This window comes from Limanda limanda, chromosome 19 (genome assembly GCF_963576545.1).
Source record: "Limanda limanda chromosome 19, fLimLim1.1, whole genome shotgun sequence".
In the NCBI taxonomy this organism is placed as follows: Eukaryota; Metazoa; Chordata; class Actinopteri; order Pleuronectiformes; family Pleuronectidae; genus Limanda; species Limanda limanda.
Window position 1 is genome coordinate 11385718 of NC_083654.1, and position 283677 is coordinate 11669394.

At 42.3% G+C, this 283677-nt stretch overlaps 4 protein-coding genes and 1 pseudogene across 4 annotated transcripts; 2 read left to right on the top strand and 3 right to left on the bottom strand.

Annotated features, from left to right (window-relative positions):
* The first annotated feature begins 6141 nt into the window (after positions 1-6141).
* On the top strand, positions 6142-30409 carry elp2 (elongator acetyltransferase complex subunit 2). The gene is made up of 22 exons (XM_061092726.1): positions 6142-6273; positions 6397-6475; positions 7185-7255; positions 7353-7497; positions 8415-8492; positions 8824-8888; positions 8994-9060; positions 11275-11421; positions 11609-11704; positions 12634-12734; positions 18727-18858; positions 19384-19533; positions 20860-21051; positions 21255-21324; positions 21470-21565; positions 23049-23106; positions 24044-24116; positions 24957-25149; positions 28641-28762; positions 28884-29026; positions 29225-29338; positions 29790-30409. The coding sequence occupies exons 1-22, from the start codon at positions 6142-6144 to the stop codon at positions 29983-29985; spliced, it is 2520 nt and encodes an 839-aa protein (XP_060948709.1). The 3' UTR covers positions 29986-30409.
* Positions 30410-37595: 7186 nt separating this feature from the next.
* Positions 37596-195979, bottom strand: gabbr2 (gamma-aminobutyric acid (GABA) B receptor, 2). The gene is made up of 19 exons (XM_061093267.1): positions 195665-195979; positions 150235-150372; positions 116416-116586; positions 108028-108129; positions 102352-102417; positions 101533-101721; positions 100466-100708; positions 94598-94658; positions 87814-87894; positions 86999-87149; positions 86525-86657; positions 85151-85258; positions 81900-82022; positions 49334-49444; positions 46047-46271; positions 45664-45846; positions 44860-44989; positions 39875-39992; positions 37596-37761 (listed from the first exon to the last, which is right to left on the bottom strand). The coding sequence occupies exons 1-19, from the start codon at positions 195977-195979 to the stop codon at positions 37596-37598; spliced, it is 2814 nt and encodes a 937-aa protein (XP_060949250.1).
* A 23367-nt stretch (positions 195980-219346) lies between these two features.
* galnt12 (UDP-N-acetyl-alpha-D-galactosamine:polypeptide N-acetylgalactosaminyltransferase 12) lies at positions 219347-232131 on the bottom strand. The gene is made up of 10 exons (XM_061092777.1): positions 231500-232131; positions 229217-229386; positions 228488-228677; positions 227217-227402; positions 226948-227065; positions 226520-226696; positions 225027-225158; positions 224698-224811; positions 222823-222978; positions 219347-220970 (listed from the first exon to the last, which is right to left on the bottom strand). The coding sequence occupies exons 1-10, from the start codon at positions 231892-231894 to the stop codon at positions 220833-220835; spliced, it is 1776 nt and encodes a 591-aa protein (XP_060948760.1). The 5' UTR covers positions 231895-232131; the 3' UTR covers positions 219347-220832.
* LOC133026526 (U2 spliceosomal RNA) lies at positions 231065-231178 on the top strand (annotated as a pseudogene).
* A 6621-nt stretch (positions 232132-238752) lies between the features above and the next one.
* poc1bl (POC1 centriolar protein homolog B (Chlamydomonas), like) lies at positions 238753-257186 on the bottom strand. Its single transcript, XM_061092615.1, has 11 exons — positions 257077-257186; positions 253201-253652; positions 250422-250591; positions 248583-248772; positions 247880-248065; positions 247682-247799; positions 246083-246259; positions 244224-244355; positions 242650-242760; positions 240476-240628; positions 238753-240271 (listed from the first exon to the last, which is right to left on the bottom strand). Exons 2-11 carry the CDS (start codon positions 253584-253586, stop codon positions 240140-240142), a joined length of 1755 nt encoding a protein of 584 aa, XP_060948598.1. The 5' UTR covers positions 253587-253652; positions 257077-257186; the 3' UTR covers positions 238753-240139.
* Positions 257187-283677: the final 26491 nt, after the last annotated feature.

The window sequence follows — 283677 nt, forward strand, 5'->3', positions numbered from 1 at the left end:
AATGTGCTTCTTCACTCACCTATACAGCAGTTATTACAAGTCAAAATAGTATATTTACAACCAAACACATTCAGATTAAGTATTTGAAATCATTGGTCCACATTGCATCAATCTATTGAAAGAAAAGAATATCTGATGTCATATAGGATTTAAAAAAAGAATCCTCTCATGATAATTTCAATAGCTTTCATCTAGGAGTTTTCGATTTAAAAAACCATCATCTATTTCATCCATGCAGATTTCAGAAGAGGGAGCATCCACTGCCCTCGAGAGATAGAGGAGCAATGCTTTCCTGGCTGCAGCCCAGCTCTGGTTTGATCCTCAAGATGAAGAAACCCAATTTATCCCCGGGAGTATGAGAATTCCCCATCATCCTCTCCAAATACACACCAGGTATATGCCAATCAAAGCCGGCTGCTCTGAGCCACATGGGAAAGCTGCTGCACTGACTGGAGTGAAGTGTTTATCCTAAAAAAGTTGACACTTTTACCTTTTCTTTGTTTTGAAGAAAGTTCGAACCATCTAAGGTGCTGCAAATTATCAAACCTACTTTTCAAAACAGATCATGAGAAAATGGGGAACAACCAAACAATCATTAATACAACAGATCTATGAGTCTATGTTGATATAAATGGTTGGATATATGATCAACAGGTTTATTTCTGCTGGTAGGATGACATTTCATTTCAAACAGACTGTTAGACTTGGAGGCCAAGATGACTCACATGGATGTTATTATTAGACAGAATACTTTCTGAACCCACATTCTTCCTGTACAGATGTTAACTATTATCTAGGTTTAAGTGGTTTGTCACCATCAGTGGCACAAAATAAATCTGTCTGTCCCACTCAGAAATCGGATCCATCACACGGCTCTCGAAGACTTTATTGTTGACTGGATTGGAGCCTGACCCAAACTACTGCCAACTTCTCTGTATCCTCAAGTGGCTGCAGTAGCTATTTTGAACTTAACAAGTGTGGCCACTGGATGACAAGTGGTGAGAAACACTTCATATTACAAACACAGCTGATGGCTGAGAGCAGGCATGGTTCATAATCACCGTGGCACTTTGCTGCGCTGCTTCATCATCAAGTATGGTGGCTGGCTCCCTGTGTCAGCAGTTGAGACAATAGCAGTGTGTGCATGAGGGTGAATGTGTGTTTATGTGTGTGTGTGTGTGTGTGTGTGTGTGTGTGTGTGTGTGTCTGCCTGGCGCTCTCAGGCCCGCCCAGGATTTATTTAAGAGCCCAAAGCTATGCTTTACTTTAACCCTCCCTGTTTATATAGGTTTCCCTCCAAAGTCACACACACGCACGTGCACACACACACAGTGAGAAAGACCTGTATTCACATACACAGGCACATTTACACTGCAGTCATAATGAAGGCATGTGAGCAGTTTGGCTGCCGTGAGCGGACAGGGTTGTGTTCCACTTTGATGAATGGCCGTCTACTAGCTGCATGAAATCTATGTGTTTTTTGTTAATCTACTCTGAGGCTCTTCTCTCAGCGATACGATGATAACAAGCTCCACTCGGGCTACTTACACTGTGCTGTATCCACTTATGTTGGAGGAAATGATTCTGGTCACAGCAGATAATGGGAGTAGGCAGAGTAAGATAAGAAATAAGATCCATCCAGTAACTTTTCAGGGGGAAATACTTTAGTTATCATCTAGACAAATAGCTTCCGATCCACAGGCTCAAACAAAGCACAGTAGTGTTGCACGTTCTCACTGAGTTTGTCAGTGCCATACGCCAAGCTGTGAAACAGATTTGTATATATTTTTTCCTGAACACTATAACATTTTTAGTGAAATATTCTACATTTGCTTCTCTGCCTCTAATCTTTTTCAGGCACATTGCATTTTATCAATTTGAAACTCCATACAAGCAGGAAGTCCCTTTTGTGTCTACTCATCTGCACAGTCCAAGGATATTACTCATTAAATAAAAACTTGCTTATGCATGGGGCTGATTGTGTTGCTAACAGCTGCTACTGTCTCTCTCCATGCTTTAGAAGTGCTGACTTGTCCTCCATCGCTGCTGCTGGGACAGGAACTGCTGAGCCTAAGGAGATAGCGATTTTGCATCGTAAAGGATATAGAATGAGTGCACTCAGTCAAATTTCACCCACATTGGATAAGCAGATTTGAGCGTTCGGGATTCAAAAGAAGGATTGCGGTGGAATGTTGAAGGCTTTTCTTTCCCCTTGCATTTTAAAAAGGTAGAAAATTTCCAGTTTGACTAAACAATTTATTCCTAAAGTTTCATATGGACATTTAGAGTGTTCTTACATGTTCTGGCCCTCATACATATTCTCAACAAGATTCTGTTTTGTATTCTGGTCGTTCAATATTCCATGCTTTGCAGATCTATATACAAATTAGCTTCCAGGGCAATAATAACCTTAGGCCTGCAGGTCAGATGAACTTGTTTTAAAAGAGATATTTCTCTGAATAATCTTCCATGTGCGATTACCGTGGCTTTGACAGAGACCTGCAGCTGAACTCAACCTCTTAGCGTGATACAGGGACCGGAGAGGCATCTGTGAAGGAGAGGAGGTCAAACCGAGGTGAAATACCCTGGTTGGATGTTAAGCTGACTGCACAGTGTTTTCACACATTGACCCTGTATGGTGGTCCAGTGTAAAGCCTCAGGAGATGTTTATAATGCTGGATGAGTTTAATCCTGACCGGTTTACAGATGTTTATGTCAGCGGGAATTCTCCTGAGGAAACATTACATCACTTCCGAGGCAAATGGTACGCACAACAGAATTAGAAACTGGATAGAAAAATAAAGCCACCGTGCTAATAAAGGGCAAATCATCAGACACCCTCAGGGACAAGGCTAATTTAATTCCATGTAAACAAATCCAAGCTACAACGACAAGTGGCATGCAGACACCCAGACCAGTCATCTGTTGTTACATAATCACGGACACTTCGCTTGTACGCATTATTGTTCTTTTCCATTCAGCACTACTGCGTCATTTGTAAGAGATGTTCCCTGCAGTTTAAAGTACCAGAATATGTTAACATGCAGAGATGTTAGATATAAATTAACACTTAATGCATGTTTTATTTTCTGTGTATGCATGTAAACCAAATATTTGATGATTGTGAGGATGAGTACATGTACACCAAAGATCTTAACATATGTGTAAACAACATGGTAAGTTACTGCGGGTGTATTTTCACCTTACTGGTGGAGAAATACATCAAATAAACATTATTGGTTTCCAAAGGTTGAGGTTTCCATGGTGCTATTTAAAATATGCACAATGGGTTCAACAAGAAATATGAATCTTGATGAGGAAATCAACAATTATTATCAGTTTGAAATTTATGTGAGCTCCATTCTTCAACCTCAACATTTGAAATGAGAGTTGTAGCTTTGTATCTTATTTTTTTATTATATAGTTTATTTTTTAATTGGAACTTGCATGCAACACCAAGCACTCACCAAGAAAAACGATTTTTTTCCACACAGCTTACAGAAAGTGTCCATTAAGAACAGTTTATTCAAAATGCGGTTCTTAAAAGTGTAATAGTATAATTATAGTCATTACATGCACTGTCTCAACCACAGTGTTGAAACACACTCGTTTCCAGTGAATGAGGCAGACACTGTAAACTCATGACGAATATTAAAGCATTAACAGAAAAACACAAGGTCTCTCTCCATCATCCCTCAACCCCTTAAGTATTTCCATAAGTATGTCGTTCATCATAGTGATTCACTGAATTACTATCCACTCTCCCAAGACGGCCTCAGATCTCCTCAGGCACAACAGAAGGGGCATCAAGATGAATGAATAAAACATCAACACAATATTAAACATTTTTTTTCTTTTATTCCTGCTTCATAAATACTAGAGGATGAAGCTAGTTGGTTGGATCGTGACTTGTAGGGCTGAGTTTCTCAGAACTGCACTAAATTACTGATAAATGGAAATACAATTTATATATGTTTAAATGATAAACAAGTTAAGCAAGCCCAGATTAATCTCTCTTATTTGCATGCTATACATAAAAAACCCACATAAATCCTGACTCAAAGTGTTTTCCCCTCATGACCCCATTATTATTGGGGTTAGAGAAACAGGTCTTGTTAAAGAATGTGAATCGTGAGAGCATTAATCACCCTGGAGCAAAGACATGTTCACAAAACATCTCACACAAAGGTGTATCCGCTCTTTAGTCCTGGGAGTAATCCACAGGATCCTTCTTAAATAAACCTCCTCTCTCCTGCAAGGACCTATTGCATGTGATCCAATTAATTCTCCATTATCTAAGCAGGTACGGACATTTCCCCACCAGAGCATGATGAATGCATCGTCAAAGAGGCACAGAGATAATAGTGATGTGGGTAGTTTTTTTTCACAGACGCAGCTGTTTGGCTCCATCCCAGCTATCTCCTCGCTGCCTCTCTTGAGATGAGAGCCAAAGATGTGCGGGTGCGCTCCACAGAGAGGTCGTCTCGCCCTGCCAAGTCTGCCTGAATCCTGTCTCACTGAGGCAGAGTGAGCAGGGACCACAACAGCGAGAAGAACACCATCTATTTTCCACCCCAAGTGTTGGTGACAGCGCATCTGCTTTGCCTTTGTCGTGCACATATCTACCACAAGCAAAGCACGGGCAGAGGCGACGCCAAAAACAGACCCCGGCACCCTTTCCTGTTCCTCTCCATCCCTCCACACTTCCTCTCCGGCTCTACCCCAGTTTATCTTTGCTATATTGTCATTTATCATGTTATCTCAAGGGCTCACAGATGCCCTCACATTCTCCCCCCCCCTCTGATCATGTCAAGTAGGTGCTTGGAAAGTCCTTCTGACAAACTGTTGCCTCAACCTTTAAAATACAAAAGGCCCAGAGGCTTACTTTGTAACAAGCAAGGCTGTCTGGCTGGCAGCTCGCTCAGCTGCGACCACTCACCATCACTTGCAAAGAGAATAATACATCCAGACATTAGCTGTGTGTGTGTGTGTGTGTGTGTGTGTGTGTGTGTGTGTGTGTGTGTGTGTGTGTGTGTGTGTGTGTGTGTGTGTGTCTGTGTGTGTGTGTGTGTGTGTGTGGTGTGTGTGTGTGTGTGTGTGTGTGTGTGTGTGTGTGTGTGTGTGTGGTGTGTGTGTGTGTGTGTGTGTGTGTGTGAATTTGTTTGTGTGTGTGTGTGTGTGTGTGTGTGTGTGTACTTTGGCGTCTTTAGTGTTGTTTGAGCAATTGCAAAATAATGTAAATCTGCATCATGAATTTGGTTTATTTTCTCTGCTGAATATTTTATAAGGTTTTCCTCTGGTGAGACCAAAGTAAAATAGATATAAAATGATCACATTTAAAATATTTCACAGTGCATAAAGAGATTGAATTACGTGGCCAAACCCCTTCAAAGAAGCCCATCTAGGATACATTTCTATTTTCGTACTATATACAGTTCAGTAAATGCATGGGTTTTCTTCAGCGCCATTTGCAGACATTATGACGGATGCAGCATGTAGTTTGATATATTAGGGGCCCAACCTTCGGCCAGAAAACCAATGTTTAAATCCCCCAGCGTCCATCTCCCTCTTGTATGACTCTAAATTAACAAAATGTCAGTTCTGGAGTTTGACTCTAGGTATGTCCACACAAACTAATAAATGATCACCCCATTTATACCCCTTCACTTTATTTCGCACTTGTGGATTAACAAGCATTAAATCACAGTGTTTAATAGGACAATCGACTTTGGTGAATTCCACTGTGGATAGACAGTGAGATTCATTCTGCAGTGATGTTCAGAGATGGTCTGAATACATTAAAATATTAATAAGCACCGCAATGAGTGATCAATAAAGACCACGTGACCAGTTCTTAAAGAAAGTGAGAGAAAACACTATGTGGATTTTGTTGTCACTTTCCGCCATCTAGTGGACGCTGCTCAACATTGCACTTTAGTGAGTCAAGCTTGTGCAGTATTTGCTTCAGAACACAATAAATAAAAGTAAACCATGACAAAAAAAGTATGCATGAAATCGTAAATTCTAACACCAAAGTTGGTTGAATTGTTGCGCTGAACTCTGGATGCGGAACATGTGTGCGGGCGGGGCGGTTTCACTACGGGCCCTTTTAACAGCAACACCACATCTCCAGCTTCCAAGATGGCGGCGCCTGTGATGGAGACATGCCATGTCGCTTGTTGCGCTAACAGGACTCCACATGTTGTCTCCTGGGGTCGCGGGGGCACCGTGGCGTTCGGGACGTGTAACTCCGTGGCTCTGTACGACCCGCAGGTACTGAACCGTGTGTCATGGCGTCCTGTCAGTGACGCTGCTGTCAGCGACACAACCGAGAGAACAAACCCTGATTTCTGTCCGTTCATTTAACAACAAACATGTGATTTGATAAAACCGCAGGAGAGAAGAGTCGCTGCGGTGCTGAACGGACACACAGGCCGAGTGAATGCTGTTCAGTGGGTCCACAGAGAGGACTGTGGTGAGTGAGGAACCTGATGTGGACCTGTCAAACATCTGGACCACCCCCCTCCTCCCCTCCTCTCTCTGTGTACTTGTTTCCCCTTAAGTTTAAGTTAGGGGTAAGATGTAAATTGTGATTAGGTTAAGGATAAAACTCTTTAGCACGAGTTGAACCTGGTTAAGGTTTGGAACAAAGTTTTGGTGAAGCTGTCCACAGTGAATATAAGTCAATGCAAACTAAGATGTTTCAACAAGTTCATTTAGTTAACGTTGAGTCACTAGGCAAATTAAAACTTCAACTTACTATCTTTATTTTGGTTTCTAAACTCTGTGTAATATCCCTTTGCTGGCATGTTGCTCACAGGCATAACAACAGTGTAATAAACACATGATCGGCCAACACATTGAAACCAGAGGCTCATTGTGAAGTAATACTCTAAAGTCTTCCCTGAAGTGTTGCCAAAGACAAGTCAATCCATTTCAATTTGAATAACGCATTTCATACAGAGGTAGACTCAACATACACACACACACAAATACACACTAACCAGCGAATGTGTGAGAATATGCTTTTAAAAGAAACTTCAGTTGCAGTAGAGCTCAGATCACGAGGCAGTATTGAACATATACCCTAACTGTAACCAAGGGACCCAGTGATAAGATGACAGAAGAGACTTTTAAACTTAAAATTCGTAAAACGTGTGTGTGTTTGTTTCTGTTTGTCACAGCTCCGGAGACTCATTTGGTCTCAGGAGGCTCAGACAACCAGCTCATAGTCTGGGAGGCTCGGAATGACAAGGTGACGCACCTGCTGCCCCAAAATTCAGTTTTCTCAAAAGTTTCCTGCATCTTTTTACAGTCATATGATCTAAAACTTGTTCACTTGCTGTTTCCAGTTTGGCCAGTCCGTGGAGTGTAAGGGCCACACTGGTCCAATCAGCGCTGTGGCTGCCATCTACACGGAGGGCTCAGAAATCCTGGTGGCGTCCTCATCGTCCGACTCCACCGTCAGACTCTGGCTCTGCAGTGAAAACAAAAAAGGTACAAAGGAAGATTTAAATTAATCTTTCTTTTTAGCTTGTTTGGTATTTGAAAATGTGTCCAGTGTGTAGAAGAGTCATAATATTACTTTAACAGTAAATAATCAAGTTTGTCAGTGTGACTATATCCCCCCTAGTGGTTGCTAGAGGGAATTGCAGTGTTTACTCAACACAATCGCTTGCCTCACCTCTGCAGGGTTGTGCAGCAGTTTAGTTTGAATCTATGACGTCATGTTCACATTTTTACATTTTCCAGACAAAAATAGATTGACTTAAATAAAAGATCACCCGACTTGTTTCATATACAGAAGTCAAAACAATACGACTTGCACAGTTTTTATTTCTCTAAGTAATTTAATTTGACAGATCCACACGATGGATGGTTGTCCATCATCCATCATATAGTTGAATTAAATGAATGAAAACTGTCACCCACATCTACTACATTTTATTTTTCAAGCTGTCACCTGTAACAGATTCTCTTTGTTGATGTTGACGTTGTTAAAAGTTCCTGTCCACCTGTCAGTGCAGATGGATGTGTGTGTGTGTGTGCGTGTTGGGGTGTGAATGTGTGTGTGTGTGTGTGTGGACTGGCAATAGCCTCGGGCTGTTTTTCTGGGTAGTAATAGTAGCTATAAACTGTTCTGTTGGTGCCTGTAGACAGAGTGTGGGAGCTTAAAACACAGGGTACCTATAAGTGAAGGCAGAGAAAACAATTTAACTTCCACACAGGAAGTGTAAGCAGAAGTCCTTGTGGCTCTGCAGTGAAAACAACTGTGGTCACACAAAAAACATAAGCCCACTTATTTTAGCTTATTATATATATCTAATTATAAATGTTTACGTTTATTTGAAATGTATAAAAAATACACATAGTGAATGTAAAAGTTGAATTCCTTGTGCCTGTGTGTTCCTCAGCTGAGTGCCTCCATATCATACCATTTGGCAGCGGTTTCATGATGGATGTCTCTCTGGTACTGTTGCCAGGCAGCAGAGGTAAGCCTAAGCTGTTCCTACATAGAAATCCTTTAAGTTGTGTGGCGCATACACTCGCACATTCACACACACACACACACACACGAACACACATCTTTCCTCTCTTCCATCTCAATTTGCCCCACTGCTTTGGTGCCCGTAACCGAATGTCATATTCAAACTGCACTCTGCGTTTGAAGTGTCTCGTGTCAGTTTGCATTTCTATTTGACGCGCCTTTCGTCTGTTTGATGTCGCGGTGCGTCATCCTTCCTTTCCACCTTGCTCCTGTTTATTAAACCTGGATGGACAGCAGATGTAGCTGACAGCAGATGTAAACCTTGTTTCTCACAGTTCCCATACTGGCCTGTGGGGGGGACGACTGTCGGGTGCATCTGTACGTGCAGTCCAGCGGACAGGTAAACTCAGATCAGTTCTCACTCATAGATTCTGTGTCAACGCCTTCTTTTTAAGTTTTATATTTAAAAGGGAATATTTGATCTTATTAAATTGCTGTACAACAGTTCCAGAAAGCTTTGTCCCTACAAGGGCATGAAGACTGGGTTCGTGGAGTGGCTTGGACGTCTGTAGGTGAGTCCCTGATGTTACTGTTTCACAAGCAGAACTTTGTCTGAATTCGTACTTTCTCGCATACATCAGTCAGAATCAGAATCAGATTTATTGGCCAAGTATTTGCACACATCCATGGTAATTGCCTCTGGTTAACCACTGCTCTTGGTGTACTTACGCATGAATTGAAAACAGTTTGTTAAAAGGACAAAACAACAAATAAGTTAAAGCAATAAACAGAAAGAGAATAAACACTTCTTGAGGTACCAGTGCTGAGATTTGAGACTTGATCTGTTAAGAACAGGCAGTTTCGCATATATACTGCAGCTCGGGGCTTGACTGGTGCTGCAGACTGTCCTGGATTTTGATTAATGGGCTAACTGTGCTTGTTTAGTTTTGTTTGTTGAGGCTACAGAGCGCAGAGCAGAACAGTCTTCGACCGTGTTCAAACTTCAATTCTTTAGTTAACTTATTTTGACTTTTGACTTTGTACTACAAGAAGAAAGTTTCAGTAAAGATTTTCCAACGTGTGTGTCAAACCTTTTCAGCCAGTTATTTTCAGTGCAGCTTCACCAACCAGTGTGCTGTTCACAGTGTTGGGAACGCATGTAGAAATACATGGATCCAATCCAGTCTCTTCTAATTGTGTAACCCTCTTCGAGTGCACTTCATTACCGCTCTGTACTGACTGTGTAAAAGCTATTTCATCTCCTTAACTAGCCCTCTCCACCCGCGTCTCCTTCCCACTCACAGTCTATGAACTCCTCCACACTGCCAAACTAACAGCCAGCGAAGAGACGCACAAGTTTTTTTATAGGAAGTATCTCGATTGGAACGACAATACCCTCTCACCGCTGAGATAGTAGTTAAATAATTCGTTCTCTTCTTTTATGACCCGGCAGATGGCAGATTGCTGCACCAGAGGAAGTTTATAATAGCTGTTAAATATTCAGATTCAGAGCAGGACGTCTGTTTTTTATTTTTGTGCTTCTGTCTGTATTCTGTTTTCAAAATCATGTATTTATTTCGTCAACCTGGACCTTAGATTAGATCAGCGCTGCTTTAAAATCAGGCATTCGTCTCTTAAACTCCTCGGTTTGACCAATAACTCACTCACCCAGTTACTTCTCCTCCCTAAGATGTTTATTTATCAGAATTGAAATTAAAAAGATTTCAAAGAAGCACCAACATATTGAGATGTAACCGTGTCACAAAGAGAAGTTTGTGTCGGGGCTTTCTAAGTTTCAAAAACAGGGTTGTGTAAGAAAATTGTTCTCAAGAAAAAGTCCCTAGTGCAAGTAGCTTTGGCAGAGTTTCAGGCACGAAGCCAAACTAATCAACGCTGTCATTATCATCAGTGTCATTACACCGTGATTGACAAACAGTAATAGCTTTCCTTTCCCTTTCCCTGTCATTCAGGAGGCCTCAGGTGATGGTAGCAGAAGACTTTTTTATTATGTCTGTTTGTCTCTGGCAGAGGCAAAAACTGGGCCAGTGGCCATTGGACTAAAGCTGAGAGACAGGAGAGCTCAGGGATAGTGAGGTGTACTTTGTTTACCTCCTGTCTGTATATGTTCGGTCTAGACTCCTGCTGTCTTACAGGCCACATCAGAATGAGGAGAAATCTTCTCTTGTGCCTTGATCACAGTTCTAACCGATAACAGACAAAAGCAGAAGTTCAAAGTCTAAAGACAGGCTACCTGAGGCAGAAACCCAAAAATTATTGTGTTATTCTGAAGTGTGCACCATCTCCTTTAGGGATACAACATGGGAGTATTTTAATTAATGAGAATTCTACTGCTTATTTTCTCCCCTAATCGACTTATCTTTTTCTTTGTATTTTCCGAAGCCCTCAGTGGCATTTTAAAATTTCCTTGTTTATCAGAACAGTTCAAAACCCATACCCCACGTATATGACAAGAAAAGGTTTTATGTTTAATTATTAATACTTGTATTATTTTGCCTCCAGGCACGTTTATAAATTTGGTTTTAAAGTTTTATTTATCTGAAATACATGAAGCACTAAACTTATAACCTCTCCTTTTGCATGAATGTCAGCATTTCTGATGAGATAATATCAGATATTACGTGGTGAGATAAAAGCAGGGATTAAGTGACGAGAAACACTTTCTCAAAGCTCCACATAAGAGCAAATAACACGGAGTGAGTTGTCTGGTATTTTAATGTTTGACAGAAAGTGTCTCAGGATTCAGGTTGCGTCTCGGACTCTTTCAGGTGGGGAGCTGTTATTAGCCAGCTGTTCACAGGACTGTCTCATCAGAGTGTGGAGGCTTTGTGCCAAGTCTGGGACAGACAGCGGCGCAGAGGACGATCACACCATCATCAAAATGAAAGAGGACGTGTTTGAAGTGAAGGAGAAAGGTGAGCGGGCCACACTGGCTCAGCTATAGCAGGCGTGTTAATTAACCACAATGAGGAGACACATTTTTTGTTGGTCTAAAGGCCCACGGTGATCACAGACCCTTCTTAAAGAATCAAATTCCCCTGCTACCTTTCTTGTGTCCATAGCATAAACTGATATCCTGATGCCTCTGTTTCCCTTCAGCAGACGTGTCGTCAGTGTTTGCCGTGTCTCTGGAGACGGTCCTGGCAGGTCATGAGAACTGGGTCTATGGAGTCCACTGGCAGCCTCCTTTCTACCAAGGTACTTGATGGATAAAACAAGGAAGTGACTGGTCACAAATGAAGAGCATTTTAAGGACAATGTGACCCTTCACAAGGTTGTTGAGAAATTGCCAGGAAGTCCTACCTAGAATCTATGAGCTGTGTTTGTCGAAAAGGAAATAACTTATTTTAGAATCTGACACAATCCGCAATAAACATTAAGTAGTAAAGTGAAGAAGTAAATAGATTGAGACATTGTTTTACTCCCTTTGTCCCAAAATGCTATTGCTTACAAAAGACAGTAAGAGTGGCGACAATTTGTAAGAAAGAAAAAAAAAAGGGGGTGAAACGTTATTTGCTTAATGAGTTCTCCGGGGGAAGAGCTGCTAGAAGTGCTAAATCTTCTCTTTAAACTCTATTTGCCCTAAAAGCTTTATTACATCAAGGTCACTTCACACTCATCCCAGCTCGTGTACATCGCACAGCATCATGTTTGGATGCTTCAAGTAAAGCTCTGCAGAGGCCGCTACAATATATTCTTGCTCAATTGTGTAATCATGCTTTTTCCAGTCTTTACTATTTATCTTAGCAAACTATGGTTCTATTATTATTATTAGCCATAGTTTATACAATTTTAATATGACTCAACAGCACGTAAATACAAATGAAATCTCTACACGAATCCAAGCATAACAATTAAGTTATTAGCATCACAATTAACATCACTTGATTTAATGCACCATAGTAGAAGTCATATAAACAACTCAATTTATACTGTATATTCACTATAAAATAACAAACACAATATAAGGCTGAATACAATGGTTATAGAGGTAAATCTGAGGTGTCGTGAGTTGATTGACAAGATGTTTAAAATGTTGAAAACCATCAACTGTTGCCTGTTGATCATAATTGACTGTGGATGACGTTGCTGTATAGATCCCAGTGTCTGGTTGTCTCCCCCTGCAGCTGGTGAGTTGCAGCAGCCTCTCAGTTTGCTCTCTGCTTCCATGGATAAGACCATGATCCTCTGGGCTCCTGAGGAGGGATCTGGAGTCTGGGTGGAGCAGGTCAGTGTTTACTCAGATACACAGATCCTTGACACATGCTATCAGTCACTCTCGGAAGGAAACACACATTCCTAAAGACTCGCACACCAGTTTCCCACCCTGTTTCTGCGCTAGCTTCCTCGTCAGTAGCTCTTGACGTGAACCAGAACTCGAGCTCCCTCCAGTATCTTCCTTCCTGCTGTCAGGGCCCCTGCGTCGCTTTCCTCCCTTCCTGACATTGAGGTGTCTGGAATAGAAGTGATAGACAGTGATGAAGAGGCGCTGAGCCAAGCGCACCCTGTGAGTTTAGGCAAACCCAGGTTGTCCTCCCCCATTTTCCTTTCTATCACTCACCCTCTTCTACATCCCATTCCCCAACACGGCCAACAGAGGATGGCAAGGTCTGTAGAAGTCATGCCACAGCCTCTGACGTTGCCTCCTCATTATTTTTTTCCTTCAAGATTTTCTCTTACCTCTGACTCCCCCCCCCCCCCCCCCCCATGCTGTCCAGCACTTTCTGTGCTCCTCCTTCTCCTTTTTTTCACCACACGCCTTCCTCACTCTTCTCCTGTCTCATCTCTCTCACATTATCTCTCTCCCCCATTCCGTTCTCTCCCCACCACCTCGTCTCTCTCAGCTTCCAACAGCTGCTGTTGTGCCAGATTGGGGCTAAATTTAACACAAGTGTGGATGGCAAAGGGAAAAAAAATAGTTCTCTGCCCATCTGCCCCACAGCTTCTTCTTTTTTATAATATGATTTACAAATTCTTAGGGGGTTTGGGAGTAGTACTACTTTTCCACGTACCTGACAGAATATCAGAACACACACGAGTTGAGTTGCAAAAATATCAAGGCGCTAACTGCTGACAAAGCCACGCTCACACACGCTGGCGTCCCAGAATATGTCCCACAAATGCACACATCACATAGAACAGGAATGTTTCTCACCTCGCCGTGGCAGGCACCTGGAGCGCGATCGCACTCTGAGGTGATGAGAAAAGAATTCACAGTTGATCAGTTACATTTTTGTACCTTTTGATCTCATCGTGCACATTCACAGTGACGCTCAACAAAGCCCAAAGAAAGGAGCAACCATGAAAGTCTCGACACTCCGACAAAGGGACGATGATTAGGGCCTGAAGCCAGCGCTAATGTCACATATTCTTTCTCCGCGTGATTAGACAAAGTCGAACAATAGAATAGAAAAGCAGCCGAGGTGTTTGAAATAAAGTCTGGTGTGGCTGCTCTCCCTTCACAGCTCAGACTTTTTCTCTCAGTACCAAAAATTTAAGAAAAAGTGGAATAGCCTTTTTGTTGAATGTGAAAGTGCATTATATATGAGTCTTCTCCCCTTTTCCTTTCCTCTGTATTTCTCCTCCTCTTCACCTGTTTTTTGCTTCTTTTCAAATGCGAGCTAGACCCTTTGAACTTTCAGGTCCGCTGCCTACAAAGGAAGCCTAGCCTGTGAACCTCCGACACGGACACATGCAATGATAAAATGTCAGTGAATAAACGTTATTTACATTTAGTCTGTATCGTTAGACAGAATTAACGGCCTTTGGCCCTTTTTTGCAGTGTTTTTTTAGTTTTACCCCAATCAGCTTCACAAAGGCTTTTCTGTGGGACCTTGAAGTTTTTGGCAGAGCAGATTCCGCAGCATTAAATGATCGGCCATGTGTGTCTTAATTAGCTTATTTTTTACAAAGAAGTGCTCCACTTCTTCACACTGATTATAGTAATTGGTGAGATTTAATGGCGAGCGGGGTTAGCAGTGGGGTGGCTGGGGTCCACTGCTGCGTAAAGTACATCCTACTAACAAGACACACTGGTAATTAACATCTCAGACTGACCACAGCGGGCCACCACAGGGCCTGGAGGGATTGTCAGTTTGTGTGTGTGTGTGTGTTTGTTTGTTTGTTTTAGAGATAACCTATTTCCAGACCTCGGCCTGTTTACTCTCTTCAAGTTACACTCGTCCGCAGAGCGGTTTTAAGAAAATGCGATGAGACCAAAGTGAGCTTCTGAATAATTAATTTTTGAGTAATCTTTGTGGATATGTAGATGACTGTCTATAAATATTAAATGGTATGGATGGGTTTAATATTTCACTTCATGTTATCCCAGGTAAAGTAACTTCAGTAGTTGTTGTAGCAGTGGAGAGCAGTTCAGAGGGTTGAGGCCAGAATTTGCTTGGATGTTCTTTTGATTTTCTTCTTTAGGAAGCAGAGAGCTTTGTTTCAGATTATTGACAATTTAAAATATTTGGGTTTAGTTATTTAACAAAGCAAGAAACTTGAAGGAATCCCACTGGGCTGACATTTTTCACATTCCAAAGATATTTATATTATTTATTTATATAATTTAAAATTTAAATATTATGTACTGTACATATTTTATTAATGATGACAGCAATACATATATTATATGCTTTCATTGAGCATGGCCCTGACAATTAAAATATATTGTTATATCAACAAAATAAGGGCATTTAAATAGAAATGACATAGAAACTCAGACAATACATCAATAATGTAAATCTTTTCGGAATTGAAAATAAACAATTCAATATTATTTAGGTGACTACGGCCTCACAAAGTTAATAAATTAAATATTTTATTAAATCTGTTAACTCAATACAAGTTTAACTACTTGTTTTGCTGGTCTTTTTCCAGTCTTGCAGCTTTAAGAAATGTTTTCATGTTTTAGTCATTACACGATTGACATCCATATAGTTGCTTACTTTCGAGAAACTGAAGGCGAGAGTCATTCTCTCATTGTACAAGTCAGTGTTTCAGCCAGGAATGGTTGAGCGTCCCCCGTTTTCTCTCCCTCCAACAATGATGTATGCCTTCCTTACCTTGCTGTCCCTGTTCTCTTCCTCCCCCAAACCCCCTCTGGCCAGCGATAACGCACGCTTTGCATCCATATTGTTCCTCCTCTCGTAAACAAGACAGATGACGGCTCTTTGCCTCTGTGAGTTTTTGCATGATTTACGGCCGGCTCTTGTGTGCAGAATTTAAAAATCAATCTGCTTAATGTTGCATCTCGTTTTTCTCTCAATCTCACCAACAATGTTTCTACCTGGCTGTCGGTTCCTTCCTCTCTCGTTCTGTCTCGCCCTCTGTTTCTGTGGATGGCTGGAGGATGCTGCCATTCAAAGTGAAGACATGCCTTTACCACCGTCATTAGTTCCACTGTGTTCCAGCCTGCAGACAGGGATTATTTTGAAGGTCATTGATGACCAACTCTCCAAAACTGCGGACACAACTTTACTGGCCACATACAGTAGACAGACGTAGAGAATGTATATGTGTGTGTCCCCTGCTGATGTATTTATATGAGATTTTTTGTGAAACATGTAATGGACGCCCACATGTTTTTATGCATTTCTCACTCAGTGTGACTCAGGTCACCGCTGCAGCTACACCACGCGCTTCCTGCTCGTAGAAAAGATAACGGGCTTAGCTCTACATCTTTTGCGATTCTAATCTTTCGAGTATGAATCCAGCACTTCTCATATTTCGTCACAGCCCCGACCATATCATTTAAGACACAAGCTAATTAAAGATGGAGGAGATATAATATAGGCATATCTGGATAAAGACTGCAGTGTTGCTGAGGGAGCAGTGTAGCGCTCTCCAGGGCTGTTCGGCTGCTATCGATTCTAATAGATCTCTCCTCTTGCCCAGTTACCTCCAAGGCCTCGGGACCCGATGAAGCTTTTAATTGTTTGATTTCCTCACGGCCAAGAAAAGCTCGACAGGTCCACACAATACTCTGACAGTCCTGGAGTAAATAGTGCTTCTTTGTTCTCTTAAGAGCAATTAATTAAAAACGAGAGTTAAACTCACAGTGACTATAAATGTCTAATGCAGGGGGATAGAATTAGTTTCTCAACTTTTTTGTATAACGGACTTGCAACTTAAACTATTCTGCTTCATAAACAAGAATTCCTGTTTATTCAGATTTTTTATATTTTGGTTAATTCACACATTGTGTCGAGTTATTTCCATTCAATCCCATATGCCTACATTGCATCCTTCTTTTAATGCAAGCAATAGGATGTGATATTTATAGTCTTGTTTCCTGTATTTAAATATGTGTTTTCTGTGGATATTAATTTCAATGAAAGGATGTGAGAATACATCCATCCCTTATCTGTAGGGATGGGTATCGTTTGGTTTTTATCCGATACCGGTTCCTAACCGATACTTTTAAAACGATACCGGTTCCTAAACGGTGCCGGAACCGATACTTTTTTCAAAAAAGTGCACAAAACGATGCTTGACTAAGAAAGGCACGTTCAGGTGGGGGGGGGCAGCGCCGGGGAGAGGTCTCCCCCCCCCCACCTGAACGTGAGCCCTGACGCACGCGGGGCGCGGGCAGCGCGGGGACAAGAGTCTGTCCACCGGGAGCCCGTGGGGGCCCGGCGGGAGCCGCCGCTTCCCGTGAAGGAAGGAGCGGAAGTGTGAGGAGGCGGGACGAGCGGAGACCTCAGTCTGCAATTGGCTCAGGAACCGAAATGAGGCACCGAAATCTCCGTTGCATTTCGGTCCCGGTAGGTACCGGTTCCATATTGGAACCGGTTCTCGGTACCCAACCCTACTTATCTGTACTGCTTATAAGGTCACAGGGGGCTGGGGCTAATCAAAGCGGACATTGCGGGAGAGGAGGGGTTTACCCAGGACAGTTGTCCAGGCTGACAGAGACAAACGACCCTTCACGATAACGTATAGAGACAATTAACGTTCACACCTATGGGCATGTTAGTGTCTCCAATTAACCTTAACCATGTCTCACACAAACACGCAGAGAACATGCAATCCTTCCTGCTGTGAGGCAACACTGCCAACCACTGCAATACAATACAATAAAATGTTTGTAAACATTTGTAGAACTAATCAGACGGTGTAATTTATCTTTACGGTAAAATATTGACTTTAAAATGCAATCCTCCTACAAACATGTTTCTTTTTCTTTTTGTGAAGTCTATGGTGCTAAACTGACCTGAGACTCGGTGAATAGAATGAGTTTTCATTAATCATTGCAACTGGGAAATTAACTTAAATGAAAATGGGATTTCTGCCCCAGGTGGTGATTTCAATCCACAAATATAATGTAATATTTCTGTTTACATGCTAAAGCAGAGTGTCCAAAACTGGACAGGGGTTTAAAATCCCAACAGAGCAATTGTTTTAAAAGGAAAACTAATGGTGAATTCAGTTTATGGGCTTTTTTCATATTGGATTGTTGTTTTTAAGTGGGAGGATGGTTTTACACCGTCTTTATGATCGTGCCCTGGGATGGCGACCGCAGACTGACGCAGGGGTCACACGCTCTCACCCGAATCCAATTTATGTAAATCCCTCTGTGTTCTCAAGCTTTGCCATTTTTCATGATTATTTGTTTAATGTGATATGCTGCTCTGCAATTGCTTTCATTTTGTATCAGACAAATGTATTTAGTTTGAAAAAAAACAATTTATTCAACTCTAATAAGTCCCATTTTGCATAATTTCTCATCTGACTTGTCAGCTTAAATTGCAGGGTTTTTTTTTCTGTTTCCATCCACCATTACAGAGGCTGATTCTAGCTGGTGGGAGGCTGAAAACAGATTTGACACCCAAAGCTTTTAGTTTTTTGCCCCTCTCTCTTCTGAGCCTGTAGCTTTTAAATAAATCGCAGGTGTTTGACAGAGCAGATTGGCTGTTATCTGTGTCTGGATGTCACGGATGACAGCAGCTGCTAAATTCATAGCTCTCAGAAATAATTGCATTAAAACAATAACCTACTTTACAGATTTTTCTCCATATGCGGCAGTAGATGCATGTTTACGTTATTTCATGTTACTTTCATCTTTCTCTGCTGCAAGTCAGCGACTCTGCCCCAGAAAACAAATGTTATGCTTCCACCTGAGGTCCCATACCGACGTGTTGAGGAGGCAGATGAGTTGAGCGTCATGATCGGTAAAGGTTATCTTACTTAATGTGTTTTTTATTTTTATTTTACACCAGGTGCGTGTAGGGGAGGTTGGTGGCAACACTCTGGGTTTCTACGGCTGCCAGATGAGTCCGGATGGCTCCATGATTGTGGCTCATGCTTTTCACGGGGCGCTGCATCTCTGGTGCAGAGACCAAGATAAAGAGGTGAGAGTCACGACCTTAGTTTGATCCGATAAACGTGATGTTTTCCAGAAGCAGTAGAATGACAAGAGTGTTTGAAATAAGAGCCAGAGTTTGTGTAACTGCTCCACAGCTCCACAGTGTGTGAGGGACAGTGATTAGTGTAATTAGTCACACTGAGTTTCCTGTCTGCCACTCAATGTGACGGGCTCAGCATGTTTCCTTTTGGGAGAGAGTGGAGGTCTGAAGTCACAACGGAAGTTCAGAGATAACTGCACTGCAATTACATCCGTGTGGCAGGTGAATTTAAAGTTGAGCCCAAACCTGAAAGTGTTGATAAAAAATTCGGACCAACCTTGCTGACAGCTGTTCCAAATTCAATCATCTAGGTAAATAATTTAATAGATTAATTTATTACAATCAACTACTCTCGTGAATGGGGCTTAGCATCAAGTGGCCGGGGGTTGTGGTCTTCGAGGGGGGTTTAGAGCGTGATCGATCCCGTGGTGGAAGGTTGTAAACTAACCACTATAATGCGTCTCTGTCCAGGGGGGGTGGAGACCTGGAGTTGTCATATCAGGTCATTTCAATGAAGTGCGGGACCTCAGCTGGGATCCGGAGGGCGAGTTCATCGTCAGCGTGGGCTCAGACCAGACCACCAGACTCTTCACTCCATGGAGGAAACAAGATGTCAAACTGGTAAAGTGCCCGCAGAATCTCACCTATGACATGTTTCTATTGACGAGCATTTGCAAAGCTCATAGTAGCTCAAACTACTAAATGATTTTAATTAGTGGTTTTAAATGCTTTTGTGCATAGTTTGACATTTCAGGATGTAAATGTCTAACCCTGATACATAAAAAGAATCAAAGTAATTCCTCACACGGAGGAAAAGGAAAGCAGCCTCACTGATGTGCAACTGACAGAAGCCAAACGCAGCTAGGGCCTTGACCTGGTTTTAACATCCATCCTGAGAGAACCCATCACAGAGTGACAGCGTTTGGTTTTCTGTTCACATCGGGCATTGAAATCCATCCTGAATGCGACCACTCCTGTGACCACTTGTGATCGGATCTCACTTCCCTGCTCTACAGGCAAATATTCTCCACCATCATTTGTTTCACAAAGATCAAATGATTTTGTTTTACCCAGTCTTACTTAGATGTGTCTGATGTCACTGTGTGTTACATTTGTAGTGTAAATGAGCTCTATCACAACACATCTCTATTCACAAGTCATTAAAGAAAACAAGTGTTTCACAAACACATGTTACCATTCACATTATTTCCCTTTCTGTTCTTATCATCTTCTGAAAGCAGTGCTTACTTAGTATGCTTCTCTCTCTTCAACACCTGCTGGTTTTATTAACCTTTGTGGGATGTAGTCAGTACATAAAAAAACACGTTTTCTACTTGCAGCCGTTTGCTGAAATATGTTTAGACACCTGACGGAATTTTAATAGGTTTTAACTTAATAATGAAGAGGTTTTGCTAGAAGTAATCGTGTATTTTTAAGGGAAAGACTTCAGACTCGACTAACCGGGACTGATTGGTCACCTGCGGCACTACAACAGGAAACTGTTGGATTTATTACCAACGTCAGAGTGAAGCTTCTGACTTCACCTAACATTATCCAGGTGAAATTGTTTTAGGTGGAGTAAAACTTTCAGTTAGGTAAAAACTTAATCAAGGTTCCAGAGTTCATTTCATTATTCAAGATGCAACTTTGGATTTTTGCCACCTCATGCTGGGCCAGAAGAACTCCACTCATTGTAGTGGAGTCACCCCCCCCCCCCCCCCCTTTTGAGAACACTTTGCATCTTAATCTGAAAATCTTTCATTTGAACAGGAGAATCAATTTCGTATTTGGCTTGTTTTCAAACGGACGGATTTAAGGCCGAGAAGTCCCACAACATCCGAGGATCTATAGGAAGCGAATCTTTTTAAGTGATGGCACTTCCTCTGGCAACCACAGCTGCTTAAGCATCTTAATAAAAATCTGTGTGTGTCTTTATCGCCCCTGCAGCCGACCTGGCATGAAATCTCCCGGCCTCAGATCCATGGATACGACATGCAGTGTCTGGCCATGGTCGGGAGGTTCCAGTTTGTGTCTGGAGCCGATGAGAAGGTCCTGAGAGTCTTTCAAGCGCCTCGCAACTTTGTGGAGAACTTTGCAAACATCTCTGGGGCATCGAGAGAAAAGCTGCTGACGTCCAGCGTGAGTCCCACATTGAATTACGATTCCTTGACCTCTAAAGTTTTTGCCTCTGTCCTTTTATCAAACTCGACCAAACTTTCCTGGGACTGTATTTTTCACTTTGTTTTCTAAATGTGGAATGTGCTGAGTGGACGGCTCCCTAAAAACCCTGCTGGCTATTGATGTGTGTGCTGCTGCTCCTTCATTTATCTTCTCCCTGCCAGGACTCTGCCAACCTTCCAGAGGGAGCCAGCACACCTGCTCTGGGTCTGTCTAACAAGGCCGTATTTCAAGGTAAATTACTCGGTTGGGGCCAAGTTTTTGTCTGATAATCAATTTTCTCCGCAACAACTGTTTCATATTAAATTGATGGTTTGTTCAATATTTTGTACTCTTCTCATATATTGTACATTTACAGAAACAATATTTTGATTTACAGGTGACCTTGTCCAAAAAAACAATAATGAAGCGGAGAAGCTCAGCAGTGTGTCTGATCAATACCAGGAGTCTTACTTCCACCCACTCAACATGACCGGTACTGTAAAATGAAATATTCTCTAATATAACGGAGTCGCTTACTCATCTGAGTAAAGCCACATTAAACTGAACCCTTCCTGATGAATAAATGTATGTAATGTATGATGGGCGGATTCATATTCCTCATCGCCCAGATTTAAGAATTCCTGTCTGCCTGCAGCCAAACGTTCCTATGAGATGTAATGATATGATTCTGGACGGACTGTTAGTTATTACCGTCGACTCTCGCCTAGCTCAGCTCCCACAGTCCCCTGGAGGTCGGTGGTCTCACAGCAGGACAGGGGTGAGAGGAAAAGGGTGGTAGGTGATATCAGAGGAAGTGGTGATGTGAAGAAATAGCAGTGAGAGGACAGGCAAATTGCAGGTTCATTTTACAGAAAGACTCCAAAACAACAGAAAACCTAAAAAAACAAGAAAAGGTTCTGAAATATGAAGCAGGTCAGAGAAGGGAAATTGCCTTGTGCTGTTGTGCAGAGAGGATACAGGAGAAGAGGAGTAGAGGAAACAAAAGAAAACTGGAGACAATAATTGCAGGAAACAGGCAGATGGGATAATGGATGAGAGTCAAATGAGGAGAACAGAGCGCTGCGCTTTTAAAACCCCTGGGCGAGAGGGTGTGAAGGGCTGTCATCAGCAGGATTGAAGCCGCTCCATAATCTGCAATGCTAATTGGAAAGCAGGCTTGTGTGCATGCAAAGTTTAAGTATCGATGACCCCGGGCTGTGTCGAGAGCAACCCAGTGCTGAGATTGTTGTGACCAATGCTTTTTCACCCGTTTGATTGGTTTCTGCGGGCAGGGAGACAAATTCATAATTATGCAAAAAAAAAACTTGCCGATGATCAATAAAAAAAGCACGAGGAGTGTAGCTTTCAATTACATGCAACGCGACGGCAGCGCGGCCTTGTGCGGAGCAGCCTGCGGTGTGAGGGAGAGGATTGGCACTCGGCTAAATTTGATCCCCCTCAAAGCCAGCAGCCGTTAAGAAATGGAGATAAAGCCGTGGTTGTTTCAGAAAAGCTTTCTTTTTCTTTTTTTTTGGTGGGGGCAAGTTGCAGAGCCGAGGATTTCATGCAAGCCAAATGTTGAAAGACGCTGTACGACAATGCGAGAGAACATTGTCTCCAGGCGAACAATCGTGTTCTCAGTGTAGCGTGTGGCTTTTAGCTCGCTCACTCTCTCTCTTTATGGTACCTGTTCTCCCTCCCCCCCTTTAAACTTGCACGTTTGTGTGTCACATGCACAAAGTCACTCAGGGGGTTAAAAGTACAGGGATTTAAAAGAGCAAAGTTATAACGGCCACCCGGATGTAATCCTCGTTTTATAAATTGAAAATTGGTTGTATTTTAAATTTTAAAGCATACGAGTTTTCAGGGTTTTGCAAATGACAATTATGTAAGCATATTGAAGTCTGTGGTTAACAGTGTGTGTGTGTGTGTGTGTGTGTGTGTGTGTGTGTGTCTTTTGTGTTGTGTGTTCGCAGAGCCCCCACCAGAGGATCATCTTCTTCAGAACACGCTCTGGCCTGAGGTCCAGAAACTGTGAGTAGTGAAATGTTTCTCTGCTCAGAGCAAATCCAAACCCTCTCCGCTTCTCTTTAGTTTCACTCACCTGCCAGCGGGAACAACATCCAGACTCCTGAGACAATTTCAAATCGCACTCCACAATTTCTTTCCATTTTACATTCCTACTCTGCCTACAGACGCCACATCGCTCTTAATGAAGCAACATTTCACATTTGGAATTGTATTTGTTTGGTTTTGCTCTCAGGGATTGAAATTCCCAAAGCTCTTGGTTGTCTTCATCCTCCTGTATTCATCAGCCAATCAGAATCCAGCTTCCCGCCTTCCCATGAGCCTCCTCTTCAGGCTGAATATATTACCTGAATTTACGGCCTGTGTTGAATCTATTTACTGGTTAGTCCACCATATACATGACGTATGGCGCTGTTAATTTGAGGTGTGGGCATTTGGCTTCACCCCTTGAATCATTTAGAGCATAATAGAAACAATAAAATGAGAAATTGGACGAATTATTCTCGTGGCATAAATAATATTCTCACAGTTGAGGCCAAATTGATGCAGCTTCTGAAAGCTTCCTTGCTGGGGAAGAATTGAGTTGCAAGCAGCAGTTGCCAAAGTTATCAGGTGACACTAAAAGAAGCTAGATGTAATTTAGGCTGTGAGTGATTAGCGGGAGCGTCATCATTGTTCATCTCTGTCAGCAGGAGAAGGACCAGTCACCACAGATCAACATTTTAATTTCACACTCTGCTTATTTACCTGTCAGCCGACGCTGATGGCTCGAGTCTGAAAGCTCGTCGACGTGTGTTTTGGAATAAGTAAAATATTTCACCGTCACATTGGGGAGCGTTTTCTCTCTTTGTGGTCGTACACCCTTCACCCGCCTGTCTTTCACATCGTGTGCCTCCTTCCCGGTGTTCAGCACACCGGCTCATGGTTAATCTCTCGTCTCCAGGTACGGCCACGGCTTTGAGATGTTCTGTCTCGCGTCTGACAGCGCCAGGACGGTGGTGGCGTCTGCATGCAAGGTCAGTGTGATAAGACCGAGTCCAGAGACCAGGTCGTACGGGAAACCCCGTGATCACAGGCAAGAGATCAGAGGGGATAAAGCAACACACACACACACACACACACACACACACACACACACACACACACACACACACACACACACACACACACACACACACACACACACACACACACACACACACACACACACACACACACACACACACACACACACACACACACACACACACACACACACACCAAGCAAGGTTGCAGTGTTGTCAGTCAGGTATTGATAGAACATATGTTGTCCTTACTTGGGTTTTCCCCCCCCGGATCGGTCAAGTTCCACATCACTAGCCCATCGATAGCTGAGAAGCTCTCTCACCTCTAGCGCATTCACTCTGGGGTCTTTTTTCCATCAGTAGTGACTCATTCCCACTGCAGACAAAACCCAGATGTTTACAGGCACATGCTGCAATATGTCTCTTTCCCCTTTCTACCTCACCCACTCTCTCCCCCTGCGTTTCTCCTCTTTTCTTGCGTCTTTTCATCATCTGTTCTTCTTTCCTCCGCTGCTCTCTGCTTTGCTCTTATCTCTCCTCACAGTCATGTTGTTCCCTTCTCCAGTTGTCCTCATCCTTCAACCTCTCTCTACATCGTGAACTTTTTCCCCAACACATCATATCTACCAAGCAAACGTTATATCGGATTTTTCACACAAGTTACAAAGAACTTTACAGGCAGAAGAAATGGCAGAAGGTAGAGAGAGGCAGAGATAAAACAAGAGATTTAAATATTCCGTGCAGTGTATTTGTAATCTGAAGTTTCAGCTGAACCAAACTGTCTCTGTCCAGGCATCTAAAGCCGAGCATGCAGCCGTGCTGCTGTGGAGCACAGACACGTGGCGTCAGCTGCAGACGCTGCCATGCCACAACCTCACCATCACCCAGATGGCCTTCTCACCTGATGCACAGCTCCTGCTGGCCGTCTCCCGTGATCGCACCTGGTCTTTATGGAGACGCACCCCGCCCACACCTGAAAGTCCAGGTGAGGAAAGGGGGAGGACCGTCCGCTAATGAGGGTTCCACTCAGGTTATCTCAGTTTCAACTCAGGTTCCGCTGAGGTTCCGCTGAGGTTCCACTCAGTTTCAACTCAGGTTCCGCTGAGGTTCCACTCAGTTTCCACTCAGGTTCCGCTGAGGTTCCACTCAGTTTCAACTCAGGTTCCGCTGAGGTTCCGCTGAAGTTCCACTCAGTTTCCACTCAGGTTCCGCTGAGGTTCCACTCAGTTTCCACTCAGGTTCCGCTGAGGTTCCACTCAGTTTCCACTCAGGTTCCGCTGAGGTTCCACTCAGTTTCAACTCAGGTTCCGCTGAGGTTCCATTCAGTTTCAACTCAGGTTCCGCTGAGGTTCCGCTGAAGTTCCACTCAGTTTCAACTCAGGTTCCGCTGAGGTTTCAACTCAGGTTCCGCTTAAGTTCCACTCAGTTTCAACTCAGGTTCCGCTGATGTTCCGCTGAAGTTCCACTCAGGTTCCACTCAGGTTCCACTCAAGTTCCACTCAGGTTACGCTCAGGTTCCATTCAGGTTCCATTCAGGTTCTTCTCAGGTTCCGCTCAGGTTCCGCTGAGGTTCCACTCAGGTTCCACTCAGTTTCAACTCAGGTTCCACTCAGTTTCAACTCAGGTTCCGCTCAGTTTCCACTACGACAAATAGTTTCATTCAATTGTCAGGATTTGTTTTGACATGTTTGCTCTGGATGAGAAAACAGTTCTTCATGCTGCTTTGAAAACACATCCTCTTTAATTAAAAACGTGTTTGAGCGACTGTCAAGACAAAGGGACAATCTTTGAGCCTTACTGGCAGATAACAGCAGCTATCCTACTTCAAATTAATTAAAATAAGGTAGAGCCACTGAGCAGATTGGTTCCAAAACAAATTCCAAGTTAAGCTGGCCTGATTGGAAGGACCCTCCTAATTAATACTGTGAAGAGCCAAACAAGTGATGCATTGACTGAAAAGAGGAGCTAATAAGGGAAGCTTCTTTATTCATTCTCTGCTTTTTTATGTAAACTGACCACAATTTGAGTTTCTATAACTGCCCCCCCCCCCCCCCCCTTTTCAAAAGCCTATCATTATCTTTATTGCAGATAATCCTTTAGGGCAGTTGATGCAACCCTGCATTGAAATAGGGAACAGAGCTCTCTGGTGGACAATAACTATGCAGATTACAACAGATGCCTTCCTGTATATTTCATTGAATGTCATCCGTTGCCGGAGGGCTTGTCAGTATAGCAGGGTTGCAGTGGATTGCGGGAGCTCATCAAATCTGTGCTTGTGCGCATATCGTGTCAGGTTAAAGGAGAAAACTGACAGGGCTGTACATACAGTTCTTGAGTTGTGCAACATTAGTTTGAAGAAACACAGACACAATCTCCTGTGTAATGACCCTGACCACCTGACCACCCCACCCGGGGTCTTTGGTTTGATTCCAGACCCCTACGTATTGATCTTAAAACCTCCCCTTGCGTCCTCTGCATCCCACATTCCATCTGTTCGCTTGATATATGTCCTTTTGACATTTAACTCTGTGATGGTAAAAAGGTTAAATTTGTATCTGGAAGGTCAAAACTGTCAGTATCTGCATGGTGCGAGAAATTAAAGTAAATGAAAATGGATCTGTCGGCCCAAACCCTAAATTCTCCTGTCAACCTCTAAAGTAAAGTCATTTTGTAAAGAGCAGCTCAGCCTAGTTTCCTCCTCTTTTATTTAATTTTATTGAAACACTTTGTTAATGAAAGTGTTACACAAATAAAGCTTATTATTATAATATTGTTTCTAATTATTTTTCCATGCATCGTAAATGTCCTTTTCCAGTTTCCTATAATTTACTCGAATATATAATATATTTGAATTCTCCTGTGGGGGGGTTAGCTCGGGTTGGCTCCTACCTAACCTAGATGTGTATTAATTTACAGGAGCCTCACATTAACCATAACCAGCAACTACTTTCCTAACCTTAAACCAAACCCTAACTTTTCCTTACTCTACCCGAAACTCAATCATGACCTCTGACCCAGGAATATAATTTCTCTGTCTCTAGTCTCACGTTTGTCCCCAAAGACAGACAGACAGACACAGACAGACACACCCACACACAGTCTCAGAGTAGGGAAGGTTAAACGAAGTCAGAGTGATTTCCTCTCGTCCTCACCTCCTCTCTGTCTCCTAACTGTTTGCCTCAGCACATCCTCCTCCTCTCTCTCTGAGGTCAAGCACCCAGACATCTGCATGAAGGAGACTCTGTCACGTCTCACTCCTCCCTCACACATGTCCTACCTGAGGTGTACAGCCTTACTCGAGTGGCACTCTGTCCTCCGTATGTATTTTATATATTTTTTGTGGTGGGACTGAGATCCTGAAACAAGCTTGCCAATGGAAGGAGATGTTACTTACTACTGAGGACCTCTATCTAGCATAAACACTCTTTACTACTTATGTTTGCACAAGTAAGGGTTTTAGGTGAAAGGGATCTATTGGAAGAAAATGAAATATAAAATAATCCTAGTTATCTTTCCACAAGTGTGTTTAATCTAAATTGTAAACATTTTTGTTTTCTTTACTTTAGGATTTGCCCTTTATATTTAAAAAATGTATATTTACATTGGGAGTGGGTCCTCTCTATGGAGGCTGCCATTTTTTTTACAGTAGCTCAAACTGGACAAACTAAACACTTTTTTTGAGTATTAATGACACTGAAGGTTACCACTGGTTCTCTTTCATGTTTGGAAGGGGAGGCTGGGGTGAGTGGTATTCAGCTGCAGTATGCAACTTCACCACTAGTTGAATTTTACACAGTGTACCTTTAAATATTACCGACTCATAGATCGCAGTCAAGAAATGAGGAAAGACTAGTTGCATTTAATCCATTTTAAGGTCATAAGGGGAGTTTTTTCATGACAAACCTTTTGAATATGTCATTTTGAGGAACACAAGAGTTTTAGTGAATGGAGTTAAACATTAAATCTCAAGAAAATGCATGAAAGTCCATATATTGTCCTCGGAAGTCATGAAGGATGAGCGGTTATAGTGTAGGCTGTGTTTCTGTGTGTGTGTGTGCGTGCGTGTGTGTTTGAGTGGAGAGCAGCTGCAGTAAAGCAGCACCACTGCAGACAGGCGACTGCCAGCAGCATACAAACAACCTTCGGGGAAAAAACAATCTGGGGTCTGAAATGACTGAGGCTGGGAAATAAACAGCAGCCGGTCATAAAGCAAAAGTGACTGGAATGGAGGCTGGAACGAGCTTCTCTGTCTTGTTGTCTTGTTTATTTGTTGCTCTGGAGAGTCGGACGACTGAGGCAGACCTGCTGATGTCATGCCTCAGTCATCACGCACGCGGGCGTGTTGACCGTCGGCTCGTCTCTTGTCAGCAGGTTCGGGCGGGTCGTTGTGTGAATGAAATGTGACTATGTGTCGAGTTGTAGCTGGTGCACAATGTAATCTGTTACTGTTTGTGTGTGTGTGTTGTTTCCACGCAGAGCCGCACTTCTCGCTGCACGCGCACACATCGAAGGACACGGCCGTGCACAGCCGCATCATCTGGTCATGTGACTGGAGCCCCGACAGCAACTACTTTGTGACGTCCAGTCGAGACAAGAAGGTCATTTTCAGACGCCGGCGTCACTCGTAAAAGACAAGTCGTAAACTGTGAAGGTGAAAGTGAACGAATGGGATGTGATTCCTCCTTTAGTTTCTGTTTGTGTGTGTTTGTGTTTGTGCAGGTGATCGTGTGGGGCCCCTGCAGATCAGAGGACACCGGAGACTCTGAGCTTCCTCCTGAGATTAAACACTGTTCCTCCATCTTGGATGTGGGGGATTCTGCTACCGCTGTAGCTTTCTGCCCGGTACTCTTCCCTGATAACAGGTACACACACACAAACACACACACACACACAAGCCATTTTTTTGTGCGTTATTGTCGCATGTATGAATAAATATCCCCTTACAGACAGATACATTAATCCCATATGTTGTTCCACTGGAAGAATAAGAAGGTTTGTTCTACTAAATAACACAAGTCTGGGCATGTGTATTTGTGTGTGTGTTCCGGAAACGTCCACAGCTTCCTGTTGGCAGTTGGCTTGGAGAGTGGCAGGATCCTGTTGTACAGGTGGAGCCCCGGCCAGGAGGCTGTTGGAGGACACGACTGGAGCAGCTGTGCAGAGACGGACATGTTGTATCCTTATGACACTTGGAAACACACACACACACACACACACACACACACACACACACACACACACACACACACACACACACACACACACACACACACACACACACACACAGACACAGACACACACACGGACACACACACACAAGTTCATGTGCAGTTTATCAGAACACAGAAAGGCCTTCAGTGGCCACTGGCAGCTCTGTAAATGACAGCAGTGTGGCTCCAGTATGAAGCTGCCAAGAGGTTTTCTCATGTGTTATAAAGGAACATAAGCAGCTCTCCTGTCCTTTAGGCTGAGCAGCAGTTAGGGGGGGAGACGGTGACAATGGGCGTCATGTATGTGCACCATCAATAATCCTTTAATTCTATGAGAGAATCTTGTGATTATCCTTGTGCTCGTTGCCATCCAGTGCAGTGTCCTGCTGTTTCCCTTCACCGCCTCCTCCCTCAGACAAAGCCACACTCTGGCTGTGAAGCGGCTCCGCTGGAGGCCCCGGGCCGGCCGAGCAGGACGAGGCCACAGCAAGGAGGACGGACAGACGGGTGGAGAGAGTGAGGCTGAAGAAGAGAGCTCCTGGGTCCAGCTCGCCAGCGCCGGCGCCAACCACTCTGTCAAAATCTTCAACATCAACAGACTGGCTCTTTAGCACCACCAACCATGACACTATTATGTCCCTCACACACACACACACACCAAGAGAGAGAGAGACACGCGCTGCTCACTGGCAGAGCCGCTCAGTCCCTGTGACAGCCGGGTCAGTCACGGGTCAGTCTCAGGACAAACCCACGACACACATGCCCCACGGTCTGTCTGCACGCCGCTGAGCCGATTTGATGGGCGGATCCAAGATGGTGAAAACGCCATGAGCTCAGGAGGGGGGGGGGGGGTGTTTACTCAGACACTTCAAAGTGTTTTAGATTCAAAGAAGAAGATGCTGCAGATATTTAGACTGGTTCAGTAAACATCTGTCTATATGGTGAATGTCTGATATTCATGGGTTTCTCTGCACTTGATAAAGACACGTGTGTGTGGTTCATTGGTTTTATGAGCAATTAATTAAAAGTTTTCTATATCTACAAATATGAAAGTGTTTGGTCTCTAAATGAACTTCCAGTGATTTGTAAAATCCCCAGAAATGATGTGTGAGGTGTAAAATCAAAACATGATTAGTGTTGAGGAGCCGTGACCTTCACTTTAATACCTGTGGAGTTTGGTCCAATTACCACAGGGCTGATGTGCCTTCAAGTTTATTATTGGAGAGGTCATGTTGCCGTGTTTCAGATTTGCTTTGATGTTTTCCACTGGTATTTGATTACTGTAAACTCTTCTGAACCGATCTCTATCAAAGTGTAGAGAGGTGAAGCTGATGACCTGAGGAAGAATCCATTCAATTGTGGAGCAATTTGAGATAAACGGGTGGATCCAGGATCTTTTTCCCTTTAACATGGCGGGAGAGGGCATCAGCCCGAGTGGAGGTCTCTCCAACTCTTTGTTTCTGTATGAATATTCATCCACTGACTGCTGAAGCTTGTATTACTTGTATCAATTACACTTAAATACACAAAAAAACAAAAATAGAAGAAATGTCCGCCCACTAGTTGAAGCTCTCACAAACTTTTTAACCACCTCCCATTTAATGTTTTTGGCACAGGCCCTTTAAACTTCTTCCTGTTCCCTGAAACGTTAACTGGGAGGTGGTTCAAAAGTTTGGGTGGGAGATATTTATCTGGTTTTAGTCACTCCTGTCCAGTACCTAGTGTTCATCAAGTTTGGATGTGTTTGCTTTCATATAACTTCCCTTTAAAGTGAAGTCACGTCTCATATCTCATCAACCAAAGAGGGATTTTTCCTTTTTTAAACTTTTAATTGAATAGCTTTTGAACAAGTAGTTCACAAAAAAGATTAAACAAAAACAAAACCTTTCGAAAAAGAGATATTTTGATGCCAATCTGATGTTTGGATTAAAAATAAACTAGTTGACCTTGTTTCTCGTTTAAAATATCTAATGCTTTCTAAGGAAGATTCTTTGACTTAACTCAAGTTAATGTCACTTAAGAAGTAGCTTTGTCTTTAGTTGTGTTATTTTAGATAGAAGAGACATGTCTGTAGTGTTGAATGCACTAATTGGAAGTTGCTTTGGATAAAAGCTTCAGCTTAATGACATGTAATGTAAATCCTCTTCCAGGCTGTAGAAGCCTTATTTTAAACACTAGTACGTTATAACAAAAACATTTAGTATCAAGCGATTTGAGGTTTGTTTGATTTGTTATGTCTTTAGATCTCATGTCTCCTCAGAGTTCTACGACCTCCTGTGGGAATCTAACCCCCCCCCCCCTTTGGAACCACGTGCATTTGAAAATCATTCGCAGCAAGAATAGATGAGTTGTAGATAAGGAAAATAAAGCTCAGGTATATATGTGGTCCTTATATAGGCAGCGTAAACATTACAGTAGATTAAGATAAATCACTGCAGGTGATTGATCCAGTTATCGAACACCGCAGCTCCAGATTAAGGTGCACCTGCTCTTAGAGCCGAACAGAATTCTCAAGGACAGAAGAAGGAAGAAGAAGAAGTGCCGCTGTGGATTTACTGAGGAATCAGCCGAGTGTGCTGTCATTAGGTGTCATCCATTCATTTATCTGCAGGAGATTGTAACTACCGACCATAAGTCTCGCTCTAATCACGTGTCCTGGAATGTAGGGAGGCACCAGTCGACCGGGGGCCACACACACACACACACACACACGAGCACACACACACGCACACACATAAAACAAGGGATTATCAACATCTTATATAACATAATGTAATTATTAAATCGTTATCAGTGATGTTTCCATTTAAACATGGATGATGGAGCTGCGGGGGGGGCCCTAATGCTAATAACACATAGGCTTTGTTCTCAGAAGTCCGCTCCAATACGCCCTTGACCGCTCGTCTTGATGAGGGGGGGGCTGCCATTATGTGGCGCTGAGGAGGGACGAGAAGTCACGTGTGAAAGTCCTTGGTGCAGATTAATGAGGAACATGGGGAACGGTGGCACAGGTAATAAACCAGTAACAAAGGTTCCCGAGGCTCTTTTTGAAAGAGGGAATACTGGAGATGAAAGCATCATTATGCTGCTGTGTCGGCGTCGGCTCCTCAAGATGAGGAGTTGACGATTTGAATGGAAATGAAGAGCTCCGTTTTTTGTACAGCATCATCATTTAGACATTTCAGCCTTTGTAAGAAACACAAAGTGTGAGAGGAATGTGTTTGGAATGTGTGTGTTTGTGTGTGTGTACAGTATATGCAGCACACTCTACCTCACCGGTTTTCTTTATATATTATCCTGTGTTTAATTATTCATGATTTTGAGTGTGTAAATTGCTTTTTCCTTTGCTAATGTCCCCATTGTAGAGGAAATAAAGGATTATTTTATCTCATGCTATCGATCACTATACAAACAGAAAAGTCAAAGTTTAACCCAGGAGATGTTCCATGGATATTGGACAACTAAGAAAATCTGTCAAAGCCTTACACTGGATGTGAAATTATTTTCCCCTCCAAAGAACTTAATAACTTTGTGAAGAAAAGTTCTATATAATTTAAGATTATTTATAATATTATTATTACAGCATGTTGCAAAAATATATAATGAGATTCTGAGACGTATAGGTTTTGGGGATGCATATTTGACCTTGACCATTCATACACCTTCATAAGATAAATCCTTCTCCTGCTCAGTGCTCGGATCAATGCAGCTCAGTGGACTCGCTGTGCATGAGTGAACCGGGTGGAGGAATCGGATCTGGTGGAACAGGCTCATGAAGACGCCTCCGTTTTGTCCAATGGAAACATCTCATGTGAGGGAGGCTACAGAGACGCCGCTCCCCTTCTCCACTGACACACGGGTCAACTTAATCAACCCGCCTTCCATTTGCACAGCGAGATCCCACTGAGACGACAGAGAAGGTCACGCAGCGCACACACACACACACAGATACACACAGACACACACACAGACACACACACACACACACACATTGTTTCTGGAAGCAGCTCTGCAAAATCAGTGGCTATCTTTGAATCAGTGGCAGCAGCAGCAGAGGCAGCGTGCTGGATTCTCAAAGTTCTCGTAATGTCCTGCTCATTTATATGAACAGCATTTGACTTGCATTGACCGAGCAGCACGTGCCTGATTAAAAAAAATAAAAAATTAAGATCCATGAATTTTCCCTGGGTACGTGAATTATGAAAATGTCAAAAAATGTCCCACCTCACAGTGTTAAGGAAAGTGGAAAAAAGGATTTAGTTGAATCGCATCAAAATGTAATTTCTTCTATGACCCACAGCGCTATCAGACAAACACACACAGATGAAAACAGAATTTTGTAAAAACATTCTAGGGTGGCTGCGTCATTTTTCAAGATTTGATTTTGAAGTTATCCTGGAGTATTTGAAAAGTAATCTGATTAGGTTGCAAATGAAAGAAATTGCTACCTACTTAATATTCAGTCTGCTCCGACCCAGATTTTAAACCTCAACCCACTTTGTCGAACCACAGGAGTAAATTCAATTACACCAAAGATTCACGTGCAGATGAAACAGACGTTATTTTCAGTCTCACTTTATTTAACGATGATGTGAAAAGTAAAGGCTGTCCATAACATTCAGACAATAAAAGAAGAATGTTATCCAAACACCCCCCCCCCCTCCCTCCCCATAACAACTAATGGCTCCAAAGAATGTTCAGGTGTTCCATGTGTGATACTTATTTTACACAACTTTTTCATATCTATACCTCATCTGTACATAACATAGTTACAGATACTGTAAATCAAAAAAGATGACTTCCAAGTTTTCTTGTGGCGTCTGTGAGAAATTTTTCCTATGTAAAAATGAGAATGTACGTAAAGATCTTTACATATACATTATATATATATATTTCTCTATTCTTTCTGTATAAGAAAACAAGTTATTGCCCCTCTTGAACACGTTGCATTTAACATAGGTTTTATTTACTGTTTGAAACTCCTAATTGAACTGAACGCCATGTGATACCACATATGGAACTGACAAAACAGCAACAGCATGGACCTGTGCGTTTCTCCACTTAGTATATACGTCATATTGTTACATTTTTTTGGACATGTATGTTCCGTGTTCTCCAGAAAACCCTGACGTTGACGCATACAAACATATAATTCTACACGTATATGTCACTGTGGTCTTCAGACTGAGAAGGTTAGAAGATCCGGTGGGAAACACAAACCGTCAGCACGATGTCATTACAGGAAACTAGGAGCCCTTCACCCACCACAGTTGCATTGGAACAATTTTTCCTCCTTGTTGAAAAACAATATTGACACAAATATAATAGAAGAAAGAAAAAAAAGTATCAGGATGCAGTTTAAAAACTCGAACAATACCTGATGATCTGCATTTAGAAATTTGGATGGACAACATAAATAATTGGGTGATTTTGTAAATTCCAGAAGTGGCTAATTAAGATTGATCGTTTGCTACTACCTTCACTTTATTGCCCTCAGTGAACAGCTGCTGAACAAGTAGATATTACAAGTAGCTGATCTGATGATGTGGAGTTCGTCACTGAGACACTTGGCTTCGACGTGTGTGAGCTGATCGAAAAAAAAGAACAGAAATCCACGAGGAAAGAAACATGAGGCCGGTCGCAGGCGACGGGATGAAAACAACCGGGTGGATTTGTCGTGACAGTTGCAAAAACAGAGGTTACTCTGTGAATTATACATTTTATTTCATGCCGTCTTGAGAAAGCCAAATACCAACTATTCCATACATGGACACCATCATCAGGGTATCAGCAAATTGTACACAATCACATATAATGTAATATATAAAATGTGCGGTTGGTTTCTCTTCTCCGGAGGGAAGAACCAACCCGTCGACAATGTCTCTCACTCACTCGTCAAGTGACCGTGATTCTCTAGTTGGCAAAGGTGCGGGACGAGTCGAGTCACCTCGGAGGCGTGTGCTCGGGGTTTCCCAGCTCCTGTGCCCAGCAGGGGCTGGAAGGGGAGGAGCCGTCACAGCGAGTCACCCCCGATGTGTTGGATAGCAGCTGGATCTCTGCTAGCGTGTCCCCGAGCCTGTGTCCTCCACTGGCTGAGGACGGACTCAGTGTTCCTGATCAGACACCAGCACGGAGAGGAGATCCACCCCAGCTCCAGGGGAGCGCTCACCAAGTTCTGTCCCATGCGTTGAGGCATTGAATTCAGATAAATCTATGACACAAACAATTTACAGATGTGTGGCCAATGCTGTCGTTTGCTGGGTCAGCGCCATTATCACCCTATTATGTATTGTGGGTCCTGCAGGCTACGATATAAGACAACAGGCACAGCACTCGACAAACGCCTTCAAAACTAAAAACCAAGACACCAATGGTGAAACGTATGCTGAGAACAAACCTTCTCCGCTCGATAAAAAGTCTTTTTTTGTTGTCCGGAGTTCCTGTTTGTGTGTTTCTCCTGCATGAGGACAGCTTTACAAAAAAAAAAAGAAAAGACAACACTGTGTTGATGACTGTTTCGCTCAGAGCAGCCTTCTTGGACCGAGTTCAGCGGCACTGAATTACATTTCCATAGCAACTGAGGTATGTTCACTGTTGCTAAGTGTGCAGTGATTTTTTCGTGACACTCAATATTACGTGTGTGAGTAAAGCCCTGTGTCTGTGCTTTATGCTCTATCACTGTGACCAGCAGTGGTGCCATCACCAGGCTCCCGTGTCTTCACTTTCACTTGTGGAAAATTCAGGTCGACCGTTTCCTCCAAATTAACTTTGGAACTGTTGGACCTACATCCTTTCCACCATAACCGCTTACGTTTTGTTTCTTCAGATCCTTGTGCCCTTTTTCTCACCGACATGAATCTCATCACCTTCACTGTGCTGGTAAGCTGCGAGGGATCCGATAGACGTGTTAACAGTCTGTAGAGACCTCTCTGTTGGGATCAATATGACCGGGCCCGTCGCTAATGCCTCGTCTGAACAGAGGCTGACTTCATAAGGTGCTCTCTTGCGTTTTAAGTGTACATCTGAATGTGTGTATTTCTTGACATGTAACACACACACGACTGTGTAACACGCTTGTGATGCCTCGGCTCTATTTTCTTACAAATGCAGCCTCGGAGGCCTGTTGAAAGGCGTAGCATCAATATTCTGTTTAACATGCTTTCTGAGGACATATTACGTGAGTATGGACAGCCTATGCAAAGTCTGATGTGAAGTCTTTGACGCAAAAAGCCAGTGGTGCAAATTTAGCAAAGTGAAAAAGAAAAAAAGGAGCCATGTGGGTTTTACTCCGAGTTGGAGGAACGGCCCCCCCTGGAGTCTCTGATGTTCTGTGACTCACAGCCTTTGATGCATCTTACTTTGCTGCCCAGAATCTATCAACAGTTACATAAACAAATTCATATCTCTTCCATACGCGTCTAATTCTTTGTAGGATGTCATGGTTTATCAGCTTTCGTTTGAAATCGTCATGACGGCCTGCCTCTGTTACAAACTCCACACTTAGAACCCATTTAATTGTCCATTCACAGCATATACAAAGCTTACGGTACATCAAAGTCAGAAATGAAGATATTTACATGTCTCCACAAGGTCGGGAAGTGGACGGGGAAGTCAATTGGATGATTTTCTTTGTTGGGTTTTTGTAAATTCCACTTCTCAACACACCGGTATCCAGCCATTGATGCTGTGAAATACTCAAGTTGGATGACGAGCTCACACGGATCCGCGAGCACAAACACACAACAGATAAGGAACAGAAACGGACAATCCCCTCTGAAGCAGATAAGGCTACACGTCAGGTCAGGGCTGGTCCACCGCTGCTCTTGCTATTGGGGCGCCAGTGTGTTCGTGCATGTGTGTGTTTTTTTGTGGATGTTTGTGTCTGTTTTTGATTGTGCATGTGTGTATATGCCAAGGCGAGGGGAGCAGATGAACAAGGGGGCACTGCTGTGAGTCGTGGGAGTTTGATTGGGTCGTCCAGTGCCCACCCTGTCTCCTCCCACCCCTTCCTGACCGAGGGTTTCAGTTCTCAAAAGAGGCCGGGGTGAAGAGGTACAAAGAGTGGAACTCGGCCCACCTGCCCTCCCTCTCCTCTCCCCCTGTCCTCCTTGTTCCAAGACAAAATACGCACATACGCTGATGATATCAGTCTATTCGTTGTAGAAAAAAAGAACCATATATGTCTCCTCTGCAAAGAGCCAAGTGGAGGAGCTTGTGAAGCTCACAGGCCAGAGACCATCACCCGGTAGGAGGGGGGCATGTGTCTGTGCCGTGGGCTGGAACCAGGGCTGCCGCTGGGGCTTGTGCAGCTGGCATCGACCCCTCCTATGGAAGGCAAGTAAGCATGGTGCAGGATGGGAAGTTGCAAGGACAGTCGACGTTGTATGCTGCAAGTGGAGAGAGCAAAGTACAATGTCAGAGGCAGAACTGCAAAGAAAGTCCGTGTGATGTTTTACTTTCACTGCACATTTTTCCTGAAAGTTGAAGAATGACTCATCTTTTGTTTTTGGGTTTGTATTACCCACGTTAATCAGATGTTATTATTGTGCACTCAGCTCATCAATTTGAGGTTTGTTTACCAAAAGATCGCACAAGAAACGTAAAACCACCCTGATGGGTCATAATTTGGTCTGTGCACGGCATAAATATACTTGTGCCGTGCACTTTATACCATCTACTTCATTAAAAAATAGTCTAAACTGTGGTTGGCTGGAAGACACATCTCCAGTCACCTCCCTCACTTCCACTTTCTTACTTGGTGCACACTTACATTAAGGGCACATTACTTTCTGCATAGGCACTTCATGTCTTAATGGGCTACATGTTGCAGATAGAGTGATATAAATATAAAAGAGGATCTACAGCTATAAATGAAAATAGTACAGGATATAAAATAGTCAGTTATGAAGACACATGTTAAAGACACAGGGGAAATGGTCCGTCAGGTTTCTACCGCAACCCAAATGTGTTACATGTAGTGGACATGTCCAGTTCTCACATTTATTGTTTGACGGTTTTTTATTTAATCACACCACCAACATAGAAACTAGATAGACGCAAAAAAAACCCGATGTTTAAGAACAAACAAGGAAAGTGATGTTAACGTGAACTCTCAGCTTCTTTGTCTTCTTTTCTTGTATTCTTCAGCACCCTCCTTCCCTTCTTCTCACTAAGTCCTTAATCCACCGGGCCTCCAAGCTTCTGGGATCATCTGACAAAAAGAACATTTCATGCCTCCGCCTGGTGTGACAGTTCGCACCCTACCTCGCCAGAGCCACCGCCAGCCGCTTGCAAGGAAATTATGTAACCAAATGCCATTTATGCAAAAAATTAAGAAGGGTTATGAAATTCAAGCTCAGTCAGCGATAGGCCCAGAAAAAATGTCTTAATTAGGTGAACTTTGAAATATTAATATTCATCTGACTAAGCCTGTGGAATATTCCTTCCGCCTCGCCAGTTCCCCTGACCGGTTCCATTTCTGATGGAAACACAGTCGTGCTTGAGAAGCGTTTGAAGCAACACTTGACAATTACATTCACCTGGTGTGTGACTTTGTATTCGGTCATGTCACAAAGTGTTACCGTTTGTCCTCCTCTCCCTCTCCTCCCTTCATACCTCTTCCTAACTTCTTTATATTTGTCTCCTTCTCTCTCGCTGCCTCTTCATCCTTCTTCCCTCCATGTGATCAAACATTCATGCGGCATGGGAATAGCTCTGAGTGTTCCTTTACTTCTGTTCTCCTCCCTGTCTATTTTCAGAGCTGTTTCCAATGCGAGCTGTAAATCACTGGTTACATAAGCCTCCGTGAGTCCCTCCTTCTTTCTTTCTTTTTCTCCTTCTTCTTCTTATCGGCCTCTCTTTCCTATCTAAACATCCCGCTCTCTTACTCCATCTTCTCCCTGGAACTGCCCTCTCCTCGATATTTTACCCCTCATGTCTCTCTATCCATCTGTCCTACATCGCTAACTTTAGCATTCTTCCCCCTGGTGCTGGTTAAATGAGTGTGGGAGGATGAGCTCTCAATGATACACGAGGTGTCCCCCCCCAATTGATGAAGTCGACAGCCCTCAGCTTTGCTGCTTTATGAATAATAAGTGAATGTGGATCTGCAGTTGTCGCATGAGTGTTTGGAGAGTCCAAGACCAGCTCTTTCTTACGAGTCGGCACAACAAATAAATGAGCTGCACGGAAACGCGTGCACGTATATTTTTTTGTTATGGCACGTGAGTGTTTGACTGTGATCATACGTGCCACATTAAGTCCAGCCTGTTGGGAGAATACATGTACACGCTGTGGTTATATGTATGTTGATGTGCGTGGGAGAGAAAAGTACAGGGCCGGTCCATGCTTTCGCAAGCCTCTGTTGCCAGAGCAACCGCCTGAGAGCTGCTGGTGGTTGGGATATGGATGACGTGTAGTCTGATGAGAAAGCTGACAAGACGGAGGGGGAGGAGGGAGGGTAACGGGGGAAGAGGTGCTGAAGAAAGAGGGAGAGCTCACTGTTCAGGTGAGTTGATGTCTTCCAAGGGACCTCTGTTTATTCTGGAAGGATCCATGGAGCCCCACTGCGCCTGAGGCTTCTGCTCCAGGTGGTTCTTCAGTATCGACTTCTCTCCATCTGCATCGAAAACACACGTAGGCAACATGAGATACATGCTGGGGCTTTGTCACGTGGACTTCCATACTTTACCTGAAGTAAGCTACACATGCACAGCAGCTGAGAAATCACCTAAGTTTTCAAAAACCTTTGGTCCTGTTACCTCGGTCTGGACCCTAATTTGTTTCTTCTTTTGTTTTGAGTAAGGGCTTCAGTAACATAGATAATTCTTTGTTGTTATGTCATTAAAAATAAATAGATGCCAAAATAATGAAAATGTGACAGTACTTCTTACTACATTACTTTTAAGTACCACGAATGTCATAAATACAGCAGATGAAACGTTATGAAGTTTTTGATCAAAGTGTTTTTTTAATTCTAATGTTTTTACATGATTAATAGATAAAGTAAGACATTTCATTATGATGGAAATCTTAGTCATCTGTCTGTCATCAGACTGTAAACTGTCAGTTTCCTTTGTCCAAACAGGACACAGATTTCATGGGATATTTAAAGCACAGGTAAAAAATAAAACAACTGTATGGGACTTATCAAGAGTGGAAGGTGAAGAGGACAAATGTAATCAAACCCAACATGATTTCTACATTCTGTTGCAGGGGGATGCTGCAGATGATCAGGTCAAATACCGATGCAGAGTACAAACATCACTTTTTGATGTTTGCATCTGGAGAGTATAGTGGAATGACCCCTTTCTTCCCACAGACGTTCCCCCCCAGTTGTCCCAGATTTCCCAGCACATTCTGACCTGATTTCCTGATCACCGTGCTCCGTGGCCCAATTGGACCTCTGAGCTTGCTGGACTGTTTTAGAGGCGACTAGTCCTCGTTTCATTCCGAAAGAAGCTCAACCTTGTAACTCTGAGAGCTGTGTTAAAAGCACAGACAGATATTTTTACGCCTCATTATGGATTCAGACACAGAATGTGTGTTCGCACCACAAAGAAAGTATCAGGTGAGGAGTTTTTCTACCCACTGGCCAGGCAGCAGTGACAGGAGTGAAGTTCCATTCTTTGTTGGAGTTTTTCCTGCTAAGCTAAAAATACATCTGCAGAAAATGTTGTTATTCCCAATGGCCTCTTCTCTTCCTTCTGTCTTTTTAGCTTTGCCTCTCCTGCATTATGCTGCATGCCTAGCAGCTTAATACATTTTTTAGCCTCTGAAGCTGCTTTCAGACCTGCACTTGCCTGCTGACATTCTCCTTAAAGTCAAGACAAATGTCCAAGTCAGCTGCTGATGACATTTGTGAGGCGTTTTTCCTCTCATCCCCTCAGTTAAATGTCTTGTAAATATCAGAATGTGCCATATAGTTGTCTTTTAAAACAAGCAATTTCAGCGTGTCACCGGCTCTGGGGAAATCATTATGACCAGTTTTTACAACTTCATGAACTTTTATGGATAAATAAAATGTGTAGGTTTATTCGCGCAATTAATAATAAAAAATAAAAAAGATCAATGATGGAAATAAAGCCAGTATTTATTTTGGATGTTGTCCACTTACTGGTTTGAACAGTAAATCTCCACAGTCAAAAGGCCAATATTTACTGCAGTACAATCAATAACGTAATCACCTCTCTCTCCTCAGTGTACAACCAAGACTCAGAGAAGCACCTTAACCATCCTGGTGCTGTCCAGTTTCGTGTTTATTCAAGAAAGCAGAAAGAGGGAGAGCAAGGGAGAGAGAGAGAGAGAGAGAGAGAGAGAGAGAGAGAGAGAGAGAGAGAGAGAGGGAGAGAGATGTAGTATTGTTTCTCACCCTTTGAGAGTGAGCGTAATCGCTGTTGACACGGCCCTCCACTCTTTTAACAGCCACTCATTCACGGCCCCCAATATATTAAGACCAGCTCTTATGAATACTGATGACTAGAGAGAGGAGCAGGCAATGAGGATGATGATGAACTCTTCATCCTTCTCTCTTCAAGAGATGGTTATTAATAAGTGCATTTTAACAGCCCACAGACTGTTGTGTTTCTCAGTGTATCCATTTAAATATTTGTCATAGTCAGTCAGTCTGTGGCTCAATATAAAACAGCCTCATATGTGTAGACTGGGTTTATCATATACATTAAGCACATGCAAACACACAGGTGACGTGTGGCAAATACAAACTGAAGCGGCACAATTTATTTCATTCTGTCTATTATACAGCTCCAGGCTTTTTGTATTTCTATGCAAATCTCACTACAGATTTGACAATATTCAATATAAAATAAATAATTTATCAGCTTTTTACCCATTATGGGACATATGAGTAAACATTTGTATATGATAACTTAATTTAATTAGTTTTAGATTGTCTCTAAATTAAATGCTTTCCACAATAAACGTGTTGTTTCCACAGTTTACCTGGAGACAGTTCAGGTATCATGTTCTCATACCTGGACTGTTTAACACAGGTTTGTAAATATGATATAGAATGTGTTTAGTCATCTGACACTAATTTGTGGAAGACAGATTTCGGGTTTCTATAAAGATCTCTCCATAACTTCACATTTATATTTAGAGTCATATTTGTCTTTGTTCTCTTGTGACAGCCCAACACAAACAAGGAAATCTTTGAAACCAATCCAAAACTGTCATGACTAATAAAGATGTATTTTTAGGCAGGATAAATATAGAAAGGTCATAAATCTCCCAGATGGCAACTCATTATTTACTAATTAAAATATTCCTGGCACCCGACGCTTTAACACTGAGCTGTTTCCAACCAACAGGCACAACAAGACATATTTTCATTTCAAATTTCTCCTTGTAAGGACGCCATCACATAATAACCCCCTCCTTTCCTCCCCTATCATTATGAAGCCAGACGGTATTTGGACTGAAACAAGAGGGTGTGTGTGTGTGTGTGTGTGTGTGTGTGTGTGTGTGTGTGTGTGTGTGTGTGTGTGTGTGTGTGTGTGTGTGTAAGTGTGTGTTTCTGTGTGCACCTTTACAAAAGATGAGAGGCAAAGAAGAAGGAGAAACAGAAGGAAGCTGAGAACACACTGAAACACAAAGACGCATTAGACATGTCGCTGTGTGAATGTACTCATTAACTTCCATCAGCTCGTTGCGTAACTGTGAACTTTCACAGATGAGAGGCTCCTCAAACAATTCCAACGCACGCGGCTCCCAATCCGCAGAACGAAAGCAGCTGTTTCCCTCCTTTACCTTCTCCCTAACTCAGACGGATCCATTAGACACCCCCGAGAGCAGCTTCCTGCTGGCGTGTGCATCAGACGAGCTGGATCTGGCTGCTGTACCTCGACGCCGCCCTGTGTCTGTTAAAATGGTGCCTGATGCAACGCGATGCCGCTGCTGGGCTGTAACGATTCACTGATTCAATTTGAGGAAACCCGGCTTCATAATACAAGTCACAGCTGTGTCAATTCCAACGGCACGGCTCGGACAGGAGTTGGGAGAACTGACACAGGAGGAAGGCAGACATCTTTATAATCCAGCAGCTGATAGTGAACTCCTCATGTTGCCATAGTCCTGTCGCCACCAATCACGGTTCACCTCAGCTGCTCCCTTCCTTTAAAATGAACCTATTCTCTCAAACCCATTGTTCAGCAGCAGCAAACAGCATCCCACACAAAATAATTAGGTGCAAATTCAAGCGTGGACACACTCCTGGCTCGATAATGAAAGGTAAGTGAGTTGAAGACGGTATGTTTAGGACTCGCTGAGCGGCACTGGAGTATTCAGGTGCTGTAGCTCTAATCTAATGACTCATTCTAAGAGACACTTGACTTTAGCTGCCGTGTCCCTTCCTCACCAGCAGCTGACAGGAGCTGCAGCGACTGAATCCACGTCAGGATTTCCCTTCAAGCTGCTGCTCTGAACAAAGCATTGAAATTCTTTATAAAGCCACTGATTATGCAACCATAGTTCATACTTAGTGAATCACATTACTTTATAATCATACTGTTGTGGAATTATACTGAATTACATCCTGAAGAACTGATCGTGGTCTTTCTAGACTCCTGCAGTTTAGTTTACAGCCACCAGCAGCAGCACTGAGCAGCACAAACCAAGGAAGGGATGATTCACGGCCTTGGATTTTACATGGATTGTATTGACTGCAATCTCCGAGCCCATCGGCTGTCTTCTGATGACAAATTAACCTCTGACGGCAAGGGACAATTATTTGGGGCTTCCAGTGTAGACACTGAATATCCAGGCCAAGACTCCATCTTCCATTCGATGTTCACAGTCCGACTAGTTTCATTTATCATACCAGTTCTATTCGTTCTCCACACAAAACACAAACAGCGATACTTTTTGTAGGTGTTTCGGGTCCCAACAACATTTTGGCTAATCTCTGAATCCGATACATTTAAAAAACAGATAGCCGTCTCATTTGGGTCGATGATATCCGACTCTTTTGCTCTATATTCACATGCAGAGTCTGTTTATTATATTGACTGTAATGGAAAGCACTGACAATTCATCATTATGTGTTTGTAACTTCAAACCCATCTAACATCAGCATTGTTCCTCCTGATCATCCACTGTGAGTCAGGCTGTTTTCAGCATTTTCCAAGAAGGCTAAACAAATGTAAAATGGTTTGTGTTTTCTATTCCAGGTGCACATAGAGAGAAATCACCAAACCTGTATCTCTGCCCACACACTGAGATGAGAAGAGGAAAAGGCCTCATCTGTGCAGACAATGTGACCAAAATGTTCCCTTATTTACATAAATGGATTCCTTTTGCATCTGAAGTTGCTCCTTTACTGTCAGAGAGCTGGTTCTTTTTAAGGTTACCTGGAGGTCATGTCTGAAAACGGCTATAGGGTCACTAACATGTAGCCTATCAGGACTGTGAGGGATAGTATCTAAGTTTATGGATCGAGGACACTGCACCTGGACACGTCAGTTCCTTACCTTTACCATCTGTGAAGTTGCGTATGCTGAGGATGTTGTTTGCGTCGGGGTAATTGTTCTGTTTGATGTAAGGAGTTTTCTCTGGGGTGTCCTGCAGCTGCATGGTCACTTCCTCCAGCTCCTTGTCCAACTTTTTAAAAAGAAAAAACAGAAAAATTATTATTTTTAATTTGATGTGATTGATGGTTCAGTGATAACCTAACTTAAAACAACTACAGTGTTATCAGAGAAATGAAACCCAGTGCTGTCTCAGTCTTGTGTACTATATGTTCAAACTGCTGCAGCCACTTCCCAACATGTCTTAATGCAGTGAACAGGCTGCTCTGTGCCAAATATATGATAACTTTACTTGGCTGAAAAAAGCTCCTCATTTGTCACCGTTATGAAAAAAGCCAGGACGACAGCAGTAATTCATCACAGAGATCTGATAGAAAGCCGATCTGACTACCAGGGGATTGTTTTCAAATGTCACTCAATGTCGAAGAAATTAATTAGAGAGAACATATATTTCTATAGAAAAGATTCCAATCATCTACAGTCACAAAGTGATGCTTTTAACAACTAAGATTTTAAACATATAATTTGGAAACTATATGGAGAATATCTGCTATCTGGAAATGAACTGGCTACAGATGACTCAGGAGGGTTTATAACTTTCTTAAATTCAGTGAAGTGAAATGATTTGCTCTCTCTTTTTTCTCTTGTTGAAACTGTGCTCAAATACGGAAATATAACTAAATGTAACTGTTATCCTGTCTTTTACAATCTAAAAGGTTCAACATGTGTGTGCTCTCAGGCTCTGACCTCTGTTATCTTCATGCGCAGGCGGTGGTTATCAGTTTGAAGCCCGTCCAGTCGAGAAGTATTCGCCTGGTTGACGCTGGTGACCGAGGTGGAGGTCTTGGAATCCTCCTTCTTCTGGTTCTGGGTGAAATTTAACCTCCGGTTCTTGGTGGCTGCATCTGGGTTGGTTCTCATGCTGATGAACTGGAAAGGGATTTATGAGCATTAGTCACAGCTAAAAAACTACTAAAAAAAGCTACACATAAGTGTTTACGCTGCAATTTTTAGGATCCAGGGCTTAGTGAAGTGAGGTGTGTGAATGTGGCAATAATTAAAAACTGTTTTACTCTCACATGCACACGCACAAACACAAACACACTGTCCTCTATCACACAGACACTGACCTTGGGAACAAACACCAGACAGAGCGTGATCGTGCTGCAGAAGATGATCACCAGAGCTACGATGCAGAACTGGACGTTGGGCTGGTCTCGGGTCAGAAAGGACACAGCGGCGCCGATGATGCACATGATGCCCACGTTGTACACGCTCATCCCGATGTATTTGCTGTCATTGAGGGCGGGGATGCTCACGTTCCTGGTCTCCCATGCCAGGAAACAGCCAAACAACTGTCAGGGGAAAAGGAGAGGAAGGAGTTTTTGGAGAAAAAGATCAAAACTTTGACTCTGAATCAGTTTTCTCTGGGTTAACAATCAGCAGGACTAGTTAATTTCACTACTCAACAAATTATGCAGTCTTTCATTCTGCTGGCGGTAGATGAAATGGTGGCAGAACAAATAAATAAGTAAAGTAGCAGAAAGCATCTGAGATTCTGAGAATGAAAAAGAAAGTCATAAATTAACAAGAATGAAGTTGTATATTTATGAGAATAAAATCATAATATCACAAGACAAGAATGTTTATATGAGAATAAAGTTGTATATTTATGAGAATAAAGTTATAATATCATGAATAAGGTCACAATAAAATGAGAATAAAGTCGTAATAAAACTAGAATTTTCGATTAGGAATATCAGAGGATCAGTTTGTTGTCTACATTAAAATTTAGGAATGTGGTGAATTTTGTTAAATTATACTTCAGCTTTCACAAACAACAAAATACTTCATATTTTGGTTCATCAGCATCATGTTCAGCACCAGGAGGAAATGGTTAGTGAAACTTCCAAGAGCACAGGTTCTCCTTGCTGTTATTTTTTCTTTATTCTGGTAATATCATTACTTTGTTTCTCATTGAATAGCAACATTCTTCTCGAAATCTCACAATGTTTCATTCTTCATACACCCCTAATACTTTGCTTTATTATTAAGCACTCTTCGTTGTTCCTCATGAATACTGAAGGCGTTGTAGGGGTTCACTACGTTTTAAGAAAGACATTAAATCAAACAAAAATCCCCTTTGTGATATGATGAAGCCTAAAAGGTAAAACAATCGAAAGAGAGCAGTTTAAAGCGGCCTCCGGTTCCGTGCTTGTGGGATGTTTATTTAGCGAGAGTGAATTAATTGTTCAGCGGATCATTAGAGTTGCAGCAGCCGCCTGCTCAGCCTGCTGAATAATTCACGCTGTGCAGTGTAAGGTGGCACGCCTGCTTGTTCTAAAGTCTAAATGAGAGTTAGTGGAATGACGAGCAGCAGAATTAAAGGAGCAGTCATCAAGGATTAGTGCAGGTGTGTGTGTGTGTGTGTGTGTGTGTGTGTGTGTGTGCATGTATTCATACGTGAGAGTGTCTGTGTGAGTTTGAAGCTTTAAAGCCTCTTTTCCCTGTGCTGTCCCTCTCTCTCTGTGCCTCACACAGATTTGGGCTCCTGTCAATTACTTCACACAAACTTTTTCTACCTGCTGCTCTTCTTTGTTCCTGTTTTTACTTTTGTACTTTAAAGCTCTTGGACTTGTTATCCAACAATTTACTTCTTCTTTCTTGCCGTCTACAACATTTTGTTTAACTCACCATCCTCTGTATTCTCTCAATCTGCTTAAGATGATTTAATGCTTTGTCTCGCTCCTTCGCCTCAAAATAAATGTCGTGAGGTTTGCATAATTTACAGTCGCTCCTTTTACAACATGCCTCAATTGGCAAGGGGGGGGGGGATTTCTAAGGTTTGTTACAGTTTGATTACAACCCTGTGTCTCACACACTGTGACAGGGACACGCTCGCAGGGCTTGCACCCCCTCCCCCCATTTATCCTCACAGTCCCTAAATGCCCTTGTGAACTGGATTCTTGGAATATGAATATTAATGGTAACAATAAACACATAAGTAAACATTCAGCTTCTGCCTGCAGGACCAACTGTACTCGACTGATGAGCTGGGAAAATAATGAGCAAAATATTTAAATTAAATCAGTGAACACAACCGTAAATCAGCACCCCTGAATTATCGAGACTAATAATTCAATAAAAGTCCATAATGATGGATTGAAGCCTTTTTATGTCTATATACATAAAATTTGCAGAAGAAAGATTAAACAATTTCTTCACCACTTCTCTCTTCATCTCTCCTCTTTCCAGATCTTCATGGTAAAGAGAGCCTCTTGACTTAATATTGTCATTCTGAATCTCCGCACTGTACTTTAATGTATCTGTTGTTTCTCTCTACTTCCTGTCCATAACGGCGGAGGGATCCCTCCTTGTGCAGTATTTTCCTCAGCCGAGTGAAGGTGAAACTAAAGAGATGGTGCACATTGATTTGTGGGCTTTGGGCTGTCAAAGTTAACTTGACCTGAATTGACACAAGAGTTTAATCCATACTCTCATCTCACTCTCTGTAAAAACACATTTTCCAAAATGTCAGACTTACTTTAAGTCGATTCATCAGTGGTCTTGTTATGGCCCCATATAAAAAAAAAAGGGCAACCCATTGTGATGTCACGCATTAGTTTTGGAACTGCCGTTTAGAAGCGCCATCTTGTTTATATATATATACATACACATCCAATATTGGAAGAGGGGGTTGAGCCTGACTGAGAACTCGAGGACACAGTACGCCCACCCACAAACATTGGATGGTACTAGCTGTCAATCAAACAGTAGCCGTGACCCGATGCATGCCATGCTTTGTTGTCTATTTTGCTCTAAATGAGACCATTATTTACAAAATGAACATCCTGCTGTGTTGAAGAAGACTTGAAACAAGCGACTTAGACCATTTACTCGGTATGACAATGTTTACTGATGTTATAAATCCAGTTGGAAGTAGGATCTAGTAGTGGTAGTAGTAATATTTTCTCATTGACTTCATGAGAAACTGACTTATTTTTGCAACCGTTGAATTCGCCCTCTTGTGGTCATTTGAGAGAGTACAGGTTTCAGGCACTTCAGCATTGGCTACACTTTGCAAAAAAGGAGTCCATTTTGAGAAACAGTCTCTCACATTTCTCACATTTCTGACATTAACGACTTCTGGGGGGTGTATCCAGAAAGACTGTGGAGAGGGCAAAGATGGCCACCTGAAATGTCTGCACGGACACGCTATGGTAAAGACTGTTGGTACGTGTCATTATTAGATACCCATATATTCACACCCATCTGTTGGGAGGTGTTACTACTAGGAAGCTTATCTGAATGAGCGATAAATATCACACACATTTATGATACTGTGCATTTGTACAGTGCATTAATACAACAGTGTAGATGTGAGTGCACCAAGTGATTTTGTGTTCTCTCCTCTCACCATTAGCAGTCCCTTGTAGGCATAGACGATGCCCAGCCAAATGGTCATGTGAGTGTTCTCACAGTGCTCCAAGAAGGGACGGATGGAGATGTCTCGACCTTCGGGATCCGGCTGGAGGAAAAACAAACACACAGACAGGAAGAGAAGTGAGTGAGGAACCTTTACAAGTTTAGACAGATGCACAAATACTCTGAAGAAGGCACAAAATGTACAGTTGCAACATAATAATCACATTTCCCAGGGGAATGAAACCAACAGAGGAAACTAGTAAATGAGTTCTAAAAGGAGGAAATGATAAGAAGGCTTATGAACTCTTCCCACATGAGTTTTCTCTGTGCAGGTTTTACTAATTTCACATTCAGGAACAAAAGCAGCACATGGCCGTGCACCTGCCAGTCAGAATGAAGGGTGTCACTGATCAAACATCCAGGTGTGCAATCACTCTGCATCCCATCATGGCCACTGGGCTCATCGACTGAAGTTAAATTAATCCGTGATTAGGACGCTAATGGGCCCAACTAATGAAGCTTATGTATTACTGTGATTTACACCCACCCCCCCTCCTGCCCTTTTCTTTTTTCCGTCTCACTCGGTCTCCGTCATTTCTCCTCGTCCCCCCCGATGCCGCTCCGTTTCTTTTGCTTTCTCTTTTTATTTCCACTCGTCTTTCATCGCCGCTGGAGGTTGGACGCTTAGCCACCGGGCTCCCTAGGTGTGTGTGTGTGTGTGTGTGTGTGTCTTTTCAGACTAATGAGTAGCAGATGGTGTGCAACTGCGTCCACAGTGAGGCGTTTGTTTTGATGATATATATAAATACTGTACAAACCAAGTTACATACAGTGCTGCGGTAAAATGTCTCTTCCACGTGTCATGCTCTCCATTCAACTCGCGTTAATGGAGATTGCAACTGTTCATGCTTTTCACTACGACCTTGATAGCTTCACATTAGTGGCTCTCTATAGGATGATCATTTAAAATGGGAAATTGGTGCTTTGAGAGCTGCAGCGATTCACCTAACAGAGCGGAGCACAAATGGACCTGCACTCTATGAGTTCTGGATATGCTTGAGTTGCAGTGTGTGTATGAATTCATATAGGACCGTTTTTCTAGCTCCAATTCCCATGATTCTGCCTTTGAAACACAACATTCACAAAGAGTTTCTCATCCTGCTCGCACTCGTCGTCCTTCAACATTCAATTCTGCAAAGGATTACATATGTAGTTATAGATCATACAGGGTTGGGAAAAAGACCCATCACCATCATAGCAGACGGAAACAACCCCCCTCCCCTCTCGAACAAGTCAGATCTAGAGTCCGAAAATCTCCAGAACTCCGATGATCTCTCGAACCAGTCCCACGTTGAGCAGCTAGAATTGCTCCAGTGACAGTGAGTTTACACACTGACGTAAAGGCGCTCTTGTAAGCTCCTGTAAGAGCTCCCTTGGCAACCACGTGGCTCGTGTCACTCAGATCTGTGAGTATTTCGGGACAAGAGTATAAGAGCCTGGTTAAGTTTCAGTGACGAGCTGGTAGAAGTGAGTTTCTGCCTTAAAAGCCGTGACGTTGGTGGAAAGACGGGAAAGTGGGGCAGGAGATGACGCACAGATGGGCCATTTTTTATTTATTCTTTTTTTATTTTTTGAACAGAGAACCATAATTAGCCAGCACAGTAGAGGAAAAGAAAAAACTCAAGCGGGACATTTTCTCATATACCTACAGATAATTTCCTCATGAGAAATATCTTTAAAAAAACTGTTTGTCTGTTGTAGACTGAGGAGGAGACGATCAGGAGTTATATAAGAGATGCCCTTGTTTCACAAATTCTCTGAGCAGGGACAGGAAATCCTCTCTGCTCAAGTGATACAGTTTTATTTTATTTTTGACAATCATTTTGCAAACTACTGGTCACGTTGGACTCCAGTAGCTCGTTTAAAACAGACCTAGTCATATTTCTGTAGTACTTTCAAGAAGTCTGATTTGAACACCATCACACAAGAATAAATATATGTTCAGAGAGAAATTAAACAAACACTGTTTCTTTGCGTTTTGTTTTATTATCTTTTGTAGAGAAAAATGTGTGCGGAATGTGAATAACTAGGTTGTTGAGGAGATTCTCCTCGTGTCAGATCAGTCAAAGTTCTCTGTCTCTCTACAGTATGAATTGAAATGTAATTGATGAGGACATTTCATGGGGGATTCAATTGTGAGAGAAGGGGATGAGTGTCAGCTTCAATCCATCACTCATGAAGCCTGTCAGAAAACTCAACTTTCTTCTCATGGTATCATTAACATTCTAGCTCTATATATTCCACAAAGCAGATATCTATTTTTACCTACACCCAGGAGTCAATGTTTTCAGCCCTGTCTGTTTGTTGGATGGTTGGTTTGTTAGATTGCATCCAACAAATCCATAATGGGCCCAGCTCATCAGCTCTTCTCTCCTGTATAAACTCCCTGAGTCATCTGCATCGTCATCATTTCGGTACATTGACAATTTCTGCTTGATCAACGTCTTATTGAAACAACCACGCCGTAAGAAGTTCCACTTCTTGCAAATCATTTGGTTCATTCAGTACGAGAGACACATTCTACTTGAGCGCTCTTTGCATTCAAGCTCCAAGCAAACTTGTGTCACTAACAACAAAATGATAAGACAAAATGAGATATAATGCTTATTAGGCGCTGAGCTCTATCACAACATAGCAGACATGAGTTCTCGCATTATGAAAAGGGGAGCTGTCTGGGGAGTTGCCAGGCAACAGGGCTGTAGGCGGCAGGCAGCCCCAAAGCGGCGGTGATGGCAGTAAAAGTGCCGGTTCACTGTCATTTTTCACAGCATTAGCCCTCTAACGGGATCACTCTGGGAGAGCTGGAGCGGGCACAGCACACTGGCAGATTGTCTATGGAGGGATGGAGCTAGATGAGGCGATAAAGGGAGTGATGGAGGGAAGAGGGAGAAAGAAATGGAGGGTGGGAGGGAGAGAAGATAGAAGCAAGAAGTGTGGATTTGAACACGGAGCTGAAATGAATGAAGCAATGAAGGGATAGTGGGATAGATGGAAGGGAGGTAGTAGTGGTGACACGCTGACGTAAGATAAATAGATGCTGTCGATACAGTTTCCTCAAAGAGATATGAGAAGAATAACTTGAAGGAATACATTCTAAAAAGGGGAAATAAGGAGAGAGCAGTAGTGACAGTGAAATCATATTTAAAATATAATGCATCACAAAGAGCAATGGAGAGGTGAAGGTAAAGATGAGCAACGAGCGGACAGTAAACTCCAGATATATGACTATCAGATGTGTGTGATCAATATGGACGTTCAGATAAACACACTCTTTGGTTCACAAAGGTAGTAACAGAATAAAGATTATTGTTGTCCTCTTCACTGAGCTAATTTTAGTCCCTTCACGACACAGGACTTATAAAAAGTGCCCTGACTGAAGAGCTGGCTCCTGAAAAACTGAATAACAATCTGTATTTTCCTGTCAACAACGTCCATGTTTGATTATTTGGTGGACTGGGGTTGATTATTTAAGGTAGAAACAAAGATCACGAACAGGGTGCAGTTACATAGTCTTAACCATTCAACAATGTACAAACCTGTACACAAACCTTAATCTACAGCCATGGAGGTATCTGTTGTGATGGATAACATGGCTACCAGCCTCTACAAGTTGATATTTTATACTGTTCTAATCAGAAACCATCGGGTGCCTGGAGGGAACCACTTTCAAAAAACTTAAGATGTATGGTGTTTTTCTTTTGGAAAATTATTGCAGTAGGATTTTCGGTAGAGATGTCCGTTATCCCTCGACTCCACGACAGCAGCTACCGGGGCTTGTTTCTGGATATGGATCTTTCTCTGACTACACCATGGCCTCTGGACTGTTCGAGATAAACCAACAGGTGAGGGAGGAAATGGAGAGCTCACTCATTGTCACCTGCAGCTTCTTCACACAGAGGTGTGTGTGTGTGTGTACTTTTTCTTATATCTTTGTGAGGACCATTTTGAGGATAGACCTTACAGAGTGAGGACATTTTAGTTGGTTCTCACTTTTTCACAGGGCTGTGAAAGGGGTAAGATTTGGTTTAAGTGCTAGGGTTAGAATGAGATTTAGGTTTAGGGTAAGGATTAAGGGACGGAACATTCAAACATCCTAGATATTGAGTAGGTGCAGCCACACATTTCTATATGAACCTCTGTTACATTGAGAACTTGGAAATTAAGTTTAGGGTAAGTGGACGAGGCTGGGGTTAGGATGTAAAATCAAAAAAGAGAATATGCTTATATGTTAGTTCATATATGACAGTTATGCATTTAACTCCGATGATTGAGGTCAGGGTAAGAGGCTCGGGAATGTGTTTGGTTAATGAGAGTCCTCACTAAGATAGAAAAAATGTACGTGTGTGTGTGAGAGAATATGTCCCTGTGGGTGACAACGCATTCTTTGAGCACACATATGAAAGTTGGCTGACCTTTGGCTGTGTGTGTTGTGTGTGTGTGTGCGTGTGTCTGTGTGTGTGTGTGTGTGTGTACGTGTACAGAAGCGCTAGGCAGAGTCTGACAGAAACACTTCATCACACACTTGTAATTACAACACAGGATATTCGACGATGGTGAAACAGAGAAATTGTGGGTGGAGCTTTGGGCTTTAGGGCAGAAATGTATTTTTAAAAAAGTGTCAAAAACGACAGAGGAAAAGTCGTAGAGGAAATTCCAGGGGGCGAGAAAATGGGAACGACAGAAAAAAAAAGTCTAGAATAGATTTTTGTCCTCTGGGAAGATTGTACAAGTTTTATCATAAAAACACTGCATACAATTACTGTGTTGTGACTCCAGGGATTTAATGATTTACATTTATGTATACTGAGGCCTTCTCGAAATCTCTCTCAGAACAGAAAGCAACATCATGTGTTGTGTATTTCCTAGGAACATAACAAATTTGGATTTTCTGATTAGCGATTGGTAATCTGCTAAATGTCAGCGGGTGGCGTCATGTTTGGTTGATGCACAGGGCACCCCCGCCAACTGTTCGCCTGGGCACCGAGACAGGGAGATGCACACTGATACAGTGTTGTCTAATGGAGATGTCGCAAACACAAACACATTTTCCTCTATAGCACCAACTGTTTTCATATGTGCAAATGAAGACATTTTTTGTTTTTTTTCGTGTGCCGCCTTTCTCTGCCAGTTTCAAGGCAATTACTGTCATTCAAACAAACTAAATTAAAGTTCTGACAAAAAATAACACTATGTAAAATCCTCCTTGTAGAAACTGTTTTGAGAAAAGACCCACAAGTTTGAGAATGCAAAAAAATTTGGGACACCAGGAGATGCGACTGTAGCTTGCAGAGTTATAAATATGGAGGTATTTAAGGAATGAATCCGGTGTTGAAAAGCCAAGAGAGGAGATGAGGGGAGTGGCAGGATAATAGGGCGAAGAGATGGGATGAAAGACATCCTGGTGCCACCGCGACTTGTAGGAAACCATCTGAAAAGCAGCGAGCACCGTTTCCACAGGCCTTCTATCTAATTCCAAACAGCAGTAATGGCCTTTAGACAAGCACATATAGGAGAAATGCATGGAGGGTGATTCGTTCAGCCAGTTTGGACAGGGGAAGGCGATGAGTTCATGACCCAGACGTCAACCTCAAATCTAATTCTAAAGATAAAGATTGAATGCCTCATCCTGACATAAACAAACCCTTGATCACAATCTAACTCTAACTCTTTTAGTTCTTGCTTTGGTTGTCTGGAATAATTGCTGTACTTTTTCGAGTGCTTCCTACAAACTCTTTGTGTTTGTCCTATTTTCCCGCCCGTGCCAAGCAGATTATTTGCTATTCTTATTCTTAATGATTGGATGTGCTGTAGAGAAAGAAAATGAGAGGAAGAAAATAATCCAGTAGTTGGAGGAAGTGAGGGAGGGGTGTGAGAGGGGGAGATGAGGGAGGGTGTGTGTTTGTGGGGGGGGGGGTGGTTGTATGGTGTGCCCCGGGCCGAGGCTGACCTACATGCAGAAGGGCCATGGTGGCAGGGCAACAAGACGCCGCTGGCACACACAAGCCATGTGGGTCTCCCTCCCGCCATCCCACTCCGCTGTGTGTATGTGAACATAGAACAGTACGTGTGTGTATGTGTGTTTGTGTGTACGCGGGCGCCTGTGTGTGTTTTACTGTAGTGTCCTGGTCACACCGGATGACCAGGATATTCCACTCCAGTGCATCTTCTCAGATATTATTCTGGTTCACTTAAGAGTGAGAGGACGAGGTAGAGCCGGAAAGGAAAGAGAAAACACTGAGACAAGATCATGAAAATAAAACCTAATGAAAAACATTTTTTCTGTTCTTTCTTCCGCCACATAGAAGCTCTTCTAAATCATTCCATTTTTAATCCTTAATAAACAACAGAATTCACTCATCACCATAGTTTCTAACCCTCTTTAGACAGCTTCCTCCCCCTCCTCTCCCCTTCTTCACTAATGATGATAAAAGGATGTCTTTACTTGAATGTGTCTGTCTGCGTTTAAATACTTCTGCTCCGTTGCCTGTTTGAGCATCCCCCCCTCTCTCCTTTATTCCTTTATTCATACAAGCCTGTAATCCCATTTGAGAACTAATCCTTATGATAGATCCATGGTCCAAAGACCTTCTAAACACCAGTGGATCAAATTGTCCGTGGCCTGATAAAATCACTCTCTTCTCTGCAAGAAGAAACGGAAACATTAATGTTTCTACAAAGGACAGATTCCATGTTGTTCACATGTCTGGGAGAACTACCAGTACACAAGGACTGGAAACAAACTGAGCATGTTTGGCATAAGGATGAGAAGACAAATCACGAGTAGTTTGTGTGTGTTTTTGATCACCTTCGTCGTAATTTCCAGTGCTGTTACATGTAGATTTAGTAATAGATGGAATACAAGTGCAATCAGTAAAAATATGAATAAATGTGAAAAAACTGTACAAAACACAGGAAATGTTGCCTTCAAAAGAAACTTCAAAGTAGTGGACACACACACACACGCACACACACGTTTGAGCAAGCATTAAGAAACAGACAATTGCTCACAAACAGACTTATTCACTCATTTACACATTCTCACAAAATTACAGCTAAACTGCACACACACACAACTACACAAAGCTGCATTCTAATGTGATATGAAGTTAGTGATACACACACACACACACACACACTGACACACACACGCTTCCCCGGCTCCAGCAGGGAGCTGCCTTAACTGATTTATTAAGAACTAAACGCGTCATTAGTGTAAGCAGCTAACCCTGAACACTGGGCTCATTAGAATATGCAAATACTGTGGTAAAGCCCGGCAACTGCTTCCGTGGCTCCTATTCTTTAACATAACTCCCTGTTATAAGACTCGCTTTATCATCACAGTACCCATCTGCACACTGCCTATGGCTTAGGGCCGTATGTTAGGTGTAACTGTAACAGCCTCATGTGACTGCTACAGAAGCAGGGGAAGAGGTTTGTTTGTAAGGAGGAGGAATGACGGCACAGAGATACAGCATGCACACTGCAGGGAGGACTGTTCTTTGGAGGGGAGGGTGGCACATTGCAGTAGAAGTGGAGAGCAACTTTTTTCTTATGATTTTAAATATGAAAGTGACAGACTGTCAATTAGTCCAAATGTGCCCATGTTTCCTCCTTTTAATTTTGGGTAGAATAGGTTTCATACTGTGATGGTTTGTCTCTTACTGTACAATCCTGCAGATCCTCTCCCTCTGTTGGAAACGCTCCATTAGAGCTTTGTAATGGAACAAGACCATACTTGTGTCAGCCACCATCTGTTGGAAACTCCTAACATGCAGACTTCACTAAATTGGTTTTTGCTCAGTTGTCACACTCTCAGTTAAGATACTTTCTTTGGCCCAACTAGGGTTTTATCTGACTGAAGAAATACAGCAGAGCTCAGGTTTTTATCAGGCCGCTGGAATCATAATGACCAAACTCCTCTTCAATGATTTGACTGCTAGTGATGCTTTATTTATTTTACTAGCACTACACTTGTACAGCTGTGTATTGCAGTGTATGTATTCTATGCATATCCATGAAGATAAACATTTCTGTGGTAAATAGTTTAAGAATCACTTCAGTCTTGATTTATTCAAAACTATTCATACCACCGCCAAGGTCAAAGTCCGCCGAAGTCCACTTAACCCCCCCCCCCCCAAAAACAACACAGTCATGGATATCAGTCTCCTGAATATGTATATTTCTTTCATCCAGATCCATATTTTATATGAAATAAGTGAGAATATCAAAAAAGGCAGAAGAGCAAAAATAAATCCTGGCTCCATGTCAAAAATTCAATCGGTTCAAAGTCAGTCTACATTTTCCACACACATACCCATCCCCACTAAACAGAGATATTCAGACCATCTCTCAATGCAGACTTTAACACCCGAGTGTCATTCTTTATCTGAAGGGCCATAATAAGGATTTGTAGCTCTGAAGAAGCTCATAAATCCTGGATGATTCGGTGACAAATGGAAAGCACCGAGAACTGAGGATAAGCCATCAGATATGACAAGTTACTCTCACATGTCACCTCACCCTCAGGTATCGCAGCTCTTCTTTCTCTATCTCTCTGACTCTCATTTCCCTTCTAGCTATCTCTCTTTCAGCGGCTTCTGGTGCTTAAATCTGGCCTCATTCTGGTCAGACAGGCCCGTTGTTCACAACCACATCTGCAGCGGGGGAAACAGTCCAATTGGACGTGTAGTGTAGCAAGGTGTAACACACAAGCAGCTCTTATTTTATTCTAAAACTCACACCTCTCTGTGCCCTCTGCCAATAGAGCTGATAAACAGCATATACCTCATTTTAATCACAAACTTTCTGCTCCAGCTCCCGATTGAAGGGCTGCGGATGACATTCATTGATGACCTTTTCCCTCCTCTCGTTTAACGGCTCCTCTTGCTACAGTCCTCTTCAACCCATTCTTATTTCATCCCCCCTCTTTTCTCATCCAGGTGATTATTTTTGATTCGGTTCAATACCAGAACAGCTTTTCGGTATCACTGCCCTTTATGTGAACCGGGCGGCCGCAATTATGAGCCACAATACACAGAGATAAAAGCCCAGGCTCATTATGTCAGCAATGACCATTTCTCATTTTTTCCTGCTTCACTACATTTCCCATCATCCTTTGTCAAACAAACGTGTGCCAGAGAGTGGCCAGGAAATAATTGCCATTGTTCTGCGTTGATCCCCCCCCCCCCCCCCTGCCTGTTTACACAGTGTGATACAAGACCATCCTATAATATCATATAATATCTTCCTCAGGAAATTACCGGAAATGATCTGCCGTGTTAAACATTGATTGAACAAGGGGACCTACTGTACTCCAAGCTGCCATGAGTGAGTGTAATATGTTGGCAGAATGAATTAATTTGCTTGCAGATACTTCCCGCTCCAGTACCTCCTAACATCAAATGCAAGAGTGATTTAACACAATAAGGGGGAAGACTATAAATTACCTATTCCAACCTTCGCCAACGCTCCTTTATCTTATTCTATATTTGGAAGGAGACAATTGGTCAGGGGGGAATCCCCAACAGGCATTTCCCAGTTAGAAAAAGCAAACAACCTAACACCATTATGCTCCGGCGACCCACTGTCATCATGATATTTGATTATCCATTTGCATATGGACAGTAATTGGAATCCTTGTACTTCCAGAAGAGGGAAACCACACTATCCTCTTTTGAGGAATACGTCTCTCTGTGTCTTTTTTCGCTCTACCTTTCCGTCTGTCCCTGCAAACCGGGATCAGTAATTAAGTCCTTTGAGGCCCCCGAGTTGCCATGAGCCCTGTGTTGTGGCTGCTTAATTGGCTGTGTTATTCACAAGCGACCACTGTGTACTGTTCTGTGTTAGTGCGACAGACCTCTGAGTGCTGTTCGTCTATTTTTCCAAGGGGACTAGACGGCAATATTTATCTTGGCCGCAATTTCGCATCCTACTCCAAGCAGATGAAGTTCTTTCTTTAATGGAAGCGGTGCCTTCTACAGCCCGAACATCTCTTTTGTGTTATTGCATATCTCCCTCAGTCTCCAGTCTTCCAGTGTTTCAAAAATCATTTCAGCTCCATCCATTTCTTTAGCCCGTCCTGCAAAATTGTCAATCTAAACCAGTAATTTCCTTTTTACATCATACACACTCAAACACTACTTTGAAAATCTGCCAGATAGCATAGTCTTGATTCTAATGCACCTTCACCCACTTTCAGGATGTTGACACGACTGTGACATGAAGTAGATGAAAGGCTTTTGTATCAACAGTGTTTTATCTACGTATGTCTAATAGATTTCTTTTTTTCATGATATCTTGTGAGTACTTCACATTAAACGAGATGTTAAAAGGAAGCAGTCATTTAAATTGTGTTGAAATAAATCTTAACTATGACGCACGTGTGATCCTTGTCATCTTCCAGCTAAGTTATGTCACGACCCCTCTTGTTAAAACGAATATTTTCTGCAGTGCTTCCCAAGCTTTAATAGTGTAAGGGAATAGGGGCAGAAAGCATACTTCTACTTTCTCCTCTGCAGCCCCCCCATTAGCTGAACTCTGCTACAGGGCCAAAGTGTTGGTAAAGATATATACTGAAAAGTCAAATTGCTGCACATATTTTTTCTGTAATTAAGTTATATTATCTTGATACAAGTTAAGTGGGAAAACCTTTCGTCAACCTTAACCGCTCACTTGTTTTGATAACGGTGGACAGACATTAAAACTAATAAAAATGTTCCACCTCACCGGGAGTTGTTTTAAGATAAGGAGCAAAATTTAGGTAAACTATATTATAACATTAAAGTGCACAGAGCTTACATTTATCTTTCTCACACTTTCCATCTTTTTCTCTGTCTATCTGCAAATGAACAGTTCCTCCATGTTACTCATATTCATTTCCTGTACCCTATATATTTGTTCTACTGGTTTTCCTCTCAGTTAGCCCCACATTTCACTCGGTCCCTTTGCTTCACAGCTCTTGCTCCTTAATCCACTGTTTTGTTGCCTAGTCCATTCCTATCTTCTCTCTGTTGTTCCTATTCTCTGGTCCAAATCCATCGCCTGCAGCCCTGGGCCTCTTGCTCAACCTTCGGGAGACACGTAATGATGCAGAAATGCAGCAGTGCTCTCTAAGAGCTCCATGATGCACTGTGAGAGCAGACATGAAGCACACACACACACACACACTTGTGGTAAAACACAAACGGAGGCAGGCAAACAAACATGCACTCAGGCACACAGCTGCAAAGGTACAATTGCAAAAGTGCTCCCACAAGCCCACACGCGTGTGTCGGGGGCAAGTAGTGACAAGAATGTGGCCAGTGTGCCACACTGAGGGCAAGGAGGAGAGAGTTATATGATAGGAGCATCAATAGCAGCCTGCAGGAGCTGACACAATGAGTTCAACGCCATTGGCTTAATATGACAGCCCTGCCAACACCTCACACCCTCTGCATGGAAAATACACGCACACATGCACATACCCACAGAAGCATGGGTGAGTCAGACACTCCCAGGGGCATCTCTCCACCTAGCTAAAGCTTGGCTCTGACAAACACAACACCTTATGGTTGGCCACTGGTACCCGAGGAGAAACGGCAACACAGACACCATCCTAGTTCCATCCCTGTGACAGTAAACACAGCTCCACAGTATCTTAAGGTACTTTATATACAGTACAATATAACCACAGTTGGGCGGGCTTTACCGTAAGCCAGACAGATTTGCACCTTCCAATGCTTGTGTTGATCACTTGATTAATTCAGTTGGGACCACTTTACTCAAAGAAAACTGCATCTGCATAAGTTACGTTTGGCTGGATATGGCTATACAAGACAGAAAGAATACACCTTTCAGTTCTTCCATTTGCCTTCATGGAAAAATGAAGACAGGTAGAGCGTCAGCAAGACCCCCAAAGGGAACAGAACAGAGCGGGCGTCGATGACAACAGAAATGACACTAAATCAAACACAGCATGAAAAGGGGTGGAGCCCGGTTGCAGGCTGAAGCGGCTTAAATAATGCGCCTTGTCTGAGCTTTGCCAATGAATGTGTGGAATAGAGTCAGCTGAAACATCAGCTAATTTGTGGGCTGGCTTTGAGATCAGATGCTGTAGCTGCCAGGTGAGCTGAGCTTGACTTTGTGTCCTGAACTAACGCAAATGCTCAAAAAGCAGCATGTGTGTGTGTGTGTGTGTGTGTGCTCAATATGTGTGAGAGAATAATGCATATAAAAAGCAGTTTGTGTGTGGTACAGGGTGATCAGCCCTCTGCTACACCACCAGCAGGCAGTAAATCCATAAGAGCTTAACAGTCAATTACTTCAACTGTCATTGCCCGCCTCCCCAAGGACGGCAACCAGCTGCAACCAGGGCTGATGCAGCGCCTCCATTCATTGTGGAGGAGGATCCCACCTGCATGGAAACGGTCAATTAACACAGACAACCTGACTACAAGATCTAAAAATATCAATAACAAACCCTAACCCGGCTTACCAGAGCCGGAGCAGTCTGAGGACACACACTTGGGAGGAAAAATGCTGATAGATTGCATAAAAACATCGAAGGTCACATACATATATCCTGCTGAAGTGCACCTGAAAATGAAACTGTTAGAAAAACTTCCAGCGTTTCATTTTCAAATAGGCCGTCCTCGAGATAGAGATTGGTGAAGTCAGCAGCGATGGGAGCTCCCTCTTCCCTTTGTCAAGGAGGATACATCATGCACGCACTCACACACGCACGCACTCACACACACCTCAGTGGTGGCCTCTGAAGTATGGATTCACACATTCCTTCCCCAATCCAATAGAACTGTTCTACAGCTCAGAAAACAAGCCCATTGGCTCTTTTGCCGCTGATGGCCACATTCCCTCAGGTCCAGTTAAAAGGAAAGAAGGATGCCAGGAAAGTGACTATTAAGAAAGGAGCTCAAAGCGCAAAGCATGGCTAAACAGTGGCTCATTGTGTTCCCACTTTAACAGGAAGACATGCTTTTCACACAGATGGGCCGGATAAGGTGACGAGTAACAGACAAAAACTGTGGATGCATCAGTTACTATCAAAGATGTTTTCAATGCTCTCCATCAAGATATCACTTTTATCTGATGCACAAAAAAATAACTGTGCATCGCATCTTCTAGAGTCAATTTTCTCAGGCCTGTTTTGAAGGGAACGTTTACCAGTGCTTACATTCCATTATCTTTCTAGTTTGTGCCATCTAGATAAATCACAGTGGGAGCTTCATGCAAAATTCAGGGATTCAGGTATTCATGCATGATAAATAGAGGTGGCGGTGAGGACAGCCGAGTGACATCGCCAACTCTTGTTTATAAGAAGCTTCATCTTTGTATCTTGTTGTTTTTTCCTGCATAAATCAGTTATTCTAGCATTTTACTCCCCAATTTTAGTAGGAGTGATTTGAGATGGACTGAAATGTGGGAGCCACGGCTACACAAGAACAATAAGAAAGGAAGTAACAGGAGGGGCAGACGAATAAACCACTTTAAAACAACAATAGGACTCTCAGCTTGATGGTGATTGAAGTGGCATTGCAGAAAGCTGGTACTACAATCCTTGAAGATGAGGCACTCACAAGAAACATATTTCTTAAAGAATTATTTAATCTGAGGCAAGGGAGGATGAGATATTCAAACTTCTCTGCTCATGACAATTTAACTGAATTTCAAGTGTAAAATCGATGGAGTCTTTTAAAAACCAATTGCTGGGATCTTGCTTCGTCTTATGTCCATTCTGTATTTCCCATCAAGAAATAAAAAGAGCGAGAGAGACAAACACAGGCGGAGTGGACTCCATGTATTCAGAGACAGAGTGTTCTCTATCCACAGTATATCGCATCAACCAATAAAGGGGGGATAGATGGTTATACGGCGCGTAAACCCCAACAAAGCAGAGTAATATCTTCTCTCCGATGTCCCGGCCACATGGAGCTGGAAGTGTGACAGAGGGATTACTATTATTTTCAGATGGTGGTTGTTGTTTTCGGGGCTCAGCTGGTTGAGTTTGGCCATTGCATCATCACCAGGTGCTCCCCCTGTCCTCCCTGGGCACAGACCCACCATTGGAGGGCACTGCAGAGTTGCCACATTCACATCCCACAATAATGTTAGGAACACGGGACACCATTTATTGGACATGCCGGATTTAGATCATCCGAATTTATCCGAATGAAAAAAAGGAAGTAAATAAAGAAGGAAAAAGGAATTAAGAACAAACAACACTTGGGCAAGCAAACCAAGAAATGAGAGAAAGAAGAGAAAGCACACAGCATGGATTGTTTGAGCGCATGTCCTTGAATTAATTGAGTCCAAAATGCAAGAATAGAAATTCAACGGTGATTGAGGCAAATTAATTAAAAACTAAGGCCTTGTTAATTATACTCAGCTATCTCAGACAGATGAGCCCTCTGATGCATTCTGTCCCTCACTGGGACGCGTCTCCGGCATCGTCCCACTTTCAGTCCTGCTCCTCTGTATCAGGTACATTTATACAGGAGCCAGGATATAAGTTCACATTGCAGATCAAATCACTCGCCCTTCTTTGCTTTCTGTCCTCCCGTCCTTCTCATTGCTTATTTGTACCTTATGTCAGGAATGAGGTTCAACACATCTGTCAGTGTTTTACAGTATTACACAAGTTGGGGAGAAAATAATGCACAGTACTTCAGGGTTTAATGCTACTACTCCGTGGCTGCCACTTCTCATTTTGTCCCTTTTATAGGTGTAATGAAGAACCGCAAACACATCTCTCTCTCTCTCCTTCTTGCTCCCTCTCATCTCTCGTCTCTCCATCTCTCTGCCACCGTATCGATCCCCCGGTCCAATCAGGCTCTTGCGGCTACGTGAATCTCATTCTGAGGACATGGCAGCACATTTAATCTGAGCACAAATCAATAGCAGTATGTCTTTCGAAGGAATTCAAATTGTGTGTGTTTTTGGGGCATGCGTTTGAACAAAAATGTCATAAATTCGGAGAGAGTAAAAACAGAGACTGTGTGTGCGTAGCTAACCACAAACACTGCCCTAGGAACCATCAGCTATAAAAACAGCTAAAAACATACCTGCAAGTTTATGTAGAACTGTCATGGGCTATTAAGTCATTAGAGACTGCTGTATAAAAAGAAGACACATACTAGATTGAATGATACAGAAAGATACAGTGACAGAGTTAATGTAGCTTTTCCATGACACCTTACTGCAGACACAATACTCTATATGAGGAATGGGGCAATGCTCTTATGACTTTTGTGGAACTGCAGGGCAAGTCTAACATCAGGTTCATGTATGCACGCACGTACACACTGTCTTAACCCGTTCATCTGTTTACTGCCAAGACATTCTAAAATAGATTAACTTAGAATTAGTTTTGTACATATATATTACTTCAACAATAATCATTTTCACTTAAATAAAAGATAAAAAATGTTTTGCTCTCAAGTTAGATGTAACCACACACACACACATGTGGGAGGCAGGATACGTCTGCATTTTCACCTACATTCAATATGGAATATCAAAGTGGTGCTGTCAGGTAGAATTCAGCATTCTTGTTTCACACCTTCTTTGCTCTTGATCAAACGTCACAATCTTCCTTCCTGTAACTATCCTGGATCTGACCCTCCCTCCTCTCTCCACCTCCCTCCTCTCTCCCCAGTTGCAGGGCTGGCTAACACCAAACTGCAAATTCATTTTCATCACTCCATTACAGTCTAAGGTAATGAACCTGAACACAGAGCCCTGCATGGAGAACAGACCCATTCATAATGATCTGAGCCTAAGACACAGGTGAGGGAAACGAAAGACAGGTGGACAAAGACACAAACACACACACACACACACACACACACACACACACACAGGCTAACACATGCAGGGATTCGGTCAAGGGCAGTCAGGCAGCTGATGCTGCACAGTGAGTCAGTCAGGTTAATTACCGGACAGATGGCTATCAGGGAGCTTGGGTGGGAGTGGATGTAGGGGGGAGGGGTTTCATGCCTGAAAGATAATGACATCGCTTCTGTGAACATACACAAGTAACGCGTTGACATACACGTCATAGAGAATCAGCCGATTCCCCTTACAGCAACCAAGCACCTCCTTGCTGCCATCCAATCATCTCCCAGCTATTTTTCTCTCTCTCTTTCTGTCCCTCTCTCTCTCGCCACCGTCACCTCTTCTCATTACCTCTTCCTGCTCTCTCTCCCTTTTCTACGGCGCCCTCAACACCTCCTCTGCGTCGCCACCCTCTCACTAATCCTCGGTGACACATCTCACCATTCAGATCTCACGCAGAGAGCGCCTGCCTCGCTGCAGCTGATAATGTGCAATGCGCCACAGAGAAGCAATCAGACGATTTAACACAGAAATAAACAAGCCGTTCGCACTTGACAGGTAATTCATCATTAATGACTGTAATTTTCAGCAGCCATTACTAGTTCTGGGGCTCTTGGTAGTTTGCGTGTCAATATGTTACTGCTCCTCTTTTCCACAGTGACGATCATCTGGTAAAACAAAAGCCCAAATCCTTCGTGCTCAAATTAAAGCGTCATTCACTTTCATATGAGGGAACAGTGGAATTCTTTTCTTAATATGCTAAAAGAGATCGCTTCCTGTGAAGTAACACTGCTTTCATGCGAATGTCAAACGTTACATGCTTGCAGTCAAGACACCAACTCTTTGATGCCACTGCTAAATTAATCCAATAAGACGGGTCCATAGTTTCTGTGCGTCTCCCTTTAGAGCCAGATTAAACAAATGTGTCTCATCCAGAATATTATCGTTTTTAAGACATGTGACGGATGAAAAACATTATGATTGGCCGAAATACTCGCATGATTAATGCAAAATGTAATTTGTCATAATTTGAAGTAGCGTTTCAGACAATGGCTGATGACCTGTGAGATGGGACTGATATTGAAATAGATCACAGCAGTGTTTGAGTAGATAAAACAATGATGAAATAACACTGAAAAAGATTGTGACTCAGGCGATGTGCCTGTTGACCTGCTGACCAAGGCTCAGTCGATAAGAGATATGTTTGAGGAGGAGCAGGGTGGGCCGCAGGGAGTTGGCCAGCTCTGTTGGTTTTTCTAAAGATTTTCACGAAGCTAAGGGAAAATGCAATGATCGACAATGAAAGCCAAATGTTAAAGCTATCAAAAGTTTTCATTTTTTATTTCATGCCTCTATCTGCTTCAGAGGCTTTTTTTTTTTTGCAAACATTGGCAATTCTGTCAGCTGCTCAGAAAACCCTCAGGTTTTAGGGGGTCATTTATTAAAATCAATGCTTAGGTTTTAAAGAGTATTTTTTTATTCTGCAATTTATATGAGTTACATTTGAGAGGTGTAAGATTTACTTTAAAAAGAAGGGACAAAATGGGATGCCTGGGGTTATAGTCAATCTTAGTGGATGGGGTATAGCTTTACATTTCCCCCCTCCTTTGATGCAATTTTGAGCATATTGATCCAGGAAATTCATAACCTCACCCTGCTCTTTGTGTTTCTGGAGGTGTGTGGATGGCACGGGGGACGGGGGGGAAATGAGAGAACTGAAACCAGGCCCAAGGACAGCTTTTTATTAATACGTCAGAAAATGATGACTATCAATTTCAATGCACGACACTGTGTATGTGCAGAGTTCTTGGCGGCAATGACATATTAAAGAAGGCGAAAGGCAATTAACAGCCATGAAACATCCCTCAAGCTTAATACTATAAATTTGACTTAATTCCCTTAGAATGAGGATACTGACGGCTCAACACAGTAACCTGTGTGGCTGTTATCCACATAGAATACTTCACATCAGATAAGCACTTAATTGGAACCATTTCCCCCCTTGAATGTTTTGTTCCCATCACCTACACCATCCCTTCCTTTTTATCTAAAGAGCATTATTAATAATGCCTGAAGCAAAATGTAATGCTTTAACTGCCAAGCTGACAGCAGGCTTGGGTCTATTAAAAGGATGCATGCTCACATCAAAGTAAGCAGAGAATTCACTGGGGTCAAATCCCATCTCACCATGCTCCCCTCACAATGCCCCAAAAGCCCCCCCGTGAGCTCTTTGAAGAGTCGACTTTGCTGATGACAGGAGCAAAGATCACAGGTTGGAAGAGGAACCTGCAGCGTTTAAGACAGAGGTGAAATTCGGATGCACACACAAACAACCAAAACATCAGTTAGATGGGCCGGAACACATCAGTCACAACATCACATCCCAGACGGAGAGCAGAGAGCGGCAGATTATTTATTACAAATATCTTGTGACATCTAAGTGGGGGAAACTGTAAACGTGCAAAGGAAGGGTATCTCTTTGGAGGACAAAGTTACATTAGCCAGACATTTCCCAGTGGTCAGACTGAACCGAAATGTGAGAGCATCGTCACCGCCAGTGACGGCTCAAATTAAAACGAACAGCTTCACACAGCATGCTGCTTGTGTTGCCATCAATCATGCTATTTAATATTAGCAATGCCTGCAACATCAGCAAGATAAAAGTTTTCATTACTCTGCAGTGACTGTCCTCTTTGTAACTATTTCTGTATGATTTTCATGCACACACACACTGCATACAGTACACCACAATACCACAAACACACAACAACAGTTTTTCTCATCAGGCTCCAGTGAGTGAGGGGCGGGATCGGGGCGGGCACAGAGCCAGCTTGTTGCAGTGGCATTGGGTTTAATTATCTGACCTTCCTTGCGACTGGTTCACGGCCTCCCTGCCGATGGCAAGTGCTAATCAATGTCACTCTCGGCAGTGTGACGATAAGAAGCTGCGACTTGCCTTATTCTCCCCTTCTCTCTTTTCACTCTGCCTCTCATCACTTCTCTTCAACTTAATCTCCTCTAATGTCTGCAGCTCGAAGTTATAGATGGCACACTACTTCAGCTCCTTCCTCCGATGCTGGCGCCCTATAGCGTCTTTGCCACCCTTCTCTCTATTAATCATTCCAGGCTCTTCTTCACCCTCACATGCTTCTTTCCCCCTGCGTTTTCGTCTTTCATTTCCTCCGATCTCGGATCGCCTTGAGTTACCCTGAGTCTGCTATCCCTCTGTCCCTGTCCTTCTATCATCAGTGCTCCACACTGTTAGTGTGAAGTCGGCAGTTTGAAGAAGGCTCAAGGTCTTGTGTAAAATAACTCTTTCACTTAGCTCAATGTATTTGTATTCCTGGGCTCGGAGTGCTGAGGCAGCACTTGTACTTTGTTCAAGCTTTGGCAAAGTGCTCTCATCTCCCCATCACTGGCTGACCTTGGTGGTCTCCTATACCTGACTCCTAGGAGCGCTCGTGTACATGCGGTTGATGTCGTTATATCTGCTGGCGTGAATGTGTGAAACTGGGTGGTATCGACAATTAACCCCTCTCTGAGCGACCCCTCTCCCCAGACGCAGTGCAGCTGACACACTGACGCCTCCCCTGTCTGCAGTGTCAGTGCAGAGTGGGTGCGTGCAACAGCTTGTGGTTTCACATAAAAAGTCATTAGGAATGTGAGTGGGAAAATAATTGCCGGCAGTTCTTGTAATAATAGTTTTCATCTCACACAGCTGCTAATTTATTTATGGTTCCATCACTAGTGAGCAGTTTACGGTGTCAGAAATTACTTTCGAAAATAATGATAATCTACATGAAGGGACACCAGTTACTGTAGGGGTGATATCCCTGTGCCACTTATGCTGCTTTGGGTACAATGTTCTAATAGGGGGGCCGCAAGAATATTCTCAAAATATACTTTGGACAAGGACATTGTTTTAAAAAAAATACTACAACACACAATGGACATCAGATGCTTGACTTTTACCTATTGTACATTCAGGCACAAACTGAGGCCAAACTCAGTCAACTCCAGTAAGTCAAGACATCACAATGACTAAGGTTCCAGGATGGTGCAATAGAAAAAAAAAGAAATTCCACCCTGGGTCAGTCTCCGGCAGCAGTATTTCTTACTTTGGCCTAGTGCGGGAATAGCCAGCAAAAATTCAAACACAGTTAAACACACTTAAAATAATGTTTTTATGGGTAGCCCATTATATTAAATATGCAGTTTTAGTCAAGTAATAGCTATAGGAATTCTCCTGGTGTTCCAGTTGCATGCAGGATTATGTGTAACAGTAAAATCCAGTGATTGTTAAAGCACAAAGTATATATCGTTTATGAGGAGTAATGAGAAGCCACAAAGGTGCCACTCAAGCTGCCTCATATGAGTCATTACTATAGAATATCTCTCGTAAAAGAGCACCAACTCAAGCACATATTGTGTTGAACAGATATTACACTTGACCCTATAACAGCCCATTCCTCATCTACTCTGACTCAGAAGGGAGCAGTCCAGTGCACCTTTGTGTTATCCCGCTTTTATTGTGAAGACTACTACCACTACCACTAATTGGCCAGTATCTAACTAAATAAACAAATCACTAACAAGCTACAGGTTTGCTCAGGGAAAATCTCCTGGTGGGAATAAACTGACTGGGTCGCTGGTTGAGCAGGACACAGGATGTAGACTCAAGTCTTATCCACAAAAAGCAGCTTTCTGAATGATGGAGAGGCCGAGCAACGGTGAAGAAACATTTGTGCAAAAGTGCACCTCGTCATCACCTCACTGCCTCTGGGACCACCATCATCATCATCATCACGATCTGAGTCACCGCCGTCATCAAGAGCTGCGTCACTATCTAACTAATCATATCTCGGCCTGTGGCAAGACAAGATAGAGCTGCCTATCCCTAAAATCTGTGTGTGTGTATGTGTGTGTGTGTGTGTGTGTGTGTGTGTGTGTGTGTGTGTGTGTGTGTGTGTGTGTGTGTGTGTGTGCGTGTGCGTGCGTGCGTGTGTGTGTGTGTGTGTGTGTGTGTGTATGTGTGCGTGTGTCACCAGCTGAGCCATAATGGAATCCTCAGGGCTGTAGATGAACAGAGGAGGAGGAACATTGATGGATGTGTGACTGGTAGAGGGTGTCTCGTGTATATGAGAGGGAGAGAGAGAAAGAGAGATAGATAAAGAAGAGATAAATGTGAGAAGGGATGGGACAGTGGGAAAGATAGACAGCACATTAAGGAAAGCACAGCTGAGTGTATGTGAGAGAAATCACGCACACACACACTAATTATCTTTCACACGTACTGATGGTGAACGTGTACAAAACACACAAACAAGTTTTTTTAAAGCTTCCCATAAAGTTAATTTGTTTAATCTCAATCGAAGTTCCGCTTCTAAAATATTTGTCATTTTCACTCGGCATAAGGTAAAAAAGAAAAATTCACTTTTGGGGAGCTGTCCTGTCGTCCATCTTTACACACAGTCTATGATAGGATCTTTGTAAAGCTGCACACCCCTCTCCCGCCATAAAATACAAATACATGCATACAGTACATTATCCAGTGCCCACTTACACACTGAATAAAGCATTAGCTGTAAGATTTCTAATTGGTCAATTGCATACCCCTCATACTCAATCAGCTGTTGCCTAGCAACTGCAGTCCAGGGGAGCAGGAGGAAAGGTGCAGGGAAAAAAGGGCCGGGCAAAAAAAGACAGGAGAGCAAAAGAGGTGCAGGTGATTGTGGAGGTTGGGGTTAAATTTGTGTGTTTGTGTTTATTTTGTTGAACAGAAGGAGAGAAGGAGAGAGGTGAAGGGGGGAAACAGAGAGAAATCACATAATCACATAGACATGGGGAGAAATTAAAAAAAGAGGTAAGTATTGCTACCCAATTCCATTTTCGGCAGATTCACTTGCAGAGACTCAGCCATGCACAACCTCATGTCCAATTTACCAGTTAGAGTGTCAACAAACACGGGAGCTCTGAGGCAGTCCTTAGAGGGCTCCCGTGCATGATTCACTGATATTGCTGTCAGCTTACACGTCCCGTACACTGTTGTCCCAAAAAGACAAATACCAGCGCATTGCCAAAGAATTACAAAACATACTGGGTAAATATTCTCCCCAAAAAATAATGAAATTCTGTGAACACTGAAACCTCTGTTTGACTAGGCAAGATATCCAAGTCCTTCTCACGGTTCCTTCAGAAAACAGATCTGAGGCAGTGATCAATACAAAGGAATGATTTCAAACCTTCCAACAACTTTGTTGCTTAACTGTTGAATTACTGTAGTTGTAAAGTCACAGCAAAATAAGTGCAAGTAAACACTGATCACTGACACTGACGCTGGTCATGGTTCTGACTTTGCTTGTGTAGTTGTTTGATCTAGCATAAAAAATGTATCAGTAAATTCTCCCAAACCAGCACATTAAATGCACTTTTTTCTCTTGGACTTATTTCAGACGACCCATGTTGCATTTAATGAGAGGTGAATAACACATTTTTAAGGTCTCCAGCATTCTTTGAAATAAAATGGGAACATTTGCCAGTTTTTGGAACCAGGAAGCTCTTTCTCCGTTTTCTTCTCTGAAGTTGACTTCTGTTTCCATCAGTTCATAATTCAGCACTCTGTATGTAGGTTGAGGTGAGTTTTTTTCCTATCCAGGTGGAGTTATGTCGTGACTCTGGCTCTGGCAGTGCAGGACTATAAACAGAAGCAAGTATCCCCAAGGTACAACCGGTGACACACTTACTTTGGATACCTTGGAGGACTTTAAATAACAGGCCAATGTCAGAGGCAATGCTAGTGGTGTTTGAGCCTCTGAACCCATCACTCTAACTGCAAAAATAAGGAATAGAAAATGTGATAGCCAAGAAGTGTAATATGTATGGATATTATTATGTTACGAATGCATCTACCTACAGCAGAGCCACATGTTGTACATTCACCCCAATACTAGAACTCGATACTATCTAATAGTGCAAATCGTGCAGTGACTGTTACTTTAACCATAATAATGCACAACCATCCTTATGGGATAGGCTCTCTCTGAGACGCCTCGGCAGTCATACAAATCATCATGAATGTGTGAGGTCTGTGTACCCTTCCCTTTTGTTCCCTCCCTCCCTTCCTTTTCCCCTCCAGAGGTGGTCGATGAGAAAAGGCCTAGGTGGTTGGTGGTTATCCCTTAATGACCCAGTTTACTTTGAAAAGACATTGATCTCAGCGAGAGCTTTACCCGAGGCTAACAAAGGAGCCTCAAAGCCAATCTTAGATAATGCTGCTGTCGATGACATTGTTCTTTATTCGACAGAATAAATACTTTATGGTTCACAATCTTTGTCTCCGTCACTGGGAATGTGATTACTCCTGGATAAATCTCTGCGTAATTCAATTCAGACCTTACTTAAACTGTCCGAATCTGAGATAAAAATGTAAGTGACTGGGGCGCATTTGATTTCCGGGTAGTTTTTCCCCAAAGGAAAGCACACACAGTATGTTTAATATTCAAAAGAATACCATTTTGAAAATGAAGGGCCAACAGGATTAAATGAAATGGAAATAGGTCTATCATTTCTGCCTGTTTCCACAGAGCAGGCTGATAATGAAACAAGAGCACTGTGTCCTTCAGGTGGCATTCACCAAATCATCAGTTGACTGGAACTGCAGCGGACGTCCTGAGTGCAGGGGGGGGGGGGTGAAAGTGAGTATGCATCTAAACTTGTATATATAAGTGCATCATCTTCGTTTTTGTAAATCAAAATCAAAAAATTGGAAATTAAATCATGAGCTGTTGTGTATTATTATTGCGTCGAATGATTACAAAATGTGAAGCTTGCTTGGTTCAGAGAATTTAGTCACTGCTTGGTAGCACATGAACACAGCCACTAAGGGGAGTTTTTATAAACAATCATTTTGACTGAAATGGTGCAATCATTTTCACTATGATGGAATATATCCCGTTAAAATACCAACCGAGCAAAGTTTTAAGTAGTTTTCTGAATGGCCGAATAAGAAGGCGAATCGAAAAACTGCGACAGGCAGAGCAAAATGGCTATCAATAAAGAAAGCTATAGAAAAGTTGTGGTAAAACTGCAAAAACATTCAGAATACCTGAATGGTACTCATACATAATACCTCATACAAAAAAACTCACATAGAATCCTACATTGGTCACATTTGCTAATATTGAATATATAGATCCAACAGAGAAAAAATATAAGGAAGAACTGATAGCAGGTGCCTGCTGTCAACTTGGTGTCATTATTAGTAGAAATTAAAACAGATGCAAAAATAGGCCTTTTCATTTGACTTTTCCTTCTTTTCAGAAATTGTATTGATAACAAAGCATTTTAAACACAGCACTCCAACAAACGTCATTTAACAGCTTCTCAGCAAGAGAAATAGGAATGCAATGTAAGCAAGGCCACTTAAGATGTCGTTTAATGGCAAAAGTAAAAACGCAGACCCAATATCTGAGTTTCTGTAATAGAGACTTTAACAGGGCACTTTAGCCTCTGGTCAGATCAGTGCTGCATCTCTTTTCTGCGGATAATGAAAGGTTCACTTTCAAGCTAATCAACATAATCTCACCATTGACCCATGAAGATGAGTAGCTCAGTCAGGAGAAGCTTTAGAGATGCTTTTTATGAGTTATTTTACCACCAAACTGGATAATTAACCAGGGAAGGAGAGGTCAATCCAATCCATGAAGGAACTGAGGTTTAAAATATTCAAATTAAATCACAAACTGGATTTTATCAAAACAGGTATGACGATGGCACCCAACTTTATTTTATAAGATACATTAAGGTTCATATGCAGGCCCCCAGACATAGATGGCTGCATTGACAGGATGAAGTTAATATAGTGCAGACAATGCCATGAAAACCATTGCACTTGAAAAGAAACCTCATAACCCGTGGATGAGGTGGAATCTGTGAAACGTTGCCATGATTCAGAATGTGTCAACCCATCATAAAACGAGTGACACCCTTCATCTAGAGAGAAGAGACAGATATGGCACAGGAGTTACCATGCCAAATCCCCCAGAATGCCCCTGGGGGATGAGGCGCATGATGAAGTTAAAATGGCCAAGGATCAAGAGCAACTGTTGCTTAGGGATGTTTCTCGCAGCATATTTTCAACTAAAAGGGACAATTTCATTATGTTTCAGTTCAATACGTTGCCAAGAAACTCCAGACATGTGTCTGGGCCTATTGTTTTTTCATCTGACAGGGGGAGGCCTAGAGCCCGAAAACAATATTTCAGTTTGGACAGAGATGAGCCGGAGTTGTCCTGAGGGAGAACTATCAGGAGGAAATCATCCAGTACACGAGCGTTCGGATTTTTTAAAGCTGGATCCAACAAAGCGCTTCATTCAGGCACACCAAATAGTAATATTTGAAACCCACCTGTTGAAAATGTTTTTCCACTCGCACAGGTGCATGGGGACAGTTTTGAAATCATTGGTAATGCATGGTTTGGAAACCCCATGCTCCTGCTGGTTTTTATTAATATACTGTAGCAGCATTATTGACATTGGCTGTAGGGGATTCATTCTAGAAATAGGGTCTGAAGCTTGGTGCAGACAGGATCAAAGACTCGTCTCCTCTTCCCTGAATCTTTACTTGCTGCTACTTCTATGTGGCTTGTGAGGACTGATAATGTGCCCACTGTTTACATCCTTTAACTGAGAAGCTGTTTCTGGTACTTTAACTGCAGGCTCAAGATTCTTTACCACATATGAAGCTGTCAGGGAAGTGAGGACACGGACTTTAATTTCCTGAGGAAAGGTTTTGTTTTAAGACCACGACAAAAATACTTATAGGGGACGATTTTTCTGCTAAACATTATAGTATGAAGGGATATTTGTTGAGAATGTCAATAAACCATGTCATGCCTCTTTCCATGGAGGGATCCTTGATGGATTGATGCACCGAGACAAACTGACCAAGGGTGTGTATCTTTGCAACTGCTGACAGCCCTTTCTGTCAGTGAAGGACTGTGAGGGAGAGGGGCCTCGAAGGTTGTGTTTGATGGCACTGTGGGACCGGGGGGGGGGGGGGGGGCCTTGTGACCTGTACAGCAACAGTAGTTACAGCAGTTAATCTGGGAAATGTAAAGCGTGACTTTGCTGGTGAATTCTTTATGATACTGATGAAATATATTTTTTCCAAATTTTAGATTAAGGGTTAATCAAGCTTGGATATGAGCCAAGGTCCAGCTGTCTTTCAGGGTGGACGGAGAAACTTACACCATGGTCGACAACACAGGATGAGAAACTGACCTATAGATAAATCTCGGTTTAACTGGGGATCTGCAGTATTGAAGGTGGTGAGAAGTTTATTGCACTTGGCCGATGGCAGGACAAGGCTCACTAAATTATTGTGTTTGCCTTGAAGAAATTTAGATCTTCTGAAGGAAAGTTGCTGAAAAGAGCTAGGCGAGTTCTCCTGCAGGCCATCAAAGGAATTGAATAGTTCTCCAGCAGCATATGGGGATCCAAAACCTCTGGGAGAGGAACATTGTCAGAGGAAAACATCAGCTTTAAACAAAAGCAACATGATGCAACAAAAGGGGGAGTGGAACATGTGCCATTTGCAGCGGATGAGAGGCGAACACATCTAAAGGTTGACAGCAACAACATGATTAGCAGATTGAGATCATGGCAAAATCAAATTGATTTACTGAAAACACAGAGTCAAATGATTAGAAGAAGAAGGAGAGATAGAGAGAGAGGGGTGAGAGAGAGAGAGAGAGAGAGAGAGAGGGAGAGAGAGGGAGAGAGAGGGAGAGAGAGAGAGAGAGAGTTGTGAATGAATAAGTCTCCTGATTGAATTTACACTGAGCTTAATTTTCACCTAATAAGCGTTGTATGTTGACTTGCTACTGCAGTGACATGACGCTGGGAACAGAGATAAGAACACCTTCCATTCTCTTTCTCTCCTTGCCTTACTGCACACAGACGGGGGCAGCAGAGGCAGGGAAGCAGAGAAAAACCTCTGTGAGCATTCCTAAACTTCTGCCTGGAAATATGCATGCATGAGTGTGCATGTGTATAGACTGTGCACCTTTCTGCTCCAATCTGTCACGGCTGTTCAACAGCCCAGTGCTACATGGACATTAACATCTCCTCAGCATGCCAAACTGAAGTGGGTGCCCTAAAATTGCTATTTTTGTCTCATGGATCAACGGTGGCGCTCTCTGCGCTATGGATGTCAGAAACCATGGCTGTTACCATGGTGATGCCACACTGCAATATTCTTTTGCAGCTCGCCCGCCTGCCGATTCTTGCAGCACTTCCATGCTGGGAAAATTGACAGGGGAGGGAGGGGAGGGAAAAGGAGACAGGAGGAGAGACACAAGTAGAGGGGTCTGCAGGAGGATCCACCAGAATGCTAATCATCCTCTCTCGACAGTTTGTCCTTCATTATGCAGGAGACAATGCCCAGGACCACAAGAGAGGACGATAATGTGAACGTAAACACTCAGGCATAAGTAAAAAATCATATCTATGCATGAGTGAGCACATAGATTCCACATGAAGTTAAAACAGGCTGATACATATATTCATACATACAAGGTCACTGCATAAACACACACGTACACACATACAAACACACACACAGACACGAAGGTGTAAATACAAAAATGAACAATCTACTACCACATGCTGCAACACGCGTGTGCATTGACACTGCAACATGTGTCAGTACTGCATGGCTTGATCTGAAGGCAAGCGGCAGTCTGCCCTTCTGGTGAAACATCTACGCCATTAACAAATGCTCAATTATTAACGAGCCACAAAATGGATCTAATTGCTCGCTGCAGCCCAACGTCTCTATCAGGATTCTTAGGATGTTCCTGGAGCAGCCTCGGTTATTCCTGCTCTCACTGTGCTCCCTGGGAAAAAAGACACTGATATGCACAGTATTCCCCCATGCTGATATGACTCAGGGGTCAGACTACTCTAAAGAACTGGGGTAGAGGGGGTGCAGCAATTATCACCTTGGCAACGTTGCTTTTAATCTTCACATTTTTATTGAATTCCGCTAAGACAGCTGTGTTTAATGTCCAGCAGAGATCATAGCCTTGGTTGAAAAAGGTTGAGGAAAATGTCAAGGTCACAAGTAATTTCTGGTGGCACATCATCTGCATTATATAATTAAAACTGCAGGGTTGGTGCAGCCATAAAATGAGACCCAGGGGTCAGTCGCTTTTCGAGACTTAACTCTGTACATGATCCCTGGCCCTTCTTTACTTTTATTTTGAAGGGTATTAAATCAGTCAAGTTTTATGAAGCAGTCCAGAAGGATCTCTTGTCAGCGTCTTCACCGTCTCATCTTCTTGCTAATGCTAATAAAGGATGCAAAGGGGAATGCCCTAGTTTTGCTAATGGTAGCTCATTAAGCTTAGCTTGCTAGATTCAGAGCAGAGGGTTCACCCCCGGTGATGCAGGGGATTGACTTTGTCTATGTTTCTGCTGGGTAAATCTTAGTTATAAAGCAAAGGCAAGATAATTTAATCCAGTCTCAATGACAGCCTGTTATCCACTTATAATATGGAGATGTAGATGAAGGCAGTTTAATAATGTTTTTCTCCCAAATATGCACTTTTGGTCATACCTGAATGTCTCCACACTGTATTTTCACAAAAACCCAAACATTTCTGTCAACAGCATCTACACTTCTTCGCCGGCTAAGTCCGGAAGGACACCTTCCTGTGTAATGAATCCAGCAACAAAAGTGGTGGACTAGCAAGCACCGGGACGGTTCAATAACACCATGTTGTTATGGCGCACACCCTTGGGTACAGCAGGTAGATACAGCTCTGTGAACCCAAGGTCAATGTTACTCCCAATCCTCCACAGTGAGGGAAAGTGCAAGGGGTGGAGGAGGGGGGATTTTGAAAAGACAGAGAGCTGAGAGGTAAAGAGAGGTCAGCCTCCCCAGCTCTCCGCATAATCCAGGCAGCACCACTGACTGGATGACCCCTCAGCCATCAACAGGAAACACCGCCCCTCCAGCCCTCCTGCCTTAGCACAAAGCATAGATAGAACCAATCACAGAGGTATAGGGACCACTCCATTACTAGCACCCTAGAACTGCAATCCTCACTGACTCCACTGGGGAATTCTTGGTGTTCTTATACTGACCAATTCCTCCATCTCCTCTTTCATGACCACCTGAGTGACTCCTAACAAACATAATCATCCGCAGTCTAACAAATGTCCTGCAGCACAAGGAGGAGTGGCCATCAGAGGCTGCTGTAAAAAGTGTCTCAGGCAGCACACTGAGTTTCCTAAGCGTTTCTCCATTTGCACACTGCTGCCACAGACTGACTTCCCCTGGGACCTCATCCACAATGTAAAGGTTTGAGGAGGCAGAATTCTGTAGCTGCATGATAAATGTCCCGCGAGAAACAACCCCTGATGCCAGCAGGACAGAATTAAGCCATTAATCATTGGTTATCAACATTTATAAAGTTCCATTCAATTTTACACCCCAACTTGGGCAACTACATCAAACTGTCTGTATCATTGAATTGTATTATCTTTGACACTTTTGTAATACTGTTCATCTGACATTTAACCCAATAAATCAATTTAAATCAGTTTAACAAGAATTATATATAGTTTCAAATAGAACCTAGATAAAAGAAAGCGAGAGAGCGAGAGAGAGAGAGAAAGAGAGAGAGAGAGAGAGAGAGAGAGAGAGAGAGAGAGAGAGAGAGAGAGAGAGAGAGAGAATGGAAAAGACAATGCACAGAGGGAAGTTGCAGCAGAGGGGAGGGGCTTGTGTAGCATGATGTGACGGCTCACAGAAAACTGAACACCTAATGGTCCTTCTCCTTGTGCCAATTACTGTTAGTCAGTCAGAGCAGGTCTCACGGCTCCTGCGCCCTATGACCAGCCATCCACCATGCTCCCATTCACCATTCCTCCCCACACAGCCCCCCCATCTTTAACCTAAGTGGTTGTTTGGACAGAAATAGCACTGGGTTTAAAACACAAGGGGCTCTGTTAGTCGGGGCATGTTGTGACAGGTAGCAGGGAGAAAATGAAATATCATCCAGCCCCGCTCCACTGATCTATTGCACTGCCTTGAAGCAAAAGGTTCCACATATTTGTTGAATGTCTCTATGTGTACTTTATGTTTGGATGCGTCGTGGCCACTACTGCGCTGCAGCCTCATTAGAAACATTGAGGAGCAGGAGTTATTTTTTGTGAAGGACACAGTAAAACTTTCCTCTGTCCCTGGTAGTACAAAATGTTTATGTTTTTCTTTAAAATGTATTGTTATGTTTATAATGTTTATTACACTAAATACAGTGTTAGCCTATACTCTGTCTTTCCCAAGCCTTTCTCATGTTTTTACCCCTGTCTGGATATGTGGGTTACCTTCTGGTTTCTGGTCCCACCTGTCCCACCTGGAGGCCCCGGGCACAGAGAAGCTCCAGGCTGCCTCTACCCATGCTGAGCCCCAAGGGTCCACTGCTGCTGGAAATCTGGCAGACTGGGCAGGCATGAGAGGCCTCAGCCCAGGCATGCAGATCCATAACCCCAGGGGGGATGCAGACTCCTACACTGAGTAGTTAATATATTCAAAACACCCCCCTGGCCAGGGGCTTAGAGTCTGAGAATACTCCACGAGGTCCCGACTGCACACACTGACAACATTCACAAATGAATATGTTAGGCAAGGCTTTGCTACACCCTTGAGGCAGACTTAAATATGTAAGTGGCTATCATCATAAAGGAAATACAGCTTGTTCTAGAGTTGTACAAATGTGTGAGTATACCTACAGAATATGACACAAAGAGCACAAGAATGTAAATGGGTCTAGCAAAGTATCTCGCAGAGATTTCTTCAAAGATCTCAAACAGCAATATTTTCATCACGAACTGCAACAGAAACAAACTTACAGAGGCTGACCTGCACCCCCTCCTCTTAGATAAGCCCTTTTTATGTCCTCACAAGTTTTAATTTAATCGAAGACACGAAAAAGTCAAAACTGGGAGCAAGGCAGGGTTCCCTCCCCCGCAGGACCCTGGCAGCAAACAAGCAAACAACATCCATCAGTACAACCAAAGGAAGTCTCCATAAATACCCACGATAACACCCAGCTTTCACTGCAGTGACCTTCTGATAACCTCCGTTTATTGGAAGGGTCAATGAGGATCCAACCAATGCCCTCGATGTCTAAGGACTTCAGGCTCTTGGGAGGCAGTTAACAGTCTCGTGGCCTACATACAGAAGTCTAGGGGACTTGAAAGAACTCATTAGGGGAAATCTCCACTTAGCAGTATCCATGGTCTCTGATCTTCAAAGACAGATGATCTCAGCTGCAGTGGAATAATTGCTCCTGCTTGTCAGTTGTTAGCAGCAACAGTAAAGTAAAAATAGTCTTTCCTGTTCCATTGACTTCTTTGTGAGCACATAAAGGGAGGAAGACTGTACATTTAATGTAAAAAGCATTGTCTGGTAGTTTTGTCCATCAAATCCAGTGAATTGGAAATACCCAGTGAACAGGTAAGACAACAAACCTGCCAAAGACCTTAATGTGACAGCAGATGGAAGTCTTGAATAAAATGATGGTCATACATTCACATTTAACAAACCACAGCTGCAGAGACATCATAACTAACAATACAGTGTCACACAAAAATATAGTACCCATCTCATTTGTACAGTATCCCTATCCACTGCACCTGCTCCGTAACACATGAGTCACCCTTGGATTAATGCAAGCCCATATTTTTTTAACAACTCAATAACTGGAGGAATGAGTTCTGCTGCCCTTTTATCTTTGACCAGTGGAACACTCAACCATCTATTTAACAGCATGAGTTGATATTCTCAAAAAATAAAACAAAAAAAAAAAGATTAGACTCAAAGCTATTCAAATAAATGCAGCTCAAAATCCCCCTGAGTCCAGCATTTAACATACCGTCTTTAAGCGGTCTGCTAAACACACTAGTGGCAAGAAGAACAGAAAGACAGCTGAACCAAACGGTGAGGCACTTCTGCAAACATATTTTATACTACAGAAATATGGGGGAAAAACAACTCAACTTGCCATTCTAGCAAAAATGATTAATTATTTGAGAAAAACTTGCAGTTGTGCCTCAATGATTCGCAGTCTGCATTCCCTTAATACGACCGACAGTTGCTAATATGTCATGCCTTACTGAGAACACTCGTCACACTCCATCAGCCACAGAAGCCAGAGCTCCGTATGTTAATTTTAGCCAACTAGGCTTACTGTTAGGTTAATCCTGTAGCAATCTTCGAAGATCTGAATCTTCTCAATCCAATCGCAGCGAGGCAGAGTTCATTTCTACTCTACACCACGCCGCCTCTCCAGCAAGGCGAAAGTGGTGCCAAGAGCCTCTCTTCCAACAGCCCTTGCCAGAGTCTCACATCCAAGCTGGCAAATGTCCGGACACGGGATGAGCACAGGAGGCAGCAATGGCTCACATCCTGACCCAAAAATAATGAGCACAACAAAGATGCTCGAGCTACAGCCCAAGGCGGACATTTTGTTTGCCTAAACTCCACATACAGGCGTTGGTTGTTTTTTTGCAAGAATCTGTGTCACTGGGATTCTTCCAGCTGACGAAAAATCATGATATACCAAGATAAAAAAAATAATCAAGCTGAAAATGCACACTGACCTCCAAGCTGTATTCTTCCACAGTCCTCTTGAGCGGGTCCACAATCTGCCAGCAAATGAGGATGCATAGGTCGATCAGCAACATCCCGCCAACGATAATCAACAACTTCTGGTCCTTTATGATCTGGAGGGGAAAAACAAGTATTGTGTTTGCCAACATTTGCTAATGGTATCTAACAGTGTTTGTGTTGGTTGAGCCATTCCAAATAACATTTCTCTTTGATCATTGTTATCGCGTGAACCAAATGATTCTTGTCCCCATCACAGTGCCAAGACCCCTGCTGCCTCCATTCTAACATCTAATCAGGGACTAATTGCAATGGATTTAGTTGCAATTAGCCACCAACTAGAAAAGGAAACCAGCCAAACTGTGAGTCCAAGACCTGGTTCAGGATTCAATACTGACACTCTTTTGCATTGTCCCAGGATAATGAGTTCTGTCAATACTGTGCCACCAACAAGCTATTTGCTACCTTGAGGCCAGAGAATGTGGAAAAGATCTACCCAACAAGAGCCAACGCTCCACCACTGAAGCTCCTCTTTTGTACCATGAACTTTAGAGGGATGAAAGCTGTGACCTGTTTGTGATCTGTATTTATAAAAGCGTTTGACAGTCTGGAACCGCAGATCAAAGCAAAGGTCAGGGAACACAGGCAGGGCTGTGTATGGAAAGTATCACATCACCCAAATGAAGCGCGGGGGTCTCGTGTGAGGGGATTGTTGTTTTTTGATGTGCTGTCGTTTGATGGCGTTCGCGTTGGACAAATATCGGCAAGAGGAGTGACATTTCTTAACGCCAACATGGACAACGATTTAAATACCTCCATGTTAAAGAAAAAGATCTAGTTGATGAAACAAGTAATGACTTCAACAAGTGAACAGTTGTAATAAAGATATTTAGGATGTGTGATATTTTAGTTAAAGAGAGAAAGCTCTACGCCACCATCTGCTCAACTGTGATGTTACTCTGCCAACAGAGTCTGTGAGAGACAAACAATGAGTCTCAATTACCTGAAGTGTTATCTACTATTTTCTTTCCTGCACTATTATTGGCTCTCTGACACATCAGTTTGTTCTAATGTCCTTGTTTGGTGAATTTGACTGAGAAAGAAGGACAAAATGATCATAAAAGTATTGAATGTACACATGGATGTGAACAAAATTGTGTGTGTGCTTGTGTGTCCAGCAACATGTGCGTGTTTGTGGCACCAGCAACATGTCACCAGTGGCTGGGATGAGGGGTTGATCCTTTGTGAGTGTGTATGTTTATCTGTGTGTGTGTGAGTTTGTGTGTGTGTATTTGGAGAGGGACGAGATTGATTGACAGCCCTCCCCCCGGAGCTGTCTCTGGCAGTGAGCTCTTTAAGGAGTGAAGGAGTGCCGGCCGCAGCCCACCAAGTGGAACCCTTATCGAACACACCCAGGATTTACAATCTGTGCGCCCACAGTGTGCGGGGGGGAAAAAGATGGAGGGAAGGTTGGTGGAAGAGTGAGGGATGCACTTCCACCCCGGCCGTTTGTAGAAAATATGGCTAACACTCCAGCTTGTCTCTCCGCTGACAGCGGCTGGCAGAGATTTCAAGGAACCAACAGCAGCTATCACTCTACTGAAGCCAAAGCACCTGCACTCAGTCCGTGTGGAGGAAGTGTGATGTGTCTGCTGTGTGTGTGTTTGTCCTATACACAGACACACGCCTTAAACCGACAGTGAATGCATCTTGAGGTTTCAAGGCTGAAGCATGCGGTCGGGGTGAATACTTCTTCTGAAGAAACAGCTGTTGTGTCTCTGTTCACAAGGGAAAGAGGTTGGGAGAGGGTGAGCGCAGCAGAGATAATTGGCTGTGAAGGGTCGGAGCGAAGTTAATGTGCTTTGAGAGGAAAAAGTGTTTTGTTTTCCTCAAATGATTAGAAGAAAAACTCTGTGAAAGGCCGAGATCCAGAGTGTTTTATTTTGCCACAGCCGAAGAAACATAACGGTAAGAGATCTTGTGTTGACCTTACCATTAAATTACAGTGGAAACAGCTCAATTAGAACTAGGTCATGGCTCCTTATCATTTAACCTGTAATGAGGATTTTCGTCACCTCCATCTATGTTTTGTCCTCCTTTTCCCAGCTTTCCCTTTTTTTTCTTTTCAGCATCCAACCTACTTTCGTTGCCATTTGTGCCACATTGTTTGTCATGTCCCTTCAAATGCCCTGCTTTTCCTTCCTCCCATCTGCCACTACACTTCCCTTCATCCCTCCAACCTCTCTATCTCTTTGATCCATCCCTCTTTCCTCTCTCTCTTCCGGTTCTCTCTCGATCTCTCTCTCTCTCTCTCTGGTAGACCACCCACACTTCTTCAAATATAATATGCAAGAGGGTGAGAGAGAGAGACAAAGTGAGGGGGAGAGCTAAATCTATAAATACAAAAAGGCCGAGCACAGTTACAACACTCTGTGAACTTGGCATCACTTTATATAACTAGGCTAGTGAAAAAGATTTTGTCAGATGTTTTAAAAAGCCATTTGTATGCCAGTCTTTCAGTGTGTTTGTTGGAACGTGTGAGTCTGAATACAAGTGCCTTCACATCAGTGATGAGCTTTGAAAAGACATGTGAAGAATCCTGGTGAGGAATATCAAGTCTAAATTTTACAGTGCAGATGTTTGTTGTTATATAAACTGGTTATTTCCCCCATCTAATACCTAAATGGGTAAACTTGTTAAAACTGTAATTAAATCCTTTCGTATTGCCACAAGCAGAGTTTTCCTTCCTGCTTATTTCCCCTGGTGAGTCATGTTTGTCGTCACGTAAGCGTTGGAAACCTTGCTGTCTTGCCAGTGCCGTTTCTTTCACGATACAGTGAAAAACCAATAAGTATAAAAAACCCTCATGGCTATTTATGCACCTACATCCGGAAGTTCAAAGCGCATCCTAATGTTGCGCTGGTAAAGGTGAAGAACCAGCGTTTAGACTGCCAAGATAAAGAAGAGAGTTTGCCTGGGTGTCAGGTACTCATCACATTCAAACCCAGATGTTAGTGGGTGGAAGGCTCAACAGATACACACAGTATGATGGGATAAAAAATAAAAGGTTCCGAATCCGGATTTGACCAGGAAGATTCACATGTACATAACGGCCAGTTACAAGAAAAGTTACCTCTGATGTGTTCAAAATAAATTGATAAGAAAATATATTTGACTTAGTCTCTGCTGTAAAATCTAATAAATTACCCTATAATCACTTGAATATTTAAAATTAGTTCCAAACCTTCTTCTTCATCTTCACATTTTTGAAGATGGCGTGCACCCTCCAGGTCTTGGCAAACATGGCTCCAAAAGCTGTGGTGTATCCGACAATGAGGATCCATGTCCGCACCTATCAGAACAACAGGAACACACAATATCGTCTCATTTCTTTAAGTGGTGATTAAGGCTAAAAAACAATATCTAATCTGATGGGTATTTGCATTTTTCTTATGAAGTTCATTGAAAATAGCATCGTGAAGCAATCTAAAAATATGAGGCTGTCGGATTGAGTTTTTTTTTTATCTCCAAGTGTTGAGCTCTGGGAGAAGAACGTTGTGGACCGTGGAAGCTGTCACACTCCTAAGAGCGTTTCATCTTGATGAGAAACAAAGTGTGGACCTCTCACTGCTTTGGAACTCAGGACACTACTGAAGTGTTTTAAAAGCTCAGGATATGAATATAGCTGACAACATCCCAATATAACTACAGAGCCTGAAAGTGTGTAAGCCTGTGTGTGATACACACATATGTTTGTGTGTGTTTATCTAAGTGTGTGTGTGTGTGTGTGTGTGTGAACCCCTCCTGAGCCACACCTCCACACACATTTACACCTAGCCCTCTCCTCGTGACACTATCATATTTAGAAAGCAATAAAGTCAGGTAGGAGTACAATGCTGGGTAAGAAAGACAGCAGGAAAAAAAAACAATTACAGCGTCTATTCTCAAGGAGACTAGCACATATTGATTGATGGCGAATGGATCAACCTCTGTGTGCCTGTGCTGTAGAACCTTGTCTGAAGTGACAAGCTCTGTTTTGACTCTGCGGCAGAGCGTCAGCCGGGTGGTGGCAGCTCGAGACGTGCCCGGCCTAACATTACCTTGCTGTGTGTGTGTGTGTTTGTGGGAAAGGAGGTATCTCAGTGGAAAGCGGCTATCACTGTAATCAAAACTGTTTAATTAATCCAGCACGTGCATAGTCACACAGTAATACTACCTGGGGGGAAGACACTTAATGTGCTCCGTGCTAGCTAGAGACCCAGAGTTAGATTCAATCAGTTTTCACAAAAGAGTGTTTTCACATACTTCACGTATTGAGGGTTTCTGCAGTGTTCGCCATATTTGAGCTAATTTTACATACATAAATTAAGAAAAATGCTAAAACGACCTGAAGTGAATGCCATGTGCTGTATGTTCTGTACTGAGTAGTGCAACTGTTAATATCAATAGAAAATATACCTCTTAGTAAAAATAGGAAAGAAATATGATCTACAAAAAAACTAAATATGAAGTGTTGAGCTAATGAGCAAACCTAATTTGTTTCTATTGGACCTGAACATAATGTGTGTCCAAGCCCTGCTTTTTTAAAGATATGGTGAAAGGTGCTGAGGGAACTCACAGTGCAGAGCGTCTCAAACTCTTTGTCAGAGACAAAACCTCCATCCAGACCAAACAGGAAGATGGATGCATAGGAAAGCATTCCCCCGAGGATGATCAGGTTGTTCATGTAAGGACTGGACATCTTGATAAGTCTGAAGAAGAACAGAAGGTTACAGAACAATAAACTAGACGAAATAAAAAGAGTAGTTCAGCCCAAAAAAGATGATATTCTAGTTCAGAGAGTGAAATGTGAAATAATAAAGTACCTACAGATGGAAGAAAGTTAATCCTCATTGTCATGCTTCATCATTCTTTCATTTCGACACTGCTCATGATTCCTCCCGTCCTTTATTCATCCCTCTTTAAACACGAACCCCTCATTTGCCTTCCCACTGCACTGCACATATAATCCATTTCCACTTCAATTGCTTCATTTGCCTTCACCCATCCCCCTCCCTCTCAATGAAATGCTTCAACAAGGCCAGATGCCGACCTGTGGTTGCGGTTTTTGATGTTGAAGAACAAGAATGCCCCGGCCATGAGCATGCCCAGTATGGTGATGGTGGACAGGATGCTGTACAGTGGCACGTTGATGTGGCGACGCTGCAGACGCACAAATGTCTGATCCTTGGGAGGCTCCACACCTAAGAAGGAGAGGAAGTGTGTTAATAGAGTTTAGAAAATCAATCTCTCTGCACTGTGACTACACAACAGTGACACTGCTGTAGACACGCAGTTATTTGTGTATCTTAAAGCACCACAGTCAAGTTATTGTGGTCAGACCCTGCACTTTCTTATCTCTCACTCTATTTTTCTCCCTGTCTGTGTGCCAATCGATCGCAATGGCATCAAGTATCTTCTTACTGTGGTCAGGGATGTGGAAACAAGCGCTTTAGATGGTACCGGCCTGGAGTTTCTGTATGTGGGGCAAGGGTGGTGAAGGGGAGAATAGCCAGGGGGATTGAACAAATTACAAAGTATGTCAACACAAGCAAACACAGGAGGGTTGAAAGATTGACTGGTTAATAATTTAGCAGAGAGGCGACAGTCTAGAGTGGTAAAGAAGAGTGGTGAGTCTCTACACTGAGTGATGGTGGTGGTGGGGTCTGTATGTGTGTGCGAGAGTGAGGGTTCGGGTTCAAGTCAGTAAGTGAAGAGAGTGCTGAGGTGGAGAGTTGTGATGTGGCTGTAACATATATAAAGACACACCCTGAATGCTTCTGGGCACTAGCTTCGAGTAAAACGTCTCTTAGTCTGTGCTCAAACAGTCAATGCAGAGACATACTCTCATATCTATTATCGTCATACCTTGGAACCTTATTGAGTTGTTGATGAGGTCCAGCACGTCAGCGATTGCATTGTACTCTCCAACCTTCACTTCCTGTCCCTCTGTTGAATGAAACACACACATATGTAGACATCAACACAAATACATGTAAATGATTTAACATTTTCATTTGCTGCTGCAAAAATACACTGGTTTCCTCCATGTTTTTGTTTAGTTTGTCTGTCTGTTAGTTAGCAGGATAACACAACAACTAGGGATAACACAGGATAACACAAAAACGACAGGAACTTAGATCTAAATATAGGCGGATCCAGGAGTTTTGTCTCATTCTCTCTTCAGCGTTTCCCACAGAATTGCATTAATATGGGGTTAGCGGGGGTGCACATGCACGATCATTGCTCGCATACTCTGATTGGGGGCGGTGTGGCCTAGGGGGTAGAGTGGGCATTTTCCAACAAGAAGATTGCCGGTTCAATCCCCACTCTTCCCCATCTGCATGCCCAAGTGTCCTTGGCAAGATACTGAACCCCTAAATGGCCCCTCATAAATGTTGGGTGTACTTAAAATGTAGGTCGCTTTGGACAAAAATGGAGACGTGTAATGTAATGATTCTGAGTTACAGGTGAACAGACTAAAAAGCAAAAAAGAGACATGTATGAGAGCGAGAACATCATTGCATGCGGTTTGTGGATAAATGCACAACTGCAGCTGAACTGTCTGCATGGACGGTAACAACGATGTAGCAAATAACCCAGCACAGAGCTACACAATGCAGCAATGGAGCAAAATACCAATACAGGTATCTCTCATATAATTAAGAGAAGTTTGAAAAATATTTTTGGTTCATTATGAAACAGTGGCAGGACGAGTCCAAATATGCCACAGTCTACATAATAAATGGGGAACACTGTATGAAGATTTGCCTTGGCAGAGGTATGCACTACAAACACACAACACCCCAATATGTGCATAGTGAAACATTATGGAATATTTACTTCTTGAAACAATAAATATTGTTTAGCGGTCCAACCACAGCCACCACAGATCCCATCCCCATTCAACCCCCCCCCCCCTCTAGCACAAACAACATATTATAAACTAGTTTATAAATTATAAACTAAAACAAATGAAAGCATTCCTAAAGTTATTATAACCTCAAACAAAAGTTAGGTGAATCCATAAGTCATTTTGGTAACGTTGCCCAAGAATCTCGAATCTTGTGGTCAAGATGCTGAGATATTTCAGTCTAGATGAACATAGTGGACTGACCAACATAGCCATCACTCACAAGGCTAAACATGACATCTCTGACCAATAGCCCAATGTCTCTCTGACTTTCAGGTTTCATTACATATTTCAGGGATAGCCGACTTAATCCAGCAATGGAACGCTCAAACGATAGATCACAGATACAAAGCAGCTTGCTGGGTTTATAAAATGTAGCTCCAGTGATCCTTATCTGGAGAAAATGTAGCAGATGCTTCTTTGAGTGAACAAGTAAATCTAATTCAAACAGTAATTGGACACAGTGAAGAATGTCCCAGCTTTAAGTTGTACCGTCTGGCACAGAGCTAGGAACTCTTAGTGAGCTTTAAATCACAGGGAGGTCTTCCAAAACCCATTAGTGATATATCAAAATACCCATAACGATGAATCCTAAGGCACTCAGTAAGTGCACAGTAAGATTGTGTTACTGAATTTTAATGTCTCCCACATGTCATATTTTTTAATGCATTTCCGTGCCTTTGTGAAGCTCTTTGAATTGCTTTGTGTCTCAATGGTTCTTTATAAATAAACCTGTCCTTCCTCTACTACAGGTGAGTTTACTTCAAGGAAACCATAAAGAGCACATATATCACAGGCAAAGACTCAGAAGTAGTTCACTTTTCAAATTCACACTACGATTAGAATCTTCAAATGATTCAAAAGAATGCAAACCTACTTTGTATTGCATTCTAGTGTACCCTGAATTGAGCATAGTCCAAATTCAGTGGAGGGGTTGTAAGCTGCTCCACACCCCAGCCTGTAAACACCGGTCTCTCTGGATTTCTGCTCAAACACAACTGTTTCAGTGTTTTCTCTTTTAGAAACAATGATGAGTCCTACAGGTATAATATTGGAGGAAGCACGACCTTGTCAAACAAACCTGGGCCTTCACTCTTCTTCCCTCATAAAGATTACTCACTTTAAGTGGACACCGGGGACGAGAAGAGCAGGGGATGGGTGGGGAGGACAGATTATTCTTGACTTTTTATTCTTTCATTTTATTCTTCTTTTTAGTAAACACTACAAACAACCTGCAATTTCCTCTGGTGTGCACACACATCCCGCTCTGCTTCTCCCTGTTATTATTCTTATATGCCCATTGAACAGTGTCCTTGACGAAAGGGAAATGACAGATAACGTCAGGTTTTGCAAAATCACAGGGCACCATACTCCTCCCCTCTTCTTTCCTCTCCCCACTCCCATCTCCTTTCCTTTCCCCTCCTCTCACTTGATCTCCAACTCCGGCATCAATCATCGCCAAGTGTTGAAAATGTTAAACTAAATGTGACCATTTCAGCACAGGGCATTTCATGTGCATACCCAGTCAGGATTTGTATTCTTCAAACTTCTCAGTGCTGAACGATCAATGACTGTGTTTCCCTTGACCACATCCTTTGTCGGGATCTAAACAGCAGAAGGGCTTGTGTATCAGCACTCCTTTTGAGATGCTAAAATCCTATCTCAGCACTCTAGCCCCAATGGGAATATTGATGGCTGCAGCAGGCTGCTAAAAACTCAAACTGTCGTTGAGCCAGTGCAGTCACATTTTAGGTCTTTTGTTCAAACAACTGTAATTAATGGTAGTGTGTTCTTGGTTGTAGATACAAAGGAAATGTGTGCATCTTTTCTCATTCTCAAAAATTTGCAGAGCTCTGTTAGCAATGTAAAGCAGTTGATGGATCAACAAGGATATAGCAACATCTGAATTAGAAGTTGAGGACAGTTGGTGTTGTTTTCTAAACTGTAACACCGATGGTTGCTTGTTCTGTTGTACATTTTCAATATTATTCAGGAATACTCAGGATTCAGAGTTTTCAAAGGTGATTTCAGTGTCAAATTTGTTATTAAAAAAAAGTTATATGATACTGACCAAAACACAAGTTTAATGGACTTCCTTGCTCCATACTGAATATTTTAAAACCAGATAGTTTACATCAGTGTTTTCCAGCTAGAGACGTCTTCCTCAGGGCTACAGTAAATCTCCTCACATCTGCTACTAGCTGTGGAATTGTGCGAAACCACACACAGAAATGTTTCACCCGTTGCATCACCGAGGTGCTATAAACAAAACCCTCATGTAGAGACATTGCTCAACAACACAACTAGCGCTGAACAACACAGGGGACTATATCTATACTGTGTCTGATATATTTCTGTAGTAAATACTGTTCCTCTTTCTCAATGCAGCTGGTGTGTGTGTAACTCTCAACACCGCTCCACTTGACATGAATCTTTTTTCTTCCCATGATGCACCTGCAGCTCAAGCACAGATGATTCTGTTTCATTGGAGCAGAGCCTCACACACTGCTTAAAAAACTCCAATAAATATTTTTTTTTAAATTGAATAAGTAACAATTCTTCGAAATGTATATATATTTTGTTGACTTGTGCACTTACGTTATCCAAAATGTTTCCAGAAATGTTAAAAACAAGAGAAATACACAATTATATTCAACAACGTTTCATTTTAGTTATCTTTTAATTCTGCATTTATACTTGCTTCACTCTATTTTTTTGCCCGTCTCTGCTAAAACTTCAGGGATAACTAACTTATGACACAGTTTAAACACAAATTTAACCAGTAAGGGAATCATGATTAATCATTGCTGTAAGCTGCACACATACTGTCGCCAAAGCTCTCTAAGTAAAGCGCAAACACACATAGCGACTTTGAAAGATTATAGGATAAGAAATGGAGGTAGGGACAACTCCCATGATGCCAAGTTGCTTCACAATCTCAGGTCTTTTGTTACTGTTTTGATCAAGAGAACCCTTGAGTCCACAGTAACATATTGTACATTTAAGTGGTAATTGCAGAACTTCATTTACAGCAAACCTCTGACACCTTACCATTGCTGCTTCTTTGAACAACAACAGCGAATGTCAATTATATTCTTGTGAGCCACAAGACTTTTGCTATTTCCAATTCCCGCATCAGATGGCAGGAAAGCAGAATATTAATTCTCACTCCAGGGGTTTTGCAGTGACTAAATCCTATCATATGTCTCAACAATCTACCTTTGACCCACATACATCTAGTGACCTTGCTGATAGACAGTATACATGTATTCCTTATCTTCCATGCCTGGTAGTGCATTGATTTAAAATCTGTACTCAGAGAGACTGCAACTGCAATCAAGACCTCTTGCAGCGAGCTATCTCTTATCCCTGTGAGAGACAGTTGGAATTAGAGCCGTTGAGGTCCCTGAACGTCTGACAGGGTGAAATGATGGATCAGAGGCGGAGGACAGATGATCGGGTCATGCTGAGTATCACTGCCTTCTGAAATATTCAAGCTGGGGCTGTCCCTCCATCCCTCTGCACCCAGCTGAGATTCTCGGTGTGTCAAAAGGGTGAACAGTGCACAAAGGCAAAGGCGAAAGGCCGAGAGACTGGCAACATGAAAGAAGGAGGCACTAGTGTGTTCAAATGAATTAATAGGGATGTGTGGCTATGATTCTCTATTTCTATAATAGTTTTAATGACAGCTCTACATGTTAGTGATCTTCCTGCTGTTTCCATTGCTACCTCCTCCAAGGAGGTTATGTTTTCATGCCTGTGTGTTTGTTTGTTTGTTGGTTGGATCACTTGTAAGCAAGATTACAAACTTGGTGGAAGGAAGTGGATCCAGGATTTTTTTTTCATCCTTTAACTTTTAAAGGATAATTCATGGATCTGGTTTAAATTAATTGATGGAACTGATATCTATGAGTGTGTACAATTTGGCGCAGCTTGATTGAAGTTAAAGGGACTGTTGTGCCTTGGCGGAGGTATGCGCTCTACTGAGTGTCAGAGTAGATCTCACAGTGCAGGACACCTGAGGACTGGATGTGATACTTCTCCTGTGTTGGCTGGACACCAAATATATTTAAGAAGAACCTGATTGTGTCTCGCTGCAGCTGTGTCCCACTTCTACACCACGTGTTGTTAAAACTGAGGAACCAGAAAATCAGGGGTGAGGGTTGTGGGTTGTTGTTAGGTCTTTGGAAAATCATTTGGCTTTTTCTTGAGATGAAAATGGTTGTGTCATTTCATTCAGATGAATTCATGGCTGGGCATCAACATGTGCACATACTTCGTGAGACACAATTGGGACACAAGCCCCTGCACTGATTATTAGTTTTTGATACAAGTAATGGTACATTTTTCCTCAGACATCATGAATAACACTGTACTTTCATACTACACACTTATTTGTAACATTACATTTCCTTGGAATTAATCATAAAACAGCAGTTACATTGATATAAATCATGTAAGGTCCCATTCTGTCAAACCAACTGACCCAGAGATGTAACATTATAAGTAGAGTATAGTCACCAGCAGAGGTAGACAGACGCATCAGCATGTGAATGAGACTACGCACACATGCACGCACACACGCACACACGCAGGGAGAGTGATGTAAGCAGCCAGAGGGGATCAAGCCCCTCTGCAGTGGGGGAAGATAAGAAGGTTAGGCAGACGGGACTGAGCTGCACCATGCAGTGTGCTACATATAGTCTGGGGAGTATAGGAGCTGGGAATCCCCTGCATCGAGATGCAATCTCTGGGCTATTCGGACACTCAGCAGGCCCTGCTGGCTCAAAAATAACCTTAAGATGACACTATGAGGACAGCGAGTACTAAGGGTTTTACATATAACAATTTACCATCTATGAAAAGCCTGTGGGGTTTTGTCACCAAGGTAAAGATAGTCTGAAAGACTCATGTTTATTTTTCTGACAAACAACCCTTTGTACAAATCTATAGAATGTGCATACAAAGCATTTGACTCTGAAATCTTTCAACATCTCCTTCCTGTGAATATGACTAAAAGCTTTTCTTAAAGCCTCCTGGACAGGATACATTATAGGTACCAGATATCATATCAACCATAGCAGCCTTCTCACGGGACAAACTTTTAGGAATTATCATCCCAAAAGGTCTGCGCGAATCCTGCACAATTTCTGAAACATCTGTAGGTTTCGTTGAACACAGACGTGAGTGGTTGGAGTCCGACAGCTTTTGGCAACAATCCTAACTCAGCTTGTAGTCAGAAGGAGAACAAGTGGGAATGGCAGGAGTGCGTAAGAAAGGAGGGGTGAAGTGAGCACAAAAGATAAATCGATACAGCAAAACAAAGTTTGTGGTTTGAAACAAGGTTTTTCATTCAAAATAGCTGCAAAGGTTGAGGTTTATAAACAATGTTACCAGGAGCCCTCACACACAGACCCAACCATCCATCCATTATCTTTACAGCTTATCCTTTGAGGGTCACTGTGGGTTGGAGCCATTCCAGCTGACATTGGGCCAGGGGCCGTGTGCACCCTGGACAGGTCTCCAGTGTATCACAGAGCCAACACGTGTACATTCACACCTACAGGCAATTTAGAGTCTCCAGATAATGTTCCCCCCAATCCTCATGTCGTTGGACTGTGGGAGGAAGCCAGACTGATCAGACAAAACTCAATCAGTCACTGGGAGAACATGCAAACTCTCATAGAGACTCTGCAAAGAAAATTTTACTGGTTACTTTAAGCAGAGTATCATACATACCTTGAAACTGGTTGAACTTTATTGTGCCCATCCTCTCACCATTCCGAAACATGACTTGACCCTGAAAAGAAGGAAACACAATCAATATAATATGGATTCCAAACTGCCATTTTTAAATTATACATATTTAAAGTTATAAAAAAAATGTAATGCTTCTAAAGATGATGCAGCATAGAATGTAAGGTGGATATGATTCAATTAAAACAGGAGCTTGGTCCAATTAAATGTATGCAGAGTGCTTTCCTGATACCGGAGGATTGGCAGGCAAAGAGCAGAGTCTCGGCTCCTGCACACTGCATCTCATTTAAGTAGAAGTGGCCGAAATTGATCTATTTATAGAGGTAAACAAATTTATCTTTCAGCCAATTCATTTGCTAATATCTTTGGAACAACTTTGGGTCAGCAAAGCTGTCTGATTTAACTGTGTTTGCTTCCTAAGCATCGCACAATCTGGACTCAGGCAGCGTTTAAGAAGCAATTCGTTGAGTGCAACTCACATTTGGCTAAGAACAGCATGTAGCGGTCAGTGATTTTAGATCTTAGTCCTGGATATTGATTACTCTCCACAGGGTGTGTTCAGAGGTCAAACAGCCCCCATAAATTATGGTGAAGAAGAAAAAAAAAAAACTGAGCAAAGTCTGATGTACACTCCATAGCAACATGATAAGAAATGTCAAGCCGGCAAACGCAGACTAGGGAATGAAAAAAGCAATTCAACTTTTTGGCAATATCGCATCGCCATAGTCAAATCAAATTCGGCTTCTGTCGCCTTATCTTCCACCACGTAGACCCATTGTTTCTCTCTGTCTAGTTCCATTTTCCTTCTCCATGTACCTCTGACTGCCCTCTCTCCCTTTTCTTCTTCGCAGAGTGTTCAATTCATTCAGCCAATCATCTGCATACAGCACTTCTTAATTACACATTTAACTGAGCTCATTTTTATTACTGGCGGGATAACAAAACAGCTGAGAGCAGATGGATCATTTAAGCGCTGAATTGACGGACAGTCGGGAAGACAAATGGATAGATATGTAGATAGATACACCGGAAAACTGTACCAAGATAAAAATAACACAAATTAAGTTCCTTACAAACTAAAGTTCAAAAGTTAAAAAAAACATTATCTTGAAAAGACTAATTGTGAACAATTGAAGTAATGTTTTTTATATTCGTAAACAATTTAGTTTGTTCTGCATAGATGCATAGATACATATATACACACAAAATGCTCACAAAGACTCAAAATACAAATGCATTTACACATATGAACACATGCAGATAGACAGACTGACGGACCGACAGATAGATAGAGAGATAGATGGATAGATGAATAGATGGATAGATGGATAGATGAAGAGCAGTTCATTTGCATTGCATTTTTAAAGGAGAGCTTATGGGGAAATACAGGGAAGGAAGCTGGTGAGCCAGATTTGCCTCAAAAAGATGTCAAGCTTTGAAGTAGCAGAGCAGTATCCCACCCCTCTGTTTGAATCCCAGTCTTTGTGTGGCATCTTTGATGTGCGTATGCATGTGTGTCTATGTGTATGCACTTAATATGTTGTCGTATTATTCCTATGTGCGTGCATGGGTCCCAGAGGATGTTCATACGCAAAGAGCTTCCTCGTTGTGAGACACACTTCTGCTACCACAGTGTCAGTCTGAACGCTAGTAAGTTCCTCTCCTCACACACTGCTTCTGCAATACACAATGCAATTATGCCTTCAGTGTAAGTAGGCCACAATGCAGTGCACCCCGGGTCAGCTCTTCATGTACTACGTTCAGTTAACGCTAGTGTGTGAACAGGGTCAAAAGCTGTGGGTTGAAAGTAAGAGAAACTTGACTTGAACCCTTGACTGACTGTGAGTGTCTGTATCCAGGTTTCCAGAGTAGCTGCACCATCGCACTCTCACTGTGCATTAGCATCGCCACCATCATTACCCTTTACATCAGCAGGAGTGGAGCAAACGCAAACCTTATTTAAAATGGTGTGTAGTTATTTTGACAGCCCCAATTTGTTCTCTCGAGCTTAAACACAGTTCGGAGAACATGCCAAGCAGATCAAACATATGCAGAGGCAGCGACGCTGACATTCTTAATTGGAGATAAATGTCGGTGGTACAAAGATTAAATTAACCTCTGTTGACCAAATGGGAAGTAAATTACCTCAAAGGCTGCGTTACGCTCGCCTGCTGCCTCGCCGAAGTGTGCTGACACAGAGTGGTGTCCCTTTTCTATTTAAAGGGTGTTCAGACCTGTGTTTTCAGTGCTGGCTGGTGGAGCAATCACTGAGTCTACACGTGTGCATGTGTGTGTCTGTGTGTGTATGTGAGAGACTGTATCTTTCTGAGGTGAGACGGGGAGGGCGGCCAGGTATCACTTTGTCTGTGGAGGTGAGAATACTGTCAGTGACAAGGGTGCTGGGGTCAAATGAGACGTCGCTCTCTGTGGACTGCAGGTGTTATATTCCTCTGGGCTTTCAGGGTTTGAGATAGGAAAGCAGTGGATGTGAGTGTGCACACGCACAGTGCATACACATTAACAGAGAATTAAAATAAATAAAAACAGATGCACACAACTCTACCCCTGCGTCTCGCCTCAGTGACTCGGTTTGAGGTGACTGTAAAGCCCAAGGCTGTGCTACTCACCATTACCCAGAATGATACTGATCCAAACACAGTGACCGCTGACCACAGACAAAACAGCAAAATAAACCGAAACTCACACGCGTATCATGCCCCAATCACAACCCTGTTGTGTCTGTTCCCATTCGGCCCTCCCTGGTGAATTCCAGTGTACACGGTCCTGTGGTTGTAGCAGCTATCTGCACTCTAACCCTCCCTCCTAAGCTAATGTCAGCCTTCTCCGCAGCCCCTGACAGCAGTCGGATCAATACTGTGGAGCCCTCGATGATCACTCTCCTGCTGCTCCAGCTGCCTCCACCGCTGATTCAGCAGCAGGACTCAGATCAGCACAGAACAGAACTGGTGTGATCCCACGAAAACATTTGTGTTTGTGTACACAGCAAACACACAGCATTAAATCGTGACATCAGGAAAGACACGAGGCTCAAGTCATGGTATTTTCCCGTATGAGGCATGTGTATCAGGCACACATGCACATAAAACATTTAAACCATGGATAAACATCAAGAATTTGTGGTTTCCCTGGTGCTTGAACAGGGATTCATTTTATTGGAAGCCGAGCAGAAGTTATTGCAGTTCTTAAGGAAACCAAGCGAACTGTGTAATAGCTGCTTTAGAAATCTGACTTCGAAAATAGCATGAAAGACGTGTGCAGCGTGGAAGGGAAATTGCCTTCCTATGTCTTTGTTCGTCATGTGTGGGCGGAAGTTTCTATGTGCTTAGTGTGTGTGTTGCATAAGGGAACGGCTTTCATCTCATTTCATGTAATCCCTTAAAAGAACAGCTATAAGAGAAGACAGATGTCAAATCACTTGGTACAAAGATTTATTTAATGATATTGCTATGCTGTTGTCTTCAGACAACATGTTTGTTTACAACATACACAATATTTATTGTTCAGATTTTTCTAATTCTTCTGAGGATTGTGGTTCTGAAAAGAAAAGATTGATTTAGCTGGTTGAACAATCTTCTGTATTTTCTTTCCCTGTGTGCAGATTGAGTATTCTGAAGATTTCCACATGACCTGTAACCAGGTCCATTTCATGTTTAAACATGTTTTGGCAGATTACGTCTTAGAGGGAAATTTTGTTATGAACCAAATTGAGTTGGTATCTACTTTTAAATACCTTGGGTTCTTATTGATGACCAGGCAAATATTCACTGACAAAAAGCTGAAACTGTTGTTAGGACAAGAGAAAAAAGTCCTCTTTTCTTTCCGTGTGGAATTGTTGGAATCTACATTTTTACTTGTTTCTAAATGGGACTTAAGTGTTTAAATAAAGGTTAATAAACAAATAAAACTAAATCATATTTATTTTCAATTCATTATCAAGAGGCTGGTATTTTCTTACTCATAAATTGGGACTTCGATGTTGACTCCTTGATATAAAAAGTAACCAAGTAAAGTGCGGTCCTGAAGTGGAATGTAACACCATCTCACTTGAGCCCTTTATTTCTACAAAAACATTCTAATTTTCTCGCTACATTCACATTAAAATGGGTATTTTAACGTGGTGTCACTAAGTATTCTTGTGTAAAGGATTTGAGTCCTTGCTGCAGCACTGATGGCTGCACATGTCGAACCAATAAGAGTCAATCCATATATAAACCGGAGGGGGTTAAGAATGCTTTTCTATTCAAGATGCTTCATAGCCCAGGATGACTTCAACATCTTTTTTGTGCCTGGAGAAAAAAAATGAATGTATAGTAACACGGTCATCAATATTCATGAACTGCTTTTCTTCCCCTGCATTTCTCAGGAAAGTCTCAATGTCAGCCTGGTGCTGATCAGCATCCCTTAGTGGGTCTGTGCTGAGGCAGGTGAGAGGAAAGGGGCTGAGGAATGAGGACCCCCGAGGACCCCGAGGATTTGGTAAAGAACTGCATTCCACATACAATATTCTACTTCCAGGGGCATCAGCCTCCCAAAGGGTCTCACAATCAGTCCAGTCAGTAGCCTGGGCTGATTTTCAGCAAGGCTATTTGCTCTTTCTCTCTCATTCTGCTGACACCTATACAGTAAATAATTCGGTCTGTTGTGGAGCGCCACCACTTTATTTTCTCAGAATTGGTGAATAAGCGAAATATGAGTCAAAATCATTTGACAGCTTCACTGTAATTTTGAGTATAGCCGTATCTTTTTTTATCCTCAGTTGCATTGTTTAGTCAATTTAATAGCAAACACAGATATGTTGATGGGATAATATGGGTAATGTTCCTCTGTATAATAGGGCCCTGCATGCTTAATGGCAGTCGAGGCTGGGAGCTTTAAAAATGGAGTGGCCTTTACAGGGGAACAAGAGATATCCTCGAATAGCTCATTGGGAAGAGAGAGTGAGAACGTACACGTGCACACACGAGCGCACACACACACACACACACACACACACACACACACACACACACACACACACACACACACACACACACACACACACAGAGAGAGAGAGAGAGAGCTCGTAGCTAGCATAACCACCAGGTACAATCTTGAATGCAATGGAGTGAGTATCAACACCTACTCATTACAAATCACTTTAGGTGTCATACAAAGACCAGGACGTATACGAGACCCCCCCCCCCCTGCTCTGAAAACATGCTTCTACCCTTTAGGAATAATAATTAATACCTCGACCTGACATTTACCCAGTCCATATAAACAGAGCACACATTTTACCAAAGATTTATAAGCATAAACACAAGAGTGGCAGATTTGTGTAACAGTGGCCGCCCCCTTTTAGAATAAATCTGGTTCTGAAAGTAAATTTGCCATTCATTTTACTCGTTGATATTTTAGAAAATAAACAATATTGGAAAAAAAGGAAAAAAGGCAAAGGTACAAGACGTATATTAAGATTTCAAGAGTGAAGGAACTACTCAACCCACAAGCAGGACATCACTAACAACAACACTCTAATACTTTTCAGTGCTCCCCATACAAAAAAACTGCAGTAGTCTATGCTAGAGAGAGAAAACATTGTTGCTATGTTGTAAACCTAATGCAACACTGAACGACACAAACACAGCCGACATGATTGCTGCAGTTGTGGTACACATTTCCATGATAACGGCGAGTAATCACTATTTAGAGACACATCTGAGGATTGTGGGTAATGTGGTACTTTTTAAGAAAAACACAGTTGATATCACATTGTCACCGTCTCGGAGCTTGTGGTGGGTCTACTTTGGATGGCTTAAATATGGTTGCTATTTGTTTTTTGTATCTTACCGTAACACCGAAGAAGTTGGTCTCGTTCATGACGTCCAGCACCAACTTTCCCACTTCGCGGTCATCAACGGTGAAGTTGTGGAAGGTGTTCTGCCGCTGCTTTATCCGCAGCAGCTCCATCACTCGAGTGAAGGTTCTCGCAATGACCCAGATCCCGTCGTAGGCGAAGCCGTGGAACTTACTGGCCTCCACACCTTTCTGCTGCAGCTCTCGGCTGTACTCCCTCTCGTACTCCTTAGGGGTCTGCAAGAAAGATTAAAGAGAGGGAATCAAGATGAGAAAATGTGCACCTCCAAAATACATGTTCTTTTTCTGGAGGGATGCATTAATGTTGAGTTGTTTCAAATACATCACTATGGGCTCGACTTGGCTGAAGGGAAGGAACTATTTTCCACACAATTTGAGATTCCATTCCAGTTACTGGAAATAAGTCTGGTTATGGGATCAATGCCTTTTGTCCAGGAATATGTTGTAGTGTTTCAAAGGTGTGTTACAGTTATTGAAAAATGGCAAAGCACAAACACTTTCTGTTGCAACCATCTCTGGTCTAAAATAGAAAAAACTGGGGAAACCAACATCTTCAGAAACAGAGTGTATGTTTCACGCACTCAGTTTAGATAGATAGATAGATAGATAGATAGATAGATAGATAGATAGATAGATAGATAGATAGATAGATAGATAGATAGATAGATAGATAGATAGATAGATAGATAGATAGATAGATAGATAGATAGATAGATAGATAGATAGATAGATAGATAGATAGATAGATAGATAGATAGATAGATAGATAGATAGATAGATAGATAGATAGATAGATAGATAGATAGATAGATAGATAGATAGATAGATAGATAGATAGATAGATAGATAGATAGATAGATAGATAGATAGATAGATAGATAGATAGATAGATAGATAGATAGATAGATAGATAGATAGATAGATAGATAGATAGATAGATAGATAGATAGATAGATAGATAGATAGATAGATAGATAGATAGATAGATCAGTATTTGAATTAAATGTTCAGGTTAAACTACAGTGGGTGATATTCCTCACCCTGTCCGAGATGCCCTTGATTTGCCGAGCGCTGAGCGGCTCAAAGTCCACGCTGATGTATCCCTCCATGGCTGTGAGCAGCTTCTTGGTGGTGCAGTTGGTGCTGTTGGCCTGCTCCCACCAGTTGCCCTGGTACCAGCCGGGGATAATCCACTGGTATTTACTGCCGAACATGTTCAAGTTATAGGCCTGTGGAGGGGATGTAGAGGAAAAATAGGTTGAAGCAATGTTACAGATATAGTGCTGATCTAATGCAAACAAATTTGGAGCTCCAAAGGTAAAATATATAATCCTGACCAAACCCTCTGAGGTAATGTGAAGCCAAACATTTAGCTGTGAAATGTACCTGGGCCTAATTCTACCGGTAAGATTAGTTTCAGCCTGAAGCTTGAAGAGATCCATCTGTCAAACTCCTTAACCTACATTTTCGTCGGTTTGCATTCTCTGTATATGGGGTCTGATATCACCTCTTTATTTCTATTTGTTTACTTTTGAGATACTTCTGATAAAACTATTTTCTAATTATAATATATTTGTTTTATTTATTTATTTATTTTTTCTCATTTGCAACATTAGCATTTTTATATATGAGCTCTGTGTGATATTGAAAGGTGCTTTTGTTTCCTATTGTTTGCCTTCAATTATTTTATTTGAACGGTGTAAGAGTGTTTTGAAAGATGCTTAGAAATCAGGTTTATTGTAATTCCAGACAGGCTCCAGACAAAGCCGTATAAAGACACATGACACTAATATAGACTATTGGAAAAGTTAGTTCAATATAACGCCTTTAATCATAATGAGTGCAGACTCAGGACTTACACAGCAGAAGACTTTAGCGGCCAAGTTCTCGTCAAACTGGCCAATGATGATTCTCACATCACTGTCCTGAAAATACAAAGAATAAGGTGTCAATGCACAGTTTATATAATAACATACTTTTGTGACCCCATGGCTTTACAGTAATGATGCAATAAACGCTATACATTAATATCGATGAAAGTATTCTGTTCTTTACCAGGGAACTGCATTTCAGTCAATACAGTAATTTGAAGTATCTGCCCCGGGATCAGTTTCCGTGTTTGTGATGCTGACTCTTATATTCTGCGACATTACAGTTTAATGACAAACGGAAATATATTCTGACATGTGTGTGCTGTATTTTCATCAGCAGCTACACAGGCCGGGAGACAAAGGTTTGCATCAAGTCGAGTTGATGCATTACAAAAGAGGCATGGTGTCAGCGGGCAGACCTGCGTTCCTGGCCAACCCGGCTGGAGAGCAGACATTAACATGGGGATTCAGAGCACACAGGCTTGTGATTGACTCTGTAAATAATTCAGATTGCCCGCGTAGAAGAGCAGCATGTTGCATTGCAGTGGAGATAAAAGATCCGGCTCTGGGGCCAACAGTCTGTCATTCGGTGCGGAAATGCGCATTTATAGTAGAAACACAAAGCACAGGCCTACACACAAAATGGATGGATAGATTGATAGATAGATAGATAGATAGATAGATAGATAGATAGATGGATGGATGGATGGATGGATGGATAGATTGATAGATAGATGGATGGGTAGTCTTCAGCAGTTCTAAGGTTGACTTTCATCACAAACCATCTCCAGTCTATACACTCCTGCTTAGGGCGACTCACATAGACACTGACACAATGATGAATGCTCAGTTTAAGCCAAGCAGCTCCGTCAAACTAGCCAATACCATGTTTTCCCACTGCTGTGGCAGCATCACAATGTGTATGTGTGTAGATAAGCAGGAGGGGCAGGTAACTCTGATCTTCACTCGTGTTTTGTTTTTGTGTGTGTGTGCATGTGTGCATGAGCGCATGCACGGGTGCCAGTGGCAACTCAATAACCCTGCTCTTCCCTTGAGGAGAGGCACTTAACCCAAATGACTCCAGTTATAGCCGGGGACCATAGCCTCTGTATAAATTCTGGCCTGCCGAGTAAAAACATGAAAACACTGCGTAGTTGTGGGCAAGGGCATGGGTGTTGTGTTTGTACACTGCAGACTGACTGGGACATTACAGTGTTGCTCAAACTTATATATAATTATAATAATTGTTCTTACAGACTTTTTTTCATCTATGATACGATTATGTGATAATTGTTTTGATAATATTGAGCCTCATAAGTCCAATCTATCGTCTTATTAGAACACACAATCACACACAAACACAGTGCTAATGATTGTCTTTTATTAGCTTGTGGGAGATGTGATTTGTAGACTGGCCGGTATATTACTCCCCCTCGCATCTGTTTGTGATGATTACTGTGTATCGAGTGAGCTCGCAGGATATGTGTTTGTGTGCAGTTGATCGCTAATTGATCCTGGGCTAGCAATAAATGTCACACACACTATTATGACTACAAATCTGGCATTGATATCTGAAACAGAATTAACAGGCTGCTGCTTTCAAAGCAAAAGTCAATAAAAGGAGGTCATTGTGCAACAAAACAATTGAAGCATTCCTGAACTTGAGACCCGACTCACGTTAAAGAAGAAGTAACTCAAAAACAGACTGAAAAGTGTTTGGCATCTCAGACCTAGAATTTGGTCTGGATTAGTGCTTAGCTGGATCTGAGGGGTCTGAGTGTTCAGCTCACACATCGGAGTCACAATTTGAAGCTATTTGGGGATTTAGATGGTCAGAGGTGTTTTATCAGTTTGAAAAGAAAGTCCGAAAACCTCTGTGGTCCACCCTGTTCTGATATCATCAATAACAGAGCATATGTAATGGCAAACTTATAAAGATAATGTCGATGCACACCATTTGTCTGATGTTGCTTCACAGGGCAGTGTAGCATATACAATTATTCTGTATTAACAAAAACATTGCTTAGCCTTCACCATTCTCTCCTCTTCCAGCAACTTCTCTCTCAGTGTGAAATGTATAACACAGACCTACGGCTAACTGTAGCACTGAGACACGGATTACATTTACACGGACACCTACATTCCAATATAATCCCGCTTCAGTCCGAATAAAGTATTTGGAATAAGTAATAATCATTTCAAGACGTGGACTATTCCAACCTTACGTCACATCAGGTAGACATGTACAAAACGAAATATAACGTCCTACTAGATTTGAACAGCATTGAACTTACAGAAGCTAGTTAGATAAAACCCAAAATGGTACAAGATAGCATCGTACACTAAACTATCAGGTAGAGGTTTTATATCTGGTGGAATAATGTGGGACATAACGGTTTGGGGATTTAGACAATCAGAGATTTTTTATCAGTTTGAAAAGAAAGTCGGAAAACCTCTGTGGTCCACACTGTTCTGGTGATATCATCAATAACAGAGCATATGAAATGGACAAACTTATAGAGATAATGTCAATGCACACCATTTGTCTGAAGCTGCTTCACAGGGCAGTGTAGCATATATAATTATTCTGTATTAACAAAAACATTGCTTACAGACAGAGTTGTGTTATTACATCTGTCAAGGAGGATAGGTTTTCCTTTTGTTTGTCTCTCTATAAGTTTGTCGGAAAGTACTGGACATATCGCCACGAAACCTGGGGGAAGGAAGCGGTACGGGTCAGGAAAGAACCCATGAAATTAAGGGGGCAGATATAAATAAATGTCCAGATCCAGAAATTCTGTTTCACTCTTCAGCAGCCTTTTGCACAGACTTCATTTAATCAATGGTGGTGGCAGGAGTGCTCAAAGAGAAAACTGCATTGATGTAACTTGAGGGTACGAGCACTACTACAGCTTAAACTATAAGGCCTGACTGTCGACGCTGATGGATACAACTTTATGAGCAATAGGGCGACCACAACAAGGAGCATGCGGTGAATAACACTGCAACTGAGCAAATCCCTTATGTTACTATGAGAAGTGTAAAATTGTCGTTTGGTTCTTTAAGAGACTGTGGTGGGACACATTAGAAGATAGTGGGCCACCACAGTCTGGTTAATTAATAGGAAACACTGCTCTGATGTGACAAGATAGGGGGCGTTACCCTTGTTAGAGGTGCACTCTCTGACTGCCCTACTTGTATTGTCCTGTTCAAACTAAAGGACCTATTGTAGCGTTTAAAAGAGGTTGTGAATAGAACTGTATATGCTCTGTTTAATAGTTTGCATCAATACGCAAAGGTAATGGAAAAATATGTTTTTGAATCAAAGGTTAAATTATTAATCCAATGGCTTCTGTGTAAATGTATATCTCTAAAATTATACGACCACAAATACATTCACAACCCAGGAGACAAGATGGAATCATAAATACAAAGCTGTTTTGTATTTGGGGAAAAAAATGAGTTTTTTGATTGTGCCATATGTTTTAGTGTAGACTTGACAGGACTACATGCATGATGGGGCCTGTGCTGTATTAGTAAGGAACAGCATGTCTGAAGAGAAATGGACCATCTCCTGCGACATCATATCTGGGAGGAGTCCTGAATGTTTAATCAATAATTAAGCTGTGATAAATAATAAAGTGTTCTGGTCTTGATTTAGAGTTTTAATTAATTTATTTTTTCTCATGTGGTTCCCAAACCTTCCGTCAGTTTCAAAAATGCATCTGCTGGCATTGTTGTTTTATGTAGAAACTGAAAAAGACAGAATTTGTACTGACTACTAAAAATAGAAGGCAAGTGTGGGTGTATGTGTGTGAACGGAAAGGAATACAGGCCTATTTTCTTCTGATCTCGGATATTTTGTCATCTTGTCCAGTGACACACAGAGAACAAGAGATGATGATGATGATGATGATGATGATGAGGAAAGAGAAGAAAGAGAAATGTAGAGGGCTGCTTCGACGCCCTGCAGGAGCGCTGTGTGTCTGTGGAAGCAGGAAATATCACAGAAGCGAGTGAGGGCTCTATTTGTGGATCACACGGTGACGCAATAGCACCCCCCCCCTCATCCCACCACACACGCTCACACATACAGAATCGAACACACAATGGTGTACAAAAAAAGCCTGAATCTGTGTCAGCCTCTACCTCATCATATGTTGTAACATTTTTGGGAGACGTCAATCCGCTGTTGTTGGATGAGCGAGTAACGGACCGTACGGGTGTCACAGCGTGCCCCCCCCCCCCACCCCCAGCCAATCCAAACGCTCTGAAAAGCTTCAGAGCTTCTGTGATTTGCATATTTGGAGTTGATCAAGGAGGGATGGTGTCAGCTTAACATGTCAGCCCTCAACGTGCAGGGTTCTACATATATTTTAGGAGTAACAGATTATCTTCCTGTTCCTTCGCTGCTCTCCGGATCTCGCTGTTGCATAAGTCACATCTTGCAATCACAAAACCAGACCTCTTATTGAGCCTTCACCATTCTCTCCTCTTCCAGCAACTTCTCTCTCAGTGTGAGATGCATAACACAGACAATCAGTCCTATGGCTAACTGTAGCACTGAGACACGGACTACGTTTACACGGACATACATTCCAATATAATCCTGCTTCAGACATGAGTCTTAGTCCGAATAAAGTACTTGGAATAAGTAATAATCATTTCAAGACGCGGACTATTCCAACCTTATGTCACATCATGTAGACATGTACAAATGGAAATATAACATCCTACTAGATTTGAATAGCATTGAACTTACAGAAGCTAGTAAGATAAAATCAAAAATGGTTCAAGATAGCATCGTACACTAAACTATCAGGTAGAGGTTTTATATCTGGTGGAATAATGTGGGACATAACGGTGTGAGTAATAATCGGGCTTTGTAACATGTTAACAGGAATATGAATGGTGTCTTCTATTAGCAACTCATGTAAACATCACAATCAAAATAATCTGAATAAGGTTTATAGTTGGAATATTGGTTTCCATGTAAACATTCACTTTATATAAAAACTGCATCTCTGAATACATTGTTTGGATAATTCAGCCATCAAACTTGACCTGACGGCATTTACATAAAAAAATCATAAAATTTTTTACATTTTATCTCAGTCTCTAAGTCTAAGTCTAAGTCTCTCTACATATAAAGGATGCAGGAAGATGAATGAGTCTGATGTTTCCGTCTCGGCCTGATAACGGTCTTATTCCATTCTGTCCCATGTGAGAAAAGAGGAAAGGCAAGGGGGAAACAAGAAACCTAGTTTGCATTGCGTGTATTTGAATTCATATGCTTAAATGGCCATCAAACATCCATTAGTCAGAGCAGGTCATTAGAGGTCACTGTGCGCCCCCCCCACCCCCCCAGCCATTACAGTGTCCTCATTAGGGCTCCACTGGTCTTATTGAGACTTTCCCTGCTCTGCTTAGTCAAAGTAAGTGACAATTCTTGGATAAATGATTCATCCTGCGGCATTTGCTTTGAATGGCATCGACTCGCACACAAATACACAATCAAAATAAATTATGACTAAAATCAAAATCAATGGGGCCCCGCGTAATTTAATGAGTATTATCTGAATGAGACTGACCTTGGCTGATTCTTTTTTTTTTTTTATCATTTTGACCGATAGAATTGCAAAGTGCCGGATCCGGATCACTTACCTTGAGCTTCTTGACATTGACACAGGGGTCGTTGGAGAAACTCTCTGTATCTGCAATCTGAATGTTTCCCTTCTCCAGCTCATTAGTCAGGTCGTTCCTCACCTGAGAGAACGGGAGGAGAGAGAGAGAGAGAGAGAGGAAACAGATGAGCACGGGCGATGATTAACAATGTGAGGGGTTCAGTGCTCTGCTCCTGCTATTTATTATCCAAACCCATTCATATTTCTTAGCAGAAGCGTGACGCTACACTCCTCTGTCTTGTCGAACTAATACACACTCTTGATGATTTAGCTTCATTCTTCTTGAATTCTTTGCTAACCGAGCTGTTTTCAGAGTTGGTGATTTAAGGAGGTCCTCAAGGTTAAAGGTTAAAAAAGTTGGTTGGATACAGGGTGGGATCGGTGGAGTATTAACCTCCATAAGAGACATCTACCTCTGGAACGTCTTTGTGGCTTGCTTAAAATAGAGAAACCAGGTGTTAATTGGAGGCTACATATGTCTGTTCTTCCACATATCCTCAGCATGGCGACCTTGGAGCAGTAAGAAATGTCAAACAAATGACCACCAGCGCAATAATCCACATTACATCCCTTAAGTCTGTAACATCAGCAGGCGGCTCCATGTGGCAGTAAAAGAAAAAAGGTGAAAAAAGAGTCTATATATATTTGGACTGGCTAAGAAGCATAATTTTGTTAAAAAACAAACACTTAACTGGATTCAACAAACAAGCACATCATGAGTACTTCTCTAAATACAAGTGCAGCGCTCGTTCTAAATCTCTCTTTGGAATGTCCCTGCCCAGAACACGTGAACACATTGTCATGACCGACAACATTGCTTACTTTGCTGCCACAGAGCGCTGTTTTTTTAAGATTTTATCACTATTGAATATATATTCTAGGGTTAAATTCACACCTAATTCGACACTGCACTTCTTTGAGCCCTGGACCGACCCATGCCAAGTGTGAATCTTATAAGATGAATGGTTAAAGAGATATGGCTTCCGGAATTATTAGATAATTGAATAAATATCAGTAACCCACACTATTACATACTATACATACTAGACTGTGTTCCTTTTTAGAATGGATTGCCAAACATATTGACACTTTCAGTTTTCAGATTGTTTATTTGTACACACTGCACAAACATGGCAGCATTAGTAAGAACGCAGTGGAGAAGGAGGCGCTGCACCTTGAAGACAAGCAGCGAGTTGCTTTCACATGACAAAACATTCAAAAACAGATCTGACTGATTCAAACGCACGTTTCTCATTCTGTGTGCGACTCAAACCCTCGTGTGGATTTCCTTTCTTTTCTCAGAATGATACAAGACAGCGGAAATGTTCGCTTCACATGATGTCAACCATCTTAGGCTTGACAAACGCAGACATCCAGTAAATGTGTGTGCAGCAGCTGTGCGTCTACCTTGATGTATTGATTCAGACGAATGGTGGGTAATGGGATCAAAGAACAGCGAGAACATAGCAGGTCTCCCGCTGTGCTGGCGAGCTTGAGGTGGTTTGTGATACGCAGCCCCCCCCCCCCTCACAAATACAAACACATTATGATTCATCCCTCTGGCTTCCCTCCTCTAAACTACTATTTTAAAAGAAGCTTTCTATTTCTCGCAGCAGACATTTTGAATTGTCAAAAGAGCGAGAGTGCAGGTGGAGCTGAGAACAGTAATGATGGCTTTGCTCCGTTTAGTGGTTCCAGTAAGGACGTGCCAGTGTTTCAGCATGCACAACACAGGGGCCCTGGCAGAGGACCACCCAAATGGAATGCAGCCATTATTAACCTCATCAGTTAAGCTTGACTCGAAGTAATCAAAATGTGGTTTTTCATGCCGACGATCAAATCTCTTCTCCTCACTCTCTGGCCAAATTTTTCCTCATGTCCTCCGGCCATGCCCTGCGGCCATCAACCCCTCCAACCCCGCCTGAGGGTTTGGCATACGGAGGCATGTGAAGGCATCAGAGCGTGTGTGCGCTCAGCTGGCAGAGACCACATATAGAACCCAAGCCTTTATGTTTGCCCTATATTTGTCTGTGAGAGAGAGTTTGTGCCGTAATATATACCCTATATTGCTTTAGGTTACTGCCTTAGAAATTAATTAAATACATACACAGAAGTGACTGCGCCTCTGCCACCTAAAAGTTTCACCCTGAAATGTCTCTCTGACAGTTTCCTCATGACAGAGAGTGTTGAGTCAGCTTGAAGTCATATTATTTATTACGACAGGTTGACATTATAGAGAAAAGGCATCAAAACACCCCTTAGAAAAGTTTCCTTATTTTGGAGGAGTTTCATAAACCAGTGGAAGGCAACCTGAAGCTGCCAAATATTGGCAAATTATCCTAATTTGACAATAATACAGCTGAAATATATTCAAATGGACAGTAAATAGTAGATTATAAAAAGTTTGAGAAGTTTTATGAACATTTAATTAAGTTTTTGTGCTCTTAAAAATGTTTAATTATTAGAAACTTTAGATTCAAGATGAGTAAACCCAAGCTGTTTCTTGAGTTTATGGTACTAAAAGGATTTTGGGTAAAGTATCACTTCACAAATAGAAGCACGTTAAAGTATAGTGAGAGTACAACCACCTTTAGTTCTGTTGCTACTGCATTACAATGGTTATAACAACAATTTCAAGTATTTTGTTGCCACTGAAAAAAAATCCGAAAAACTTCAACTTTGTTTCCCTCATGTCTCCAAATGTCTGCTGTCATTATCGTCTCCTCCTCTGGTACCCCGGAGGGAGCTCTAAATCACTGTGTACATCACTCACTCCTGTACAAACAGTCCTTCCAATGTACTGCTCGCTGAGCTGAAAACACAGGGAGGCCCGAGTGGATCAATACAACCAGGTTTTGCTCTTGAGAAAGCATCGGTTTGGTGGTCTGGACAAGCTTCAGTGTCCTGTTGAGTTGAGCGTTGATCTAAAAGGCCTGGAGGCTAAACGGAAACTAGCCGGTACAAGAGAACAATCACATACACACAAAACGTACAGTATGGAGATGACAAATTTGTGCTGTACAACAATGCAAACTGAATGCTATGCAATACATGTACAACCACACACAAAAGACGCACACAGACATTCAGTTCACAAAAAAGCATCTGTCACAGGAGGATTTTCATTGGTTTGATTTGGTGTTTCCTCCACTGAGATAGAAAAACAACAAATACATCTGTGTTCTGCTGGACTGAGTGTGTGAGATAACGTGAGCGAGAGGGAGGGGGACAGATGGATTGAGGGATCGTAGGAGGGGAAGAGTTAGCAGCTTTGCTGCGTAACAAAAACATCCTCCATTGTGTGAGGCAGCCTGGGAATCCCCAGCAGCAAACACAGAAGAGAAATAATCCAACTCCACATCTGAGCATGTGCACGCGCTCACGCACACAAATACAAACATGTAAGCACACGCCCACACACACACTGGATGAAATTAGTTATTTGTGTATAAAGATCCAGGGTTCAATCAGGAAATTAAGACAAGAGGATTTTATTAATGTGAAGAATGTTTCTGTCACGCAAAACAAATGAACCGAAAAATATTACACCAATCATGAACTACAAACTGAATAAAGATGAACTGACCAGCAGAGGATTTGGGGAAACGACTCTTTAGGGTGAATATGACAGGATGAGGTATCATCCCACACTTACTCCACTACTTGTATCCTGGAGCCTGGCACAGTGATAACTCTACAAAACACCAACCTGTCCGTGGTTTATATATTATATGTGCATTAGAGTTGTCTGCAGAGGGCACAGGGTCATATACAATATTTTATCTTCACTGAGGCCTACTTGCTCTGGTGTTGTAAATGTATAAATCAAAGCTAAAAGACCAAGACATTAAATCCACTGATCCATTATCTAAGATACGTATCCTATGATAGTCATGGAGGGTCTGGAGCCAAATAATTTCAGTAAATTAAGTCATCGGAGCTATTACTTTAAATTTGCAGTTGTTTAGCTTTTGTCAATTATTTTTGAATCTAGGCATTGCATTTTTCCCCCGATTAAATCTTTTTTATTTCAAAAAAAGGTTTTTACATTTTAAAAAGTCTGTGACAGGCACAGAGAGTGCCAATCACTTATACTCCCTTTATTAACAATGTTTTGGTCCTTTAACCTTCATTAATTCTTCCACCAGTCAAATTTGTCAACTTTGATGAACTGTGGATGGCATTTTTGTCATTTGTTACCATTTCTATTAGGGCTGTAACTAATGATTCTTTTCATTATAAATCAAACCACTCGATTTATCATTGAATTTTGGAAAATGGTGAAAACTGTCTGTTACATTTCAACAAAAAAGACAGAACAAGGCGACATCTTGAAGCTACTTCTCCAGGGCAGAGTGGACGCTGCAGTAACTCGCTAGAGACGAGACTCTCCAAACTGAATAATAAACTGGTATGAAGCTTTAAAAAAAAATGAAACAAAAAAAAAATCTAACTTCAGGCAAATGCAGGCGGACTAAAGTACGAGCCCTGATGCAGAGTAAGTGAGTAGCGTTGATGATTCACACGACACCGTTATGACACTGTGGGACTTACAGACACAGCATCTCCAGGCACGTTCACAGTGTGCAGCCCCTTTCTGACGAGTGAGACTGTGTGTGTGTTTAATAGTGTAGCACAAACCAGAGTGTTAGCATGTGCTTTCTATCATTCCATCTGTCTCTCAGAGCTTTGTGCACTGGTATCCACACCTCCATAAAACATTTACGTGTCCACTGACATGTTTTAAAAGTAGACAGACTAAGAAGAATGTGACAGCTACATTTTTTTGCAGTTTGGCTTTCACAGACGTGGCAATGCGATGAGTCCCGGCACACATCTGTCTCCGTACTGTTCGCTAAACAAATCGCCACGCAAATCCCAAGAGTACAGACTATACTGCCAGTCATGTGCTCTGGCAAACTAGCGTGACAAATGGTCGTGCAACAGCCTGATGACAAGATCTCAACCGGCTTCCTCTCGCGGCCTTACATGCCCCCGTACACAGAGAGGAAGAGTCAGTGAGAGGAACTCCTGCAGCTTAATCAGTGGTCATAGTGTAATTAAACACCTGAGCTCAGAGGGTTCCAGGCAGAGGACAGAGTCCTAATCCTGTCCTCAGTCAGGTCTGTCATCTGGCTGACTGATGGTGGCTGCCTTTCCTGGGCTAGACCTGTTTGTCTGGCAATCTCAATAAAGGTGATTGCTGTGAGTGTGTGTGTGTGTGTGTGTGTGTGTGTGTGTGTGTGTGTGTGTGTGTGTGTGTGTGTGTGTGTGTGTGTGTGTGTGTGTGTGTGTGTATGTGTGTGTATGTGTGAGTCAGTTTGGAAACCTTCATGCTAAAAAATACCTGGCCTTAATTTATTCTCATCTCTCACTACAGTAAACCACAACCCCCTGTGTGCGTACATTCATGTGCTTCAATAGTGCCTATAAATAGAAGTGACAACCTGGCTTTCACTTACAGGTTACAGTCCCAGGGGACACCTACACTGTATGTGTGTGTGTGTATGTGTGTGTGTGTGTGTGTGTGTGTGTGTGTGTGTGTGTGTGTGTGTGTGTGTGTGTGTGTGTGTGTGTGTGTGTGTGTGTGTGTGTGCCAGTGACTGAATCCTTAACAAGCCTTACATAACATTAACCTCGCAAGCAGTCTCCCTGGGAAACAGCACTGTGGACCAGTCAGAGACAGAGAAAGAAGGGAGAGACAAAAGAGAGATGTAGGAGGTAGTGAGGATGACAACACTGTCAATAGTGTACTCATTATGCAGATGCAAGTGTGAGTGTGTGTACACACATGCATAATGTGCTCTACTTTCAGTAAAGCTATAGTATATTTGTGTATGCTAGTGATGTCCCTAAATCCGAATCTATAAATAACAGATCACAGATTAATTATTTAGATCATATACTAGATGTTTTTCCCATCTGTTCAGTATTATTCATTTTCAAAAGCCTCTTATTGAAATGTAATCCACTAAAAAAAATAACAGTTGGCTTAAAACAAGAAATAAAAACAGAAATAAATTACATTTATTATTTAAATTTATTACTGACAAATGTTCTTAGAACCATTAAATAAGGGGAGAAGATTTCCGGTTTCAGTTTCTAGTTTGAACAATCCTGTCTGAGCAGGCGTAGGTTGCCCGCAGGTAAACAGTCTGTGTGGAGAGCGAAGGAGGTGGAACACATTGACCGTAATGCATCGGCTATCAGCCTTTAAATCTCTCTCAATCATAGATAGCAGTTAATTGAGATAAGCCAAATGTCGTTAGGGCCATGAACGCCTGTATAAAGCATGGCTGTTTGTGGTTTGTGTGGAGGAATGTTCGACACGGGTGAAACTAGTGGGACTTTAAAGGTGGTGCAGCAAACGAAACACAGACTTTTGGTCCAGAGATCCACCTTCTACACTGTAAGCCCCAAAACATTGGTCACCAGTGGAACATTTCTTGTTAGAAGATGGCCGATGGGCTCAGAGATTGCTTCTCTTACAGCCGGCTGCTGAATTTGTACAGTGAACATGCCTGTTTTCTTGAACTTTAGTTTTCAGTGTCACTTTAGGATCCCTTCGAAGGATATGTCCATACGGGTTTGACCACTCCTTGCTCTTTGGTGGCATTAAAACACCATTTACTACTTCTGGTCTCATCACTTGTTGCACGTTGCTGCGACTTCCCGATGCAGCCGAAAGCCCCAGCGTGCTCTGAACCTGACAGGGGATTGTACGAATCCTGAAGTGCGGCAGCAATGCTTGCATATTTGTAAATCAGGATTAGAGGCCAATCTTGTGGCAGGTTGATGGAATCGGGCCGTCCGTCTTCCTCCCGTCCTAAACCCCTTGGTGCTTTCAGGAGGGAAGAGATAAAGGGATTTAGGCTCACTGAGATTTGCAGTGAGACTTCTTATATACCCCTCCACCTCCCAGCCCGAGCTGCTGAGCAGATTGTTTTCAACCAGGGCCCCGAGGCGAGAGCTCAGGATATGATTCTCAAATGTTTGCTTTCAATACATCTGACGTGACACGACGTTTGTGCCATGAGTTTCATTTGTTGCTCAAGGCATGATGAATCTGTATGTTTTGTACATGAGATGCTCATATGAATAGAACAGACTTTTTCATTAGGTATGCAAATGCACCTGCACGGTTCTCAGCTAAAGTCCAACTTACTAAAACTTTCAAAGTCCTCAAGCTTTGAGATCAATTTTAGAGCGGACAGTGTCATGAGTTTGTTACAAGTGCTGACAAAGATAATGTTCTTCATAGATGCAAAAAGGGCTTCACCCAACAATGTACAGTAAGCTGAGTGGTGTTATCTAATGAGGGGGACATACATTACTATAACTACACACCGGCTTGAATTCAAGAAATAACGTAAAAAAAAAAATGACAAAAACTTAACTCAATTAACTTAACTTAGCAGCAAATTATCTTTTCATTATTAAAGACATTCAACTGCGTAAATAGTTGAATTGAGCTCCAGTTGTATCATTCCTTCAGAATCCAACATGGATTACATGGTTGGAAAATGATTGACCACTGGAGAATAGCTTGAATTAAATTGATTGCCACGCACTCAAATCTTTTTGAGTGCGTGCATCTCCACTTGACTGAGAAAATAGAGAATATTCAGTGTTCAGAGACTTTAACCTTCACTTTCAGAACCAAAAGTTGTTTTCTCATAAAGCTGGGAGGTATAAGGGAGACGACACTGGATTGAATAAATGTAAATGTAAAAAAAAAAAAAAAATCTCCTGAACAAAAATACTTAGTAGTACACTCAGGTATAAATATACGCAGGACATGGGTCAATGTCAGGTCTGTGTGTTAAATCTGATAAACCTAAGACGTGTTATTAAATATTTACCTGTGAACTGGCCAGTGTGGGATTTTAACTGCGCTGCTGCAGCTTTATTTTTATGTGTCTGGTTTACTGTCTTGGCTCGTGAAAGTTGTATACATGCATTTTTGTGCAATAAAGAAGATGTCAGATAAAAGGAGACGATGCACTTTTCCCTCCTGTGATTTAGGATGCTGTTGCCGCGAGGCAGAGGTGTAACGAAACGCACAATTCATTTATTCAATTTCAAGGTTAAGTTCAGTTCAATTATAAATGTGCAATTATCACAGTTGCCTTTGCGATAAGAGATCAATCTGTTCGACCATATTAGTACAAATGATGCATTTAGTTGAGGTGTATTGTTGGTTAATCAGCAGTAATAGCATCGTTTACATACAACAGAAAAAGTGATTTAATGAAACAATTATCAGTACGACCACCATTCACAGCGACTTTGAGAATTTGTTCGATTGATGTATGTGAAAGTTTTAAAATGATGTATCTTCAAAGAGGGGTCAAAAAACAAAACTGACCTCTGAGAATCTCTGAACGTCCTGTGTTAGCGTCCCCACGCGGGTCCAGTTGTAGAAGTTGAGGAACTTCACCACGGCAGGGTTCACGGCGTTGTCTGAGGGGACAGTGCGGAAGAAGTTTGGGAATTTTTTCCTGTCGGCCAGAACTGGTGTCGTGGCTGCAAACGACAGCTGCAATGAGAAAAGAGGAAGAAATACAGTGAGTACTGAGGTGAACAGTTAGGGTTAAACACGACGGTCACAAATAAACCTGGCAACACACTGTCGGACTGTGTCTTTTGAACTGTTGGTGGAGTTGCACTGTTAAGTATTGTGTTACTGAACCTAATGCACTTGATGACAGATCTCAGGTCTGCCCTTGCTTTGGTCAGTGGCCTCTGTCATTTCATGGTTTAAACCACAGCACTGCATCCGTGACGAACACACACACACTAAAACACAAACTCGTTTATAGTCTAATGGTTCGAGCAATCAACTTTTTCAAATTACTTCAAAAGTCAATGAAACAGCACCTTCAAAATGTAATGATGAATAGATCAGTAAATATTGGGTGGAACTGATGAACCCTGTCTGCATAACCTTTTAAACTAGTGTGCGTGTGTGTGTGTGTGTGTGTGCAGGCTTTGGTATGTATAAGGATGTATTAGAGCCCTGTGTGTGTACGTGTATACATTTTGGTGAGAAGCGAAAAGCAACTTGGCAATATGATTAATCTTTGAATTGGTAAGTTAAAAGCTTTTCGTTCCTTACATAGACACACACACACGCACACACACACACACACACACACACACACACACACCCACACACACACACACACACCTAGGAATAAAGTGTGCTGAACCTCAGACACTAATTGCTTTTTTACACAAACCTATTATTCCGTTCAACCACTGCAACCTAAGCAAATCTGAAGCACATCTCCTGTAAATCAATTCATGTTCACTGAAAAGGGAGCGCGAAGCAAACTCTGAAAAATATTAGTATTTTTCCGGAGCATTAAGATGCTAATGAGGTAAATATGATGCACAAACCGTCACTGAATGCAATAGAGTTTGAAAAAGTATGAGTATGTTCTGATGTACTGGTTCACAGTGTACCAGCTGGAATATAAGGTTTTGGATTTAAATCATTTACTGCCACTGCAGAGCTGTGAGTATATAATATTGATATATTAAAGCTTTTAATTTAAAGGCCATCTCTCTGCCTAGAACACATACAACCACTATCATCACCCGGATGTGACGATTTCCAAACCATTACATTGAATAAAAACCTTGTTATCTACATGTATTTTCAGGGTGACTGGTGAGTTTGAGCTCAACAGGCTGCACCACCTGCAGCTGTGACAGCAGGTTTGTGTTGGAGCCAGGGCTCATGTATGCTGACCATTAGATACGTATCTGGAAACAGACGGATCCCTCTATCAATATTCTGCACATCTTATTAAAGCTAATGGATACGGAAGAAACAGATGAAATCAGTGCAGTACCACCAGAAATCGTAGGGGAGCAGTGAAGCCAATAATTCAAGCTCGATTAACCTATAGGACTCGAGGAAGAGATTTCAACAATGGTGGAACTTTATGGGGAGAGATGAGTTGGTAAGAAACAGGCATCTTCACCTGAGGACAGACAGTTATTGCAGAACTTGAAGATTGGATGGGAATTAAATGCAAGTTGGACTGTGGAAACGAAAAAGTAGAGGACCAGTTTGTTCGAGCCCACTACACCTCAGAGACCAGCGCCGTTAACAATGAGGCCGCTTTTACGTCTTTCTTTAAAAGTCTGTTATAACAACCTCCTCACCTCTGTGCTACCCTCTAGTGGATGTGTACCATACTATAGTAAAGTACGTGGGCATGTAAATTGTATTAAACGGTTTTATCTGTTTTCATATGTTAGAGCAGCGTAAATGAGCCTGTAGGGTCTCGCATTTCTGTCGCCCTGTATTGTTTTGTTCAGTTATACCAATAATCATTAGCAGCAATCCCAGTTGTCCTCATTCGAACCCATCCCGCCTTTCATTTGTCATTTCTATGCTAATCACGTTTGGCTCTCTCTTCCACTTTGCTGCACATTTTCAACAGTGGGTCACTAAACGTCTTCCAGAGGCAAAAAAATTGCTGCAATTAATTTTTGCATTAAGATTAAAATGTGCAAGTCTGTACAATGTAACAACTGCACAATGTAACAACCAGCAAGTACCAGAAATGACAAAGATTTGATACTTTACTGTTCAATGGGAAATTTGAAGATTTAATCTGAATGGCTTCATTAATAACCGTTACTGGCAGCATCATAGTATTACACTGGTTGAACTATAATTAATCTTAATGCCTCAAAAATGAGACATGTTTGTAAAGATGCATCATTTGAGGAGCAGAGGTCTGCAAGGTTGTGAACATTTTGGTACCAAAGCGACTGAGATAATAAGGCACTGTGCTTTATTTTCACTGTCCTATCTGTGTTAATTTAATGAGCGATATGAATCAGTGCAGGGTTAATTACATACTTTGTAGAGATTAAGCAGAATTTGTGATTCATGATAGCAATCAACAGAAGGATATTATAATTCTGCCTGAGACCAAGAGGTACACCAGCGGATCTCGCTAAAAGTGCACCAGAGCCTCAAGGAGTTCAAGCACTTCCTAACTTTAGAGATTACTGTGATCTTCTCATTAAGCCTCTATCCACTTGGAGACATCTCAACCACTTATTAATCACGGGGCTGCTGGTAACTCTGTACACTTGTTGAAAAGTGATCACTACTGGAACGACACTGTAGCATTATTGAAAAGAGTAACTGACTTTGAATGACAGAAAGATGACAACTTTAGGGACTGAAAGTACAAAGATGTAGTATTTGGTGTAAGATGGTATAAAAGCTATAAAAGAGCAGTTTAGCTTGATTTGACCACTTAGACTGGCAACATTAAAGATGATCAAATGTTCTTCATGTGAAGCAAGTTTTTACATCTTGAGGAGACATCATAGAACAATTTCATTTTTCATCTAAACTATGAATCCAAGACAAATCACAGAAAAATATATCCACCAATGAACAGCACAAGCTGAATTTAAATCAAAATGGACTGAAAGTGTTTCAGTGCTCACATTGCTTTGCTTCTGGAGGCAAACAGTCAATGGTAGATTTCACAGGGTCATGAGCAAATGCAAGAAATGACCCCTCTGATATTACGGGATTGGGAGGTCAGTTAAAGGGCCGTGGTAAAGCTTTAAAAACATAAAACCAAAACCATGAATAAAAGATTATACAAATGTGATGTTTCTGTGAAATTCACTATTTAAGCTTAGGCTATTCACAGTTTCACACTTTATATTTCTATGCAAAAAGATTAAGACATCGTAAGTAAGCAATTTTTAATTTTACATATTAGATATTAAGCAAGTACAACAGTTTCTAAATCTGGTTCATATGGTGACAAAATCATGGACAGTGACACAAAAAACAACAACATCTTGTTCGGCCACTGACTCCAGGCCAGGCTGATACAAGGCGATGAAGTTGATATAAGATGCATGATTTAAAGCTGACTTCACAAAGTCTGCAAATTCATATTGCCTCTCATATTAGGCAAGATGAGAGGAAGCCCCAATGTATTATTTAAAGAATAGGCTGGTCTTTAACTCTGAACAGTCCTTTTTTCAGAGGAAAAGACAAAAATAGTTCCACCATATCACACATCTGAGAGTAGCGGCTTATGCAAGAGGGTTTTAGAAAGGGCCGGCCTAAATAGGATGGTCTTTGGTGGGGCGCTCTACACCAGTGTCAAAGTTACACATGTGGTGTGCACGTACACACACACCGGTTAAAGCAAATGCATTCACACACTCAGACCGCACTTACACGCAAACTACAGAAGCCTCCTTTTTCCAGTAGTAATTAAATCTGTGGGAATGGACTCTGGGCAGCTCCCCCCCTCTCATATCACTACAAGGTCACCGAGGCTCTTGGTAAAATGACTGAGGATCCGTCTGGCCCCGCTGAGACAGAATGTCTTTCGTGAGCACTTGAGGTGAATCACTGATACCATCACAGTGGTGATCTGTGTAGACATTTTGTGCTCACAGTCCCGGCTTATCACATTCTATTTGAAGTGAGTATGAAAGCTTTGCTGCTTCCCCATTTGGGCTTATTCATGCCACAACCAATTTTTTAAGTTTATGCATTGGCAAAAAATGAGAGAGGGGCCCAGAATAGAAAATAAGAAATACAGGGTGACCGAGTGGGGAGACAAGGTGACTTGTTCACTACTGATTTAATACATAAAAGGATCAGTTTCAAGTTTTCCATGTTCACCATTTCAGTTCAGCATGTTAGCATTGGCCATTATGCTTTGACATTCAGGAAACATGAATGTCTTTAAAAAAAAAAAGTGTACGGCAATCAATCATGAGGTTTTTGAGATATTTTAGTTTGGACCAAAGTTGTGAACCAACCAAATGAAAAGTAGACCAAGATTGCAATCCAGTGACGCCATGTTGTGATCTGAGATGCCATTGAATATAAGCCAACTGGTACTTCTTAAGTTAGTTATGAATGCTTTTTGTATGTAGGGGTTGGTGTTGTGATTTACCGGGTAAGATAAAGATGGTTTTGTCTCTCTGATCACGTTCTAAAACAGCCGCAGGGGATTGCTGCAGCTAAAGACCAAGATACAGTTGTTACAGCCTTTATTACCTGCATCCACAGCGGAATGTCCCTTTGTTTATATCTCCTGCAATATACCTGCCTGATTTGGCATGGAATTGGGAATCAATGGGGCATGTATTAAAGGTAACAAGCATTACAACCGTCCGAGCACAGGCGGTTTAAAGAGAGAAATAAGGAAGAGGCAAGAGTGGGTCTAATCACATTGATGGATGTAATGGCATTGATTGGTCCTAGCAGGACTGCTTGGCAATAGGATCTGCTGGTGCTAATTGTGTGGTTGGCCTTTGAATAATGGAGTGGCTATTACAGACAATCTAGATAAAAAAAAGTGAATGGGAGGTATCAGATTACTCACAGGGTTTTGCTCATGTCTTTTGTGTTTATTGTAGCAAACGTGTCGCATCACTGATTAATCTGCAACCAGACTTGAGACCGGACTGCATCACCGGATGTATTCACATTAGTGAACAGAGTAACAGACAAACATCATTTTAACAAAAATGTTCTTCCAAATATATCTGGTCACAAAAAATGTATGCTGCTCCACATCTTTTTTGTTTTCCTCATTTACCATTTATCAAATACCTAGTACAAGCTGTCACACTTGATGAAGAGCCCAGGCACAAATATTGATAAGACCACACAATTTGTGAAAAGGTGTGATCAATATTTCAACCACACACAAAATAAACACAGCTGTCTTCCTGGCACTTCCCAATTCTGAAGTCTGTACCTTACAAACCCTCCAATAATATTTCAAATGTTTGGATGTTGTTTTCTGATCACTTCCGGTATTCTGGCGAAAGAAGCAATACAAGTGCGGTGCAGCAATCACTTAAGGGATATCGATTTAACAGGATTAGCAGGTCGGAAAATGGTCACTCGTGAGGTGATTAATTACCTTCACCAACATCGAGGAGGTTCGGTCCGATGGGAGACTTAACAGAGGGCAACTCAACAGCAAGAATGTTCAATATATAATATACAAGTGAAACTGAAGAAAACTGTCGACATGTTTTACAACATGAGACAGAAGTCATTTCTCTGAATTCCCTGTAATGCCAATCAGAATGGGGCTCATATTTTCAAGGGGTAATCAGAGGTTACAATAAATTTTGCAAAAATGCAACTTGATTGGTTGCATCCCAGAAAACACGCTTTCGAAAGGTGCTCTGAGTCAACGCCAGCAAGTTATAAAACTGAAAAGAAAGCTTCCATAATCACAAGGGATAGTATCAAACAACTTCAAACGCTCAGCCCACCCATGCCTATTATCTCCACCTTCGCCCACAACACAACAGATTCAAAGCCCATCCATCCTGCCAGACCCCCCGGGACCCCGGGCAGAGTAATAGCTCGGTAATAGTAGCGCTACTGATCAGGAAGCACGGAGGTGGTCCTGGGGTTGATTCAATATGCAGGAGAGGCATTTGGTGCACCGTAGGAGAACCCAGCTGGAGAGGCAGCGGTAAGGGAGATGCTTTGGACCCCACACCGACCACATCCAGAACTCATTAGCACCAGGATGAGGAGAGCTGGATGTTGGAGGTGGACGGTAGAGGGACTGAGTGAGATGATAAAGGAGACGGGCCCAGAGGTGGAGAGACAATGGAGGGAGTGATGCAGACAAACAGTAGACGTGAATTATGTGTTAGCCATTATTGACTTCATAGTGTTTAGCGAAGTTGGTGTGTGTGGGTTGCATGAGCTTCTGCAGACAATGCACATTTACAGCATTTGTGCATATCTGCTGTTCCAGATCGCTATACTGTTCAGTCAAGCTTGTGTTGGTGGAAAACAGCAAAGCAGAGAAATTTAAAGTTTGGGGTGAAATGGAGGGCAGTGACGTCGACTCCACTCTACTTCACTGCAGTTTATTTGCGATGTGAGAGTGATGAGCACATATTGCTACATTGATTGTCTACAGACAGGAGGTAACACAGTGCCTTCATGTCCACACTCACAAACTCTTTTCTCTGATACATGCAAAGATTTACTCACACGTAAGGCACAGCGTGATGTGACATTTTTTAGATCATAAGATATTGACTCAATACGAAACACATGAAAAAGTGTGTAAATCATTGACTAAAATCAAATCATTATGTTTAAAACCGTGTTCCCCCACTCTGTGATGTATCAAACACAAATGCAATCTGCCAAAGCAAGAATCCAATTTACTAATTTGTTGTTTTTTATTAATATTTTGCTAAAATACTTAGAATCACAGTACGGTTCCATCACACTTCAATAATCAAAAATTTTAGCTAATTGTGGGACCCTGCTTTCACACATGGAAAACACACAAAAACACACTTGAAGATGGGCATCACAAATCAATTTTAAGATATTGGTTTTTCATTTTCCCAAATAGCTGGGAGCGGTTTGAGATGAGGCACATTAGCCATGCGTGTGTGTGTGTGTGTGTGTGTGTGTGTGTGTGTGTGTGTGTGTGTGTGTGTGTGTGTGTGTGTGTGTGTGTGTGTGTATTTGTGCTGTTGGGTCCACACAAAAGCCGGAGGACAGGAAGTGGAGGCTGAGTGTGTGGTTGTGGTAAACAGATGATATGAGTGTATGTGGACGAGATGATTCCAGAGAAATACTTGAAACAATTTAACATCCATTACCATAATAGTTGCTGGTATACATTCCTCAGTGACCTAAGCAAGTAAGTGCTACAAGTGGACTCTACTCTCTGAGGTCATGGGTGACCTTCGGGCTTAACTTGGCTTGCCTGACATGATCGAATGAATCTGAACATCGAAAAAAGCTAAATTAAATAAAAAAATTCAAAATGGTTAAATAAATGTTCATTTTAATGTGGTGAGCAGAATATAAATGCTTTTATCATCCTGAACTTCACACATCATCAATAATTAAAGGACTTGCTTATGGAAATGCCGTGAGCACACAAGTATTTTTTCCTACTATTTAGTTCAATAATATTCAACAAGAAAGACCTTTGGTTTCATGTAAACTATCAAGCAGTATAGAATTAAGCTGCCAGATTTTTTAACAGGTTTCAGCACACTGATCAAAATGACAGTAAAATTTACATATTATAGTACAGAAGGTAAGTTATCCCTCTGAGCTTACTACAGTGAAGTGGATCAAATTTACGCAACAAACTTTTTTTAGCCGTAACCAGATGTCGAACAAAAGCCGACTGACAAAGCTCTGCAAAAAGAATCACTGATGATTCAAATCTCTGACTCTATGAAGCAGGCTTTATAAGTTATAAATAGTATTTCATTCTTTTACCTTTGTTCTAAAAATACCGAACCCGAGGTCCAACAGCTCTGATGCCATATGGGTACAAAGGATTTTAGAAAACATCACACAGATTAAATTAAATATACTAATGGAAAACAATAAACCTAACCAACAAACAGATATATTTCAACAAAACGACAGCTTTGCAAATCAATCTCATCTGTGTAAATGACGAGCACTTTACTATATTGTGTTACAGGATGCTGCACATCCTCACATACCATGCATGTTGAGTGGCCTCTGACCAGGTGAGTGATGTGTCCGCCGCCTCCTCTTATAGCTTTTAGTCTACTGCAGCGCCTGCTCTAACATGTCAATCATGTTACGGGTAATGCCAACATGTACACACCCACCTACACACACAGACTGAGTGATGTTCTGTTGATGCTTTGCTGACCTTGCACAACACCCGACCACATCGCTCTTATCTCAGGTCAATTGTTTGGGCCTGCTTCTCATCCTCTCCGCTTACACTGTCATTTATTTCAGCAGTTATGGCCGTCCCTCCTCATGTCTACAGCCAGCCTCGCTGACTGGGACGTTATCGGGCATGAAGCTCCGCTCCTGCAATGTGATCAACGTTTGGATTGACCCAAGCAAACATTCAATCAAACGTGCGCTGTCACTGAATCGCCGCAGTAGGAGACAGAGGCGTTTCAATCCATCGTTGGGAGACAGCAAAAGAGAATGCAGTCCTTTTCTATTAAAATACTTTCTAGTCATCTAACAAAATCGTTGTTGGGCGTCACAAAAATCCTAAATCCTAAATACAAGGACCTCCCTTAAAGCAAAGGGCTCCATTTAATCATCCCTTGGCTGAATCTGATGGTGTCATCTCACATGTTAATGCTGTTTAAAGGAGTTTGAGCTCAGATTAAGATGTTAAGCTCTTCCCTCAACCTGACCACTTAGAGCGACTGTACATCACTGACACTGGCAGAGTGCTGGGGTAAGCTTGTGGACTCTACTCTCTAAGGTCAGGGGTGACCTTCGTGCTTGGCTTGCCTGTGAAGATCAAATGTGTAAAAGAGCTGAGACGTGCCGAGCCTGATACATCCATTAGATGTTCACACGTCACTGGTAAAGATGAACTCATCACTCAGTCCGTATGTAAACTATTGTGAAGTTTTAATATCTATCGGATAATAATGTTCAAAACCAGAATTGGTAATTTGTTTATCAAAATGTTACTAATAGTGAATGTATCACATGTCCAAATCACATCAGACTTGACACTGCACCTTCTTGGGCCCTTAATCACATGACAAGTGGAAGGTGATAGGATGAACAGTTTTCAAGAGATGCAAGCCACAGACAAACGGAGATTCCTGGATTTATTAGATAGATGCAAACACACTCTGGAAAAGAAAATATTACTTTGGTAATGTAAAATACTACTTATCTTTAATAATGCCAACTGAAAGAAGGAAAATGCATCTCTACAATCAGTAATGAGACAGTTGATACTTTCGACAAACTACTGGCTGATTGTACTATGTATGCTACGCATGTTTCCTGATGCAAGGTCAATAACATTACTTAGAGTAGAGGTAATAATATTACCTCTACTCTGTCTGCAGCAGGTCTCTGCAGTCTACACTTTTCTAACAGTATTTTTCTCCTCAAGAAGATGTGCTTTGGTGTAGAGTTTCTTCTCCTACTCGAGCCATTAATCATCCTGGTCAAATTGGTCAAGTTGGTCTGCAAGGTGCACTGTATAGACATGAGTGCTTTCAGGTGCTGGGAAACGTAATCACCCTCTATTGCCCCATCTTACACTACCAAATCCACACGAGCCTATTTGCTGTACAGTGTGCTGTGTGCTGGGCATGATGGATCTGGAGCATTAATCAACAGAAGGCGTCGCCCGTCACCACCTTCGCCATGAGACAAGCTCACAGGAGTCTGCCATTCATATGACTTTGTGTCGACAGTGGAGATGAGTGGCACTGACACGTTTCTATCAGGAGCAGGATCCCTGGGAGAGAATTTCCTGGTGATATTGACAGGATCGGATATTAAATGAGGAGTTTATGAGTCAGCATGAGGATGCACGACATACTGTATATTCATAAAACTATAGGGATGAACACACACACACAAGATATATGAGAATTTCTTCTCTTATCTCATAATTTAATCACATGTGAGGTCTCTGTATTTCCAAAAGCACTTTTAAGGACCCTACACGTCAAATACTATGTGTAGATGGTATCAGTGCATGCTGGACAAACCTTAGATAAGGAGAAATCGGTGAATGCTCAAGGGGAATTGGGAGCAGGGGCCTTTGACTGATGGTATTCTGCCACCTAGCTCCAAAACTATTCTATTTATAAATTGAGATTTGATACCGTAACCTGAAATCTCACAGTGCACCCTGCTGCTGCCACTTGGCTGACTATGAATGATTTATGAGCAGATGCTGAACTGTAGAGACCATTATTGTTCTTTTTCTCCCTCCCTCTCTCCCTCCTCTCTCCATCCATCTCTCTATACACCTATTCCTTCGGGGAAGAAGGGGATTACATTGCATGAAGTAGTATTTTTCTCTGCTTACTTGGCCAGGCTGTGGTGAACACACTGCAAGAAATGTTGATGTCACCGTACAAAGAAATCTTTTGAGCATCAAACTCCCCCAGTGGACTTTGAAAGTAGCTGGAAAAAGTTTATAATTTTCCACTGTGGTCACCTTTAAAGACTCTGAAAACTTCGTTTCAGCTTCTCACTATGACTTCTCATGGAATGAACAGATTTTTCTCCACAAAAGCAAAAAGACAATTTTAGTTATTTCATCCATGAGATTCCTTGTCTGCTCTTTTCAATGCTATAGAGTAGGCAGGCTTCATTTAGAAAAAGATGTTGCATGTCTCTGTGCACCAATTAGGATTAAGTAACATTTTAATTCGATTGTGATGACAGTTGCTGGGTAGTTTGGTTGCTTTCAATCTAATTCATCCAAATCATCACAATCACAAAAAGTTTAAAAACAATAAGGAACAGTAAATACACTTTCTAAGAAATATAATCTCCAAATTGATCTATCAACATATTCAACAACAGAGGTTCAAACCGTTACTATTTTTTACAGAAGCGCCCCTCAAAAAAACATTTGTTCCGTTGTTAAACAAGGTGACCACAGCTTCTGCTTTCTAAATACAACCTTTTTCAAACCACCATTCATGTTTCCCATGAGGTTGGTGTTTCATGAGGATGGGATAAGATTAACACCTCAGTAACCTCTGGTATGAATTTAAACCTCATGACATTTTGACCAGAAAATATCTTCCTCCTCCCTCCTACTTTTTTTTGAATCCAGTAAAAATTAACACCTGTATTCTATACCAGGCACCTCTTCAATCAATTGCAAAATGCGTACACACGTGCACACGCACACATTATTCCACATCCAAACACATACTGTACCTCCCTGCCTTAGCACATTGTTTCATCCTCTAGCCGGAGAAAATAACACCGGTGAAGTTGCTGGAAAATTGCTTAGTGGGAACAAGATCTGTGGCCCATCTCTCCCCTGAGGAGGAACGCGCATGTTTACTGATGCTCAGTAAAGTATTAAAATGTACAGTGTAATATTCATCCTATAATAGGTTATGTATGGGAAGGGCAGGGGAAGCCCACACACAAGCGTTTCCTGTGGTGAGTGGGCAAACATTTCACTGGAGAAAGCATTTGCAAATTACTATCTTTTAAGTTGGCAGACATCTCATTTCTGTCTCTCTCTCTCTCTTCCTCCCTCCCTCTCCCCCTCTCCCATTTGCAGGAGAAAGCATTAACAGTCCATACTTATGAAACTCTATCAGTCCCATTTGCTCCAATAATATTCCGATGTGACTCTTTCCCTTGCTTTTCAATTAAATTGTTAATGAAGGCAGCGATAAATAAAGCATGGGTACAGGAGAACAGACATAGCATGTCAGAGAGAGAGAGAGAGAGAGAGAGAGAGAGAGAGAGAGAGAGAGAGAGAGAGAGAGAGAGAGAGAGAGAGAGAGAGAGAGAGAGAGAGAGCGGGGGCCGTTAGAAAAAAAACAGCCGACGTTGCTGGGAACACCCAGATGGTTTCATGAGCAACATTGTCTCCCTCTGTCATTTTCTGTTTTCCTGTACATCCTGTTCTTTATCCCGCCACCAAGGACGGTAGCATTTTCTTTTCATACGAAGCAGGAGGACAACATGAGAGAGAAAAAGGAGAGGATGAATTCCGTTTGCTCATAAGCAGTTAAACCTCAGAAGAATAAAATCAAATGTTTTGACTTAGGGAAGCAGGGGCCTTATTAAACAATCTAATTTAGTATCTCTCCATTTCTGTGTGTGGGTGTGATAATTATGTTTGTAAGTAGCAAAACTTGCCACAAGTTCACATCTGTGTTTTTTATTTCCCTTCAAACCCCTCACCAACTCCTGAGCTGTTATCAGCCAATAGTATCTCATCACTTTGTTTAGTGTTGTAACTGTTAATGTTGGCCACTCATTGCACATTATTCTATTTTATAAAAAAAAGATTTTAGATGAACATATTAATAAACACAAACATTAAACCAATCATTAAATCTATTGTTTCTCTATACCCTTGTTGTTTTTATTATACTCTAACCAATAATATATAGAATCTATATTAGCCCCAATATGTCAAGTATCTGCCTGGTTCCAATGTCTGTGCCTATGTGTGTATTTGCTGTATGTCTGCTTATGTTTGTGCGTCAAAACCAGGATTCCTTGTTCGCTCAAGCAGAGGATTCCATTACGGAGGTTAGACAACATGGAATCCAATACAGCACTGCAGCACTGCTGGAGGTCCAGTGACTTGTCCCGAATCTGAAAAGAAGTTTGTGGTGGGAGGGCCCCTATAATTGGTTATACATCCTTGAAAAAGCTCCCCTGAAGTCAATATTACTCAGACCACCAAGCCCATTTCCCTCATTCACTCCCTCTCCTCCTCCATTCACAAAAAAAGACAATAATGTAATCCTGCAGATTTATCGTGACCGCTCTCTCTCTCTCTATCACCCTCTCCTCCCTCCTCCTCTCATCTTTCCTTCTTTCTTCATCCTTCTCCATTAGACAGCTAATTTGATTTGCAGACTATCTCTCCTCTGCTTACAGCGAGGGATGAGATAGCCAGGAGAAATAAGTCAAGAGATGGAGACATAAAACGCTTTAACATACCAGTGTTCCCTTATGACAAGCATTATTTATACATGATTATACGTGATTATAACACTCAATAAATCTTGTTGCTGTATGTTGAGTGGTGGCACTTAAAGTTTTTATTTGACTGTACCACTGCAAATCAAGACAAGTGATGCCTGTGCATACGAACAAATAAACGGAGTCACTTTCATGTAACCACAGCGTCAGGACACAGTGTGTGACAGTGACTGGGTTATCGTTGGTAAGTAATTTCCATCCATTCTGCCAAAGGTGTCATAAACTGTCACCAACACTGTTTGGCTTTTATATTAAAGGTTGTGGTGTCTTGTTTGGAGCACCCAACTCTTGTGGGTTCAAATAGGGTGTAGGATATAGATGATAAAGTGTTTTGTATCACACTTTTAGCTACATCTCCTGAATTGCTACATAGAGACACACACATCAAAAATGGACACAGGCTTCGGGGGTCCGGCCATTGCTGGCTTCTATTTCCATTTATATTACATGTGTATATGCTGCGTTCAGTAGGTATATAATTATGACTATCTATAATTATGTAATGTTACACATTTTCTCCAACTAGCAGTCGCTCCACTGGACAGTCCGTCCATGAACACACCAAACATACTTCTTCCATCATATTCTATTCACGGGAAAATATGGATAGAGTAGACCTCTCTTCTTTTTGTAGTAGGGGGCTGAAGTGCAGCATTATCACTCCCTTGATCTGAGATGAGTGAGCACCACCGGGACTGCATAATCACCCGGCTTAGTCCACACACCACGTTAGGATGCACTGGGAAATGGCAGTGTTTTGAGACAACAGGCTTGTTAGTGACTCCTTCGTCTTATTCGTCCAACTTTATGTCTAGTGCTGAATATGAGACACACATTGAAAAACGGATGTAATTTAGGCAGATTCTTGCTCATATACACACCCACAGGTACCATATGCTGTATGCAGTCGGTATAATCGGGTAAAAGTATCTGATTTCACAGAGGGGAAAATGGGAGTTTGAGTGTTTTTTTAAAAAGATTTGAGTTTAGAGTGAAATATGCAGAGGAAACAGGAAGTGTAAAAAATATACGTTTGCAGTACAAAAATAAACTGTATGTGACGGCACACTCAGGAATTATTCATAACACCTGGAAAACTATTCTTGTCAGCGCTCACTCTTTAATGACTCACTGCTGTCAAAAGGGATGAGATGCACGCATCCACACTACATTACACACACACTAACACACAAATAACCAGAGATACACACACATACGTAATAATGCACGTTTGTGTCTCTGATTCGTGAAAATAGCCCCTAAATCAATACTACCAGGACGACTCAACATGCAATTTAATGTGCTTACATCTCAGCCTTACTTTCATAAGCAGCCCAATGTGTGAGCTGAACACAAGTCCTCAGAGAAATACTGTGCTTGGATAAACCGTGAGGAAACAGAATTGAATAATCAAATGTGGTTTTTCACTCGACCCTCATTTTTCCAACATGTGACCCGCCATGGGCTTGTTGGATTATCGGTAACAGATTATTCCTTTAGAACTGGTGTGGGGAGCCTTGCCCTGCGGCATCGCTCAGCCAGGGGGCCGCACCCCCCCCCCTGAGAAGAAAATGAGAGAGAGCCTGGATACCTGCCTGTTTTTCAATCAGTGGCCATCTTCACTGTAACGGGTAAGCTGCACATAACATGGACAAACATGTACATGTGCTGGGGCTGTAAATTATACCCTTTTATTTTATTCTACTCTGTGACCCCCTCCAGAAACACTGAGGAAGTAGTAACTCCTGACTCTCTTGGACTCTCTAAGCCCCTTTTATTAAGTCAATATACAACAAAAATTAAGCGTGTAGCACTAAAGAAATCACTTGGCAGGAAATGTGTCAAGGATGAGCTCATAAATCAATGGACAAACAGAAATGAAAGCTATAATAAACAGAAAAATATAAAGCCAGTGTGCAGTGAAACCAAAAAGTGAGCGAGAGCAAAGATTTGAGTGTAAATCCTGCACATACACCTTTTACATGCAATATAAACATTTGCCTGGATTTCACAACTGGTGCAGCATTACGTTTATTAGATCCAGAAATTACATAACATGCTTTGCCGTGTGTCAAGTGGAACAGCATTTTTTAGGAAAGGAAGCACACTTTGTGCACATGTAGACAATCGGAACAACCATCTCCTTTTGTTACTCCACAGTAGCTTCAGTACACGGACCTCTGCAAATGCTTTTTTGATGTAAAGTAAAAAAACACGTTTTCTGTTCACACGCCATGTTTAACTTCTATCGTTATCCCTAAAATTATATAACATGTCCTCTGAAAGCAAAAATTATGCATCCGTTTCCTACCATGTCTACACAACATCCAAGCCATCGGGACCCGCTGGGGCCGAGCCAGTTTCTGACAAATATTTTGAAGTGATATTTGGGTTCTGGTTGGTCAGGTTGGCTGGGCTCAAGTTTTTAGACATGTCTGTAATCGAGGAAAACAAGCAATAACCTTGTGTGTGAGAGAGAGGCTAACAGAAACTTTGGTTGAGTCTTGGGAATCCTCTTGTTACCTTAAAAATTATACAGAGAACAGCAGATGTGAAAAATCTGACTGATACTGAATATATGTAAGTTAGTTCAACACTAAATTTGTCCATATTGGCCTTGCATATATGCATGTGTGTATTTAGGATGAGCAGGCAATATATCCCTATTATAGGTGGTTAGGTTATATACACATGCAGGTGTGCTGTGGTTGACTGAATGAAGGTGTAGTGGAAGAACGGAAATGAACACGGAGAGAACGAGCACAAGCTCAACTTAAAACATCTCTTCTGGGGCCACTAGGCTAGAGGCTGGTCCTGCTGTCCCATTGATCGCAGCCATCCGCTTGAGCCAACACATCGTGATTGCACTTTGCAGTAGTATTGACTTTGTGTTAAATCCTGGCCCATCACGGACACTCACAGCAAGCAGCTCCTGCATTCCTCTCCACCTACTCCACCTCGCTTTCCATCTCATTCACCACATCCTCCTCAGCCCATGTCTTCAGATAGCGATGCTGTATACAGTGGCTCTTAAAAAGCCGGGTTTTCCCATCATATAAAGGCCTAAAAAAAACATCTCAGGGACATTGTTAATGATCACCTGGAGAGACTGTGCAGAGAACTGCCGATGGCATCAACTTCAAGTTCTTTATGAAACAACCTGAAAGAGTTTCCAGCAGATCGTCTGCAGATTAGTCAGTCTGTACTGGGTGAAAAGCTCCATGTGGTATCCCTGACTCAAACTCAACACCTTAACTAGTCCATAAGTGTGTGCAGTATGTTCCTAATGATTAAATAGGCTCATTCTATTTAAAACGTCACCCTCTAGAGATCACAAGAAAAAGTGTGCGTCGGTGAAAGCATCCACCCCCTGCTCCTCTCCTTCGATCCTCCACCACTCGTAGGTATCTGACGGTCATACGATCTCTACACAAAATATAAAGCGCCACCTACACAACCATTCACAACTCACCAAGCATCTTTTATTAAAATCCATCCTCACAGATCCTTCATACTGTGGATTCTCATTTTTCTCACTGAAACATCAAACTGTGCATCTGTGACGTTTAGAGGAGGCAGACAAATTAAGTTAACTTCCACTTTTGTTCCGTCAATGACAACGTTGTTTCTGAATGGAACTGAGGATATAGCGCAGATCAAATTCCTCGCTCACACATTCAGATGCTTTTGGACACAGGTGCATTTTTACATTTGGCAAAGGAAAGTTATATTCACTTTGGCTTGGTATCACCTCCTTCTTCCTTTGTCTCGGTTTCTTTCTTCATTTCAGCCTTTTCTCTGCTGTCTGACTGAGTCGTACCTTTATTTGATATTCACAAAATGCATTACGGTGCTGTGCAACCTTCCTCACCCTCAGGGGAGGCTCCACTTGCCAGTTCCACCAGAGAGCAGAGAGAATAGCAGATTTCCCTCCATTGCTCAACAGCCGTCCAGTCCTCCGGGCAACAACTCCGCCGCCTCCTTCCTTGTCAGAACACCTCTTTGCCATGCAAATTGCTTTGTTTTTTGCAAAGCTCTCACTCTTCCTGAGCCTCCCCTCTGAGCCAAAGGCAGTTTGGAAGAAGAAAAAAGGTATTTTCTTGCCGTTTAGAAATGCATTCTTTGCAACACTTTGAGCCCATGCTGATAGTTGAAATGCTAAGTCCTATGGTGGATTTATGACCACAAGGTCAAAGGGTTGGGTTCTCCAACTGGGAACTCGTGGTGGAGTGCGGAATGGGCTCTTTTAGCTGATATGATTGAGTGTCTGATTATAGCTGGGAATAAAAACTGGCAGTGGTGGTTGGTTTCAATCAGGAGTGATTTACAAGGTTATTGATTGCTGTATGTTTCTGAAAATAGGTGTATGTGTGAGTGCGAGTTTCCTTGTTCTGTCAGCAGAACAGTGTTGCTCCTCTGGGGGAATATTACCACTTCCACAGCTGCTGCAGTGCTCTGAGTACATGATGAAACCTTCTCTCAGCCACTGACATGATATCAAAGGCTGAAATTGTCACTGGGCACTAAAGTAAAAATTGAAGGTCTACGTTTCTCGTTGAATTTGGTATTTCCTGTGATTTCTGTCAACAGTTTATATTAAAGCTCCGTCAAGGAACTTTTCATTTTCGTAGATTTTGACACCTCTGTGGACTCAAAGTGTAGGGGGCTTAAAGTTGGCTGGAATATCAAACCACACCATAACATACATTACATTCTAGATTCCTCTTTACGTACTCAAATGCATGTCAAGTGCAAAGGGAGACTTCCTGGCCTTCCCCAACACTCAGAGAGCGATGAACAAACACTCACAGAGGGGTCTGTAAATGACAGAAAATACTCCCACACCATAAAATGATTGTTAAGTTTACATATCAAAATCTACACAATCAAATGTCAACCATGACACAAAGCTAATCTGGAAAATGCCTTTGTATCCTCACAGAAAGGTTGATTGGAGGAGGACCTTCAGTAAAGCCGCCATGCACACACCTCTGCCTTTCTCTCCCTCTCTGTTCTATAGTGGGAACATGATTACAGTGCCATACGACGCTCCGCCACAAACGTGACTTGGATGTCGATGTGGCCTGTTCCCACACTTGGCGTGCTGGGTATATATCAGCGGCTCATCTCCAAGACACAGTCTCCAAGGTCCCTCAATGTGAGGCACGCCATTACGGCTCGCTCGCTCTTTCTTTTCTTGAACGCTCAGATGTCACTGCTATAAGTCCTCTTTGGTTTCAGGTGCAAATGCCTTTTCCTTTCATGATGTTTAGTGGAGGGTAAAGAGGTGAATGCTGTGGCCTACATGCTGCATCAATGTCATATTAGACAATGTAACTGTAGCGGGCCTTCTCTCACGTTAAAAGAAATTTGAATACTCAGCTGCTAGGACCTAAGCCATGCATATAAACTGGAATTCAAAACCCTATCGTGATTTTGTATTTATCAGAGAGGCTATATACTTCCAATCTCACACTGATATAATCACTTGTCCTTCAGCCTTGATAGGAGCCAAGGTTGAAACCCTTATTTTGTTCGGAAATGAAACTATCCACCCACAAGCACCTAATTGGGAGACATGAACGTCTGTGCAAAACAGTGACTGTTGGCACGTTTCACACAAAAAAACAAATTTTCAACCTCATAGAAGTCAAAAAAGTCAGTGGAGCACCAACGTTTTAATATAAATGTATATATGAATACAATCCAAAAGATAGTTGTTGAGCTATTTCTTGTTGGATCAAAGAGGTGGAGGAGCAACTCTCACAGAGCACAGATGTGGTTGTTGGTCTAACAGTCCTTCGACTAAAGGAAAATTAATTACCAAGGGTCTGAGTCAATCAGCCATGGATTTTCAATTACTCTGCGAATGGTGGCCATGAAACAGCCTCAGCTGTGAAACATGCTGCACAGAGGTCTGACAACACAGGGACAGGTCCTTTCAATGAACTGCTCTCAACGCAAGTACAATATTTTTCAATGATTGCATCTGTGTGCAGGGATATCTTTACACACACACAAGGAGTATATGAGAGAGAGAGAGAGAGAGAGAGAGAGCGAGAGATAGAGAGAGAGAGAGAGAGAGAGAGAGAGAGAGAGAGAGAGAGAGAGAGAGAGAGAGAGGTATAGGAGTAATACAAAGTCTGTCCAGCTACAGAGAAATCTCGCCGACTGTTTTTCACGGCCTTGCTCCCTCCATCTTACCTTGGCTCTCTTCCTTACTCTCTCTGACTTTTCAATTTCCAGAGACCTGCAGGGGCCAAGAGGCGAGCTCAAAGAGGACTGTAAATTTTTAAAATTCTATCTCCTGGGTTGCGAGGGAGACACGGCCAGGGTCTGAGGTGGGCTGGCAGTCAGACATCAAGAAACATGAAGGACCTGAGCGCGATAACACCAAACACCGAACACCTTTCCAACCTTTGGTTTCTGCAGGGCAGTGTCGCACTCCTGCAGAATGAGTTTGTGCCAAAGATGTGGACGAGCATCGGACGGGGGGAGATGACTTTTACATATTGTATATTCTCAGCTTGTATTTCAGATCACATGGAGACTCATCCATTTATATGAACTGATTAAAAGCTATAAATTGTGATAGACAAACAAACCTCTCATATATTTGTATGGTAAAAATGTACTACAGCTCATCTGGGGTTTTTTTAAACATACCAGCACCTGATTACGTTTTCTACCCAAAAAATGTAAATTATCTGTCACTTTATAAAATGTAAAAAATCAGAAAGCTATTCACTCACAACCTATTCCATAAAACTGACTTGAGCCCTGAGATAGGGAGCAAGTTATCAAGGATGCAGAGTTGATTGAGCATTATATTATATTTTTATATTTATGAATGAAAACAAGCTTTGACTGTTTACAACTGTGTGATTACTGTAGAACCTTACAATAGACACACACCCTTAAAGAAACACGTCAATACTTAGTAACTACTGATTGTGGGTGTGACTTTATTGGAGATTACTTAGACAAAAAGACTGTCATTGGATTGGATAACCTGCGTTCTCTGTTATGAATATGTTCCGCAGATTACCGTGCCCCTATTCATAGACAAAGGAGACTTAGCTAAAAGCTGCTGAGAAAAAAAACTTTAACCCCATAATCTGTAAATATCCGTTTAGAAAAGCAGAGGCGAGCATACAAGGGTTCACTGCTTACCCCATAATTACACCAATTAAGCTGATTACACCCACTGTTCTCTGCCAGTGGGGGAAAAGGAAGTAATGCCACAACAGAGGCTGATATAAAAGTTTACCTCTGCAGGATAAACACCCGGTCCAAGTTAAATATAAACGCCTCAATGTTTGCTCCTTCTCTCTCTCTCTCTCTCTCTCTCTCTCTCTCTCTCTCTCTCTCTCTCTCTCTCTCTCTCTCTCTCTCTCTCTCTCTCTCTCTCTCTCTCTCTCTCTCTCTCTCTCTCTCTCTCTCTCTCTCTCTCTCTCTCTCTCTCTCTCTCTCTCGCTCTCTCTCTCTCTCTCTGTCTGTCTCAGCCTGATGGATCCATGGTGGCAGGTTGGAGAGATCACGGAGGAGGGGGCGGTGTGGATGATGGGAGAGTTCTTCAGAAACCGATCGATTGGACAAAATAAATATTTCACACTCAGCAGTGAAACATTGTTGTCTTTTGATAGCCTCTATGAATTAAACTCTCTCAAGTTGTCTGTGATAAGTCTCACACACTTTATCATCCTTTAAAAAAAAAAATTTCGACTCCGAAATGGATGAGGGGAAGCAGGGCGGGGGAGTCATAAATCAACACTGTTTAGGTTGCTGATAAACATGTGTTCTTACATTTTAAGTCAACGCTAAGGCTTGAGTCTGTGTGCGTTTTTGTGCAGTGTGTCCTAATAACATCACAGAAAATGTCAAGATTATTTTTGGTAGAGTAGTTAGCCATATAATGTGCAGTTGCCTCTGCATTTTCTAAAGTTTAAGTTGGCGTGTTTGTGTGTTTGTGTGTGTGTGTGTGTGTGTGTGTGTGTGGGTGTAGGAGGGAAGAAAAAACAGCCAGTGGTTACTTTCAATTATGTCCTTATTCATATTTAATGGTGTTTATTGAAACTAAAGGTTAGTGGTGGTGTGTTTATGTGCGTTTCCTAACACTAAGGGTGGCAGCTGGCATCCCACTGCTAAGTCTGTGCTCTCTCTTTAAAAATGCACGGCCCTCCGCCACAGGAAGCGGTGACCCCCCTCGGCGTTAACCTATTGAGCGGTAAATATCAGGTAACATGGTGATTGAAGATTCCACATCTCACGATCGCTCGTCTTCCTTTGCAACCTTCAACAGTGATCCTTGAGCGCAAGCACAACAGAAGCCGCTCTATTTAATGAAAGAAATCCATTACAGTTCACGAGAAATGTAAAGCGCTGTATTGATTTCCTCTGCATATGTGAATGAGTTGCATCATACTGCATATCCAGATGAGCTGGCCGGGATAGATCCTGTTTGAACAAGGAGATTGATTAACCAAGCCGAAGTGGTTTGAAAAGTGTTGTGGGTGTGTGAGAGGAATATTCGCCCTGCATCCACGTTAAGGCAGATGAATAAATCCTGGATTTTCACTGTGATCAAATTCCACGGTACCTGTATTTCATGCCTGATTTCATACAGAGTGGACTTGAAAGCACTGTCATCAGTTTATGCAAAAAATACGAGAGCTGCTGCTCCAGTAAAGCACCACAGGACAGCTTTGAACTGGAAATTAAGTATCATCCTCTCAAGTGCAGGTGATGGTTTTAAATATTGGACTGAAATTAAATATATAAAGCTTTCAGTGAAAAAAAAGTATGTTCAAATTTCAGCAAAAGGAATCTGAAAGCACAATGTAAGGAAATATACGAATAGGATAATATTCAACACTTAATCTTTAAAGGTTAATGCTCATTTGAAATGACATGAAACATTAAATAATCAGTTAATGTTATTTTGAACCCTAACCCACAAACACACACACACACAGGGGTGTAATCTATAACCTGCTGTAGGTCACCCTGCTGCTGAATAACGAGCAGGTGCAGGTATTTAGTGGACCTAAACAAACTTGTAGCCTCACCACATTCCTGAACATCGATATCAACCATTAAATCTACAACCTGTTTTGTTTGATTGACAGTTATTGGTAGTTAGTTTCTATTTTCAGTGTTTCGTTTTCATGGTTTTGAAAGTTCTAAAGCAACCACTTCTAATGATCGACCTAGCAACTGGCTGGTCTGAGCAGTCAGGTGTAGGATGCTGCTGGTAGATGTTTTGCGAGGAGGAGCAAGCCGTCAATCATTTTTATTGGACATTCGACTTTACAATATGTTTCCTCCATTCAAAAAAAACCTGTTAAATGTTTCATGTCACAGATCAAATCTGGGCCGCCGGGTCCTACACTTGCTCAGTACGCAAAAAAGGAAATCTCCTTTGGTTCCTGATAGTATACATCCACTAAAGGTTATGTTTATGTGGATTAAAGTTAGCTCTGAATCACATTATCAAAATAGACAGAACAGCACTGGCTAAAATGCAGCAGTTAAAAGAAAACAGCATGATGAGAAATAGTCCTGATGCATTTGGACACGGAAATACCCAGAAGTCCGCGAGTCAAACACAAACTCGCTTTTAATACCACGGGGATATTTATAAATTTAACAGTTGGTACAAGCTGAGAATGCATTTACCTTGTCTGTGTGTGTGAGTGTGTGTGTGTGTGTGTGTGTGGTTGTGAGACAGTATGCACATTCTCTCCTCAGGGCTGAAGAATATTCTACCTCAGTTTACCTTTTTTGTGGACCTATGGAGCTCAGTGTCTAGACACATTTGTGCATGTATGTGTGTGTGTGTGTGTGCGTTTGTATTCGTGCACCTAAGATTGAGACATTCTGTATGGAATGATGCAAGTTGATCAAAGTTTATATACTATTGCAGGTTATTATGTCGGTTAGTGCAGTTGGGGAAAAAGCAGATTGTTGGCACAGTGGTTAAGGTTAGTGTGTCTCCAGGAAATAAATGCAAGGGAAGGTAACTCTCTCCAAAAACGTTGTGTGTGTGTGTGTGCTTGTGCCTGTGTGTGTGTGTGGTTCAAGGACAGACAAGCAAAATCCACTCTGTACTAATGAGCTTGCTGTGCTGCTCTATCTGTTTTGTCTCCCAGGCCCCGCTGCTTGCAGACCACTAAAAGGTTTGAATTAAATTTTTAAAAAGAGCTATGCTGTGCTGCCTGCATCTCAGGACGTCTATATATAAAACACACTTCACATAACCCGAAGCGATGTGAGTCATATAGTTTCTGTGCTGCCTGTCGAGGTGAAAAACTCTGTGTTCTGTCCTTACAGCTGTCTATACAGTTCAATGGTAAGCAGTCAATCAATTTTGGAATTTATCTGAAGTACATCTGTATTGCTACGTCTATTTCACAGTCCCTGCAGAGCCGTGTTCACTTTAATAGGATGCAGAGCCTGTCACCATCTATAAAGTCTGCATCTGCCAAACACAAAACTATAAAATGTTATTCCGCATCGTCAGTGCATTGAGGATAGAGGGAGGTAACGTCCTGTAGGTAGAATGTATTTCACCGTATCCCAACGTGTTTGTAGAAGTCTTTAGATGTTCAGATTAAGCTGCCAGAAACATCACTGCACATGCCTTTTTAACATTACACGCAATTCTGCTGGCAACACTCTCTCTACATAACTCAGGTAGCATGTAGCATTACATGCTACCTGACGGGGGGGAAACAATTGATGATGACGAGTTTGGAGTATTTCGCTGCATTGAGCACGGAACCTGTGATTTAGTGTTAAATTGTTGTAGTCAGGTTAGATTTAGATTATTATGGGATTTGTGTGAATTTTCTCTCATTTATATTTGTAAATTTAAGTTGGGAATACTTTAAACAGTTAATAGGTACAATTTGAGATTTTTAATGATAAAAAGCCAATTTTATCATCAACTGTCATTTTCTGCTTTTTTCAGTTTTGGCACCAGTACCATTTTTCTGACGACATATTTAATGTAAGCTGAACATGTGCTGTACATGTGATGTGATAGATGGCGTCATAAAGACAGTTCCTGGTCTATTAGGCTGTAATAGCACCACTAAGGAAACATATATAAACCCTGAAGGGTGCCATTTCAAAGCATCCATACAAGAAGAAACTGCTCAGTCATTTTGAAATGCACATCATGTTTCCAATTTACATGTAGATGTGATGCTGCAGCTACAAAACAAAGATAAATCTTGTGACAAACGTCGCGGTAACAGCACAATGCAACAGAATTGTATGACTATTCATGAAAGTAGGTTGCTTGTCGTTTCTTTCTGTGCTCTGAAACACTACAAACCTCCCTCTCTGTCAGCATAATTAGAATATGGGACTTCCTCTTGCCAAACGCTTTGCCATGTCTTCGCCAATTACACCAGCTCCTGCTCTAGGAGCCCAAGGGTTTCTACAGCCCTTTGAAAAAAAAACCCTCCTTCGTTACAGGAGAGATGAAAAAAGAAAAAAGAGGGAGAGAAGGATAGACCTGATTGAAACATGTGCAAATGCAAAGATTGTCTGCATGCAAACTGAACATGCACATCTCTTCCTCTGCATCTGTGCATGTATGAACGATTGTCTGTCAGTATGAGGCAAAGCCTGAGCAGCACAGCGGTTCAAAGAGAACACCACCTGGCAGCGGGATTCGTGAATTGAGAAGAGAGAAGTTGTTCGCCTACTGTTCACACTCTCTGAAAAAAGTATTTGACAAGTAACTCAAAATTACTCACTGGCAACAGTTCAGAAAAAGGCAAAGTAGAGTGGGATTAACACACAGCCCTAATATCTCTTAATGACATCATCTGGGCAGCAGGAAATTAATAATTTCCCCAGTACTCACTTATTCATGAATATTTCCATGAATGTGTATATTCTATGTTTATATTTTGTATTATTTACTAACAACCTGTTTCCTCTCAATTACTGTAATTAAACCCTCACATGTCATGTGCAAATTTATGTTTTCACATACACTTTTGATGAAAAAATAGGAATGCAAACAGATTGTAATTTAGCCTGATGTTGCTTTTACATACTGTGCCACTCATACCCATCCTTTATCATGACTGATCACACTGTATAGCCATTTGCAGCCGCAGACTAAAAAGGAGAGAGGTATTCAATGACTGCACCAACGGGGAATGAAAATAGCATCGAGCTCAGTATCAACCTGAAGGAGGCTTAACGCTTCTGCACCCTGATGCCCCGATAAAGGGAAAGAGGATCGTGTGGGAGGAAAGAGAGACAGAGGAGAGTGACACAGAGGAAAAGGAATATAATCAAGTGAGGAGGTGGAGTCATCAGCAAGCTTTTCCTTGGCCTGGATGTGTTGTTTGTAACACAAAACACTTTGGAGTCAACTGAACAAGAGAGACGAGTTCGTAGTTAGTATAGTTAAGGTTAATAATGCTGACATGAGTACAATTTTATAGTACTTTACTGTAATGTTTTACCCGTTGTAAATTTGGAATTTTTGTATGGAATTTTATTTCTGTAGAGCTGCGGTGTGTTGTGATGCAGTTTGTTGGTCTGTAATTGTATTAACATGTGTTTACATTGGCTTTGAATGAACCTACTATGGACTAATCTACTAGGTAAATGTTAGGTCATTAGAGCAAACGCATGCTATACAGCAGGGAGAGTTAAGCGAAAGGAAGACCAGCAGGAGGAATGGAAAGCACTCTGCAGTCTGCAATTACCTCAACGGTCTCTTTCCATTTCCTCTCTCTCCCCCACAAACTTCATCCTCCTTTCCCTCCCTCTCTCTCTCTCTCTCTAAAGGGGGGTTGATGTTTCAGATATTAGTGAGCTGTGTAAGACAGTTAAACTGCCCTTCATCGATCCACTCTTCTTCACTCTTTCCAAGCAGCCGTTATGGTTTTAATGGTTTGTAATGGAGCTGGGTCCTCTGTGACTGCCAACTGCTCGGTGATTCCGCCCCTTGTTTTTGATATTGATACGAGGGATCCTCCTTACGCTGGCCTCATAGAAGCCAAGTTCCTACACAGAGTTGTTGGGGTCGATGAGGTTCCTAGCCCTGTGATAATAAAACATCCATATACTGGGGGAATAAATCAGAGGAGACGGAGGTGAAGAGTGGAAAAGAGGAGAAAACGTCTTTCAGCGTTTTATAAAAGCTCACTGGGAACTTGGTGCTGTGGTATAGATTAAGTGAAGCTCATTCAGTCAAAACTCAAAGAAGAAGTGATGTGACAAGACATTAACATCTAAATAATCGAGAGAGAATTAACTTGCTTGAATCTCACTTCACAGCCTATTAGTTAACAGCGCCTCAGAACTTTGTCTCACAGCCAATCCGTCAATGTCAGAGTCAATCTGCATCAAGAAAACCTCAAAAAAAGAAGAAACTATCAAAGCTAGAATAGCACAAGGAGGCCATATACCTCTGCCATGGACCAACAGTCCCTTTAAAGTCAGTCAAGATGCACTACATTGCACACACTCATATAAATCAGTCCCCTTAATATGCCTGAGTTTTTCCTTTCATCAAGATGCATGAATGATTCCCTGGGAAATTGGTACACATGTCAAAAACACTTGCAATGTTAAAGACAGAGAAATATCATTCTGGGTCAGCCCTTTTGTCCGGAACCATGCCAAAATTGCATGGCCTCTTCTTTGGCCAATGTCCATTCCTTCCAAATTGAATGGAAATTTAAATGATCTAGAATAACCGAACTGCGTTTGTTTGCCTCATCCAACCCGTGCAGTCAAAATGAAAAATCTGTACCGAGCTTTGTTTATTTTCTCAAAACCTTCTGTAGCTCCTGTCATTTTTCATTTGAATTCCTGAAGACATCTTTTCGTCAAACTGGTCATAGCCAGTAGTCATATGATGACAATAACACGTCAACATAACTTTGACTCGCTTTGAAGTTGGAGGCCAAAAAAAGGCTGGGTAACACTGGTCTATTTCATACTCACCCGGTGTAGCTGTGATCCTTTATTTGCTTGCATTGTCAAATGAATCTTATCTCTGACACCCTGGAGCTGACAGGTGCAGTCTGACTTTCTCAGTCATTAGATGCAGCCTCCTGCTATTCCTTAAATTATATTTGTCTGTTTTCCCTCATTCTCTCCAGTTTGCCTCCAACTAATTTCTCATTCTTCCTGCCTTACATCTGTTTTCTTATAATCTCTTTTTAGTTCTTCTTCAGTGCAACAAAATGTCTGCCTAGTAGCATGAGTCAAATTAAGAGGATAAATGTCAGTCTCCAAAAGTAAAGACAAATCAACCTCAACATGCATCATTCTTGTTATACAAGCTAGCTCTTCAGAGTGACCTAAATCTCCACCCAACGACCTAAATAAGGAAGGTCAAAGCTTTGAAACCCCAAAAGAGCAAAGATTAAAACTGGAAGAGAACCAAGTTTGAGGGGCACAAAAAAAAAAAAAATAAAGGCATTTTACCGTCTGCACAAGGTAGGTGTGCAAGATAAAAAAAACCCTGTGTGAAACATCAAAAACAAGCTTAAACCATTCATGTCACTAACGTGTTTATTGCTGCTGGTGGCTTGCAGGTCCCGCACCATCATTAGTGCTGTGAGTATGACACACTTATTTCCTTTTTACTTGTCCTTCCCCAAAAAACTACTGGGGGAATGATAACACTCAAATGCAGGGGTGGAATTCAGCATGTACTCATCTTGTATTCCTTTTGAATGTGCCTCATAGACCTTGGTGTCAGACATGTTTCCATTTGTTGTTCCTACTTCCTTGGGAAGAAAAGAAACAGAGAAATGTTTTGTCAAAGCTCTTTCTTATCGAGCATCTATAAACTACCATGTTTAGTCAATACGTGACACCGACAGTCGCAACCAGTTCGCGAGCTGTATTCAACAAATGTTGCTAATTAGCTAATTACTGTGTTTCCTGTCACAGGGTGTGCGCTGTGCACTTCAAATAGGTACAACGTGTGAGCTCAGCTTTTACACTGCATGCTGATGCATCCTGCAAGTGCAGGCAACATTCAGGACCAAAAGAATTCAGATTAATGCACAATGCAGCATATAATTAATATTTTACTACGGCTCTTTCAGCCTTTTTTTTTTTTGCATTCTGCGATAGAAGAGAGAGAAATTGTGACTGAATGAGAAAACACTGGAATTAAGAGGAAGTCTTTGCATTTTTTTCATGTCTGTGCAGAAGGCTCATTCATCTTGTAGTTCGTTTTTCTTTCAACGTGGACACTCGCCTTGTTCTTCAACTTCATCAGCAGTCTGTCCGAGAAATCTGGAGTGTAATTTACAACCCATATGAAGAATGTTGAGCTGTCCTCCCACTCACTTTCCAAATGGTACCTCTTGGATTGATCGACAGAAGCAAGACTCTGCCCATCAAGAAGCAATAGTGACATTTAGTGTTTCACCAGACTTGGACTGGTTGGGACAGAGTGGGGGACACCCCTTCTTCCTCTTTTCCTCTGGGTGTGTCATAGAGGCTTTGAAACAATATGAAAATCAGACCTGAATGAAGCTATGAAGTTCTGTTTTCTCCCTACAGTCGCACTCATGGGAAAAGAGTCATAGATGGATATGGAGACAGAGAAGGAGGTCACAAATTAATCCACAAGACTGGACCTTGTACCAGGTAAACACACACAAACACACAACAACCAAATATAGAACTGGATGTTTTGGGTTTGTCATTAAACCTTTATAGGACAGTTTATATAACCTTTAGTTGACGAGCAGGCAAAAGCAGCACACACTCGCAGCACAAAGACGTGAACCTGAACTCTCCTCATAGTGTTGATTTATGATGATCTATTGTGATGCTCACACCATCCCTGCCCTTGCACTCTGAGATTTTAGCCTAAACTTTGAGAGTCATGAAATATTGATACGGAACACAGGAGGATTTGACGTAAGTGAGGCAGAATACTGCAGAGCTTGGCATCGCATGTTTTATTGAAGCGCCCAGCGTAGCACTCAGGGAGAGTGAGAGCAAGAAAATGGGGGGAAATAAAGAAGACGAGCCCAAGGAATTGGTGGAGGCTTCAAAATAATGAAGAGAATGCAGGTCTGGAAAGGAGGCAACTTTCCTGCCCCTAAATTGCCTGGTTTAATGAAGCATTGGCGATCAATATAGCAAGTGAAGAAGAAAAATGGGCTTCATATACAGGTAGATATTAGCTCTGTGTCCAGGTCTTGACTATAATAGCTCGAAAAGGGGGTATCCACTTATTCCTCCTCCAAAATATTGACTTGGTTATTCAGTGTCCCTAGAAAATGAATAAATCCCAGGATTGGTAATTGATTTGAGAGCTGGAGACTAAAAGCCCAGGACACATGTCTAGGCTGTCTAACACAACAACTATCACTGCAGTTAAAGAAAAAATGTAACTATAGCTGTTTCTCAATCCAGCGGTCGCAACCTGCGGAGGACCCGGTCTAATCAGCCGATGCCAGCTGCATCCTCAAACAACCGCATACACAACATTGGCTGAATCTAAATGAGACGGTCTGGTCTTCCTATTATGTCACCAGCTTGTCCTGCCACCTTTTGCCGCCATTACCTCCTTGGAAACAGTTAGTCATTGAAGCACAATGAATCATGGGATATGTAGGGGAAGGATCCGATCTGGTGGAGCCTCCAATGCTCGGTGGGGGAAGGACACAGGAGCCTTTGAATTGGAACAGTCTAGTAGCTCCGCTGTCCTATTCACCAACCCAAAAAATTTAAAACTAAATATTTGTGAAAAATGCAATGACAATAAGCAAAAAAATGGTGTCCTTCAGTGTCAACATTTACAAATGGTTGTTTCATAGAAATAAAGCTCTCTTGTCTTCTTCTTCTCTTGCAACTTACAAGAGGCAAATGATGGGGAGGCATAATTTTTCATTACACACTCGACGTGGCTGAAAATGAACAGTGCCACCACTGATACGCCTAATTGGTGAGTGAGAAGTGGCCAGCAACTGATGGGAGCCGGGGTTAGGGCTATTTCCTGGCACTCAATGAGCCATTTGCAGAAAATAGACACCACTGCTGTGTAGAGCAAATGGACTTCGGGAACGTTAAGAAAACAGGGTAAAGAAAAGCGCTTGTGCATTTAAAGAGCTCAAAAAATGCTTTCTGGTATGACGTAATACTTGGTGTGTGATTAACACAAGATTAATCACACAGCAAGATGGCTGCTAAGACAAGGGCTTCGACACCCATTGTCCTGTGGAACTGAAAACGCAGCAATCAGTGGCATTTGTGACTGATGGCAGCTCACAAACACAGCTGCGTCTTGCCCCGTTTCTTTGAATTTCAATTTCATGCCATTAGAGTGTGTGTGTGTCTGCTCCTTTCTGCCATTCCTCCATCGTTCCCTCAATCCGCTCCTCGCCATCTGTCCAATGGCCCTGGCAGCATTCTTATCCACCATTTTAATTTGCTTGGGCAGTCATTTTAGCACATGTACAGTACACTGCATTACAAAATGTGACTGCGAGTACGGAGCCAAGTGGAGCTGCTCAGGGAAGTTATGGTCAACAAATCACTTTCATGGCAAAGTGTGACAACAGTGTGACAACAGATCAATTCAGAGGTACAGTGCATTAAAAGATTGAAGCGCTGCTGGCAAACTGATCACTATGACATAGCAGCTTAAACAGCTGGGAAATGTATTGAATATATAGTTCATACTTTATATAAATATAATTAGAATTTCAATTAACATATTTCAGTCAGAGGTCAAATATCGAGTGATTTATACAAATTCTAAAATATGGGCATTAAACTCTGACCGACTAAAAGTTATAATTGCAGTGCATTGTCCAGTGTTTCATCTTTGCACTATTTGAAAATAAAAATAAAAATGCTGTTGTATACTGTTCCCAGGATATTAAAAAAAACATAAGTACACAAATGTTAATGATTATTTTTACGCAACTGTTCGAAAGACCGATCTGCCTCATTGTAGCAGAAAAGGTGCAGTGTCAGCTTTGGGACTGCCAAAATAAAAGAGGAGAATAGGAAATTGACGAACTCATCTAAGTGACATGTTTCCATCACTGCTGATTGAAGGTGGAAACAATGAAACCCTGTATCTACTGCAGAGTCATTTGACCTGAGACTGAATCCAGATTGTATCTCTTCTCATTGCGAATAAAAACCAGATGTTATGGGGTTCTTTAATCTGTGGTAAAGGGGCTAAAGAAAGTTCTAGGCTATTGGAAATTAGCCTACTTAACCCATTGACCACCTTCAACTGACATATTTTCCTCAAATTTTTTTTTTGTATCTGCCTGAATTTCTTTTTAGACATGACTCCACTTGTTGGGAATATACAAATATTGACTCTTGATTTTTAGAAGAAATATATCCACACTGCATGTGCATATAAGTGTGTGCATGGAGTGTAATGAGCGAGTATGCAGTGGAAGTTTATTTTTGTTGAGCCTTGCAAAGCTGACTTCATTAGGGATCAACACTGATTGAATGCTATTTTTATGGCTGCCTGATTAAGCTTTTTCCAGGAGTGGTTGTTCTCTCCTCTATCTCAACTGTAGATAGTATCTGCCAGCTCCATGTTTTGATGTGGAAAGGATGAGCTCGTTCAGCCTGGCCCATAAAATCAGCGTGGAAAATTCTCCATTTCCTTCCCCACCGACTCAACTCTTGCAAATGGGATGCCAGGGCTGGGGTTATAAATATGCAGGGTGACAGTATTTGCAGTTTTAAAAACGGATTCCCGCTGATATGGCCCGCTAAACATTGCGGGATGCAAAATTCAACACTTTCATCATCTCTCCCCTTCCCCCTATACCTTCACTTTTTCTTACATCTGTCTTTTTTTAGCTCCTGTCTTCTTCTTTTTTTAATCTCCTTCTCCTTCAGACAAAAGCATAATCCTAGCCTGAAGCAATGGCTGACTGGCTTCCATCACAGCTGTTGTCAAAGCAGAAAGTTGTCTGTCTTTCATCTTACACTTCAAAACACACATATATATATATGTATAGTTGTATGTACAGTACATGTTCCCACATATTTCCACACATTAAACAAACACACACATTTGATGCTCGATAAGTACATGCTACATACTAACTAACCCCAGGCTCTGATACTGTGCCTCACCTTTAAACCAAGAAGATAACACAGAGAAGTGCAAGAACATTTGCTATAATAAGTAAGTGCAAATAATTATGTCTTGAATGATACAACTAAACTTTGCTCTTCAGTGGAATCCTGATTCGAAATGTTAAGAGTCTCCACATTGTGCTAGCCAGCTGCTGAGTGCTTTTACTTGGACGGATTTGCAGTTACACATCTTCTGGTCTAAAGAAAGTAATTTAGTTGCTTGGGGAAACTGCACTCACAGTTTCCCTTGGCACCGAATTCAAGGTTGTATTCTTTAGGCATATAATGAAACAGAAGTTCATTTAAAGTTTTTTCGTTGCTATTTACATTTATTTGTCAGTCACTTGCCGTCTGGTACTCGGGCAGCAACACGATACATATTTGGGATCAGACCAGGTTGCATTTGTTGGTGTTTGTCTGTGTATTGATAGAAAAAGAGCCTGGTTGGTAAAGTGCTGTGGGGAACACACTGTACTAGGCAGAGTGTTCTGCAGAGGAGAAGATTGCAACTGTACTCCTCACAGGTAATCACTACCAAACAAGCCAATAAATAGAGGGGAACACACACACACACTACAACTCTAAGAGCCAAAATTCAACTATGACTCGCGCCTTTCTTTCTCAACTGAGATCATTACCACGGAAAGGGAGTGAACACTGAAACAAAAGATTACTTTCAAATCCGTTCATTCCCTCATCCTGCTGATCTTTTCACTCTCTTGAGTGACCCTGACAAGACAGCGAGCAAAAGGAGACATGGAAAAAATCAAAACATGACAAGCAGCAGATTCACAGTAATTGCAGGCGGAAGAAATACGATACGTAATGTGACATTCAGTTCAAAATGAAGCCACTTGAATTATGCGAAATCTCTTCTAAGCACAAGCTTCGCTCCTTCCTTATCTGTGCCTGATAACCTTTATAGGGTCTGCAGCAGATGAAATGTATTCCCTGGAAGGAGGTATTTCCTCTCTTTGGTAGTGCTGTACAGTGAAGAGTCAAAGAAACTGCAAGCAATAAATCAGGAGGGTCAAAGCGTTACCAGGCGCAAAGATGACTGGCATTCAATGTCTAAAATAATCAACCAAAGCTCTGTTAAGTCATTTGCCAGAAAATGCCATTTACCAAGCAACGTTATGGTAGAATACAAATAATTACTAATTAACATCACTTGCTTAGGAACACTATTATTAGCTTGTATCAATTAATAATTTCCAGCAATATGTGGTACATGAAACAGCAAAATCCCAAGGTGTATTTGCGCAACACAAGGGAAAACTAAGGGAGTTTTGAAGACTTAACAAAGTAGCAAATTCAGGCATCCTAATTGTAACAAAGAAATCAGAAGAAACCTTAGTCAATGTATAAGTATGTACACAGGAGTTAATGTCTATTTAACCTCTCTTCAACCACTTGGAATCTATGCAAAGCATTCCAGGTTCACCAACACAATGCATATAGGCAATACACCACTTGCATACATGCACACATAATGACATGTGACACGTGTCCTACCTGCACCAGATTCCAACCCTCCAAAGACTCCGCAATGATGGAGGTCACAGAGGGGCAGACACCGCCAAAGATCATGAGGTGCTTGGGGCCGTAGCATATGGCGTCGAAGAAGGCCCTCACCCCCTTTGCGTTGTCACACTGCAGACACAGAGAGAGAGGTGGTGAAGGTGAAGAGCAGAGGTGAAGAGACAGAAAGGAGGGAGAAGTGTTGGATTAGTTGTTGTAAAACAGGGAGAGAAGAAAGGAGGAAAGGGTAGAGATATATAGCAAATCATGAAAAGCAAGGAGGTGAAGGATACAGGAGCATACGTTGCATGATATACAGAAAAGTATTGCAATACCCAGCCATTAAATACAGTGCATACAGTCCGTAATTTAAGAATGGCAGTGTTTTAGTAAAAGCCGAATTTCCTATGAGTTGCATCAAAGAGCGCAGCGGGGCAGTGTGTTTGCAGCACTTGCTGCAGGCATATAGTGGGAGTGGGCGTCCAAACCATTCTTTGCTTTCATGGAGACAACAGAAAGTGCTTTTGCTGACCATTCACGGCTTGTTGACAAGGAAGACGCAAGAATACGGGAATTTTTCATTGATAAAGATGACGGTCATGCCAAACCCACAGACGCCACAAAGCCTGTGAGACCTACAGCCTGTTTTAAACCTACACAGACCAAGGAACACAAAACTTCCAACTTGCAATGCAACCTGTCGACAGAAATGAGGTAGCAGATTTGATGGATAGCATGATTACATCATGCTAGTGCCATGAAGTATAAGTCAAACAAGTTTGGTCCGTTATTAATTAACTGCCAAAAAAACACCTCAATGTAAGAAACCCAACGGAACACATAACATCATATATACATATTTCAATTTCAATGTGCATTTAAATAAATATAAATGACATTAACTCAGAATATATCTCCTTGGGGGGGTCTGTGCTCAACGGAACATACTCTCTCACTTTCTATTTCGTGAAATTGGATTTAAAAAAGGCAATTAATTAGGCTCTCTCTCTTCCATGCTCTACCGTCTATTATTCAATTACTCTTCCTCGTATTGACGGAGCTTTAACCATCTTTTCAGTATCAGTTTCGATATATTTAGGCAAGGAACTGAAATTATTATTTTGGTATTGTGAAAACCCCAACAGATACAAAGAACAGATAGAGGGGAAGATAAAGACCCTTAAAAGGCAGCATTACATATTCCAGCCTGTTTTGGGTGACTGCGTTGCAGGCAGGCACGCAAGACAAGAACATGAAGAACCTTGTGCTCCTCTGAAAAAACTCTGGGTTAAAGAGATACCTTAGATTATTTTTCTTTGTTCAGGAGAATAACTTCTGTGACATTTCTAAACTAATAGGACAATTCTTATCCATTATTTGTGAGTCTCAGGGTCAATAATTAACCAACTGTACAAGAAAAAGTGCTGCACTTACAAGGTCATTAGTCTTCGACTTATTGTGATCGATGCAAAACAAAAGCAGCATATTCACTAGTGTCGGTTTAAAGTAATGCATACTCCTTATGAAAAACGACATGACATTTAAATAACATTTAACTTGGTAGACTCCAAGCGCTGTGGTACATGCTAATATAATATTGCAGCAGTGTCTGTGTGTCTGTGTGTCTGTGTGTCTGTGTGTCTGTGTGTTTAAATGGTTTAAAACCATCATGTAAAACTATATAACTCAGGAGCTGCAGGAGCGGGCCCCCGCTATTATCCACTGCTGCAGAATGCAGCCATTTCACATCACTATAGCAACCAGAGGAAAAAAGTGTGTGAAAAGGAGAAAGACTGACAAATGAGAGAAGAGGTTTAAAAAGAACTGTAGGTTTCTTTTGATCGCTACATAAGCTGGCTAACCGGTTTTGCTGTGATTTCCACAGGTTGTAATATTTTGATCGAATCATAAACACTCTCCCCCTCAGTCGTCTGTTATTGCCAATAAATTCAGGATGTATTCCCGTGTGCAGCTGATAGATAGATCGAAGGATGGACTGACCGACTGAGTGGCAGGTGGTGTGTGTTACTGCCTTCAGACACAGTCCATTTCATCTGGAGAGTCATTTGACCTTGTAAGCCATCAGCTGGCAACGGAATGAGATTTCCCACTGAACAGCAGAGCCCACACAGCGCAGACTGCACATATATCAAAATCTAATATGGAGGAATGAGACTAAACTAAAGACTATGGTAGGTGTAATGGCGTCAAGTTGACATCTTCTGTATTTTTGTTGACGAGAGAAACCCTGAATGTATAAACTGCACAACTTGAAAATTAGATCACAAACTGCAACAGCCGTCTTCAGACCACACACACACACACACACACTTTAGATTTAATCACGTGCTAAGATTGAAATCATTGGCCTCCTAAAAACACACTTCTCCCCTGAGCATGTCCATTCACTCCGGAGAGGATCAATGTATGTTGTAATGCCAGTCAAAAAATAGACTTGATTGCGGATATGCCTCAGGTGAAAAGAGTGGGAGAAGATGTGATTAGACACATTGGGGATTCCTTATCCTGGCCACACAGCTGAATAAAACAGCAGGCTATTAAAGAAGATATCTCATTTGCATACTTTTGTCATTCATGTCTCTCCAGCTGGCCATAACAAGGTGGGATGATGCCGTTCTCAAATGGTTACCATGCAACAGAAAGGAAATGTGGGCAACTTAACTTGTCAACATGAGGACAAAAGAGCTTGTTGATGTGGCATGCTTAAGTAGATTTATTACTAAGAGTGACAATGTAGTGTGGGTTGTCAAGATTTGTTATGTTCCTCATTGTGTCAGCACAAAATATAACTATTTTACAACATATAAAACCCTACAACGGATAGTCTATATGTTAATTTTAAGGCATGTATACCTGTAACCTATTTTGGGGATTCTTTAAAACTTAACCAAGTGTCATGAGTCTTTTTTTAAGCTTTAGAAATTAATGGGTTCAGTAAGTCGATAAAACCGTAAGAAATAAAAGCTCAGGGTAGAATCTTCAAATTATTCAAGTTTTGTCTAATCGTCAGTTTAAAAGCCAAAGATATTCAGTCTACTCACGTTAGACAAAGAAAATCAACAAATGTTCAAATAGTAAAAGTTCAAACCAAAGATCACTTGCTTGATTAATCACTTTTACATTTTCAATTATTTTCAAAAGAGTTGAATATTCTACTGTTATTCTACTAATTAGTTCAGCGACAAATGGTTTTGTGTCTTCAGAGTAAGTATCTAAAAATCACCAAACCTACGAGAGTTTTTCTTGGAGGAAGGGAAACCGCAAGAGGTAACGAGAGAAAGCAAAGCATGTTCTCGTAAAGCTACAAGAAACAAAGCTACGTCTTTCTTTTTCCTCCGTTCCTTTGTTTGTCCTCCCGGCTACATTTATCCTCTCTTATACCTTTCCCGGGCAAACACGCACACAATCTGTAGAGACTTCTCTTAGGCCTTGACTTGGTGTGTTGTCATGCCAACGGTGTGACTATCCACACTTTGCGTGCAAGATGAGGGAGGAAGCCACGTGCCGGGCCAGTGTAGCGACGGCTATATTTAGCCTCTCATTAGGTAGCACAACCAGTCAGACATTAATCAATACTTATTCAGCTATGGAGAAACTGCGAAGCTTAACGCCGGATAGACAAAGCGGGATGGAGGGTGAGAGAGGCGGTGGGATACAATGGGACACAAAGAGTGAAGGGACATGGGGATGGCGATGATGGGAGAAAAGCGAGAGAGGGAAACGAGCAGTTGAATAGAGGGAGAGAAAGAGAGGAGCGACGAGGTATTAGCCTGACATTAACTGGCACTACTAAAGCCAAGTCAACCAGTCTTATAAAACCACCCTCTATTATAACCCCACAATGAAGTAATACATGACTGTGAGATCGACTCTCTGTGATGCTCAGCAGCTACACAGTGCTGTACAGATTTATCTACAGTCCAATCATGGTAAAAGTATAGTTTAATATCAAAACTTATTCTGTTTTTTACATCTCCTCATGTTATTTTCTTCCTGTAGGTGAGCCGCTACATTTTTTCATTTTGTGCCGTCTTCCTTTCGCTCCTTTCCGCATTCATATCCTTATTCAACAACACTGAGACAAATATGTGTTTTTCAAGGTTTACCAAGCAGTCGCTGAGAGCTTTGGGTCCACATCCCAATTTTCCCAGAGAAATGATATAACAAGGTATAAGCAGAGAAATGTCGCCGTCATGAATAAACACAAATAAGTTCTGAGGAAACGACTGTGCAACGAGGAAGGCACAGCAGTACTTGACTAGCAAGCAGAGCGGCGAGACATACTACAACACCTTATTTCCCTCTTCTGCAGTCTGAAATCTAATACCTGGCATTTGGAGGCCATTTGGAGCAGATCGATGGAGTCAACGCCCGTGGTAATCTGTTTGACCGCCTTGGGAGACGGCCAAGGAAAATGTGTGCATGAGGGGTGGTGCAGGTGGGGTTGGTGGGCTAACGGTGGAGGAACTTGGAGAGATGGAAACTCATGAAAAGCAAATCATCTACTGCTGAATATCTGTGGACATCTTACCAAAGAGTTATACCTTGTCTCTTCATGCACACTGGAATGAGATGTACTTCACTCTCTGGATTTAGAGATACTGGTTTCAATATTCCGGCTACAGCACCGTTTCCATCTTTGCTAAATGTCCCTTCCTCGGCTTGACATTTCCCCATACTGAGTTTGCACCACTAGCCGAACCATTTAGAGGATATTACTGATGGGACAGCCAGCCGAGGATGAGTTTATTCCAAATGCTTCTCAATCCATTGCCTCCGTTACATTTCCTTCTCTGACCTTTCCACAAAGCTACTGAGATTCATCCTCATTGATTTATCATTACATGATGACATTAGCCCGCTGCTGTTGTGCTCCACATGAATCACACTCAATTAGGCTAACTGGGATCTAACAGTTGTCCTGGAGTAACTTGTTTTACCCATTTCATGTGATCCTTTTCATCTACTTTACTAAACATTCTGTAATTTCTTTGAAAGCAGCAAATCTTTAAAGGTCAGCACGTGGCACATTTCAGCAGCGATCGCGAAAGTCACTTAATGAAAGCTTGTGGCTGTTTCCTGCAAGTTTGACAGCCGGAGTTAATTGAAGGTTTTGAATCTGTAATTAACATAATAACAGCAACGTTTAAAAATTAGCAGAAGAGTAAACAACCTGAACAACACCTAGAACTACAGGTTTGGAAACCCTAACACAACCCCCAAAACCTCAAGACTATTAACCCAATTAACTTGTGTTTTAATCAGAAGATGAACCTGCATTCCCAACCCAGTGTGAGCTGAACCCAAATCCTCCATTTGACCACGACTGCAAGCTGAATGACCCTGTGGGGCATGTGTCTACTGTGTGTGTGTGTGTGTGTGTGTGTGTGTGTTATTGTGACAAGAACAAGAGCTGATAAGAGTAGCAGGCTGGAGCTAACCATGATGAAATGCCTTGTTAGCGCTGCACACAGAGGCAGCTGCACCTGTCCCTTGTCTAATGGCAAATTACTGCACCCAAATCAGCAACCTGAGGCCCACTACATCACATGCACATACACACAGGTACATGTGTGTGGGAGAGAGAGAGATGAGAGATAACAACAGAGAGCATCGGGGAGGTGAGAGCCTGATCTGATGTCAGAAGCAATCTGCGTTCATTCACGAGGAGGCCGGTAGCCCAGGTGTTTATCAACAACAAAATGTGCGAGAATCCACAGAATCTGTGTCTTTATGGGTTAAGATGTGTACACACATCGCAGAGAGGAGATAATGTGATGTCATTTACCAAAAAACTGCGAATAGATTTTGCTTTGGGCTATGTGTGAATTTGAATTGTGCAACAGCATTCCTTCTTCCCCTCCAATAAACAGAATTAATCAAAAAAAACTTCCTTTTAGTTAAATTTTTCGACAGATTTTCACTTGCTGAGATACGCAGGCATAACAAGAACATTTTGAAATGGAATTGAGAAAAAGATCTTGTTCTTGTCTACCGAACATCCCTCTCTGTAATTTCCCTCTGCAAGTATGACAAATAAGAAATGAGAACATGAAATTATAGTTCTAAGAGCCACAAACATTTATCAGTCTAAACTTTTTAAAGCGTGCAGGCTGCAAAGTTATTAATTTGCATTTTTGCACCGTCACTGCTGGAGTCAGGCTTTCAAAGCACCTGTACACATCTATCCTGCACGTTGACAACTTTCCTGATGTGTCGACTGGTGCAGCAGCTGCAAAAAAGAGAAAGCTGGTCTTTTCTAACAGCTACATCTGCCCCCAGCAGACGCTCCTCTGTGAATTACTTCTACATCCCCAAACCCGGAGGGGGGGGGGAGTGCGAGCCCAACTGAATCCAGCATTTTAGAAAACATATGCTTGGCATTATAAAGCCCTATAGAGATGGCAGGGTGCAGCCAATAGGTCAGATCTACAGGAGATTATCTATTTCCCCGTGTACTAACCCAACTAATCCTCCAGAACTCTGCCATGGCTGTCAATACCAACTACTCTCAGAAGAGGAGTTAAGACTGGAGGTTTAAGTGCCTGGGATTCAGCCTCCAGCCATTTACAAAGTTTGACTATTTAGTGCAAAGGCGATCTAACTGTATTATCTTTGATTTTCCTTATAGTACATCAATAACAATTAAATACAGAGCGCTCCCCTGAGTTCATTGGGGTCATTTGTCTGCCAATTAAGGTCAACGCTCAACACTGGTAAACTTCTCACACATCCCTGGCAGGCTCATCTCACCTGCTCCCCTCCTTATACACAGAAGCACAAGATCTCCCAAGAAGCTGGAGCTATTTGTTCCCCATCAGTGAGCCCTTTGTGAGGCCAACTGAGGTGCAACGCAGCACCTGCCAAACCTTTTCTTTCTCCTTCTAAATGACCACAAAGACAAGGCTGAGAGGTAATTTACAGACTTAAGGAGCCAATGTAAAAAAAGCAATAGCTAACAATTTAAGTGAAACACTCCGAAAAGGAAGAAGGGAGGAAGAGGAGGGGAGGATGAAGCTGCAGTTGCGTATGCATCAAGCACCGTGGCGCTTTGTCGTAACATTTAGACAGCCGGCCCCAGAGTATCCGAAGAGAGTACACATTGATTGAGTGCGAGTGGATGGAGTAAAATTGAGAGAAGGAAGGAGTGATGGAGTTGTTTTTCTCAACCTGTTCCCCTTGCAATGCGACGAACAGGAAAAAAAAAACTATGGAACCCACCACTTGTCTTGGGAGAGACTGGCCTATATAATGCACTGCGACAGACTGACTGGGCGGCTGAAGCTGATAGCTGTTTGCCCTCCCTCTCCCCCTGTCTCCCTCTCTCCCTCCAGTCTGGCTCTTGTGATTGCACTCATTCTATCTCTCTCGCTTTCTGGAGAGCTCAGATGGCCACCAGGATAACCACGACGGCCCGTTGGAAGCCTCTTCGGTGGTGTCAAGTGTCTTTCGCCCTTTTCAACTCTCGGGTCTTTCCCACACACACACAGACACACAGACAGACAAAATCCTGCCCGTGCTCATGCTTACCCTCGAACACACAGACACCAAATAAATTATCATCCTTCTAAGCAACCGCGTGCCAAAACACAATCACTGACAGAAAAACACGCATCGGCTCACTCACTATCCAAGATAAGCTCAAATTGTCCGGTCGTACAAAATAAATAAATAAATAAATCACAGCAGACACATTGCACCTTTATTAGCAATCTGTGCTGAGCAGGAAGCAGATGCTGTGTTAATCCTATTACAGGTTGTTGTGCTTTTGACGAGGCCTGACAACAGCTGGGACACGTTGAGCTAACCAGTGAGAGGGACCAAACCGAAACGTAATCCCATTGAAACGAGCCAATGGGTTCCCATATAGGAGCTTCTGGACGGAGAGGAGAATCAAGGTATACTGCATTTATTTTCACTTTATTATTCGCTGATATAGTTTTAGCCTTGTTTTTTATATATTTTCACGATTAATCAAGAGGGGAATTTGTCCATTGATCCGATCAGAGCCGCCAGGTAAGTACATACAGTTACTCAAGGAAAAAAGTTATTGGGATGCTTTTACGTGAGTTTATTTATTGTACTATTACTTCATCAGAATTTTGTGTTGCCTTCCACTGTTGCAAGAAAGTGAATTGTGCATCCTGTCAAAGTAATTTTTAATTTATACAGAAAATCATGTTGAACACGGTGCCAGTTTAATCTCTCACACCTCAACCCCACCATTTCTGACAAAATATGAGAAGTGATCAATCTTTAGGGCTGAAGTGACTGGGTAATTGGCAATTCCATTCACATTAAAAACAACTAAAGGAAGTATGCATTTTTTTTCTTCATTCAAGTCACACTGGTGAGCAAAGAAGTCAATGTACATCATGGCACAACGCCAAGAACTTGAATGATAACTCTTGCATGAGACGAGGAAGGTTGTTTTAATACCTGTACAACTTTCCTTTAATTTGATCATTAAATATTCTTCTTCTTCTTCTTAATAAAAGGGTTTAGCAACCACAGAGGTGCCCTCGCTGGTGTATCTGCTAACTAGTGACTGATAAAGACCGACAGAGAGGGGCTTTGGACAGAGAGTGGGAAATAGAAGAAGAGAACCCATTATCAAGCTAATTGTTTCTTGGCCCCGGAGGTCCTGCACGTTCTCCCGTGGACCAATCCAGTAAAGAAAGAAAGAGGTAGAGAAAAGGAGGATAATGCTTGTTAATGGTAGGTAGTAAATGAGGCCAGCACGGGGATGAGAGTCAGTTTTGGTTGTATGCAGGGAGAGAACAAGTCTGTTAGTATTTCTCCCACAGTCATAATATCTGCGGCTAAGCAATGCATCAGTGGATATTGACTCCTGCAGGCACCCTTCATTTAATTTTGTTCTTCTGTTTCATCACTGGCGGAATGACCCCAAATGAACCCGAAATGAAACAATGCTTTCCTTCATGATGTTTGTTAGACTATGTTTTGAGTTTTTCTCAACTGAGGCAGCATAAAAACTGAATAATGAGGGAGCAAATAAAACCCCTCATATATTCTCTTTCAATTGGGCTTATTAAAGGTTTATGGAGAACAACTGTGTGAAAGTTTCTACCCGATACCATCCCTTCTCTCCATCTCCCTCCGTCTCAGGCTTTATGAAAACTCTTCAAGAATACTAACCATATACAAGTTCTGCTGGATATCACTGACCTCTGCTTTCTAAGAATTCATTTTAGGGTCCCAGTCTTTGCTTTTAGCCACTTTTTGCAGTGTTGAATGGTTGTTTATTTCAGCCAAGATCACCCTGACATCATGACGGTTATTTCCTCACACTTGACAAATCTCCTCCACAGTGACATCTGATATTATATAGTGGTTTCTACAGAGTAATACCCTCCATGAATGATAAACTATACTTTGACGTGAACAGTAAAATCAATTCCATGAAGGTTAAAGAAAGACGACGGTCATGGTTGAATAACAGGAAGCAAAGCAGGAGGCACGACACTCGATCACACATTTTGTTTTTACTGGAACTTTATCTGCCAATCACTTCGGATTGTTGTTTTTTCATTCATTTCAAACGTGCATCACGTAACGGGAGTTTTCATTTTGGACCCGTTTTGACATTTGGAAGGTCACTTTTCCTACCGCAATCACCACACAAGTCACGTTGGAGCGGGTGCGCATGTGACATTGCCGTCTCCTGTCTGTGCGATGTGCTGCGCAGTCCTTCCTATGATTGGTTATCTAATAATGGCCATTTAAAGAGTGGGGAAAGGCAGATATTGCTATTGACATTTAGTTGGGTCTGAGAGGACAAACACTGGCAGATTACTGATCCTTCTCCGAATGAAGAGACCATCTATCAACAACCTTATGACAGTGCGGAGAGGAGTCTGGTGCCTGTTTCTATTCCACAAGAGAAGGACAGGACTCATGGAAGGGTGTGTGACGGTGGAGCTGTGTGTGTGTGTGTGTGTGTGTGTGTGTGCGTGTGTGTGTGTGTGTGTGTGTGTGTGTGTGTGTGTGTGTGTGTGTGTGTGTGTGTGTGTGTGTGTGTGTGTGTGTACGTGTGTGTGTTTGTGTGCTTGCGTGTTCAGGCAGTCCCTCTCTGCAGCCCAGGGATTCTTCTGTCCACCCACATCAATCTTTTTACAGCGGACTGCCGCCTCCCAGGATTCCTGGCCTAGTCTCTGTTTGGATTGAGAACCCCTCTTACATTCTCATTTCACCTCTCCTCCTTCTCCCCATCCACTACTTCCATCTCCATTTCATCAGCATCATCATTCTTCCCCTCTCATTCTCCAACACACACTCTTTTCTGTGTATCGCGGTTATTTGCACCTTTCCTCTTCTCTCTTGGACATCCACTGATCTCTTTTCACCACCCTGTCTATCACTTCCTGCCTCTCGTTCATCTCTACTCTCTCTCACTTTTCTCTCACCCCTCTGATCTCTAATTTCCAGGAGGTTGACAGTTATAAATGGGCATAGCTGTAAGCATTGCATCATTAACTCATCTTCACTGGATGTTAACGTTGCACATTTCTGCTCAATCCAATTAATTTCTTAGTTAATCAATTCACCATCATTTTATTCAGAAGGGGCTCTGAAAGAGTGAACTGACACAACGTGGCAAGAAAACCTGATTATCATTTATTAACAATAGCTGAAAATTGAATAAATAATCAGTGATACAATAATACAGCGGATTGCAGATTAGCTGTTTAAGGTAAATGGATGATGATGTCCAAGTGAAATGAAATAATTAGGGCTGGGCAAGTTAACTCGTTTCAATCGAGTTAACTCAAGTGATGAGTTAACTCGATTAATTATTTTATCTCGCATTAACTCAGGTTTGATTATTTATTGTTTTATGTGAAAGTCAGGATTTTATTTTGTGAAAGTCTGTTGCTGACTGCTGCAGAACAGGAAAAAAGAAAATAATTGGCGGATAAACAATCGAGTTAACTCATCACTTGAGTTAACTCGATTAAAACGAGTTAACTTGCCCAGCCCTAGAAATAATTTAAGAACAGTGAGTGTAAGTGCGAAAATGGTTCAAGTAAAATATGTTTTCCACAATAAACCCCACCACTGACAAATTTGATCTGCCTTGACCCTACTCCTCTGACACATTTTTGGGACTTTATTCATTGGTCCTGTCATTATGCTCCAGATTGACTGGGAGGTCCCTGGCCACCAGCACACACACACTCACACACACAAACACGCACACATACACACATGCTTGCAGACACCAACACTAAACACCCTGGGATTCATCAATCAGTGAATATTTAACCAGGCTGGGGGCCATGCCAACATTGTCCACAAATAATCATCAATCACCAGGAGTTATAATCACACACACACATTCACATACACATGCACACACAGGCACACACAAGCACACACACAGCATTTCCGGGCCAAATAAACCAGTTGAAGGCATTGACTGCGGGTGCTTGTCGTTCCAAATGAATCGCCTATTGACTGGTCTGCATTGAGGTGACTGGAAGGACCTGGGAGAAATAACAAAGCACCTCTCTGGCCCCTCTCAGTCTCTTTTTCTCCAGCACCAAACAGGGTGACAGTAGAGCAGGAATGAGGAATGTGACAGCCCGAGCAATCGGACAATACCATCTCGTTTGAGAAGCTGACGTACAACACTGTGTTACCATAGCTACAGAGAAAGAGAGAGAAAGTGTAGGGGGGTGATGGAGAGAGGAGGGAGAGAAGGGGCTAGACTGCAAAGGAAAATTAATTTGTGTACAAGGCCATGTCGCAAAGAAAATTGCATTTTTCCCTTAGATGGGTCTGAGGGAAAAACTGTTCTTAGCCCACTGCTTGTGTGGATAAAAGTGAATATGTACTGTATTGTGTGTGTGTGTGTGTGTGTGTGTGTGTGTGTGTGTGTGTGTGTGTGTGTGTGTGTGTGTGTGTGTGTGTGTGTGTGTGTGTGTGTGTGTGTGTGTGTGTGTGTGTGTGTGTGTGTGTGTGTGTGTGTGTGTGTGTGTGTGTGCGCAGGCATGTCTCCAGCCTTCCACATGCCATCTCCGTGGATTGTGGCCAACAATGTTGCAGGGTTTCACGGGCTTTTATATAAAGGAGAGTGGAAGGGTAAGAATAAGAAGCAGCCTGTGGAGTGGGACGCACAATGAACTAATGCAAAGTAAACAGAGAAACGAAGGAGAGGAAACACTTGAATGTGTGTATGTGTGTGTGTGTGTGTGTGTGTGTGTGTGTGTGTGTGTGTGTGTGTGTGTGTGTGTGTTTGTGTGTGTGTGTGTTTGTCACATCCCATCGCACACAAACACTAGCAGGCAAAAGAGAACATGCGCGACAGCACACTTTGTATACATCCCCCTGACACACACACATACAGAGTGTGAGAGAAAGATTTGTGGCATGACGAGTCGTCTGAATTCCACGGCTCTCTAAGTAGGTCATGCAGCCTTTTCAGAGTTCCACTCCTCCCCACGCTGCATCAAAAATGCATAAATCCCTGCACATTCTCCTTGCTAGCAGCTTCCCAGGCCAGCAAAAGCACATCTTTAGTGATTCTAATCCCATCAAAGGTGGTTCTGCTGGTATGTAAACACAACATGGGATGAAAATGCCTTCTCTTGCACATTTTTCGCATTCACGAGTGCTCCTCATTTTTGGGCATGTTCGTGAAGTCTCCAGCCTCCACGAATTGAAGCTGCTGGTCTGAATGGAGGGGTTCCGACTTATGTCTGGCTCAAGGTTGGTTACAGTAAGATGAGGTGGTTCCCACTAGCCAGGCTTTACTGGTCGCTGATGCTATCTGTAAGATTAACTCCCCTGTCAGATGAGGGGAAAGGGGGGAGGAATACAAAGTGAACACAGGTGAGATAAGCTCTGGCATTGCTCCTGACAATGGAGGAGCAATCAAGACGCTGAGTGGAAATGTTCGAAGTGATTTTGAAAGAGCAGTGCAGCGGTTGAAATGTAATGTAAATGTTATACGTCTTCATTATCCTGTATCAAATAAATGATATCAAAATTTCATCACAAATTGCCTCGTTGCCTTTGTATTAAAGCTCTGAAGCCTCATGTTTAATTGGTGAGAGCGTCATGTCAAAATACGGATGGACATGTTTTGTTTGCTTGGGCGTATGACAGCTGTAATTCACGTCAACCCAACTCTCTTCCACTCTGGGTATTCAGTTCATTCACAGATGAATAATTGAGCAGATCACAATAATAGGCTTCCTCTGTTACATCCCAATCTCTGACCACTGAGCCACCCAAGGGAGCGCGAGTGACAGTCATCACCAGTGACTCTGTGTGACTGCATCACCTATCACAGAGCTCCGGTGTGTGTGTGTGTGTGTGTGTGTGTGTGTGTGTGTGTGTGTGTGTGTGTGTGTGTCTGTGTGTGTGTCTGTGTGTGTGTGTGTGTGGAGGGGGGTGCTGTTGTGTGGCTGAATAATTCAAAAGGGAGCAAAGTGGCCATTCTAAATTACATGTAAACCACATAAAGGAGAAGCTCGGAATGAGCAATACATAATGATAATCAATAAATCCAGTCTATTTATAATTGACTTTTCTGAAATGTTAGACCCTTGCCCCAAAGTCGTTCTAATTTCCAACCATGTAATTTATCACACAACGATCCCTATTGATTTTGTTGTGTGTGTGGTGCTGGTTAAGATCCAGTTGTAGATGACACTTATTTATTTTGTCACCTGAGTGAGATGTTTTTTCACAAGGCCTGACCTCTTTGATGAAAACTGAGTACATCAAAGCTAGCTCGACATTAACACTCACCAAACCATTTTGTCTTTGTATACGATTCATTCTCTCGAATTGCATTATTTGACATTGAATCAAAAAAGAAATCTCAACCCTGCCACTATTTCAGCTGGAGAACAGTTACTGCCTCCCTATCAAAGTTAGAATAAAACTACTAAGAATGTTTTGGTGAAGAAGACGAAGAAAAAATGATTTTGCTGCTGTCCTATGGGAATGCATATCTGTCAGGATGTTGCAATGTAATATTAATGAAGACCACAAATGCTGTCAATGAGCATAGACTGTAAGAGGCTTAAAGATGGGCCTAAAGCCAGTATTGAGCTCAAACTCATAAATAAATCAACTAGTGTTAGCCACCTCCAGTTTTCTCCGAAAATCTGTATATGTTCGAGGGTGAAAGCTTGTGTGTGTGTGTGTGTGTGTGTGTGTGTGTGTGTGTGTGTGTGTGTGTGTGTGTGTGTGTGTGTGTGTGTGTGTGTGTGTGGACACAGGGTAGAGGGAAGCCTGCACTCTTTCCTGATGTGTCACTGATCGACAGTGAGCACAACCATTCACTGTCCCTTAAGGCAAAGGATGGTGGCCTCTGTGGAGAAGATCACAACACACTAACATCACATTCCACCTCACACAGTCTAATTCTCTGTAAATGCTACTATACTAAGCTGATTCCTTGTATATAGCTATCAAATATTGATATTTAGTCTGTGTGTGTCAGGTCAGATGTCGCTACACATCATGAACAAGGGTCAAGAAGAAGGGTCATTCACCCCTACTCGATGTGTGTGTGTGGGGGGGGGTTCTTTGCTTTAAGAAACTAAAATCAATGCTCCACATACAAAAGCTTTTGCAGAGACTGAATGGCTGGAGCAGAACGTGACCCCTGACCTCTCTGAGAATCGGAATTTCCAAAAAATAACCAATAAAGCATCAGTTCTGCATCACTCATCCCTCACTCTGTCTTAGGATCCACCAGGACAACCTGAGTATTGATTTCAACATCCAACAATGCGTTGTTAAAATGCACATTCACCAACTTTTGTGTTTTACACTAAAGCTTAATCTCACTGAGATGACACTGTCCTGAACTGAATTACCATCACCTCCCTCATTCAGTCTGAAACTGTGTTCATGTTATCAGATCATTTTTCAGCCAGAGAACAAGTTGTATGTGTTTGCAAGGATATCTTTAGTGACTAACAGTTGAAGAAATAAACAGATAGATAAGATTTAACCAATAACTGAAAACCCACTTCTTCAGTATTTATTTAATGTGTAATGTAATATTTTTTAGTGTGTTGTTATATTTGTACTTATTATATTATATATTTTAGTTATTGTCTTTTTTGGATTTCTAAACAATATGAAGTGCATTTGAGCATTGTTAAAAGGGCTACATACATCAAAGTAATTGTATTATTATTATCATACTACATCAACGTGAACAGGTACCTCATTCTCATTCATACTAATTCTAACTGTTAGAAGACATCGCCATTCTTTATTGAGAAATGTTTTTACCACGTTACGATATTACTTGACAGTGAGCTCTCAGTATCAGCACTGGATCAGGAAATATGAAGTCAAACTGGAGAAAAGGGGAACTGGTGCAATATGACAGATGCTTTATGACAAAAGACATTTGCAGATATTGTTTTCAGCAAACAATAACAGTGTGTTATTTCCTATAGGCCCCAGCTTTATCTAGCTAATACAAACAGAATGAAAAAAAATCATTCAAATGTCAACTTTGGCTGTGGATTCGATTAAGTTTGTGTTTGATTTCTGAAATATTTTCCTTAAATAAATAACCTTTTCTTAGGGAATTATTCAGACCGAACAAATTCCTAATGTATTCTCATATTAACTCATCCAACATTTTGCGGACATTTTACTAGGCGGCTGGTAGGTAAAATCCCGCAGCAACTTGACTCTGACATTTGTGTTCTTGCATATAGTCCCTTTGAAAAATCTCAAGAATATCTCCAATGTTCAGTTTGTGTCTGGAAGCAAATCATCCATCACACAAAGAAGACAAATCAAGTCGGGTTCCTTTTCAATGTTGGTGCCATTCGGGTCTACACTCCACTCGGCCAAGATAACAAAGAAGTCACAGCTATTTCTGAGTTTTTCAAAACCAGAGGATGGATAATTGTTTCAATTGGAGCGTATTTCTTCCGTTTTACTTCATTGACATCGACATTGCAGAGCATCACCGTAAAAAACAGCCACTGACTAGTTTTATGCCTTACCAAGCCAGACCATAGGGAAGGCAAATCAAAACTTATTTCCATCTCAGGAAGAATCCAGGGAGATCTAGTATAGTTCCGAGGTTGTTTTGGCCTGCAGGGGGAGGGAGAGGAGTCTTCTTCAGTCTGAATCTCCCAAACTTTTACTGCACAGGCAGCTGAGCTTAATGAGGGTTGCTGAGCTCGGATAAGCATAGGCTACCAGGCAGTTACAGAACACCACGCTCTTTCTCCTCCTTGCCTTCTCTCTTGACACTTCCATGCCCAATGGCTTCTTTTCTTTCCCAGCGAACCAACAACCCCTCACACACAACGTGTCAGACAACGGCAAAGAAGCAACATTGAAATGACTGCACCTCTAGGCCTGAACACAGAGCTCCGCTGCCCCTTTTGTTCTTGCTACCTTGTACTCTGTGTGTTTGAAATCTAGTCCTGTTTACTCAAGTGAGAAAATCTGGAAAACCTCAACAGCGATTGCCCAGGGGTTCTCTCCTAATTGCGTCCACCACAAGTAGGCCAAAGCAGTTCATCACAAATAGACGAAACAAAAGACAAACACAGAGCAGAGGACTGTGAACGCACAAAGCTCTTATATTTGCATTGAATCCTCTGAAGGCTTCAGAGAGGCTATTTAAAGACGTGTTTAAAAGCCTAAGGCAACTGCAATGAGCCTAAGTGACATGTCGTATAAACATTGGCTATATAGAGTAGATAAACAAGAGTAACTATTATAAAGACAAAACTAATGGATATAAATTTAAGAAGTAAAAAGAATGGGGACATAAGATAATAGGGACAAACATCACTACATTAAGATGTCTTCTTCTGCCTATCTGCCCACCTGATTGCTTGTGTGTGTGTTCTCCTCTCCGATGGGCAGTAATGAATAAAATAACAGGGGAGGAAGATGAACTACTTCCTCTGTGAACTCATCAGGCAGACATTGGCATGCACCACTGCCTCCAAGATGGCTGCATCTCTGCCCCCTCCTAGCGAATACTGTTGTCTGCTACGGCCGACGGCGGGAAAGCACACCTCAGGTGAGAATATGGAAGAATATGTAACGGAGTGTAGAAGATGTCCATATGAATTTGCTGTGTAGCTGAAATGAAGAGGTGTGTTATCCCCCCCACAAAATTCTATAGCGTGGAAAATGAATCTGCATTGCTCAGAAAAACTGCGTCAGTGCTTTAAAATATAGCCAAAGAATAATATTCTTTTTGATGTCTTCCTGTGTGTGTGGCTCCTCTGATTGGTACATTTTCTGAGGAATATATTCAAGCTCTGCTTATTGATGTGATCAAATTTAAAACTGAAGTTATAGCTACATTTAAATGCCTACAAGCAGCTTGAAAAGTGGATCAAATAAATGAAAACGGCAATTCTTGTAAGCTTTTGTGTAAAGCACCATCGAAATTAACTGCTGGTCAGGTAAATGTGGATTGTTGCTTTGGAGGCAAAGGAGTGTGACTCTGGATGTTCTTCTTTCATGTGTTTGATGTGTCTCCTGGAGGCTGGCAGTGCCCCAGGGGAGCAGGCCAGGCCAGAAGGACTTTGATGAGGCACCTCCACTGGCTGTGATGGGATAAAACTGCTCCCCTCTCATTCACCTGCCCCAGGACATGATGCTATAACAATGACGGTGGAATAGAACCTCTGAATAATGCTGGAATTGAGCTCTACTTTATCGAAAGCTGAGCTTTGATACTGCGTTTTCATATATTTATAAAGTAGTAGGGACTCAGAAAGCCCGAAAAGAAAGGTTTTCTACCTGGATGATTAGCTGTATCATTCATTTTCTATCAATACAAAATCTGTATCTAATTTCACACCTCTCATTCAAAAATAAAATTTGATTTCCTGACAGGTGCCTCACTGACCGACGACAATAAAATGACAGTAGAAACTGTTCCGACCTCAAACCCGGTCTCCTGAGTTTTGCTGTAGAGCAGGTACCTGTGTGCATGCAGGAGCGGAGGAATTCTTAGAATGTTCTCTCAATCAGAAAAGACAGTACGAGGGCGGAATGGACGGACATAAATATAGAACTAATGGCGAAGAGGAGAAGTTAGGGTTCAGATGAATGACAAATGAAAAGAGCGACGAGAAAGGGAGACACAAACGGTGGAAGGAAGCGTGACAGAGACCGGGAGAGAACATGTGAATAGGAGGGAGAAATGGAGCAGAGAGTGAGAAAACAAGCAAGGGAGGAGGTACAAAAAGTTCCATCACTTCTGCGATGATGTGGGTGGAAGGCAGCGCGTGGGCAGATTCAAGGGAGAGAAGAATGCAGAGGGAGCTGGCTCATGACTCTCTCTCTCGCTCTGAATCTCCTCCTATCAGCTTATCCACAGAGATGCAGAATGAGTATGAGACTGTTCTCTTTTCATGTCTCCACATTCCCACACACAGCCACAAACCGCTGGTAGATAATGATGGCTGCAGTCATTAGGGGGAACAAGGAGAACTGTACGCCTGTGTTTGTGTGAACACCGAGCAGAGAGCCACGTCAATCACCGGTGAACATCCCTCCCCTTACTCGCAGTCCATTTCATCATTGGTGGGAATGAGGAGATACAAAGTAGCGTGGCGAGTACACTGAGCTTGACACGTCCTCACATAAACACACAGCAGCTCATTCACTCTCTGCACACACACACACACACACACACGTGCGCACACATGCAAGCCATTTGATGTCTCTGAATGTCTCCACTGGTCGCCAAGGAAATGGGTTTTTTCACTCATCCCGCTCGGTCAGCCTGCAGCACGTTGCCATGGCAACAGAGAACCTGTTGAAGGGGGCAAGCTGCAATGCCGGTGTACGGTGGATAGGTTCTCATGTGAGGGAATTTGCAGATTTGAATTGGACCACTTCCAAAAACACGCGTGTTTGTGCATGTGTTAAGCGCAGTCTATTTATGTTTGTCTGACGCAGGAGGCACTGACTGCTTCTTCTGCTTCTTCTCTTGTCTGCATATTTGTTTGTGTGTGTGTGTGTGAGAGAGAGAGAGAGAGAGAGAGAGAGAGAGAGAGAGAGAGAGAGAGAGAGAGAGAGAAAGAGAGACCATGAGTGTGAATGAATGAGCACAAAATCCCTGATTGCTATTGTCTCCATGGTTGCAGTATTTCAATATATTATAAAATGAACCAATTCATCATAAATCAGTGTTGAGTCTGTGCCATTCACTCTCCCACTGAGTGTGTTGCAAAAAAACAGAAAAGAATTCAAACTCTCAGCGGAACTGCAATCAGATGTATGACCATCATCATGCAGAGAGGGACTGCCTGAACACACACACACACACACACACACACACACACACACACACACACACACACACACACACACACACACACACACGACTTTGGTTAGTGATAGAATTTTCTTGATGTAAAGATCACAATGGTCCAATAGTTTTGAAACCTTGACCGACAGAGTGGCTCTTTCCTTAAATTCCTTATGTTCAAATGTTCATTTTTAAAGTAAGTTGGGTTTGAACAGATGTGGAGCGTCATGATTGACACCTGTAACTGACACACAATTGGTCACCACTGTGCAGACACAAGCAACACATGCACAAGATGGCGGCCTTCATGTCTGGGATATTTTGGCTTCATCTCTCGATAGCGGGAGGACAAGGAGATACGTCATCCATCTTGATATACAGTCTGTGGGCTAAAGCTTAAGAGATAGAGAAAAGTTACATATAGTGAATATAATGCAGTTCAGACCTAGGTTTTAGCCAATCCATTAACGTGACAGCTAGTTAACAATGTATAACACCTCAGCATTGTACCTCCAAAATTAAATAGTCATAAATTATGAGTCCTTGCTTCCAACTGTCTGAGAATATGTGTGTCTGGGCTTCTGCCTCCTGTTTGCTATGTTAATGTGATTCATTTAATTAGCATTAGACATTCAGACGACGTAGACTGCTAACACAGCGCACAAGCTCCACTTCTGGTTCACTGGCTTTTCATGTTTTCTAGCCTCCTTCAGTGTTCTGTGGTGTCACCAGGGCTGGTCTCAGTGAAGAGCCAAGTCACCCTCAAGCACCTCTGTACAGTATATCAGACCTGACCATGCACCATGAGTGTGGGGATGCTGGAAGAGGCTGGTTACTACTCTACGTAGCTTATAGAGATGAGGACAGGAGTGATGATAGTGTGTTTGGACTCAAGGGCGAATTGCTTCCGTCCCACTGACCACGGTGGCACAAGAAGCAGACAGCATCTCTGATGTAAAATCATTACATCTTGGTTGAGCACTGTATGAGATGGTTTACAAAATGGCAGGAAATAACTCTGCCTGTGTATGTGTCAAAATGACAACTGTACACAACACTTTTGTCAGGGGAAGTACAATTAGATGCATGACTCACTATGGAAGACCATACAAACAGATGAAACGAGGATCAATAACAAGCCTTTCTTTCACAAATCATCACAAATACAAATGGCATAATGTTGTATGGTCTTTGTCTATTAGCACACTAGCATAAAAGGCCTCTGGGCCTCCTATTACTTAACATCAAAGGCCTTGTCTTAACGACAGCGGATTTTTCCCGAAACTGTTTGCCTCTGTTATTTAAAAATATCTCAATCTACAAAACCTTGTTTTACTTTATATCTCAGTCGAGGTAAGAAAACGTGCATTCCAGGCCAGTAGGTGGTGATAAAGTCAACACCAGCAATCTGTCACTTACCCGAAAGTTACCCGAAACACTGTGGTCCAAATAGTATTGGGCAAATTTAGATGCCAACTTATTACTCATTAGATTTAGCAGTGCTAACCAAAAGCAGACAGAATTTCCCGAGGCAACATTGGGCATAAGCTGTGATGTCATCACTTCAAAAATACTTTGCATATTATAATAGAAACACAGAATTTTTTTATTCTGAACTTTGGGTGACATTTAAAAAACACTCTCTGTTTTAGAGATTTAAAAGGCCGTTTGTGTGTGGACGTGAGGTCTAAACGCTGAGGCTGATGCCACCTGACCTTTTAATGAAAACCAAATCTCAACATTAGGAGAGTTATACCACTAAATATACACGGATGACACTGCATTACAGCACAGACAAATGACTCACAGTCTTTAATCTAGATGTAACTATTAATTATGGCAGAATGGCCTTTGGATTTTGACAGCGGGAAATGTACACAGAACGTTCAATAAGACCACGGAAGCACAGAACTTCAGGGTTGAAGATGGACTCCTCCCTTTACTTACAGTCGAAACATTACATTCTACACGTGAACCCTTTGCACAGGAACAAAATGAACGAGCTACAGTGAATGACACTGAGCATCTACACTCGTCCTCTGTTTTTCAGAGAAGGACAGAGACCGATCTCTGACAGTGATGTGTCCTGACATCCCCAAAACGTAACCTGTCTGTCTATATTGGCACATCTGTACGTGTGTGTGAGTGCACATTATGGATGTGTGTGTATGTGGTTTACTCATTTGCTGGTGAATCACTCAGCTCTGGGGTCCTGGCTGACTTCTGTTTACCCTGCTCCCACTGATTTTTGCCTCCACTCTCAACCCCCTGCTCCCTGCCCTTCATCTCTCTGCTGTCAAGAGTAAACACCCTGAGTTCTACAAAAACATCAACATTTCAGCAAAGAGAAAGAGCAGATGCCTGATATGTGTTAACACATTTTAAACACTTCATGTGGGGTTAAAATGTATAATGACAAGTAGGGTTGCAAAGGGGGTGGAAAGTTTCCGGTTAATTTCCTGAAACTTTCCTGAAACTTTCCACGGGAATATTAAGCTCAGGAATTTTGGGAATTTTGAAAAAAAAAAAAAAACTATGCAAATTTAACGCTCAGCAATAAAAACATCATTCAAAACTCTATTTTAAAGATGTATGGAATGCAGCACACGCTGCACGTTGAATTTCAACCCTCCACTGTGCATTCTTCCATCACATGCACAGATAATTCCCAGCATCCTGCACACTACAGCAGGCCTATTTAGACCTGCTGTAGTGTGCAGGACTAGTCAGGTAAGTTTCGATGATATTACTGGGGAAAATATATAAGCATGCTGATTGAGGATTGTTCATCTGTTTATCTAGCCTATTTCCATACATTTATCCATCAATTATAAAATATTTTTACAGACGATTCCAATTGTTTGGCTAACTATTTATATCTCTGGCATTGCATTAGTGTTTTTTTACAAACTTTTTTCTCATCTTATTCTACAGAACAATGCCACGTGCACTATCTCATGTGTGGAGACATTTCACCCCATCCAATGTAGAAGGAAAGGCTGTGTACATTTGCAAATACTGTGCAAAGACCTATGATAAGAATGACACAACGATGCAGAAGCGTATAGTCAGGTGCCCAAAGTTTCCTCAGGGCTCAAATCAGCCTATGACACAACAAAATGTTTATATTTATGTCTGTATATGACAAGGTAAATACAGTTAGTATAAATAACCCACAACATTTCCAGTTCATTCCTGTTAATTCCCGTTAATTCCCGTTAATTCCCGTTAATTCCTGTATATTCCTGTTAATTCCCGTTAATTCCCGTTAATTCCCATAGAAAATTTCCAACTTTGAATATTCCCGGAATTTTGCAACCCTAATCACAAGTGATGGAAATGTAAACTCAATGTATCTTGCAGCAAACACATGTAAAAGAGAAGCATTTGGTTTTTGGATAATGGAATAACAGCGGTAATGAGCGCCATGTCTTGTTTAGGTCGGGTGCTCTGTCGGCCATTCGGTAAACTTAACAACCTGCACTGAAAACCCTTCACCAGTTCTCTGTAACCCCTCTGGAGCAGCCTTTCCGTGGCCTCGTCACAACCAACTGACTGCTCCGATCCGACACCGCTGGTGAAACAGGATGTTTGATCAGCCAGAGCCAGTGGGGACTTGTACTGTCTGCCCTCTGATCTGTGTTCCCATCAGTTGGGCCAAGCTGCTGGACTAATGGGCATCTGGGCAGATATTAGAATGTTGTGCTCCACCGTTCCCTTCCAACTTAATGAGAAAACACTGGTTCCCCGTACTCCCCCTGACAGAGGCGGCGGGGAGAAAACAACGAGGGGAGAAAGGAGAGAAACTTGGGAGCGTTAATTAGTGAGCAGAGATGAGAAACTGCGAAAAGGAGGGAGAGAGACAGAGAAGGTGATGGAGAAGATGAAGATAAGGTTATTCAGGTGAGAGAGGCTAAAAGATTTGTGCATGTGACAGCCATAACTACACCTACAAATACCTCCCATACCCGATATATCTCTCTCTCTCTCTCTCTCTCTCTCTCTCTCTCTCTCTCTCTCTCTCTCTGGCCTCAAATCTCCTGTTCCTGCTAAGTTGCTCAGGTCTGATGAATAAACCAGTGCTGTGACTCTCAGCCCAGGAGAGGGCCATGCATTACTGCTATGAAATGTTAAATGACTTTGGAGCCTGGGCCATAAAAGCAGCAGCAGCACTTGCAAGAAAGAGGAGAGAGGAGGGGGAGCTGGCTGCGTTTACTCTTCCTCTCTTCGGCAGAAGTGTCAGCTGCGCTCCCGTCTTTTTAGCTACTGGTGTGGAACGGGACCCGGCTTGTTCTGGGTTGGAGCTGCATTGGCATGTGTGTGTGTGTGTGTGTGTGTGTGTGTGTGTGTGTGTGTGTGTGTGTGTGTGTGTGTGTGTCTGTTTGTAGGTCGGGAGAGTTTAAGGGGATTTATGGCCAAATCTGATTCTGTTTGTGGGTATGTGTGCACCGTCAGCTGCCAGAAAAAGGGCCCTCCAGCTGGGTTCAGGTGTGTGTACTCTTAAACTCTCTCTCTGTCTTTATACTTTTACTCTTTTAAATCTCTGGAGGAAACCACCTTATTTCCTCTTTATATCTTTTCTCTCATCCCCCCTTAAAGAAACGTGGGACTGACGCTGGGCATAAACACGCTGGGCTCCCTCCTATTAACTGTCGTGTTTAAGCACTGCAGGGGAAAGATTTTGGACTGTCTTCCAAACACAAACACACTAGGACAAAACACACTCACACACACACATAAAGATACACAACTTCACACACACTGAGCATTTTTATGATTGCAAGGCACATGCAAAAACACACACTTTAGTAGCAACACAAGCTCATTAGAGCATTTCCCTCTATCAGGCCTGCAGGTTAAAACACTTCATATTAACCAGGCTTCAAACAGTCATGCTGGAGAGAGATAGGGGAGAAAAACTTACAGGTTTGCATTATTCATGTTCTCACGCGTGACAATTTGCACATCCAGCATATTGCATGGAGGGAGAACCTACATTGTGTGTTCTTTAAACCCACACATGGGTTTAGATGAAAGAAGTCAAGTGAAGGCACGAGGAGCTGCTGACATTGTGTGTATATAAGGTATTATTTGACAGGAAATATAAAAGGAAAGCCCAATTAGACACCGGCGCTGCTACAGGGTATGGAGGGGGAAGTGAGTGTGCATTGTGTACAGATGTGCATGTTTTTTAAGGGTTTATACACACACACACGTGCAAGTGTCCGTATTAGAGAGAGACTGTGGGTTAAAGCAAAGAAAGAGGATAAAGAGATTTTTTTTAAATGATGTAAAGAGGCGAGGGCGAAACAGAGGAGATGCTATATTTACTCTGTAGAGCACGCGAGCACTGCCAGCCAGGCAGAAGACTGAGCTTTGAATCGAAGCTATAAATAAACTGTACCACTACTGTACTTATGGCAGATGTGAGCCCAAAGAATAGGCCTGACCGGGCAAGACAAATAGGGCTGTCGATGAAGAGGGGGGTGAGGGACCCTTGATCTGCAGGTTCTTACAGCCTCAGATCCCCAAGGGGGAGAAAACCCAGAGAATATCCTTTTCATGTCTTGTTTGTGTAAAGAAAGTCCCCCTGATCCCCATGAAAAATAGAGTTGTTCATCACTCTGTGTGGATTTAAAAGCTTTAAAAAAAAGGTGCCTGGACTGAAACTGCTTGGCCTCCGTGGGATAAATAATGAAGCAGGAAGACTTATAGTTTTAATCGACGACCCCTCGACTCAGGTCAGACATCAAAACTGGATTCCATCAACTGGGTAGCAGGTCACGATAACAACTGGCCCAAGGAGGAACGTGTCGCTGAGGAGGATGCAAACAAACATGCAACAAATTTTGAACTGTTGTGTATTCACTATAGTTAATGATTTTAGCATGTGTTTAAATATAATGACAGGTTTATATTTATGATGCTTATTTTCGTGACTCCTAGACATTCCCTAGTAGTAGGTCTGTCCCTCTTTGGAAAGACCTTTGACCTAGGGAATAACCTCTGACCAGCTAATGGATGGCTGTAGAAGGAATGTCCTTGACCAATGTGTCTTCATGTTCGGACACAAAACACGTCCTTAGAAGGCCCTAGGTGGGATGACATGTTACCCGAAGTCAGGGGCGGAACTAACCTCTCTATATAATGTGTGTGAGACCACGGCCTGTCAGACTTCACTATTTGGCCTGGGTGATTTCTCCGAGTTCTAGAGCTCGTCCTGACCTGTGAAACTTCTGTGTAATAAACATTATTATACTTGTAAGTACTGGGTCCGCGTTCCTTTCCTTCACCATCAACTTCTACAACAAACATCAACATCTCGGCTGACCAGAATATACTTCAGAACTTTCACGTATCCTAATTCCACATCCACCACGCTGCTACAAACAACCAGTGATTGGCAGTAGATGGCAAAAAGAGCGTATTTTGAATTACACCACCTCCTATTGTCAACCTGCACCACAAACCGCTGCACCACAGCACCTCTGTAATGTGCAAAGCTGCTGCTTACGACAAGATAAGCTGCAGTTGTAGCCTGTAGAATGAAGTCATATCTCAGCTGTGTGAAAGGGAGCTGTGTGTTTTCAACATTTTCATTAAAAGAGGGCAGGACATTGTGACCTCCACTAACCCACGAGGCCCGTCCATCATTTCCGAAAAATCCTGCGCAAACAAATTCACACAACTTCCGGAATCTTTACTCGACAATAAAGACAGACTGAGCTTGTGTTTGGTAGATTTGTTTCTGCACAATTCTCTCTCTTCTTGCATCTCTAATCAACTCTGCCTTGCTCCCACTTCCCTCTCTCTCTCTCTCTCTCTGCCATCTTGTCTCTATCCCCTCTTTTCCCATCGTCTCATCTCTTCTCTCTCTCACTCTCTCTTTCATTCTAAACCATAACCCTTAATCTCGCCAAGAGCCAAATCAGCAGATTAGATAGAGGGTGACTCTCGCTCAGACTTTGCCGAGCAGTTTAATGCTCCGTTCAGAGAAAGTCAGAAGCAGATTAAATCCAAGAAATCTTTTTTTTCTCCTCGTCCTCCCTTTTTCAATCCTGGCACACAAGTACAAACAACAACAAATCTTCCTCGGAGCATGATTAGAATATCACATTCTGATACCTGTTTGAATGTGTTGGATGATTTTTCATTGAATAAACAAATACTTTACCGTTAATCCTTAATTATTACATTTAATTTAATACTTTTGACGGATAAAATTGAGACTTAAATCTATGTAAACATCACAGATTTGGTCAATTTCAGTAATTTATTCATCCAAATTTCCTTCGCGTTGTGCGCATGTGTTGTGACTAAGCTGTAAAAAGAAATGTGGAAAAAGGTTTAAAATATTCATCGATCTTGTATTAATTCCTCAGCTTAAATAAACAATGTTTTCCATACACATTGTAACATTTACTGCTCAATAAATAATGCACGGTTTACAGAATTTCTTCACAGTCCACTTGTCACCATGTAAAAACCTATGCTGGAAAACCTATCAATGCTGTTACCCCCTCTAGCTGTGACACATGTGAATAAAAGACACATTAACTTTAACAGACATTGATTTGGGACGTGCGTTAGTCTACAGTGCAACAGGTTTAAATGCACAGTGGAATGAGGGAGAAGAGACAAATATTTGTAAAATGACCCCCCCCCCCCCCCCCCTCAGACAGGTTGCAAGAGAGGTGGCTTCCACTCGAGGGTTAATCAATCTGTTGCACAATAATCTGGGGACATGACAGCACCAGGGTCTCTGGCTTAAACAACCGGCGTCCTCGGGCGCATTATGATGATGTGTGACAGAATATTTCCCCCAGGCTGCTGCGGCGCCAAGCACAGCAGACATCCATCACGACCAAGCAGAGGGTGAGGTGGTGGGGACAAGGAGAAGTGAAGAAAGAATTAAAGAGGGGAACGAGGGATGTCGTACCACAGGCGCAAGGGGGGCGGGGGTGTGGAATGCTGGTTGCCTGGAGGATCAAACAGAAGGCATGAAGGCTGATGGGGAAACGGTGCATGGTGTTCAAAGAAACGCCGGGTGTGTGTGGCAAGTCTGCGTGTTTATAGGGGGGGGAGGCTTGTCTGTGTATTAGTGCGTGCACTGAACACACTGACATATGTTGTACACTGCATTCAAGAGAGCGTGAACACACACACACACGCACAAACAGACACACACCAGGTTTCTCCTTTCTAAATGTTTCTTTTGCTAACCCTTCTGCTTCACCTGCCGCTCCCTCCTGCTCTTTATTTATAGAATATTTTTTGAATGTGTCTCAGCTAAATCTGAAATGCAGAAACAAAGCATTTACATACTGAATGTATTCCCCCTCTTTTCTGTGACACAACAGGCTTTGATGTGTCTGCTTTCTTTTGATCGTACTTGAGACGTCTCTTGATCTAAATGAGACTGGACGTTCTTTAGAAAGGCGCACACACGCACACATACACACACGCACACACACACACACACACACACGCACACACACACACACGCACACACACACACACGCACACACACACGTTAAATCGGACCCACCATTTACAGTGGGTTTCAAAGCAGGACACATTTGTTTCAAGTATTCATACATACTGCGAATGTCTGCAAATTCATATATAACCTGATTAAACCGACAAAACTGTTCAATGCAATGAGCTGCGCTTCACTTTGAAGAATTACAAAAACAGCTTCACGTTTAATTAATCATAAATGCTTAATTTTTCAGATACATTTCCCTTGAAAACACCAATTGAGCAGAATAACACAATATGAACTGTTACAATAGGGTCATTAAATCATCACAAGGCACCAGGACAGAATTTATCTAAGTAAGGGGTAAAAATTAATAGGTATATTGACTTATATATATTTTTTAATGTCAATCGAACCTAAAGGATAAAAGATGAATCGGTATCTTGATCTTGATTGATGGAATGACGGATGATGAAAATGGGATTACTGCACATATTGTACATATTTTAAACTTTTTTAAAAAACATTTAGAAAGTAAATTTTGCATATATATGCCCTTTAAGTTCCTGTCTATGTTTCTCCTTGTTATTACGGTTCTTTTTATTTGCTTTATCTTATGTTTGTTGTGCACCAAACACTAAAGCCAATTGCTTTTATGTTGAAAGCCTACTTGACAACATGGTTCGGATTTTAATGGACAAAGTAAAACACAAAAGAGGTTCTTGACAAAAACCTGTTCCAACGAGCACACATGACCTCAGACTGACAACTTTTCATTTTCAGGATTACAACGACCTGCTGTCCACAACCAAAACCTGCAGATACATCAGTCTCCCTAAATGCCTCTTATTCAATCTGAGCTGGAGAGGGTTTGCAGTGAAGGACCGGAAAACCACAAACTCAGATCCAGCTGTAAACCCAGTGCTGCATCCAGGGCAAAGAAATACAGAAAAATCTCCCCATCATTGTCTATGTGGGTAATTACGTGCTTACACACAGTATCCTTCCTTCTCAGTGTGTCACACACAAACAGAGTGTGCTACTACTCTGATTGTCCGTGGCAGATCTATCTCTCTGCGTTTTATTTTATCCCTCTGATAAAGCCTGAGGAAGAAGGTCTAGCTCCGCAGCCATCCTGCTCCTCCAACCCCCACACCCACAGTTCCCGGTGGGTGGTGTTTTCCTTGCCCGCCTGCCGCTCGCTCGCTACGTTGCCAAGCGCGACATGTGACAGTAGCAGCACATGGCCTCCCAGATCCCCCCCCCCCCCCCCCACATCCTCTGCAGGCCTGTTTCCCCCGACTGTCTGAGAACAGCCCGCAACAAACTTGGCACAATTGTCATGTTCCTTCTCGCTCCCGAGCCAGAAACCCCAAATGACTATCTGGGAGGCATGGGCGTACACAAAGCCACACATAGGACACACATAAACACATATCAGTGCACATTATGACACACATAGATACATATCAGTGCACATTATGACACACATAAACACATATCAGTGCACATTATGACACACGGACACATCAGTGCACATAATGACACACATACGAATGCAGGTGTAGGTGCATGGACATAAAGACACAAATCAAACTGTTCGTGGATGCAGAGATATTTAAACCTTTTTACAGCACCACTCTCAAGTCAATGGAATGAGGTAAAGATTGCTGGTTGTGCTGGTACCACTCACTTCCAGCCACCATCACTCACAAGCCATCTTCCTGAGCCACTGTCCTCTTTTCCTCTCTTCCTGCCATGTCCCTCTTGAGCTTTCTCTCTTCTTTTCACCACAATCTCGCCATTGTTTATCCTCTAAATTATTTAGGTGTATCCTGATAAAGAACAGACCAGCTCCCTTTGACTATTTCATTTGCACACAGGACAATCGTGTACATCGTCGACAAATTTTTTCATATCTGACAAAGTGAAAACGTGTCCAGGGACCTTTATGATACACACTTCAGCTGGACGTGGAGGGATTATGACGAGAGAAATGGAATCTTTGTGTAAATAAAACATAATTTCCTTGGTGACTGCAGCGAGATCTGAACATTGAAGACGTTCGGTCTCCAGTGTCTAACCAGCTGCGTTAATATTTCAATTACCCTCATGAATAATTGAGTTAAATATGCCCCACCATTATTCTAGGTCTGTCCCTGTTGTGGTGGGAGGAACCTGTGACAAGACTCAAATACTTTCAGACTGGTGAGCTGCAGTCCCACAGAGATTTGAGAGACATGGCTGGGAATATTCAAGAAGAAAAATAAAAGTAAAGTTCTAGATGCCGGTAGAAGCCAAGAAACCAAAGACGCAAATGATTGTTTTTTTACAAGACATTATCCCAGAAAATGTTTTGCTTCAATGCACAATAGGTTACTTCTGAACTCAGATATTAAGTCAGAGCGTGACTGAACAATAGAGTCAACAGAAGATCTAGATAGAAATCCATAGCTTTTAGAAAATAGGGTCAGGGTCTTTCTGCAGCATTTTCACTTAAAATATAATATTTCTCAAAATCTCATGAAATCTTTTAGGCCAGCTCTCAAATTTGTAAAAACCTACTTGAATATAACATCGACTGTTTTCCTGGTAATAGTTCAGCTAGATCATCAGCAGTATTTTCATATATACTCTATATGTTGAATCCTGTTGGCCTTTCCCTACAACTCCTTGTTCCCCTGCTCTTTTCTCTCCCTCTCAGCTTTGCCTCCATAAATTCTAGCTCGCAACGCTTTCTCCATCTGTCAGAGCTTATTCTGCGCAGCATCAGACGAGGAGACCTTTCTGTTTCAGACGTTGCTGACATTTACATTTGCCCTCTATCAAAGAAAGAAGAATGGTCATGACCCCGCGGTGGCCTTGCCATCGTTGTCACACATTCTGCCTTGAGGAAAAACCGAGCTAACACTGATTCCCCCATCGATGCAACACCACTGACAGTGTGAGTGGGTGAGAGGAACATGCAGACACCACCGTTTAATACAGCAATGGTTTTAAACAGCGTTACAGCCACAGTGATTTTAGATTCCTATTTCCAATTTAAGTACTTAAACAGATAAATAACAAGAAAAAAACACCCAAAAGAGTGAATACTTTGAGAAACACGCCGACCAGACAAAGATGGGATGTTGTACACAATGAGGGATAGGAGACCCCTTTCCTGAAAATGGGATTGCAGTGAGCTGAAGAAACCGACATGAAGGCCTTAGAAATCAATAGAAGCTCCCCAGTGTGTAAGAGCAAGTCAACAGAGCAGAGAGCAGCGGCATACGGATAATATTTATGTAGCGGGAGGCTACCAACAACCGCCAGGGACCATGTATAATTCTTATTCATACATCTTGAAAGCAGTGATCTAGTAAAAATGAGGCATGCTCATTTATTCAATAAGTCTGCATGCAGCAACAGGTCAGCGCCGGAGAATTGTTTAGTATGCCACCTTTAAATATTTATGCACACAACCCCAGGACTGTGTGTCTTATTCTTTTTTAAGTTCAGAGGAAGTCTCTGCTCTGAACACACACACACACACACACACACACACACACACACACACACACACACACACACACACACACACACACACACACACATCCACACGTCCGCATTACCTTTGTGTGTGGGTGTGAGGTTCTGTGATCACGGCTACAAGATGACGTGTGGGACAGATCACAAGGTTGTTGGTTGTGAGTTTGTTAAAACAGTCGGAAGCATCCGTGATGAATTTCTCCGGTACAAACAATTAACAGTTTTACCAACCTCATGAATAATTGCACAACGTGTGCACACTGCCGACTCTAATTGATGTCCCCTTTCCACACAAATGACATACATTAGACAGTGCTGCATTGCCAAAGCACCCTTTAGCACATTTGTCTGCCAAGGATAAAAAGGTGGAAATTGCACACACAACACAGCCATATAAAAAGGTAGCATACATTTTAGCCTCGTTTATGTTTTTCTGTCCTGTTAATACCTGACAGGAGATCCTTGTGGTTTTAATCGCTATGCTAATTGCTAATATCCCACTGGAATACTAATAAGGGTAGTAATTAGTGTAACATGGGCTGTAACTCGGTGTGGACATGAATTTTTTGCCATTTAAAGAGCCTCTTAAATCCTTGGCAGGGAGTGCACGTTTTAAATTAGCATTTGTTTTTTTGATTGGCAGATGCTTAATGCTAGCAAAGTTCCACACTAACATCAACAGCACCACTAAGGCTGCCACAGTTGGCGGACCATTTGTCATGCCCTGTCCATTAAATCAAATACAGCTAGCCTATAACACCATGCTGGCCAACAGACAGCTTGTTTACAATTACATCAGCACAGGGTTGTGATGGCTCTGTCTGTGTGAATACAAATGTTGATATGAATACGCCTTCGGAGTAATGTCCTCCGTTTGTCCAGATGGCCCTTAGAATTATCTGCCTTACGTGGGATAATGAAACCTCACCCACTATCCAACTGCTCTTTATTGAATTACCGTGATCGGCATCCTTCCTTCTCACAGCTTGGGGTGTCATCAACCCGACCAGCGCTCCCCATTCATTGGCCACATCAATCACAGGCCACCATGGCAATAAAATGCCCAATAACCATCAGAGTGCAAAAAAGCAGAGATGATACACGGCAGGGATGTCCTTGCCGTACTGTAAAATAAACATGGCTGCCATTTGAAAGATTAACTGTATGTCAGTCTCACGTCGCTGAAGAACTCAGTGTAGTGTATGCGTTACCTTGGTGATTTAATTGCTTTATCCATCTTGTACAGTGTGTTGAAGTGGCTGAACGCTGGTGACGTTCAGTCCCCAGACGGTCTTTTACCTTGGAATTTCAAACATAATGGAAGGGCTTAATAAAAGATGGCTGACAGAGGAAGTGGCGGCCAGTATCTCTTGGCAGAAGTGGTGAAAACCCCCAGAGTGTATTCGTCAAGTGTCCCAGTGTGGCCATGAAACATCACATTATGTTTAAGTTGTGAGGTTAAAGGAAATGTGGTAATCAAAGTCTAATGAAAAGATTAATTGAAATATGTTTTAACTGACAGCGTGTAATTCAAAGGCAGCTGGGTCCGTACAGTCCACAAGCTGTCCATTTTTAAGAAGCAGCAAAGGGTAAGCATCAGTTGTTCTTGGATATTTCCCAAAATTAATAATAAAACAGGCATTCTGCCATAGCCCTGCTTTTAGCCGTGAAATCAATTCACAGAGGAGTCGACATGAACAGAGGAGCTGCTTTCTGTATTTAGACAGAGGCAAAGAAATCAGACTGGAAGTGAAAGCATCTAATCATGCAAATAGTGCTATCACCAGATAAGACAGATGACTCTGAGATGAGAATTATTAGATTTTACTAAATATATCCCCTCAGTCATCATTCAACATGTCGATTACAACCAAAGATTTTCAGATTTTAGCAATAAAATTTAACAGCGATAGACATTTATGGGCTTTGGGTTCATGTGCAAACGTCGGATAAAAACTTTTTAGACTTTCATGTTTTTAGTGCTGACGTCTTGATGTGACTTGATGTGTCTCTCGAGGTGAAAAAGCCCAGACATTGTCAAAACAAATATATGTCCCAAAACCGCCGAAAAATAAACTGTCAACTGTGATTCTACAATTAGTTCTTCAACTCGGCAAATAGACTGTGGATGCAGACAAATTTCAATTTGCTATCTTTTTACTGAAGTGAATATATACACTTTCTTGTTTTGTTTTTTGACTCTTAAGAGGAAGAAAAGAGCTTGTAGTCTTGGTCAAAGAGAATATTTCATTAAATAAACTCATCCTCTGAAAAGATAAGGAATGCATTTGTAAATACAGATTGCTTCCTTCAATGTGTGCACTGTTTTGTCCTTGTGCCTCTTGAGATTGTAATTTATTTCTGACACGTGTCAAAGTGATTGCATATTGCAAATATCAGTTTGCATGTTGCAAATTTGATAAAATGGGCCCAGGAGCCCGGGCTGACAGGGTTTTAATAACATGGCTCCAGACTGTTGATTGATGTGAAGTCTAGGTGGAAATAATAGAGCAGAGTATCACCAGTTTGTGACATAGAGCTCACAGGAATGCTGGAGAAGATAGAGAAAGTGGAGTCTCTATCCCTGAATTAGTCTTTAAATTGTATTTTCCTGGATCAAATCTATTCAAACACCAGGAAATGAGAGCTTTACCATTTATACATATTAAAGTTTATTTAAGCAGCATTCTGAACATTCTTGTAGATTACTGGGCATGCTACTATACCATTGAAAAAAAAACAACCACAAACACTGACCCTGGATCTCAAGGGAGCCTTAGTTTTTAACACACCATTTAGCATCAAGTCCGATTCAGCGGTTTGTTGCCTGGTCATCCGATCAGCTGGGAAACACCATGAGAGACGACCGTTCTTTAGGGAGAACCAGACTGTGTGTATGACTGTGTTTTATCTACATATGTGCTTCCATGAGCATGCGCCTGTGTGTAAATACACCTAGCAAGAAATTGACTAATAAAAAGGTGGCCAAGTCATCAGTTCACCTTCTTTTCCCATAAAGAAGGCAATAAAGGACTTCAGGCTTACAGTAACAGTTCAAGAGTCAGACAGGCGGCCGCAGGTCTGTCCAATCAGGACCCCGCCCCATCCATCAGCCGCAGTCTGACACATTCCCTGTAAGACTAACTACTCTTCGAAGCCACAATTCCCGCTCTACAGCCTTTAACATGGTTTGTTTAGTGGTGCATTAACCAAAGAGAAATGACTTCATCACAGGATGTAGAGCAGCTACGAGTGACATTTAAACAACATGGGTGTTAGAGAGGGTGTGTGGATAGGTGTGTGCGTGCGTGTGGATTGGGGTCTGTTTACCAAATGAAGTGGGGACATCTGAAAACTCAAAAACAAAATGCAATACACTCATGCATTATGTTACCAGTGATCTAAAGTAAGAAAGCACAATATAATCTGTTTTGCTATCCAATTATCCAACTATTCAGCTATAAAAACACACACATGCAGGCACACACACACACACAAACGCATACATACGTGCAGAAAGATTAGGACTGAGCCACAGCAGATAGAGCTTGGTTGCAAATGATCTCTTATCATCATTGCACAGGCGTTTGTGATTGCATGTGCCATGATTTCCTGCTCTGGATGGGCATGACAGATGTTTATACCACTACCGTGCATGGGCACTTAGGGAGTGTAGCAGGGAGAGTGTGTGTGTGTGTGTGTGTGTGTGTAGGTTACATCTGCGGTTCTACTGTCTCTTGTTATCGCTCTTGGCACACAATGGGTTCACCAACTGCCTTCTGCGCACAGGCCCCAGTAATCACGGATGGGGAAGCGGTGGCCGCTATTGGACAAAGGTCTGATGTGTATCCAGAGACTGTCGGAGAAACGAGCTGCAGCACACGGACCCACTACCAGCTGCAAATGACAACAGTTGCACCTTAACGACAATCGCTGTTGTCAGGAGGTAGTCAGTTAAAGCAGGAAAAATACTGGAAAACACACAGAGGATTACAATGTTTGACAACCGCAAAATCTAAATGGCATACACCATGAGAGCAAAAGCAAAACTCGGAATGACAGTTTGTTTCCTTACAGCTGGATGAGCACAAAAGCGTGAGATATTGCTCAAGGAAGCTTTAATGTATTAAATCCGCAGCAGTCTGTTTCTGTAAAATAATAAGTGTGAAGGCTGTGCTTCCGACAGGTGCTCAAGAAAGGTCCTTATCGGTGTGACTGAGACTCTATAAGCGGCTCCTTCAGCTGAGCATCTGAGGACGGAGGAACAGCACTGACAATGACCTGATACGAAACCCGGAGAGGCAAATCATCAAAGCTGGGAAGACAAAAAGTGAAGCCGAGGAGACTGAAAGTGTTTGATGGTTGGAACTGCTTCCATTGTCTACACTGTACAGATCATGCCGGATCATTCAGAGAATATAATTAAATTCATCTAATTTGTACACGTATATATTTTTATTTATTTATATTTTAACATCACACTTTAGATGAAGACATTTTAAGAAGTTCTCATCTTTAAACCCAGCAATAATATTATAAACTGTTGATATTCTATCTAAATATGTTATTGTTTGATAGTATTTATTATGTTTAAAAAGGATGAACAACTTTACGGCTCCATAAAAGTTAAACCAAATCATCTTGATCGACCTCTTGTGATTGGCTGCAGTACAGGTCATATACCTCCCCCTCTCCTTGATAGTAGATGGGACATGGATCGAACTGAATTGATTATATTGACAGCTGAGATGGACTCCAGTTTGCTGAACACATGTATCATTGGGACTTTGATAAAACAACTTCACACCAGGAACACTACTGCACAGACTCTGGATCAAAATGACATAACCAGCGTTAGATGCGAGAGAAAAAGATTGCGAAAAAATCAAATAAAGAGAGACTGTAGGTGCATGTCATGGTGACAAAGCCAGAGACAAAATAAGAAGGGCCATTAATCTTCTGTTTCACCTGCCGGAGCCACTGCACATCTCAGCTGTGGCCATGACAGCCAACACGTCCTCTGGGAATAGGTGTTAACTGCCACTCACCCCTGGGAACTGGACGCACACACACCATAATCAAACACATTGTGTGAAGCCAGAATCAAGATAATACCCACACCCACACCCACCCACCCAAACACACACACACACAAGTCAATGACCCTCAGAGTCAAACACATATTGTACATGTGGAACCATGCGAGTCACCATCTCTTTATAATTGAGCATCCTCGTACACACGCACGCTTATCTTCAAAAGAAGCAGACAACGGTCGGCTCCTCTTTTTTTTTTTTTTGGTCAAGAATTACATGAGCTTTAATGTAATTACAGGACTGACAAGGACAAACTCTCTCTGCTTATTGCTCTGAGCTGGGCCCCCTTGAGAGCGACACACAGGAACATGCACACAGAGTATTTGTCCAATCTCTAATGACAATGCCCCACCCACTCCACGGTAATCCTTTCATTTCTGTCCACTCACAGAAAAGGGACAGAGAGCCACAGAGGTGAACCTAGAGCCTGTGAGCGTGTGTGTGCAATGTGTGTGCGTGTGCGTGTGCGTGTGTGTGTGCGTGTGTGTGTGTGTGTGTGTGTGTGTGTGTGTGTGTGTGTGTGTGTGTGTGTGTGTGTGTGTGTGTGTGTGTGTGTGCGTGTGTGTGTGTGTGTGTGCGTGTGTGTTAGGTGGCGGAGGTGTGAAGGAAATAGACAGTGATGGAGTGAAAGGGGGGGGGTACATTTAAGGATTAAGGCATAATAATGGCTGACAAAGGAGCGATATTGATTGGAAAACAGGTCCTCTTTTCAAAAAGGTCATCCGGAGGAGTAGCACCTTGGTCGGAATCGGCTTTGTTTAAGTGTTAAAGGTCAAACAACATTAGAGGAGAGGTCATTTCACCATCTCACACATCCACCCTCTGTCTCTCCTTGGCCTCTGTGTCTCTCCCGTTCATACACATATTGTATGTGCAGCCTTTTAGTGATGGAAATTCCCCGGACACGCAGCAGCAGCAGGGCCCGTATTCTCCTGCATCTTCTCTGCAGAAAAGTGAGGTCAGTAAACAGACAGCAACAACACATATATCCTCACGAAACCATTTACCTACCATTTTCCTTTTTCAGCTGTTTGCAGAAAACAAGCTATAGCAGCAGATAAACATTCTCTGTTAATTGTCCGTGCAAATGGCTTGGCTGGGGATCGATGGCAGCTTTATAGATACACCAGCAGTAGCAGCCAGACAGACCGACTTAAGTGTTGCACTCAACATGGCAGCAGCCATCTTAACAGTATTTTCAGCAGCAGTGAATTTAGATGGGAGATATTCATCCACATCCTAGCACAGTCTATCGCTCTTCTGAAGCTGTTTTTACCTCCAGTTTAGCTTCCTCAACTTCTACGTCTCCACTTCCCACCTCCTCAAGTCCCCATTTTTCTGGCTCCCCCACCTCTTCATCCTACCAACACCACCCTTGTCTCTATCTCCTGGGTGATTTCCCTGTGGGTGTGCCTCCCTCAGCACAGCGATACAGCCGTGTGAATCAGAGAGTAACTGTTTGTTTAATGTTAATGGCAGCCAGATGCCTGGTTCGCCACCTTTTTGGGAATCATTGTGCGTCTCGACAGCAGCAGAGAAAAGAAAAGGAAAAGATGACGAGCAGCCAACAGATGTCTCATCGCGGCATCTGCTGGGAAAACACAATAGGACGGCACAAAGAAACGAAGATTAAAATTTGACAATGACAAATTCATTTGAAACCTAATTGATTATCACAAACTGAATTCGTTAAAGCTTTTACTACAGGACCGTGTCGCCTGGTTGTAATTAAGATTAAATGAATTCAGGGCAACATATGCAGAGTTTTAGATACTGTAATAATCTTTTCAGGTGAGGTACAATGCTGGAATGTATTAAACTATGGTGGCATGTTAATTATTGACATTATTATTATACCATGTTTTTGTGGATGAGGTTGCTCTTCCTGACATTGGAGTATATAGCACTGTTTCTACTAGTTAGTCATTCATTTAACACCTACTAAACGATAGTGCTGACAGTCAGTCGTCAATGAGTGAAGATCGTAGACATATATAAAGATGGACGACCCATCTCCACTTCAAAGTCAAACAACACATTCAAATTAAACTAAACATGTTTAACGGGAAAATTAAAAATTAGACAAACATCATTGTGATAAGAAATACCTTAAATGACAAAACCTAATTTGAGAAATCCTGCTCCCATGCACTAACATGGAGGAGGCAAGATTTAGCAGGTGGCTTCCCTTTTTGGGAACAGTTAACAAATATACAATCAATGGTCTAGTTGTCAATGGAGCACTTGACTGTTTACTATTTTGTTCAAAGAGCTGAATTAGACAACAGTCAGTCACACTAAGGCAGATTTACCAGCACAGAGAAATGACAGCAATGACCATGACATCCTTAGGATCCATCATTCTGCTATCTTGAATTCCACATGAGACTCAAGTGTTATTTTCTGATTTCTAACAACATCAGTGTGTGATAGGGTCCGGAATCCCATTCAGCAGCCACTGATGAAACGACATCAGTTCCTCCACCCACACAATCCTCTCATCTCCAATCCTTTCCCACCCTTGAAGCAGCACTCATGGACAAACACACATTCCAGTTGTTTTACAAAGCGACCAATGGGACTTGCTAAAGATGCTTTTGAAACTGAATTCAGCCATCGCCTCTCTCACGTGATCAGCCTTTGACTGGGCGACTACATCGGGCCCTGCATGGTGACTCCACGGACAAGAGATAATGCCAAACACTCTCTTGCTCGAACCAATTAGCAAAATACGAGCACAAACAGTGAGATTCAGTCCAACACGCTGTAATCGACTCAAGGTGTTCTGTGGAGAAAGCCAGAAGGCTAATTTGTTTTTGTCACACTTGAAGTCTCCTATTGAATTTCATGCTCGGAATAACAATAACACTTCAAATAAAGTTTTGTGTGGTTAACACATTAGTAAGAAGACGCTCTGTGATTAATGTAGTGTAAGAAGAAGCTGATCAGAAAAAATTGGTTTTTGACTGCTCCCCCGAGTAAGGTTGAGAGGGGGGAGCACTGGTCAAGTGACTGTGTGTGCAGGGGTGTATTTGCAGGTTAATGTCAAGTACAGCACATGTAGTTTGTTAATTTATGGGCCATGTAATGTGTGTGCTTGTGTTTCAGAGGATCAGTTATAAAGATGGCTTCAGGGCAGATACGAGCGTCTTTCATCAGGAAAGTTCATGTATCTGGTTACATCAGCCCTCCAGGCCACTGGAAGCCTGACTCAGAAAAAAGGAGCGCAATTAATGCTCTAATGTGTTAACAATGAGACATATTTCTCCAATTTTGAATGAATCGGACATATGATGTTAAAACAATACTCTCTTGAACCTGCAATAGTATAACAACACAACATCTCGGGAGCCTCGAACCGATCTAATGCTCATACCTCATTGCATGCAGTAATTGCTTCTTTTTTCACATGGCCATTAAACTATGTAGCCTCAGAGAAATAACGCAAATGGCATTACATTATGATCCGATAAGAATTAAGAGACTGGCCATTTCCTCCTCCTGCACGGAGAATGATATAATCCTATTTCGGGATCTCCATCTCACAACCCTACACATCTCTGTCTCTCTCTCTCGCCTCTCTCTGATTCTCCCCTGAGATCCTGTTCATTCTTTGAGAAGGGCTGCTGAACATTGATCCCCACTATCTGTGTCAGGTCAGTGAGTACAGCCCCACTCAGCACTTTCTGTACGACCGGAAAGCACCCGGGCTGTTACGGGCTGCCTTCCTCTACTACCCCTGAATGTTCAGCCTCTTCTTTTAACAGTGACAGGTTTTATGTGTTGACCTGCTCCCCCTGGGTCACTGCAGTGTTGAAAAGATGTCAGATGTTTGGATAATATGTTGTAAACAATATGAGACCCTGCCCTAAAAAAGGTCCAAAGGTGCTGCTTCATTTGGCCCATGTCAGAGGATTTTACACGGAAGATGAGAGGTTGATTACAGTGTAATTGTTTATGTGTGTGTTGTGTGTGTGTGTGTGTGTGTGTGTGTGTGTGTGTGTGTGTGTGTGTGTGTCTGTGTTTGTGTGCGTCTTTGTGAGCGTGTGTTATAAATGTCATCCATATAGAAAAATGCTTTTGAAACAACATCTCCAAAACCCTTAAAACCCAACAGCCTTGAACCAGCTTGCCTTGACTTAGGACCTATGCTTAATGGGACCCTGACCTCCATTACGGAAATCCCGTTTCACAGTAAAACTAACTTCTTCTGACAAAATGACAGAATGCCTCACATATGCTTAGAGGCGTGCTCTTCCTCCTGTGAACGAGTGCACTGTATGGTGGTTTCAGGCTCGCCAACATGCGCACAAATGTGACATGTTGCATCTTGTCCTCTGAGGGGAGAAAGGGGAAAAAACAGTTTATACTGTACATATTTCTGTGCGCTATATGGACATAGGTCAATGCTAACGTATGCTCAGGAGACCCATAGCAGTACAAAATCATATACTATAAATACCCATCTCCATACTGTATCTGATGTACTGCACATGACCGAGATCCACATCTCCAATTCTAGACTCTGTGTCTTTGTGGTTTTATTGATTTTCCTTTAAAATACATGTGTTCATTCTTCTGGCTGCGAGAATACAGGAAACATGTTAGCAAAGGAGCACATTCTCTTAAAGTACAGTGTGTTTATTGAAGATTTCTTCCAACAGAATATCTCTGCATTTGTTAGAAAGATGACAGAAGTGAAGTTTCCATTGGTTGCTATCAAATTACTTCCTGCTTTAGATAACACTATCCGCCTCAAATGTGATGACCCAAAGGTCGGGGGAGGATGGAGTCATAAAATCCTGAATCCAACTCACAATCAACATGCACAAAAGAGGAATGTTACGCAAATTAAATACAAAACATAAAGAGAAATTGAGATTTAAAATGATCAATTGACATTTAACAGCTAAATTATGCCTTTTTCCGCCCTTAGAAACCTACACAGGTGCTATGGACTGACTCGATAGCTCACAACACACAAACACTCTGGGTGTAAGCACAAACCAAAAATGGCCAAAGGGCCTCGACAAACAGCTGGTCAGCCTGTATATACCCCCAGACCCCCAGATGGATGTGCCTGTAGGTCCCTATTCACCAATCAACCAATAGCATAAGGGAGGAGGGGGAAGTAGAGTCATGCTGAAACGTGTTATCGGTTACACCATTACCTATGGGGGTGTGTATGAAAAAGACACACACTGTGTTTATCATTCTTTACTTTGAAATGAGAATAAAAAGCTTGACAAAGAGCATCAGCCACAACATTATCCTGTCCATTTTTATGCTTTATGTTATCACATGCTATCAAAAATAAATGTTCCATTCAACAACTGACAAACAAAAGGTGTTGGATCACTGCAAATGCACGGGTGGTTGGGCTTTCACTTTTTATTCACAGTTCGAACGACTGTTCAAACGTGGGCAAAGCAATGAATTATTCAGTCTGCCATGTTCTTACCGAATTTTAAAATTCACAGCCTATAAGTGCAAAAGGCTGTGTTTTCTTCTCCGAGGGGTGTCTGTAAACTGCACTGTCACTGTGGGACAGAGCTGTTGTTCTGTGTGTTAATGCCAAACGGAGGTGGTGAGCCATGCTGAGGGGATCATGGCACTGAACCACCCGAGATGTAATGTATGGGAGCATATTCTTTGGTTTTTGACACCATAGGTAGAACATTTGTGGAGAGGCCTCAAGGTGAGAACGTTTGCTGACTTCTCAAAACTGGGCTGCAGTAACACTTCCCCAACAATAAGATCTGATGTGAGCTTGTCTCTAGAGTGAGGCAGCCGACTCACTACAAATTAAAGCAACCATGTCAATTCCTCGATGCGGGCTGTGTGGGTTGGCTTTAAATTTGGTCTAAAAGAATTGGGTGCTAGTTCTCATTTGTTCAAACTTAAGTGACTGCCTTCGTCTGTGAAACTGCAGGTCCCATTATTCTCGGAGGACAATAATGGAAGTATTGTGACTTTCATTGTCCTCTTCTTTCCCAATTCCCCTCAGTGTGTGACACAGCAAGCCTGTTTCACAAATGTTTCTCAATATCCTAAAACAGTCCTTGTGCCTTCATCCCAGCATTTGCAGTAACCTTTGCCTTTTTGATTTGCGAGGTTTACATTTATATGCATTGTATGATATGACAGGCCATTGCTCAACACAAGATAGCAATGAACTCCAAAAACTTAGCCTACCACGTTTCACTATTCTGAGTGGCCCCTCTTAAGGGCTCGTCACACATCCATAAACCCGTGAACTAGCGTAGCTTAGCCTAGAATGCGCTCACTGCCCAAAGTCTCCCTTCCATCCTCTTCCAGTGCTTCCCGTCCTCTCCAAAGCTTTGATCCTCTAAGCCTGCAGAGTTACAGTATCAGTCCTCAGTTACACTAAAACCCACACTCACACATCTAGAGCGGCACTGGAGGACCAGCTCTGGCTCCGGCACTAAGCCTCACGGTTGATATAATCCATCTTGCTTCTTTTCTACCTGCAACGGTCGGGTTTCAAAGCAAAAAATGTATTCTGAAGTTGCCTCAACCTGATAAAAATGCGTACATAGCTGCAACATCTTCCTCAGCCTGTTCCGACCAAACCATCTCCGGTTAGGAGCATCATGCAATCCACATCCGGACATCTGCTCTACTTCCAGCAACTGCTTCCTCAGTCCTCAATCTAGCAACACAGTCTCAGCTCTGAGGCTTTTTACTGTGGGACACCCCCCCAGTGCCGCACCATCCACAACATCAGCACCACCGCCCAGCGCCACACCACCAGGGAATGGACCGGGCCGGCTCAGTCTACCCATGGCTCCACCAACAGGGGATAAAGGGATAAAGAGCCTCTGCTCTGGGACTGATTACTTACATCTGCCAGGCTAAATCCCACTGCCCACACAAACACACACACACGTGTACGACTACCACACAGACACACACTTGGCCCTGCTGCTAGCTGCAAACGAACGCACTGATGCGTGTATTGTTTTCTGACAGGAGCATGTGGTATGTGGGGAAGCTGTGTGCATGTGTATGTGTGTGTTAGACTCTTTTTTTTTTCATGTGCGAGTAAGAGATTATATGGCAAATGTATAATGAGCGCATGCATGGTAAATTGTTAATGACACAACCATCACTATCTTTATATTATTGATCCTATAAACATGTCAGAGGCTCCAAAACCAATTTAGTCGACACTACAATAACCCTGCCCCGGGGCAAAGTTCGTCAATCTCTACATGCCCAAGAGTGTTGAGACACTCTCTACACTTCAGCCCACTCCAGCTGATATAAACAAGCAAATACAGCTTTTCACATATTATTGAAATCATTTTTCATGTTTAAATGTCTCTTGCCTTTTCCTTTAGTATTTTCTGTAAATCTATAAAGGGGGGGAAATTATGATGCAGTAACATAGGTATTTCCAATTCCACTTCAGTGCTCTCTGTGGTCAATTGATGATGTTAACCGTGTCAGTCTGTGCCAGATGGTTTGCAGTTTGTAAATATACTCTAAGGTAAATGGCAGGGTGCTTTCCTTTATTTACTCAAATCTGGTCAAAGTTCTTCATTGATGACATAAATCAAGCGCTAAAAATGTTTTATATGGTCCGCCACTAGAAGAATAAGGAAAAGTAAGTGCTGAGCATACATCACTTACCGACTGACATGGAGTATTTCGATTTTTTTACATGTTCGAACCATGGATTTTTAGCTACAATGTAACAAAATTTACAAAACAAATGTCAAATACCAGAGGATTGGCAGTGCCCTGATGTAATTAAGTGCAGCCTTTGCCCACAAAGACATCAAATAACACTGTTCCCATTGATTGCCGGTATTAGAAAGCTGGCTTCCCTATCCGACGTTTCCCAGCGAGCGGATGTCAGGCTGGCCTACTGACCTCCTGTTTCCAGCTCATCTTTCCCTCCCAGGGAATAGAAGGGGGAAAATCATAACTCTCACTAGAGCATATTAATCTCATGGTCTGAGCGCATGCTGCCTGTGAGGGCTTACCTCTGTCAACAGAGATCTGAATGCTCTTTCACACAGACGCACCTGTGCACATACAGGACTCTGAACGAGTGCTGGATAGTGAAAACCAAATGAATTCTAACGATTTAATGCACGAGGGGCAGGAGTTGCCATGAGAAGATTTAATAAGACAAACCTAGATCAACCGATGATTCCAAAACAGATTAAAATGTAACCATTGTTACATTATTCCTCATCACTGCTGCAGCCAGTAAGGCCACTATGAAAAACTGCTGAATGAGTCACATAATTCAAGTGCAAACATTGATGGTGAACACGCCTATATTGTAAAGGATTGCAGATATGTTATCATGACTCAACTTCAAGAGGACTTCAGCTGGAGAGGTAGCCTTGATTATCATTGTTATGATTACGGAATGAACGGATCTTCATTTGGAACTCGAACACTTCCTTCCAGAGAAGCGACGAGACGGAACAACTCTACATCCAATTACCGCCATCTTCAGGCACGCAGGGAACCAGCCTTTTAAATCGTTAGAAGATGCACCGGATTCGTGACTGAAAAATCTTTGCTGCTCAGAGTCAGCTTCAAGAGAACACACATCTTGTCTGGTGATGACACACAAACAGTTCTAATTCAACCAGGTAGAGGTGATTGATGACACGTGTATTATCAGACATCATGGTCAACAAGCTTCATCATGGGACTGCGGTAAACCATTAAACAAGGGAACCAGGAGTGTGATGTGAGGCTCCGCGGTGCCCAGGAGTTGCAGTGCGTTGTTCTGATGCATGTGAATGCGCTGTCATTCAGGAGAACAGATGACAGCAGTTGACTTTAGCGCAGTGAGAACCAGCTCATCTACAACGAGCCTGTGCAGACACCAAACACAAAACAGGCTCCACCGTCCCCCGTCCCTCCCTCGGACGCACGGTGTGGTGAGCACACATACACATGCACAGTATGGGCTATAGCTGTTTGGTTCAGTCTTGCGGTCTTTACCTCGGTGTCGTAGATTTTGGTGATGAGAGAGAACGAGTACTTCCTGGACTCCCGTATGTGCTGGATGGCCAGCTGCACCGCCGGCTCGATGCCCTGGCTGATGCCGCTCATCAGGGCCGACTCGTTCATGGGCATGAGGACCATGATGGGCAAGTTCTCCCCGTCCCTGGCGAACCAGCTGTTGTCCTGTCCGTGTTTGGTGCGGTCGTTGCACACCTTAGCCAGGCCAGGGTGGAACAGCAAGACCGAGAGGAGCAGGCATCCCGTCGGGAGGAGCATCTCCCAGCCGCTGCAGTCCCTCCGGGCTGGGGCCATGCTACCGTGCAGGGTGACCAGATGAGATCCCGCCGTGCTCTCTCTCTCTCTCTCTCTCTCTCTCTGTCTCTCTCTCTCTCTCTCACTGCTTGGGCATCGCGAACCCGGGCTCGTCCGGGATGCTCAGACGCCCGCCCGTCAAGGAAACCGTATTTCGAAGTCCTGCAGTGGGCGAGCTGGTCCTGTGTGGAGTGTGACTGCAAACTGGAAATATTTCGACTCAGTAACGGTGCCTCCTGTGTGAGAATATTCCAAGGACGCAGAGACTGGCGTTGCAGAGGGAGAGCTCTCGCCTCTCGGTGTCCGTCATCCAAACGATCTCCTGTCAAACAGCCCTGATTCAGCGCCTCTGCTCACCTTTGATTTCAAGCACTTATCTCATACAAGCACAAGAATGTCCTGAGGAATGTCCCCAAAAATCATGGAGATTACCTCCCCAGGTGTGGACAGAGATCGAATCACACGCTGACAGTTGTTGCGGATACAAAATCACCTCCGAAGTAAATTCCCAGCCAAGAGATGTCAACTGCGGGCATCCCTGCCGAACGCAGCGCGGAAATCTGACAAATCACGACGACGGGATGGGAGAAAAAGAGAGGAGAAAACCCACAGAGCTAGATGACGGAGGGAGCTTGGCTGCAGAGGTCCTACGGGAAGCTGTCGACTGAGTCTTCCTTGACAGCCGATGGGACTCAGATGCGCATCTCCGATGGTGCGTCAGACAAGCGCTGAAGCCACTGCTGCTGCTGCTGCTGCTGCTGCTGCTGCTCACCGTGCGCGCAAGAGGGAGCACTGGATGTGGAGGAGGAGAGGAAGCGAGGGAGGGATGGGGGAGGGAAGGGGAAGGGGTATACAACAGCCTGGTGGAAAAGCTGCATAGGCTTTGTGCAGGGCAAACTCATCAGCGGCTTGACAGCAGAGGGTGATTTACTGGGCTTTTATGTTGGAGGCAGACGACGTTTCAGACATGCACATAGAGCTAGTTACAATGTACAGGGCTGCGTAGAGCCGTGTTATGTTGAACGTCACATAACAATCGAACATGAAATTACCTAATCGAGCTATATTTTCCTTTTGACTCATTATAAATGGGGATTGTTCCCACATGTCGGCAGCTGGGCTCTGTGGCTGAAACCTCAAGTATCCTTAAGGGCCATAAGACATAATGGTTGGTTATTTGTCCGTCTCAACCTGAGGATGAAAAGAGAATTCCCACTAGGACCAATGATGGATATAGAATCAATAGTAAATACGAGCATAGCACGATTGAGACTTTTAATATATGCTTTGATTAAGTGGCGTGTCTCACAAACAGTGTGATGTTGCAAGCAGTCAGGTAAAATGCATGGGCTAAAACACTGAAGTTAAAGGGGTATACAAGGAAAAGTTCATTTGCACAGTAAAGGGGACTTTATCCAGTCAGTGGAACTAGTTGAGGATGCATACAAGTGACCTTTAGCATTACCGGTATAACTCTGTTTACATTAATAATAGGGATTCTTGAGGAAACAAGCAGAATAAGCTCAGCAGAATTTCAGCACCATGGACAGTGAGGTGTCCCAGCTGGCAAGCCCCTGCCCTGTCCATGGTGCTGAACTCTCTAATAGAACTGCAGAATCAGTCCCCTCTTCATGTATACAGTACACAGCATTAATCAACCACAACCCCCCCCCACACACACACACACACACACACACACACTTACACACACACACACACACACACACACACACACACACACACACACACACACACACACACACTCATGAAAAGGTGGCCCAAGCAAAAGTTATTAAACTGAAAGATATCTGAGGTGCTGGAGGAAGAATCAGGACACCCAGATCTCTTAAGCAGAAGCAGTTTATTGATGCTGCATCGTGGAAGAGAGAGATGTGTTAACACTAGGCCAGGTTGTAATATCCTTACATGGCAATGGATAACAATTGTATACCTCAATACCGTTGTCCTTCTCTGCCATGTGGGGCCCTTTTAAACAACATTGAGTGTGAGAGTGATCTAATAGGTTAACGATCAGTGTTAATTGTCAATTACACCTTTATAGTGGGATGGGTTTTTTTTCAGACACTTGCTGATTAATATGCCCTTAACCAGCCTAAACCAGTAATCATTTAATGTTTTACTTGTACTTGTTGGGGCCTGTAGTCATTTTTGCAACAATTGCCTTCTAAGATACAAAAATAATACTTTCCTCTTAATTATTGACATGTGTTCCTGGTAACTAATTCACTAGCATTGCTGGAACATTACATCATAGGGAACCCCATATATGTCTTACTCGTAGGGATCGACAGCTGAAATTGTTAGGTTTCAGGGGGGTTGTCTGTGATTCATTCATGCTGTATAGTGTACCATTAGCCTATTACCTGTTCTTCCCTAGGGGCAGGCTATACACAGCTTTATTCATGTTTCTGTGTACAAGGATTAGTGTCTCCTGTGGCACAGTGGGCCAAAAAAACAGCCAATTATTGCAATAGTTTGCAGCACAATTCATGGTATTGTTAAAGAGGCGTGGGAAGAGAACAGAATATGCTGCCAGGGGGTAACAGTTCTCCACATGTGGGAAAAATATGAAAGCATTTCAAGCCATCAGCTGCAACTGCATTTTAAAATAGAGGCACATATAGTTTGACCTACGCAATTACGTCAATGGGGTTTGTTCGAAAACGTGCTATGATAGTAAGGGTCTTAAGGATTATCCATATCCTTAATTGTTTTAAGCCGCGATTCGGTTCATACCTATTTTCTTTTAAAATGATTTCATACAGCTGACTTCAAGGTTTCCAGGGTGACTGCAATCTCAGGGTAATTGTCCACCTTGAGCTAGGGTCAGCTTGTTCATCAGGATTGAACAAAAATAGTTCTGTGAAATATGCAGCTGGAAAACAGACAACAAAAAAGAGTTATACGTAATATTTATAAAATACAAGGGTTACCCTAACTTTACACAGAATAATACATGTTTTACATAAGTTATAGTGTGTTACAGGGATGAGGCCATTTTTATTCTGGTTTTATCTCAGGTTCAGAATCATTACACCCCTTGAAAATAAACGCATAAGAAAGTGAGTTTTTTCCAATTAAGGATACGGTTGAATATTATACAAATGTATGTGAACTGTAGCTGCATCTCTCCATATTTCCCATACCATGAAGTTACGAAATTGATGCCCAAAGTACAAAGACATACAAAGTATAATACCGGCATAAGCACTATGAAATACACCATCTGCAAACATTTCATTTATTTCTATATTAACATTGCTCTCAGGAAAAGGACATTATAAGGAAACTTTTGCAAAGTAACTCCTATTAATCTCTATACAATACTAACCAATTTCCTTCTCCTCATTAGGGCTTTACATAAGGCTGCTGGGGTTGGTATGGCAGAGCTGACCTTCCCGACTTCTTAAAACACAGGTAATTTATCACAATACCCAACAGCTCCATGCTCACAACACACAAAGGAACTAGCAAGCCCTCGAGGATTGCTGGAATACATAGGTCTCTCTCTTCCTCTCACAGACAAGCACACCTTAATTACTCCATAAGCAACTCAATAGGGTTAGAGTTTTTTTTTCCCTAGTTGATTGGTTTTGACCTGTGTATATCTGGTTCCTAATTTATATAAAACATGAATAAGTGGCGGAGGAAGACAGGGAAAAAAAGTTTGAAAGTGCAAATTCACAACACACGGAAACGTAGTCAACAAAATGCTGTGATATGAATCAAAAAGAAAAAAATGTGTTTTATGCACTCTATTCATCCGCACAATAACCTCATCACATCGTGCGGTTTTCACTTTCCTCTCTCCGTAGTCATTCTTCTTTTCTATTCAGAGTGGTCCAGATGAAGAAGTAGGTCAAGTCGTCGTCCCATCTGTTTGTTTCGCAACCAACAATATCCATCCCTGCTCAAAACCTCCAATACCCAGACAGCAGATAACTAGAAATTTTAGGTAGAATACAACTGTGCATCAAACAACAAGATAAACGCTTTGATGACAAGGTGGAGAAACTCCCATTTAACTGGCAATGAAGGGCTGTGCAAATTAGTTCCTCAATTCGCACACGGCTTAGATAAAAACAGTAACAACCCACATTTCCAGGTACAATCAAACAACAACTCCACACTTTAGTTTTTGTTACTTGTGCAGAACGGCTACCAGTCCTCCTAATGATCGCTGCACACACCCAAATGAAAATGTCCATTTCATTCCAGATTATGAATCATTCAATAAGCTTTCAATCATGGCTCTGCAATCTGCCCGTCCACACTAAACAAGATGTCAAGCCAATATATCACCACTAATTGGAACATACTTGTATGGTATGAAGGGCGCACAGTTAAAAATAATTATGCAGATGTTGCTACTTGAGCAATCAGTGATGAAATGTTCTAATATGGCAGCAGATTCGATGACCCGGCTCACTCAGAAATGTGTTTATTTGACCAAATCAAATCCTTTTCTCTTGTGGTGCTGAAGCCTCTGGAAAACAATAAGAAACAAACTAAAGAACCGAGTTTGAAGCATTTGCCACTGTACTGTCAAACACCTGACATTCAAAAGCAAATGCATCCAATCCACAGAGAGAGCAAGAGAGAGCGAGAGAGAGAGAGAGCGAGAGAGAGATGGCTCTTTAATAAAGATTAATGGGGTTGCCTGAGGACATCCCTCACCCAATCTCCGACAATACGCTACAACATGCTCTATGAATTTTAAATGCCAGGTATTCAGCACCAGATGAATGAAAGATGATATTTATGATGCTCTCATATTTCATGGCTCAGATGGTTGTGCTCACGGACGTAATATCCAAGTGCAGATTTTGTGAGTTGTTTACAGAATGAGCAGATAACTGAATCGCCTGATGGAACCTTAATCGACTTCATTTCACTTTCATGCCAACTCATTCGGTAATTGTTTTTTTCCCAAAAGCTAAATTCGATCACACCCTCAGTTGCAGGTTAAGGAAAGGAGTAGATTTTAGTTAATTTATATACCTGGCAACTAATTCACCAATAAGACACAACTGGACATTATGATGAGTTATGTTTATATCTATCAAGGCTGAGTATTATGTGAGATCACATTCCACATCCTTGAACATTAAAACTGCTTCCCTGTGATCCTCTAAGCGCACAGACATATGAAGTAGAAGTAAAAGCTAGATTTTCATTTACCCCAGATCAACATACTTCAGAGTCATCTCACACATGACTGATCCCACAACCCCAAGCCAAGGACAACGTTATCTCCAAATGGTGCAGACAAGTAATTCCTCTATATAGCAGAAAACATTGTATTATGAATCTCTGAGACGCTCCTCTCCCTTGTTCTCGACATGCTTGCCCAGCCAGTTACAGTGGCAGCTATTTGAATAATTGGTTTGAAAATCTGGAGTCACAGTCCTGTGAATTCCATGCATACAAACAAGTCGAGGAGCTATTCTTCAACAGGGCGTGTTCCAGGCATGGCAGTGGCGAATGCATGTTTTATGAGCTTAGAAAACATGAAAACACTGCAGTCTGTCAACTAGAATTTTCCCCTTGGGATAAAGAAGAGGGATGAGTCACATTTGGCTTTGTTGGAGTGCTTGGAACCGAATGAGATTTTCTTTTCAAAGTTGTGATCTGAAGAACTTTGTGGAACTCGTTTGCTGAGAAATATGCCATGTGACAGTCTCTGGAGAAGAGTGGTGAGAATTGTACTGCTCATCAATGTGGCAGAAAGATAATAAATACTGTAGATATAAAGACTTGTATAAGCAGAACACAACTGATTTATGTCATTTTATGGACAAACAGGTTTTGAAATTTTTAATTAGATTTCAAATGCCAACAGACCATACTTAAATAGAATAAAATCTATGCCCCCCTTGAAGCAGCAGATACAGTCATTGCTGTAAATTCAGACTAATGCAACAATTTTAGAAATCCAAATATTGCACCACATAATGAGAAATTATAGACTATGGCTATGAGTATATATTTTCCTCCATTAGCCTCATGAGTCATTTTTGTGTTAAGTTGAAAGCTGGCACAGCTAGAATCAGTGGGATAGTAACATGCACTCCTGCATAGTACAAAGCAGAAGTCATGGGGATGCTATGGAATGTGTTATTTTGCATCTTCCATAAGAGCACAAGGCAGATTACAGAAGACAGCAGTGAAGTTCCTCTCATCTCTGTCAGTTCGCCATCCACAGGTTGTCTGTAAATACAAGACTGAGTGAATTTAAACAGTACAAAAGATAAGTGGACAAGCCGCAGACCACAGCCTCCCTACACTTACAACGAAGGGTTAATGGCCCTTCACATCTGCACGTGTGTTTTCACTTATTCTGGCAGATTAGACTTGGATCAGGTCGGGAACAGGTGGACAGAGCAACGAAAAAAGATTTATTGATGTCACCAGACCCCAGCAGATATTTTGACTGAGTAAGAAAAGCACAGGTGCTACTGTAAGATGAAGAGAGGCTGTGTTCTTTTCAGTAGAATATGAGCTGGCATGTTACCTTGAAGCTGAATCAGCTAAAAGAGGTGAGTTGTTTTATGTGTTGCTTATTGTAAGATGTCAAAATGTCCTCCAGCCCAGGATTGTTCAACTTGTTGCACCCTAATTGGTGGTGAGGGGGATGTCAATCTAGCCCAGTCTATACAAGCACACTCAGTCCTGAGAGGAGGTGTAATCAGCCAAAGTAATTTAAATCACTTGTGTGGTTTTGACATGGATTTACGGGCCAGAGCCTGTAAGATAAAGGCACTGAAAAATCATTCATTTCAGCTGTGCCAGTGAGCTAACACGCACAATAGCAGAATTTATACACTGCATCCATCATTAATGTTACTGAATACACCTGATCTTTTTCTGCTATGACATGTCAAAATGTCTGCTGTGAAAACAGCCTATAGCTGTGTCTCAATTGGGAAGACGTGGTCTAAACAACCTACGGAGACGGACTCCTTCTTGGGCAGCGTAGACCACAATGGCCAACCTGAAATTAAACTGGTCAAATTGTGATCAGCGTCACCAGCTCGTCCCACACTTCCTGCTGTTGCCTAGCAACAGAGCTTAACTTGGACACGCCAAAATGTCTTCAATCGTTCTTCAGAAGTAGCCTCTGAAGGATGAGGCGCCTGAATTGAGGCACAGCTTACAGTTTGGTGAAGGTTGAGGTGAGGAATCTCTGATAATGCTAACGCAGTGGTGATGATCATACTTTGCTTTACACCAACTGTAAGAACCAGTTCTGCTCCAAGTAAAAATACACGCACCCATTATGGACATTAACTCTGGTTCAGCTCACTGAACTGTGCAATAATTATTCTGTCTGTGCAATACAATGATTCATGTGCATCCATTCACTGTACATTCTCACGCTGACTGTACATATTTTCTGTATATACTAGTTTTTATTCCATTCATATTTTCTATATGTCGGTATTATTATCCTTACACTAAGGCATTGCATTTTACTTATATTTACCAACTGATTCCTATATTTTTTTTATCTTGCTGCTGTATCACTGCAAATTTCCCCATTGTGGGTCTGATAAAGGATTATCTTATCTTATCTCACAATCCACAAGGCCATCATCTGTTGTCAATAACACGATCAAACACTGACGATGACCTTTATTTTCACACCAATTAGAATTTTAAATCAGGCATCAACAAACATCAAACTACACCAACGTTCACAAAGAAAAAGAGGTCGCACTTCTGCATAATTAATGGACTTTTCCTACACCGTTTGGGTTAGAAGTGGGTGGAAGCTAATGGTCGGGGGGTGCTGCTGATACCCCTGATCCACTGGCAGGGATCTTATCTCTGTGATAAATAATATTAAAGTGACAAAAGCAACACAGATAATATATTAATCACTTTAGTTTGCTGATATGACTCAGATACCCACGCGTCATCGTCAGGTTGCTATGGCAACAAGCAGCCAGCTGATTGATACACCTGTGGCAGGTTTGCCTAGCTTGCTAGTTACCTTTGCTATTTAGCATAGCAAGCTAATTAACAAACTATTTAATTAATGCTAATGCAACTGTGACCTGTCATCTATCTATCATCAATCTATCTATCTATCTATCTATCTATCTATCTATCTATCTATCTATCTATCTATCTATCTATCTATCTATCTATCTATCTATCTATCTATCTATCTATCTATCTATCTATCTATCTATCTATCTATCTATCTATCTATCTATCTATCTATCTATCTATCTATCTATCTATCTATCTATCTATCTATCTATCTATCTATCTATATATCTATCTATCTATCTATCTATCTATCTATCTATCTATCTATCTATCTATCTATCTATCTATCTATCAACTACATGAAAATATAGAATATATAATCCAAAAACACAAAAAGGAAAAAACATTGAACACGTAAGTTGTCAATCTGGAATTCAGCTGCTTGGATACTCGTAAAGACATTTTTCAGTTTGCAGCATTTGAGGTGTTTTATGAAAAGAGAAAACTCTTATTTGAATGTGCAGGAAAAAATTGAGGAGCTGCTTTTATGAAATGACATTTATGGGAGGAAAGTATTTGGGGAATCTGAAAATGTCTTTGAAAGAGCAGGACCTACAGGAGCTTTCAAAATATGACTGGATTTCATCGCTTAGATGGTAAATGGACTTTATATATATATAGCCCTTTTCCCAGTCTTATTTACCACTCAAAGCACAACGAGTTGCATTAATCCACACTGCATCATTATGCAGATATTTGTTCTATCTAACATCAGTCATACACTGTTGGAACAGCTGTCATTGACTATTTGGGACTCAGCATCAGAATGCAGACTGCAGCAGCAGGGGATTGAACCAGCAACCTTTTGGGCCGATCTCCTGAGCCACAGCCACACTGAGAAAGATGTTGAGCCGTGTGACTTGTGTGTAATCATCACTGCATAAGTGTAAAATGCAACAACATGAGAAGCACAAACTGTGGTTAGTGTGCCGACAGACAGAAAATATAACCAGCTCCTCCACTGACAGCACCACAGCAGGATGTGCTCAGTGTTTCCCGGCTCAATGTTGTGTCAGAACGGACAGACTATGCACAAGATTTAAAGGATGTCCTCCGCTGTGCACCCGAGAAAAATAATCTTGAATGGCCATGTTACATTTGTTGCATTTGTCCTGCCATGAAGAGGTTATCACAACCTCTCTTATTCCATTCTGAAATTAAATCAAGAATATAGGCAGAGACGGTGTAAAGTAGGCCACTGCCTTCAAAAGAGCTTCAGTTGCGGCTGTGCTGTGGGAGGACACTATTTTGATTACTGTCAAGTCCTAGTAATAGCAAGAACTGCGTCTTACATAATCACACTCACAATGAATGTTTCCAACGTCATCCGGAGCATCACTGCTTTATAGCAGGGCTGATCCTTCCCACAGCAGCCCCACGTGCCTGTAGGTTGAATACAATAAGATTAGGAAAAATAACTGTTGGAAATGTGTGTGAAGAACAAAACAGATTGATGTAATAGATGTTTTCTTCAAAATATAGTGTACTGGGTAACGCTACACAACTGAATTGAAAGAAAACATAACATTTATCATACAGGCTGGTTTGATCCATGCAAGGATTTGTGTCTTTAGACAAAAATATCCCGACTCTGAAAAGGAACATGGATGAAAAATAGACCCTAAAACTGGACTTTGTTTTGCATGCATGTCAAAAGTCTCCATACCCCATAAAGGAAATAAACAATATAACAACATGTGTTAAATTTTCAAAATAGCAAAGCTTTAGAGGAATAAATTCAAGACAACTCACGTCTGCTTTCGTGTAATTATTTTCCGAGATTGATTAATTTCTCTTGACTTGTATAATTCTGAGCATAATCTGAGGCTGGGGGATCTGGAATCTGTTGTTATATAATCTCGACTGCACGCAGTTTTCAGACATGCTTAAAGGTAGACGGACAAGATGGAACAAGTCTGTGGACATACAGCATAACCCCAGGTTTAAAGACTCGCAGGCTAAAGTCGGAAGTGACAATATGTCAATGTGTCGTCTCCGTTTCATTGGTCTGACGTCAGATCATCAGCTCGATAATTAGGGCCCGGGGAGGCAAGAGTGCAGGGTAAACAAGCGAGTGGGGGAGCAAGAGACACGCTATCAGACATCAGCCCCAAACTATTAATAAAAATTGTCATTCTAATTAGTGGGTGCGAGGTGATACATACAGACTCAAGCAAGCACAAGTACACAGACGAGCACATGCGCACGCAGCCAGTCGCCAGCTTTGGCGCTCGAAACATGCACGGCCATTCTCCTGCACTCAAAGCCTCAGTAAGATTTGTCAGTCAAACGTGACACGATAAAACAGAGACACCTTCGGGTGAGTGAAAGGGGGATGGAGGGAAAAGGACAAGAGAGTTCAGTTAGTTCAAAGGAGGAATTGAGGGGAAATTAGATAGAGAGATGAGGAGTACGCTGAACAAAAGAGCGACGCAGGAAAACTAATCCCCGGGAATACCTCTGGATCTAGTTAATGTCAGACCTTGATGCATGTGCATGTGCTCGCCCGGAGTGCATGTGCTCGGAGATGGATCGAGTGGACGGAGGGTTTCCAAAACCTCCCACCTCAGCTAACCCCAGCAGCATTAATTATACACAACCCCTCTCCATCCAGCAGCACAAAGAGATGCACGCCCTTAAGAGGTCTTAAGAGCCGCTGGATGATTTATATATATATATATTTATATATATATCTATGTGTGAGTTGATTGGTGCAGCTCCTCCGTGATAAAGATGGCTCCAGCGAATGAAGAGCACTTGGGGATATACTGCAGTTTGTACATCCTTTCACCGGTGATTGTGCTAATGGACACAGGAGATGTTCGCCTCGCTGAGCTCCATGTGTATTGATCAGTGATTGCCTGTGCAATGCTGCCGGCTTTATCCTAATGGCTCAGAAAAGAAAACTGCAATGTGCGGTGTCAAGTTCAAGTGCATATTTGCAGAAAACCTGCCTTCACGAGAGTGGCTTGTGGTTTCTTAAATCCAGAACGGTCACGGTGATATGAAGAAGGAGTTTCTCCCAGGCCTCAGAGAATCACAACAAAATTCTTAAACGGTGAATATGAATCTGTTTCTTGGACCAACACAGCATTTTCAGTTTTTATACCCACCTGAGTTTTGTTCTTTATCCATGTTAGCTGTTCAGAAAAACCAAAACAATTCTTACCTTTGTGAAAGCCGCACGTTTAAACGCTCATATAATCACCTTGAACATTTTCCTCAGTTCACATTTTAAGCAGAGGCTCAAGGTTGGCATCGCAAGTTTGACACACATACTATAATTGTTTTAATAAAGGTGTTCTGGCAGGCATATATTGACATGTCAGGCCACTTACATACTGTAGCACATAGGCAGTGATATTCTCTTATAAAATGTTACCAAAGATTTTAAATGTTCACTGTATATGTTCATATTGCAGCTCTGTACCGTGAGGGTTATATAATAAGTTTCCAAATCCACGGTTCGGCTTATACCTTGTTTTTTTGTTTTGTTTTGTTTTTGGGGAAGGGGGGACTCAGAATGTTCCCACTTGAATGTGCCCTGGGTGGGTCTGCAGTCTCAGGGTAGTTATCCATCTGGAGCTAATTAAGTTAGCCCGGCTTTTACTGCAGGCGTGATCACTCGGTCGTGATTGTACCAAAATAGTTGCGCGATACGTTCCTGTGAGAACAATAAAATAGGTGTGATGTGTAAGGTTACAAAATATACAGCTTGTACTCACTCTAAACTCGCTATTAAGTTTGTGGGGACAGTTTAAAATGGGAAACGAGAGCTTGACGCAAGAGAAAACCGACAAACACACACAACCAGGTACTGACCGTAATTAAAAAGGACAAGCACACACACATAGATAAACGCAACACAGCTATGTTTTGCACATTACACCGGCTCAATCACGTTGTCACAAAAACCATGAAATGAAATGTTTTAATATCGTTTATGATTACAAAAGGCCCCATTCACACACATATATTTAACCGACGCCGCCCCCTCAAACAATAACGTTCGCTCAAAACAGAACGCCATGTTCAGTTTTATAATAGACCTGCTGCTGCTGCTGCTGCTGCTTGAGCACAGTATTCACAACAGTGAGGGAACATCCAAAAATATTTTTGCAGGCAAATAGCTTAACAAATGAAAGCCATGAAAGATAGATGAGGAAGCCAGCGCTTCATTCATATTTGATAGCTGGGCTTAAGATGCATTACCCAGCCAACACAACAAGCCATAAGCCGACAGTCCCAGAAATAATGAGCTTGAAGGAGCATCTGTGATGGCAGAGGTGTGTGTGTGTGTGTGTGTGTGTGTGTGTGTGTGTGTGTGTGTGTGTGTGTGTGTGTGTGTGTGTGTGTGTGTGTGTGTGTGTGTGTGTGTGTGTGTGTGTGTGTGTGTGTGTGTGTGTGTGTGTGTGTGTGTGTGTGTGTGTATGAATAGATTATGCTGGACAGTGGCGCTGAAATGCTGCATTACAGTTTGACAGGCGGGCAGCTGTCGTCTCTCCTGCCTCGTCTTTCTTCTGCTGCAGTACAACAGTTCAACAAAAGACAGGAAAGAGGTTCAACGTCAAAGACATCCGCTTCATATTGATATATAAGTATATATATATGGTAAATGGACTGTATATGGTGCTTTTCCAGCCTTATCTGCCACTCAAAGCAAGCCACTGTCATGCTGCACCTCAATAAGCAGCTCTTTCCATATCACACAACATAATAAATGTCAGCGCAGCCGTCTATTTGGGGTTCGGAATCTTGCCCAAGGACACCTCAGAATCCAGACCAGGGATCAAACCACCGACCCTCTGTGTAGTGGAAGCCCTCCTACCTCCCATGCTTCTATTCCCATGACAGCATACACACACCTGTTGAGCAGGTTTCCATTTCCTGTGTGTGTGTGTGTGCCTCAGGTGTCCATTAAGCTCCCCCTGCCTACCACCCTCTGGTCTTCCAGTCAGCCAAGCATCAGATCAGCTGATGTGGGGGGGATCGATAAGCAGGCAGGCACACTCTCTTCATTAGAAGTCCCCGGGGCCGGACCACCTGCCACTCACTCACCGGCTCCTCCCTGGCAGGAGCCCTGTACCGTTCCTCCGGCGGCTTCCGCTCAATACGCTGTGTTTCCATGTCTTTTGCTTTGTGTTTTGCTTTGTGACAGCGGGCCGGTAGAGAAGGAAAGCTACATACTGTACCTGACACTCATCTGGACTAATATAACACTCTGGCTTCCAGTGGAAGAAGTGCAGACACCAGCGATGGATGTGATGAGCGGCTCTGAGGCGCTGCAAGACCATGCATGTTGAATTCAGAAATCAGGAGACACAAAGTGATGATAAAAGTAAAGAAAAGGGATGAAACAGTTACAAAAAAAGAGTAAGTCAGTCCAATGAAAGGAAATGGAGAGGAAGTAAAAAAGTGTCTTATCCTTGAGTGAATTCCACTTTATGAACAATACATCCATTAAAAAAGGTGGAAAAACCTTTGGAACTACAGTTAAGGTTGCACACGAGTGGGGGGGTGAAAGGAAAAGCATTTTCCTGTGAAGTCTCCTCATGTTGTTTGATTCAGAGCCACTGAAGTAAATCAATTCGGTGTCTGTAAATTGGATTGTTTCTAATCCTGCGCATTCGATAGATGTATGAGGCAAAGTAGCACAAAACTCCAAATTTATTCATGCGGGACGATTCAAAATCAAAATGCTTTAGGCTAATCATAACTTGGAGGAGTTAATCAAAGAGCTGCTGTGGCAAGCAGTTTGGAAGTAACCTAGCCAACCGTGCTGGCACATTCAGCTCCCCCCCCCCCCCCTTCAACATCGCACAGAGGTCTAATAGCTGTGGCACTTGAGCTTGATGAAAGCAAGGCGATGAAAGCAGAGTTAGGTGGTGAGAGGAGTCGGCCCTGCTCGCTGCCACTCCTCCACATCCACACGTCTGCACGCTCATTATCAGCAAGCAACGACCTGCTGAGCTCACCTGTCACTGTGGTGCACTGTTTCTCAAAGAACCGGGCCTTTCTACCGAGCGGTGCATGGGAGCACTTGTAGTTTTGTGCTCCGGCGAGAAAAGAAACCTGTCATATGCATTTTTTTTTTGCATGTGGCAGATGTTCTTATTCAGGCAGTGCTATATTTTCACTTTTTTTTCTGTATCCGTATAGGAGTTCCAGGCCATCTGGGACAATGATAGATGCAATTGCTTTTATAACATACCATTATGGGACACATTTCATTTTGATGGTAGATAAAGAACATGTGTCTCTAATCCTAAGTTAGGCTCTTGTGACCTGGTATTATTTATATGTTTCAAAATTCCAAATAAAGATGGAGATGGCGCCGAGGAAGGCTGCCGTGTCTCGAGCTCTCCCACAGCTCTGCTCTTTTTTCTCTTGAGCGTTGCTAGAAGAGAGCCTGTGACTCAAGCATTTCATTGCCAGCGACTGCTTAATGTTATTGTTGTGCATTTGATAATAAAAATCTTGAATCTTGAATCTATGTTTCTTGACAAGATCCAAAATCAGGTTGCTTAGAAAACTTAGCCTGACGTTGTCATACTCAATTCTAGTTAGAATATGAGTCTGAGACCGCTCCATTGGGCTGTGATTATGGGGCGTATTTCAACCGCACCAGGAAAAAAAATGCCTCTTTGCTCAATTGGATAGACCTACAACCAATCAGAGCAACGTAGTATGTGACGTATGAATCCAGTAGGAAGGACGGCAAAAACATCTTTTCGATCTACAAATGCCTTGATTGTATTTCTCTGTTCCTCTTTCAAAATGAATGCGCTGTCGATGACTCCTAAAACAGACTCAATGGCAGCATCTACACATCTCAGCTCTCCAGTGACAGGCATGTTTGTGGAAAACAAAGTCAACCCAAGCGCTCTTTGATGACGTAGTTGATTACGTAACTGTTGATGACATATCTATGGTTGATCATCTGTCCATCATCGTATAAAGCCCGCCCTGACAATGTGATTGGTCCGAAAAGCTCCAACTCCAGACCGAACTTCCCGACTAAAAATGTTGTGGGCGGGGCTAAGTTCGTCTGGCACCCAGGCTATAGAAAACTGGGAATCCACGGGCAAGTCCTGCGCCAAATCATAAAAGAAACCTCACGGATTTCTGCAGCTGATGATCCCAACTGGGCCTGAAAATGATAGGGACACACACCTTGGTCTGATCTACCTGTGGTGGGCTAAAAGGCTAAAACAATTAATAATAAACAATATTCAAATATATACCTGTACTTATACACATAGACGCATATATATGCAACTTTATGTACAGCAACTAGCCCCATGGCCCCCTCCGCAGAAGGGCCCAGGGGCAGGAAGGCTGAGTCTCCCCCCTGAGAATTACCCATCAGGGGTATGTGAGGTTAGAAAACACAAGCAATTAGCGCATCATCTGACAGTGTGACTCCTCTGCTCCTTGTCTCTCCGCTGAGAGATTTCCGGAGCCCTGCGATGTTGAGCCTTATCGATCGGCACGCTAGAAAGGTCAGTGACTTGGCTCGCTGCCGGAACAACCCCCACCCCGCCCCACCACCCGTGCGCTGGCATTCAGTGGAGCTCTGCACCCGCGCTGATCCGCCGCCCGACTCGGCTGGCACCTCGCACCAGAGGAGGCAGCCGAGGAGCAGAGGAAGACCCTGCTGCTTGTGTAGGGGGAAACGCAAAGTTAACCTTTTGTATCATGGCTCGGTGCGTTACGGTTCTGAAAAACTGCTTAACTCTTGTTGGCCGTAATACCACTATTATCTCTTCCATACAAACTCCTTTATCCAATGGTGAACTACACTAAAATGTGAGTTTAAGGATTAATTCTTAAAGGTATAGTGTGTCATTTTCAGACATTAAAAGTCTTAATCTGCGCTCTATTCAACAGCTAGCTGGGACCGGTCATGCCCTATTTTCTTGAATGAGCCTTGGAGGTGCTGATGTTTGTTGGTCAATATTTAAGCTCAGCTAATTTGCTGTAGCTTCATATATATACCATACGGACATGATGAATTTAGGAAGTAAAACGAGTGGTGGTAATAAAAAAAAAGTGGGAGGTTCACCACACTGACAGACCTCCTCTAATGAAAAGACTTTATCAACTCTAAATAAGCCATCAGCTCAATGACTTAGATGATTAACAGCATGTGTGTGCTGCATCAATCAGTTGGTTGTCTGTCTGACCAAGCACATCATCATCATCATCATCATCATCATCATCATCGTCATCATCATCAGCCCTAATAAATTATGCAGAAGCAGGATTTTTTTGCTAGACTTGCCGACTGCTAACTCTTAAGTAGGCGACTGCCTCTCTTTTAAAATATTATTAGCCAGTTCTTCGATGCTTGAGCTCGGAGCTCGACTGCTTCCTGCTACCTCCGCCCCCCCCTTGCCGGGTTTCTTATCCACTGCCTCTGCACCAACAGATAAGATTAATACACTAATTAATTCCCTGGCAAGGAAAATCATGTTTAAAAACTGGATTTTAATTCAGAATATGTGCAGTGCCAGTGACACACTGGAGAGTAAAATGAAACCTAGACACCAGCCTTCTGTGGTTAGGTGAGCAGACAGCACAGTCATGCATCCTCATGTGTGCATATTGCACATGTGGAGGACCATCACCATTAACTTTCACAGCTGATGCTGCCGCTGCCAAGTGATGAGGCGTCTAATTCACACTCGACTACACCCAGACAGCGAGGGACGTGTTCATTTGACCTGCATCGCTACCCCCCCTTCAGTGAAAAAGCCCCTCAAGAGAAGGCCGACTTTAATTTAATCATACCCTATGAAAAGCTCTGTTGATGTCTTTAGCGCTCCGGATCGGGAGCACATCAAGGTGTAGGATTTATTTCTCCTCCTGGGAGTGATGAGAAAACAGCCTCAGACAGCAAGATCTCACTCAGCCGTTTATGAGCGGCTCAAATTAAATCTCTGATGTGTCTATAAACAACACCCCCACTGACTCGTCTCATAAAGTGTAGGAAAATAATTCCTCCACTGTACCTCAGGAAGTCTACAGTGACATTAAAAGGCTTTTAGCCAGAAGGTTCAGCTCAGGTGAGCCGCTGCAGCGATGGACAAATCGGGTTTGTGCTGAAAAGCCTGGAATTCAAGAGAAAATCTGCGAGAGTGTTACAGAAAAGTGTTTCCCTGTTTAATACTATTTGTAAACTATCATTTCTATTGTGGCCCTGAGTCCTTAATGAACAACAATTTAAGAAAACACATGCAAATAGAGATCTTGTGATCTTCATCAATTTCACACACATGCAAATAGAAAATGCAGTGACTACACTCACAACACAATTAATGAATACAGCTGGGACACTTTAGCCTGCTAATTCAAATAATCTGACAAAATAGATTTAATTTGTAACTCACGATACATTTTCTGTTGTATCGTGAGTATTTGCAGCTTATTTCCTATTTGCCTCGGATGTGTCCACTTGCTTGGGTCATATCTATTTGCATGTTTTATCTTTAGTTAAAGTGCACTGAGCTCTCAGGGCCACTGTACATGTCCGCGAATACATTATGTCTCCTCTACAACTGGGTGAACCTTGAAATAAAATTTGATTAAATAAATTGTGCTGGAAAGGCTTAACAATATCTGTGAGAAACACTTGACTGATCCGAGCTAAGGTTGATCGAATGACGACAACATTCATGGAAAAATGAAAGGATTTCGTCCAAAGGAAACGTACACTGCCTACTCCTGTGCTTCCTCTCCCGAGGGATAGGCCGTCCATTTGGCAAGCAATCAAGTAATCTGATGAAGTGAAATGAATGGGAGAGGGCTGGAATGGTTAATCGCCTGTGGAAGCATTTTATCTAGTAGGAACATATCAAAGAGGTATTCTGTCAATGTTCTGTAGGCTATGTCGGGGGAGCCTGTGAAAAATCACAGTCTGCCCGGGTGTGAATAGCTGTGACTCTGGTGTTCTCTTTAGCCGGATGTATAATCTTTGCCAAATATGATTTCCTCCGCAGCAGGTTCCAACATCACATCTGACAGGGAGAGAAAACTCAGTGGAGAGCGGATCAATCTGCCCGAAGGGTCAAACTTAATCTAACATTACCTAGCATTTACCTCTAGCATTTATCTAACAAATGCTCGTAAATCAAGTCACAATCGCACAAACTGTTACCTTGATTCCTATTTATAGCCCGATCCCTGTCATCTACATTATAGATGACACATACTCGTATTTCCGGGCTCTGCCATGTCCATTTGCTGTGGGAGAGGAAAGAGTGACAGACTCCAGTTCTCAGCAGACAAGTGTGATATGCGCTGTGACTCCTGCTCCTCTCCCTCACCATGGAAATGCTCCTCATAATTAACTCTGTCGGCAGCATCGCCAGAAGTATTACACACGATTTGCATTCTGCGACTCTGATGTATTAACATTAACAGGTGGGAACGACAAGTCTGAAAACGCTGCTCAAAAACAGGGTCAAATGACTGTTACATTTAAAATTATAACATTTGAAATCGAATCCAATCAAAGCAGCAAATGTTAGCGCAAGTTGATTGAATTACTAAACAGACCAACAGAAACTGCTCTAATTACAAAAACTTACATCACTAAAACCTAACTCACATTGTTGATGTGGCCTTGGGCTCCAGAGCTACTGGGGGCTCATGTCTGTTGCATTGTTTACTGGTCTCCATGATCATTTTGAATCACTACGGGAACCTCTTTTAAATAAAAATATTTGTTTTGGTGAGTTGATGAAAACTAGAATTACCACTCTGTGTTTGTGTGCCTTCACCAACCCAATCCAGTTTTATCCAACATACAGTGCTTTTCCAGACTCATTAAAGATCACCAGGACCTTTGACCACTAAAATCGAATTGGTTAATACTTGATAAATTCCATAAAGGCAGACTTGAGGCATCATGTTCAAGATGCTAAAATTAGTGGGGCCACCTTGACCTCGGACCTCCAAATTCCAATCAGTTCATCTTTGAGTCTGAGTGAACAGTTTTTACCAAATGTGAAAGGATTCCCTGGTGACGTTCCTGAGATAAAACGTTCACAAGGCAAAACATGTGAACTTGACCTTTCACCACCAAAATCTAAACAGTTCATCTTTGAGTCCAACTGAATATTTGTGCCAGATTTGAAGAAATTTCTCAAAGTGTTCGATTGGGACAGAAAGATTTTGTAACCTGAACAAGTTTAATCGATGTCATTTGGATATTTTAAATAGGAAATATTTTCAGGACACAGTTTGTATTTATGGATAATGAAAATCTGTGGTATTCACCGCCCTGCGACACAGCACCGACGGTCAGAATCGTCTGAGCAGCAAGTCTGAGCAAGTGACGAGCGACTCATTATCAAGGACCAATCCACTGATGTCATTTACAAAGCTACGGGCCACTAATTTGCAGCGACACTTCTGACTGTGCCAGTGATTGAAAAGGGTGAGATATTATCCACAGTCGCTTTAATAATAAAGAATCTCATCTCCTTGTTCTAATGATTCACACTTGTGTTTAAACTGCTCAGAATGAGGATAGGGGTCATAAGAGTTTGGAATTAAATCAGCAGTTCATTCACAGGATTGGAATTCCCTGAACGCAGGAGGGGACGAGCGCAGATCCTTGAGGTTCTCGCCTGCGTCATGTTTCAGAACCCGTTGTTCCTGATGTGAGATCCTGGTGAGGTCCAACTCTGCAGAGAAAACAAACTAAAAAGCACAGTGGGTAGCTCAAGGCAAGCGGGCAACAATCAATCTGCCTTTGGTGCTGCATTGGCTGGTTTCACAGACATGGATTAGAAGAGCTTGGTCCGACACTGAAGGAGGCTTTCAGCAGAAAAGGGATTTAAGTCGAGGCACGTCTGGGAAACTGGTCCCTGAAGTATTTGGAGAAACTCTGGGTGCATCATTTGAAACAAATGGTTCCTCCCATGCTTGACGTGCTCGAGCGTTATTGGGGTGTTTGTTTCACATCAGTGTTCTACAAACACATATTTTTTAGGCCGATAAACACCTTAAGTCTTCCCTGCTAAATCCATTCGATGTTGCCTGTGTTTAGAATCCTGAGCGTCTGTTGAGTTGAAAACAGCCAAGGTTAATAACTGTTTAAATTTGTCTTTAGATTTCCACAATATTGATGAGCCAAAATGGAAATGGTACACACGATCCAGCAAATAGCGCCGTAATGTTTCTCAGACATAACCGATGAACAGTAGAAGAGTCTGTTATGGTTCTTTAAACAAATTTGCCGAGTGAGAGAGTCCATCGAAGTCTTGCCGCTCTCTCCGCGGTATGATCCCCCTCATCGGATGCAGGGTGGTGCTGGTGGTGGTGCATATGAAATGCGTTGCTATCTCTGTATCTAGGCCTCACATGTTTGCTGCACCGTCTGGAGTCCCCCCTGAAAGTGAAAGTGTGTCATCTAATGTATGCAGCCACCAGCCACTGCTCCTGAGCTGTTCTGGGTGTTGGGGATTACATAAACCGAAGCAACATGGAGTATGGAAATCTCGTCTTATCGTCGAGTGTGTGCGTGTGTGTGTGTGCGTGTGTGAGGTTTCCTCTCGCTCCCTGACAACTGAAGCCGGAGCATCTCCAAAGACTTGCACCATGGGGAGTCTTGTTTTGCATTATCATTAAAGACACATATGGGCTGTGGGACAGACTTTGGAGCAGCATGTACTGTATGCCACACCGGAGGAAAAACTGGGTCTATACGTCACACGCGGACCAGAATCAAAGACGCCGTTTCTGTGGGATGCAGCCAAAAGATAAGGGTGAGGCCGCGCTAGAGACAGCAGCCTCACCGCCTTCTGTATCACTGCTCCACACTTTCCTAGGAAGCCGCTGTGTGTCTAGCGTCTGTCAGAATGTGGAGATTTTCCAGCTAGTTTTCCATCGGAGCATGTCATCCCGAGCAAGACGGAAACTCGCTCGTCTCATGTGGTGACTTCAGAGCGGCACAGATATTGCTTTTATTTTTGGCAGTTTGGAACACGCTGGAGTTTTTCCTTTTCTAGTTCCTCCACATGTTACATAAAGATTGGCAAAACCCAAAACCTAAATTTCCATGGCTTTGATTTAAAGACACAGTCCACACCCTGTATGTCCAATGAAACAAACAGCAGAGCATCATCAGTGGGTGAGTGTTCAGAGCATAGCGTCAACACCACAGGAAACTGAGCGACTTCCCACAGGGAGGAGATTTGACTCAGCAGCCGAGAATCGTACCAATCAGATGTGGTGGGAAAATCTCTTTCTTTACATTTTTCCCTTCAAGTGTTTTGAATCATGTCTCCTACACAGTTAAATAAGGTTGATACTATCTAAACATTTTTGCAAACTCTGCTGTGTTTCTATTATTAATGCACATTTTAAAAGAAATAAAACTGAACATTAAAAAAAAACAAAGAACACAATGAGGAAGCCCAGGTATTACAACATAACTTATCTGTTTACTTTTTTTGACCCACAATCAGATTCGGTCCTTTTACTTGATCCAAAAAAATACAAAAATAATGTTAATCAAATCCTTCACTTTCCATTTAACAATATAAGGCACTGGAGTTATTAACAGCATCGATACACCGGACATTGTGTTGAATTCCAGCATCAGTATTTGTGCATTATTACACTTACATCATTTAAAAACTGCCACCATTGGGAATTTTGAACAGAGGATGTACATGCAGTTTTAAACAAGCACTGCTTGGTCTATTCGTGTGGTGACAGAACATTCAGCCACTTTACTAGTTCAAGTGCTCCGTCAGATCCCTGGAATATCACCACCCTTTTTACGACTAAGTATTGGTTGACATAAAAATCCCAATATGACCTGCCAGAGATACGATCCCCGACTGGCAACTACCAATTTGACTGCAGCTGTGTGTACAATATCAAATTAGCATACAATAAAATTGCCCCCTCCCGTATGTAGGACATGTCTGGAATAACAGATGGCCACGCGGAGCAATAAATAACTCCTTTTTAAATAATGGGATGGAATATTTATGCGGCGCTCGCAGGGTAAAGACACAGGCTGAAGAAGATGGAAAAGCTGTCACTTCCTAAGTGTTCAATACATAAAGCATGAGCGCTGTATTAAAAGAGCTATTTCACTTGGTCCTGGTGAAACTGATCTCTCCGCATGACATTGACTGAAGCAGCTTTCCTCACGTCTTTAAACAAGGAAAGCTAAGCCACAGACAGAGAGAGAGAGAGATAGAGAGAGAGTGTAGGATTGCCAGGGTCCACGCACAGCTTGGAAATCGTTTCAAACAACCGGTTATTAAGACTTTCCCCCGAGCATATGGTGCTCTCCTATTAAGACCGAGATCAAGCGTTCCCACCGTGCACAGCCGGGCTCTTTTTAGTCTCACCCACAGTTGTGAGACAGATGCCTCTTCCCCTCCCTTTGTGGAGCGGACCATAATCTTCCTATTGGTCTTTTGGTCCATTCCATACATCACCAAGCATCGCCTCCAAAATCATAAACCACTTATGATGCCAGCAAACGCCCGAACCATGGACCACTTTATCCTCACTGCATACTGGTAATTAACGGACATGTTGTACTTCCCCTTTAGACTTGTGAATGTTAACGTGTTCCTGCAAAAACTCAGCATATACTTCATAATAATATTTGACACTACATTTATTGTACTTAGCAAAAGGGAAGGATTCTGATTCTACTCAACTCCCAGTTGCACTGCTGGGAAAATCGTCTTTTCTCCATCTCCCATCTATCTTATTGTGAGCATGCATTCCGAATCAATAGCAAAAAAAATTGATTTCAGTCCGATCATCCCGTAACATCAATTCCTAACAGAGTTCCTGTGAGACTGATGAGCCGACATCCACTGAAGGTTAATGTAAGGAAGAGGTCACAAATTGCTTTATTTTGCCTCCTCCATTATCTGCGTTTGCTGTCAAAAACTGTAAACTTGATGACTTCCGTTCATAAATCAAATCTCAAGCTCGTGAGTATACAAGTTCTCTCTCTCTCTCTCTCTCTCTCTCTCTCTCTCTCTCTCTCTCTCTCTCTCTCTCTCTCTCTCTCTCTCTCTCTCTCTCTCTCTCTCTCTCTCTCTCTCTCTCTCTCTCTCTCTCTCTCTCTCTCTCTCTCTCTCTCTCTCTCTCTCTCTCTCTCTCTCTCTCTCTCTCTCTCTCTCTCTCTCTCTCTCTCTCTCTCTCTCTCGCTCTCGCTCTCTCGCTCTCTCTCTCGCTCTCTGGAGTCGGAGGAGGAGTCGGAGGAGGAGTCGGAGGAGGATTCGGCTGGCAGGAGTCCAAAAGATAAGTCCTGCGCCGCACACCTCCGACAGCGAGAGGGAGAGGTGGTGATAAAGAATTGGGAGAGGACCAGAAAATCAATCAGAAAGCCATCTGCCGTCCCAGCACTCTGGAGACGCCGCCGACGACCGTCTACCCCTCCGCTGCGTTTCCCTTATTCCCTCTGCACGGCCTGTGGGACAGTCGCTGGAGTGACCGCAGCTCCCAACCGAGGGATCTATAGTTGTCTAATTCTGATGAATGGAAACGCAGTCTGCAAGCGCGAATCAGCACCAGAGTCATTTGGATTTGCTCGAGGGAATGCGTTGAAAGTCACAACTTTTGTCTCATCGCGTGACAAAATAATACATTCAGCTCAGGAGCTATTCAACTGGAGGAATGTCTTAAAATCGAATTATAAGCTTTTAACATCAATTTCAATGGGCTCCAAGTGGACAAGAAGGATGAGGATGAACAGCATCTGCACTCAGCAGTATTAAATTAAAATCTTCCCACGTATTCATCACTAAAGTCGAGAATTGTCTGCAGCGAAGCTACAAAATACATTATTTAAAACATAATTGACACCACATGTATTAAATCCCTAAAATATGGCTGTGAATTTTGAAGCTGCAGAAGCAAGTACCCTCTCTTTAAAACGAGTGACTACAAAAGTCTGACCGACGACCCATGTCCTTTTCCCCTCAGTAGAGATTTGCATTTCAAGAACACCTCAGCAGAAGCAGAAAAGAGGAAGAATTGAGTTTCTCCTGTTATCAGTAGTTCGGTGTTAAGTGTAAGAGTTTAAGCACTTGCATAATGCTTCTGTACGCCACCTGTATGGAAGAGGAGCAAGCACTCAATATGTCCTGAAAAGGTTCCTCAAATACCTGAAGATTTGTCCCACTTTTCTCTTGACAAATAGAAAAGGACAGCAGGGCGAGAGGAAAGTGCAGCAAAGTGCATTGGCCCCCTCTACAGGAGAAGATGCCTCAGGATGCCGACTCAGAAAAATCCCTGTAATGCCAGCCACCGGGTGTGAGGACAGAGGTATTAAGCGATTTTGTTTCTTTCTGATGGAAGCACAGTGTTTGTCCATGTCTGCTAAATTAAAGTCATTCTGTGGTGTCACAGCTTATCACCGACTCTCAAGCATCCCATTGACAAAAAAATGTAAAACTCATATTCCAGTAGACTCCTGTCTCCCAGCAACAGCATCCAAGAAAACAAATATTCCCATATATACATTTACAAAGTGCTACGGAAAGGAAAGTACTTAAAAGTATCAAAATAATTTCCCAAGCACCAGTTCAATCCAGCCGGCAGAAAAATATGCAGAGGTTGATGTTTGAAGGAAGCTCCGATGCTTCCTCCTTTAGGCTCCTTACAGGGCAAGGCACACATACGAGGAAAACATTCAGTAATTCACTCCACTGATATCCCTCCGCAGGATATTGGCTCTGAATGGCAATGTTTGTACTTTCGATTCAGGGTACATGCCGTCACATTAGATTTTCTCCTCAAAGAACCACTGCTGGTGTGGGCTGCCCGAGCAGGGCTGCAGCGACGGCGCCGGTTTCCCGTTGTCCGTCTTGTCGAGCGCCTGCACGCACTTCTTGCTCGCCTCGTGGTACAGACTCCCGTCCTGGAGACAGCAAACAGCCAGAGTAGGAATAAAGAAGTGTGTTATTATAGCACTGAAAACAAAAGAGTTATACCACATTCTGGAGTGGACAATTACTATTTCTTTACCTCTGGTTTTATTTTCATTTTACTTGTGTTTTCTTTTTTCTTTCCTCTTTTAATTTAATAAATTATGTATGTAATCAACTATTATTCTTATCCCCCCCTTTTTTTCTCTTGGAGTGAGCACTGTTTGATGTTTGTTGTTCTTTATATGCATTGTACACTATACTTGAATACCATGTATAACAATATTGTATACAGTTGAAAAATGGACAAAGAAAATAACTGTCTGAAAATGCATATTGTTTTGTTGAAAACTAAATAAAAAATAAGTTTAAAAAAAAAAAAAAAAAAAGAGTTACTTCCGGTTTGATCACTCCAATGGTAAAGTAGATAAGAAATATTATAACTAACGACAATAACGAATGCTACTATAAATACATAGAGAACACATATAGCTGCTGCTCAGTTATGTCTGTCACCTCTTCCAAGGAGGTAATGTTTTCTAGTACTACTTGACGGATTACCATGAAACTAGGTAGAACAATGTATTGGGTGAGAGAAGAGCCCGTTACAAAAAATTAGCGAATAGGAGCATGTGGAAAGTCCCACTGCACAGTTATGAACTACGTCTCTAGAAATTTGATCTGGATTTTCACTTTCACACATGAACAACGCAGCCGGAGATTCGCCGCTCCGACGCTTTCACAGCAACAGAGAAATCTCCGGAGCATTCAGGCAGGACGTAGCGTATCAATTCCGCTGCGGAGATCACGTGTTTTTGTTGACACCAGATCAACACCGGTGTCAGCCAAAAAATCTCGTGACATCTTCAGTGTCTTCTCCATGTGTGGCTGTGCTTTATCATCCTGACATATTTGTTTGCTTTCTGTTTTGTTTATTGTTTTGCCCCGATCGATCTTCCCATGTATTCATCCATTTGTTTTCTTAACTCTGTCCCCTCCCTCCCTTTATTGTTCCCTTCTCTCCTCACTCTTCTGCCTCACTGTTACATCCGTTCAGTCTTTCCTGACTCCATTTACATTTAGATAGTGTTTTAGCTACTGACGATGGTTTCGAACACATGCTAAACAACTTCCCCCGGCGCTGTGTGGACGCCCAGCTTGGCTTTGCTCTGTGATTTACAGTTTAGTATCACCCAGGCTGACAAGCAACATCTGTGGAGCCGTGCAGGGATGTCCCTGACGTGACTAAGGAATGAATTTGATTTTGGGCCTTCCAGGGGCCTCATGAGTCAATTCTCTCAGTTTAACCATTGGAATAAAACGCAAAATATTTCTGTTATTAAAGGATAAATTGTACATGAAATAAATCCGCTGATTGTATAGTGTTTACTCATCAATTAAACATACAGTGTATAATACATGTTGACAAAAAAATCAATTCAACTGTGAAATTCAGAAATTATTTATGAACTAAACTAAATTTTCAAAAGCAAGAGAAATTGGGACGGGGATGGGTTTGGAATTTCGAGGGAGGCAGTGGTTGTAAGTTTTAATTCTCTCTGGGAGTCGAAATTCATGAAGGAAAATAGTAAATAGCGTGGGACGATTGACAAAGAGTTGGACAATTAAAAACAAAACCAAAAAGCACCTTATTTCTACACAGTTTTGTTTTCATAATTCTGATTCGTAAACAGGATTTTGCCCCTTGTGTTCAACACACAGTACTGCATTTATTTTCTCACAGATGGGTCGAGACGCCAGCCAACCTCATTCCATCCTCCACCGTCCTACGTAAAATGTGGATTTCTAAACACAGACATAATGAACAGATAACACACTCATTACCTCTCGGAGGACGAATTTCTGATCTACAGGAAGCGGTTGGCCTCGTTTTCTGCACAGCTTGAGATTCAGGTAGGTGCTGATGTTGTCCCCTTCGACGCATCCAGCGGGCTCCCTGGTGTTGTAGCGGATCTCGCCAGCTTCGGACATTTCAAAGAACTGCGGGAAGAGATGAGACAGCTGGGTTTCAGACTACAAATCGGATGGTGTCGTGTCCAATAAAAGATAAATGGAAACATTGCGTTTGTTTTAAATCTCACTTGGATTTAAAGAAATCTAAGTCGGAGCCTGCTCTTCCCTCCTCACAGGAAAGTTGGTTCAAGGAGGAGGTAAAGATTAGATTTGCACTCGAAGCCCTTTCTTGAGAATTTGAATATGTTAACCAACTTGACAATGATGCCCCACCTCCCTCTCTTCCTTTTCGTCTAACTAGTGTCTGAAGAGTGTGTTTATCGTGCTGTCAATGAATATCCTCCCCCTCCCAGAGCCAGTGGGAGGTGGAGGTTGGTTCAGAGTGGAGGGAAGTGAGGGTTGGCTCATGTCGTTCTTATCGTTAATACGTCTTATCTGTCAAATTAGAAACTCCATATAATCCTGACATCTTACAGGTATCATTGTTTATAACCTATGGAACTTAATCAATGAAAAGGTCTAAAAAACAGAGATTTCATGTTTTATGCATGTGACTAATGAGTGAGTTTTTTTTCTTCACCCCAGCTGATGAAAACAAGCTGCATTATGTTTTTAAGTCAGTAATAAGATAATCTGTACAAACATACATATGCATGTGTTGTATATAGTCTCCCCATGAGCCACATATATATACATATACAGCAAGAAAGCACATTGACACGCACACACACAACCTGCAGTTATGTGTATATATACTGTACATACATATGCATATAGCCACACAGACTCTGAATGAAAGTGTGGACTAAGTGTGATTCCAACATGCAGAGCTCGCCCTCATGAGGCAGACAGCACCAGCCCTGCAGAGCCTGCCTGCTACAGACAACATCAGTGTGTGTCCACAGAGGGCTGCTGGCATAACAATGGAAAATTCCACAGTGTATCCTAGACTACTGACAACCACAGAGGATAAAGGTGTTGGGAGCTACATTTTTCTTTGTATCAACAAGGCCAACACATCATTTTTCAGCTCAGGACAGGAGGAGCTACTCCACTATTTCCCACATTTGTAGAAACACAGCTACAAACCCTTGATGTGCTGTGAAAAAAGAGGGTTGTATCTCTGCTTTGAGGGAGTCTGAGCAGACATTTAAGACCGTGGTGACTGCTTTCTTGGGCAGATAGAAAATAGGGAGGAAGAGAATGACAAATTAAATTACAAGAGAGCAGAAACTAAAGACTGCAAGTTTGGAAGGGAGCTAGGGAGAAGGAAGTGGAGGGGATGAATCTGGATGAGGCTCACGACTGGGCCTGGTGACTCTTGAAGATCAATATCCTTCTTGGTGAATTAATTAATCAACTGCAAATCATTGAAGGTAGAAATACAGGAAAGATTTAAGTTGAATTAAAATCAAACTGAATTAAAGTCTATATAAATCTAAACCTAGAAAGTATGGAAAATGTTGTTTTGATAAATGATCCATATCAATGCCATTAAACAAAAGTTGAATGGCACTCTTAAACCATTGAAGGTGTTGGCAGTCATTATATTGGGTGTTTAGCCGTATATATGCATTGTTTTCTAGGTCACATAAAAACACCAGCCACCGAATATAAAAGACTGTAGTTCTCACGCAAATTCGAGATAAAACATTTCAAAAGTTAATATGAAAACACTTCATGCTGATTACAATAGACTGAAGAGACATTGTGTGGCCTGCAGCCTGAGAGACTAACGTGCAGTACCTGGTTCTGACCCATGCCGTGACACTGGTAGATGATGACTCTCTGGCCCACCACGGCGTTTTCATCTATTGGATTGTAGTCAAAGCAGTAGTTCGTCTTGCCTCGGTTTTTAAGCTGCAAAGATCACAAGCAGTTATATCGTTACGTATTTCTCCTGTACAGCCTACAACGGCTCACACAGGGCTGAGGTGGAGAGGGAATATCACATTTTCAATGCATTTGTCGTACATCTCTGTTCCCGACCGCTCAGCTGGATTGAAGGCGATCTAAGAGGTGGTAATTGGTAAATTCATTCTTTAATTTAAGCCTGGCGGTCGCTGTGTTCTCACCATTCCAAACATGCCTGGTCGATCCTCTGGGAGGTTAATATCGGGGTAAACGTTTTCCAGATACCACCTGAAGTTCTTACAGCCAAGCCTCTCTCTGAGCATCCGCCGCTCGGTCACGTCGCCATAGGCCTCCTGGAGACAAAGAACACAAACGATAGTTCTGCATCATTATTGTCATTCAACCTTTATGCCTCAATACGCTGAGACTCAAAACAATATCAAGAAGAGCTGTGATGAGGATATTACATCATGTTATGTATCAGTCAGTATAAAACACGCTCAGACAGCTGCGGTGTCATCAGATGTGTTCACAGCATCTCTGTAGCACAATAGCACCACCTATTGCTGTTCCATACCTCTGCATATTTGTAGTACATCAGAAATAACACACCCTCTAACTTAGCTCCTAACAGCAAAACTCTCCTACATTCTAGTCAAACAAGTGCAGGTGGATGAACCTGTATATATAATGATTATATAATAAACTAAACTAAGGCGCTAGGGGCTAAACTGGCTTACACGAGGTGCCATGGAGGAGTCAGTGGGAAAACCACAGAGACACTTTATTTAGAGATATTTCTAGATTCACTCTTCTGCCTAAATCGTCCCTGAAAATGACAGTTCTGCATTTTTAATTTAGTTTATTTTTCTCATTACTTATTCACCAGAAGTTGTTTAGCTCAGTCGTCAACATTCATCAAACCCGAATACACTGTTTTATTTTTATCTCTAGGGAGGGATGACACAGGAATTGCCTGTATAAGACTGCAAGGACATATTACCATTAAACTGACTCAGTTATCTACACTGCAGGTTGGGAATGAATTCAGCACGAACGGGGATTATTTATCTCTGAATACGCTTCAACCGAAATCGCAGAAAATGAAAACTGTTAAAACATCACAGTGTTTATGTGCACATACGTATACTGTTGTAGCGAAGCACTGGTTTTTATCACACCAAAGGTTGGAGAGGCAGCCTCCTCTCAGAGAGATGAGCGCCACCTGATCTGTGTTTAACTGCACTGTCCCACACTCACACAAACAAAGGCAGGGCCCCCCCGGAGGTTAGCACCGCTGTCGCCCCTTATCGAGGACAGGTGGGTGACACCCGCCGGCACTGAGTGACACAGAAAGGTGGTAATCACACACCGGAACGCCCTGACACCCGTGTCACCCATGGTGTCAGCTGCTCATGTATCCCAAGTGTCACTTAATCAGGGGAGCTCTTACACCACAGCTGTAGTGCAGTGTGTGTGTATGTGTGTGGGTGTAGTTTGAGAGAGAAAGGAGTTCATGTAATTCCATACATGTGTGTGTGGAGGACTGAGAATGTGTCACTGGTGAAATCGAGTCATTAATCAAACAGATGGATACAGTTACAAAACAAAAAAAATACAAAGCTTTCACCATGTTTCATAAAGAAAACACATCACTCGTTATTAGAGATGCCAGAATGGTTGTTTTTGACATCGATGGCAGCGTGTGACTCACCAGGCGGGCGTGGGGGCTGCGGTGGTAGTAGATTTCTTTGAAATTGTCCAGCCAGACCTCGGCAGCTCTCACACTGTTTGCCAGAGCTTTGCTCCGTGAGTACGGGGCCCTTTTAGGGAACACGTGGCCCACGTGGGAGCACGGGTGGACCTCCAGGGTTCCACCGCACTGCCAAATCTAAAAAGACATCAACAACATCGCCCTGAGGATTGAGTTAGCGTCACAGCCATGAATCAGTCATTTCAAACAGGCCACACAAAGCATGCCATTGTTCGATGAGTTGGAAACATATAAAACTGTTTGAGATTTTTGCACCAACCCAACCTGACCACAAACTGGTTTGTGATTAAGCCAAACACTAGACAATACCAATGTGCAGAGTTCTACCCCTAGGTGTCGCTCCATCCAAAGGACAAAGGATTTCTTACCCTGAAGGAAAACTCCAGGTTCTCTCCTCCCCACACCTCCATCCCTGTGTCATACGTTCCCAGGTATTGGAAGTACTTCCTGCTCACAGCAAACAGACCGCCTGCCATTGTTGGAGACCTGAGGAGAAAAGTAAACATTCTGACGATGGTTCTCCTTCTGTATATAAATAATAACTCATCTGATGATCTCAGTGTGAGGTGTAATCCTGCTAGAGTTCTATTGTGCAAAGTGATGCATTATAATGCAGGCTATCATTCATGTGCCGCACCTGATGACATCAGTGGGTGAGCTCCGGCGTTTCTGCTCATACTCTGGGACAGTGTGCCAGGTGAAGACCAACCGCCAATCAAACCCCCCAATCTGAGGTTCGCCGGCGTTGCCAAGATACTGGAAGTTGTTAAAGTCGATCACGTCAATGACAGGACACACCACAGCCGACGGCTCGTCTTTGATCCTGGTGGAGAAAGGAGAGAAGGGCTGTTGACGGTGGGAGAAGTGGTCATCTCAAATGTGTGAGCGGCGACTGTAGTCAGCTACAGCTCTCCTGAAGCTGGCTGGTAGATATTTAATGCTTCACTCGTGACTAGGGTTGCAAAGGGGCGGAAACTTTCCGGTAAATTTCCGGAAACTTTCCATTGGAAGTTAAGCTCGGGAATTTTGAAAAAAAAAAAAGAATATGCAAATTAAACGCTGAGCAATAAAAACATCATTCAAAACTCTATTTTAAAGATGTATGGAATGCAGCACACGTTGCACGTTGAATTTCAACACTCCACTGTGCATTCTTCCATCACATGCAAAGATAACTCCCAGCATCCTGCACACTACAGCAGGGATATTGAGGCCTGCTGTAGTGTGCAGGACTAGTCAGGTAAGTTTCGATGATATTACTGGGGAAAATATATTAGCATGCTGATTGAGGATTGTTCATCTGTTCATCTAGCCTATTTCCATTACTTTATCCATCAATTGTAAAATATTTTCACAGACGATTCCAATTGTTTGGCTAACTATTTATATCTCTGGCTCTTAGTGTTTTTTTACAAACCTTTTTCTCATCTTATTCTACAGAACAATGCCACGTGCACTATCTCATGTGACGAGACATTTCACCCCATCCAAAGAAGAAGGAAAGGCTGTATACATTTGCAAATACTGTGCAGAGACCTATGTTAAGAATGACACAACGATGCAGAAGCATATAGTCAAGTGCCCAAAGTTTCCTCAGGGCTCAAATCAGCCTATGACAAAACAAAATGTTTATATTTATGTCTGTATATGACAAGGTAAATACATTTAGTATAAATTACCCACAACATTTCCAGTTTATTCCCGTTAATTCCCGTATATTCCCGTATATTCCCGTTCATTCCCATGGAAAGTTTCCAGCTTTGAATATTCCCGGAATTTTGCAACCCTACTGGTGACACACTCCAGCTGGGCAAGAACCACAGTCGGTCGAAACCACAAGGCGACAATTTGCTGATATGTGAGAGACAAGAGTCGCTGCTTTTCTCCTCCGCTGGGGGTTCTCCTCACCTTTGGAGCAGAGGCTCTAACCAGCCCACGTGACACTCGCAGTGGCAGTCCAGGTAGGTGAGCACATCACCCGTGGTAATGGATGCCCCTAGCAACCGGGCTCGCACCAGCCCCTCCCTCTTGGTGGCGCGGATCAGACGCACCTTCTTCAAACCTGAGATGTACTTTTCCAACGGCGCCTTCAGGTGAGCTTCAGGGAAATAAAAGCAAAGAAAAAAAAAACTCAAATAAGACGTCTGAAACATGTGGCGTTTTCTATGTGTGTGTGTGTGTGTGTGTGTGTGTTAGTACTGAGGCGTTTCTCAAAATCACTAACCTTAAATGAATGAGACAAACAAGGACAGCCAACACACCCTGCGGGAAGCAATGCCTGTGCCAGTATTTGAGCATTAGGAGGGGCAGGCATTGCTTCATTTACAAATCCCATGAGTCACTCCTCCATGAGTAGAAATTTAAACACACAAATGTCAACATAGTTCTGTTTGTATAGATGATAAAAACAAAGGGCCCTGCTATGTGAAGCTGATGTCTGCCAGACTATCTCAGTGTGCACAGTATTAGATTACCCATTATCCAGATAAGTTTCACTACCTGTCACTTCTTTCCTATGTCACATTTTGGATTCCCTAATTTCCCACATGTCTGACGGACAAGTCAGGCCGTCACCTGTGTGTGCGCCTCCGTGTGTGTCCCCCCCCCCCTCTGTCACAGTCTGTCCCGCCCACGTACCTTTCTCGCTGTAGTCGTCCACCAGCACCAGCTCTTTCAGCAGGATGTCGGGGGAGGTCTCCAGCACGCTGTGGACTGTCCTCAGCAGCGTGGACCAGGCCTCGTTGTAGAAGGCGATCACCACCGAGGTCGTGGGCAGGGTGCGGTAATCATACTTCAGGTCACCGCACCTGGGAAAGGGAGAACTCGGGTGTTAGGAGCATTATTACCATACCTTCACAGGGAGGTTGTGTTTTCACCACTGTACGCTTCTTTGTTTGTTACTTAGCAACATCACCTAAGTTCGCACGAACAATGCGCACGATAGGAAGTTTGTCAGCATTTTCATCCTTTTACATTACATTACATTACATTTCATTTAGCTGACGCTTTTTATCCAAAGCGACTTACAATAAGTGCATTCAACCCCGAGGGTACAAACCAAGAACAACAAGAATCAAGAAAGTACAAATTCTTCAAAAATAAAGCAAAACTACAAAATGCTATAAGTAAGTGCCATTTAAGTGCTACTAAATTGTTTTACTTCCGACTTAAATTTTTTTTTTTTATTCATGGTATAGTCTGAAGAGGTGTGTTTTTTAGTTTGCGGGGGATGATGTGTAAACTTTCTGATGTCCGGATGTCGATGGGGAGCTCATTCCACCATTTAGGAGCCAGAACAGCAAACAGTCGGGATTTTGATGAGTGTTTAGCTGGCAGTGAAGGAGCAACCAGCTGATTGGCCGAAGCAGAGCGGAGTGAACGGGCTGGGGTGTAACGTTTGACCATGTCCTGGATGTAGACTGGACCGGATCCTTTCACAGCACGGTAAGCAAATACCAATGTTTTGAAGCGGATGCGGGCAGCCACTGGTAACCAGTGAAGGGAGCGGAGGAGCAGAGTAGTGTGAGAGAATTTCGGTTGGTTAAAAAACCAGTCGAGCTGCTGCATTCTGGATGAGCTGCAAAGGTCGGATTCTTTGCCCAAAGAATGATTTATGTATCTAGTAAATATCAAATCTGGCTATTTTAAGGAAAGTATATCTATGAGTGTATGAAAATTAGTGCAGCTTGATGAATTTGAGGAGACTGACCTCGGCGGATGCATGCGCTCTACTAGTCTGACAGAGGAGAGGAGAGTTAAAAATGACAAATACAAATCTGTCCCTGGACCCTTGCTAGCAGGGGCGTGGCTGGGTGGGCCCCAACTGAAATCTAATTGGCCCCTGAAATATCCCTCTCCTGTCAGAAGTCACTAACAGTAGAGAATTTGTTAAGAAGTTTTATTTTCCAAGTTCTTTTGTGCTTGAACACGGAAAAAAATGATTGCTATATTCAGTGATATGTTTCTCTGCTCAAAGTTAAAGAGCTAACAGTAAATCCCACCGACCCCAACAGGAAATGGTTTGCACTCGTTCAGCAGGTGCAGCGTCTCTGAGGCGGTTAAACTCGTTAAGTTTTAACTTTCCTCTCAACATCATTTCTCTGTGATGATGACAGCCTTTGTGTGGTTAGAAGGTTGGCACAGCTCCACCATTATTTACACTGGGTTCCACCTAGTATTTGTGTTATGATAGGGGAAGGACAGTTCATTGTCTACATCCTGTAATAGAACAGCTGTTAAAACATTGAAACTATGCACCAAGTTTAATTTATTAATATAATTCAATGCAAACCCTTGTTTTTGACCCCTGGCCTTTTATATCTGCTTATTTCTGTCAGTTGTATTAGTTTGTGTGTGCTTTATGTTATTTTAATGATTTGTTCATAAATAAAGTTAATTAAAAGATTAACTTACAGTGGGTTCCACCTTCTTTGTGTGTTTTTGAAAGGAAAACAGTGCTCTATATCAATTCATTGTCTACTATGTGTTGCTTCTCTGCCTTTCAGCAAAGATCAAATGTAGTATCTGTTCTGATCAGTTCAATATCTGATATTTCAATAAATTATCTATCTATCTATCTAATTTTGTTTACGACCCCTTGCTTTGTTTATCTGTTTGTTCATTATGTTAGTTTATGCTGTTTAGCTCATTTTTTGAGGAATAGAGTCTATTTAGAATAGAGCACTTTGTGGGTTCCACCTTGTGTGTGTGCTTTTTTAAAAGAAAGCAGAACAGCAATAGAAAAGCTGTTAACACATTGAATGTTTGCACCAAATTCAATATACTGGTTTGATTTGAATGTATCCATTATGTTTCCTGTCGTTTTGTATCATGTCAAAACTTATTTGCATCTCCTGCTGTCAGACATGTTGTCGTATTGTGTGGCTGCTGAATAAAGTGTATTGAAACAAGAGGACTTACAGTGGGTTCCATATCTCCGGCACCCTGCGGTGCAGTGACACTCTATCACTGACATAAATGTTGATCTGGTGATTCTTCAGACTCTCCTCCTCTTGTCTCTTCTCCTCTTTGTCCAGGTTCAGTTTGACAGCTCTGCCCATCTCCCCCGGGGCGTCCATGTCCAGCGGAGGCTTCTCGTACACGGGCTTCTTCAGCTCCTCATCCCCCAGCCGCAACTCCTCCACCACCACCTCCTTCTTCTCCTCCTTCCCCTCCACCACGGGGGCCCCTCGTCGCATGGGGTCGCCCACCTCCCCGGAGTCGGGTCTGGATAACATGAGGTAGCCCATTAAAGTGGCACCGAGGAGGAGGAGGGCGAGGAGCTTGGGTCGGGTCCTTCTTCCGCAGGGTGCCATGGTGTCGGTCGCTGCCTCGGGGTAGAGCCGGGTAGAGGTCGCATGCCCCGGGGAGAGAGAGAGCTGCTGTGGTGGTGACCCCCCTAACGTCCACGTCCCTGCTCCTTCAGCGACTTTGCAAAAGTTTCTTCTGCATAACTTCAGCCTCCATTAACGATGTGTTCGCGTTCCGTAGGAGAAGTGAGCACCCGCAGAGGCTGTGTAGCGGAAACGTCTCTTTCTTTTCAGTCAACTCGACGAATTTCGCAGCAGCACACTCCTCCTCCTCCTCCTCCTCCTCCTCCTCCTCCTCCTCGTCTCCCCCTCTTCCTCTTTTTCCTCCTCTTCCTCTTCTCCTCCCCTTCTTCACGTCGGCACCGCGTTGAAGAGAAGTGTGAACGGATTAACTAACTCGGATTAGTTATCTCCCGGGATTAGCCCGTTACTTTAACCCGCATTTTCCCACAGGAGACGAAACTAATCCAGGTCAAATCGAAAGCACCGTTCACGTTTAGTTTCCAGCTAAACTAAAACACAATACGACCATACCAAGCTAACGTGGACATTAAGAAGTGACAACCTGCGTGCTGCCATTTCTTTAAAGTATTTAGTGTGACCCACAAACCTATAAATGACCAAAATGTCAAGATAACACAGAATGCAGCTTCATTTCCGGTGGACCACTCTCAAGAGGTAAACATCTGTATGAACAACACTGAAACTGAAGAAAAGTCATTATATTACTTTTCCTACAGCGACATTTTAAAATTATATAATCCTATTAAATGAATTACAATCATATTGGCTGAAAAAAAAAGTTATTTGCGGTAAATCTGGTCTGATATGGGCTCGGTGGCTGAACTTTGCCCCCTGGTTATCATGTATGAAACCATAATATACATATGTGACTTAATCCTAACCATAAAGTCAACTTTGTTTCATTACATATTTATGTTTTTTTCTTTATACATTCTAATATTGTTTATAGTGACATGAGCTGTAACCTTGGACTTTGTTATCCCCAACCTCTGTTTTATTATAGATCCTGTTCCTCGGATTTCACTATTTACACATAAGCTTTAAAAATCCTGTGTGTCTATAAAGCTATAAAACCACCTTTTTACAGTCTAGTGTAAAAACTTCACCTCAGCAATTTCAATTTTTATTTTATTTTGAAGGCCAAATAGCTATACCGGAAGTGTAATGGATTAACTTTCTTGTAAAGGATTTGAAGTTCAACGTCAGAGCAGCAGCAGGTAAATCTTATAATTTATCTGATAGTTTATCAAGAATGGAAATAAGAACGACTTTCAGTGAGATTTTGATTTGTCCTCATGTAAAACTAGACACAGTTTGTGTGTGTTAATTGTTAACGTATTTTTACCAAACTGTATGAAGGACATTCAAATATGAGGCTGGGCAACATGGCCAAAAAAGTCCCAAAGATATAAACTTTTCAATCAATCAGTATCGATAATTAACACAATAAATGTCTCATCATTATTTATTTCAAATTAAAGGGCGTTTCTTGATTGAGGGCCATGGTTTTAAACTCTTCATTATGAGCAGAGAATGACAAATATTTCAATAACCACAAAACATTTTATAAATCTGAGGCAGAACATTCAAACTAATCATGTATTATACCTCCTTACCATGCTTGCACAATGCATAAGCAATATATCGATGCATATTGAAGTTTTCTCCTTGGGATAATTATTGTTTTATCTCACAGCTCCGTTCAAAAGTATTTATTCATATATCTTTGCAGGAACGTTAATATATTTCTGAAACATAATATAAAAAAATAATCACTGATAATCATCATATTTCTGGTAATAGGATGGACACTTAAAATGAACCAGGACCCAAGTTCAGATCATGTACCTCGGTGGTCTCACTTCATATGAACCCAGGTGTCACTCAAATGAAACCGATATGAACACTCTCCACACCAAAGATGCAATCTGACACAAAAAGCATGTTTAAGCAAATTAAAATGCTAAATAATTAAGGCGACCGCTTCAAGGCGAGAAGGTAATTTGAGTGGCCCGCTGTTTGATGGAGTGCCCATATTGTGAAAACTACAAAGAGACACAGCAAGGCCACAAGTGAGCCGGAGTGTTGTAATATGCCACGGTCCACCGGGCTCGTCGTGTCCGTCACCTTACAATGAGACACGATTTTAATGCCGATTCATCAGGGCGTTCTCATTGAGGAGCGGCTGATGGATGACATTTTCCATGCCACAGATAGATATTATGCCATTGTATTAAACACAATGCACCTTGGGCTGAGTTATTTTACCGTCTGTTGTTACCGCACTACAATTTGGCACCAACGAAAAAGAAGGCATCACTGACAGGCTATTTGATTTCTATTGTGTCTTTGATAAAAGTAGTTTAAATGGCAACGTAAAGCAACAGCAAACGAGAGGAACAGGCTTCTCAAAGACTGCAGTGACGTCTCCCATGATGCGATAAGGACGATCCTTAAACTTCTCTGACAGAATGAGGAAGTGGTGGAACGTCTGTCCCGTTTCATGTCATATCACCTAAATCTTTGGTCGATGACCCAGTTTGATTGTGTATTTCCTTTAATACAAGTCAAAGTGAGATTCCCTTTGGAGGAGTGGAAGGAACAGTGCACGTGCAGGAGCCTCTCTGCATCAAGAACAGCTCAACCCTGAAGGGTGACAGTGGAAGTTGCCAAATTTCTAATCTGGTGCGTCTTAAAAGGGTGGGCGAAAGAGAAAGACGCAGACAAGGAACTGTGAACAACAGAAGTTACACAACAGGATGACGCAACGTACAGTATTCAGTTGTGTAAGAGATCATAGTCTATTAGGATCAAGAGACTCAGGTTTGAAAGGTCTGAAGCAACAAGCATAACATCCACAGATTTCATGTGCGAGAGGGGTTAAATTTAATTTGGTGCAGTGGGAGGGAGGATTAAAGTACCAGTGTGTAAGATTTTGTGGTGTCTTGCTGCGTGGTTGCAGATTTAACAGAAAACTCCTCCATTCAACACTCCCCTCCCAAGCAAGTAGGAGAACTTACCATGGCCTTCAGGTTAGTTAGTAGGATACAAATGCCCTGTAGAGCCGCTGTTTCTTGATTATTCTAGGCTACTGTAGAAACAAGGCGGCGAAATGTGGTGACTTACTTACGTACAAGAGGGTGCGAAGTAGAAGCAAATGGCCCATTCTAAGCTTGAGAAAACGCAACAATTTGTCTCTCTCTCTTTCTCTCTCTCAGAATTGGGACATTTCCTCAAACCGTGTAAACATTGAGGTACGGCGAAGGTTCATCCTTCGACAAAGGAGACGATGTTGTCATAACTACACTGTGCATTGTCCTATCACCACCAAACTTCTGTCTCATGATCAGAGTCCAAGCCTGAACAGCTCTTTGTGTCAACATTTCCTCAGGGTTATAGCGCCACCTACTGATCAGTATGAAAATGAAGTTGTTGTAATTTTTTTTTTTTTTTCAGGCAAAAGGGCAAAACGCATGCAACGCTTCAAAATGCATGTGCTCGGGCCCGCTCAGTGCTGCTTTGCAGTCCTAGTCATTTTAGAAATTGCGTTTTAAAGTTAGTACTTTCCAGGGTTGAGCAATCCTGGTTTTAGTATATATTTGATTTCATACAGGTAATATCTAAGAGCTACAACAGTAGTCAATAATTTGGTTGACAGAACATTTCTGATTGAACAACTGATCGATCAACTCTGGAAAAAGTGCCAAAAAACGTAAAGGTATCAGTTTAAAAAATGTTAAACTATGATTAACTGAAAATCTCTGAGTTGTGGATGGTTGATCCAATAAAACAAGACATGTGAAGGAGAAATGATTTGCTCATCACTGACAACAAAGTAGTTCACATGTGGGGAGACAGATGCACCAATTATTACACTAGTGATTCTATAATGTGATCATGGACCATATGACGGTGAATTGCGAATCAGAGATCGTGGATCAATTTTTCTAGTTTTATTATTGTAATGTGTGGTCATGCTTCAATTTCTGTCATCTTTCAGATCATTGTCCCCTCAGCAGTCGGACTTTTAAACCAGCTGTAGCCCTGGTGTATGGCACACACACATTTTAATATATTTTAGTTAGGGCTGGGCAAGTTAACTCGTTTCAATCGAGTTAACTCAAGTGATGAGTTAACTCGATTAATTATTTTATCTCGCATTAACTCAGGTTTGATTATTTATTGTTTTATTGTGAAAGTCAGGCTTTTATTTTGTGAAAGTCTGTTGCTGACTGCTGCAGAACAGGAAAAAAGAAAATAATTGGCGGATAAACAATCGAGTTAACTCATCACTTGATTGCCCAGCCCTAATTTTAGTATTTTAACAAAGGACTAATGGATGTTTAACGCTCTTTTTATGTATTGTTATGATCTGTATGGGTTGTGTGTGACTACTGTTTGCAAACCAAATGGCTTCATTTCATTTCATTTTTTTATTATTATTTACATAGTGTAAGATATTGTGCAATTAATAGGTGGTCGAAGTTCTGCCAAATTTAGGGGTTTAGTATCTTGCCAAGGACACTTCGGCATGCAGATGGAGAAAAGTGGGGATTGATCCGGTAACCTTTTGATTAGATAGCGAACACTCTACCCCCTAGGCCAATCCTATATTAACGGTTCTGAGTGGATTACCTGCGAATGGACATAAGAAACTAAGCACAGGACAAATTATTGTGTGTGTGTGTCTGTGTCATTCTATGCTGCTTTTGATACACATTTCAGAGAAAACCATTGTATTTTCTACTTTACTACATATATTTGACAGCCTTCCTTAAAAGTTACTTTTATATTTTTGGATTTTAGATACTGGATGATTTAATTATTATTATTATTATTATTATTCAGGCAAATTAATCGGCTTTTTGAATAAAATAGAACAAGTGTGTCTGACCTGAATGAATAGTGTTTGATTAGTAAAATTTATTCGATTGATTGCCTCGGATAAAAGTTAAATTCCTGTGTGATTTCATGACCTTCCAGTGCAACACCAACACTGGTTCTTGTACTGCTCCACTGCATTCGTCCACAAGCACAAGTCTATTCAAGCAGTTTATTCAAGTGAACGTAGTTTTGTTCCTTATTTCAGACCAAACAGTAGATAGTCCTTCTCCGTCTCCATCATCCATAGACATCAGATAATGAGTCTACGACATTTGTACCCTGAAAATGATTCATACTGTTATTCAGTCATTTTATATAAACTATTATCACACAAACAATTTTCAAGAAATAAAGCATTAATTTTTAAATGTCTCAACTTTCTCAGGTTTACAGTGTCCAGCTGTGTTGAATAAATGTATCATTTTATGAACTTGTGATCTTTCTCAGAACCAAATGTGGAAAAAATACAGGAAAACTGGAACGTGTAAAATAATCCCAGTCACTCTGACTGGGCATTATCAGTGTTATCGTCCTTTCTGCCAGTAGATGGCGCCAAATAACTGTGAATGCTGTAAACCAGTGGTCACCAGCCTTTTTGAGACCAAGATCACTTTTTCATTCCAAACCTAAGTCGACTTTTACCATTACATTACATTTCATTTAGGTGACGCTTTTATCCAAAGAGACTCACAATAAGTACATCGACCATGAGGGAACAAACCCAGAACAACAAGAATCAAGAAGGTACAAGTTCTTCAAAAAAGCCAAACTACAAAGTGCTTTAATTAAGTGACATTTAAGTGGTACTAAATTGTTAATTTAGACTTTTATTCAAGGTATATTCGGAAGAGGTGTGTTTTTAGTTTGCGGCTGAAGATGTTTAGACTTTCTGTCCTGATGTCATTGGGGAGCTCATTCCACCGTTTAGGAGCCAGGACGGCAAGCTGTCGCTATTTGTTGATATCTTCCAAAAAAAAACACTTAGGAGGGTCATACTTATTATTTTTTGCAATTTCCGTTAAAGGCTGAATGTACAAGAAATAAATATACACAAACAATAGCAGTTGTTCAATCTTTTCTATTCAATGCACAATATTCAAATTAATATGAATTCATATTTACAATGCAAAATATGTAGCTTCTCAGTTCCACATCATGCAGAGGAGCTGCTGCTGCAGCACAATGTTTCTACATATGTTTGAATATGATTACTGCCTTGTATGAAAGAAGTCCCTTGTACTCAAATAGATAGCAGTACAATACAGTATGAAGATGTTCATCTTCCTCGCCAGCAAATATTTCACATGAAAAAAACCTTTTTAATCAAGGGAATGGAATCCATCAACAGAAACGCTCAATGCTTTTATTTTGAGAAGGCATACTGAAAGTGTTGCAACCATTTGTTTGTGAAATAAATTCATAAACATTAATACTCAGGTGAAAGATCATCTTGTGTTTATTCTGCTGTGAACCACAATGTTTATCTGTCTATGACACAAACATATTTGCATCACTTTCCGAACCCGTTGCAGAGTAAAAGCACTCCAGCGCTTCACCTTCTGAATCCACTCATTTGTCCCAACAGACCGAAAGATGCCCATCTTCATACCGTAGAGTCCTGACATTTACTTTAGTACATGAACCAACTTGTTCTTGAAGGAAATGCAGGAGGTAAACCAGCACCAGCAGCGGACACACAGCGCCTGTTCTCCCATTTCTTCCGGAGTAACGATAATATTCCGTGTGCATAGAGACAACAGTAACAAAACAGACAACTGGACCATTTAGTTAGTTTTTTTTAATACTTTAAACCATCCTTACAGCTTCAATCTCATTTGAATCATCCACCCATGTCAGTCCCCCTCCTCCTTGTGTCAAGTAATCATCATTGTGTTTTTGCATCATCAGTAGTTTTAGAAGTGCTTTACCACAGCACCCCTCCCCCCCATCCCCCCCCTTTGGTCCCTTATTTCAAACCTTATTTACAAAAGCAACACATCACCCATCTTACATGTTTACCCACTGTTTCCATTGACCGGTCTGAATAACTTCGTATTCATGAATTCGACAAGAGACCAAATGTTGCCCGGTGATAAGCAGTCGTCGGCAAATAGAGCTGCTACTCAACCAGAATACGCCTCATCTCTATGTCCGTACATCCCAGTGGAAACACTGACGAGATCTTCATTAGAAAAAAAGAATAGATGAAAAACACCAAGCAGGAGTGTGTTTCTGGTGACGTTTCAAGTACAGTTTACACACAGGAGTCCAAACAAACTCGCCAAATTAAGAGATTAAATTAAAGAGTGCTTCCTTTAAGGCATCAAGTGCAGCAAGCCAGTGAGGTTTCAGATTTTAAGCCTTTCAAATGCTCGGAGTACATTTGACGCCCACTGGCACGTTTCATTTCGGCACGGACAGGTTCTCTTAATGGGATCAGGACCTCTCTAAGGCACATTGACAGACGAGTTCAGAGGGTCGTCTTCATTTTACACAACAGGGAGGAATAGACTCACAACATTCCCGTCAACTAGCTCAGCCCTCGGGGGCAAATTGCGCTTTGTGCAAATTGCTTAATGATGATTCGAGTCTTGCTCAGGCAGAATTCTTGTATGAAACTGGCTCCACGGGAGAGAGATAGAATTGAGGAGCAGTGTAGTATGACCACAACGCTCCCTCGCTGTTTTCCTCTCACGTGATGCGGCATGCAACGCTGCCGCTGACCTGACATTCCTGGCAAGACTTCTGCTTTTTTTTTTTCTTTCTTTTGGAGCAGCTCATATTTTAATTGGCTATTTCTTTACAACTGAAGAAACAAGCGTGACGATTTAACAATAATTCATTGCACATTTTAAGGTTTTATAGTGCAGCACCATTCTGTATCTAGTTTTCAAGGGGAACACTTTTATCTTGAATATCTCTGGAAGGCACTTCCTCTGTGCTGGACAGTCGAACCAGTTTCACTGCTTTCAAGTTGTTGCAAACAAGATGATGGCGGCACTTTTAAATGTGCGCTGGATTCCATTTTGGTTGCAGAGGCACTTGAATGAAAGCTACTCAAAAGTTTAAAGTCATGTTCTGCTGGCCTCCTTAATAAGACCCCCATTTTTCTTCGCTCCACCAAAATCTGCACCTGTTCAGTCACTCACACGGGTATAAAAGCTCAGAATTGGGTGAAATCATTGGCTTAAAGTGACTTTTCACCGTTCTGCATTCGCTCGTTATCCCCGTTCAAATGGCGTGCAGCCCTGGAGAGCTGGGAGCAGCGGAGAAGACGTCCACTGTAGTAATTGCACTATGGTCAAAGAAGGTCACTTGAGGTTTCCTGCTGCCCTGTCTCCGTCTACCACTCAAACTTCCACTGCTGGTTCTTGTCTGCTGGGTTGCAGCTCTTCATCTGGGTGTCTCCGCGGCCCTCCGACGTGCGGTAGGTTGACGCACACATGTCGGAGTGAGGGTGGTAGATGGTCCCGTCCTGTCAGGGCGAGAGGTGGAAATGAGTGTCCAATGAGTTCCATCGGTTGAGTGAGAGACTCAAGGCGTCTATTTGTGTGTAAAGCTGCTTTCAGACATGCACTGAACTACAAGAACGTGTCTGAGCGGAATCTCCTGCTCCCAATTCTGTGGACATTCTTCAGTGTTCATGTCTGAAAACGGCTTAAATGTGGGCACAGCTTACCTTTCTGAACTCCCAGGTGATGCTGGGAGGCTTCAGCTCCCCATCACGAGGACAGTGCCTCATCCCGATGGAGGTCTGTCCGTCGGGCACTTCGGCGCACAGCTCTGTCACCGAGTTGAAGCGGATCTCCTTCTGGGATGTGTACTCAAAGTACTGGAGAAGAAGAGAGACCCGGTTATGCGGCCATCTGCTCTGGATTTCATTGTATTTGGACATTTCTTAGGAAAAACACCCAACAGGAAAAGCAGTGGTGACAAAGAGATGAAAAAAAAACACTGCCTCCATTCCAGTTTTTTCACTACCTCTCTTTCCCTCTACCTTAATCTCTCTTTACTCAGAAAACATTCCAACGAGAACAATTGTGCAGGTTGGCGTGTTCTGTTTTTTATCTGCTGGGATTACAGGATGTTTTTTCTCTTCCTCTGCTGTGGGATCAAGTCCTGGCTCTGGCATCGTTGCGTGCCGTGTCTGCGTCTGTGCCGAGGGATCTCATCAGTAAAGACGGGGTCTTGGCAAACTCAATTGACTAAAACCCAACCCCTCCCCTCCCCTCCACTGGTGTCATTACAACAGCTGGTCCACTGGGACAAAAGATGCAACAATCCCTTGGCTAGGCATTAAACGGAGGGTCAGGTAATCAATCTTCATTCTTCCCCATCCTTCTCGTCTCACACATCTCTCAGGTGCATCGGGGCCCTTAATGGTTGTTTCTAATAAAAGACTCACTCGTGGCCCCCGTGCCTGGCTTGAAACTTATTCTTTTCTTATCTTTTCAAATGGGACGTGGGTTGTTATGTGGGCCAGGGAAGAGGGAGCAGGAGGGAGGCAGTGAAGGGCCCTCAGGTTTGTGTTTCCGTGTGGGAGTCCTTCAAACATTGATTTTCAGTCACACATGGTGCTTTTCCTGTGGCTGGGGACACATGATGCGTCAGTGGGGTAATCAGAGATATCAAGCAGGTCGGGGATCCTCAGAAAGAAGCTCTGCCTATCGCCTGACGCCAACATTAAATATACATCATCGCAGACAAATAATCTGCTGCCTGCTAAACCATCCATCACTGCAGCTGGCAGGCGTTCAGTTAAAGAGTATCAGTGATTCCAGTGTTGGGTTCTGCGGGTTTCACAAAGTTAAATTTAAGGCTTTTTAAGACAACAATTAATTAAATTTAATGTCAGATATGTACGGGAACCTTTAAGCCCCATACGATGATGTATCTTTTAAAATCCTTTGCACACAAGATGCAACTTGTGTGAATGAGATATTTACAAGATAATTTACCTAAATGTAATTTGTGTCTTTTACAACTTCAGATGCAAACAGACACCATGGAGAATCCTCACCTAATCAACTTTTATTTTCACCTTAGAATGTAAGAATATGAAATTCTCTAACTTTTTCAAATAAGGTCATTATCTTATCTCATCTTAAGGGGCTCTTTAAATATGAAAGAACAACCATGTTTAAAAGTCACTTCCCTTTAACTAAAGATCAGGTGAAGTAGTCAAGTAGAGGATAATCCCGAAACACAATGTTATCTTATGAATTATAGACAGTATGTATTCATAGTCTTTTCCAGAGCCAAGCTGAGTGCACTGAGATAACTTCTTACGCGCATTTGTAGGCTCAGTTATCAGTTCCACGTTGTTGTTTTAAAAGTTTTATTCCGACGTGCTAATATCTAATATCACTGAGAGAGAACTACAACACACAGAGACCTTACAAACTATGCATGCTGCCAAAACATTTCTCTTAAAAAAAAATTAAAGAGTGACAGAGGTAGCGTTAACTAAATGATAACATAATTAAGACCTACCTAAATGTATTAAAGTACGTATTATTTTAACATATTTATTTAACATACTTTTTAAAGCCTAAAATTCAGAGGATCAAATTTGAGACTTTCTTAAACCCTGTGGAAACCCTTTATATGTAGATGCAATACCAATCTTTGTATTTCCTCTTCATTACATTCAAGCCAGGCTGCTCGTGGCAGCAGGGAGGATTTTTCTGGTGTGAATCAACTGTGGCAGCTTGTTTTAGGGGTTATCAGAAATCGCTGACATTTTAAATTACATCTCCCACCGAGGCCGGGGGAGGTTGTGACGAGGGAGAATATGTGCGTGAGAGAGATGGACGAAGACAGAACAAACGAGGTGTGAAATGCTCAACGTACCTGGTTGCCTCCCTGGCCGTGGCAGCCGAACAGAGAGAGGTGGGCCCCGGTGGGATTGTGTTCTGGAGAGTTGTAGTCCAGACACTCAGAGTTTATCCCTAAACTACGCACCTGGTAAGAGCAGAGCAAAGAAATGTCAATAAAAAACTGAAAGGCTGTACTTTATTGATCGCTTGATGATGCTGCTCTGGGTTTGGTTTTATTCTCGACAGGCAGGTCACACACAGAGCAGCGCCCCTGATGCAGATGGATTAAGTCGTCTGATTAAATGACAAGAAACACCTCAACCTTACGCTGTTGTTTGCTTATTTTCCACATCAAAACACATCTATTAAGAAATCAATATGATATTGATAAGCAATTTGGTCTTTTTTCCTGCTTTCATATCAAAACCCCAAATGCCTACCTTTACAGAAAGCTATATTTTCAACTTATGTCACACAATTGAACTATTGTTGCTCTATTTTTGTTGAGCTTGAGCTGTATATATATATTTTTTAGATATATACATTTTATTTTCTATTTTAAATTTTTGATATTCTATTTTATACTATTTCTATTTTATTTAAATTTTTTACTTGAGCATTGCTAGAAGAGAGCCTGTGACTCAAGCGACTGCTTAATGTTATTGTTGTGCATTTGATAATAAAAATCTTGAATCTTGAATCTTGAATCTTGTGTTCATGCTGTAAATATTTACACAGGTGTCAATGTGGCAACATGATAAGATGGAGGATTTTCTTTGCCCAATCTCGCCTGAGAATTCTTTCGGGGATTTTCTTTTTTTCTTGTTCCTACATTGTGGTGGGTGAAATATTCCCCCAGGTGTTTGGATTTGAATGCTCTTGAGCGCCGTCCAAAATGGGATTTAAAGCCTTTTGTTTGTCTTTAGTCAAGCCTTCTCGCTATCAACAGGGTTTTCCCACATCACGTCCCCACCTCACACCTGGCTTTAGTCTCAAAATAGACAGGAATGAGGAAGTAAAACACAGCTATCTCCTGTGCTACTTTCAGACAAGCGCTTAAGTCCAGAAATTTGAAGGGAAATTTAGGGAAATGTCCAGAAAATTCACAGTGAGGGAGTGAGTAAATTGTTGACGTTTCTAATGTGGTACGGACACGAAAACTAATATCTCAGGATGAAAAAGAGGTGTCATACACGCAGAAGAGACTGACGAAGATGTCCACTCGGAAAGACAACAAAATTCGAGAGCTTTGGTCAATATGGACAGACAGGGGGGTCGATATGCTGTAAACACAAACGTGTGATTTATGCAGCAGAATGCATACATCATGTCCTTCCTCCTGCACACTGTACTGACACGCCACCCCTTGTCTGAATGTTCCAGATATTTTCCTGTAGTTGTGAGCGCGTCTGACCGGGACACTGTCCTACTGTTTTCCTCATATGTGAAAAAGGGAAACTAAATTAGACTAAAAAAGACTAAATTTTCTGGACTTTCTCCCTTCATGTCTAAAAACAGCTTTTGTGACTTCAGAATCTTATATCAGAAAAGATGAATCCCTAATGCTGAGGTTTGTTCATATAACAGACGTGGACAGCAGACACTCACAGCCCCGTGCCAGCCCTCCCTGTCCTCAGGCACATGTAGCTCAGGGTAGATGTTCTTCAGGTACCAGTCGAAGCTGTTGCACTTCAGCCTCCCCCTCAGCAGCAGCCGGCCTGAGATGTCCCCGTAGTTTTCCTGTGAAATGAGCACATTCTATAAGTCTTCTTTCCAGAGAAGTGAGTGGAAACGGACACACCTGCCCCGACAACATCACTTCATCGCCATCAATCTTTCCACTTGGTTCATTACACACACACTATTTGGTTTAAGATTATAATGAGTAAATATCACTTGTACTGTAACTCAAGAGACACACCATGAAAGCAAATATTTGCATCCTGGATATGCCGTGCCAAATCCTATACATTTGCATGGCATAACAAGGACCTGCAACTGGCTCAAGTAGTTACACCTGTTGTGCATACTTGAATATTTTTGAAAGCGGTGTTTGCTCAGGTTGAGAATTCCGCCTCGAGTAAATCAAAGTCCGGAACCTTCACACACCTTACACCTTTGCACCGCCTGAGGGTGGGACATACACACAGGGCCTCAAGGATCACGCTCTGCAGGTACAACAGGTTGATGGTTCAATCACAGGCTCCACATGTTTAAGTGTCCTTGGGCAAGACACTAAGGTCCTAATTGCGAAGGCATTATTGAGTGAATAGGATGAGTCACAGTTTTGTGAATGAGTGCATTTACTATTTATGGTTTCAGGCCCACACTCAGCTCCAGCCAGTCTTTCTAGATCAGATTAAAGGTCCTCGCGAACCCGCATACATAATAAAGTCATATGTATTTTTTAACATGCATCAATTTTGGACGTAAAATACAGACTTGGTGAGCTAAGACCTTAATGCAGAAATTCTCTTATAAACAAAAAAAAATTATTATTATAATCTTTAATGAAAACTCTTAATTAAAACTATTTGATAACAAATCTCCAAATCCAGGATATACAACATAATAAATGAATGCGGGGTGTTCAGCTTTGGTAACTTAGATCCTGATTAGAACAATTCATCTGGGTGGCACAGTGAAGAGGCCGCTGGTACGTTTGAACACTGTCAAAACATAAATGGTGTGATAACCATAACTGCACTTAATGAAAAATAATTATGTACAAAACCAAATTAATAATCCTTTCTGCAGCTCTGCAGTCACATATGATCACAGCAGACTGGTACATGAGGAGCTGGTGATGTTGTCTGGCAGTGCTGTGTTCAATCTCCCCCTGACCAAGTCATTTATTGTTTGATCAAAGCTCCCTGACATTAATAATGTAGTTTTTTTTCAGATAGGGGAAACTGAGATACGTGAATATTTGATGATGCTCCAACACTGAGAACCTGATAGGAACGACACACACACACTCACACATACACCTGATCCAGGCATAGAGGCAGCGTTTAATCATATGCTGACAGGTGAATCGTGTCCTGTGAAACATCTAACAGCAAAAGGCAAGTCGCTCTTTGCAGCATATTAACATGCTGCTGCTTGGAGGAGAATTTCATCACTGAAAGGCTTTGGTTAGACACCAGCTGGATGAAAAGCAAGCATGTAAGAGGCGGAGGAGAGCTATTTTCAGACATGAACTCCGAATATCCAGAAAATTGGGTACGCACATTTTCTGGAATTTGCATTTCAAAAATGAAGAATGCAGCCACGGGCTTTTGTTTACAGCACATCAACCGGTGACTGCCCTTGTGGTCAAAAGCTCAGTGCATGTCTGAAAGGTTTTAGTTTACAACTAAGACAGAGCTCAGAGCTGATAAATGTAATCCTCTAAGATCAGCATCCCAACCATCAACACATCAGCAAAATGTTTAGAAACATAGTCCAGCTGATTTGTGTCCTACCTTTTTAGCTGGTGGATTCCTGTTGTAGAAGTGTTGTTTATAAGAGTCCATCCAAACCTCTGCGGCTCGCACAGTATTCTGGAGGAAGTTGGGCCGAGCGTAAGGGGCCTTTTTGGGGAAAACATGGCCGACATGAGAGCACGGGTGAATCTCCAGGCTGCCCCCACACTGCCACACCTGAGGGAAAAAAAACACATGAAATTAGAACAAATTAAATGCTTTTATTAAAAATCCTGGCCATTTTATACATAAATATATCAATACATATGCATATATATACAAACTCTATGATCCGAGGACCAGTAGCTGCTTCAATATGTTTACCATTAACCTGCTAACTAGTCAATTATTCACCACATGTCAAAGTGCTGAACTTAGGCACTTACTCACTTTACTGCAGGTGTTTATGACTTTGTACGTCATTCAACTACAATCATTGACTTACCTGCAAATAAACTGGTAGATCACTTTTAAGCTGCCAATAGTAACTTTTTCCAATAGACAAACGTTAAAGGCAAATTTATTAGATTTAAGTCGGTCTGGGGATCTGTCCTCGTGCAAATTATACTTTTATCATATTTTGTATGTACCTATAGAAGCATAAATCCTCCCTTTGAGGAGATTACAAACCTTAATCTGAATATAATTATAATTTGTGTTGACTGATGCTGTGTTAGAAATCCTCTTTAAATAACGGACAAAGCTGCCTGCGCTTCAATCTGAAATCCCTCCCTTTTAGACGCGAGTCACACAACTTCAAGTGAATGTGGCTGATTCATGGCATCAATGTGGATGATTCATGGCATCAATTTTCCTCGTAATTGCTTGTTCTTACACCTTGGAATAACTCAAAATATAATATAATAGCTTGTTAAAAAGGTATTTCTTATTACTTGGCTGAGCCTCGTGCGAGTTACACAGGGCAAAAATCATTGTCATATATCCACATCCATCACCATGACAGTCACTTACATCTTAATCCAGGCATTTCACTCGCCAACAAAACAGACTCTAAATCTAATCCACTAAACATTCATTATTCATGTGAAAACTCCCAGTGGGAGGCATTTTTATGTCCACAAACCCCTCAGGGGAACAGCCCATCCGCCCTCACACTGCAGCCACACACGCACACAGACACACAGCACACACACACACAAATGCATGCTCTTGCTGCAAACTCACATATAGACTATAATCTGTGTCAATTGGATTGACGCAAACAAGTGAAAAGCAACACCAACGTCTCAACAAGGGATCAGCCAATAGGATGGTGCAGTTTCAGATGTCATGGCCGACTGAGATCTGACACTGAACAGTGTCTCTCTCTCATCATGTACCCACTGACTGTGAGCTTGTTAGCTGGACGCAACAAATGATCAGGTGCAAACACTATGACTAAAGATTCCCTTTGGTAATGAGATGCAAAAAAAACTAATTTATCGATCTTTCTGTTTCCTTTTCATACTTAAGTAAAGAAGTAGTTTTGGTAGATTTTTTGTTGGACTAGTCACTCTTTCCCAACATCTTTAAAAACCACACTCTGGTTGTAAATTACTACAAGTCCTGCAGTCCTCACTGACGGAAAACTGAACTCACTCTGAAGGAGAGCTCCAGGTTTTCGCCTCCCCACACATCCATGCCCATGTCATATGTGCCCAGGTACTCAAAGTAAGCCTTGCTCACGGCGAATAATCCACCTGCCATTGTTGGGGATCTGGAAGAAATTTAAGGAAATTAAAAGGCCAAAATCTTCAAAAAGTGTGTAAGAACCTGTCTGAAGTATCCAACCATCACCTGATGGGGTCAATGCGAGAGCTGCGCCTCTTGCGTTCCACCTCAGGGACCGAGTGCCACTGAAAGGTGAGTCTCCAGTCGAATCCTCCAATCATTGGCTCGTCTGTTTGCATGTAGAACTCAAACGTGTTCCAGTCGATGGTGTCGATCACAGGGCACACAATGGTGCTGGCATTCTCGCCAATCCTTAAAACGGCACAGAGAGAACAGACTCAAACACAAAACTCTGATAAAGTCTTTTTAGTCTTGCTTTCCTGGTGTTTGTTGTGTCCTTAGATTAGATGTCTTTATTTATCCACACAACGGGGAAATTCACTTGTTACAGCAAAAAAGAGAAAAACAGAATTTAAATAACAGTGCCGAAGCAACAATAAAAAAGAAAGATCAAAATATATACACTACTAAACTACACATAATGAGAGTAAAAATATACAGAAAACAAAAACAAAAAACAACCTGCAAAACAGACACTGTGCAAAAGCAGGTACTGGGGAGAAAGTGGAGTGATGTAAGTGTTATTGTAATGAAAACAAAAGTATTATAAGTAATATTGCAACAGTAGTGACCATGATACAGAAAAAATAATTAAAAGTAAGTGACCATAATATAAATAATACTACAAGATAGTATAAAGGAAAATATAAATATTGCAATGTAAGATAGTATAAAGGAAAATATAACCTGACTGATCTGGTCAACCCACCTTTCCAGGAGAGGCTCAATCCAGCCAGGGACGCACTCACAATGGCAATCGAGAAATGTCAGTACATCACCCGTGGCGTAGGTGGCGCCGATGAGACGTGCCCGGACCAGCCCTTCTCTTTTGTTGGTCCGGATGAGCCGCACGCGGTTCAGATCACTGATGTAATCAGCTAGTTGGGATTTCAGGTATCCTATTTTTCATGATAATAAAAAACACACATACACACAATGTCATAATTTGTAACATTAAGCTTTGTTATTTCCTCTTCCTACGTTTAACTTTAAAGCTGCTTTAAATAATGTTTGGCCACTAGAGAGAAGATAAACAAGTTGATTTGAAACCCAGCAGTCACAAATATTTAAATCTCTCAACACAGCATGTTACGTGAGCTCTAACACGCTCTGTGACAAAGACTCGCACGTCAAATTAAAACGAAGCATCCAGACAGGCATGGAATGCACAATGGAGGAAAGCTGCATCACTGAAACCTATTTTCCTGAGTAGTAGTTATGTTGTATGTGTTTTAACAGTCAGGTAGGTTGTTGAATGTAGGCAGTGAAAACCAAAAAAACTGAAATCTGAGATTATTTAGTTAGACAAGCGAAAAGAGGCTCAGAGGCTAAAGAGTCAAGTTAAAGTGTCTGTGATTTCAGGAAATGGGAGTTGAGAGATTTGATTCAGTGCCAGTAAAATGATTATTATTGCCCAGTTAATCAGTTGCTCACACTAAAACCTTTCCTGGTGAATGGATTCATTTCATTGTTACCTGAACCCACTGTCAGATGAGTCATGGTAACACACCTTTCATGGTCTAAAGGACGACACAACTTGGTATGTCAGACCCTGTTCTACCAGCTTGGAAACATGGGAGAGCTGTCTGTCCGTCTGCTGTAACCCTTCTGGTTCTGAAGTGGCATTTCTAACATTCCATTTGGTCGGGGTGGTTAGAGGAGAGGAAATGATGTCATGGCAGCTCAGCCCTCACTGAAGTCATCGTTATGGTGTAATGTCTCCGATACACACAGACGAGACCAGCTGGGACCGAACACTAGTTCCATTAAGATTGACGGACAGTTTCTGAGACAAAGTCGTATCACTCTGGGTGTTAACAGAAATAACATGACGTCCCGTTTGCCGACAGGATGGTAAGATGCAAAAAGTTCACAAAGAGCTAGTGAGTGGACCTATGAGTCGAGACTTTACTATTCCAAAGGTCAAACTTTTGTAATAAAAGGTGCCGACACTGAGCAGCAACATTTCAGACTCAAGACTGACATTTCAAATTCTCTCTCACACTCACACACACAATGATGGTATTGAACCAAAGTCGAGCCTCATAACTATAGATAGACACGCACATACTCACACACAAGTCATTTTTTGCTTGGCCTAAACTAACTTATTTCTAATACTGAATGTTGCCTTTTTTTTACTAAAATCCATGTATTCTTTTTTTTTTACTAAATCCATGTATTCTGATGACCTTATAATAAAAAAATTTAAAAGCCAACCGTCTCCAGTACGTGCTGTTACTCATCAGTTTATCTAATCCTTAAAGGAATGTGTCCCAACTAGTTTTTTTGGAATGTTTTCCAAAGGACATCAAGAGGCGCTACAAATTAACTGCTCAATAAATAGAATTTATCTTTCTATTTGAAGCAGAGTCCTGCTTAACTTTGTTAACTGTCCAAGCCACAAAATCTGAGGTTTGGTTTCTTTGCTAAACTAAGCCATGTTCTTTTTCCTCTGCGATTTTAAGTTTGATTCCTCTTCTGTCAGGTTTGCTTTTAACAGAGAATAATAACACGTTGGTTTATATATTCTTGCAGAGTGTCAAACCTCGGTCACTGAAGTCATCGATGAGAATGATCTCCTTCAACAGGATGGCGGGTATGGTCTCCAGCACGCTGTGGATGGTCCTCAGCAGGGTGGACCAGGCCTCGTTGTAGAAGGCGATGATCACAGAGGTGGTGGGCAAGTGACGGTGGTCAAACTTCTTAGTTCGGCATCTGTTTGTGGGGGTGGGGTTAGGAGGAGGGAGAGACAGGGTTTGCATGAGAAAAAGCACACACCTAGGGTACAGATCTACTTAAACAAAGACAGAGCGAGGAAACAAATATAGCTCACAAAAAAGACTCAAAGCCAGGCAAAGATTATGTGTGCATATGGCCGGAAAAACCTGAGCAACTACTGAGGCGAGAGGATGTGTCTGGTCTTAATCCAGATGGCAGTCATTAAAACGATAAAGAGCCACAGAAATATGGATGGGGGTAGGGAGGGTATCGCACCAATGAGCAACATACCACAGCAGCGCTCTGGGAGCGACTACAGAAACTTTAGCAAACAGAAGAAAAATAAAAGAGCAGAACAGATGGGAAGGGGAAAATTTATACTGGAAAAACTGGACAAACTGCAAAGAAATGAATTGATGGAATAAGAACAAGCGAGGAAAGGAGAGATGGCATAACTTTGTTTTCCCTTTCCGTAGGCTGTGTTTTTGTGAATCAGTGTGTGAAGCACCGGGTGTGTGAACGCTGGCACAAGCTGAATGACTTCTGGATGCTTTGCAGCCAAAGGCTCACACCACAACTATGACACAGTTGGAAGTTTGTTGGCATTACAACAAATACGCAACGCCCCGCAATTCGTCACAACTAATCAAACGAGCCATTTTTCTTTCTGTCAACAGCTCTTGTGTTTACTGTGTTTCATGGTGGAAAGAAGCAGTCCATAGTGAATTTGCCACAAATAGCTGCTCTAGAGAGGAAACTGATGTTCTTATGAAGTAAGCGCACACACGTTTGCTTACATAGTTGCTAGGTATAAAGCCAAACAGAAAGACTGGTGCACTCGGGTCAGCCTGACAACAGGAAGATGCTTCCACATCCAAAAGCTAACGCCTGTGAAGGCTGTAACCAACAAACCTAACACCATGTAGAACAGCCCGCAATGACTCAGTGCAAGTTGCTATGTTGGATGACAGCCACTCATATCACAGCTGCATGTGTATAACTACAAAAAAATTTTTTAAAAGACTGGATAAGATCTGCAGCGCACCACTGTGTCTTGTCTCATGCACCTGGGATCACTATGTGAGCACAAAGACAGTGAGGGACACGAGGTCCATGACGCCCACGGACATGCTCCTAATTGCTGCTGGGTCCCAATTTGTGGGCTGCGTAGAACACAAGGTCCAAACTGAAATGAGACAGTTTGGTCTTCGGAGGATTTCTGTGATAATTTCTGTGATCCGAGTCACCAGCTTGCCCTGCGCTCGCCGCTGTCACCGGGCAACAGAGCTGCAGTTGGACACGATCAGAAAGTTCTATATATTTGAACGTGTGTACCATTAGCTGTTCAGTTGAGTTGCATCCCAACAACTATATATTTAAATGTTTAAGCAGATGTCTTTGCCACCGTTGAAAAACATCGCTGAGAAATAAACCCTGGGATAGGTTGGTCTGAGAAGGATCCGACTGCTGGATTCTTTTCTGCTCCGTGGTTGAAAGGTCACATCAGCAATTATGTCAAGTTCACAGTTGGTGAAACTCCGAAAGGGAAAGTAGAAAAAAATGACACTGTGTCATTGCAAAGGCCCATCATGCTCCGTCACACAGTGAGCGGTAGTCTGCATGGAGGAATGATTCTGTCAAATCACAGAACACCATAATTCCATTATGCTGCAGCCTGATATTTACGTTATCTTTGGATAAGCACAGGGTTTGACTCTCCACCTTCCAGGCAGATCCCTCAGCGCAGTGCGACAGTTAAAGCCCCTTATTGGTCTAATAAGCAGCCGTGTTGCAAAAAACTATATTTTCTGGTAACGCATCAGATGCATTTTTCATCCATTTATTTGGTGTCAGGAGGTTAAAGTCAATTTAAAACATGTTATCATGGCTTTCTTAATGTCTTCCTAAGGGTTGTTCATGGATGTGATCATAAATCCACTGCTTAAAGAGAAAGCTGTGCTTCCCTGTTACACTCCGCAGCGCATAAAACAAACACATGGTCGTTACACACACGAATGATGGTTCTCACCACACTGATGGAAACCACATGTGGGTTTCATTAGGACGAGAGCCAGTGAGCGATGAAGACCGACTAATAAAAAAGACATCATACTCTGTGTCTCATCACAGGCAACAACTCTGGGTGGAAATAAATCCGTTCAGGCGCAGAGCTGCTTACACCGACTTCAATAAGCCGCGCAATGCATCATGAGCCTTCATCTTTGTCTCGGACTGTCAGTGGAAAACTGATTCCAGTAAAGAGCTCAACTTAATCTCTATTGAGTCATTTATCCCCGACACAGCTGCAGCACAGCTATCAGCTCCATGCAGCGCTCGGGGCCAGAGATACATGTATGTTTTGGCTGGAGCCTCAAAGAAAACAGCGGGCAATAAAAAAAAAAATGATGTGCAGAAAAACAATTTCAGTCAACTGATCATCGTCCAACTAAATAAATAATCTGATCAATAAATGACCAAAGTGGAGGTCAGTCTCGAACAATCAGACAGGACCTCTGAACCCGCTGCATTCAGATAAATAATCAGACTTAATTATTCATTCATCATCTGGCCACTTATTTTAAGGATCCAGTTTTCCTTCTACTCACTCATTCATCCTTTGGTCCTGGATATGCCGATGGAGGGAGATCTTGTCGCTGACATAGATATTGATAGCGTAGCTCTCGATAGAGTCCTGCTCCTGTTTCTTTTCCTCAGCACTGAGGGTGAGGTGTGTGGCCCGGCCCCACTCCCCCGGCGCATTGCTGTCGGGTGCCGACTTGATGTAGAGAGGCCTCGCCAGCTGCCCATCATTGCTGCTCTCATCTACGGCGAGCTGTCGTACCACAAGTTTGTGCTCCTCGTCCTCCTCTTGATCCAAAGAGGGGGCGGGGATAGAGGAGGGTGCCAACAAAACGTAGCCCAGCCACAGTAGCCAGAGCAGGAAAAAGGCCTTGGCCAGCAAACTTAATTTTCGAGACAAACGGCCCCTCATGACGGAGAGTCCCAGGGAGGCACCGGAACTGGCGAAGTGTCAGCGTGCCCCTCAGGACACAAGCCTCTGGAGAAGAGAAAAAGACAGTGGGTTAGACAAAAATTATCACATGTAAGACACATACATCAGAGACAGAAACAGGCCTTAGAAGACAAACTAGACTGCCCTGTAAGTGTATGCCTCCACCCACCAGTGCAGTTTCAATCTCCTTTTGTTTCTATTTGAGATTGCTCTGACCTTTGACTTTTGATCCACATTTATCTAATCAGCTCATCTTTGAGTCCAAACAAACGTTGAAAGGATTCCCTGGAGCTGTTCATGAGATTTCCCCTTTACAAGGTTAAAAAATATGTTTTGTGGAGGTCAAGGTGACGCTTGACCACCAAAATCTAATCGGTTCATCCATCCTTTGTACCAAATTGGAAGAAAATCCCTCGAAGGCGGAATTGACAGATTGTCCAACCAATCAAATCCAGCAACTATCACAAAAAGAGAGCAACAAGAGTAAACTCCTACAAACAGAACAAGGCATGATCCAGTGAACCTGCTTCCCATTTAATGGAGTCGTCCAACTTAACACTAGCTACAGAAAGAACGAGTTAGACCTCATACAAGTGCCCTGAGGACAGAGCTCCAGTTTGACCAGGCCAGCATTAATCAACACCGACATCATAAACATAATCGCATGCAGGGCTTGAATTAGGATCCTCATTACATTCAGAATGCATAGATGCAAGAGGCCAAATTATGGCTTTCATTGCAGTAATGTGCTGAATAAATAAAGTCGGTGATGCCCTCCGATGAGAGCTGTGTTAACCTTTAACTTTATCACAATGCTGCAGTTTTAGTCACCCGGCGAGTCTTCAATGAGGAGCAGCTCCTCCCAGACTGTGCTGCCGAGCTGTGGCAGACTTCTAAATGTCATGTGCGGTTTTCCGATCAGTGGTGTCAGGATCCTCGCTGGGAAAACCTTGGAGGCCTCAAGTCCTGAATACAAAAGCTCCTATCAGATGGTTTTGTTCCCCCTTAGAAGTACTATTTTCAGCGAAGTCTAAAATATTCAGTGGAACAATCAGTCTTGATGTAGCGTGATTCACTTAAGCTTTGGCAAATTTCCCATCATACAATGCCAAAATGTATTTTTATCAATACAGCATAATGTTCTATATAGCAAGCTCGGCTCCTGCACAACTTCTCAACATCAAAGCCAATGCGTAGTTAAAAAAAAAAAGGTAATGAGTCAGGTCTCAGGAAGCCTTTTGTTTGGATTCAGGTTATGAATCAGGCCCTTTTGAAGGCTTCCTTATTTTAGGATTCCCATTGTTTTCCACTGAACCAAAAATAGAGATTACCCAAAGGCCATATTGGAATCTTTGCACAGACAGATCCCTTTTTGACTTAAAACAGGATTAGCCGAGGTTTGTGGATACACACGCTAAGCAATTTGGGACAGGTCGACGTGGCGTGTCAGAATTCGAAAGAGGGCTGCAGTAAAAACAGAGCACTTTGCTTTATGGACACTGAAGTGAATGTAATCACATAATTGTGGCACATAAATATTAGAGCAGAGTGCCATTTACACTTGTTCCAGACAGGCTGAGCAGCGGCACTGACGCAGGCAGACACACACGCACATGCAGTCCCTCCACTTCCTCACATCAGAGCCCAATTATGGTTATTTCCCTCTTCTGCAAAAAAAACGGTTAATTCTGGGAACAGTTTGATTTCGCTGCTGCTGAGAACACACAACAAGACAGAAAACAGCATTAGTGCATTAGCGGCGTCCGTGTGTGTGTAGTGCTGAGTCTGAGGGAACGCAATTTCCACCGAGAGTCCTTCAAAGCAGCAGCAGCAGCAGCAGCAGCAGGAGCAGCAGGAGCAGCCCTTTCACTCCAGTCTGGGCTCTAGCCAGAAGTCTGAAGGGAGTCCTGAGGTTACAAAATGGAGACGCCTGGAGACAAAAAACCCTTTTACTGGTTTACCATCACACCTTCCTGTGTCTCTGAATCCGATAGCCTTACTGGGAAGCCGTTTGGAACGAGCAGCAGGGGACATGGGGCTGAGATGCAGATTAAATCCTGCCCCACTTTTTCGGGCTGACAAACGAAATTTAAAAAAAAACGACAAAGAAGGCGAGAGGATAAGATTTGCTTTTGCGTCCCCAGCTGCAATCTGCTGTGGGTGTCTCACCACGTCACCCTGACCCGATCAACGGGTGATGATGGAGTCACTTGATCCTCTGGGGTGGCACAGGGGGAAGACAATTGCTCTCCATGGTAAGACTGGAATGAACAGTGTGCACTGCAAACACGCAACAACACATGGCTCATTTCCTCATCAGCCAGTGAAGAGAGGAGGACAAATAGCTGGAAGCGTGGAGCAGGTAACAGAAAGCTGCAGCTTCCAGAAAGTGAAGTGAGTCTCCACCATTAACCAGCTGACTCTTTTCAGAATGTAAAAGACCTGGAGAGACTCGATTGCTGACATTCTTCTACAACACAAACAGCTCTGGGATGATTCGTGCGAGGTTACACAAATTTCTAAATGAATGAAGTCAGATACCAGAAATCAGATAATTCAGAGGGATTATTCAAATGTTATGTTTCAGAAATGTATTGAGGTTGCTACTAATATATATATATTAAAAATTATAATATTAGCTTGAATCTTCTTTCTCAGATTTATAAAAAGTTGCTGTGTATCAAGTATTATTCATTCTCTGCTCACGAAGAAGAGTTTAAGACTTTAAATTTAAAGAAAAGAGAAATAATAATGTGACATTTATCCTGATGATATAAATATTGATTGAAATGAACATTTTTATCTTGATATAACACACAACCTTATCGCCCAGCACTAGGAAGAGCCACCCGTGATGTTGAATAGAGATTTGAAATATTAAAAATCAAATGCTGCTCATTTGTTTTGTTCTGTTTCACATGAAAGTAAAAGTAAAACCTGGTGTTCTCCACACAGCTGATGATACAAATGTGATAAAAAGTACGTCCCAATTGTTTGTAATAATCTTGGGTTAACTTTAATATTTGAATTAACTCCTCTGTCTTCTTCTGGAGTTGAGAGCGTTATTACCCCAGCAGATTGTTACTTATCATCTTTAGTATTATGATATATTACGTATCGCTGTTTCCTTGTTATACCTTTTACCAAGTGGTTTTAAACGTGCCACATAACTAAAGTTGCACGTTTGAACTTTCATCTCCGTGCATGTGACGAGCACAAATCCTTGAATCCATCCCATTCTGTCCTATTCTCTCTGTGGAAATACAACTTGTTTGCGTGGGGGGGATTAAACAACAACAACACCAGCAACAGGTCTCCTCATCTGTCAAACTCCATTCCGGTTCACTTCCTCGGTGACGAGTCGGAACCGCGACGTGGAAACGCAGCGTGGCGGCGACTGAAGCTCGTTTCTCTGTGAATGACGTTGAAAATGGTGGCGTGAGCTGGTTCGTGTTAGCGAAGACTTTACCTCCGGGAGAAGTCACATGTCTCGGCCAGTGTCTGAGGTCTCCTGGGCCGCTGCTCGTCCGCCGGGCTGCGGGTCGTCCTCCTCCTCTTCAAACCTCTGGCTTGCAGATGTCAGCGTCCCCACATCTTCCTCCTCCCTCCTCCTCCTCCTCCTCCACGCTGGGCTCCGCATCAAGGGAACCAGGGGAAACTACACAGGTTCCGGTACAGCTTTTCATAATAAAAGCCCGACAAAGAGTAGAAAGGCGACCAAGTAGAAATTGCGAGTAATTATGAGTTATAAAGTCCTCACATAGAAAAACGTCTCGTTTAAAAATATGCATTAACATCAATGGAGCAAAATGTTTGCCCTGAGTCGTCCAGATGTCGACTTCTACTACTAATAATAATAATAATAATAACAATTATTGTAATCATTGTTTTATAGCTTAGCTTTCATAAGATTTTATCAATTTATTTGATTTGATTAAATTATCTTATTTATTTATTATTCCAATTCATGCATGCAGAAGCTTTATTGCTAACATTATTTTATGACCAATATTACACATTAAAAGACCTGTGTCATTTAAATTAGCTGAAGATTTTTAATGATTAAAAAAGTTCATATACGCGAAACAAAGGGGAAATAAACTCAACTGCACTGTACTTCCGTTTGTGAGCGATCCTCTGCAGTCAGCTTGACTCTCTCTTCTGGCATCTGAGCTGTAATTTGTTCCTCCTGCGATCTGCCCCCAGCTGTAATATGGCAATTGACCCTGTAACTGGTTTTAACGGCTTATTCCATCACAGTGTTCTAAGAGAGGAACATTAACTTGAAGTGTTTAAGTGGAACATGAACACTGACAGAGGGGAGATTCTAATAAGTTTAAAATAAACAAAAACTAAAATATCCAGGATATCCACAGTTGTATTAGAGAAGGAGACTGTGCGTGTGTGTGGTCTAGTTTGATTAAGAATAATGTGTTATGATCATAATCATGAAATTATCTGGAGTTCATACTTTTATTTCTTAAGCGGCACAGCTACTAAAACATCCGGCCTCTCCTATCAGAGCTGACAACATGAACTAAGTGACCTTTGGTCTGTAGTTATTCACTGACACTGTGTCCGCCCTGTAGCGACACGAGGACTGCCAACATACAACATTTTCAATAATTCTCACAGTTCATATGACAAATGAAGCTTGAGACATTTCTAATTTCATTTTCAAGACGACAGATTCGTTTTGGGGGGACGTGTTGAATGAGGCATGTGTGGATGAGTTCCAGATTTTGAAGTCTTTTGGAATAAAAGGTTGATTGGAGTGTGTTTATGGCTTTACTGGAGCTCAGGTTCGATTTGACAGAATTGAAAGTCACAAAGTGTCTTGGGATGATGAAAGGATCTATTCGTCCGCTGCATGAATGGACAATGTGGAACACACACACACATATATACACACACACATGCACACACACGCGCGCAAATGTGGCCCTTCTCTCTGTGTGTTCGCAATTATATGCTGGGTTTGTTTTCCCAGAGTCTTCAGGTCCTGCTCAGGCCGGACCTCGCTCGCCCCCAGAGTGTGCATTGCGTTCATGCGGCCTGTTGTTAGGCTGGCACCTGCACCACTTGGTAACTTGCCAACATCTTTAACCCGTCCTCTCTCTCTCTCTCTCTCTCTCTCTCTCTCTCTCTCTCTCTCTCTCTCTCTCTCTCTCTCTCTCTCTCTCTCTCTCCTTCTCCTTCTCCTTTTCTTCTCCCCAGTTTAAACCAATTGACACCTCTCTCTATGAGGCTGATATCCTTTCATCCGGAACTGAAGAGGGTCCCATTTCCATGGTAGGGATCTTGGGGCTTTCATGGATACAAGGAGGCCTCTTGTAGGTCTTTGCGTTTCAACCTTTCCCTGATTCTAAAGCATTTATTGGTTTTCAAACATAACATCGTTCTCACATTATTGTCAAAACCCTTTAAGAATGAAGAACTGTTTTATTTGTCCCATCATGGAGGAACAGCACTTTTGCTTGTGCATTAAAAGGGTTATCAAAGATTTTTTTCTTATCAAGTTGCCTTATTCTTAATTTGTTTTATTTATATCCAGTGCAGTTCCAGTGTCTATATTTCCTTAAAATTAGTCTGTAGAGGCATTTTATTTCACTGCTTTTTACAATGATCTGCACTTGGACACAGCTCTGTGGCTGCAGAGCTTATGATTGAGATCTCTCTAATTTGACGGATTTGAAGAACATGAGTAGAGCATTTTTGAAGAGCAGCCATCCGGGAGTGTTTGACCTGGTGCCACATAGGCAGCAGGATCAGATGAAGCAGTTCAAGCAAAGAGCACCATCTAGTGACTGCATGCAAAACACCCCCGTTTAATTACTCTTTACATAGATGTAATGGCTCACCACGTTAATGGAAATAACAATTAATCCTAAACCGACTAGACCTGAACTAATACAAAGGGATAGAAAGGCTTAAATAAAGGCCTATATTTACTTAGTGCTTTTCTAGACTTATCGACCACTCTAAGCTTTAAAGTACAAGTTGCATTCACCCATTCACCCACTTTTATATGCAGCACTTTTTTCTATCATTCACTGTTGCGCACAGGCCAAAGGGGCAACTGGGGATTCAGTATCTTGCCCAAGGACATTTAGGGTCATTCCTCTGTCAGCTTGGGATCAAACCACTGACCTGACAGCACACAAGATAACAAAAGGAAATGCTAGATCGATGAAAAACCCTGTTCCTCTTTAAGTAGACACCAGCTCAGGGTCACTACTGTCCAGATGATGGGTCCAAACCTTGAGCTGAAAAAAATAAGTTTGATGCTTCACTTTGTGTGATCCACGTTTCTGTCTCGTACTGATGAATGCCACTTTATTTGAGCCGTCGTTTAACCTCTGTCATCAGATGCAGGAAGCAGCTCACACACGCTGAGTTCGTCAGCGGGCGAATAAACTTCTACCTTCACAGCAGCGATGTAATGTGAGAAATCCGTCTGGGTCTTTTACTTATCTACAACTCAATTCAATTACAGCTCTATTTACATCTGAACCGACTTGACCGCCGGGCCGATGATTTCATTAGCCGAGCGTCCTTTGTGCTTGATGTTCATTTAGCCTGTTCGCGCACTAAATCATGGCGAGTAGAGGTCACACTGGGGGGCCAGGCTCCTTTAATTTAATGGAGATGGATTCTGGCCCACACTCTACGGTAGCTTATTAGATCCCCATGGAGCAGAATACACAGTGACCTTCAGCTACAAGGACCAAACGCGGTTATCAATTAGTGATTCTCATATTGAAGGTTAGGCCTCTGCATTTCAACCTCGGTCACGGTAGGAGTGAATGAGCTGTAACATGGACATCAGTACATTATTACTTAGAGCAGTCAGCTGTAACTCACTGGACCGTCTGTGTGTGTGTGCCCAAACTAATGGCTGAGAGCCTCTGTCAGAGACGCATCATTAGGCTTGGAGAGTTAATATTTTACTTTTTATCCCTCGAGGTTGGCAAGTCCGCAGTCTGTTAGTGTAGACATGAGTGGTTCCGACTGACACACAGGGAGATGGAGCGACTCGTGCTGTGTATGTGTGCCGGAGACATCTCAATCCGCTTGTGGTGCTTTATGTGAGATTTATTTTTGCAATAAAGATCACTTAAAGCAAGTATTCATTTTAAAACATTTATTTACCTTAGTGACTGAGGAACAATCACAATTAAAGTTCACAAAATTGCTGCATGTATTCCCCACTCTCTCTCTCTCTCTCTCTCTCTCTCTCTCTCTCTCTCTCTCTCTCTCTCTCTCTCTCTCTCTCCACATTTCATGCTCACACTGTCCTATCAATAAAGGCAAAAATACCCCCAAAATATCTGAAGAAAAACGAATAAGTGAAGTCAAAAACTCCCATACGGTGCAGATTCCATCTATCCATCCATTCATTATTTCTATCTCTTCTCAACACGGTAGGGCTGGAGCCAATCACAGCTGGCCTTTGGGGCGAGAGGCTAGATGCACTGTGTACCGCTTGCCAGCATATCGCAGGATTGGGCTGATGCTGATTTCAAAATTCGGACAAAAATATGTGACATCCCACTTTTCAAACGTAGCCCCTTCTACCTCTGAGAAGAGCTCAGACAAAATCTGAAATCTGTCAGATGAAATAACGTAACTAAACATTTCGCTCGTAGTAGGAAGCTAACAAAATGACTGTAGGAGTGAATGATGTGTGATAAGCTGACAACCTATCCAGGGTGTGACCCGCCTCTCTCCCAATGTCAACTAGGATTGGCTTCAGGCCCCCATGACCCTAAAAGGATAAGTGGTAAAGATAATAGATGGATGGATGGATGGATGGATGGATGGATGGATGGATGAATGGATGGATGGAGTTCCATTCAGTACAGTTCTTGGTTTTTTAACTTTAACCAAACATGTTCTTTTCTTTTCTGGTAAGATGTATTGGCCAAGGTCAGCATGATGAGTGAACAATGTGTGCGTGCTTGTGTATGGCGGATCGCCGCACCAAGGCTGCAGGACAAAGCGGCGTCTACTTGTTTATATGCAGCTGAAGTAGACTTGAAGCACAGTGGAGAAGTTTGGGGGTGGTGGCAGAGGGGCGGGTGTTGTCGATGTGCCAATCAGCCCACTCAGCATTCGGTCCTTGCCAGCCTGGGGGCCCAATGGGAGTGTCTAAATCAGACACACCCACATGCGCTTGTGCACACACACACACTCACACTCACACACACTCACACACACACACACACACACAAACACACACACACACACACACACACACACACACAGAACCACCTCCTCACTTATCTCCCCTCCAGCAGCAAAATCCCTCACGTCCATCCTCCAGTCGTCCAGGCAACGCATCACATTCAGTCCAGTGAGCATCTAACTTGTTTGTCTCTCATCAGACTCACAATGGTAAAGGATAGGGTGGCAAGGATGGGATTGAATAATGAGAAAGAGAGAGGGAAGGACGATGGAGGATGGAGGAGAAGAGGGTGTAAATGAATCTCCTTTGCCAGAGAGGGGCAGGCAGAGAGCCAGGTCTGCTCTTTTTGAAGCAGGAGCTTTTCAGAAACGAGCACAACGGTTAAAATTGCTATAATTAGTCCCTTTTTAAAAATGGAAGTGACAGCCACTGATGTTTTCTTTCAGGCAGCGTTTGTGACAAAACGTATTTTCTCTCCATGCTCTTTTTCTCTTTTGGGACATCGCAGACACCTGAATGGTCTGTGAGACTGGAGGAGTGTGTTTTCTGTGGCTCAGCCTTATACGTAGAGAAACAGAGTGATATTTGTGATTAGAAGCAAGTCGTCAAATCTAACATAACAGGGAAACATCACACAGCTACCGAAGAAAAAAATGCTTGTCTAGTCGAGAATTAAAATAATGATCCCATTTGTCCTCAAAGGAACTCCCACATCAGGCAAACAAGTTTCTGCTCTTATCCGACTATATTTATATCATAAATCGGTTGAGCTGTGAAATGCAGCGTGATAAGAGTTCTCTCAGAAGTTGCCGCTGATACAGATGGAGTGTATCGGCAAGGTCAGACCAATCAGCAGTTAAGTGCAGTGGAAGAGAGATTTTCAATCACGGGGTAAACACAGAAACAATTCCCTTCTCCCCAGCTGACAGCACACACACACACACACACACAAACACACACACACAAAAACAGGTAAACAGAAACAATATCTGACATCAGACGCTATCAATCCTGCTGGCCTGGGGTGGGGGGGGGGGGGGGGCTTGTCTCACTCTGTTCGCTTCTGATAACACTGCTTGAATTGTTTGTCTGGCACCGCTTACATTAATCAAAAGCCCTGGGACAATACAGTCGTTCGGAGCCGTTTCCACACAGTGGTGCTTTCATGGTCGCATGGTCTCGTAAAAACATCCCCACCCAGCTCCACCGGCAAATAACATCTTCAGCAGCTGCGGCACCAAAGTCCTGCTCCCAAATGAGTGACTGGCAAAGAGCCTGTGCATGACTGAGGATGTTTTATATGTTCTATTTTCTTTTCCTTGTGAGAGCCATCACACGGCAGCTTGATACTCCGGATGTGGGCCACTTCAGGCAAGGATGTGGCACTTCTGGCCTTGATGTGGCATGGACAAAATGGATATGAGCCTAAAGTGGATCACTTGCGGACCGCCTAAGTACCTTCACATAGTATGTTGTCCAGATGACAGTGTGGGCCAAATCTGGGCCAGAACGATTTTGCAATGTGGAAATCAAGTTTAGATTTAGAGGTTCCGGAAATTATCACACACCATCACTCCTCTTAGAGGAGCCTCTAAGATGCTGTGGTCTTATTTCCATCAGAATGCGTTAAAATCTTGCAAGGTAGAAGTATTGTGAGAATAACATTTTCACGCAAATAAACCAAAAATATGTCGGTAATGAGACGGAAAACTGCATCTTGACGGCAAATTAAAAGAAAACCCTGCACTCTCACCCTCTGCATCTCCTCTAACCTGACCACATTAAATTCACATTCCGCTGATATATTACAATCGTTATCTCTTTCACTGGGAAAGCAGGCTCTGCTGAAAACACATTATCCCAGGCGTTCTGGAAATGCAGCAATTCATCACTTTTAGTCTTTGTCTTCCGAGCCCATTTTGTACAGCTCGGTCCCGTTAAGAAACACCCACATAATTGGCGTTGCATCATTTGTGAGTGATTCTGACAGGGTGTGGACACGTGCACGCTCGTGGTCGCATCTGCTGTGATTTGCCTTTTTGAATGCACATTGGCAGCGTGTTTTGAAAGCAAGCAAGGAGTGAGCAGAAATGTACGGGCTCGACTTGTGTCCGCCCTGTGGGGGGGCCCTTCTGTACCCTTCAAAGGTTTGTGTTCAGAATGAATGTATAAACCGTAATGACTGCGTGCCGCTGGGAGCTGGGGAGCTGTAAGTGAACACCTGTCACCGTCCACCGTCTGCAGCTCGCCGAACACCGACCGGATGATTCACAGAAGGTCACCTTGTGTGTGTGGGACCTGAGCGGCTGATAACTCTGCACTGGGCCGTACTTCCACTGAGGACAGCGAGAGAGGGACACTCATCATAACTGGCCCCTATCTGCTGTCAACTAGAGTTTCATTCCTCATCTTTTGAAGCTTGTATCCCTCTATTTCTGTTCTCTGTTTCCCCTCCTCTGTCCTGTCCTTCTCTCTCTATCCCTCTGGAACTTTTGGTCTGTTTTTCATTCCTGTTTATCCTTCAGCAGCTTTTCCCCTCTACTTCTTTATCTCACTCCATTGCTGTCAGGCCGCTCTTCAATTCCTCTGGTGTTTAATTACCTTCGCCTATTTCTTAGACACAATTTCCTTTTTATGATCTGCACTATTTCTTCGACAGCCTTGACTCTCCCTGCCTTTCTCCGAACAATAACTTTCAATTTGTCTCTTTTTGAGTCTCTTCGGATCACTAATAGAAAAGGTATTTCACACACACACACACACACACACACACACACACACACACACACACACACACACACACACAGACACAGACACAAACCCAAACATAAACACACTCCTGCACATCACAAGCCCTTAAGCTGGGACAGACGTTCTCCTGGGAGCTGACATGGATAAAACCCGATCACCCAATCCAACACAGCGGATGAGAGAGGCCATTTCTCTCGGATCTCCTTTCTCTCCATCGCCCCATGCCATTCTGTTTTGAATAAGACACCAAAAAAGACCGACTTTGGTTTTTATTTACTTTGCATAAATTTCCTGCTACCTGGGAAATAAAGTTAATCTCTGTTTTCCCTGCAAAGAGAGATCAGGATTTTTTAATCCACTCCCCATGACTAAAGGCAGCAGAGAATCGATTTCACCTCAGGTGTCAACATAGTGATGAAATATGAGGATTTCATAAAAATTACGAGCACATTCCCCCAAAACTGCGGGCCAACGGCGAGTGAGGCTTTGTCACGGCAGGTGGTCGGAGCTGCGGGCGGAGAGGACTCAAGCCCAGACAAAACAGGCAAGGAGAAAATTAAATAGATGATCAGGTTCACAGACACCTGTGTGGACAGGCTGGCTGGTGCAGACAACAGGTGACCATATACAGGTAGAGGGAAGAGGAGTCCACACCACGAAGGGAAACAAACTAAGATTGTAGCAATCAGCCTGGGAAAAATGGGTCGGTATAAATACTGGGGAGTTGGTGAGAGAAAAGAGAAATATGTTTGTATCAAGGGAAGTGAAAAATATGGCGAGAAGGTAAAAAGTCCAGGGACATCTGGTGGGCCGGCGCAGTATGAAGAGAGGCCTAGAAACAGGCCTGAGACAGAAATCAATGTTGTTTGCATGTTGACGTTCGCGTTATCAAAGTCTCATCTCAGCAGATTACATGCGCTTCCAGAGGCATCGCACAATTGCCTGCTTGCCTGTTCCTGCGCCACGGCTCGGCGAGTTTACATAAAATCTAGGATCTGAATCTGTCAATCAAATCAATGATCCTTTCAAGGACATTGCCCCAGTGCGAGGAGCAACACACAAACACACACACACATCAATATACAGGCACAATATGAGCATAAGGCAGATAAAATCAAGTACTTATTGTGAAATTACCTTAGATTTAACTAAACAAAAGACATTGTTGGATGAAGGTGGATCATATTAGCTACGGTTACATGTCAGTTAACATTTTATGACTCCCCTATACCACTATATCCCTACAACCTGAAACTTCTGTGTTTTGCATGCAGAGCTTATATTCATGATTTCCAGGACTTTTTCTCTTGAAGCCATTTTTCTGCATTTTTGTTGATTTCTCTGAGGATTATTCATGGTTATAGAAAAAAATGCGGTTAGTCGTCCTAGTTTGTGTTTTTCAGCCTCTTTATTTAGAATTTTTTCTGTTAAAGACTTTTCATTGAAAATACTCTTTAGTTTAAACCCCACATCCTGTGTCCCTCTGCCTCACAATTCATGACAGGGCATCTATGCAGCCATGGACTCCAGGTTATCTTGTTCCACATTTACGATCACATCATCGTCCAAGGAGTCTACCCAGTCATTGAGCAGATTCCCCAGCTTCTTTATCCTCTCATAGCAGGCCTTCTTCTCTGCCTGCTCAGCTTTGAGACAATCCTCCAGAGCGTTGGCTTTTGTCTTCCACTCGTTCTCGCTGGGATGGACCTCTCTCTGGAGGCCTCTGAGCTTGGCCATGAGCTCCAGGTTTTGATGCCCAAGTGCCACTTTTACATTTGTGACATTGGCAATCACTGCATCCTTTTCAGAGATGATGTGCTTCATCTTCTCGTCAAAGGAAATCTCCATCGCCTTGACCTGGTCGCACTTGTCGTTCAGCTCCCTTTTCACCCTCTCGATCTCAAACTGATCGTTTCTAGGAGGAGAACTCAATTTGCAGATGAACTTTTCTTTGTCCCTCAACACCAGCTTCAACTCCTTGAGCTCATCCTCCAACTCTGTCTGCATGGCTCTTCCCGAGTCGTAGGCCTGCCCTTGTTCGGCGGAATCAATCTGATCCTGCATGGCCTGTTTGTCCTTCTTCCATGCAGCTTCCCTTATGGACATCATGATCTTCAGTGTTGCATTTTCATGAGCTTGCTCCATCCCCTCAGACTCCATTTCCTTGATCTCTCCATGAAGGAACTCGATCGTTTTGGTGGGAGATGCCACATGATGTACAACTGACTGAAAGACACAAACATACATATAACAGGTAAATACACAGTCCCATCATAACGTTGGATACACAGAGGTCTTTCATCTTTATACTGATTCACACTGCTGACTGTAACTTTATCAGTTGCATCACTTTCAGCGATTCAGACGATTTCTCATCCATCCGTTCATTATCTCTCTTAAAACATTGATCGTCACATGAAATTATAGGTGACTAATGGGATGGGTATATTGAAACTTATGAGAAAACCATACCTTGTTTCTTGAGTCGTGTCCCTTCTCCATCTTCGCTGAACACAGGTACAGGGTAAGTGTTGTAGAGAAAAATGATCCTTTGTCTTCTGATAGTCTTGGTGCTTCTTGGAGCGGTTGTCGTCTTACTGTCTTGGACTTGTAGCAGTGTTGAATATGGAGGGTCAGGTTGGAGGTGTTATCCTGTCGCTGTCTCAAACTCAATTGAGAAATGTATCCTCCAGAGTTCAATAAATACTGATTGCATTGAAGATCAAAGACATCAAAGACATCAAAGACATCAAAGCCCAACATTCTAGAAACATGTGCATGAGGGTTCAAATGTGACATCAAAGGAACAGTTGGCTACATATTAACAATACTGAACTAGAACACAGGCATGACGGTTTCAAATCTGACATCAAAGAACATTTGGCTACATAAAAATAATATTGAGCTATATATAATTTTTATTTAAAATGTACACATTGCCACATTATTACTTTTTTGATGGACTTTTTATACAGACTTTTACAGTTTACATTGATGCGTAGAAAAAATACATAATGTATTTATAAAAACAAGTGCGCCTGGGCCCTTATTACCTCTTCAGATTTAGATTACATTTTTTTTTTTTATAACATCTTTTGCCCCCTCTACCATTGGTCTGAACAAAATATCCTGATAATTATATGTTAATATAAATACAAAATTTACTTTTTTTTCTTAAACCTGGTCCTTATACTCTACTATGCCACAATAAAGAGTTGTGTTTTTATTTTGTTAGTCCATTCATGGTTAAGATACCTGCACCACACAACTGAAGCGGCACTCATTGTAACGCTGCTAAGAATGAAAATGTCTCCTATTCAACTCAAACTGCTGTTTCCATTCCAGAGTGTCTGGGATTGTGTTGTTGCACACACTGGGTTTTTATTTTTGTCTGCTTATTCTCTGCAGTTGGTAAACAAACCTACAGGATAATATGAGAGAGAGAAAAAAACGAAAAGGTACATTGGGTGAGGTACATATTTTTGTTTGTGCACTGGCAATTGGCACACCATGCCACACCACTAGCATATTTATAATGTATTTTAGATTTTCAGGGTTTTCCAGGGCACGTACAACCACAGCAGATTACTAAACACTTTTCTGCAGAACTTTCTTTGACAAACAAAGTTTTTTTATTTCTATTACCTGATGTGTCAGTGTCGCTTGCCTTGTCTGGAACTTGGTGGAAAGTGGCAGCTGTCTCCACGGTGCCACCTCGATCAGTTTTAATAAATCAGCCCTCAGTCAGTCTGTTCTCCCCTCTCTCTACAGCTCCGTCCCTTTCTACACTTATCTGAGGCTGCTGCTTCTTCTCATTCTTTTGTCATTCTCTTCCCCTTCCCGAACTTTTCCCACATACATTCCTCCGCAGTCTATCTTTATCTCCCCCAGCTTCCAATCTCTTCATCCCTTTTCTATCATCTCTAACTTCCCCACTTTATTACTTCAGTTCCTCTTCCCTCTTTTCCATTTTGAATAAGACACCAAAAAGACAGACTTTGGTTTTTATTTACTTTGCATAAATTCCTGCTACCTGGGAAATAAAGTTTGACTCTGTTTTCCCTGCAAAGAGAGATCAGGATTTTTTTAATCCACTCCCCATGACTAAAGGCAGCATAGAGTCGATTTCACCTCAGGTGTCAACATAGTGATGAAATACGAGGATTTCATTTAAATAACGAGCAGATTCTCCCAAAACTGCGGGCCATCGGCGAGTGAGGCTTTGTCACGGCAAGTGGTCGGAGCTGCCGGCAGAGAGGACTCAAGCCCAGAAAAAACAGGTAAGGAGAAAATTAAATAGATGATTTGATGAGGACCAGGTACACAGACACCCGTGTGGATGGCTGGCTGGTGCAGACAACAGATGACCACGTACAGGTAGAGGGAAGAGGAGTCCACACCACGAGGGAAACAAACAGAGATTCTAGCAATCAAATGGGTTGGTATAAATATTGGGAGTAGGTGAGAGAAAAGAGAAATATGTTTGTATCAAGGGAAATGAAAAATATGGCGAGAAGGTAGAAAGTACAGGGACATCTGGAGGGCCAGCGGAGTATGAAGAGAGGCCTAGAAACAGGCCTGAGACAGAAATCACTGCTGTTTGCATGTTGACGTCCATGTTATCAAAGTCTCATCTCAGCAGATTACATGCGCTTCCAGGGGCATCGCACAATTGTCTGCCTGCCTGTTCCTGCGCAACGGCTCGGCGTGTTTACATAAAATCTAGGATCTGAATCTGTCCATCAAATAAATGATCCTTTCAAGGACATTGCCCCAGTGCGAGGTGCAACAAACACACACACACACACACACACACACACACACACACACATCGATATACAGGCACAATATGAGCATAAGGCAGATAAAATCAAGTACTTATTGTGAAATTACCTTAGATTTGACTTAACAAAAGACACTGTTGGATGAAGGTGGATCATATTAGCTACGGTTACATGTCAGTTAACATTTTATGACTCCCCTAAACCACTATATCCCTACAACCTGAAACTTCTGTGTTTTGCATGCAGAGCTTATAGTCATGATTTCCAGGACATTTTCTCTTGAACCCATTTTTTTGCGTTTTTGTTGATTTCTCTGAGGATTATTCATGGTTATAGAAAAAAAATGCGGTAAGTCGTCCTAGTTTGTGTTTTTCAGACTCTTTATTTAGAATTTTTTCTGTTAAAGACTTTTCATTGAAAATACTCTTTAGTTTAAACCCCACATCCAGCGTCCCTCTGCCTCACAATTCATGACAGGGCATCCATGCAGCCATGGACTCCAGGTTATTTTGTTCCACATTTACGATCACATCATCGTCCGAGGAGTCTACCCAGTCATTGAGCAGATTCCCCAGCTTCTTTATCCTCTCATAGCAGGCCTTCTTCTCTGCCTGCTCAGCTTTGAGACAATCCTCCAGAGCGTTGGCTTTTGTCTTCCACTCGTTCTCGCTGGGATGGACCTCTCTCTGGAGGCCTCTGAGCTTGGCCATGAGCTCCAGGTTTTGATGCCCAAGTGCCACTTTTACATTTGTGACATTGGCAATCACTGCATCCTTTTCAGAGATGATGTGCTTCATCCTTTCGTCAAAGGAAATCTCCATCGTCTTGACCTGGTCGCACTTGTCGTTCAGCTCCCTTCTCACCCTCTCGATCTCAAACTGATCGTTTCTAGGATGAGAACTCAATTTGCAGATGAACTTCTCTTTGTCCCTCAACACCAGCTTCAACTCCTTGAGCTCGTCCTCCAACTCTGTCTGCGTGGCTCTTCCCGAGTCGTAGGCCTGCCCCTGTTCGGCAGAATCAATCTGATCCTGCATGGCCTGTTTGTCCTTCTTCCATGCAGCTTCCCTTATGGACATCATGATCTTCAGTGTCGCATTTTCATGAGCTTGCTCCATCCCCTCAGACTCCATTTCCTTGATCTCTCCATGAAGGAACTCGATCGTTTTGGTGGGAGATGCCACATGATGTACAACTGACTGAAAGACACAAACATACATATAACAGGTAAATACACAGTCCCATCATAACTTTGGATACACAGAGGTCTTTCATCTTTATACTGATCACACTGCTGACTGTAACTTTATCAGTTAAATTACTTTCAGCAATTCAGACGATTTCTCATCCATCCGTTCATTATCTCTCTTAAAACATTGATCGTCACATGAAATTATAGGTGACTAATGGGATGGGTATATTGAAACTTATGAGAAAACCATACCTTGTTTCTTGAGTCGTGTCCCTTCTCCATCTTCGCTGAACACAGGTACAGGGTAAGTGTTGTAGAGAAAAATGATCCTTTGTCTTCTGATAGTCTTGGTGCTTCTTGGAGCGGTTGTCGTCTTACTGTCTTGGACTTGTAGCAGTGTTGAATATGGAGGGTCAGGTTGGAGGTGTTATCCTGTCGCTGTCTCAAACTCAATTGAGAAATGTATCCTCCAGAGTTCAATAAATACTGATTGCATTGAAGATCAAAGACATCAAAGACATCAAAGACATCAAAGCCCAACATTCTAGAAACAGTGCATGAGGGTTCAAATGTGACATCAAAGGAACAGTTGGCTACATATTAACAATACTGAACTAGAACACAGGCATGACGGTTTCAAATCTGACATCAAAGAACATTTGGCTACATAAAAATAATATTGAGCTATATATCATTTTTATTTAAAATGTACACATTGCCACATTATTACTTTTTTGATGGACTTTTTATACAGACTTTTACAGTTTACATTGATGCGTAGAAAAAATACATAATGTATTTATAAAAACAAGTGCGCCTGGGCCTGGGGCCTTATTACCTCTTCAGATTTAGATTACATTTTTTTTTTTATAACATCTTTTGCCCCCTCTACCATTGGTCTGAACAAAATATCCTGATAATTATATGTTAATATAAATACAAAATTTACTTTTTTTTCTTAAACCTGGTCCTTATACTCTACTATGCCACAATAGAGAGTTGTGTTTTTATTTTGTTGGTCCATTCATGGTTAAGATACCCGCACCACACAACTGAAGCGGAACTCATTGTAACGCTGCTAATAGCCATCTTGTGTGTTGACAGAGAATGAAAATGTCTCCTATTCAACTCAAACTGCTGTTTCCATTCCAGAGTGTCTGGGATTGTGTTGTTGCACACACTGGGTTTTTATTTTTGTCTGCGTATTCTCTGCAGTTGGTAAACAAACCTACAGGATAATATGAGAGAGAGAAAAAAACGAAAAGGTACATTGGGTGAGGTACATCTTTTTGTTTGTGCACTGGCAATTGGCACACCATGCCACACCACTAGCATATTTATAATGTATTTTAGATTTTTAGGGTTTTCCAGGGCACGTACAACCACAGCAGATTACTAAACACTTTTCTGCAGAACTTTCTTTGACAAACAAAGTTTTTTTATTTCTATTACCTGATTTGTCAGTATCGCTCGCCTTGTCTGGAACTTGGTGGAAAGTGGCAGCTGTCTCCACGGTGCCACCTCGATCAGTTTTAATAAATCAGCCCTCAGTCAGTCTGTTCTCCCCTCTCTCTACAGCTCCGTCCCTTTCTACACTTATCTGAGGCTGCTGCTGCTTCTCATTCTTTTGTCATTCTCTTCCCCTTCCCGAACTTTTCCCACATACATTCCTCCGCAGTCTATCTTTATCTCCCCCAGCTTCCAATCTCTTCATCCCTTTTGTATCATCTCTAACTTCCCCACTTTATTACTTCAGTTCCTCTTCCCTCTTTTCCATTTTGAATAAGACACCAAAAAGACAGACTTTGGTTTTTATTTACTTTGCATAAATTCCTGCTACCTGGGAAATAAAGTTTGACTCTGTTTTCCCTGCAAAGAGAGATCAGGAATTTTTAATCCACTCCCCATGACTAAAGGCAGCATAGAGTTGATTTCACCTCATGTGTCAACATAGTGATGAAATACGAGGATTTCATTAAAATTGCGAGCAGGTTTCCCCAAAACTGCGGGCCATCGGCGAGTGAGGCTTTGTCACGGCAGGTGGTCGGAGCTGCCGGCAGAGAGGACTCAAGCCCAGAAAAAACAGGCAAGGAGAAAATTAAATAGATGAATTGATGAGGACCAGGTACACAGACACCCGTGTGGACAGGCTGGCTGATGCAGACAACAGATGACCACGTACAGGTAGAGGGAAGAGGAGTCCACACCACAAGGGAAACAAACAGAGATTCTAGCAATCAAATGGGTTGGTATAAATACTTGGGAGTAGGTGAGAGAAAAGAGAAATGTTTGTATCAAGGGAAATGAAAAATATGGCGAGAAGGTAGAAAGTCCAGGGACATCTGGTGGGCCGGCGGAGTATGAAGAGAGGCCTAGAAACAGGCCTGAGACAGAAATCACTGCTGTTTGCATGTTGACGTCCATGTTATCAAAGTCTCATCTCAGCAGATTACATGCGCTTCCAGGGGCATCGCACAATTGTCTGCCTGCCTGTTCCTGCGCCACGGCTCGGCGTGTTTACATAAAATCTAGGATCTGAATCTGTCCCTCAAATCAATGATCCTTTCAAGGACATTGCCCCAGTGCGAGGTGCAACACACACACACACAAACACACACACACACACACACACACACACATCGATATACAGGCACAATATGAGCATAAGGCAGATAAAATCAAGTACTTATTGTGAAATTACCTTAGATTTGACTAAACAAAAGACACTGTTGGATGAAGGTGGATCATATTAGCTACGGTTACATGTCAGTTAACATTTTATGACTCCCCTATACCACTATATCCCTACAACCTGAAACTTCTGTGTTTTGCATGCAGAGATTATATTCATGATTTCCAGGACTTTTTCTCTTGAAGCCATTTTTACTGCATTTTTGTTGATTTCTCTGAGGATTATTAATGGTTATAGAAAAAAAATGCGGTAAGTCATCCTAGTTTGTGTTTTTCAGACTCTTTATTTAGAATATTTTCTCTTAAAGACTTTTCATTGAAAATACTCTTTCGTTTAAACCCCACATCCAGCGTCCCTCTGCCTCATCATTCATGACAGGGCATCCATGCAGCCAAGGACTCCAGGTTATTTTGTTCCACATTTTCGATCACATCATTGTCGTAGGAGTCTACCCATTCATTGAGCAGATTCTCCAGCTTCTTTATCCTCTCATAGCAGGCCTTCTTCTCTGCCTGCTCAGCTTTGAGACAATCCTCCAGAGCGTTGGCTTTTGTCTTCCACTCGTTCTCGCTGGGGTGGACCTCTCTCTGGAGGCGTCTGAGCTTGGCCATGAGCTCCAGGTTTTGATGCCCAAGTGCCACTTTTACATTTGTGACATTGGCAATCACTGCATCCTTTTCAAAGATGATGTGCTTCATCTTCTCGTCAAAGGAAATCTCCATCGCCTTGACCTGGTCGCACTTGTCATTCAGCTCCCTTTTCACCCTCTCGATCTCAAACTGATCTTTTCTAGGAGGACAACTCAATTTGCAGATGGACTTTTCTTTGTCCCTCAACACCAGCTTCAACTCCTTGAGCTCGTCCTCCAACTCTGTCTGCATGGCTCTTCCCGAGTCGTAGGCCTGCCCCTGTTTGGCGGAATCAATCTGATCCTGCATGGCCTGTTTTTCCTTCTTCAACGCAGCATCCCTTATGGACATCATGATCTTCAGTGTTGCATTTTCATGAGCTTGCTCCATCCCCTCAGACTCCATTTCCTTGATCTCTCCATGAAGGAACTCGATCGTTTTGGTGGGAGATGCCACATGATGTACAACTGACTGAAAGACACAAACATACATATAACAGGTAAATACACAGTCCCATCATAACGTTGGATACACAGAGGTCTTTCATCTTTATACTGATTCACACTGCTGACTGTAACTTTATCAGTTGCATCACTTTCAGCGATTCAGACGATTTCTCATCCATCCGTTCATTATCTCTCTTAAAACATTGATCGTCACATGAAATTATAGGTGACTAATGGGATGGGTATATTGAAACTTATGAGAAAACCATACCTTGTTTCTTGAGTCGTGTCCCTTCTCCATCTTCGCTGAACACAGGTACAGGGTAAGTGTTGTAGAGAAAAATGATCCTTTGTCTTCTGATAGTCTTGGTGCTTCTTGGAGCGGTTGTCGTCTTACTGTCTTGGACTTGTAGCAGTGTTGAATATGGAGGGTCAGGTTGGAGGTGTTATCCTGTCGCTGTCTCAAACTCAATTGAGAAATGTATCCTCCAGAGTTCAATAAATACTGATTGCATTGAAGATCAAAGACATCAAAGACATCAAAGACATCAAAGCCCAACATTCTAGAAACATGTGCATGAGGGTTCAAATGTGACATCAAAGGAACAGTTGGTTACATATTAACAATACTGAACTAGAACACAGGCATGACGGTTTCAAATCTGACATCAAAGAACATTTGGCTACATGAAAATAATATTGAGCTATATATCATTTTTATTTAAAATGTACACATTGCCACATTATTACTTTTTTGATGGACTTTTTATACAGACTTTTACAGTTTACATTGATGCATAGAAAATGTAAGGCTCCAGTATGCTTCTACGTATCCGTTTCGCGGAGAGGGACGCACGGATAGCAGAGAGTCTTTTTGATTTTTGCTTCTCAGACGACAATCCGTCTGAAAACAATTCACCGCCAAACAGTAGGTGGCGCAACGAAAGACGAGCTCAGAGAAGCCTATCCCATTTCTGGGAAGAAGAAGTCCACGTGTGTTTGTTTACCTCTGTCGGCATGCCTCCCACACACTGAACCATGGCAACTAACAGAACTAAATAAATTGACACCCAGCGGGTCAAAATGCTGATGTTATCGTTTCTTAGCGCAGCGGTTCCCCGGTCTTGTTTCCCAACTGTGTTGCTGATTCCACAGCTTGAATCTGCTTGAGGCTTCACGGAGCTAGCTAGCTTCCCCCCCAGCTTCCACACACAGTCAGCAGGGACTCCCGACACTAACTACTACCCAGTGTTTGCTTCTAACCTGACGGTATTATAGAAACAGTGTCATGATAGAATTGGAATTAAAGTCGTGACAGCGGGTTTTTGCACCGTTACCACCGCAGTTAGCATGGTGGCTAGCCCGCTAGCCTAGCATGCTAGCCTAGCACGCTAGGGCCGTTATGAAAGCTCGTTATAACCGTATGTGACCGTGCACACATGCCGTCATTGCTCGAATGAGCCACCGTCAGCCAGACAACTCCGCTGGCTTAACACACACGTCACATTAATCATAGAATCATAGTTGTGTTTGGGTTTGTTGTGACACAGGGAAGGAAGTAGGAGGTTTGAGGTCCGGAAATGTGAAATACGGAAATGACGTCATACGGAAATTATGTCGTTCGCGGACCAATCACAGTCAAGGGCTGTCCGTTGTGTCTCCGAAATAAACACGGACAGTTAAAAAAATCAGAGGTGCACGAAAAGCTCTCCGAGGCGCTCGGAGAGGGCGTTTCTCTGTCCGTTTCTGTCCGTGTCATAAAAAACGGAGAAGTATATATCAGCCTTTATAATGTATTTATAAAAACAAGTGTGCCTGGGCCTGGGGCCTCATTACCTCTTCAGATTTAGATTCAATTTTTTTTTTTATAACATCTTTTGCCCCCTCTACCATTGGTCTGAACACAATATCCTGATAATTATATGTTAATTAATATAAATACAAAATTTACTTTTTTTTTCTTAAGCCTGAACCTAAATACTCTACTATGCCACAATAAAGAGTTGTGTTTTTATTTTGTTGGTCCATTCATGTGAAAGATACCTGCACCACACAACTGAAGCGGAACTCATTGTAACGCTGCTAATAGCCATCTTGTGTGTTGACAGAGAATGAAAATGTCTCCTATTCAACTCAAACTGCTGTTTCCATTCCAGAGTGTCTGGGATTGTGTTGTTGCACACACTGGGTTTTTATTTTTGTCTGCTTATTCTCTGCAGTTGGTAAACAAACCTACAGGATAATATGAGAGAGAGAAAAAAACGAAAAGGTACATTGGGTGAGGTACATCTTTTTATTTGTGCACTGGCAATTGGCACACCATGCCACACCACTAGCATATTTATAATGTATTTTGGATTTTCAGGGTTTTCCAGGGCACGTACAACCACAGCAGATTACTAAACACACTTTTTTGCAGAACTTTCTTTGACAAACAAAATTTTTTTTTATTTCTATTACCAGCTGTCTCCACGGTGCCACCTCGATCAGTTTTAATAAATCAGCCCTCAGTCAGTCTGTTCTCCACTCTCTCTATAGCTCCGTCCCTTTTTACACTTATCTGAGGCTGCTGCTGCTTCTCATTCTTTTGTCATTCTCTTCCCCTTCCCGTGCTTTTCCCCCGTACATTCCCCCACAGTCTGTCTATATCTCCCCCAGCTTCCAATCTCTTCATCCCTTTTCTATCATCTCTAACTTCCCCACTTTATTACTTCAGTTCCTCTTCCCTCTTTTCCATGCTCTCGCCGGTCTCTCTTTAGAGCCTCTTATCATTTCTAAGTTGCACAGTCATTTCCCCTGGGAGTGCTGGTAGAGTGAGCCAGTTTTGAACGCTTGCGGTCCTTGGAAGGAGTCAGGTACTTCTGGTTCTTAACTTTTTGCCAAGTGGCACAATAATGATATAATTAATGAAAGACACTCTTCAAATTTCTCCTGCACAAAGCTTCTCCTCTTTACGCCATGCCGTCCTTCATAATAAGCATCAAAACATAAATGACCTTGTGAGATATGGAGCGGATCCACAGTCACTGGAGATGACTGAGGAATTGATCTCACAGCCACATCCTCCATCTCATAAATGAGTCTGATGTATATTGGTATTCTTTAATCACAGTGAGCAAGCCTGACTTTACGAGGCCTTGGTGTCGAGGCTTTGTCTCTGACTAAATTAAATAAGCTGCGATGGATATGAGCATCCAGCCATAAAATCATTTATTTCTTTGTCTATATACCTGCACTCCATGACTGCACATAAACAATGGCGTATCTGCCTGGAAATGCAGGGCAACGTGTGATTTAACAGATAAAACCCTTTTCCTAATCTTATTTCCTCTTACTCTGACTATATTTCACCACATGTCATCATCAAACGGACGTCTTTTAACCCGATGGCGTGACACTCAGCCCTTCATGTCACGGGAAGCGCACACATCCGATCTAAAGCAAAGTGACAAGACACCTGCAGCGAAAGCGACTTTGCTCTGGGCTCCCTCCTGCTCCCTACCTGCCTTCACCTGCTCTTCATCTCCCTCGCTGTGAACTGAATCAATTCCTTGGCTTGATATTGTTGCTGTAGCATTTTTTCATATCTATACTGGAGTGTTAGGGGGGTGAGTTTAATCTGCAGCAGCAAGGGAGATCTCTCTCTCACTCTCTGTCTTTCTGTTACTGCTGATTGCAGACACAAAGTGCGCTGGTGTGGAAAAATATGCGGCACAGCAAATCCTTGTTAAGACCCAGCAATCTGTTAGATCTCACTTAGTCTCCTTCTCTTGGAGCGAAATGCAAATGTTTCATTTAGCTAATTAAGTGCTGTACAGAGGTTGGACTTTTGTTTGCGTGGGGTTTTCAGGTATAAATGGTTCCTTACGGACAGCTGAGCTAGGGAGGGATTTTACAGTATTAAGGGATTAAAGCAGGCAAAGGTAACATAATCACGATGTATTTAGTGGAATATTTCCACATTTTAGTTCAGAATCAGGGGGAAAGAGCCACGTTAGGTTATTATACCATCATTATACTATCATCTCTGTATGGCAGTATAATTTACTGCATGATCTGGATAGTTTAGCTTGGCATTGAGACCTAAAGAGGTACTTACAAAGGTAACAAGAAACCAAGAAAGACTTCGGCCCTGAACCAGTAAAATGCACATTTAACACAAAGTGCAGTTTTAAACTTTTCTTGAGAGCTGGCAGATGGATTCTGTTGCCTTTGGCCTATATATTGTACATGTGGAAGAGGAAACTTTGAACTGAAAGAAGTTGCTTTGTGTTAAGTTTGCAGAGCCCACAGACAGACGCACACCAATAATAATATGTGTGGTTATTCCACGCGTTTCATGAAAATCAGGTCAGGGAACATTCCAGGAGGTATGTCACAATATTATTTGGCAGAGCTCAGGGCTATGTGATGGTAAATATTGTCTCTGAGACATCTGCACCCACATGGGGTAAACGCAGCCAGCCGACTGCAGCTCACAGAGCATTCAGCACACCGCCTCCTTTCCCTCCGTCTGGTAAACAGTCCGGAGTCGGGGGAGATTGAAAACAGCAAGCGTTACCTTTGCTGATTCGTCAGGCTCCTATCACCTATCTTCCAGTAGAAAACAACCAGCATTAGCAATTCTGTGTCCAGCACACAGAGTGTAAATGAGTGTAGTCACGTGATGTGTTTTTTCAGGCAAGTGACTATGGACAGAGATTAAAACAAATACAGAGCTAAAACGTTGCTGTGGACAGAGGTCGTTTTAGTTTGAAAACACAATTTTCAAACAAGAATCAAGTAGCATGGACGCAGCCAGAGTCTATGTCCTGTAACTCTCTGAACCTCTTCTGTTGTTTCTCTGCTGTTTATGCAATGTTCGGAGAAGAAAATTAAGCCTTTAAATAGGTCTAGACAGCCAGTGCATGTCTCCTCACCCTCCACCTGCCTGCCTGCCTCACCCAGAGGTACATCACTGTTGACCTTGTCAGGAGCTATTGCTTCTCGATGATGTTTGCTCCCTGGGAAAGTCAGGAGTACTGCTATGTTTGATGCAAGACAAGGCTAATTTAAAAGCTATTGGGCCAGGGCTGGTGTTTGTGGTTTCAACAGAATAGTAATCTGAAATGGTGCTAACTTTGCTTTAAATTTCAAAGTGCAAATGCCTTCAGGGAGCTGCTCTCTGGAGGCTGCAGCTCTACACTTGATAGGACATGTCTTGAAACAAGTACTGGATCTAAACTTGGCGACACAGAGCATATCCCATTGTACAAACAATCCTTGCATCCCGCTGTTATCAGTACAAATACAACAGGGATAGCATTTTTATTTTAAAACACTTTATTGCCTTTTAACTGCGAGAGAGGATATATATTGATTTTGAAAACAACACTGAAAATGACAGTGACGAGTCCCACAAGCCAGTTGTGAAGGGAGGAGCAGGGTCAACGGGTCCGTGCCTGGTAGGATCAATCTGTTGTGGGAGCGCAGACAGACTCGCAGAGGTACAGACAGGCAGCTCCACTGGCTGCAACACAAGACACGAGCGGGGAAGAGAGGCTGGACCCATGTCCTGTGTTGCAGCCCTTGGCCCAGCCAGAGAGGTCACCTTCAGCTCAGGCCGGCAACAGCTGATCCACTGTGAGGACGGAGACAGAGAGGAAGGAAATGTGGGGCGAAAAAAGGGGAGAGAAGATAAAGTGAATTACAATAGATTCTGTGTGAGGAACAGAGCGAGCGGATGGAACAAAAATGGAAGGAAGAGGGCGACAGGGAGCGGCGGGAACGGAGAATGAGACGACGAGAAGCTTGGGGAGGAAAACGAAAGAGAAGGGTGATAGAATGAAGGGAAACACTAATGGAGAGTGAATGAGAGTGAGAGAGAGCACCAAAAGGGCAATGCACCTCCACAGGCATTCCATTTATCACCTGGCCAATGAAAATCGCCTTTATCAGCTTGTTAAGCTAACGGTTGGCTTTTCCCGGCTACATCTCATACCTATGTCCTGTTCCACATTCAGAGGAAAACCACCTCTGGCCCAAATTGCCTGACAAGGAGGTTAATGACTACGAGTGCTACAGGTCGGCAGAAAAAGATCCGTTGCAGTTTACAGAAGCCCTGTGGTGGAATCCAGGCACGTCATTGGGAATAAATGAAAGAATTAAGATCTATTGGGGTGGAAATTAGAAATATGTGCAAGCAAACTGGTGCGTAAGCTGCCCTAATGGAAAGCAGTTTGTCACCAAAGAAGGAAGAAGCATTGAATCAATTCCAAAACCACCCCCAAGCCTCTGGTATGTCGCTGTCGTTTTCTGCTCGTCTCTCTCGGGGAGTCTGCCACATTACAGGCATCGAAAGGTCAAAGCTGAGTGAGATGTGCAGACGGAACAACAAAAAGAATCAACAGCCCCTTTTCCCTTTTCTGTGACATTTATACAAACTTTCTGTTGTGGTGTCTTCCTGTCAGGCTCATTCTTCAACATGCCAGTCCCTTTCAAATAGATGCTTACATCAGCCTCTCCGGTAAAACCAGACTTCTGCTTTTGTTCGGCAGCGCGGTTAGGCAATTACACAAGTATCTTTCTGTTGCCTGGTCTCTGTATTACAATTTGGTCCAACCTAGATTTGGAACTGCAGGGATATGAAGTCAGAGGACAGATGAAACGAGCTGAAGGACAAAGCGAGCGGGGGGGAATAGAAAGAATTGGAGAGCCGGGGGCAAAACTCAATTAATGGTGAGACACGAAAGGGGAAAGAAACATTGTATTTTCATGAGCTGGTCAATTTAAAGGTGTTTTGCTTCCCTGCCATGTCTTCTCTCAGACAAGTGGAAAGCAAACATCCAACACACACATTTAGCTGTTTGTTTTACTGCACTTTGTCTATTTAGATGTACATTTCTGTTCAAATACATATTCTTAAAATTAGTTTTCTCCAAATGAGTTTTTCTTACAGAAGGGATAGTCCATATCATTCATAGCTTATTTATATAAAACTTTACTTTCCAAAGGAAATGGTGAAATTTGTATTTTTGGACTATTGAAAATAATTTATGGTTTATGATGAAAATTAAACAAGAATTTTGAAATTGGCTTTATGTAGTGTTCAAATGTCTGGTCTGGAAATATTAATAAATTAGCAGAACATTTAAATACACTATGCACAATTTGCATATTTAAACATAAAAATGACCAAGATGTCTGTCTTATTATAAGCACCACGGGAGTAAGTTAAAACATTATTTTGACTATATTCTTTCAGGTGTAGTGTCCTACCCTTTCTTCTATTATGAATAAAAAAAGAAAACAGATTTAGAAAAAAAGAAATATTAAAGTATTCCGAACAGGTTTTGGTTCTTAGGAAACTTTAACAGGTGAAATTTGAAGTATGATGTGGAGGAAAAGCTGATCTCCCACATCTAGTGCACAATGCATTACCGAGCATTGGCTCCTTTTGTCATGAAAGCCGCAGTGCATCCCGTCCTTCATTTTTGGACATTTGACAAAGACGCCATCTAATAACGGATGGCACTGCTCAAATCAACTGTGTTCCGTGGTGAAAAAGAGGCCACCCACATTCTACGTTTAATTGTTTATGTGAATCGACCTTCCACTTCCACAGGAACAATGTTTTTTTGACAGCTGAAATAACTTTGCCGGATGAAAACGCTGCTGATGCAGCTCGCAATTAATGGGACTTGTAATTGAAATATTGATGTTGAGTAACAAGTCCAATTCATCCTCCATCACAGGGACTATGGTCACACAGTGGGTAATGAATATGTATCCCATTACCAAACCGTATCGTTTGAAAAGACCCCACCTCTATTCAAAGAATCACACAATAGACATTTTGACACAATGGTGCATTGTGCCATCTGTAGCGGTGCTGTGACTCTGATTAGTGTGTGATATGGAGGCTGCTGGAGAGGAACCATGATGAAACAAACTTCATGATGGAAAGTTTGAGTGAACAGAACAAAAGGAGCGTACCCGATGCCACATTATACATATTGCCTGTGCCCCTAACTTGCCCTCAATTCATCTGAAATTGAGATTCATTAGTAATATTGTGAATTACCTTGTTACCCACACCAAGGTGGATGATTACACCCCTGCCTTTGTTTGTTGATTGGATTGTTTGTGAGCAGGATCACACAAAAACTAAAAGACAGATTTGGGAGGAAAACCAAGGATGTAGGATGGTTTAGGAAAGAATCATCATATTTTAGTGTGAATAATTTTAATTTAATTTAATTTAGCGGATTAAGGGGCAGATCCAGGTAATGTTTTATTATTTTCTTTAACCTTGCGAGATATGTTTGGTCTTTGGGGACATTTTCACCAATTACCGGGGGAAAATCAGGCATATTTAATGAGCTAATATCTTTGAGGGTGTGAAATTTGGTGCAGCTGGATTTTTATTTAAATCTGTTGGGTCTTGGCAGAGGTATTTGCTCTACTGAGTGCCATTCCAGTTTGTTGATTGGATTTTATGAACTGATATTTAAGAGAGTGAAGTTTGATGCTGTTTGATAGGTTTTAAAGGTGCCATTAGTTTATAATGAGAGAGTCTATAGAGCTGATGCCTATGTGGGCAAAGACCCAAGATACTCTTTCGCCATCAAATCAGGCGAAAGGCATCACTGGGTCCATCCATAATGATGCAGCAATAAAAGTATACAACTTAATGTGCACAGCCGTGCATTCATTTGCATGTGTTTGTTTACCCGTATATTTAATCTGCCTGTATACGCTGGAGGATGTTTGTCTGTGCTTCACTCAGTAAGCTGACTTTACTAAAGAGGAGGAAAAGAAAGGTCTCCTCTGGCAGGCAATTTGGGTGTTAGGCTGCGTGCCCATTCATTTTAATCAAGGCCACAGGGAGTTAAGAAACAAACAGGCACTTTAATTTACACAACCTAGATTTGGCTCCACGGTCTTTGACTTAACTCTTAACTTCTTAAAAGCCTTCTCATCCAGCTGACAACTAACAGTGACCTGAACTGAGTGCGTAGAGGCTCACTCTGTTCGCTTCACTGTTAAAGTGATGTTCATGTATGGAGGCTTTCAGCGCTTTTCAGGTCACGTCTTTGAACGCTAACCCTCTATGATTTTATTAGGAACAGCACATAATAGAAGTAGGCTTTGCTATTCCTCGCGATTCCTCTCCTTGTTATTCTCCAGGGATAGACAAGCTTGTACAGAGACCTCAGTCCCTGCGCTGGGTCCTCTCCCTTGGTGTCCCCTGAATGAGCCACTGTTCTCTCGGCCTCTGGAGGCCGGGATCATCCTGATCCAAACAAACCCTGTTTGTAGACCTGACTTGTTTGTTCTACTCAGTCTGAAGATGTGTAGAAAAGCAGTCTGTACCAGCAGCTCTGCTAAACAAGCGCAGATAGCAGTC

What these genes read in the sequence shown, in the direction of transcription:
- elp2 (XM_061092726.1), top strand. Translation starts at nt 6,142, where the DNA reads ATGGCGGCGCCTGTGATGGAGACATGCCATGTCGCTTGTTGCGCTAAC. An exon ending in AAAAGCTGCTGACGTCCAGC is followed by an intron (nt 21,052 to 21,254) that starts GTGAGTCCCACA and finishes TCTCCCTGCCAG; the next exon opens with GACTCTGCCAACCTTCCAGA. An exon ending in TGTGCAGAGACGGACATGTT is followed by an intron (nt 29,339 to 29,789) that starts GTATCCTTATGA and finishes CTCCTCCCTCAG; the next exon opens with ACAAAGCCACACTCTGGCTG.
- gabbr2 (XM_061093267.1), bottom strand. Translation starts at nt 195,979, where the DNA reads ATGGCCCCAGCCCGGAGGGACTGCAGCGGCTGGGAGATGCTCCTCCCG. An exon ending in CCAAAATCTACGACACCGAG is followed by an intron (nt 150,373 to 195,664) that starts GTAAAGACCGCA and finishes CTGTGTCTGCAG; the next exon opens with TGTGACAACGCAAAGGGGGT. An exon ending in ACGTTCAGAGATTCTCAGAG is followed by an intron (nt 108,130 to 116,415) that starts GTCAGTTTTGTT and finishes CCGTTCTCTCAG; the next exon opens with GTGAGGAACGACCTGACTAA.
- galnt12 (XM_061092777.1), bottom strand. Translation starts at nt 231,894, where the DNA reads ATGGCACCCTGCGGAAGAAGGACCCGACCCAAGCTCCTCGCCCTCCTC. An exon ending in GGACGACTACAGCGAGAAAG is followed by an intron (nt 228,678 to 229,216) that starts GTACGTGGGCGG and finishes ATTTCCCTGAAG; the next exon opens with CTCACCTGAAGGCGCCGTTG. An exon ending in ACGGCATGGGTCAGAACCAG is followed by an intron (nt 222,979 to 224,697) that starts GTACTGCACGTT and finishes CTCTTCCCGCAG; the next exon opens with TTCTTTGAAATGTCCGAAGC.
- poc1bl (XM_061092615.1), bottom strand. Translation starts at nt 253,586, where the DNA reads ATGAGGGGCCGTTTGTCTCGAAAATTAAGTTTGCTGGCCAAGGCCTTT. An exon ending in CGATGACTTCAGTGACCGAG is followed by an intron (nt 248,773 to 250,421) that starts GTTTGACACTCT and finishes CATGAAAAATAG; the next exon opens with GATACCTGAAATCCCAACTA. An exon ending in ACGGCCAGGGAGGCAACCAG is followed by an intron (nt 240,629 to 242,649) that starts GTACGTTGAGCA and finishes CTTCTTCTCCAG; the next exon opens with TACTTTGAGTACACATCCCA.